The sequence below is a fragment of the Stegodyphus dumicola genome, chromosome 4 (assembly GCF_044657685.1).
Source record: "Stegodyphus dumicola isolate Sdum_Otavi_A_Nest chromosome 4, ASM4465768v1".
Lineage (NCBI taxonomy): Eukaryota > Metazoa > Arthropoda > Arachnida > Araneae > Eresidae > Stegodyphus > Stegodyphus dumicola.
This window is the reverse complement of record NC_140771.1, coordinates 177,351,420-177,556,925: the sequence shown is the minus strand read 5'-3', so window position 1 is coordinate 177,556,925 and position 205,506 is coordinate 177,351,420. Positions and strand designations below refer to the sequence as shown.

The following is a 205,506-nucleotide window of genomic DNA, read 5'->3' as shown; positions in this document are numbered from 1 at the left end:
TTTTAGATTCGTTGAGTTTGAAACTATTTGCAAATATTTTGGGCTTATTTTTTTTAAATAGTTCAAGGAATTGTGTAATGAACTTTGCTTTTAAGACTAGTTACTACTTATATCTATATTGTTGGATACGTATACACACAGAAAATATGATTGCAGACTTTAAAATGCAAATTTTTTACAATTTTATTTATTTACATAGCATTCCATTCAAGAATTTTCCTTATTTTATTATTTCTACATCAATATCGTCAATTTTTTATTATATAACAAATAACTAATACATATCATTACAGGAATAAAATATTTTGCTGAAGGACTGAATATTTCACTTTGGCTATGAAAAGCAAAGAAATCAAATACAAAAATATATTTTAGTCTTTACGTTTAATGTGAGTAGTATAGAAAGCGAGCTTCAGTTATCATTGAGAAAGAATCTCTGCTGAAAAAGCCTGAAGCAAATCAATAAAAAATGATATATGGATTTGGCCTAAGGGGCTAATGCTCAGAAGATATAAACCGATAGAATAATTATAAACAGTTCACTTGTACAGGAAAGTGTAAGCCAATTCTTCGTCAAAATCCATAGCTAAAACCAGTCGTTTTAAACTGACAGCCCGTGAGCCACATCCGGCCTCTGAAATAATTTTACACACCTCGCGAATATATTTCAGGCATGTATGTATTGTAAATACGGAAACATAGCGATATGAATTGACCTTATATGCGCGACTGCTATTAAAGGAAAAAGATATAGAATGAATATATTGGACTATATGTTTTCAACCGTCTGTTTGTATGTCAAGATGAGATATAAGTAAGATAGAAATAGGATGAGAAAATTTCCTATATCGGTGCAAACAGTATGTTTAGTTCACCAGCCAACAGGTGACGCATGGGCTTTCTGGTACTTGTACTTCTGATATACATTTTCTCTGAGTCAGTTAGATGATTAACTAGCTGAATGCACCGCTGCCCAAAGAATACATTTCTACTCCTACAAGACTTCCTATCAAATAGGAAAGCAATATGCTTCTCTATAAAACTATATATATATCACTGAATATTGTCAGGAGAAAAGTTGCCAGCAAGGCGTATGCTTAAACACAGATTTATGAAACTTAACATCCACTTACATCTCATCTTTTATTTGGCCTCAGTACTATAAAGGAATTGTCTTCGTAGATGACGCAGTTTTCTTTGTAGCAAAAAAAACAAGAGAAAATTAAGAAAAAAATACAAATGAAAATCTCAGCCTATTTAAATTACAGCATAATAAGCTAAAATTAATAATAAACCAAAAAAGCTATAAAGCAATTGTTTTTCCAAAAATATCAGAAAACCTCTAAAAATATCGACATTGTAAAGAAAGTTAAGTTCCTTTGACTAATAATCAATAAACAGCTCAATTAGACAGAACGCCTTAAATTCAGAAGAACAACTTTAAATATGCCTATCAATATACAAAGAATTCAGGGCATCAATTGGTACCTTAATCCACATATTCAGAAAAGACTGCTCAACTCAGTAATAGAAAAAAATAGTGCTATATGGCGTAGAAATATTGCCATAAATTTTGAGCAAAAGAAAAGAAAAGCAACTACAAACAAATACATCCAATTCAATAATCTGTATACCAGCGGTAATACCTCACTTGTACATCAAAAGCACAGACTGAACATGCGAAAGCGTTTTCTTAACACTCAGAAAAAGTTATAATATATAAGAAGTAACCATAGAACACTCAAATTAAGAATTCTCATGTAAGCCTTATTGAAGACATCCAGCACTAGATATAAATTCTAGTCTTGCAATCGAAGACACAACGACCAAAGAATACGCATACATGTATTACAAATGGCTCCAAAACGGAAGCTAGAGTAGGATGTGCTTGTGTTATTCTAAAAGCTCTTCAAAATAAAGCAATTCTTAAAGATTGCTTAAAAAATTAAAATAGTATATTTAAAGCTGAACTATGTGAAATCAAAGTGGCTCCTATATACTACACTAAAGATAATCTAAAAATATCCCACATAGTAAGAAGATTGACTTTTCAGAAAAACCTCATGTTAACTTTTAAATTAAAACATAGCCCATCAGGCATTTATGCTGAGATATAGTGCTAGTGAGATCTGGTGTGTCTAAGACACAGGCCATATAGGAACTGGATTAGGATGCAGAACTTGTTTGAAACGATCTAATATACACATTTGATCACGAGGAAATCTGAAGAGAAGAAGTGGAAAAGATTTAATGGATACAGAAATTAAATAATGATTCTATTTTCTTCTTCTAGTGCCAGTTCTAGTCCTAGTTCCAGGTACTTGAATTATTACTATTGTTACTCATTGTAAACATTTTAATGCGCGATCTATGATTGTTGATTCTGATATTAAGATTATTTTTAGTCTTCAATGTTAACAAGACTGCAAGTTTTACATGTTATAGATCAAATACAAATATGCATATAATCAAAAACTTAATTCATAATTTAGTATAAGTATACAAAACTATCCTATGAAAATTCCAAAATTGTATTAAAATAAAACTATTAAATTTTAAAAAGAAAAGCAAAAGTTAAGAAAATCCCGTACTATTTTGGAAAATTTTAAAAATTTATTTAAAGTGAACTTATAAATCATATTAAAATTATAAAATGAATTTTAGATTGTTCATATTTTCATACTGCAGACCGACTTCTCAAGGGGTAATAAGGCCACGTAAAAGGGTGGATATATATATCTATATATGTGAAATATGAAATATCTATTTTTCAAATAATAAATAAATAATAGCCTTTTAACTCCCATCTTCATTCTAAACATAGCAGAGCAATAATTTTTCTAACTAAACGAAAATGATCCGTCATCTAATTTGTACTGCGCACTTATCGATGAAATCCGAACCCAAGATCTGGACATTAATCTGTCATGTAATCTGAAATGGAATTCGGTATAAAAAGGTAATTGTATCGCAACTCCCACGTCTTCTTCATTTCTGCTTCTAGATGTTTGTGTCGCCTTGCCAGTAGCCAAGCAGAGTTTACTTTTCCAATTTGCTTCAATTGTTTAAGAAATGTAAGCTGTACAAAATTGGGAGATGCATCGCGCATCCTCAGTGCTGATGTGCAATACCAAGGAATGAAATTATGTATGGGATTTACCGCCAAGTCATCTTTCTAACTACGCATTAAATTCTCTTCACGTTATAATACAGAGTACCAACGCCAATCTGTTGCAACTTTCTTTCATAAAAGTCATCTTATTACAGTAACATCGCGGTCTTATTACATATATACCGACCCCATTACGCGGACATTATTTTCATTATCGTTTGTCATAGCCATATGCTTCCAGCTACAGGAGTGATTTAAATGGCGAAAATATTCTTTTTTTTTTTTTTTTTTTTTTTTTTTTTGGAAATGTCGACTAATAAAATGTATTATTTTTGGTCATATGATCTTAAAAAAAGGATAATGCATTAACAATTGAACAATAATTAAAAGTAACAGTAATCAAAAGAAAAATTACAGAAACAGGAAAATGCTAATGATTAATAGTAAAATAAGATTAGCAAGTGAATGAAATAACATGTAAGAAGTGCAAAATATTTTAATATTCTGCATATAAATTTATTACAGAAAGACTGTATATGTCTTGTGACTAGATCCAACTGACAACAATGACATTTGCATTAAAGAAAACTATAAACGGTCTTTACTTGCAAGTGTTTATTTAAGAAGTTCTAATTTTTCATTGATAAACAGTAATGCTATTACACTGACTACCAATAAGTATTTGGACACTTGTGATAGAAAAGAAAAACTAACTTTATTCAAAATCAATAGTTGGTAGAGCCTCCACGAGAGGTAATTACAGCGTGGACCCTCCGGGGCATACTTTCCACAAGTCTTTGTATGATAGCTAGTGGTATTTTCTTCCACTCGGCTTGGAGAAGACATAGAAGTTCCTTAACCGATTTTGCACGGGTAGTGCACCCCTGAATTCGGCGATGCAACTCGTCTCAGAGGTTCTCCATAGGGTTCAGGTCTGGACTCTGGGCAGGCCAGTCCATTCGATAAACTTCATTGGCACCATACCAAGCCTTGGTTAACGTCGAACCATGACAACTGGCATTGTCGTCCTGAAAGTAACAGGGGTCCAACCTGTAAAACCGCCCCAACGTAGGAAGCACATTGTCATCCAAAACAGTGCAGTAGGCATCGGAGTTGAGCTTACCATGAATGAGGACCAAGGGTCCCAGCCCATCCAAGGAGAAACACCCCCAGACCATAATTCCACCTCCGCCGAACTTGACTGTTGGCACAATGCATTCTGGCAGGAGACGTTCTCCAGGTAGACACCAGACCCAGACCCTGCCATCCAAACGATAAAGGGTGAACTTTGATTCGTCACTCCAAAGAACCCCTTTCCACTGATTTACGGTCCGATTTCAGTGTGCTTCGCACCACATTAACCGAGCAGTGGGGTTGGACTTTGTGATCAAAGGCTTATGGGCAGCAGCACGACCATGAAACCCAAGCAGATGTGCTTCCTTACGGATGATATTCATTGAAACAATACTCCTGGATGCCTGTTGAAACTCCTCGCGGATGAGGGCCATCGGTTGGGTGCGGTTCTTCCGAATTTCTCTGGACAGCACTCGTCGGTCTCTATCTCGCAGTTTCGTTGGTCTGCTGACTCAGGGCATATTCCGACAATCACCGATCGCCTTACACTTCTTAATCACATAAGCCACTGTCGATTTTGGGTACTTCAGATCGCTAGATCTGCCTTAAGGATCGGCCACATTTGTGGTACCCGATAATTATACCTTTCTCGAAATCAAAGAGCTCCGAACTGCGAGGCATCTTGCATGCGACTAAAGCCGATGCTGTTTCCTACACGATATATACCGGCGGAGTCCATGACGTACCTTAGCACCGCATATATCGTCATTTGCATAGTAGTGCAAATACTTATTGGTAGTCAGTGTATTTGTGTCATTGTATCATTGAAGTTCACAGGTCTGTGATAGATTGTTGAAATTTGCTAATTTTGAGCATTACGTTCTTTATTGTAATCCTCTAAATTAAATATAAGTGACAAAAAGCCTTTTCTTTAATCTCTGTCTAGTTTAGCATTTCTCAAACTGCGGTGCTCGAATTCTGTTCAGGTGTTCTTTCTAGATATCCGAAAAAGACAAAAACTAAAATTAACTGCTTATGCCACGTTAATGTTTTCAGTTTGGGCCAAGAATAATTCACTTGGCGAACTTCTTAATATATGGCAACTTAGTTTTCTTTTCCTTTTTGCACTGTGCACGAGCAGAAAAAGGCACATCGTTCCCACTTTCAAATTCAAATTATTTTAACAAAGGTGCTTAAACCACATTTGATGTTATTATTGCTTTCAACAAATATGCCAAATTTCAAAACTAGCCAGTATGTAAATTCACGTATATCTTCGGAAATTTTGAATAAAAAACTCTTAATTGTTTGCAGTTATGGTTAGAAATACATCTACTTTAAGATGATGGTAAAACTTTTAATGATTCAAAATGTTTTTCGAAAAATTTATAAAAATTATTTAAAAATGCAGATTTTAAAAATAAATCATAAAAATGAGCGGATTTTATCTGGAATGAACCTAAAATTTGAAATGTGAAAGGAAGATTCAAATAAGGTAAATAAAGGAAAGATATTAATAAATATATACCAAATTCAATTAACAATGAGGAGCTAAAATTTTAAGAGCTAATTTCTTAAAATCAACTCGTGCAATGTTTGCCAAACGTGGCAGTTTGGCATAATTTGATTCGTCGAATCGAAATGTGGAAAAAAACGTGGCATGCCATTTCAGATAAAAGTTCGATTTTGTGTCAAAATACCTATATTAGAACAATGCTATATATAAATCTAATACATAGTCTAAGTCACACTTACTTTCGAAACATAAAAACGCAAGTTGAATTTCGTTAATCGGTCCTGTAGAACGGGAGATATAGAACTGTCTTTTTTTTTTTCGCAGCGTACATTTTCGCATGTTTACTATTATGCTAACCCCTGAAAGCGTTATGGATGTAAAATTTACACGCTAAGAATAGCTTTCCCATTTATTACACTTGAAAATTTCTGGCAGATCCTGATCTAACAGATTTCAGTTTGGATGCATTCGGGAGAAAGAGAGTCATCTTGGAATTATAATCGAGAAAATTGCACTTTTCATGACATTTTGGGGAAATTTGAATTTATAGTACCAACACTCACAGAATAACTTCATTATTAGCCAAAACAGCTATTATTTTCTAAATGTGATTTTGAGTCCTTTAACTTTTCATCTATTGCCATTCGGAAAAGCATAAAATATTGTTGTGTTCTACGTGTTCGTGAAATTAAAGTGATTGACGATACTTGACGAAGAATCAAAACACAATTTATTCGCCAGTATTTCACAGGAGAGTTCCAAGGACACTTTCACAATCGCCGAAAAACTTGATAAACACCCCGAAACAATCAGCAACACAGACTTCAGACTATAACGGTGAAGACAGTTTCATGGCAAAACACTAAATACAGCTTCCGACTCAGTCGATCGCTCTTGCAGCTCAACATACTCAAGATGCTCTTCACAATAAAACTCACAATACACTGCTACTCGGCTTATTGGCAGGGTTTATATAGCTTTTGACCTGCCTTCGAGAACACTCACTCTGGGGTAAACCGGTAAGAATTCGTTTTAGAATGTTCTCGCTCCGTCTATAAATCGCCAATTTTTTGGCCAAATGAGCGATTTCGCGCCAAATCATGCAATCCTGTCTTAGCTGAAAATCTCAAAATTTGCAAATTACACATGGCAATCGCCTATTACTTTTACAAGATTTTATGAAATTTATTACTAGTTATCTTACCTACGAATTTCCCAAGCTAGTCTTAGCAATAAAAGAGAGATTTAAAACACTATGACTGCAGTGCTTCTTGCCTGCATACATTAAACATAGAACAGTTATGCAAGAATCGGTAGGTTTATCTAGCTCATTAATTTGAGTACCAACTTTCATTCGGTTTTTAATTAATAAGGCAAAAATTATCCAAGTCTAACGGTCTCCAATTTTTAAAACCGAATACAAATTTCCTTTTGCTAACTGATCACTTAATAGCAATATAAAATTGAATTAATTTTAATTAATTGTAATTTAAAAGTATAATTTTCCTAGTAGTAATATATACTAAAAATTGCTTTTGAAAAGGACAAACGTAAGTTAGTCTGTAAAATACTCTAATTTATAAAACTGGTCGAGACCAGGAAAAAGTTTGAGAAACGCTGCTGACGTTTATCGTAAACATTTCTATGCTTTAAGTCAACGTATGACTGAACTGTGTTATTAAATTGCCATTATTCTGATCATAGAACAAACATTGTAGTATTTAATTTTAAATGCAGATGTAATTTTTTTTTTTTTAACTTTCAGAGTGTGGAACTGTTTAGTTCTTTCGCAGGTTTGGATGATGAGGAAGGATGAGGACTTTCTTTAACTCGAGCATAATAATTCTCTCTTTCAAGAGAAAAGAACACTTTCACGTGACCTTTCACATCGCAGCAAGTAATAACGCCCCTTTGGGACGAGCGTATGTGTTTTGGCAGAATGCCAGCCAAGGCTGCGTTTGAGACAGTCGAGCTATATCCCTCGTAATAAAGAGATGATAGACTAAAAAAGATGTAGGAATAGAACCCCTTTTTTACCTGTCCCCAACCATTTTATATACATAGGTAAGAAAGAATTTAGAGAAAATTGAATTTCGACAAATCACCATTTTTTAAAAGGAAATGACGTAGTCAGGCAAGAAGCGGAGCTAGTAGAGGAATGACGTAGTTTTTTGTGCCAAGAGCATTTATACAAAGTCTGAGGTATAAGTAGAGTATTTCTGTGATTGGTTAATTTGAGGTTGTTACATAACACAGAAAATTCACGAATTTGGGAGAACAGATGAATTTAGGCGGAGATCACCAAATCTGGAATCGTTGGTTTTGAGGTCGCAATTATTTTTAAAGCAGCTATCATAAGAATTGTAAGAATTGGAGGCTCCTTTCAGCCCACCTGGACACGAGTGTCCCCATAGCTCAAAACAAGGGGCCCCGTAGCTCCACAAACGAGAGCAGCCAGTAACCCAGCAAACCCCAAACAACAAACAAAAATACTAAATCAAAAGTAAGTAAGCACATCTAACACAAAATTACAGACCAACCAACAAACAAAAAAATCCTTAAACACAAATTCCCAACATAGAACACCACAGATATCTAAAACACCATATAAATACAAAATTCAATTTTAACAGAAGATTCCTACCAGCGCCCTATTTTCATTGATAAACTTCATTAGAGCAATAGAATATAATTTAAAAACTTTAAAATTAATGACACTTACATTAAAATCAGTAATGTTAAAAATCTGTCTAATAGAAGCTGTTAAACTACAATCAACCACGAAATTAGCATTACCATCAACCTGACAACTATTGCATAATTTGTTTTCCTGAAAATTAAATCGGTTGAAATAGAACAGAAACCTACCATATCCAGTTAAAACCTGATTAACATCAATATTGTTTATACATTTAATTTTATTCGTGATTTTAATTAGTTCCATAAATCCTTTGTTTTTAGGTGAAGAGAATCACTGTATTTTCCATTTGTTAACGTAAATTTTTTTCATTATTCGAATAGCAATTCTTTTCGAACCTGTTACTTCAATATCCATTGCACTGACATTTGAGACCGCCTGCTTGGCCAGGCTGTCGGTTTCTCATTACCAATAAAGCCTATATGGGCTTTAACCCAATGTAGCTTAATATTTAAATATGAACTCAAAGTTTCTAAATGACTCTTAATTTCGACAATTAATGGATTGGCGAGCCAATTAAATATATAATATTCAACAGGGCAATAATATAAAATTTTTGTTAAAATGATATAAAGGGATAAATATTTGATTATGTTGATATAAATTGATATAAATTTTTTAAATAGTTTCTTCGCATGCCCAATCATATCTAATAAACAATAATCCAATTTTTCGTATTACAGACCTTTCTATTTATTGGAACAATAAGATTTTGTTTACAAATAATCAACTGGAAGTACTCAATTCCGGAGGTGATGTGCTGACCACATCAGAATTTTATGTTAAAATATGCCTGAATAAATAGATTAAATGCGTTCTAGCGTTTGAAATTCGTTCCTTAGCAGCTTTCCTTTTCCTTGCTAACATCACTGCTCTTGTTCTGTAGTGAAAGTTCTTTAAAACTGTTTATGTTTCGTGGTAATCAATACTGTGACTCGGTGACTCAGACAACAGCCCTTCCTATCATGGGTACTGCTTTATCTCCTTTGCTTGTCAGCATTTGTTTGGAAATATTTGCATATTTCTACCGCTTACACAAATAAACTGATGTTTACGACTTTTCGTTACCTCTTCGGCGATAGTGCCGGCATGTTTTCACTCACTGATCTACGTGTTTTCGTTTAGGGACAGCTACTGGAAATAAAAGTTTAAACACATTACTTAACTGCCGTGAATGAAAGAAGAGAGTTTCTTTCGAGTCGCAAATTACAGTATGAATCCGCACCATGCTTTTGAACATAATGGACTAGAAGAATAGAAAGAATCTGGAAGCGACCAATTATCCTGACTGAGCGGACACGAAAATCTATCTTTTACTTACCATCCCTTCTAGAGATAAGAGTTCCCATTCCGCTAATCATAGGATCCTAAATTTATCTTTCCTATTTTATTAATTTATTATCAATTAAGAAACTAAGCGATTTAAATCAATGCGTTGCTACAAGGTAAAACATTATAATTTTAATTTATTTTCCTTCAAACCTACTTGGTCTACTTCAAACCTACCTGCGGATAAGCGCAAGATCTTGTTGATTAATAACATAAAGTAAATGCACTTCTCAAAAATTTAAATCTTTGTTTAGTTGTTTTATTAGCACATCTGATTGAATATGTTTAATTTACACTTATGTTACTGCTTCTTATCAAAATTAACTAAATTTTTGAAGTTCAGCGATGGGAAAATAATGGTAGAGCTTACTGTAAATCATTTTTTAAGAATTTGTAATAAATTTTAAAGAATAAATTAAATAATTTTGAAGAAGTTAAAAAAATTGTAGAGATTAAAAGAAGCAGGTGGCATTAAAATTATAACGAAGATACAAAAATGTCTAATAACCGTGAGAAAGTTGTGAGTAATCTTAAAGAATGCAAATGAGAAATTTAGCTAAAACATAGTAAATTGTATGTAACATAAAAGGGTAAAAAGGTAGAAAAGGAAATAAGTTGTCAAATGTTGCAGAACAGGAAATTCATTCAAGAGGGTTTTCTTGAGACTTGGAAGCTGAAATAGGTCCATTTTTGCTAATAAAAGAAATAGTTAATGAATAAGTACAAAGTAAAAAGCAATTCACAAACCTCATCCGACTGGGTTCTGACAGCAGTAACAACTGGTGATAATGATTCAAAATATATTGATATAAATTAAATTAATACGTTTAAAATCCATTCCATATTGAATACGGAACAAAAAAATAAGCAAAACTAAAAAAAAAAAAATAAATAAAATAAAAAAACAGAAACATAGTGGCAAATTGCGTGAATAAACAAAAACAAAAATGTTAATAAAAATGTTAAAACAAAAAAGAAACAAAGAAAAAAGTAATTTATACATATATATATGAAAGATATTAAGAAAATACGATAACTGTTTTAAAAATAATTGGCGACCTCAAATTAACGATTGAATAAGTGTCTGCCAAAGTAATTCCATATGTGTGAAAATAAAGACTGGTGATTTATCGAAATTAAGTTTTGTTGCCTTCATCTGTATGCCTTAATCACCATCCATGACTATTATCAAAAGCTGTTAAGAATTCCAGGCTTCCACTGTGCATTCAAAATCATGACATAAGAAAATTCGGACAGGATCGTAATGGGATGGAAATTTTTCCCCAACGTATGGGTACAGGTTGTTTCTCCAGTGATTACGAAAGAAAAAATTATAAAAGTGATTTAATTTAATGCCGTGTGTTCAAGGTCATCCGCATGTGCTACGTAATAGTGTATTGTGATGCTTCTTTGGCGAAATGAAGCAACTCCAATGGTGGAACACAGCAATAACTTTTATTTAACACTAAAAAAAAAAAAAAAATGGCGACATACAAACAAGAAGAGAAAACATATTCTATCATTTAAAAATAAATTACATTCTTCGTGCGAGAGTCGCACGAGGCACTCGAGTCTGGTTTCAAATATTGCCATTCACAAATACCTTAATGTTCATCTATTTAAATTATTTAAACTATAAGATTTTAATACTATTTAAAGCTGTTACAGTATGTATCTTACTCTTTCGCCCTTCTCGTCGGCTACGCGATGCTTAATTTTGCTTATATTATCAACGGATTAGTTTTTTTCTTCCCTGAGGAAGCTGTCTTCGCTAAAATGTGATGTCGATCTCAACAGCGTTGTTTTACAGTGAACAAAGTGGCGTGTGCCGTCAAATCTTTAAATATGGTGTTAATGGTGTCTCATGTGATCAGTGAAATTTGAAAAAATTCTAATGCTGTGTGCGCACGTCAAGTGTTTCAATTGTTTAAAGTAAATTCTTCAGGAAAAAATGTGCATAATTTTGTAAATTTTTCAGAAATTTCAGTGCGTAATTTATGTGATTCAGTGTTCAAGATTGATGTTTCAAATTTGACTTTTCCGTGAATTAAGTGCAAAGTGACTATCGGAGCTTCAAAAAAATAAATAAAAATAAATATATTGGTGCCGATTCATCGGGAAAAAAGCAAAAATTAATAATGGAAACTAGATATCAATCAAAAGCAAATGAACAAAACATTGAAACTGCCACAATCAGTATGGATAAATTTCAGTGTGACATTTTCGATGGCTCCAATAATGATATCCCTATAGATAAATTTTTCTTATTGTTTGAGAAAAAGTGCCAGACTAAAAATATTCCCCGACAATAATAAGTCTTTAATTTTTTTCAGAGTGCCTACGTGGCGAAGCTTTGGCATTCTTTCTCCGTGAATGTGTTGAGTTAGAATGGAAAGAAGTAAAGGATAAACGTATGTTACCCATGTGAAAATCTTTAATTTTACTGATTATGTAAAGATTAGTTATTGTAAATTTAAAGACATTGAAAAAAATTTTAGAGAAAATTGAATTTCGACAAATCACCATTTTTTAAAAGAAATTACGTAGTCAGACAAGAAGCGAAGCGATGGGGATGTATTAGCAGTGGCGAAGCTAGCAGAGGAATGACGTAGTTTTTTGTGCCAAGAGCATTTATACAAAGTCTGAGGTATAAGTAGAGCTAATCTGTGATTGGTTAATTTGAGATTGTTACATAACATAGAAGATTCACGAATTTGGGAGAACAGATGAATTTAGGGGGAGATCACCAAATCTGGAATCGTTGGTTTTGAGGTCGCAATTATTTTTAAAGCAGCTATCGTACTTTCTTATATCTTACATATATATATAACATATATATCCTGATGATTGGGTTTTTTTTTCGTCCGAGGTATGCTATCGCTTAAATTTTCTATACTTTAAAGCGGTAATATTTTTGAAAGCAAACCTTTTATCAAGCGGAATATATTCTGATAAATTAGGAGTACTTCCTGGAATTTTAAAACTTGCCTTCGCTCCAGAGTTACGTTGTGCTATATTATATCTACATCGTGCTGTTTAACTTCACATATAAACGCGTCTGCCAATTTATTTTTAACGACAACCGTTATTTTACTTAAAGCTATTTTCAAGAATGTCCTTAAAATTAACGGTCGATGTTAAATTTAAAGACTACATTTAACAACCGCGGAGATAAGAATGCGGAAATAGTGAATTTAACGATTCATGTCTTCAGAATAACACTGCGTAATTCATCAAATCTCATTAAACGCTGTCATTAAAAGCAACAGAACTTGGATCTAAATGTCTAGCAGAGCATGTCTACATTAGACTACAAAGTTTAAAAACAGGTCCGCTGATAGGAATTTCATGCCCCTCAGCGGATCCTTAATTCTGGTGCTCCTTGCCTCATAAACTTCTTAAAGTTTTTCAGCCCCTAAATTCTGCTGCTCTCTCTTAAATTTTAAAAAGTTTGCCATTACTAAATTTTGATTCTCGGTAATTTTATAAATTCTAAAATTTTTGCAACCCCTAAATTTTGCCCCTCAATGCGACCGCACTGGTTGCACCGGCTCTGCGATGTAAACAGCACCCAATAGTTCATGATTCTAACTGCCAATCTGGTTACACACCTTTAAACTTCTGCTCAACCAAAGATCTTAGTGTCACGGCCGACTAGCAGCGCAGAAATAACTCCAAACAGACACGAGGAGCTTATGTTAATAAAGATATAACTTGCTATTAGGATTCAATACATGTCGCAGTTAAAAAGCAGCAGAGTTTATACTGAGATTTGCATAATCTTCTGAACTGAATAAATTATGATAATCTAAGGCAAAAAGAGGACAGATGAAATGAAAATTTTAAACTTAACTGTGTAATAATAACATGTTTGCCACAGAATCCTAATAAAACTCTATTAAAAGGCCTTTTTTAAGCCGCCAACAGAATAGCAAACAAGTCGTGCTCACCGCGTCATTTTCTCAAGGTCTCAGATTATCTAATTTATTCATATGAATAATTTAATCTGATTTTACCTGCTTTATTTAATTCAAAAATTCAGTTTATAAAGATTCTTTAAGCTTGAAGAATTATTCTATTGTTATTTTCCCTTTATCTATTTCTGAAACTTATTCATCTGATAGATTTATACGATCTACAAGGTAACGAATCTAAATTCCTTTTTTACTATGTACAGTCTAGTGAGAATTCTAAGTAATCCTTCTATAGAGCTGAATGGAAAGCTTATATTATGATTTACCGTTTTCAAGTCAAATACTCCCAACAGAACAGTTTAAAGATGGATTCAGTACAGTAATTTAACAAAATTTAAGAAAGATTTTTGATGATGCTTAATTTTTTAACCCTGCATGCTTAGAAAAAAAGTGTATTGAGTATTGTATTTCTTACTTTCTCTAGTTTAATTATTTATGTAAATGTATTTCAATTCAGATTCAAAACTCATCCGGCTTAATACCTAGTTTTTTAGTCAAAGAGGGCCATAGTAAGTTTTGATTGAATGAATCATTTGAGCTTATGATACAATTTCAGAGGATGTGTAAAAGTTTTCCTTGTAAAATTTTACATTTTTACATAACTATTTAATTATAGTAGAGCCATATAAAACTTTTACATAGCGAATACATGATTTTAAAAATGACGAAAATAATAAGAGTATATACGTAAATTATCGAATAGCTATTACCTTTAAACCTTCCCTAAACCTCCAGAACTACTCCTTTACTGTGTTAAAACGTAAATGCTTAATTTACGTATGAGAAACTAGTGAATATGACTTAAAAAAGTAGTATTACTTTTATTTCTTCATAGGTAGGGTATTGATCACGTTAACGTTAAATTCAATTCAGATTGGGCTGACCTTATTAATAGCTAACATAAAAGACACTTTTTTTGGGTGGATGGTCTTGCAAACTGAAGGTACTCATTCTCGTTGTATACTGATATCGTATACTAATAACCGTAAATTCTTTGTAACTTAAGGACTTTCAGGGTTCATTACGCTCACGCTTGTTGCTGACATCTGAGAATATCTTCCTTGTATATAGAAATCTTTATGCATAAAAAGAGCGTTGCAGTGTATGGAGTATCTAGGAGGGAAACCAGTTTAATATAACCTTGAATTCTGTATTACTGTTTCGCTTTTTGTATATGTTCTACTCAGTTTAGTTGAAGGTCATTTGCATCTTTGATTCGTTTTTTGGATATATTAAAGCGTTTGATTTATTGTCTTAGCCTTTATTTTGGTGTCTCTGAAGGAAGGTAATTCTAATAGATTTTTTTTATTATTATTTTCATTTCTTCAGTGCTTAATGATTTGCAGTATAGAGTAAGTATAAAAACTGTTGATTGATACAACGGAAGAAAATGAAGTCTAGCTTAATGACTTCATGTTTGAAGCAGTTAGCAGTGGTATATCATCTGATAGGGCGTTATACAGCTCAGCTCTGAGATTTGTTAAACCAGCAGATAATTTTAAAAGAAGTATGTTTCGAATTTTATATTTACAACTAAACTTATTAACATTTCCTATTCATTTCGAAATATTAGTATTAATTTAAAAATTATCTTATTTATGTATGAATGCCATTTGAATAATTAAAGAAAAAATAATTTTTGTACGCTGATTTATTATTATTAAAGTATTTTAATTGTTTTTTGTATCGTATTTTGTTTACCCAGATATTTAATTTAATGCCTTAAAGCAGCCGTGCATTCAAAGACTTTATAGTGCCTTTATAAAAAATACATAACTTTATATGTAATATCCTAAGCTATATAAATATTTTTTAAAGTTTTATATATAAAGATTGCATACGTAAAACTTTATATGCAATCCTGTATACTGATTACCTGATGCATTTATTTTATTGCAAATACTTAAACTTTCTATTGCATTTAATAAAAAGTTTTTTGTAATCTTAATGCATTGTATGTACTTAATCTTAATGTACTGATTTCTTTTAATACGCTGAAATTAGGTACGGCTCAAAGCATAGGAGACTTAGGACACTGATTTTCGGAAGGCTGCAACTAAATTGTTCCCACAAGCAACAGTTAAATAAAGGTATTTTGAAATATTTATATGTTTATTTTATACGAGGCGTTAATCGTACTAGATGCCTAGGACGGTGAAAATGCGGGAGGTGGACCTGCTTGAAATAAATGAGCATAGCCACAAAATTGTAAAATTATTTACTGCTCAAAGATTACTTTGCATGTTTGTTTTTACTGTCAAAAATAGTTTTATGTTATATTTAATAAAATTTTAAAAAATTTGGTTAAACTCTTATTCATCATCAATACATTTTAAATTTTCATCTTCTGGCAATAAAATGGCCAAAATACATTTTAATTATAAATTTATAATTACGAAATCATTGCAGCTAGCAATTAATTGTTAGAGTAAAAAGTTCGTGAGTTTAAAACATCCACTTATAAAAAACTTTTCGATGACGTTGATGAAATATAAAATAACAATATCACTCTGTGAAATATGACTTCAAAAAAGGAGGAGATTTTTTTTATTTGGTTGCGCCTTCGAACAGGACTGAAGAGGCACCAGGCAAAAAATAAATGGGCAGATTTCCAACAAATGAAAAGACAAAAAGTAAATACACACCAAGCCGTGTTACCTCGGTTTTCATCAGCTTTCTAATAGGAAGGTTCTCCGAAAAGGATGTTATGTAGGGTAATTTAATTTTTGAGGAAGTGCTTTATTACTGTCTGAGTTTATCGCATATTTGAAAATTCACTTTGAAAATGCTCCTTATCTCACTCATGGTACAGTTTTAATATTTTATTTCTAATGTTTATAGTTATCTTCTCGTGAAATCCTGTATAACTCAGAATCTAAATTTCTTATATTTTCAAGCTTTTCTCCTATTATAAGGTAAGAATTCTAGATTTCTATTTTTAATAATACTTTACAGTCATTTAATTACTGTACTTTATATTGCAAATAATTAGTCCTTGATTCGCTAAAACTTGCATTCTAAACTAAATCAAAATTTCTAACACACATTCTTAAGCTAATTGTTTTGGTAAAAAGTAATATTTTGGTTTTTCTTACTGTTTTATTACTTATCCATAGTAGAAAACGACATTATTGTATTGCAGTGGAAGTACTTTTCAATCTGTTTTTATAAAAGTAATAAGAAACTTGTGAAGATAAAATTAAAAATGAAATATACAATATAAATAGATTTAAGATGACCACATTTCCTTTCTATTTAAGGTTTCGAAATGTAAATGTTCATTATTTTTAATGATCATCATTAGGAGAAATCCTTTTAAAACATTTTCGTAAATAAAATCTTCACTTAGAAAAACATTATATATACTTTCAAGGTAACTGAGCTTTATTTTTAAGCGATTTCACCGTAAGTAATTGTGACACAAATAAAATTTACATTTTTTAGAAAACATACTGTAAATTATATCTTCATTACACTAACTGCGAACTAACTGACATTCCCGGGATATGTATTTAGTTATGTGTTTATTTAAAAGTATTTTAAACATTTCTTTAAGGACATTTTAACTTTAAAGATTTCACCTTGCATTGTACTTCTATAGTGATTTTCATTTACTTTTAATGCTTTCAAAATTACATCAGGAATACTTATTTACCATTAAATGAACCTACACTATTCCAGTTTTGATTCTACTTCATTTAAAAATTTAATTTTTTTTAAATTATCATAATACGTTAAGCATGAAAAATTTTAGCCTTAAATCAGTGTTACTGAAATTTGTTGCCTCAGTTCATGTAAAACTTTCATACTACTGGCACCATTTTAAAACACTTTTAATTACGTATTGTTGCTGACACATTTCAATTTTATAATATTCGTTCCTGAAGATTGGTCATTTTTTAGAGTTCGTAAGCTTTAATTTGTAGCATGTTTCATTAATTAAATAACAGAACGGGGACGAGGGGGGGGGGAACTCTAAATTTTTCCGTATCTTAAAATGTTCTAGAATATCTCTAATCTTTAACATAAGAGGGGGAAAACTTTTTAATTAATGTTACAAAACAGTAATTAATTTGATTTCATTTTGAAAAAAATATTTTAATGAATATTCGTGTGAAATAAGTAGTGATTGCTATGTGAGGAATGGTAATAATTCATTACTAATTATGAATGTTTAATTGTGTTGTGTGTTGTAACTTATCTCACTTCTCTGACAGTAACATCAGAACAAGTCCAGAAATTCATCATTAATAATCATTAATTCATCCTTAAAAATCATTAATTCGTCGTTGATAATCATTATCGAAATTACTCAGTACATCAAATACCTTAAAATCAAAATCAAATACTTTAAAAACTTAAAATCAAATACTTTAAAATCAAACTATAGTCAGGCTAATGTATCTTTAAATTTGCAAGATAAAATTTTTAAGTGTTACTATGCCTCCTAAAAAGAAAAGTGTTGAATAAAATTGGAAATCTGCTTCTAATGGGAAACAAACTTAAGAATGGTTTTCAAAAATGCATTCGTTAAGAAGTGCAATGAAATTTAGTAAATTAAGCCAATATTTAAAACTTTTCTGAACATTATTTGGCAAATTTATTTGAATAGCAGTCCAAATCTTTTGCAATCTTCCAGAGTTTTTTTAAAGCAGCTATAGAGTCCAAGCAACTATAGAGGGGCGAAGATTATTTCATGAGTTAACGCCTTAAATACAAATGCTAAATTTTCTCCATAAAGTTCAGAGAGATAGTGATTTGATATATTTTATCCAAATGCGCTGAAATTACAAAAGCCTTTTTTTAATTTCTTTTTCAATTAATAAAAGGCTTAGCTTTCTGATGTCTAAAATTAAAACAGCTAAGTGGTTTTCAGAAGTTTTCAACGGCTTAGGGCTGGAAATATTCAAATCACGTAAAAAGCGGGAAAAATCCTTTCAAAGAATTTTAGGATTCGAGAATTCGAATGTCCCATTTCTGTGACGTACTCATTTAACTTAAAATGAACGTACGGATTATAAGTAGGTAAAAGAATGAATTAATGATAGAACATGTATGTCGAACAACGGTTAGATTTTCCAAGCTCTTTACCCAAAGTAAAGCTCTGCCACTTATATTTCTTCAACAATTCCATACAATCTGGAAAAATATTTCAACAGATGGTAAATAAAATATTTCAAATTCCATGATAAAATGCTGAAAACTGGTTTTGTTTTGAATCCTCTTGACAAAACTGTATTGGAATAACGAATTGTCTCTGAAGCGTTATTAAAAATTAGAACTTACTATAGAGATTTTTTACTCTAAGGAGGTCCACCTCCATCTGAGCGGTAAAATTGCTGAATACTGGCAGAGATGTTTCTCTGATTTTTTCCATATATAGCGTGAATAGGAGCCAATTTCTCTTAAAATTTATTTATGAAGGCATCTCTTCTCATAGACAGATATCCCTCAAACAAACTGGATTATTAACTTGTAGAGTTATTATGTTACACCGATGTAGAGTTACTGTGTTACGTCGATCATGAAAAGTATTCAATATCCTCGCCGAGATTCGATCTCCGAACCTCCCGAATAGACATCGAGAGTGCTTCCAGTTACACCACGAAGGCAGGCGGAAAGGAAGGAGAAAATACCTTATGAACTGCGAGAAATCTGTCACTAAGATTCAGTATCAATTGCAGCTATGAAGCCACAGTGTGTGTAGCACAGTGGTAGCACAGTGCTTTTACTGTTCGTAGCTGTTAATTGAACGAACTATTGTGGTGGAAGTCAAAAAGAAACAAACTGAGAGATTAATAACTTAAAACTTGTCAGTACTTCTGTTTCTTCTAATAACCTTTAGAAACATCCTGGAGTCCTGAGTAGGAATAGGGAGTTTACTGAAAATTATGTTCGTGCGAGTGTAGAAGATAGAATACAAATGCGAAGGGTTAAAATTACCCTTTATTTCTCACAGCGTACAACCGATCCCGCGCTTCGGGATACAAAGACCACCACTTATGGTTTAAAACGTAGAAAATAAGAAATAGAACTAACTTAACCAAATAAGAACTAAACTTAGAGACTTTACAAAGACTAGTAACGCCAAGATTGGCCTTTTAAACTCTACGTATGTAGTGAGCAGAATGCGGGAAACTGCAATATGTCTTCAAGTATCAAAGAGCTGGTCTGAAAGGCACAGAGGAACTGACAAAAATGTGCGCTCGTGGGAAGGCAGTGTTACCAGTTTGGAAGCTCATTTGCATAAGCTAATCTCTTCGCGTTTATTCTGGCCGGAAATGGAAAGTAAGGAGAATAGCAAAATTTAAAAATAAAATAAACGTTAGTAAAACTTAAAATCCTTACATGCTTAAGTATTTACGTCATAAAAACAAATTGTTTACATTGACAGTATTTAGTAAAAGATTTGGTTTCCCCTAACTTTATGTGATAAATTTACGCGACCCCGCTACTGTTCAAATAACGACTTCATTCTGAGTATGGATGGTTAAGGATCAATCAGAAATCATAGTTACGGTCACGATCAGCATTAACTAGTTGATATAAATTTTCTTTATGTAAATGCCATATTCCATATTACACTTTTGTTTAAAGAGTAGAAGTAATGAAAAGCTAAACAGATGGAAATAATACTGCTTTATTCGCTCGAAAATGGCATATATAGGTAGAAATGAAATAAAAATTAATAAAATATTAATTAACTAGTTTTAAGAAATGAGATAAAAGTAATAAAATATTAATTAACTATTTTTAACTTTTTACTAATCTAACCATTTTGATTATCAATTCCAACTTAAACAGACTAAAATGTCAATCAGAACAAGACAAAATTACGAAATGAAAAACAGCAATATTTACTAAAAATACATAAAAAGTATTTTAATATGCGTAAGCTGGATGCATCATTTAAGCTGAAATTATATTTTTAATTATGAAATAGACATTTTTTGTTAAGAAGATTCAAAAGAATGAAATCTTGTAGGTATCTGGTCTCTTAGAACCTAATATTTCTTACTCAGGTATTATCTATTGAGTTACTGTCGTTGGAAATCAGCATAAGGTGATCTGAGCGTAGCTTTATTTATTGCAATGATTCATATAATGCTCAAATTATACGAATGTTCTCTATGGTGCTGTATGAGTTACATTCTTAGTGTCACGGTAATTAAACGATAGACTAGTTCATCAATAAGTCCTGACAAATGCTCAACCAGTAACTGACCGATACTTGAGAACTGGGTAAAGTTTTATTTATTGTAAATAAAATACTTTTCATACAAAAATATGCATAGGCTTTTATTAGAGGAATTTACTCAGAATTTACCTTTGTGACCGTAGTTTACTCGGAATTTGCTTCAATTAGAGTAACGTGCTTGAAGTTTACTTTTATTGTATTAACTTATCAGGTTCAATGTTTCTTCTAACCTTCTTCGGAAACATACAATGACCTGACTAGAACAGAGAGCTTACTAAAGCTATGTTCACTAATTGTAGTAAGTAGACAGGATACAGACGAAGGGTATACAAAACCCTTTATTTTTCTTTATATACAATGACTTCCGTACTTCGGAATACAATGACCCTCCACTCGGGGTCTAACGTAAAAGGTATAAAAATAAAACTAAACTCTAATTTAACTTTAGAATTACACACGTGTAAAATTGGCCTTATAATAACAGGAAGCGTATGTAGCACAGAGACTGTGAACACTACAATACGTTTAATTTATCAAGAGGATTAAAACCTCTGGCCTGGAAGGCAAATAGCAACTGCGTAACTTCTAAGGTAAGCGGCCTGCGTTGACTTACTGCTTCCTCTCCTCTCGCTTGGCAAAAAGGCCACACTTAAATACTTGGCGTTCGCCAGACAAACTTTGCATAAAATCCTTCACGCTTATAATTCTGGCCGGAAGTAGAAAATAAGAAGTGATAGTACAGATTTAAAATAAAATAAACGTTAGTAAAACTTAAGATCCTTACATACTTCCCGCCAGAGTTAATTAGTTTGAAACTGAGGTCTAAAACGACCTGGTTGAAAACTTTTAGCTCTAGAAACTAACGCGAGGCCAATCTTTTACAACATAACTTCTCTAGAAACTAGAAAATTTAAAAGAAAGAAATTTGTTACAATAGCAGCTCCCGGGATATACAACAATCTTTTTTTTTTTTTTTTCACCTGTACTGCATCTAAACAGGAGCTTTATTCAATTCTGGTTCCTTCCAGAGATCTGGAAGGAAAACTAGTTTAATGAAATGTTACAGAATGACATTGCAATTAACATATAGAATATACTTCTCTTAACATTCTTATTTCATTCATGACTATTTTAATTATCTCTCCCCGTGCTCTCTGACATGTGTTGTAAAAGAACACCAAACACGTATGTGTTTCTGTTTACGTGTGCCACACTTCCTCCTACAATCAAAACACTAACGTGTTAAAATTCAACATACGAGACCTCTTAACACACCCTACTTTCAACTCTAAACCCTGAGGTACTATTCTGAAAGTGGCTAACTCTAAAGTGTAGCGTCAGAGAGCCTAACTACATCATTCAACCTTTAACACATATTCACCATGATTTAATCTTTACAGTCACACGAATAACAAATTTTTAACATTACTTTCACTTTTACCATATCACGGTATTTCTTAACATTTAAAATAACAGTTCACATGTATATAAGAACATATCAACATGCCGTTAATTTTACACATTTGAAAACATACATTAGTAGTACATTGTTAACTTCTATTCTTTTCAAAGCAAGTGCCAATTCTTTCTACATTGAAATAATACTACATTTCAAAAAGTCTTTCAGACTAAAACTTCTCTCTTGCTAGAATGTTTTAAATAAAATTTATACAATAACTTTTTTTACAATATTTAAGTTCTTACACAACGCTATTATACATCAACTTTAGTTTTACGCGCGAGTAATTGAAAAACATAATAAGAAAATCGGTCACAACTCATTTCTCGCCCTTTCGGCGATAAAGGTAGACCTCGCATGAGGTAAAACTTCTTGAAATCTGCCACTTGCAGTAAGAATGAAAGATTAACTCAAGTTTGCAAAATAACATAAAATTTTACTTATCTTTGTAATATTCAGACATCCTTTTCTGGGCCCAGTCTTTAAAGGTATAGCAGATAGTGGCTTGGTTGATCCTCCTTCTTGTACGGGCTCGCCCTTCAGTGCTTTCCTCTGGAAGCTTCCGTTTTTCACCAGTACGGCCACCCTTGAACAACTTCCTTTTTTCCTCTGCTTGTGGTCTTGGCCGTTTAAAGGCAGCTGGTCTTGGTGGAACCGGGAAACTTCTGTCGTGATCCTGCTTGGACCTCGTTGTTGGCCGTTCAAATTTTTCTTGTACTTTTTCCTCCGCCGCTGATGGCCCTTCCGCAGTTCGGCGACTTTTGCTGCGGAGAGTTCTGTCGGATGAGTCGATCCTCCGTTTTAAAGTCGGGTTATAGTTGCCGTCCTTTCTCCCGGTCCTTTCCACATACGTCGTCCTTCTCCCTTCTTCATTCCGGGGGTGTTCGTGAACTCTGTTTTCTGGACGGTGGAACGGCTTCTTTTTCTTTTTACCTTCAATTTTTCCGCGGGGCAATTTTCTTTTCACTTGCTTCTGTCTCTCATTGGCTTGCCCTTGTACTTGTCGTTTTCCCACCTCTGGAACTTGTACCTGCGGTGTCTGCCGTACCGGATCCTGCAAAAGATCTGAAAAGATTTTCATTTTATTACGATCGAAGTAGGGTTTAATTTGATCAATATTTGCGGAACAGGTTTCACCATTTCTTGCCTTTAACACTACAACAGCGTGAGTTATTTTTTCTATAACATATGGTCCTTCAAAGCGTGGAAAAAATTTGGCAGTTTTATCTTCTGGTGCTGAAGAAAGTGAATGCTTAATTTTTAAAACTTCATCCCCTACTTTATAAGTTACTCCCCGTCGTTTCAGATCATAGTATAACTTCTGTTTTCTTTGTGCTACTTCCGTATTCTTTTTTGCTTCTTTTATTAGTTTTTCTATATCACCCATTTTAAATTCTGGGGCTCTTTGTTGCACATAAAATAGTTTATCTAACGGTGTTATAACCTTTCTGCCTAGAAATAACTCAGCAGGAGTTTTGCCCGTTGTATCATGTTTTGCGGTCCTAAGGGCGAAAGCAAATTCATTGACATAGTTATCCCAGCTTTTATGAAACTTTTTAACATAACTACGGATAATTTTCACTATATTTCTATTGACCCGTTCCGCTATATTTGATTGCGGCCGATACGGGACCATTTTTAAATGACATATGCCCAGTTTTTGGCACATGTCTTCAAATATATTACTTACAAATTGAGGACCATTATCCGATATAACTTCTAGGGGCGCCCCGTATTTTAAAATATATTTATTTAAAATAGAATCAGTAACTAATTTCGCGGAGGCTCGTTTTAAGGGAACAATTTCGGTCCATTCACTAAAATGATCAACCATAACAAGGAGATAGCGACTTTTGTTTAACTGACTTTTTGGGAAAGGGCCCAATAAATCGATGCCAATTATTTCATTGGGAAATTCGGATTTAATACTATTTAGAAACCCGGCCGGGCGGAAATTAATATAATTAACGGCTTGACATGTTGGGCAGGACTGGACATACGCACTTGTTAACTTTTGCAGTTCAGGAAAGTAGACTGCCTCGCGTACGCGTTGAGTAGTTTTTCGAATACCAGCATGAGAAGCTAAAGGGCTGTCATGGAGCTCTTGCAGGATATTTAATCTAAGACTAGCTGGGATAACAGGTCGAAATTCGTTGTTGGAATTCGTAGTTTTTGTGTAGAATAATAGACCATCTATTAGTTCGTAATGGGCCGCCCTATTTCTTATCGCCACAATATCTTGGTGGCTAAAATTTTCAGGATCCTTCAAATACTCATAAATACTTCCAAACTCAGGATCCTTACCCAGTTCTGTTATTACAGTTTCTCGGGAATTTATTGTACACGCTGTCAGCATTGCAACTTTTACGGTATTACCCTGTTCGTCTAATTTAATTCGTGATAGGGCATCTGCTACGATATTTTCCTTTCCGGGGGTATGCTTGATTACCAGATTATATTCTTGCAGCTTGAGTGCCCATCTTATTAACCTTGGGGATAAATTTTTCCCTGAGTACAATCTAGTTACCGCCGCATGATCAGAATATACTGTTATCGGCGCCTTTCCAAAATAGACTCGGAACTTTTGCACTGCTAACAGAACTGCAAGTGCCTCTCTCTCGGTCGCGGAATAGTTTTTTTGTGTTTGATTTAAAGTTCGGCTAAAAAATGCCACGGGCTGCTGATTTTGCGAAAGTACCGCTCCTACCGCATAATCCGAAGCATCCGCTGAAATTCCTAAATTTTCATCCTTTTCAGGAAATTTCAACACAGGGGCTTGCGTTAATGCTTGTTCTAATTTTTCGAAAGCACTATTGGCTTCAGACGTCCACGAGAATCTTGCCCTTTTCCTTTTTAATTTTAACAATGGCTCAGCGATAGCCGCAAAATCTTTTATAAAGGACCTATAATATGAACAAAGTCCTAGAAAAGAAGAGAGCTTCTTTGCCGTGTTTGGAGTCGGATACTTTTGTACAGCGATTATTTTTGATTCATCTGTCTCGATCCCTTTTTGCGATATTTTGTAACCTAAATATTTTAATTCAGGGGCTGCAAATTTGCACTTTTCGACATTAACTTTTAGACCGGCCTCATTTAATAAAGAAAACACCTGTCTTAAATCCTGTATATGTTGGTCGAGATTATCACTAGTAATAATGATATCATCTAAATAGATAAATGTGGACTTTCCAAGAACAGGTCTTAACACAATGTCCATGCATCGCTGAAATGTTGCTGGGGCGCCTGAAAGGCCAAACGGCATACGCAAAAATGCATAAGTGCCAGACTTGGTTATAAAAGCAGTCTTAGGCACGTCCTAAGGCCTGACCCCTATTTGAAAATAACCATTCGTTAAGTCTAAAGTCGTCATAAATTTGGTTGATTTTATGTTCCTTAAAATTTCTTCTATGATCGGTAACGGATATACCGGATATTTCGTTATGGAATTTAATTTACGGTAATCAATAGCGAATCTCCACCTTTTTGGATGCTCCAAAGGATAATCATTATTTTTCTTAGATAAAACCACCGGACTAGCATAACTACTTGAGATAGGCGTTATGATCTTTTTACGTAGCATATCGGTAATATGCCATTCTATAATTTTTTCCTTATTCTTATCATACCGGTATGGTTTTTGACGAACCGGCAATGCATCTCCGGTGTCAATACTATGGTTAGTAACCTGAGTAAATCCTGGAATATCACTAAATAAGGAAGCAAATTCACTTACCACTTGTCGGATTCTATCTTGCTCGTCATTAGGCAGGTGGTCAAGATTTAACCTTGGCGGTTCAACCTTTTCTACACGCACTGGTTTCATCGTCAGCTTAAGGGACGCTGCATTAAAATCCAGTGTAGCTTGTGCGTCTGAAAGAAAGTCTATTCCTAGGATTAAATTTGCTTGCAAATTCTTTACTATAAAAAACATCACCTTTACTTGTTCGTCCTTGATACGGATGTACAAAGGTACTTTACCTACGCACTTACATTGTTCTCCTTGCGCCGCTAATACTGTTGTATTATCCGCATTATATATGCGGTATTTGCGAAAATACTTTCTAAAAAAGACTTCTGCCACACAGGAACACTGCGCGCCGGTATCCAGGAGTGCGGTGGCCGGGATATTATTTACCAAGACTTCAATCTTCGGAAGAGTTAAATTTTTCACCATTACTGTATTTAACTTGTAGGAAGAGGGGTTTTCGTGGCCTTCAGATTTCCGCACCCTCTCGTCAGCAGAAATCCGTTTTAGTTTAAATTATTTTTCCTTTCGGTGCTTTCCTTCTTTCTCCACTGGCCTTGAGACTTTTTTCCTGGGTTGCTATTGAACTGTCGACGTTCGCCGGCTGTTTTTGAATGCTCGGGTTTCCTTGCCCACTGATTCGCTTTTTCTCCGTAGCCATGTGCTTGAGTTTGCTGTAGTCTTGGCGTACCAAATTGGTTTCGCTGTTGATATTGGCGTCTTCTTTCGACGTCCGCCGTTCTTCTACTTTCAAACTGCATTGCTAGCTCAAATAACTTTTCCAGTGTAGTCGGATTTCGTAATTCAATAAAGTCTTGCACTTGGGGTAGTAACCTCGGCAAAATCACTTGAATTATTTCAGGATCCGGACGGTTTCCATACAAGAGCTTGAAAACGTGAATTTTTCTTAAAATAAAGCTCGAGAGGTTTTCCATTCTTTGTTGATATATACTGAAAAGTTCTGTTTCTAATTTCGCACGATCCCTTACAACAGGGAAGGCTTTTAGTAGGGCAGTCTTGAAATTTTCGTAAGTATAGGTGGGACTTCCTGCTTGACCCAAGAGACTTCTGTTGATACATTTGAACCAGTTAAGCGCTTGGCCCCTCAAAGCGCTGGTAGCTAAGGTAACTTTTTGAAACTCGTGCACGGGGTAGAGCATGAAGTGGTCATCCAATTTTTCCAAAAAACTGGTTACCTGTGAGTTTCCATTAAACGTTGCTTCTGGTTTCATCGAAGCGCGCATGGTCTGGACGATGTACCCAAATCCTTCCAGAGCGGCAGCTGGCATTTCTGGATTCTGAGCCGTTTCTGCAGGCAGCACAGGTTCTTCTTGAAATTCGGCCATGGTTATTCTTCGTCGGGGGCCACTATCAGGTTCAATGTTTCTTCTAACCTTCTTCGGAAACATACAATGACCTGACTAGAACAGAGAGCTTACTAAAGCTATGTTCACTAATTGTAGTATGTAGACAGGATACAGACGAAGGGTATACAAAACCCTTTATTTTTCTTTATATACAATGACTTCCGTACTTCGGAATACAATGACCCTCCACTCGGGGTCTAACGTAAAAGGTATAAAAATAAAACTAAATTCTAATTTAACTTTAGAATTACACACGTGTAAAATTGGCCTTATAATAACAGGAAGCGTATGTAGCACAGAGACTGTGAACACTACAATACGTTTAATTTATCAAGAGGATTAAAACCTCTGGCCTGGAAGGCAAATAGCAACTGCGTAACTTCTAAGGTAAGCGGCCTGCTTCGAACTCACTGCTTCCTCTCTCCTGCTTGGCAAAAAGGCCACACTTAAATACTTGGCGTTCGCCAGACAACTTTGCATAAAATCCTTCACGCTTATAATTCTGGCCGGAAGTAGAAAATAAGAAGTGATAGTAAAGATTTAAAATAAAATAAACGTTAGTAAAACTTAAGATCCTTACAAACTTATTTCATAAGTTATTTGAAAATCAAACTTCTTCCAGGTAAATTACAATAGAGATGGTTTTATATTAATATCAAGTCACCACTTAAAAAATTAAAGATATATTTCACTGTAAAGATGTCAATAATTAAATGTTACTACATTAATAGCATTCGTAAACATTTGATGAGTAGTTCCTATCCGAAATGTAACTAAAGAGCTTTATTGAAAACAAAATAAAACTAATCAGTTTAAAATTTTACAAACACTGAACAGATTATGAGGTAGAATGAATAGACTTTAGGGAAAACAGATAAAATTAGAATGATAAAAGCCTAAAAACTTGCAGAATAATATTCCTGTTCTCAAATTAAACGTTTTTAGTCTTGTTTATTACAGAATGTTACAGGTTTGTTACAGGCCACATAGTCTCGGGCAGCACAATGTACTCCCGTTTCCGAAAAATAAAATTTTTGCGCTTTAGTTTCAACCACATGTGGTATGATGTCCATAGATATGGCACGAGAAGGATACATGATCTAAATCTTGATGGCTATTAACATATCTTATTGATGGCTTGTTGGATTTCCAGTTAAACATAAATAACATGGCAAAATAGTAAAATTGTAGTTTTTAATGTGTTTAATTTTGTTATTCTTGCTACATTGTTCGAATTTTGGAAAGATAATTTAAGAATTGATTAAAGTTATTTTCTTACAGGATTTCTTTTAAATTTAACTGAAGGAGCTCCAGAAGGGATGTCTTCTTTCGAAAGCGATGATAAAGCGTTTGGAGATCAGAAAGTAAAACGTAAGAATTTAAAAAAGTATGTATCCAAAGTGTTCAAAGAATCAAGTGTCACCGCTGTTTCAAGCATTTTAGGGACTGTCGACATTCGACGGAAGGTTTTTCGGATGATAGTACTCATTCTTTGCCTTACAGGTTTCCTGTATCAATGCGTCAAATTTCTTGAATATGCTTTTCAATATCCTACGGATCTGGAGATTTCCATCGATAAACCGACATCTTTAGAAGTTCCTGCTTATACCTTCTGCAATGATAATGGGTAAGTGTGCTAATTTTAATTTAATTTATTAGCGTAATTCCTAAGTATGTGTATGCTCATTGATATAAATTTATATATATATATATGCTAATATAAAGTACGTAATGCATATAACATTCTGCAGGCACATATTAAATTTACTAGAAACAGTAAGCGTGTGTGTATACTATGTTTTCTCTGATCTGTTTCTCAATTATGATTGAAAATATGAATAAGCTTAATCTATATTTTTACTTTTATTAAGTAAAAATTATTAGTCTTAATTATTACTGTTAATTAGGTGTTATTGTGCTCAACTATTTGTTTTATGTTATTTCTTCCCTGAAATTTCTATTTCTTTTGTCATCATCCCTAAAATGCAAATTAAGTTGAGTTTAAATAATGAGTCAATCAATGACTACTGAGTCATCCATCTATGTGCCGATGTATATTTTATGAGTATTTTTGCACTTGTTAGTTTTCAGGTATAGAATCTGCGATAGTTGGAACGAAAATTAATAAGCTTTGAAAGTTGCTTTCGGTACCAAATATATTCCAATGTCTATATTTCTCTCACTCTAGAAACAGTGGGGGCTAAGTTTTATTTATTTAAGTTTAACTATACTACTTAGATGTAGCTTTTAATAAATTTTTGTACTTAAGTTTTACCTTTTATGTATATTTATGGAATTTTTGGCTTTTAGTTAAATATAAAGAAACACTGGAAGGTTTAACAGCAGTAATATATTAGCTAATAATATTTAACCTTAGAGATTAAATAGAACATATTCAAGCAAATTAAGAAAAATTAAAGATAGAATTAATCTATTATTATGAACTTTTTGAAGTCAATTAATTACATAAGTAAATAATTGCAAATTAAATAGGAAAATAACAGAAAATTCCCAGGAGAATAAAAGTTCAAACAAACATCAAAGTCAAATTTAAATTTCTATATGTTTAATGTGCTCCATATTTAATAGACTGTAAACTGATATCCAAAAGTTGAGGTTCAGAAGCATAATGCAAATTTTAGTGTAAAAGCATCATTGATGGAAATTTGCCAATAGCATTGCTTGATATAGTATATGTCAGATACCAATTATTTGGTGACTGTGCAAATTTGTTGAATCACAAGCAATATTGCTTTAGATGGTAAGCAGATGAATACTTAAATGGGGTAAAGGCAAGTTTATACCAAATGCATAATGTTCTTATAAAATGATCAACTAGTTTAAGCCAAAAAAGTGGAATTTAAAAAAATAAGAGGAGAAGATTATGCCATTAAACTCTAAACTAGTTAAAATTAGCAAAAAGTGAACATAATATATTTTGTTTCTATTTCAGAATTGTGCGAAGCAAATATTGTGCTAAATACCCTGATCACTGCACTTTACCTGATGAATTAGTCTGCAAGAAGTATCCAAAGTACTGCACAGCAAACAGTACTGCTTTGGTAAAGAATTCCTTTTCAAATTTATTCTAACTTTAGGTTTAAAACTAGACGCATTTATTTGTAGAATCTGGAACTGGGAATCAACCTTGTCTGTTTTCCTTTAAAATATTCTTGAAATAAATTTTAAATGCGTAGTAGGTTAAATTATTTTCTCTTGCGAGTTTGGAAAAGAAAGGCTGCAAGTCGGTAGATAGCTGTGTAAAGATCCTAAGTTTTACCAACGTTTATTTTATTTTAAATCTTTACTATCACTTCTTATTTTCTACTTCCGGCCAGAATTAAAAGCTTTAACTTATTTATGCAAATTGTCTTGCTAATGCCAAGTACTTAAGTTGTGGCTTTTTGCCAAGCAAGAGAGAGGAAGGAGTTATTGGAAGTAGGCCGCTTGCCATTGTCGTTTTACGAGTTTTCACTCGGTTGCTATTTGCCTTCAAGGCCAGAGGTTTAGTCCTCTTGATAATTTCAAACGTATCGTAGTTTTAGCTGCTCGGCGTACTACATACGGACCTCTGTTAAAATAACGGCCAATCTTAATGCTAGGCACTTGTATACTAATTCAAAGTTAGTTTTAGTTAAAGTTTTAGTTAGTAGTTTTTATGTTCTTACGTTCAGACCACAAGTGGTTGGTCTCTGTATTCCGAAGTTCCGGAAATACCTGTAAAGATAGAAAAATAAAGGGTTTCGTAAACCCTTCCTGTTTGTATTGTCTACTTCACAATTTATTGAACATAGCTTGAGTAAGCTCCCTGTTCCGAGTAAGGACAATTCATGTTTCCAAAGCAAGTCAAGAGGAATGCAAGTCCTGATAGCTGTTCTAATAATCACACTCAAAATCAAATATTTCTAATCAGAGGTCACCCTGATAGAAAATGGTCTAAATAACAAATATATTATGTGACATTTGTTTCTTTAGGCTGGTCATAAAATTCAAACTGAAATTCAGAATAAAAGAATTTTGTTTATTTGGTAGTTTGAAAAAGATTCAAGAATGGCAACGTTTTGGTTCGAATTAAAAAAAAACAATCAATCATCAACAGATGTCCATAAGCTCAAAAGACCAACTTTTATAGTCAAATGTTAACTAAAACTAGTTACAATGGAAGAAACGATTAGAGCGTCTGGAATCTGATACTGAAAAATATCTTATATACAGTTTAAAAGCATCTGTGTTATCTATCAGTTAAACTTGTGGTAAAGGAAAGAAAAATATTATGCTTTATTTTTCAATTCTTCTTTGGATGTAAGAACGAGAAGTAGAAGAATACTAGTTTTTAAATAATTAGACATATTTCTGTAATTATGCTTGGCTTTCTTAAAAGTATCTGATGAAGGGGGGTTTTAGAAGATGTAAAAGAGGATAATTTCAAACTTGCCGCCTTCAGCATGCAGTGGTTAGCGGAAGATGAATGTTAGTCCGAAACAAAGGGAACTCTCGACTTCTGTGTAAAATTGTATAGTCATCCTTTCCTTCTTTTCGCCGGAGAAATATAGGTCGCCTTCTATGTAACAAGTATCCTTTGAATATTACGAAAATCATATCACTATTTATTAAATTAAATGAAACGTCATTTCGAATAGGAAGAAAATATCAGTATGTCTGAAAGTCACGATGCAAGAGAACCTCTCACTGAGAATGAAATCAACTTTGGAAAAGGTAAAATGGATGGAGATACATTTACAATTCTTAAAGAAATGAACAAAGATTTGAGTATAATTATTTAAAAAAGAGTCTCCAAAAATCTAACAGATGCGCTCTACGAAGGACTGAATTAAATTATGGATTGGGTAAATAAGACTACTTTAAGGTTTGTGGAATTAAAAATTGTTGAAGAAGGTAAACTAGAGCATTTGATTACGAAAATTGGCGAAATGAAAAATATGACTAAATATCGAGAAAAAAGTGCTTTATTCGTAAAGGAGAATGAAGAAATAAAGAGCGAGAGAAAAAGAAGGAAAACAGAAAAAAGAGGGAATAAGATCAAGAACAGCAAGATTATGTAAAAGTCCAATAGCAAAAAGTTGATGCATATGAAGTAGTGAAATCGGCCAAAACTCTAGTTCAGGAAAACGTAACTGGAAATCAATGTTTTTAACTCGTATTGTAGAAAAAATGGAGATCTCACTGTGGAGCGTGGGAACAAAGAAGTTGGGTTATTAAAAAGAAAGGATTTTGCAAGCAGAAAAAATTAACCATCTTGTGAGACCAAGAAGGAGACCTAAATTAGTAGTCCGTAATGTTAGTGAAATCCTCCATGATGAATTGAAAATTGATTACTCATTTAATGGGCAAACGAACGTGAGGTGTCACATCAAGTAATCCAAGTTTCACCAAAATGCCACCGCGAGATTATTGACAACCAACGCATCCCTATCGGTTGGAAACCATACTCGGTACAGTTTACACTGACGTGACAGAAGAATGTTCTTCTAACCAATCGCGAACAATTGTGGTCCGGTGGCTTGGCGCATTGTCATCCATAAAAATCCCATCGTTGTTTGAGTACGCGAAGTCCATGAATGGCTGTAAGTGATCTCCAAGTAGCTGAAGGTATCCATTTCCAGTCAATGATCGGTTCAGTTGCACCAAAGGACCGAGTCCATGCCATGTGAAAACAGCCCAGACCATTATGGAACCACCACCAGCTTGAACAGTGCCTTGTTGACAACTTGGGTCCATGGCTTCGTGGGGTCTGCGCCACACTCGAACCCTACCATCAGCTCTTACCAAGTGAAATCGTGACTCATCTGACCAAGCCACGGTTTTCCATTCCTTTAGGGACCAACTGATATGCTCACGAGCCCACGAGAGTCGCTGCAGGCGATGTCGTGCTGTCAGTAAAGACACTCGAGTCGGTCTTCTGCTGGCATAGCCCAAGGAAGATAAATTTCGCCTCACTGTCCTATCGGACACGTCCCTCGTACGTCACAGATTGATTTCTGCGGTTATTTGACGCAGTGTTGCTTGTCTGTGAACATTGACAACTCTACGCAGACGTCGCTGGTCTCGGTTGTTAAGTGCAGGTGGTCGGCCACTGCGCTGTCCAGCATGGTGGGATGTTATGCCTGAAATTAGATATTCTCGGCACACTCTTGACACTGTGGATCTCGGAATGTTGAATTTCCTAACGATATCCGAAATGAAATGACCCATGCGTCTAGCTCCAACTACCATTCCGCGTTCAAAGTCTGTTAATTCTCGTCGTGCGGCCATAATCACGTCAAAGCCTCTTCACATGAATAACTTGAGCACAAATGAAAGCCCTGCCAAAGCACTTCGCATTTATACATTTTCTACGCGATACTACTGCCATCTGTATGTTTGCATATTGCTATCCAATGACTTTTGTCACTTCAGTGTATATAAATTCGAAACACTGCGCAACTGCCTAGGATTTGATCATTCAAAGAAATTTTTTAAAAACGAAGTCGTACGTGGAGTGTGCTCACTACATCATGAGAGGGAGGCTTGTCGCACAGAGAAGACATTGCGGCGTAAATTGTAAAGAGACAAATCCGAAATTTGGCTTGAAATATAAAGATGTGAAGCCCTCTTTCGCTACTGCAACGTCCTATCCGATAAGATTCAGTTTATTAAAGACCTCTTAGATATTTGAGTATTTCTAAGTTTAAATGATGCTATTACGGCACTATGGCCGGGACTTTTTTTATACTTTTTATTGCTCACCGTTTCAGTTAGGCATTTTGTCTGTCAAACATTTTGTAGGCCGAGCTAATAGTGACTTTACTTGAAGAAAAGACTTGCTTATTTTACCATACATACAGGATTCTGTCAGATACTCGTATATAGGATTTTATTGATTAAGAGGTTTAATTTATGTGAGCACTAACGTAATTAATGTCAAAATTCATTTTTGAAGCTGCAATTCATCTAAAACTTTTATTATCTAATTATCTTAAAAACAAACCCTTGCAATAATAATGATATAGTACAATAAGGACAAAGAAGAGGAAGAAGATACAGATTTATATAATAAACTTTATCTCAAGGAACTATTAAGAACTGTTATAAATTATGACTGTTAGCCTACTATTATTATACCTATTATAACTACTATAATTATATATAATAGATATGATATCAATCAAAATGTCGATATACTATTTATACTGTTATATTATATTATATTATGTGTTATATTATACTATGTACTATTTTGAATATTAACTTTAAAAATAAACCGAAGTGTAGTGGGACTATACCTACGTTACTTATAGTAAACATAGGGTGTCCCACTACATTTCCACCTGAACCTGACTAAGAGGCCTGTACGATTATATTGATTTTAACTTTGAGAATTTTGCTGTTTTCTACGTATATATGGACCTTTACTGATTATTTTATGTATAAATCTTGATCATTGTCAAGCCTCAGCAGCTCAGCTCTCTGCGACAGGTAAAATACTTACACTTAACCTAGACATGATATTTATACAAGAACCGTACTAAGGGCATCCTTGTCTATACAAATTTGAGACTGAAGAGATCAAACATAAGGGAGTAGTCCATACACAAGGGAGGAGGACAGCCATAACAGTTGCACATTTGAACATTGATTTTATCGTCAATTGTGCCTCAGATGTTATTATATTTTATATTTTTCAGATATTTCTCAAAGCAAACTTCAAAATAAATTTAAATTGTGATGCTTCAAAGTTATACCTACGACAGAGGGTTCACACAAAATATGTTTATTTTAATAGTAAAAATAATGAATAAATATCTAATGATAATTAACTGTATCAAAGGGAGAAATTTACTACAAAAGAACTCTTATCCGCATTAACTGGCACCAAATTAAATCCGGACAAGTGGTATTTCTTTTTCTGTAGACCAAATATGTATTTAGTATAATGGGTTTTATTTATGGTTCATTTTTAACTTCGATAGCTTCGATTTTTTACTTCGAAGCTTATGTACTTGAATAAAATTTTATTCCCGTGAAAAAATGTAAAACATGATTTTGCAAAGTTACGTTTTTTATTTGCCTAAACACAACCCATTTCGATATTTATTTGCCAAAAATCACAATTAAAAATCTAACTTTTCATTTGCCTAATCAACGACATATTCGGTCTTTTTATTCGTCTGAGCATATAATCCAGTTCGATTCTTTTATTTACCTAATCATACAAAAACAAACATCACCCCACTTCAATTTTAATTTGCTGAAGCACGCAATTAATTTCGATCTACTGTTTACTGAAGCACACAACTCATTTCGATATTAAATAAGATCTCTTTATTTGCCTAAGCACACAATGCCTTTCTCTTCGAAAACAAAATATGATGTAGACAACATATGAATTCCTTGTACAGCCTATTAAATTATATACATTTTTTTGCTGCATTTTATTTAATTTTACTTTCTCGAATTTTATAAGGGATATATTTCTCATTCAATTAACTCAGTTCTCACTTCGCAGTAAGGCCAAAAATACATAAACACTCAAAACACCTTCATTAAAAATTGAAAATTTTAAAAAACATAAAATACCCAATACAATTAAAACATTTTAAAAATGTCTTTTACGATTAAAATTAGAGTTTCCGCTCAAAAACAACCAATTAAGCCAGTGAAGAGGGAGGCAGACGTTTTGGAGTACAAAACTTTACTTTCAACTTTCAAACAATTTTACTTTTGGTCCTACTTGGCGAAAATACACTGAAGGTGCAAAAACTTACTTAATTCACTATTTTGCCAAGTTGGAAATGCAAACAAATATGGAAACAAATATTAAATTTTGTTTAAGGCTTAATATCGCACTTAAAGAAATTTTAAATTTTTGATAATTCTACAACTATTGCATGCAGATTAACTAAAGCTACAAAACCCTTAACCGGAACATAAGAGCAATTCAATCACTTTTTAAGCAAAAAATGCACAATTTATCAAAATATAAGAATAAAAAAAGAGCTCACCGAGCTGAGCAACAGAGTGGGCATATATGCATATTTATATACTTTTGGTCCGCCAATTTGAACCAAAAAGGGAAGTGCACAACTTCCTTTTTTGTTATAACAGTCCTGGATACAAAATTTCAACGTTCTGAGCTTACTCGTTTTTCAGTTATACGAGATACATGCATACTACGTACGTATAGACGTCACGAAAAAATTCTCTTCTGAATCTATTATAAATCCATTTTATAACCCGTTTTGGGAAGAAGAGTTATTTATTGTGTCTTTAAGTATAGATGTTATGCAAAACATCCTTAAATTGCATTCGATAGTGATCAAAATGGATATTTCCGTTGAAATATGATACGCGAAAGTTTTCGCGATTACAATATTTTCTTTACTTCGTACAAGGAAGTAAAAATCATAAAAATAAAAAATAAAATAAAAAATAAATAAATTTTTATTTATGCGAGCTCTAAAATAAACAATAATTTTATTTTAATTTTTACTGTTAATAAAATTGTTCAAAAATATTATTTTATAACAGACCACGTAACTTAATTTCTGTACAACTGAAATTAATTCACGCAATATTTGTTTTGATCTGAAATAATAATATTAAAAATTTAATGCATTTGTGTAAAAGATAACAGTGGCTAATACTGTGAAAGATCAACATGCAATATTAATTTCTTTCTTGCTAATGCTTTTAAATTATGTTTTTGCCAAATGATTTGTCACAACATATTATGAAATACTAAGAAAACATAAGTCTTTTGCCAATTAATATGTAGCGATGTATTACTCATATGAGATGACATATTTTTAAACTGCATGTCATACAGAAATATCTAAATTGATTTTGCGTATAACTTCTTCAAGAATATACTATACCATTCTACTTTCTTTGAGAAGACTATATATGTAAAGACGAAAAAATTTGTTTTGTTAGTTAATATTTTCTTAGTACTTGAAATGAGCTATAACGTTTTCTTTGCTTTCAAATACGGCAGGCACAAAGCGAAATTAAGTGAAACGTTTCCAACTTCTCATTATTTTATTTATTTATTTATTTTCCCTATGTCCCCCGCCATTCGCTGATTCATGAGTGAAACCTAACAAGTCAATTATTTCTCCCTGTTGAATAACAGAGCAAACACTTAAGCTGATTTTCAAAGCAGTCGCCTATTCTGCATTTCTAAGTCAAGGCCAATCACACAAATTGCTAATTGAGCTAACAGGAGGAGACTGGATAATTGCAAAAGGTCACAATCTATATGAATCATGCCAAGAAGATAGCTATTTTCTAGACTGTATAATTCTGTAGCCATACACATTATTCTTTAGAGTTTTGAAAATTATTTTCTGAAAAAAATTTGTTTCAAAGATTATTTTTTGGCAAATTTTGATTACGAAACTGTAAATGCGTTTTACTGTCAAAATATAACAATTTAACCCTATTTGCTAATACTAATAAAAATAATAATGAATATCAAGAAATATTGCATTAAATGTTCTGAGACTTAATTGCATGAAAGCAATTTAATATGGAAAATAAGACCATTTAGCTATGTAACTTGAGTCAGGGAACAAAACCAAGGGTAAACAACACACGAGGTACAAAAGATAAATAACAGAACAGAAAGCAACTTTACAATGGAAAAAGTAAATCATAAATGGTATTAAAAAGGCAGTTATCATCGAGTTCAAAGATTAAAATGATTTAACAATGATTTAACATTGACAAATAATGTTTATTCATTCCAGATTGTCTGAAATTAAACTCTGTTTATTTAAAAACTCCACAAATGCTACGATATCATGTGTTAATATTGTTTGTTATTATACCATGCACTCTTCTTCTCTATATTATATACTCGTATTTTCCATAAGCAATTTTGTTGTATGCTGGTCGTTTCTGATAGAAATTTTTCCATTGCTACGCAATTAACAAATTAATTTTTCAGACAAGGCCCAATTAATCTTTAACCCGGCTAATGCGAGTTCAGTAAAACGAGAGTTGATTGTAGAAAGAACGTGATTAATCTTACAACTGTTCAAAAAGAAAAATTAGCTTGTTAAAAGAGTCATACTTTTATGGTGTTTTCATTATTTTCCAGATGCCAAAAAATGAATATTATGTGCCGGATACAGATATGACGCTGGAAGAAGTTGCAGAATTAGGCCATAATTTGAGTGACTTTCTTCCTTCAGCTTCTGCTGGTTTCAATAAGTATGTAAATATTTTTGTATATTTGTGTAAAAATTTTCAAACAAAGTTTGTTCAGCGTTTCGAGGTTTACAGTAACAAACGTAGTGACTGTAGGTTTTTAGGAGCAGGAAACATGAAAAATCAGCTGTGTAAAATCTGGTATTCTAACTGTGGATTCTTCAATATTAGATGGACGTGCTAATCATGTACACTACGACAGCGCATATAGGGCAATGTGATAACTCCTTACATCCTCCTCCACTGAACGGGTAGCTGAAGAGAGGCACTAGATCCAATCGAACAGTTTCCAGACTATACCGAATTCTCGTTCACCACATGCAATTCGGGTGCCACTGTCTAACTCGGGTTTAACCATTCAACAGGGTCCATATTGACTTCCTGGGGTCAATAAAATTTTAAACGGGGTTAATGATGCTCAAGCGGTCGATTCGGGATCGATAGCTAAATACGTACCGGCAACTGATCGGCGTAATCAAAATCCCATTGATTGCAAAAAAATGTTTAAAATAATCTCAGTGTTCAAATATGAAATGATTCGTTTCTTGATAAAAGCATTATTTCTTCTACAGCTTCTGCAGCCAACTATTTGTTTGTTTGCACTGTACTGCAGGAAACACACTGAACTGCCTGTGTCGACAGTGTAATAATAATTTATTGTCAAAAGCAACTTCGTTGATTTAAACTCCTTTACTCTCAACATCATTGCATGTTCATATGATATGAGCACTTGATGCCCTCTCTTCATTCGTCTTTATGACGAGATGACCGGTCTTCCTGGTCTTTCTGAAACAATAAGAGAGATGTATAGATATATAGATAGATAGAGAGACGTATTTATGTTTGCTATGCTTGTGTGCCATGCGTATAATAACTTGGAAGCAGTTGATGGCTTAGTAAGTGCATAAATAAGAAAGTTGCAGATGTAGGCGAATTCGATTATTTCCATTCCATTTGTGGTTGACACTTATTTTTCGTAAAGAAAGCATAAATAAAATGGTTGTTATTGTGCCCTTGATCTCAAAGAACTTTTTAAATCGGTACCGATAGCCTCATGAAACATATTTCTGAAAAGACCAGACATCGGCAAGTTGACAGTAGAAAGCTTGGGAAAGTGAACATTGACAGAAAAAAGCTTGGGAGAGAAGGGTAAACAAATTTCTGTTCTCAATATAAATCTCATTCTGTGTTTGGATGAAAGGATCTGCATTGCAGTGTTATGTAATATCGGATGACGCGAATTGATATATTATAAATAATTACTAATTTTAGGACAGAAAAGGGAAATACCTAAAGTACAATGGAGGATAAAAGGGGCTTTTTCCAATTAAAAGCAGAACTTCATTTTCATATATCGCATATTTAAGTAGTTATCATATATTTGCGCATATTTTCGTGTATTTAGGTTGTTTTATATAAATACATATTATAAAGGCGAATTTTAAAAATGATTTTTTTTCAGTTCGAGTTATATACAGGTTTTAAATTTTGGATGAATTTTTGCAACAATGTCCTAGCTCTCGGCATGTTCACGAATCAACACATATTCAGAAATATAAAATATTTTTTGGGCAACTCTGAATACGCATTCATAAATATATAATATGTTTATATGCAAGTTGTTGAGGCAAAATTCGACAATTTACTTCGTGGTAAAAGGTTCTGTTCTGAAGGTCACAGGACAGGACACGTAACAGAAGTTCGGTTAGGTCCTCGCATTCTTCCTGACTTCTGTGTTAATGTAAAATTGTTGATAAATAAGTAGATAAAACCCTTATTTTTCGCTTCCGATGATCGGAAATGATCATCGACTTAAAAAAAAATTGATTTTTGATATATTTTCTTGTCAGAATATATTTTGGATTGGATTGGATTATTTAATTATGGTACAGCATACGAGGGCTATGTGCCTAAGGAAAGGTATGCCTTCGTGGAGGACTTTCTAAGGGAAACTGTCTCGTATACACGTTACACATGAGGAAAACCACGAAAACACCCATGCAGCCAGCCCGTTCGCGGGATTCGAATTTCCAGAATATATTTTGAATCAAATTAATTGTATGTGAACAAAACCACTAAAGCTGTTTAACTGTTTTTAAAGAAGTTATGGAGAATAATTATTTGAATATGTAAAAAATGATGTAAACTTTTTGGTAGTTCTTAGCTATGAAATATAAGTAAAGGAAAAGGAATTTATATATATATATATAAAAAAAAAAAAAAAAAAAAAAAAAAAAAACTCAGATCTTTATACTTAAAACTTTTGTCTAAGTATGTCAAGAAGTTTTTTCTTAGGTAAAGTGATCTTTTTAAGTGATTGTTTGTTTGAGTATTCAAATAAATTTGAAGAATAATGCGATGTTTTCCTCTTTTATTGTAAAACTTGATATTTTAGGCACATTCCTCTCGAAAGCTTTCACGGACCTTTTTTGAGGGCAAAATCTATCTTTTATGGAAGTCGTGTGGGATGTTACAGTCTGAATTCTCTGGCTGACAGCCCAGATGAGCCGGAAAAAATGCGCATACAAGAGATGTGTGAGTATTTATACTATTGTTAAATGCAGTATCTTGTATCCTACGTTTTTATCTGGCGGGGGAGGAGTTTTACAGAAGAAATCGATAGTGCGCTTGAAAATATAATTTTTCGAAAACGTAAACGGGTCACAGTCTTGAAATAAGATACGAACGCTCTAATTTTTATTCGTACTAAGTGCAACATTTTCAGACACATAATGATATTTTCGTGGTTATATGCAAAAGCATTGTGGCAAATACATCGCAGGCGAAAACACCTTGCAGAAAACAACGAGGAGAAAGTCATCTTACAAAACACTCATGGGGTAAGGGAAATAACTTTGTACTCCAAAACCACAGTGGTAGAAAATAAAGTGATTCGGAAATTTCGAAGTTTTAAAACATCGTCATAAAAATATGGTAGATAAAAATAAAGCAACTACAAATCAACACATGATGAAAACATCACATACATGCGTTTTCTGAAAAGAATTTTAATAAATTTTCATTTAATGATTTATGAGCATAAGAAAAATAATAGTATTTTAAATCTACATTGCATATTTTTTTATTAGTTAACAAATTTTTACTAAAATGGGGAGAAATAAACTTAAGTATTTCGTTAAGAGATAAATACAAGATGATTCTAAATTGTTTTTATAAATTAAGAGGGTTGATAGTACTCATCCAGATGAGCAATAATTACCATAGAACTTAGGGACGCATTCCACTCTGAGATTCAGAAAAGAGGAATATTAGAATTCCAAACTGAACTTACAACAGTGTTGGGAGAGCGAACGAACGAGACGAAAAGTTACACAATCAGTTTAGTGAACAAAAAACGGATAAAACCGAAAACTTGACTTTCGCGTGTTAATTGGAGATCAGACTTTGATGGCAAACACTAAAATGCGCATCTTTGGTTCGCAAGGTCTCGCAAACGATTGCAAGAAGTTAACTATCTAAATTCTTGGGGGGAAATTATCTATTAGGGTATAAAACTGCTACTTTGATATCAAATATCCAAGGTAGCAGGTTTTTTTCCCTTCGCCATCTTGTATCCTGTCCTCCAGGCCTTACTGTGCTGGGCTCATTCTACTTGAAGCGCCCTTCTATGGGATACGAAGTTCAGACAGTGGGAACACAACATGAACTTTTCATGCTGATCTCGGCATACAGCGGAAGTTGGAGTTAGTTGATAATACCAAAATTTACACAATCTTTTAATTGGATAATTAACTTGTTGCAATCGTTTGCGAGGTTGACACCTTGCCAACCAAAGATGTGCATTTGAGAGTTTGCCATCAAAGTCTGAGCTCAAATTAACACTAGAACGCCAAGTTTTTGGTATTATCCGTTTTGTGCACTCTTTGTGAGTTTTTCACTGAACTGATTGTGCAGCTTTCGTTCTTGTTCATTCGCTCTCCCAACACTGTTGTAAGTTCAGGTTGAAATTCTAATATTCCTCTTTTCTGCCTCTGAGAAAGGAATGCGACCCTATGTTCTAAGGTAATTATTGCTCATCTGGATGAGTACTATCACTCCTCTTAATTTGTAAAAACAATTTAGAATCACCCTGTGTATCAGAAATTTCCATTAGCCTGAAAAAAGGGTCTACTTCAAATACATAAATAAAACATTTCATGACAAGAAATTAAGTTGCATAAAAAGTTTGACCCAATAAAAATCAGCCTCCAACAAACTACTATTGCTTAACTAATTACTAAAGTTATCAGCTAGATTTAGGTGCAGCAACTGCGTCTTCATTTTCATAAATGGAGCTCACTGAATTCACCAGTCACAGTCTGAGTAATGTTTGCGGACCTAAAGTTGAACTATAGTTTTGCATTTACTTTAGCCCTTTCCCCGTCCTCTCCTGTCCGCGAAAATTCCCCCCCCCCAGCTGCCGTCTGTTTTTCGTAGCGTGTAATGTTGTTTTCTCTGTACGTCATAACTTTCCATTCATGACTTTCGTAGTGGATGAATGTCAATGAATATTAAGTAAAATTATAAGGAAATAAAGCATAATGGAAAAATAATAATATGTCTGCTTATTTCTAACAGTAGGATAATTTAATAACTTTTGATCCAGGCGGACCATTTCTTCCATTTTGTTGTTGTAATCTTTTACAATTATTAGTTTTTTTACAGTTCTTTTCCGTGTTCTAACATCAATCATCGAGTTATTATGGACTGTACTCATCAAACGTATATCTTTCTTGGCTTTCCAATTCACAACCTCATTTTTTCTCTTTTTCTGCTGAGTAGACGTTGAAGTCATCTCTCACTGTCTTGTATCTTATGTAAAATGGCGCGAATATTCATAAAACCCGGGGCAAGTTGAATCAGAAATAGAATGCCTGATTAGTGCTGCCCTCTAGGAGGTATTATAACAAACAAAAATAAAAACTCAAACAAGTAAACATTTAGAAAGCGTTTTAAAATGTAGAAGAACGCTTGAGGCGGGTTACGGCTGCCCTGCGGAAGTTTCACTTGAACGCGCTAGACGCGTTACGGATGACGAAGAGGTTAGCAAATAAAATAGGACTATAGCATTGAAGATTGAATCTATAATTATGTCCACAATACTCCTTCTTAATCTCACATTCAAAAGGGAAAAAAACTAAGATAATTTTAAACCACATAAAAGTAAGTGTTCATACAGTTTATACTTAGATAAAATTTATTTAACAAGCCAGCGGTTTGTGAATTCGAATAACTCACTTTTGATATTACATACTTCAGTGTATCACGAAAAAATTTCAGTTTAGTTCCTGTATATTTAACCTATCGAATTCTGCTTATTAAATATGCGCTTAATGCCCGAATGATTATCCTCAATCACTGTGATATTTGCAGTACCAACAGTTTCACAAATTGCAGCTTTGAGCCAGAAAACATCTTGAAGACCTTTCTCGAAGGCACTCAGCTTGAATTCAAGATAAAGTTGACCAGTTTTGCTTTCTGCAACACCATAGTATAAGACAATCATTCCGCTTAGTTTCTATTTCAGAAGAATAGAGATTCTCGAAAATATGTACTACTTTCTAAAATTTTGAAGTTTACAAATTTTCTTCATTAAACTTGATGTTTCTGGGTACCTCAATATGCTTTACTATTGGATACGTTAAACGATACGCCATTTTCTAATAAACCACAAACAACAGTTTCTTTGAGCTAGTTTCGATGACAAGCATGTATAAGCACGTCACCATCGCAAACAAATGTGCAAATATTTTTCAAATCATTATCTTTATCATGTTTTAAGCAATAAAGGGTACAGTTCTCAATAGAGCTATTAGGAATTCTGTTACGAAGATAAACTCCGGTTAATATGGCAACTCAGCAACCTAAATTCTTTCTGCAATTTCAGTTAGCGATAAAACACTTTAGAACATGCATCAGTTATAACACCACATTTAGTAGCAGATTTAAATAAAAATGAGTATTCTTTAGCACTGTTTTTGAGTATTCTTTAGAGCTGTCACGTCTAATTTTACTTCAGGAATGTTTTCAGCTCGTCGACGGCATAGCTTTTCCATTTCAGAAACGAACTTCAGTAAAACGTGAAAAATAATTTATTATTGTCATGAAGTAATTCTCACCAGCTGGAGTAATTGGACAGCATACATCTGTGTCTGTCGCTGTCATTGATTTCTATCTCTTTGCTTCTTGCTTTTTTTATTCACTGGCTTAGTACTCTGTTAGGCTGGAGTACAAACTTCTTCTGTGCTTGGAAGTTCAGTACAAGACTCCAAAAGTAATAAAGTCTGCAATGCCACAGATCACTATCTTTTTTTCACTAATAACAAAATTTCATAGTCGAATACAAAACCAGAAACATATTGGTCGCGATAGTAATGATAACCAAAACGTATGCTGTTGCTTCTGTAACAGTAAAAACTTTTTATTGTTAAATATTACACTAAAACCTGCGACTTCAATATTTCGCACTGAAATTAATTTACCATTCACGTATGGCGGCTCAAAAAACACATTTTTGAGAGTTATTTGAGCAGCACTGGGTGTTTTTCCAGAAACGTGGTCCACAACTTCCACATGTAAAATAAATGAACGCGATGTACTTTGCACACATCCTGACTTAAAAGTGAACAAAGGAAACCATTCTTTAAGCTGACACATCTGAGTAGTTCCAGAGTAAATATTAAAAGTTCTGGATGTTATGTTGCCCGCAGTAAAAGAAATCAATGGTGAAGCTCACGTCTGTTCTAGTTTAGCGGCCGATTCCAATTACAGGACCGTTTCACGTTCCTGTGTTTCCCACATTAAAAGTATAGAATCTTCTTAATTTGTTTTGTAGTATGTCCTTGATTAAATTCGCACTACGTTGACTTTTTAACGCAACTTTTATACTTTCAAACGCTGAGTCATCAAAATATAAACTATTGTATCCATGTCACTTACTTCCGCACCAAGTGTTCATTCAATCCGCTACTAGTTTCTTTATTTAATCGAGATGCTGTCTCATAGGAATTAAACGAGTCTTCTTTATAGTTGTTTCCTGGTTGTGTTCGCTGCTTCAGATTTATTTATAAGGTATTTCTCCCGCCTTCTTAGCATGCTTTCGTGATGTAGTGGTCAGCACACTTGGTGCGTATTCCAGAGGTCTGTGGTTCGAGTCCCGGCGAGGGCATTGCTCATTTTTCATGTCTTCTGCTTCGAAATAACCTAATGTCTCTATAATGAAATTTTCCCGACATTTGTTTAGCCGACATTTTCCAGTGCAGTACACTGTAAAAAAAAATCTGTAAGGTTACTAAGAAAACTCATGGAAACTGGGATGCCATGGGTTATTTGAGTAACAGCAACAGGTGTTTTCTTTGCAACTTTACAAGAGTTTTGCCTGTAATGGTTACAGATCTTTTTCTTGTAATATCACAGCATATAGTTATGTAAGTAGAACATATTTTTCTCATGTAAAATCCCAAACGATATATCTGTAATGGTTACAGATTATTTGCGTGTAATATTACAGCAAATAATTATGTAAAAAGAACATGTTTTTCTCATGTAAAATCTCAACAGATATATCTGTAACCGTTACAGGTTATTTGCTTGTATTATTACAGCACGTTATTATGTGAGCAGAAGATACTTTTCTTACGTAAAATTCCAATGGTTGTATCTGTAAAGGTTTCAGATTATTTCCTTCTAATATCTCATTAAGTAATTATATGTGTGTAGAATATATTTTTCATAGATGAAATACTAAAGGATATGTCTATAAAAGTAATAGATTTTTGGTCTAAAATAATGCTTATTATAATAAAATGCATTGAAATACATATAAAGCAATGATATCTGTAGGTATATATATCATTTTGAGCTTAATTTGATAATTAAGTTCAAATTGATATGCTACTCCTTACATTAAATTACATGTATATCCTTTACATAAAATAATGGAAAGTCATCTGGAATTTATATTTGGCCTGTAAAATAGCTGGAAAAAAAAAAAAAAAAAGTATGCTTTATTTGCATGTTTTAGTGTCAATTATTAAGATATGTTCTAGAACTTTCTTTTTAGTAATTTTAGCTAAAATAGACACATGTTCCTTTAGATTTAACTTATATGAGTAAACGTGTTGCATGTTGATATGATCATATTATTACAATAAAAGACATTTTGTGAAATATTTCTATGAAGAACTCAGAACAGCTGTTCTTCATATTTCAAAAATATTATATTCTCTCCTTCTAAAAAATGACATTTTCAGTAAATTAAAGAATTCAACATAGCAATGAACTTTATTTTGTTACTACAAGGAATTCAAAATTTTGTTCATAAGCTTGAATTACAACGTCCAACTAACCTTTTTATTCTTATCTGCACTCAGTGTTTGACAACAGTGTGCTATTGTTTGAAGTAATAGATGGCAACTGCATAACGTTTTTACCCTACCTTCAAATAATTTCCTTTGAATTAACAGATAGAAGTCTTTCATTAAAAACCTAATATCATGCTTTTTGAATAAGCATAAAACTTCACCAACTGACCTTTATTTTTAAAGCCTTGCTTCCATTAAAATTCTTGATGCTTAATACAATTATGCCTTTAACAAATTTGTTTCAAAAATTAATACTTCATTTTAGCTTAAAATTTAATGTATTTTAATTTTACCTATAATTTTTTACAAACGTGATATGTAATAAAACTTTAAGCTTAATAATTACCATTTAGAAAATGATACTAAAATGTATTCTTAGTTATTATAAATTTCGAGATTTGCATACAAAATTGTGAAATATACATGTGACAACAGAAAACAAACTTTATGCTCTCTCTATATATATATATTACAGCATGTTAATTAAGAAGTTTATTGAATTTATAATTTTATTGTGAAACATTATGAAGCAAATAATATGCTAATTAAAATACAGAAGTAAAAATAATTTATTACTTAATTCATAAACTTTACATAAAACCTTAAAAAAAGAATTAATTAAAAAATAACACAATATAACATTTCATAAAAATTCGTTTCGACTGCTTGGAAAAAATGAATGGTTTTTCCCCTTCTTTGTAAACCATGTCTCCTAAATAAAGAAAAAACATTTCTTTTAAAATCATAATCATGCTCTTAAAAAGCTTATAAAAATTATTTTAATAGATGTTTTAAACATGTGCTTATATAACACTTTTAATCATATTTCTTTATAATAACTTAAGTAATCAGGAATAGCTTAAATACTTTAAAAAATTGCATTACAGTGAACCATCTCATTACCACAAGCTACTTCAGTGAATCACTTTTTAAATTTAACCAGCATTCCTCATAAAATAACTAATTAGTAAACATAACTTCTCTAAGATGCCCAATATCATTAAAGATCAAAATCTTCAGGAATCACGCATAGCTAGCTTAGAGAAGGTTCATTGTACAAAAACAGCCAATATGCAAATCTTTCATAAATGAAGCCACCATAGTTATTAAATATAATATACAGTATACTTATATTCAGAATTCAGAACTTGAATAAATTTCTCGAACTGTTTTAGCATTCGAAAAATATTATATTTATTACTTTAAATTTCTAAAACAATATTACATATTGGTCCAAATGAATCACTGGGACTCGGACAACATTTTCCCCAAGCTTTCTTTTAGCAACAGGATTCTGAAATTGTTTTAATGATTTACGTAATGTTTGTCTTCCTTAAGGCGCTCACAAAACAAGTTACCCTAAATTTTTTCGTCTGCATAGTGGTCATTTTCATCTTACTAACTGATTTGCTAGTGGATTTTGGGTGCATGGCCTATTATTTATGAAACAATAATAGTGAACAGCTTCAAGAAATTGGGGATATCTAATGCTCTTGATGCTATATTCCCACTTATTTTTACTAATTTTATCTTCCGAAAATTGAGAGGGAAAAATTAAACGAATAATTTAATTTCCAAAGGACACAGTCACAGTAGGAATATAACAAATGAAAAGTAATCATGTATAAACTACTACTATCACAATATTATTTCTTTAAAAGAAACCTCTATTTCAATAAGAATACACATAATTGCAACATCTAATAAGTTATCTCATTTCTTTATAATTTGAATTTCTCTCATTCTCATTGTTGTTCTTGCAATTCCTTAAGCCTCAGATCATACATAAATAATTAGAGAAGATGAATATGCAGCTGATATGGCAAAATTGCACAGTGAATGGCAGTTGGTATTTCCTTTCACTATCATAGATCATTTTTTGTATTAGGCTGACATAATATTCAACAGTTAGAAGAGAAAGATTCAACGGGGCCTTTAGTGTACAAAAGTTTGCCTTTGTTAGTATGACGAAAACAATCAGTATGTCGATAAATCCATTTTAAAATCTTGGGATATTCATTTTCTAAATGCATTAAAAGGGGGAAAATTATGCAAATATTTTTTTTAATTTTCAAAATCTGGTTCTAAAGCTGGGTGGGATGGAATATGCAACGCAATACGGTAATTCTGAAGATCATTGCTCGTGGTAGTACAAACTGAGTGGTGATTACATGCTGTAGAAGATGGCACAAATTGCAGTTCCAGATGCATTAAATGCTTTGAGGTCTAGGGAATAGCATTGGGCAATAATAAGAATGAAATTCAAGGTATAGGGAAGTAGGAATGAAGATTATTATCAGATACTGAAATGTTAATGTTACTAAACATTCTTATTAGAATGTAGGTTTCTTTTATATAATAATACTATGATAGTTACCAGTAGTTCATTCATGAATTTTTGATTGGTTATGGTCTTACTGTAATTACATCCTTCAAAATTAAATTATTGCTTAATTTTCCCCTTGATTTTCATACTATAATATTAGTAAAAAGGAGGAAAAAAGTCTGCAAGTAAACATAACTCCTCTCTATATATCATTATGTCAATAAATCCATTTTAAAATCTTGGGATATTCATTTCCTAAATGCATTCAAAGGGGGATAATTATGCAAATATTTTTTTTTAATTTTCGTGGGCAACTAAGCAAAACAAATGTGACTTTTTCTTCTTTAAAAAATTTGTGTTAATAAATAGTATGAGAATTAAGTTCATTTTAAAGATTTATGACACATAAAATATACATGATCAAAATAAATTAGAAAATTAAGTTCAAATAAATTTTAAGCTAAATTACTTGTTTAAGTTGCAATACTTCAGTTTGATCTATAATCCGGACCTCAAAGCTACAAACTTTCTGCGAATGCGTCGCGTTGAGGCATGCGCGTAAGACCTTTACGGCTGCGAATATGCTTGTGCGCATGCGCATAATACGTTTACACATGTGCGTTTAATGTATAACGGACGGTATAAGCTAAGCTAAAATTATCTAATTCAGTTAATGTTACAGATTGCGTTGTTCCTTAATCTTCGAACTGGATCCGGCTTATTATTTTTTGAAGACTGTTAGAGCAATTTTATAAAAGTAAGCTTGAACTTTCAATTATGTCAAACAGAATTTCCGATATATATTTACTAATACGTAAAGGATCTATAAAGCGAAAGTATGTTTCGAAGTCCATTAAACAAAAAGTGGAATTGCTGCAAAAATATGGATAAAGGCATAATCCTTTGTTTATCTAACCATTCAGAAATCTGCTGTTTATCAATTTCACGCTACTCTGCGGCGGGGAGGGGAAACGCCGCGGCGCGCAATGTATTGGATGTTCATCTGTCAGCAATCCTTATCTTCAGGGCAGATGTTTTTATTTTATTTGGCTTATAATTCCTTACTAAATGTAGTATTTCATCTTGATGTACTCCGTCTTGTTTATGATTTAAATCAAATTCCTCGTCAATATAATTCGCTTCCGATAGTGAAGAAAGTGATACAGAGGTTATTGAAAACGAAAACATTTCGATTGACAAATTAGTCGGCATTCTCGACACAGCAATTATAGGACTTCAACAGCGGAACTTTGTAACTGAAGAAGAAATTATGGCTGTTTATAGAATTAAAGAGAAAGTATTATCACATAAAACGAAGCAACTTAAACAACTTACATTGAAAGAAATGTTTAATAAAGTAAAGAAATAAATATTAAGCTTTTTTTATTTATTTATTTATTTATTTTTATTTTGATACCCTTTAGATCATAATTGTTCTTTATTTCATAAATTACGGTTTCATATTTTTAATTTTATAATTTCTGCATGCCATCTTACCAGATTTAAACTGATGATCTGTAATCCGGAAAAATCGATAATCCGGAATCGCCGATGTCCCGACGAGTCCGGATTAACGACTTTTGACTCTACTAAGAAAACCAAACATCATATTACCATTCTGCACAGTATAAAAATTCTTCTGCAAAACTGCAAAAATTACCAACACTTTGGCTTATTTGATAACTTTCAAATTCACTCCTTTGTTTGCAATTAGAATTTATATCTTTAATTTTCCACAGAAATTTGTTTTTGATTTTAAAAAATTTCACTGACACAACTTCATTCACTTCAGCATATATTAATAGATGCAGAAGGTTTTTGTACCTTACATAATTTTAAATCTTATGTAACCTAACGTAATTAATAACAAAATCAAAACGTAGATCAGAAACTGCATAAAATTTAATAAATAATTTCTACTAGTGTCACACGAAATGCTATGAAATTAATCAATAAAATGAGATAAAATATATAGAATTAATATTCCACATGTGTGAAGCTGGAAGTTTTACGTTAAATACTTCTTTTTAATTAAGTATTTTTAAAAATGACCCCTTAGAGCATGGGACCTTTCGTAATTAGAACTTGCAAATCCACTTCGCTAGTCTTTCATAACATTGCTTTTCTTTTATTAACAAGAAATATTGCATTCAGTTATTTAATTTAAGATTTCCAAAAATAATGCTACTGAAAGGCATGAATACTTACTTAAATTTGAAATTAATTTAGTTGACTTAAAATAATATTAAAAAAAATAAATCTTCATATATACGTCTAACAATCAGACCTTATTAATTTTCTTTTATTTGAACAATATCTGAATTCTGCATTAGTTTGGACTAGTAAATCATTAGACAATTAAATACCAAGCTATAAGAGAACTAATGTAGTATACAAATGCACTGAATTTTATTTCCTGCATTAAATTTCAAAGAAAGTAAAATTTTCTGCATATTTGCATCATTTGGATTGATAGAATATGGCAAAGCATGCAAAGGCTATCAGTCTAAAGGAAGTATATATTCATGAACGGCTTTGTAAGGAAAAGTAACTTGCATTTCCATTTATTCATGTGTGAGTATATATATATATTTACAATTGTTAATGCTAAAATCAATGCTTCATTAAAAATTTATTATTATTTTATTTTTAATACTAACATACAGATACAGAATTGTTTTAAATTCCAATACACAATCATAATTTATTTTTAAGAAAACTTATTTTATAATTTATATATTATATTACATGAATAAGAGAAACATTTGTCAAGAAATATATATTAAACTTGTATTAGCAGATTCATGCTATCCTAGTAACAAGACTATCATACTTAAAAACTGTATTAAAATTGGGCAAAACAAAATCAACATAAATTCTACATTAAATGTTTAAAAACTTATAAGTATGCAATGGTAGTTATATATATTTTAGTTTTCTTTTATAACTAGTTTAACGAATTTTTAGAAAAATATTTTAGGTCATTTCCATCTTTTCCCTGTTGATATTGGTATATTAAAATATATGGAATAATTAAGTTGCATCTAGTTAGTAAACCAAAACATTACGAAAAGTATGATGCGACATACTTTTAATCAATATAATTATTTCATTTTAGAATTATAACATATTCGTAAGAAATTAATACCATTGAAAAAATAATATTATTACACTAAAGAATAAACGAGATTCTCGACCGCATTGTTCAAGTTTTTGTAATTTTACTTCATAACACACTCGTATATAAACATATTAGACTGAATTATAAGCCAAGTGTAATTAATTAGGTAATCCTAGAAAAAGAATAAACTAAACCTAGTAAGCAAAAAATATATACATTACATTCAGAATTCTAAATGTTTACATAAACTTTTCTCGCAAGGCCTGCCGGGAAAAAGATGTCAAACGTTCTTTGGTCAGACGATTGCAAACGAACGCTAGCATGATTAATTTTGTTTTCAACAACCACATTACCGTTTCAATTAAATACCACAACAGTGATTAAATTTTGGAATAATTAGTTATAAATAATACGGGCAATTTAAGGCGTAATTTATCGGATGCACAATGACAAAATACTACTATTAGATCTGCATTTGGAATAAATATTCTGCACTCTTTCAACTCATTAGACATTACGAACACTGATATTAATTAATCGCAAAGCTTAAACGTTTAAATACTTACTCACTACATATAACAGTGCAAAGTGCATGAGAATAATCTGCATAAAATGAACAAAAAATATTTCAAACGTAATTGTAAACATTTTCTTACTTACCTGCGCTATACAACCAACATGCATTCAGCCATGTTTTTTTCTGCAACTAGCTTTCAAACACTTTTCTTCTGATTGGCTGATTTCCAGTCAGTCACGTGATTCTTCCGCGCGGCTACTGAAACATTATCTGTAATGTTACAGACAAATTAGCTGTACCAGCCACAGTTTGCTTTCAACCTGTTACCATTACAGGAAATTCTTGTGTAACTTTTTGATTTCTGTAACTTTACAAAACTTTTGCCTGTAAAGAGCGAACTTTTTTTTTACAGTGTAACGCTAGAACTTAATGCAGGCATTAAAAGCGATACTCCTTCTTTACGCCTTTTACTATAACTTCCGAGCAAAACAACTGTTTATGTTTCCGGATAAACAGCTTGCTCCTTGAAATCATGCTCTGCTGCTAAGGTATAATTAAATCCGATGTTTCGGTTAGGTCGAAAAAAGAGGAAACAGCTAACATAGAGGTGAGCTACGATGCTTTACATTCTAATTTAAAATAACTGAAGTACAGCTGGAGAGTTAAATACTGGATATCCAATTACATCCTTAACACATTCGAAATCTGTACGTTAATAGAAGTTAATGCTACGTATAGCAATTAATAAAAATTTAAAATCATGTGTCTTCCGCTTTCTAAAACTTTTTATACTATATGCTTTTATTCAGATTTATCAGTACGTCCATATAAAAGAGGTTAATAAAATAAAGACTTTTAATAGCAGCCAACGGAAATTAAAAAAAAAAAAAAAAAAAAAATTCTACATGTAGTATTATTCTTTACTGATTCTGAATGGTTCTTACTTTCTCACTAATAATTTATTAGCCAACGCAAAAATATGAAATATAGAAGTAAAATATTTACTTAAGTCTTCTTGCGCTCACAAGTTATTACACAAAAAATTCGCTTAAAATTTTTATAGTTACCCAACGCATGTCTGCGATGTTATCATCATCCGATTGCTTATACGCGGATTTTTTCAAGGTAATTTGTTTAAGACAGCGATGTCATTGCAAAGCGTTATTTTCTATCAAAAATTTTATACCACCATTCTTTAAAACAGCTTTGTTTTTTTTCTTGCTTTTTTTTTCCGTTACAGTATTTTGCACGCTGATATTTTTTCCTTGCGCTTTTTTCTCCATGATGTTTTCTGTGGACACCATTCTTCATTACTGTTGAGTCTAGAGCTTCGTACCCAGGTTTATTATTATTATTATTGTTTTTTCAAATAACGCATCATAAAAGTAATTTGTTATTAGTTCCTAATTAATATTATCTTATCACCCTAACTTACTGCTTTTTAATTCCTAAACAAAAATTTCAACGATTCTTTAAAAGTACTAGAAAAGGTTATCGTATACATTCAAATATTTCAAAGAAATTCCACTTAGAGTAGTTTTACAAACTTCTATTAAACTACAGATTAGTTAAAAAAATTCTTCTCTGTACCTGCAGAATAGGAGAATTTCTTAAAAAAGCGCTATCTATCGTTTTTCCATCCCTAATTATTTTAGAGAAGATACCCTTGTTTATAATCAATCGTTTCACGGATCTTATATATATATATATGCATGTATACGGACCTCAAGAAATGTTAATTGTAGATTACATGATGATAGAATAAAATTTGATTCTTAAACGTCTAATTCAATTTTTATCTGTCCTTATATCTAATATTATCAAACTGAGGAGATACTTTAACGAAACGTTCATTACATCACCATAGAATTAGGGTTTCACATTGGGCATTTTCGCTTATAAATGTAATGTTTTTTTATTACTGTCAGAATTGATGTCTTAAATAAAGCCTAAGAATCTGAAATAATAATTCTAAGAAAAAGTATTCGAGATTAAAATAAAATCAAATGAACTGGCGTCGACTGAGACATCAGATTTTGTAAGAATTAACTACTTTAAAATGGAAATCAGACTGTATGTTGTTTACAGTTTAGTGTAGCCCAGTGTAGCTGCAAGTCATTTGACTTGCTATCAAAAGAATAGCCATTAAAAGAACTTTCGAAAGAGTAGCTATCAAAAGAAACAATACTTTAAATGCATGTCTACTTAATTTTAAAATCTTAAAAAGCAAGCAAGCAAGGAACGTGAGCAAATATAGTAGCATGTGACGGCTGCAGATGAAAGAGAAGGTGGAAAATAATGTACGGATTGCAGTTGATGTAAAAAGAAAATATAAGTTCAAAGATTTAAGCCTGCATTATTTAAACCTCCGCAAATTATTTCATCATGTCAATGTCTTTTAGATGCAATATTTCCAACGGAGTATGGGCTGTTTTGAAGATGTTCATCAAATTAAAAATCCGTAACAGAAAGATACTCAAAAATGGCAGAAGTCTGGTAACTTCGTATAATTATTTTTCGTAGATTTTTCTATAACGTTAACAGCAATGAATAAAAACGGTGGAAAAGAAAAGAAATTCTGCACTCTTTATTGAGCAAAAATCGATCAGGGAAGAAAAGCCAAAAACAAAGAGAAAGTAGGTGGAAGAAAACAAAAGTATGTGAAAAGCATCTGTTCGGGTAAAATTTAGGCTGCTAAAATCTGAATGTAGCAAACCAGCATATAAACCGACTGAAGAGTAAATCCCAGGAGCTTCAAAGAAATCACTAACCAGGAGTTTAAATATCTTTGTCGACTTATTTTTAAAGGTACCATCCATCTTTTTTTTAGTATTTCCAATTTCACCTCAATGAAACTATATTTTACAATGAGTTATCTTATTTTCATTCCATCTTTCTCCCAGTTAATAATCTTTAACACTTCCATTCATGCGAAGGGTTTTAGTAAGAAGCATCAGATAAGATTAAAATTTACAGTCATAAAATCCTTTAGACGACGATCTGAACTTGTCAATAGTAAAAGTTACCCAGAATGGAGAGGGACTTTTTATCCATATTTAAAGTGGAGAGAGCTTCGATGTTAAAGTACTTTGATTTAAAAGCATAGCTAAAGGAAAGCTAAAAAAGTATTCTGCCATTTTAGATTTCACCAGTTACTCAGGTGAGAAGTAAATTTTGCTGTTTCCCGTCTTCCATGAAGGCCTTTTTTAAGTTAAAAATTAGGAAGGCAACATTCATTGAAGGTACTTAAAACTAATTAAAACTTGAATTTCGATTTGTGCATGAATTTATCCTTTATATTTATTTAGCTTTTATATACTTCAGTACTTCAAGTGAATTTAAAACGGCACTAAACGTCATAATAAATTCAAAACCGCTCCCAAATAAGGGGGTGTCTGGTAGCTGAGGGAAAAGGAGAAATTACTTAAATGGCAGATATATTTTGTAATATAGTAGAAAAAATAAGCAAATCACAAAATATATCTGACATTTAAATAATTTTTATCACTTTCCTGAGGAAGACGGTATCAGGAATAGTAGTACATGGGTCTTTTTGAGAATTTGTTAATTTAACTTGCTTGATCAATTACTTAAGTTTTTATTACTTACCAAGAAACTTACTATTAAAACACTGAAGGTAATCTTTCACAAATTCATCATAAGATGGACATGCAAAGCATTATTTAAAAGGAAATTCAGTGTATTTTGTCAAATATTTCATTTACTTTAATATCACAGTTCTAGTGGTGTTCAAAGAAGGTCTCGCTTAAGAAAAGATAGGTCTAATGACTGTGAGATAAACCTTTGTCTTCCTGGTGCATCTACCATTAAGAGTTTTCTAAGCACAGTATGGAGAATTGTTAAAATGTAATAAGACTAAAAAGTCTTCTTGATGTGATATTTCATTCTAGTGTAATTCAGTTTCAAACCTAATTAATCAGTGCTGCTGATTTTGCCCGAATATGGACAGAAATTTTCAGGTTTCCTTTACATGTGGCTTCTGACGAAAAACTTGCATTTTCTCCATTCATAAATGTTTATTACTGAATACATCTTTTATCAATCTGCGTCATTTTATTTTTCACTCTCTCCAAGTCAATATAGGTATTTACGGACTTTCACTATTAATGTAAAATCTAATCTGCAGAAAATATAACTAAAAATGTAAAATATAATTTGCATAAAATATAACTAATAAGTTTTATTATCTTTGAAGCAGTAAAATGTTGTATGTGGAGTACATACAAAATTAGTTTAAATATGTATTTCTGAAAAACGCCAAATTTTATTGTAGCCATAACAAAAATGGGGTAAAGTGTATATTTTTTATAGAACGTTTACAAAAGAAATGTAGAGTAGTTTCAAAAGGTAATAATTAATTTGTTTCTCACTTGAAACAAGCAAAACTCAAACCGCCATTAGCGGCATTTGGACAAGGTTCTCATACTTACTGAGGGGCAGACTGGCCAATTTCCAAAGGGGTGTTGCAATAAGAGATGGCTTTTGTGTGCTTTATTTTCAGCTGCTCGGGTTCGTGATTGCAGTGCAAAGATAATTTCATACACGGTTTAAAAAAACAGAGCAGCATGCCTCTCAATCGTCAATGCAAGTTATTCAGTGTCTCACAATAAATTGTCCGTTTTTCTTTAGTGAATCAACTATCGCTGACGACTCATTTTTGAAGCATGTATTAAAACTATTTGTTACCTCAACTGAATACCAACTATGGAGCAACCGCTGCATTAATACACTCTATTAATGCAGCGGTTTTCGAACGTTTTCCCCACAGCATACTTGTCGCATGAAAATCATTTTGCGGTACAGCTATCCTTAAACGGTTTGATATGGAAGAAAACTGTGGAAACAGTTCAGTTTTACCTTTTATTTGTCTTTAAGGCTATGAATGAAACAATTTGGATCAATGTTTCATTATTTCTTTTATGTTTGTGGGAAGTATAGTTAATTTTAACCTGAAATCACTTAACTCAGAGAATTTGCTCCTGTACCTGTCTTTTGTATAAACGTATGTTGATAATGCAGACTCGCACAGATAAGTTGAGTTGAAAGGCTTATCGCTTATTGAATTGAAAGTCTTCTCACTGCAGCCTTGTGCACAACATTTTTTCCTGAATATATCTACATCCAGACTTCCTTCAAGGTATTTTTTTCTCACTCTGTTGTCTTCGCTGATCTCAAGCAGATTTGAAAATTTACATGGACAGTTCTTAGTGCGTTTAGACAGTGGCGAGGAAAGACAACTTAACTTTTAATAATTTTTATGCCTTCTTTAATAATAATTTTAGAACTTTTAGTTAACGTCTCTTGATTATTGCCGTGGGTGTCGTTTGAGAACGGCGGTGTTAAGTAATGGGTTCCTCGATTTTTATGAGAATTTGCAAATGTTTCTGAACTGTATTTTTCACAGCGCTGGATTAGACTTTGGTTGCTGTAGATGAAGCCGACGACCCTCTTTCTTGACCAGCCTGTTCACTAGATCTCACATCATGCGATTTCTCTTACTTTGAATCAGTGAAAGACTGTTGTTCATGTCCAGCCAGAAATTTCATCGTCAGTAAATGGATTTCAGATCATTACAATAGAAATGATACTTCAAGTTTGGGATGAATTTGATTACATATGGCATGCATATCCAGTGACTGTTGTGCACATACTCAAGAACTGCAATCAATATATGAGAAATTTGAGCGTTTGCCACTGGTTATGACTCAAGTTACGCTCAAGTAAGATAAGAAATATTTTTTATTAACTTTTGCTGCATCCTTTTGTATATCACTGTATACAAAATTAAATCAGTCTCCAAATAATAAATACGACATCTTTTATTTTTTTAGATTAATGATTATGCATTATTCTTTTGTTTCTTTTAATATATGAATTTGTGCACAGTTACTTCATAATCTGTAATAATGCACATCGTGTCCACAAAAGTCCTTACTCAGCCTACATTTTTTCAGCCGTTCGTCGCAGGCATAAACTTTTAGTTACAGAAATATTTTAAATGACGCAAAATTTCATGATTTATTATTTTTAAATTTAAGGACATCAATTTTATAAATATTACGAAATATAACTTTTTATAATTCCTCCTTTCCTATATTTATATGTAGGGAACTTTTGCATTAGTTACAAAGAAATAAACGCAAAACGTACGGAGTCGTTGATAAATCAGTTAAGATAATTCTAGTTATTTTTTCTCCTTAAAAGTTGGGTACATGTCAATATTGAAACCTGCCAGTGTTGTCTAGAACAGCGGTCGTTAACTCTTAGAACTTCACGAACCACTACATATATAATTTTATATTTGGCGGACAAGTAATATGAATTAAAAAAAACCTTAAATAAGACCTTAAAACAACATATTAATACGCAAAAACCATATTCAAATTTCCAATGCATGTAATTCTAATTTTCATTAGTTACTATAATTTTCGAAACATTTGGTGTTCAGCAGCATACCTTTATGGAAATTCAGACTACATCCCTGATTATGATTAATAAAGCACTATTAACATCTCACTGATACACATATTTCGTTCACATTGGAAAATTATTTGAAAAGTACAAAAATCTGACCTTCTCGTACAGAAAGCTTCACATTTCCATATCACTGAAAAGGAACTTCAAGAAAAGGAAGAACAAACCGGCAAATGCAAAGCAGTATCAATAAACTGAAAGTGTTATGCCGCCAGTTTTTAATTATTGTAAACATAATAATAATCTCTTACTCAGCAATGGCGCCATCGATCAACAGTCAGACAAAACAAAAACGGAAACTTCCAGTGATGCAATTATAAACAAGAATGCAGATGGTTCTCATAAAAATCCATCAAGTTGCCTATTGACACGGAGAAAAACTGTGCTATTAACGACTACAATAGAATGTTTGTAATTCCAGTTCGCGCTATTATAACAGCAGCATATCCATGGATGCCAACTCTCACTTTCAAATTTCGCTAGATACACCTGCAAAAGTAGCTAAAAAGTTTCTAAATTCAGAATGAATTTCTCTAAAAGTAGTAGCTAAAATTTACAAAAAGTATAATCCATATTCCATAATAGGTTTTGTTACTCGTCATTTTTTAAGCTGAATCTTCATAAAAATATAAACAATGTCTTAATTTTTCTGCGGACTATTAAAAAAAGTTTTCACTGACCAGCACTGGTCCGTGGACCATCGGTTGGCGACCGCTGGTCTAGAACACGAATTTAATTAAATTCTGTGAAAAATATCTCCTCTTTGAAAAAAATTACGAGTTAAAAAATAACACTACAAGTTGGATACATGTAAATACTGAAGCCTGCCAGTGTTTCCTAGAATATGAATTCAAACAGATTCTGCGAATAAGATCTCCTTTAAAAAAATATATATTAGCCAATATCTTTTACAATAATTTCCATATGAATTCTCGTCACGTAATCTCTTAACATCAGAAATCTTTTTTAAACAGTATTTTATTTTTAGCTACGTATAAATGCAAACATTGCTCTCTTCAATTTGTACACAGCCCCCCGGATATGATTCCAGAATTTTATATCAAATATCTGGGTCATTGTTCACAGTACGGCAGTCAAATGTTTTGTGTTTTTTTATTACAAATAAAATATTTTCTAAATATGAGTGTAGGAACTAAAGGAACGTGTGAAAAGTTAGATTTCGTAACTTTTACAAAATTGATATCTTTAAGGGTGCTCCTTAAACCCCTTAAGATCTTCGAATATGTGACTGTTGCAAGAATTGGGATATTTTATTTATTTTAAAAGCCATTACTTCCAACTTTTACAGCTGACTACATAATATAGCTGCTTTGGAAACTAGTAACCAGACAGTTTGTGTTGCCACAAATATTTTTTCTAATTTAATCCTCTTTGTGACAAAATATTTCGCCATTTTTCCACCTTGCGCGCATGATATTTTAAAAATGGCTAATGGTACATACTTGAAATTTGATGGAATTCCTTATATGGGCACTATTTTCTAACTGAACCAAAGATCTGATGAATATTTTAATATTGAAAAATTTTATGGGCGAAAACACTACAGATTTTTTTAATAAAATACATTTTATAAACTCAACTCCAAATAAAATAAAACATTAACATGAAATTCTTAGAATTTTAGGTTCACAGCAGTTTCCAAATGTTATAAAAGCTATATATTAAATATGAAATTAAATTATGCAACAGAATGTTTTAAACTGTGCGCGCAAGGTGGAAACTTAACGAACAATTTGGTCACAAAACGGATTAAATTATAAAAATATTTGTGGCAACACAAACTTTCTGATTACTATTTCAGAAAGCAGCTATGTTATGTAGTCAGCTGTAAAAATTTGGAAGTAATTGCTTTTAAAATAAATAAGTTATCGCAATTCTTGCAACACTCACCTATTCCAACATTTTTGGGTTTTAAGGTGTATGAGTCCCCTTAAATTTGAAACTGCTAAAACATAGATCTTTGTCGCATTTGAAACATTTTTGTAAGTGAAAGTATATATATATACGAACAAACCGTTGAGAAAATAAAGTCTGGGTAAGGATTTTTGTGGACACGGTGTATAATCGAAAATTCGCTAGAGATTATAAAAGGCAGCTGAAAGCTTAAGTTAATGTCTTTGAATTTCAGTTCCCGAACCAGCAAATACGCTCATGTTCAATGTACAGCCAGATGAAATTTTGATTCCAGGCAATCGGGCAGGAATTCTGTTTTCAATTCATTCTCCGTACGAAGCTGTGAATCCCTTTGAAAGAGGTATATTCATGAAAGCTGGAAGAACATACAAGATATATGTAAGCTTGGTAAGTCTTTCTTGCCTTGGTTAGTTCTTTTATGTTTTATTAAAAAGTCACTTAACTGCACGTTATTTGTCACGTGAGTATCGGATTAGGTGACGATTTATTACATGATTTGTTTGATGCAACAGAAAATATTTGTTTGAAATTGCTGTAATATTGTTAACTTGCAAAAAATATGAAATTTATTCATTTTGTTTTCAAAATTCAGCTTTCATTGAGCTGATCCAAGACTTCAAAAATCATATAATTTTCAAAGAAGGTGCAAAGTTATCAAAAATATTTTTTCGCCGTAGACTGGATAAATTTCTAAATATGCGTACATCAGCTTACGCACTGCGTATTACTGAAATATAAGATAACATCTATTTTAAACATGAAGTTGCATTACTTTGATGCAATATATTTTTTTTATCTTTGTAATCTATATATATAAAAGCGAAATACCACTGATTCATCACGAGATCTTCGAAACTATATACCCGATTGACTTGAAATTTTGCATAGTTACTCATTCCACAATGTAGACGCGCACTAAGAACGGATTTTACGTAAATCCTGTCCAAAATGGTTATAGAATAGAAGTTTCTCATACATTTGGTTTTCAAATCCAAGTTGAGAATTTTCTTTTATAGTTGCCAAAACTAGATATGAAATACAATGTTGCCAATGAATGCATTTTCCTTTAAAGTTATTAAATTGATAAATAACTTGCATCTATCCAATGAATACAAACAATATTTAAATGATAAGTTTAATAATAACATTTATATTTACCTGGTATCATAAGTTTCATGAAAATAGATGTGATAAAAAATAAAAATGTTTCGTTATTTATAAAAATTGCTATACATAAAAAATGAAGGACAAATAATTATAATTGATTAAAAAATTTGATAGCAAAGATAATAAAATTTATTTTCATGAAACTTATCTTAACAGTTAAATATATATAAAACTTAGTTTTATGATGGCAATTTTTCGTGGTGTAGGCCTACTGGTGATCCCGTCTCGTTAAATAACGGGGACGCAGCCCTATACACAGCCCTATACGCAGCCCTATACAGTACCTCATGAGTGAAGGGGATATCTATGTATGACAGATTCACTGAATGGCACTATATTTAAGTTATGTTAATAATGCGAATACAATTATTGTATAAACTTTATTTGTAAATCAGCCACAATATATAACAATGTAAAAATTTTAGAATTATTAATAGATACTTTACAAGGGTGGACGTGGGCAGAACCGATTAACTGTAATGGTTTTTACTACTACTACTACTACTATATTTCCCGACTTTAAATTAAAGAAATTTATATTAATTATCAATTCGAAATTAGACATTTCGTCCATATAAGAAGTCTAGGTTCACATTCAAATAGATAGTGAGCCCAGCAAAGCGGGCGTCTGTCAGCTAATTCATAATAAAACTAATTTAAACTAATTGTTAATAGATTTCTAAAAACAGTGGTTAAAGAATACTTCAAGAGAAATCATTTTTTTTTTCGTTTGTGTGTGTGTGTGTGTGTGTGTGTGTGCACGTGTGTGTGAAGACATGAAACTGAGAATCATATACTTTTAGTTACAAGTTCTTAAATCTTAAATTTTAATCCAACGATACTTAATTAAAAAAATATATTTGAATGAATGAAATACAAATATAAAATGATCGCTGCTCCACCATTAACATACTTTAGCCAGAGATCAGTCCGAAGATGAATGGAAATTTGATATTGCAGAAAATAAACATATTGAAAAAATAATACACTTTCTTAAGTATTGAAATATGGAGAACAGAATGGCCTAGAATTTAATAGTAGCTAAACATAAAAATAAGGCTAGAAAATCTAAACGACTAAAGTTACGTTCGAAAGTGGATGCTGTAGCTCGTTAATTAGTTTCCTCAGCTGTTTTTGAAACTCAGCTGACCTAGAAACCGAAACATTAGTCGGACGCTAAATGAATCTGGTAATAGGGGAGAGTAAAAAAAGAAAAATATGTGAAACTAAGTTTCTTCTGCACGAGAGTGACAGTAGAATTTAAAAAGAAAATCCTTAATTTTTGCATTTATAATCAATTCAGAGGCCAAGGAAAGTGTGTTTTCTAAATAACTGCTCCCAAACTCAAATTGAATGCCAGCCGAAAACACAACCTAAAAGCAGCTAGGAATTTTTTCCAATCAAAAGTGATTTTTTTTAATCAACACACATTTTTATTTAAACGTAAAATTTTATTTGCTGAATATTTATCAAAACATACATAAACATTAATAACAATGACACAAAGAAAAAACGTTCAGAAAATATATATTTCCTGTTTAGAAAGTAAAGGTTTGATATCTGCAAGACATTTCTGTTGGTTATGCTTTGTAATTCAAACGTACTGATAGCTAATTATTAAATTTTCAGATTGGCATTTAAAATAATTTTATTGTATTGAATTAACTGCTAAATAATTTACTTGAACTAAAAATGAATAAATTACGAAAGGTTTTTCTAGAGGTAAAAACTTGAAGACAATAACAACCTATAACCTTTATTTTATTTATTAAATTTTTTTTGACGTACACAAAAACAAAAATACGTATACTTGTAGGTAAATTATTGTACATTTTCTTATTTCTGACTACCAGCTACAAATTCTCAGGGAGTTTCTATTTTGATAAAGTTTATAAACTTGGAGAAAAATTAGTAGAAACTATCTTCATCAGGAATTATAGATGGTCATCCATCAGTCAGGTTCTTGTCATCCGTGGACCGCTTAAAATTGTTTCGGACGTCGCATACGCGGACGGTCCACCATGTCCAGACCAGTGAATTTAACTGTACAGAGATAGAAACGCTTGTGTTATAGTGCATTGAGACAAATGCACCAACTGTTTTCGTCTTTTTTTTATCCTTTTAAACACAAAAACGATATTAAAAAAGGGAGACAAAACAAATTCACCCATTCTGCTGAAAAAATTCAACAACGCATCCAGTATCGTAGTGGAAACGATATCTTCTATTGGAATCGCTTCTAGATATTTGGAGGATAAACAAAGCGTGGTTAGTATATAGTATTTCTTTCCCCTAGGTGTGGTGGGTAAGGGTTCGCATGTATCTATGTTTATTTTCGAAAATACCTCTGATATTACGGGGACTAATTTGAGAGGTGCTTTTTTTTCCTGTCACTAGGTTTCCCCACTCATTGACAAGGATCACAAGTTCGAATATACGCTTCCATTTATCGGTAACATTTCAGGAAAAAAAATATCCCCCGAGATGATCTTTCGAGTTTGTTACTCCCAGATGTCCCAAGATTTGCTCATGCCGTAAACTTAATACTTTTGTTCGACAAGTTTCGGGAACGACCAATAATTTCCTCACATTTCCTGAACACTCTTCTTGATATTTATGTAGCAGTCCGTCTTGTATTTTGAAAACATTTTCCGAAGAGCTACTCTGAGCATCTAACGCCGCTAAGTCAAAGAGTAACTTGCAAAGTGAAAGTCCTCACTTTCACTTTGCAAGTTAGACAACCGAGTCTGTCTATTGGAAGAAGAGGTAGCTCATTCACCTCTACGTCAGGCAGGAGCAATTTTGTGCCCCCCAGTTCTTTTGTATTTCGAGAATTATTTGTAATTTTTTCTTTGTAAACTTTCGACTTCAACTCCACTAAACTCCATAAAAAGAATTCACAAAACGTTAGGTCGTAGGACTTTGCAAGCCATTACTGGTCTCACGCCGCCCTAACGCACACAAGGAATTTTCAGGGAAGCTGCCGTCTGTTGTGTGTAGCAGGTAATTTCAACTTGCTGAAGCCAGATTTTGCGCATGCATTTCATCCAGAGCAAAAAAGCAAGCCACGAAAAAGTTGATCATGTCAAGCTAATGATAACAGCTTATCGTAAAAGTATTTCTGAAAAAAAAAATCTTCAAAAAAGAAAGTAGGTGGAGAACGCTATCACACCTCGCGCCCAGAAGCCACGTTGAACAATAATTCCTATAAGACTGCATTTGGCGTTCTTAGATCTAGAATTTTCTCAACTAGAAATTGAGCAATATTGTTTGCTGACAAACTGAAACAGATAAAATTAAATTACTGAAGATTGTTCTTTTTGAAATATTATGGCCTTTTTCTTTCCTTGGCAAAATCCACTCGGCGAATCTTCTTTGTTTCTGATGATCTGTTAAGGACTTTATTGCAAGCTTCTTCATTTGATGTTTCGTTTCCTACTTCTTTATCCTGAATGTTAAATGAGTTCTATTTAAGTTTAAATAACAAGTGGAATAAAAATAGAAACACTTTCTAGTATATCTTGTTTCAATTTCAGTTTATCTTTCTTTAAATTATCCTGCCTTTCAGCAAATTTTATTAAAACGAAAGCATGACATACTCTTTCTCTAAAACAAAAACTTTATCATTTGATTATTAAATAATTTCCAAAAGGCATTGAAAAATAATAAATCCTTTTGCTTGAGTTGGGAAAAAATCAAGCTATCTAAAATCATACGTCAATAAAGGTTTCAAATTAATGACCGATTTAGTTAAAATTATGCCCTATAAAAGTTTTGGATTTATTCTTTAAAATAAATGCACTCAAAACCTTTATCGTCTAATTAATGATTGAAATACAAGACTGTAAAACCTGTATTCGGTATTTTTTTAACGTTGTACCGGAATACCAGTACTAATGCCAGGAATTTTTCAAAAGTTACAAAAACACAGTTGTTTCTTTGCCTTATTTATTAGTTTTATGCAAGAAATTCTTACACTCTAAAAATATAAATATTTTGTTATGTACAAATATGAAATAAAGGAACAAATGTTATATAATAATCAAATATTATTAATAAGAGTCGTAAAATAATAGTTTAGCACATTAGAAACTAAAAATATAATATAAAAATTTACATTAATACAACACAATAAAGAAAAAAATCTAATATTATAACCAAGAAGAGTAAATATCACATAAAAATGTTGTTGTATAGTCTATTACATAATATCTATTAACAGAAAAAGAAACAATTAATTTATTAACTTTAAATTATTAAATGTGATCGTAAAAACATACCTATTGAACTGACATTAAAATTGTTACGTATTTTTGTGCAGAAATTACCTGCGCGGATGCAAAACTGCCCTTTAGCATCCGCGCTGGGTTCGTGGTACTGTTAATAATAAGCGTTATACTTCTCTCAATATTTGTCTTCTAACAATTTGGTCTCCCGTTTGATGGTTTTGGATAAATCTGTTTTTACTTCTTTCTACGAAGTAAATTGTATTGTAATTGCGAAAATTTTCAATTATCTTATTTCAACGAAAGTGTCCATTCCATCGAATGCAATTTAACAATGTGACATCTGTACGTAAGAGAATAAAGGACTCTTTTTTTCAAAATGGGTTGAAAAAAGCATTTAAAATGGATTCAGAAGAAATTTTTCGTGATGACAGTACGTATGTATTTTGCATAACTCAAAAACGAGAAGCCTCAGAAAGTTAAAATTTTGTGCATAGGATTGCTATAACATGTAGTTGGACACCTCTCCTTTTGGTTGCAATCGGCAGCAGCAAATATATATATACACCCAAACTCTGTTACTCGGCTCAGTGAGCTCAATATTTTTTATTCTTATATGTTCGTAAATTGTGCATTTTTTGCTTTAAAAATGAATGAATTACGTTGTTCATATCTTCCGGTTAAGATTTTTATGCCTTTAATTAATTTGCATGCAATAGTTGTAGAATTTCCAGCCATCCGAAAAAATAGTTGTACAAGGCTCAGTCCACTCTTTAATGCGCTGCATCAGCGTTACCTTACTTCTATCATGCACAGCCACTAAAAATAATCTCCCAGACCCTCTTGCAACCATGTCTCTCATTGCAACATAGGCCATTTCAAGACAACGAACTAACGAGCAATTAAACCACTCCATCAAAAGAGGTTTCAACGTCAAAAGGGTTGCCATATAACACGCAATCGCGCCAAAAACCAGCGCAGAACACATATCGCCACATTTAGGGATCTTAGGGCGCATATAAGAGTAGAACCCCTTTTGGGGAGCGGGGGGCTGGGGAACAACAACTAAGCAGATTCGTGATTTTCGTGTAGTACTCAAAAAAAGCTGTAGAATGATCCTGTACTTAAATTTTTTTCGTTTTCATTTTTTGATAATTTCATGCTTGAATGTCCAAAGCTAATATTTTTGTATAAGCATCATTCTTAACTGCAGTAGTTTGAAATTTATGTCTTTTCTTATCATCATGAATTTGCATCAAAATGATCAATTTATATTAATTTTTATATGTTTCCTAGAAAAAGGAAATTTTGCTGCCGCTGCCATATAAAACGAATTGTCTTAATTACACTGCGGAATGGCTTAAAAATGATAGATCTGGTCCACGAACGAAAAAGGTGAGATTTAATACTTCTTTTATTTTGAAAATTACCTAAATTTACAGACTATATTGACAATTAATTGTTTTCTGTATTGCTGTAAACAAAGATGCTGTGTTCTAATTTGTATTAAAAACAATCTACAACTTGCTTATAATTCTTTCAATTGTTTACTCCTATCTTAATAACCTGCATCAAAATATAAAACTTGCTAATTTGTTTAATCATAATAACCTTATTGTTCCATGAAATAGTTAATTACTTATATATTTAATCTGCTAATAAAGGTCTTAGTAGTTTTGATTGTTTCATAAGTAGCAGCATTTTAATGTCAAGCATTCACACAATTTGAACAGAAAAAGAAACCCGGAAATGTAAATTTTAAAATTATTCCAAACAGCAATCTTATATTGAATTTTAAATAAATTTACAGCAGGTTAGTTTTTTCTTTCCGTTACTAGTAGTATTTTTGAGAAAGTAGAATTACTAGTAGAATTTTTGATTTCTTTCCAAATCGACAGAGTTTCATTTAAAATTTACTACAAAATAAGGTAGCCGTTTTACCTAATTTTAACTTTACGCACATATGTATTTGGTTATTTCTTATGCATTCTGCCAAAAAATATCAACAGTAAATGGACATTACCTGCACATTTTTTTACTCTTTCTCGAAATACAACAGGCCTTAAATGAATAGTGTAAACAGTTTTACTGTAACATAAGAATTGAAGTAATCTTTTGTAAAAATACGCAGCGAGATCTGGCAACTTTTACTTATGTGTCTCGCATATGTTTATTTTTACTTTGAAGGCTTTATTTATCACAGAATTGATTACTAAAATTATTGGCACTCTATAAAAATTTAAATAGCAAAATAAGTATTCTTTATTAACTGTCGAAGCGTACTTTTTAATTTTCTAAGTTCTCTGATATACGGAATTGTCTTTGTTCATTAATTTGCCAAGACTTGAAAAAAAAAAAAAAAGGTATTCTTGCATTTCTTACACTCATTCCTACACACGCACTTATGTGCATTTTTTTAAAACAAGCAATCCTAATAATTATTATAATTTTACGAAGATTTTTTTAAGCAATTGTTGATGCGATAAGTAAGCCCTTTGGTTCTTCTAAGATTTAAACAGTTATGCTATGAATACATTAGGACATTTTCATATTAAGAATATCACAAAATTTAGTAATAATACTTCTTCATTGCATTATTCAAATATAAGCCGGCGATAAGTATTTCTTAGAAAAGAAATTGCGAAGGATTTTTTCCCATATTTCCGAAGATACGTGTATGATTAAAATTAATTTTTTAAAAGAAAGTAATGGTAATAGGGTTAAGTTCTCAGCCCTTTTATTGATTTAAGGCACTACAAATGGTCAAATTATTCAAACCACTGAATAGTGATGTTCGACCTCGGCTCGATACTACCAGTAACCGAGTGGTTAAATTCCTGAACACTTCGCTAGTTCGACCTGGAATCGAATTTCGGCAAAAGGATTGGTAGTTTGGAATTTTCTAAATTTCGCCATGTGTAAATGTGAATATAAGTGAGTTCCTTTAAAAAAAGAACCCCTCGAAAGGTACCTGTTCATTTTAACGAGAAACCTCTTATCTACTTCATGGTATCCAAATAATTAGATAATTGATTGATTTGAAATTAAAATTACTTTTGATAATGTTTAACAATATACTGATTAATCTTTCTGAAACAAGGTGATACATCTTAGCATAGTCAGGTAGCTTCGTAACAAGCAATAAAGAACCCATTACTTATATCCAAATTATATATTTGTATGATCGCGGCTGATGAATAACGCATATCCAAAGTTTTTAATTCAGGAAATAATTACTGTGATTAAAGATTGAAATTATTTTCAAGCTTTAAATAAATTATTTCATATATAAATTCATTACTTTCTTTATATTTCGTATATTAAGTTATTAAAATTAGTTGCGTTAATTACCCTTGCACTGAATGCGTACATTTTACGCGACTGTTCAAGTATTCTGTGAGAGACGAGACTTTTGATCATTTATATGATGCTTAATAATTATTATTATAATTGATAATAATGAAGCATATATGGGAAGTGCATAAAGGAAATAGATTATCCGTAAACCAAGCTTGTATTTAAATGAATTATATCGATTTTATACTCCGAACGATATCAACATACTGCTCTAAGTATATTACGTTAGTTTCATTCATAATACAAAATTTTTTCCGTTAAAATGGGGTTATTGTCGTGTTGTGACTTATCTCACTTGTCTGACATTAACATCAGAACAAACCTACGAAATTCATCGTACCAAGGAGTGCAAGATTGATACTGTCGTTGGCAAGAGCCTTGAGCACCATACAAATAACAGTACGACTTTACCCAGTTCCGCCCCCAACTTTGATGCAAAGAATCCCTCGGGGTACGGGTCCGAGGATCTTCCACCTGTCTTCCCCCTACCAGCAGCCTCTCGAGAGAACTTCCAGCTCGTCGTATATTTAGAGTACCCCCATTCTGCACAAACACTATACATCTACAAACATCCATGCATTCCTCGAGATTCGAACCCAGATCGTTTTGGTACGGCAATCAGCGTCGCTAACGACTATCCCGGTTGGGCGACGCATTAAAATGATTTCCATGTGTGGTCTGTATTCAGCAATATGTTGCACGATAATGATATTCCTGTGCATGCCGAATGCTTGAAACGTTTACACTAAAGGCATGCACGTCTAATTCATTTAACTGCTTGGGATTAATGTGCCTGTTTGGGTAATAATTCCTTTTGAAATTAATACTGTTTATTTTGAAGAAAAATCTAAACATTTTGAAAAAAATAGAATTTTTATCTTTACAGTTAGAAGTTAAGCTTTGGCTTACTCTATTAATTTAAAATTCACTTTAAAGCTTTTCTAACAGAATTTAAAAAAAGTAAAATAAAAAAATAGTAATAAATAAATAAAATAAAATAAAATAAAAAGAAATGACCAGAAATTTTTACAGATTTTAAACAGATTCTTTATACTAACCGAGCTTCTAAAAAATTCTGTACCTTAATACCATTCTTAAATCCTATTGTTCGTTTAAAATGTGCCAGCATTGCAAGCATTTAATTTACCCATTTAAAGTAATGACTGCTTTGTATTCTTCTGTTAATATCTTGGAATATTTTCAAAGATAAATTCAGCATTCTTTATGTTTTTATGCTATTACGCTTGCAAATTTGGCTAGTATACTATCCGAAAAAGGAATGAAACTTTTATGCTGAAATTTTCTTTAAAAAGAAATTTAGTTTCTCATAACTGGTTAATTGTCCGTGATACATAACCCTATATTCCTCAGAATGGTTGATTTTGTCAAAGACTTTGTCAGAAATGACTTGGTATTTATATTGCTCAAGGCGAAAGCCAATCCATTTTTTCGAAATTCAGAATTACGAATGTTTAGTGGTCTTATCTTCTCGGATATTTAATGTAATGCTGTCAGGAGTATTAATGACTTAAGGCCAAATTACAAGTCTACCCTATAGAAATCGTATGGTTACTGGTATTCTGAGAACTTCCCTAAAAACAGCTTTATTAAAAGCTCTAAACAAAACTTTTTATTATTTAGCATTTTACAGCATGGACAAATATTAATAAATTATTATTGTATTTTTTATATTTAATAAAAATTCAGGTTTGTATTTAATGTATGTCAACTACCTTTGGAACCGTTCTACAGTCAAAGTTATTGTTCCTAAAATGTTATTTTTTACAAAGCGCAGACCTTCTTAAGAAAGAGGTGTTTTCATGTAGCACTTTTTAACGACAGTTGATTTGCATTTCACTACTCAGAGAAAAATAACCGAATCCTTATGTATCCAGATATTTATTATTCGAGAAATAATGCCAGACCCATGCTCCGTTTCATAAATTACACTAGGAACTTCATAACAAACTCCTACTGTTAATTATGATGCCCTTTCATGTAAATTTTTAATAAGTCTTAGCTCATGAACTGTTTGTTTCTGTTATTAATTTTTGTTTGTTTTTTCTAATAGTGAGAATATTATAAATTTATTATACCTATAGAATTGTACAATTTAATTTAATTAAAATACAGCGGTTTCTCGGTGTACGTCCGCTTTTCGAATATATCCAAATTAGTGCACAACTTTTTTTTTTTTTTTTGTCAAAAACGGAATTTTTGTTTGATTTACGACATTTGTTCGTAATACATCTCATGTTCGACGTGTCACCATTGCGCGCACTACCCTTATTTACTTCTTTGAAGGAAATGCTCGCGATAATAAATGTACGGCAACCTCAGATGTCCGATTTGACGCAAGACGAAATGACGAAAAGAGAATAACAAAAAATCTCAAATAAGCTGTAGCAGCATTGTCTGGAAATACAAAATTATGTCATATTTCTGAAATGTCCTGAGAAGAAGGCAGAAGCAAAGTTCTGTATATAGAATCTAATAAAGATCAGACCTGGTGATCTGCAACTATGTAGGGACCTGACAGAAGAAAAGAAGCAGGAAAGGATAAATAAATTTGGAAAATTTTCATTTGTGTTCAGCATATTTTTCACCTATTGTATTTATATTTTAGTATTAAACAGTGTTATAATAACAGGATTTCTGTTAATGAACAGATATGTTATTTTCTCATTATTTCTGATTGAAAAAGAGCGTTCTGTGTAAGTCCAAAGATCTGTAACATATTAATGACGTATACCAAGGTACCGCTGTACCTGACATAAATAGCTTTAGCTTCATTAAAAAATTCTCTCTAATCTTTACACTACGTTTAGATGTGCATAGACAAATGTCTCCTGGAAGCTTCTTTAAGAGTTTTCAACTGTTCTGTAGTTATGATCCTCTACCCGAATAAAGAAAGAGTGTGTCTTGACCGTAAGTAAATGCAAGATAGCTATTTTACATTAAATATTCTCACATTTCTAAACATTTAAAGGAAATTGACTGATAAAGTTTAAATTACATTAGAACTGTACGGAATTTCTTATCAAGGTTAATTATGAATGTTAAGAAATAATTCGGTACTATTCTGTTTTGAGGACCGTAAAAAAATTGCAGCGAAAATGTATGCGCAAAAGCGCTAAATCTAGCAAACGCGCTCATTTAACAGCGCGCCAAATCTAGCGTACGCGCTGATTTCAGATTGCGTAAGTTTATATAGTTCTATATTTCTTAAGACGCCATTGAAATACTAGTTTAATTTTTAAATCCTTTTTTGATATCCTATGGATTTCACAATTTGGGAATTGCCCATGACGAAAAGTCTGCAATAGAATTTTGAGTAAAGTGCAGAATCACCTACCTGACGCGTTTTTAAGAATTGCTCATACTCGGTATCCATGTACACATCGATCTATTTTCACTTAAAAAAAATCCCAAAATTGCAGAAAAATGGCACTGCGCACACTCTTGACTTTATCTATGTACACGTCGACCTATTTTCACTTAAAAAGTAAAAGAAAATTGACAAAAATGCAATTGTTTTTACCCTTGTAAAAAGCGGCAAACAAATAAGTGGGCGATTCTGCACTTTACCGAGAATTGTTTCAAAGAAAGGCATCATTCATTATAGAAAATTATGTTTGAACAACCAACGAGATGAAATTATGCTTTAGCGATAACTCGGTAGAAAAGTAGCGATGCAGGCATCCATTCAGTTATGTTTGGCAATTTTTATATAAATTATAATAATGATCTGACATAGTTATTTACTCTTATGCTTTCATTCAGTCATCTTTTGCCTTTTTTATATAAATTATAATAATAAAAGAGTATTATATGAAATTAACCTTTCATCTAAATTAAAACATAAATCTTAGATAGTTATTTACTATTATACTTCCTTTCTTGCGTTAGGGTTGCCGCAATTATTTTTGGCAGCACTGGTATCAACAATAGTTTGGCGATTTTTTACGGCCCTCAAAACCGAATAGTACCAATAATTCTTTAATTTTTTATTTGTTTGTACATAAATAAACTCATTGCTGTTAACTCATGCTTTATAAAAATGATTCAAGTATCTTGAATCATTTTATCCAGAATCAGACGGCTGAACTTTGATTTATTACTAAATGTGTATTAATAACAACTCACGATTAAAATAATTTATAAGACTGTATTCTTAACTTCTTCACTAAGGGCGAGATATGGTTGCAGATTTGCAAGTTAAAGGAGTAAAATGAACAACTTAAAGGAATAAAAGGACTTTAGTTTATTTTTTTATTTAAACCGCCAAGCACTTGAGAGTTATTTGTCTAAGTCATGGATCCCCAACCCGTGGCTCGCGCGACCTCTTGATGTGGCTAGCATTGCATGTTTGGTCCCCTTTCAATCTTGTCAAGTGCTAAGTACCAAGTCAGTGTCAAGTACCAAGTTAGTATTAAGTGCCAAGTCACTGTCAAAGAGCCAAGTCTAGTCAATTGCCTAGAGAAGAAAGGAAAAGTCGAATTCCAGTTACGGCACACACTCAAATGCGCAACCGAACAAAAGCTGTCTGAAGATAAATCTTCTTAGGGAAGCTTTGAACTCTCATACTATTTTACTCTAGATGTTGCATGGCAACATTGCTTTCAGTATTCCACGCGTCATCATTGACGTCACAGTGGGTTACTACGGATTGAAGGCTCTGGTGTCATGCACACATTTTATACGGTCCCTGGGCTGGTAGCCGCATCCTGTGTAGAACCCGTAAGGATAAGCATGAAGACCCTAAAATAACATGGCAATTTACTATGTGAGAGAAGAAATCTCGTGAAGTGCATGGTAAATGAGCCTCTCGCATATACATATCAGTCCGGTTACTCAGCGTACAATGTCCGAAGGTGTGATAGTGCAATTATAGCTACAGAATCAGGGAAAATAGCAGTCTTTGCAGAGCCGATAGTATGGCATTCTACTAGCAGGGCGTCTGGAGCTCAAATGGTCGATGCATGGGTGAGAGAAAGCTGAGGGGGTGGAACTACTGGTTAGCAGGATCCAATGAGGTGGCTGGAAAGCAAGTGCATTAACTTGCAACTCAGGCATTGGTGAGGAGGCGGGACTAAGTACTAAATTTGTATTAGAAGTTAGATTAACAAATTAATTCAGGAATTAAATACAAAAATATAGTAGAATATAGTAAAAGGATCATGGAGAGGAATAATATGGCAGGCCTAAACAACTATTGAGGTAACTTTGGTGGGAAAAAAGGGGACATTCGTAAGAAACCAGTGAAAACTGGGGTGCGTGCTAAGAATTGCGACTTGGACTAAGTAAAATTTTTTGCTGTTAGATGGCGACACATGTGAGTGTTGAGGTTGAGATAGAAATACAGTACAATAATTTAATCCTAGATGGCGACAATTTACGTGTCAAAAGAAATTAAGTTAAATGCATGAAATTAAGCTAATTTTTTTGAAATGCTAAAGAGATTAAGCGGCGAAAATAGTATCAGCAAATTAAATTTCATTCATTTAAGTGAAGAAGGACTGCTCCGCGTCTTTTTCTCTTAGCACTGCTTGCATAGTCGTAATTCAATCTGGGAATAGAACTACTGACGTCCATAAATTAAGGATAATTCGGAGTCACGCGGAAATCGAACTCTAAAATAAATATATCACCTGTAAAATCACTACACACATCTTCAAGAATCATATGCAAATTTCAGGAAGTAACCAAATGACACCGATGGTGTGATTTTTTACGTGGTAGAATTATCGGCTGTCTGGAATGTGGGCGTACCCAACTGGAAGTATCAGACGAACCTAGAATTGCCCAGAGTGTCATCTCCAGGCTTTGGCAACAATTCCAAGATGATGGTAATGTGAGTAGATGTTACAGCACAGGTCGCCCCAGAGTTTGTAACTCTGGGGCGAATGAGGAGCGGTATTTGGCAGTTACTTCCAAAAGAAACAGGCGGAGCACAGCCTCAGACCTGTCTCGTCAACTCTCTTCAGCCACTGGTACGACAATTTCAAGGCAGACCGTGTACAGAAACTTAGGGCAGATTGGTCTATGTGCTCGTAGACCTGTCAGATGCGCTGCACTTACTGCAACTCACTCTCGCCTGCGGTTAGCCTGGAGTAGAGAGCATGCATTGTGGACACCGCAACAGTGGGCTTGTGTGATGTTTTCCGACGAGTCCAGGTTTAGCTTGCAGTCTGATTCTCGCCGGACTTTCATATGGAGAGCTCCAGGTACCCGTTACCACCAAGAAAACATCATTGAACGACACCGTTCCGGTGGTGCAGGAGTGCTCGTTTGGGGTTGAATTATTCTGGGTTCCAGAACTGACCTGCATGTTCAAATTGGAACCATGGCAAGCCAAATCTATCGGGACGTCATTCTGGAACAACATGTACGTTTGTTTCGGGGCGCCATGGGCGCCCAATTTGTGTTTATGGATGACAACGTCCGTCCTCACCGTGCAAACATCGTAAGCGAATGCCTGGACTGGCCAGCATTCTCACTGGACTTGAATCCAGTAGAGCACGTGTGGGACATGCTTGGCCGACGAGTTGCAACCCGTCAACCTCCTCCTACATGTCTACTGGAACTTCGGAGAGCATTGCTCTTTGAGCGGTGTAATATCCCCCAAAATCAGATCGATAATTTGATACTCAGCATGCCTAGGCATTGTACGGACTGTATTGCATTGTCTGGGAGACATACAATGTATTAACATTCATGCCAACCATGTAATATTGGTTTTTTGTAAATAGGATTTTTTTGTAATTTGCTCCAAGGAGGAAAAATCGCTAATTTTTTTAATAATATCAAACATATAGCATCTTTTTTTGCTCTTTACCTTTTGTTTAATAAATAAGCTTTTCAAATAAGTCAAATTTGTTTTGCTTCTAACTCTTCCTTTGCCTGATTTTGCATTATCCTTAATTTATGGACATGAGTGTATTTTGGATTATGCTAATATTATTGAAGAATTTCTTCGCAATTTTTGCTATACATACACTGATTTCGTCAATATTCAATTTATTGTGGATAGCCTCGTTCCTGAAAAACTAGGGACTATTTTTCATTCTTCTGAGCGTGATGTTTTGACTTTGCTGAATTCTTAACATTTTACTTTTGCAAACAAAACCCAGACGGGACAGGCGTAGGTAATAATTGGACGCTATATGAAATGGTATACATGAATTTTATTTTCGATAGATAAAACGGAGTTTCGGGCAATTAAGGGGTTGAGTAAAGCTTTAGTACCCCGAAACTTATTTAGGATACATGTTATGTGTAGGGTTTAAGTGAGTTTTTGGTCTAAAATGACACCAAGTTATTTGAGTTGCTTGGCCTAGGGGATGTTGTCATCGTACCTCTTGAGGATGATATTCAGATCGATGTTTCTTTTGTACGTTTGTCGTACCAGTGGCTGAAGGGAGCTGACGAGACAGGTCTGAGGCTGTGCTCCGCCTGTTTCTTTTGGCAGTAACTGCCAAATACCGCTCCTCATTCGGCGTTGTAACTCTGGGGCAACCTGTGCTGTAACGTCTACTCACATTACCATCATCTTGGAATCGTTGCCAAAGCCTGGAGATGACACTCTGGGCAATTCCAAGTTCGTCTGATACTTCCAGTTTGGTACGCCCACATTCCAGACGGCCGATAATTCTACCACGTAAAACATCATCCAATTGCTTTCTTTGTGTCATAACTATTCGGTTATTGCACTGAAGTGCTTATAAAGTGCCTACGAACAATTTTACTTCTTTGCCTGTATTCCTTATATATCACTCACTTACACTCTCGTCATTGTGACGTACCATCGGTGTCATCTGGTTACTTCCTGAAATTTGCATATGATTCTTGAAGATGTGTGTAGTGATTTTACAGGTGATATATTTATTTTTTTTATTATTAAAGGAAACTCAACAAGTTCCCCATGTACCACATAGTATCACATGGGGCTTACAGAAGTAAGTATGAAACACAATACAAAATAAACAAGAGAAAATTGAAATAAAATCAAGGATGATTACGAAGTTTTACAAGGAATTGACAAAAAATGTTAAAAGCACTTCTCTCGGAAATAAATTGGTAAAACTCTGTAGGCCAGTTAATATTAAAATTTTTCAGTCCCAGTTTCAAGACTTTTCTTTCGCTCTCATATTTAGGACATAGAAGAAGCACATGTTCTACATTCTCCTCGCCGCCGAGGCCACAGTCACAGACAGACTCAGGACTCAACTTAAATCTGTTCAAATAACTTTTAAAATTCCCATGTCCAGTAAGAAACTGGGTTAATTTGTAATTTGTAAAGAAATAATGACACGACAATCTCATTTTAATAGAAGGGAAGTATCTCCTAGTTAAACTCCCTTTATTTGAATTAATGAATTCGTGATTCCACGACTTTACAATGCTTTCATACATGACCTTCTTATAGAAGGAATTAGGAATATTGACAAAAGTGTCAATTTCCCGCTTATTTATTTTAGATTATATTTATTTTAGAGTTCGATTTCCGCGTGACTCCGAATTATCCTTAATTTATGGACATGAGTGTAATTTAACAGGCTTTAAAATTGAAGTATCTGAAAAGACACTGAAAATTACGATTTTTGTGACATTACTAGTTAGCATAAAACTTATAAAAAATATTTTAAAGTTTATATATTATTATTTTATTTCTCTTCCCTTGAAAAACCTATTTCGGTAAAAATAAATTTATTAAAATACCTCAAAATACTCTTCCTAAAAATAATCTTCCTAGAAGCACGATCTGAAAAATTGTTTTGATGCCAATCCACCTTTTTTCATAAATATAAATTTTTATAACAATTTAACGATTTACCTAAAAGCGCAGATACTTACCCAAAGTCCCCGTTTTCCATAAAGATGCCGAAGATTTATATATTGCCTTAGGTAGAAGATTTATGTATTACCTCATTGATTTAATGAATCAGTAACTGAAATTGAAAATCGAACTTGTATAAGGATGCCGATAATCAGTTTCAAGGAAGTAACTGAACTTCAGGTTTTGTGCACGTTACCTCTTGCTGCGGCACCTTTATGAAGGCATCCCAATTTGATTACATCATCGCCTCATGGATAAAGTTACCTAAAAAATGATAGTTCAGCATTTTAATCGTTCCGTAACGAGGGATTATTCCCGTCACCGAGGGAATTTAAATATATTTCCTCAAAAATTCATTCTTCAAAAGAAAAAAAAAAAAAAAAAAAAGGGCGAGCTATTTTTTTACGTTTTCAAAAGTTTAATGAGGTCATTATATTTTAATTGAAAATGATTTCTGCAGGTTTTATGCTGTAAAATAAAATGAATTTTAAAATAAATCATTCATGGGATAGCAAAAAACGTGTAGAGCTATGACACGTCAGTGTTCAAATTTTTTCATGGAACGCACCTTAAAATATATTAATTTAACGATAAATAAAAAATACTGTACTGAGCAAAAAAAAGCTGAAAATTAACATCACCATGAGTAGCTGAAAGATTAAATCGCTGAATACTGGGAGTTCGATCCCAGGCTAATGGGTTGGCTGAAGGTTTGGTTTTCAGGGTTTTCCTCTCATATTAAGTGAATATGAGTCACTTTCCCTTAAAGTTCTCTGTAAAGGCATCTCTAGTACAAGGTAGATAGCTCTTGCGTGCTTTTCTATATATGTATAGATTAACCTGAAAACTAGCAACAAAAGAGAATAAAGTATGACATCCCCTTATCCGCATCCGCACAGATATTGCCGAAATATCGTGCAAGGCGCGACGTCTCCGGCTCAAGGACAAACAAGGCCAAGAAGGCATATGAAGTTAAGAAATGCCGGACTTAGTGAGGTGGAGGTCTAAGTTGGGTAAAAAGGGGGTGACTAGGCGCCACAATCCAAAAAGGTCAAAATCGGAGGAGGATACCAAACAAGACGGAGCAGCGAGGGACAACTAAGAGGCATGTCAGCCATGATAAGTTAAACACACAAAAATGCATACAAAAATGCATAAAAGACAAGTTACACAAAAACATACATATTAAAAGATATTAAACGGAATGATTACAAAAATATGCATATGAAATTAGAGATACAAATGGGATATACTAAAGTAAAAACATATATACATGAGTAAGTACAAAATTAGGTACGGAAGTTTGAGTCACAGGTGGAGGTGGGCCGCGAGGAGTCTAATCTCTGAGTCTATTTCGAGTATTTCATAATTAAAGACATTAAACTGACCAAGGTGTGAATAAGTCAGAGCCTTCTTGAAGGAGTTGTCATTCATTTTGAGAAGAAACTTGTCCACAGTTTCGATCTGCAGGTCATCATGGAGGGTATCATTAGAGACAACGTGATATGCGCGAGAAATCTGACGCAAGATCTTATTTTGAGTAATCTGAAACTTACATCTGCAACAGTAATCTGCAACTTCGTGCGAGCCGCAGCCCAGGCAGGCGACGCGTAGGCAAAAAGGGGCTGATAATGATAATATAAATATGCCGCTTCCTCTTGAGATCTAATTTACAGTCCGCAGCAAGCAGAGGCGTGAGGCTCTGGATAACTCTGATCACCTTTCCCCTTACATAGCTGATATGTTCCTTACATTTGAAATCTGTGGTGTACTTGACACCAAGATAAGTGGCCTTAGTGACACGCAGCACAACGGTGTCGAAAATCTTGAGCTGAGCTGTGAGCGGTGTCCATGCGTGCTTTTTCCTGATTATTTAAAGGTTCGATTTGTCCGCATTTATCGCAATTCGCCATTTCGAACAAAAGCGTTCGAGTTGAGGCATGAGTCTCTGAAGTTTCTCAATGGCATGATTCGGGCTGAAAGACATGGCTGCAATAGCAGTTTCATCTGCGTAACAACCAACATTGTAATTCCATATTCAGGTAGGCAGGTCAGCAACATAAAACAGATATAACACAGGGCCGATAATCGAACCCTGAAGGACGTCAGCGTTGATGCGCTTGTAATCAGAAGTGTCCTTTCCAAGCTGCACGAAAAACTTTCTTCCCTTGAGAGAAGAGTGTATAAGAAGTATGAGATGTCTGCTGAACTGGAACCCAATAAGTTTGAAGATAAGCCCCTCATGCCAGATGCGGTCGAATACCTTCGCCACATCCAGCATGAGTAAGGCGACTTTCTGTTTGTTATGCAAGGCGCCTCCAATGAACTCATTTAGACGCACGAGCTGCTTCGTAGTAGAAGTTGGAGTTTATTCAGAACGCTACAAGCGTTTAATGTCATAATTTTGATAGGAGCTCTAGTAGGTGTAATTAAGCCCATTATCAGTCTGGTCAGGTTTATTTGGCTCCTTGGTTGTTTAAGTTTAAAATTTTAACTTGTTGGGATAGTTGAAATCCCGAAGTTTTTATCACGGACCCAAGTTCCGCGAGATCCGCGAAGACTTTCTTCGCTTCGCTTAACATGTCAGGATAAACACCTGTTGATAAGGGCTATGCATAAGATTTTTTTCGACTACTCTAGTAGGGAAATTTTTAGTCTTGTCAACTTTGCGTTTGGGGAACTTCTCACACCCCTGTGGTGTTGTGCGTGACAATCTATCTTAACTAGATACTTACAACTATCAAAACAATCTACGTGTGTCCAATATTTGCTGGCCTGAAATCGATATATTGAGTACATTGCGTTGAAAGAGTAATAAAATACTTCACTTACCCATAAACATGGCAAAGGGACTTCAGAGAACAAATTGTTAGCTCCGAGGAACTGGTCCAACATAGGAGAGATCTAGGCTCCGTCAAGAAAAAAAGGAAGACTAATTTGACTGTCCATTTTCTTCCTATTTAAATGCGGTGTAAAACTATTTATTGAAAACTTAAAATTTCAGTTTAAAGTTTGGAAACTGATGAGAGAAATTACTTTTCTTAAAATAATTGAGAAAGCCGAGCTCATGAACTTTCAAATTTTACAGAACTTTTCCCTTCGGAAAAAGTCTCTCCGTTGGGGGAGATGTTGTAACAGCTTTAAATGATGTTATTAATCTATCGTGCATTTGAAATAGATGAATAATAATGTAGAGGTTGCTGGCAATATTGCGAGCGCAGGTTCGAGAGCAGCATGCGGTTCTCGCAGGAAGCATGTAATTATTTTATTTTAAATGTTAGAATACGTTTTCTCTTCTTGTTTGTATGTCGCCATTTGAGTGAAAAATTATTGCTATATTCCATCAATGGAGTTTGCTTCAAATTGCGAAAGAAGTATCATACTTCCCATGTATTTCGATTAGATCACCAGACACAGTCTGTAGGGCCAGGATGACGTCCAAATGAGTTCATCTTTAAACTGTTGAGCTAAATCTTTCCGACTTATGGTAACATTCGCTCCTGTATCGAGGACATATTGCAAGGAACTACACTGATATGTCCCATGATGAAGAGTCCATTATAATCGCCACTCAATATTATTATTATTATATGCCAGAGAACAGGGGCTTCGTTGCCTTGCAGTCTAGCAGACTGCTTTGCACAGATTAAAGGTTCTGCCTCCGGAAGCTATCTTCTACTAGCTTCTCCACAACCGGGATGAGTGGCAGGTCAGACGGCAATTACTGAGTCTTAAAACAAAGAGATACATGGGCAAACAAGGCCAGTGTGCAACAGAGGTTTCAATACATAGTCTGGATTTACAATATTTCTTCTAATACATACGTCATGCATTTATCACAGCTTATTTACAATCAGTCCTTTGCGACATACCTCAGCCATTAATATTCATTTCAAACATGCAATTTTACACAGTTCTATAAAAATTCCTGTGACCGAGGTTACAATTACTGTTTTCAGAAAAATAAATAATCTACATAAACATATATCTTATATACAATTATAGGACATTTCTGATTAAAACAATTATATACAATTTAATATTAGAATCGTAGGGATACAAGGAAAACATTGGTACACCAATCAATTTTAAGCCAAATCTTTTTTTAGTCCAAAGGGATTTGAATCCCGAAGGACTATTAGTTTCCTTTTGGCATTTTGCGTCGGACTCATAAATGTCGGTTCACTTTTCAAACTGTTGCCACAAAATATTAGAGTCTTGCATTATATTTGAAGAAATTAAATAATGAAAAATCTGCATAAATGTATGTATATTTCTCGTATTGTGATAAAACAACGGTACATAGAGTCATCGAATTTTGAATAACGTAATCCTCCAACGAATATGAGCATGTGGAAGACCAAATTTGAAATTTGAAATTTGTTTTATGATCGATTTCCTATTTTTTAAAACTTTGACGAATTTTTGATTAACAAACTCAAGGATTTCAAAGCGAGCAATGGCAACGTTGTGCAGAAAAAACATTTTTATCTCCAGCGCGTGAGTCTCTGTATCGGAAATTCTAAAGATATGCTCGTTTTAAAACTATTTTGCGATATTGCTGTTGCACTGGATCTTATGGTTTAAGTGCGAGGAACATGATATTTAATAAAGAAAGGTAACACACAAAATGTTAAAAAACGCCCCTTTGGACGTAATTTAAAATCTGAAACATTTCAGAATTTTTTTTTTCTTTCTTTTTTTCTTTTCTTTTCTTTTCTTTTTTTTTTTTTAAGAACTTCCTAAATAGCTATACAGGAAGTTGAGTTTTAATTCTAAAAACCTCTAAATGCATCTTACCGTAAGATAGCAGAATTATGTTAGATTTACAGCATACCATAAGCAAAGTTCCTATTAATCATTACTATTAACTTCTTTAACCTATCAATACTTGAATATTGTTGTTGCAATTTAAACCAAGAGTACCAATTAGTTACATGAGAACTATACACCACAGTATTTGTGATATTTTAGTACATATTTTTGCCATTCTACTAAACTTATATTCAACTCAGATACTTCACATACAAAACAAAAAACAAAAGCAAAAAAAGAAAAAACATTTATATATAGTATATATACATACACCTGCAAGAGAGTTCAAGAGAGAGTTAATAATGGAATATACAATCAATAGAATACAAAAATCAACCTGCAGATATTTAGATACAGTTAGTACTACTATACAATTGCTGTACATAGCAGTAATACTACCTTTTCTTTTAAAACACTAATATATACAAGACTAAACAACACAGTATTTATGGTACTATATTACATACAGTTACCATTCTATTAAATTTATATTCAACACATATTATTCATTTACAACCAAGATGCATGCAATAGACTTCAAGAAACAGTGAATACTTGAATGAATAGTAATTTTAATACCAACCCTAACTAGATTGTAATATTAACTTCATTATCCTGCAAATACTTAGTTACCATTATTACAATTTTTACAAATACTGTACGTAGCAGTATACTACTTCCTCTTTTAGAATACTGATACATATTAGACTATACTGCACAGTATTTATGATGCTATAGTACAAACAATTACCATTCCACTAAATTTTATATTCAGCACAGATAAATATAATAATAATAAAAAAACCTAACTTAGCAGTAACATCAACTTCATTAACCTATAACTACTTAGATACAGTTATTACAAGTATTCAAATGCTATACAGATCAGTAATACCACCTTCTCTATTACGATACAGATAATATACAAGACTATACAACTTTGCATTTATGCATTTATAATTCTATAGTGCATACAGTTACTTTGCTATTATGTTCGGCACAAATTCTTCAGGAACCAAAAAGATGCATACATGAGAATTCGATGAACAGTTATTAAAGGATTGAACGGTAAATATAATACTAACACATGATCTAGTCAGCATCACAAGCCTCATTTAACTGCAAGTGCGTATATTCAGTTATTACCAATATTCGGATGTTGTACATAGTAGTGGTACTGCCTACATTTTGAAATGCAAATACATACGAGACGATATAGCACGATATAAATGATACCATAGTTGTTGGAACTACAATTCTCTTAAATTTAATTCAATATAGTTGGTTGGTACCCACTTACATTCAGGATTGTAAAGCTTCCTTGTTAAGAGAATGTTGCTGTAGATTAGTGCATTTCAGAAATTGCAGTGAAGTTCTAATTCAGATCAAGTAAATCAAGTTCTAGTTCAGTTCAATTTCAAGTTCAAATCAAGTTCTAGTTCAGTTCAATTTCAAGTTCAAATCAAGTTCTAGTTCAGTTCAATTGCCACTCACTGCAGTAATCTGAAGCGCTTTTAAAGGGGTTTAAGCACTTAAGGGATGGTTTCTTGTCACTGCTATTCCGTCTCAAACATTGACTTGTCATTTTATATCGTCTTTCTTATTTTCCGTGACCAGGGGCGTTCTGCAGTTCCTTCGTACATGTTCTTCAGTACTACATTTCCAACACTTTAGGGTCGGTTTCTTGTCGCTAACATTCCGTCTCAAGGCATTGAGTTGTCTGGTTAAATCGTAAAGACGAGAAGACATTTGATCCACTAGCTTTTTTACTGTAGCAGCTCTGACAGGGTGGCAGTCTCTACGAGTTGCTTCTTGGGCTGCCTCAAATTTCAGGGTGTACACTAGAGCGAGTTTTAAGACTTTGACATATGCCATTCGTACAATTTTTTGCATTTCAGGATTTCAGATATCGTCGATGAATTACTGCAAGGACAGGATTTTTCTTGTTTCTGTCGGGTATTCCGAAAAGGCGAGATGAGAGAGCCTTTCAATATCCATGGCAAGCTACTGTGGTGTTTCCGCGGGCTTTTGTTGACGGAATTTTACACTGCTCGACATTGAAAATGCAACACCAAGAAGGAGTGGTCAGAAATTTATGCAAATTTTAGAGTAGACGCACGCCACTGAGTTATGCGAACGATGTGAAATGCCCAGCTCTCCGACGCACGTGAAGTAAGATATAAGGGAAGGAACGTGCAGATCGGGCAATATTCGTCGTTATTTCTGCCAGACGAATTATCAAAGAAGGTTGGTTTTCCTCACGGAGGATACGTGTCACCGAACAATGCCAGGCCGCCGTCAACGAAGGCACTTCCAGCAGATAGACGATTTTACGAGAGTGAGAATTTGCAAAACAAATATTAAATGTATTCTTTGTTGGGAAAAAAAATTGGTTTTAATGTGTCCAGAGCTAAAAACTAACAAATTAATTAATAATTCCCTTAAATCTGAAGAAAATTAAAATCAAACGATAACAGCTTGCCAAATCATGTTACTCTAGAAGTTCTACTTCAAATGTTACAGGTTAGATTGAAATAAGGAAATAAAAAAAAAAAAAAAAAAAAAAAAGAAAACAAGTACGGGTACTTATGGATAGTGGCTCCCAACATTCATGCATAGCGGGCAACTGTAGAAGAGATCGATATGGAACCAACTCATAACAGGTTTTTGATTCAGACACTTTCTGGAGGATTAACGACGAAGATGAAGCAGCATCGTCAGTATGAACTTGACATTGAATCTTTAAACAATTCCTTTTCCTGTAAGATAGAAGCTCTAGATCAGTCTATTATTTGTGGAAAAATTCCGCGACTAAAGAAAGGAGGATCTTTTTGGTTCGCTGATTATGAGGAAAATGTTAGATGAGAATCCTGTTAACACAAATCTAAAGAAACAAAATCTAAAGAAAAGACACATCAATTAGTTATGCAACAGTTCCAGCGAACGGTGAGAAGGGATAAAGGTCGGTATATCGTGAAGCTGCCTTGGTTAGAAGAACATGAGATTTTCAAGGAAAATAAATTGGTTGCAGAGTGCGGATGTGCATCAACTGCAGAGAAACTTATTGAGGAAGGCAGATATGCAGATTATGATGTTGTTTTACAGGAAGGGTTAGCGGAGAATATTATTGAAGAAGTACCACCTGAGGAAGAAAATAAAATCCCATACCATTATTTATCCCATCGAGGCGTTTTCAAGAAAAGCTCTACCACAAGCGTTCGACCTCTTTTCGATCCCTGTTGTAGATCGGGTCATTCTCCATCACTCAATGATGTTCTAGAGAAAAGACCAAACCTCTTAGAGAAAATCCTTCCACTACTACTGAGGTTTCGGGAACGAAATCGATTGCCATCATTTCGGACATAAGAAAAGACTTCTTACAGATTTCTGTTCCCGAGAATTTTGAGAAAAGGAAATTGAAAATTTATCGTCATAAAAGGGTAGTCTCTGAACTTACATGCAGTCCATTGCTCTTAGCGGCAGCCATTAATTTTCATATGGAGGAATGCCGTGAGGGTTTACCAGAAACTGTGCGTAAGTTTAAAAATGCCTTTTGTGTGGATGACTGTGTAATATCTGTATCTGATGAAAAGGAATTATTGCAATTTGTACACGAGGCTAAACAAATTCTAGATTCAGCATGTTTTATATTTTTAAAAGCGGACGTGGATAGGAACATGCTTCTTTAACTGGAGATAAGAGGGAAAAGGAATCTCCCGTTCTTGGAATATTGTGGGACAGAAATAAAGATGTCCTTTTTTGTAATGTAGAAAATCTTTCCTTTGAGAAAGAACCTGTAACAAGAAGAAATATTCTTTCAGCTGTCAACAGTATTTTCGATCCCATTGGAATGTTGTGCCCAGAAACTAAATGCATGAATATGCTAATACAAGGACTCTTGAATTAGGTTGGGATTAGGTATGTTCTGAAAGTGTTTGTGAAAGGTTTTCACTGTAGACGGAAGATCTTCATTTATTATCGAAAATTAAAATTCAAAGATATGTGATTCTGATGGTTCCCGAGATGGATTAAGTCTTCACACTTTTGTAGATGCTAGTAAATCTGATTACAGCGCAATTGTATTTCAGTATTGAAAACAGTGATGAAGTCAATGTTCATTTAATTCAAGCTAAGAGCAGAGTTGCTCCCATAACTAAAGTAACAATTCCCAGATTGTAATTATTAGTCTGTTGTGTAGGAGCGCGCATGTATATCTTACATTAGAAGAGAAATTAATTTGACAGAAGCCCCAACCACATGTTTGACAGATTTTTCTACCGCTTAGTTTTGGATTAAAAATGAAGATAACTGGAGTACTTTCGTTAAAAATAGAGATAAGGAAATATACTCCTGGCAGTCAATATCCGGCAAACCTCCCATCCAGAAGTTGTTCTCTAAAATTTCTCCTTACATCGAAAATGGTGGGACGGACGAGAGTGGTTAAAGTATTCCGAGGACAACTGGCCCAAATCTCAGATTCAAACCAATAGTGAAGAAGTTTACGAAGAGCGAAAGAAAGGAGAATCTGCTTTAGTTAACACTTCTGTGTGAGACTGTTTGGAACAGCGTTCTTTCTATTGACAATAAATTACTCATTTACAAAGCCATGCTACGTTCCATTATTACTTATGCCTGCCCTGTCTGGGGGTATGCAAATGATACATCTGTCGAAAAGTTGTAAGTTCTGCAAGATGTTGTATTAAGGCAAGCTGTGGATTGTCCGTGGTTTATTGGGAACTCGGCAATCCATAGAGAATTTAACATCCCTGAAATTCAAAATTACAATGCAACTCTTGCTGAAAGATTTTTTAACAAAATGTCACCATCCCCACAATTCTGATGTCAAACTATGATTATAATATAAGGGCGAACAGAAAAAGACCGCTTGCGGTATTGAGTCATCTCTCTTAATTAACTAAATGTCATTTGAACATTACATATATATATATATATTTCTATGCTTATCTCTTGTGTATGATATATAATTATGCCCTGTTTAATGTTATTGTGCTTTAACCCATATATATTTACTTTATTATGACCACTATGTATGAATTTATGTCACTTTGTCATTTTTGTGCAATTTTCCCACATTTCTTTGCTATGTATGATGGTTGTCAGTTACATTTAGTTATTTACTTATGTCACACATGGACTCTTAGACTCTCATGCATACACTGGCATTTCTTTTTATACTTTGCACTGTACCGCTATTTCTTTACTTGGACTTAACTCCGCTTGATTTGGCCGATCGGCTACAGCCGTAGCAAACTGGTTATCTGTCGACTTATCAATTTAATTCGTCATGAACTTTCCTACTGGTTATGCCTATCATTGCCTCAACGTCCTTATCACATGCAACTAATTTTTTCCATCTTCACTTACTTTAGAAGCATCATAAAATCGGAAATCAGCAGTGAAGAGAGAGTTTTCTATAGAAGAAATTTCGTGCCAGCTGTTTCTGATAAAGAAAACATTCCTGATAAATCTGAGAATGTTAAAAGGAACAGTGATTTTAAAGGAACTGATTTTGAACTAAAACTAGATGTGGCAGAAAAATTGCCAAACCTTCTCGTTATAAGTGATTTTTTTTAGTATATGTTCTGTATTATTATTTAGCTTAGATTGTGTGTATACTGAGTACTATGCAAATCTATTGAGTAGAAAACTTAAATTTTTATTTAATGTTTTGATTTTCATAGACCATTTTAAGAAAATCAAAAGGTGGGAGTATGTTGTGAGCTCCATGATTTATATTTGTTAACGATATTCAACAGTCGTTGTTTTCCTTTTATTTCAGTCGGAGTTTTGCTTTGGTGGTTTGGCAGAAAGATTAGAATAATGTTTTGATTTCCTTAAGGGGACGGTGGACTTTAAAATAACTAAAAATCAACCAAAATATTGATTTTTTTTTTTTTTTTACTCTCATAATACTCCATATACAAAACTACATCGTATGAGGAAGAAAAAAAAAAAAAAAAAAAAAAAAAAAAAAAAAACCAAGTTCAAATATTCTAAGTTTTAAAGAAGTTGCAAACATTTCAAATGTGTAAAAAACGTACACTTTGCCCTTTAAATTTTGGAGAAAATGTTAAAAAAAAAAAGGTAGTATTTCAGTAGTTATTTATTGATGTAATAATTTATATATTTGCTCAAAACAAGTGTTTATTTCTAAAAATAAGGTCTAGAAATGTTACTATTGACAACTATTAATGAATTTTACTTTGCTTGTGTAAATGCTATAATGCGTAGAACAGGAGGAAACAACTCGTTTTCCGTACTCGTTGCAAAAAAGCGGGATCAACATCCCTTGAAACAAAGCAAAAGGAGCAGTTTACCAGCTTGGAAAAAACAGGAATAGTAAAAAATATTGTAAAGCATTAAAAGACAATGTAAATGTAACAATGGAAGCTAAAACATATGACGCGAGTGAATTTTAAAAGTTTCATTGGATATAATGCATAAATTGTTTTTACCTCTAACTTCGAATCACATACCAATTTGCGATGTTTATTTCTCTCATATTTAATATTTGAGATTAAAAATAGTTAAATGATACGAAAATGTTATTTATTGTCTACATATTCATATTTAAAGTTAATTTGCTGTTTCTCACGACCATATATTAAAGGTAAGTTTGAACAAAAACTTTAAATTTGGTTTTCTCAAAACAAAATCTTTCTCAGTTCGTATGTCTTGAAAATGCTCCATGCGTCTCATTTTTAGTTAAAAATGAATTATATTTGGAAAAAACTATTTTGTTATATGTTATAGTAGGTCTAAGTATGCATTTTTGGATATGAGCTTATTCAGAAATTTAAACTTGAGATAATGTTTAACAAAAGGTGTCATTTTTCCAAAAATTGGGTTAAGTTCACAAAAATCCTTTTTAAAAATTTCTGATCTGATATTCAATAACGGATACACAAAAACTTTTGTCAAGTCTTTATGACTAACTTAAAAGAAAAATTAGGAAAAAATATTGAAAATTAGCGTGAAGGAGCATTTTAAATCTTTGATTAAAATAATTAAAAATTTGTTTAAAAATTTTTAATTAAAAATAAATTGAAATTTTGATCATATATTTTATAAACTGTTGTTATAATACGTATATGTATTCCATTTCAGTACTTTTCCGTTTCGCTGGCACAAATCCCGCCGAGCAGACTTTATTGGCGACAACACACAGAATGCACATAAAAAAAATGTTAACATATGTTTGTTCTAAGAAATTTTTATTTTGAAGGCATAACATTTTAATATCGTTTAAAATTTTGTAAAAAGACAATACATTTGTAAAAAAAAAACATTAATTAAGAATTTACTATGCTTTCATGGAATAGAAGTTTAAATGCAAGAACCATTTTAATTCGTACAAATAACTTACTCAGAAATCATGTAAAACCGCAGTGCTTTAATCCGCTAGTTCATTCTCTAGAATTGATGAATTTAACCCTTGACTTTGCCTTTTCCATATTTTCGCCTTCGGGTGAGCAGTGTGATTGCATCCTAATTGATTTAATTACCGCGAATAGACTTAGAGCATAAAATTGAACCATCTGGGTAAACATTCTATGTAATTATATGCCAGTATTGAAAGAAACAATCAATCTGATAAGAAATGGTTGCGACTTCTTTTGAAATGCGTAAAAGATTACCAGCGAGGATATTCAGTACCTCCTACATACGTAGGATATTCAGTACCTCCTACAGCGGTCGTACTATTTTTGGCGCCTTTATCGCTTGCGCCGGCAAAGTGGAAAAGTACCAAAATTTCTTGTTGAAAACACAAAAACTTGAAAAAAACTTGAAAAAGTCCACCGTCCCTTTAAGTGGGTAAGCAAATAAAGTTTGGCTTTCTTAAGCAAGAAAATGTAATTGTTTATTTAAAATATTTCTTTTCAAGTGACTGTTATAGAATGGAGTCAGATTTAATTGATTAATCTTCCATAATCGAGACGAGTTCCAAACTTGGCGAGAGTTTTTATTTTGGCACGATTTTGATTTGGTTGTGGTTTTCGGTTTTATGTTTTCCTGTGGCAAACCTAGTGCTTTATTTCAGTGATTGTAGATTTTTTAATTTAATTTTGAAAAATGTGTTTGTTTTTAAAAGTTTTACTGTTTAATACTTGCAGGAGGCTCAGCTGTTGTTGGTGGGATAATGCTGGATTTCAGATGCCGTGAAGTTTATAATTTATAAATGTTTTCATTTAATTTTATTTAATAACTCTTTTCCGTTTTCCGAGTGAGTTAATTATTTTTTTTTTTTAGTTTCGTTTCTTGCATGTGGCAATCGAAAGATTTGGAATGTTTAAATTTTGAACGAAAGTTGTTTAGTGTGCTGAATTCCACGACCATAGTAACTGTATATTTTAGTGAGTTTATTATTTTAGTGAGTTCGTACGAATAGCTTACTCAGAAATCATGTAAAACCGCAGTGCTTTAATTCGCTAGTTCATTCTTTAGAATTGATGAATTTAACCCTTGACTTTGCCTTTTCCATATTGCATCCATTGTTAGTGAATTTGAATATATTTACTTGGTTGACAATTTTGGAGGCCGAGGAAAATGTTATACAATTTATTATTTTATTATTCATTATACTATTTTATCATGAATTACATAGATAAGACTAAGTTTTATTATCAAAGCTGATTGTCTTTGTTTTACTCATCTAGTATTTTATCATCTCATTTTACTCTTCTGTTTACATAAAATAACGACATTTCACTATTGCAAAACTTAAAAGTTACTATTCTGTTCTGTACGTTTAAAAATCACATCTTAGTGTTCTCATTGTCGCCAAAAAAATTCACCAACTTTTGAAAGCCAAAATAGTTTGGCGCCACCTTACCCTGCTTATGGAAGTTTAGCCATTTAATTTAAAGGCGAGAACGACAAGACGAAAGAATATTCAGGTAGATTCAACGCAACATATGCTATCCCAGGCTGGGAGCGACACTTGAGGATTACGAGACGGGAATTAGACGAGCATTAACAGAAGGAACAGAAGTGAGAGTAAGATCGAAAAGTGAGAAAGCCGAACGCTAAGCAATGTATAATAGCAATATAATTGAGTAGATAATCGTTTGAAGACTCTGTGAGAACCAAGGCGCAGACTGCACATGGCTTGTCTGAGGCTCATCTGAAGGAGGAGAAGTGAAAAGTTACATTGTCAGCTGAGTATTTAGCCACGTGACTGAGCTTGCTATGCTGGTTGCCTACGGGAGAGAAGCTTAGCGATTTTTCCAAGCGCTAAGGATCGCAAAGGCGTAGGATGAAGACAAGCGACGAGGTTGCTTTTACAAACACTAAAATGGCTGAAGCTCTTGCAGACATCCTTACAACTCAATTCACTCCAAATAACGGCGCCTACCGTCCGGTTACGCAGGGGCCCATACATTTACGTATGGAACAGTTCTTAACATACCCTGTTTCGGATCGCATGATCAAAATCTACGCGGTAAAGTTAACAGTTTGGATTACGGTTCTTATAAATCGTATTCTCAAAACAGCTATTTTTCTAGCTGTTGGATTATTGCAGCAGTCATTCCTATTCCAAAACCGAGACAAAATTTAAATCTATCCGTCAGCTACAGGCCTATTAGCCTGCTCCCTTTACTCTAGAATATTTATGAGTTTGTATTATGCAATCACACACCTGTATGAATTTAATTCGCAATCAAATTTATTTATCCCGGAACAGTTCGGCTTTCCACGGTGCACTAGTTGCTACATGTAATCGAATTCATTCATGAAGGCTTTCGTAAAAGAGAGAAAGCTGAAATTGTCTATTTAGACATTGCCAAAGCCTTTGACCGGACCTGGCACAATGGGCTCATATACAACTTCATGCCGCTTGGTCTTTCTGATCAACTCATAAATTAATTGGCTGGAGGTTCTTTCCGCCGTGCGTCTTAACCACGAATACTTTACTTCCCGACTGTCGATCTGGCTTTACTTGCAAACTACCACAGCCATCAAATTGCACCACCACGGTAATTTCTGCACTGCAGAATCAGCTTTCAAACCTTGAGCTATGGCTTGGGCAATGGAAAATCAAAATAAATGCCAGAAAATCGTCTTCCTGTCGTTCAACCCAAGAAATATCCCCCTACCTTTAGATAATTTACTACTTTTCGATGTACTAATAGCCTTAGTTCTAAATTACCAGTATTTGATTCAAAATTAGCGTGGAATCCAGAAAACTATTTCAAACGCGAAGTTTGTCAAGTTCCGACTACAGCCATTCTTTACTAGAAATAAAGACCTATCCACTGAAAACAAGATTTTTCGCTGTAAAACAATGATAAGGTCTATTCTTACTTACATTCTTACTTACGAAAGTCCCATTTGGGGTTTAGCTGCACTGACTAACAGAAAATATATGCTAGTTTCCCCCCAAAAAATTTCGCAAATTCTTAAGCTGCTTTGTTTGTTACGAACGGGGATATTCATAATGGAACCCAAATGCTCCCCCTTTGTACAACGTCTTCCTGTTAACTTATTCCAAAAGATTCCTTTTGTCGAAAATCCTATTCAGCATGCATTGCTTGTTTATCGTCCGGGAATTGCATCATCAAAGAACAGACTCACAGCAATTATGGACAATGCTTATAATGAACTACATGTGCTATGGAAACGGGGTGGCTCGAAGTTATCGTTTTTCTCATTCGATGAATCCCCTCCAAAGAATGTCTACATATTCTTTGCCCCCTCTACCACCTTCGCTGGTTTGGCTCCATCGCTCAAGACCATTCTCTTTGTTTCGTGAACTTGACCTGCAAATAGTTGATTTAAAGTTAAGCATTTCATGGTTCCTTGTTAAAAGGTTATGCATTTTACTGATGTAATTTTAACTCTTTTATAAGAGATTTTTCTTAAATTTAAAATTAATACTGCTAATGCTGTAGTAAATTTTATGACTAAGTTTTCGCCTGAGAGGCAGTCTGACCACTGTCAATTTATCTAAACTCGCATAACTAGTTTCCCATCCTCCACGCCCCCCAGACCCGAATCGCTTGCGACGTCAATTCATTGACCACCTTTGCGGGTGATTCCTTTCACGTGTAGTTAATACCACAAAGACTATTGATCAAGGAAACTCAATTGTATTCAAAATTCAGTAATGTAAAACCTCTCAAAATTTGATTCTGATCTTTTTTTAATTTCAAAAGGTCCTGTATCTTTTCTTTAGTCCTATCTTTTCTTTTTACTGTGAAAAGGAAATTCTTATTTTGATTTTAACATTTCGACACTAAATCTTACCTCTTTGTGGAACCCTTCTTTTGATGATCATAATTTAATACTACGGCACGTTGCTACAGCGCAAGAAGCCATATTACATAAACGATACTTTACAATGTAGATGTTAAAAGGAAAACTGAATAGAACTATATATATGCAAATTATTTGAAATATTTAAATAATTACAAAACAAATATATGTGATTCAAATTAATTTAGGATGGGCGACCTACAGAAAATTGCCTTGCAGCTGAATGGAGCTACAGTTTAAAGGGTGCGAAATCAGGTCATTTGTAACACAGTGCCGTTAGATTACTTCCGCTTAACTCCCTCCTATGAGGCTCGCGTTGGCGAGGAGTCGCTCAAAGGAATGAACTATCCTTTTCTATTTAACTCTGTGAAGCAGATATAATAATTTTTTTATTACACCAGCATTATTTTATTTTTATGCAATTATTTTGTGTATTAATTTTTTTAATATAATTCACTATTATGATCGAATAATCAATAGATATATTTTTAAGTATAACTCAAAGAAATAACTAGGCAAGATTCAGGTACTTAATTTGGAATAAACTTGTAAGAGAAATCTCGGGATATGCATTAAACCCAAATCCCAAAATTAGTCTTAATATTAAAAATTAAATTTATGAAAATGGATTATTCTTAGAATTTAATATAACTATTAAGAACATATAGTGAATTAGAGTTTCAGAAAGTAGTGCTTCCTTTTACTCTGCATCTGGTGAAGGAGTTTAATATAATGTGTATTGCTTTGGTTCACTATAAGCGACGTATTACTTTTCAAATTGTTGCCACCAAATATTATCGCCCAGGATTATTTTTAATGAAATTAAATAATGAAGGATCTTTATGTATGAATGCATGATTCTCGCATTGCGAAAAGACGATGGCTTCTATAGCCGTCAAATTTTGAATAATGTACCTCTCCATCTAAACATGAGCTGCTGCATCCAGCAAGCAAAGCTGTTGCATTCGGAAAAAGTACGATGTTTATCTTTCAATTTTAATTAACAATACTGACTCCATGTAACCAATGTGTTGCCGCTGCCGAAAACAAAGTTCTTTTATGTTCCACTCGGCAACGTGTTGCCATTCATTAAGGCCTAGGATACTTTCAAATTTAATCTGGAAGGTTGCTAAATAATAAAATAAGCGATTCAAAAGCAATAAACACATTTCTTAAGAATATTTTTTCTATTTTTTAATGTGGTTGATTTAAATAAGTATGCATTAAAATAATAAGACGTTTAATTAGAAATATTCATTATTCTTAAGCTATAACACTAGTCGGACTGATTAAAATCATTATATACCTTTCCTTTTTTATGATAACTATTTTAGGAATTTTATGGCCGACAGTGGCTAGGTTTTAAAGAAATAATACAGCGAATATAAAAATATGTGTGTAAACTCTAATACTGTATCGGGGATTCTAATCATTGGTTGTTTTTAAATATTTTGTGATTTTATTGCGGAATTAAATTTCATGTTGCATAAGTGAGAGGAGAGTGATATTTACTAAACAAACTTAACAGATTAAAAAAAAAACTGTATCAATCAAAAAATTGTAAAATCTAACTTTCTATAACTCCAAAGGATTTCTTAGCTGTATTTTTATGATTTCAGTTAATCTGAACACATGAGAATTCAACAGCATTTAATTAACGCACTGTAGACAATTTAATATTGACGATTTCAGTGAAACGTTTTCCAGTTACAGTAGAAAATAAGTAAATGTTCAACTTATCGGATAATCGGTGCTACTTCACAGATTGTGTAGTGCATTTTCATTCTTAAAGATAACTGCCTGGAACTGAAAACCGAATTTAAACCCAAGAGTATATTTCAATTATACAAGTTAATATTATTGTTTATATTTGTACACATATATGTGTATACTGTTATGTTAGTGCATTTTTTAAAAATTTTCCCTTGCATTTCCAAACACTGCATTAGTATAGTTCTCTATTTTCAAAATTTAGATTTGCAAATATAATCTGAAGTGCTGACCCACGTCCGCTCAGGGTTTGTCTGTTAATAGATATACTCAGTGGAGATAATTGAAAATCATGTTGGTTCATAACTGTGACCAGGAGTTAGCTGGCGCACTACCACTTAGTACTACTACTTACAGAAGTTGTAACACAATGTTAATTAGTGCTAAATTTCATTTGTAGTAATATTAAAATATTGAGTAATACAGGAAAACTGACCCTTGGGAAATAAATAATAATTCATCTTTGTCTCTTTTTTTCTCTGAGATCTGCATTTACAACTTAAAAAAGGAAAAAGTGTTTTTATCAATATTAGGAAAATTATGTGACTATCAAGATATGATATTACAAGAAATCGTAGTGTTCAAAAACTTATTGTTGAAGTTGAAAAGGAAAAAATCTGATGTGAACCCCAAATGACTTCTTGTGTGACCTATTAAATTCTACATCTTTTTTTGTTGCATTTCATTTAAACTTATTTCCTCGAATTTCATTACAAATATATTTCTCATTCAATCAATTCAGTTCTCACTTCGCGGCAGGGCAGAAATACAAAAAAAAAAAAAAAATTCAAAATATCTTCATTAAAAATTGTAAAATACAGAAAAACATAAACCACCAAATACAGTTAAAGCAGTTTAAAAAAAAAAAAAAAAATTTTTTTTCAATTAAAATTAGAGTTTCTACAGAAAAGCGAACAATTCGGCAACAAAAAGGCAGTTTTCTGGGTGCAGAAAACTAAAATTTTACTTTTGGTCCCTCCCCGCATAGACACATTAGAAGCTGCAGAAACTGACTTCATTCAATATTCTACTGAGTTTCAAATGTAAACAAACGACGGTTCATTAACTAACCACTTTAGTTAATTCTACAATTATTGCATGCATATCAATTAAAGGCATAAAAACCTTAACCGGAACATAAAAGCCACATAATTCAACCACTTTTAAATTAAAAAATGCACGATTTACCAACATACAAAAAGTAAAAACTAAGGTAACAGAGTGGTAATATACATATTTATATATGATTAGTACAGTCAATTTCAAACAAAAAGAAAGAAGTACACCTACATGCTATAAAGCAGTCCCATTAACAAAATTTCAACCTTAAAGGCTGCTCAATCTAGAGTTATGCGAGATACATACATACGTACAGACGTCAAGAAAAATCTCTTCCGAATACATTTTAAATCCATTTCACAATCCTTTTTGGCAAAAACAATCTTTTGTTCTGTTAATGGTTTCGAGAGCAATGGAAATGGACATTTTCCTTGAAATATCACCCTCAAAATATTTATATCCGATAATTTGTTTGTATGAAATAACCAGCAATTAAAAAAATATTGAGAACCTCAATTAACCACATATAAAATGTTGAAAAAAATGAAAAGCTAAAAAGGAAAATATTTTAATTAATTTAAGAAATCTCCTTGTAGTTTTAAATTTCGTCTATGTTCAAATTTAAAAAAAAAATCTAAAATTAGGATTGTAGGGAAAATATTCAAAGTTTTCCAACTAAAGTATAATTATTCTCAATATTTTGGATTACTTTTCTTTCGGTACTGAATATGTGGATAGGTATCTACACAGGATGAATAAGAACTTTTTTCAATAAAGCGTTTATTTGCTCTCGTATGAAGGAAGTACTTCAATGTATTTGATTATTTCGCACTTGAGGAGGACTTTGAATTTAGACCGTTCGCAGCTCACCTGACAAGAGACTTAAAACTTCCTACGTAATAAGTGTATCTCATGAACTCTCACCTATCTGCTCACTTATTACCTTATTTCACACTATCTATCTATCTATATATATATATATATACTAGTATTTATTTAGTTACTTGTGTGATTTCATGTATCTTATGTTTTTCTTATTTTTGAATTCTTTCACTATAATTTCCCGAATTAGATTTCATATATAGAATTTTCAATTAAAATACTCACTGCACCTTTACAGCACATCACATGAGTTGTTGGATTCATCTTGCCTTTCTATTGTTCGTTTTCTATCTTGTTTGGCCCTTTGTGCCTTTGTGATGCATGGGCACGCTCCTCTTCTCACCTCTGACCTTTCTGCCACTTGCCCGGATGCCTACGTCATCAGCCTTTTGGCATGGACCTTATAAGAGATAGACTAACCCAGTGGGCGGGGCACGCGTCACCGACATGTCGGCAAGACAGAGTAGGGACGATCTGGTTTACTTTAACACTGAAACCTACGGCGTTTGTGTCACATAACTCTTTTTAATTCTTAAATGTGATACGTTACATAGTGATGAGATTATGAAAGCCACAGTTTTTTTCCAAATAGGATTTAATATATCTCATTAAAGCACTTTTTACTGCATTTCGCGCATTTTTTCACGCGTAATTCTTGTACAAACGTCTTTACTTTGGTAAAACGGTAAATACTCAAGGCACAAAATTTATGAACTTAATTTTGCGTAAAAATAAATTAAAATTAAATAAGATTATTAGTACGCGATGCTTTGAAATAAATAAGGTAAAATTAACAAGATCTAATAATTTTTTTAAATTTAATGAACATTTTCAGGCAGTGATTTTCCAACCTATAATAACATTACAAAACGATCATATTTATTTGATTATATGACCATTAAATTATTAACATAAAAGTGGATTAGTTATTTTAATAATTAATAAAATTCGGAGCATAAAATTTTCTGAGCGTAATGAAGGAAAAAAAAAGATAAAATAAAATCTAGAAGCACTCAGATTTTATATTACGCGCAAAAGGAACCTTTTTTTATTAAAGTTTTGTGTGTTACCTATATTTATTGAATATCATGTTCTTCGCCCGTAAACCACATATATTTGAAAACAGTATATCTTTAGAATTTCCGCACTGGAGATAATACTGTTATTTTCCGTACAGTGCTCGCTCTGAACTCGTTGAGTTTCTTAATCAAAAATTCCTTAAAGTTTTACAAAATATGAAAAAGATTAAAAAAAATTCGAAATTCGGCCGTCCAGAGGCCCATGTTCCGGTGGAGGGTTACATTATTCAAAATTTGATGGCTCTAGATTCCGTCGTTTTTGTCACAGTGCGAGAAACATACATGTATCCATGCAGATTCTTCATTATTTAATTTCTTTACATATAATACAGGGCGATAATATTTGGTAACAACAATTTGCAAGGAGAACCGACATTTATAGTAAAACAGCGTAAAATGCCGCTTCGAAACTAACAGCCTTTCTAGGCTACCGCCCCTTTGGGCTAATAAATTAAATAAACAGTAAATAAAAAAAATCTTACGCTGACACAAAAATAAATTAAAAAAAATAATCACTATAAAATGCAAGCAAAATTAATTATTACGGTTAAATACAATTTTAATATTAGAATTAAATGTATAAAAATTTTTAAGGAGTTAAAAGTGTTTATCATTATCATGTATTATGAAATATAATTGAAATAAAATTCCTTTGTAGAAATTGTGCTATAATACTCAACTATAATTTTAAAAAAGTAGCACAATTGAGAATTTTAAACAAACCTTTCAAAAATTCCTTTTTAAATATTTTAGTATTTTTTACTTATTTACACCAATAAAAAGCATAAAAATTGCAAGAGAAAATTGCTTGTTTGAAATTTTCTATTAGTTCAGATTAAAAATATTATTTTCTAAAAGAAGTAGTTATAAATTTCCTTACAGCTTAGGAAAAGCTAAAAAAATATCCAGTCCTGAAAGCATACAATAGCTTTATAATTGTTTAGAACGTTAATTATGCTTGATAAATATGCTAAATTTTTAAAAATTAATCTCAATTTCAAAATTAAAAAAATGTAGAAATTCTAATTTGTGAAATGAGACGCTACAGACAGCTTTTTCTTGACTATTATACACGCTGCAATAGGTAATCAATGTTAAATTTCTCTGCATGTCGAAAATGTTTCTGCATGTCGTCCCTACTCCTCCGGATGTGATCAAGGTGACAGCCGGCAACGCCTCAGACGATTGAGAAAACCCGTTTGGTTTAGTCTATTTCTTATAAGGTCCATGCCTTTTGGCAAAATTGTTAATGAGCCGGATAGCATATAAGCAAAATGTACACTGCTAGGACAACGGCTTGAATTTGGCCAATGACAGTCCATATGAGGGTCACCATTAACTCCGCCCACATGAGTGATGTCGCATTTCTGACATTTGTTTACATTCCGCTCATCGGAGTTACGCAGTGTGTTCTTTGAATGTACATTTGGTTTTTCGTAATGAAAGTGTTTATATGTATGCGTATATATCTGTATATAATGATTTAATGTTTGTTTTGGAATATTAAGGATTACTCTACTGTTCCAATAGAAAATTAGATCTAGTCAGATGGAAGTTATTGATGGCTGGAAGATGCATGTAAAGTGTGGTTTACAAATTATTCTGCATATTGATAATCAGAAACTTTTAAGTGATAATGACTTAAATCATCTGATATATAAAATGTACCTGCCTGAATTAAACCAAATAAAGTTAATGTTAAGTTAGTAAAACCAAATGCTAATTTGTGTCAGTAATTAATGTAGTAAATATTTTGAATCAAAATGCCACCAACTACCATTGCAATGAATTAACATAGTGTGTGTCAAGAAATCCTTAAAATACACTTTATATATATCTATCCGAATATTTACAGCATTAATTACTGTGATTTGATTTCTTTACTGGATTCAGTATGCTTTTTTAGACATAAACTTCATTTTATTATTAGAACGTAAAGAGTATAAAGATGAAAAAGTGGGTTCACTCTAATGAAGATATTGAAGTGTAATTTAGCTGTGAAACTACTGAAGTTAAATGAAGAACACGTTATTTAATAAGAACTGAATATATTTAATATATGCTACCAGCTCTGATATTTCAAGCCTACTGTATATGCTTATCTGTGAAGATTAAATCACTATTAACTGACGGGGTTCTGGTTCTGGTAAAGCATATACCGTATTTGGAATTTTCATTGCTCAGTATGCATTCTTAGAAAGGAAGTTCATTGTTTTGCTGAAATGCAAAGAAAATAATAATGAATAACTGTAAGTGCTTAGTGTAATAGACCTACTGAAATCTAAGCTGCAAATGCTAAATAATGCTGAACATAGCAAGAATTGAATTTAGTAAGATATGTTACCAGTTATGATATTTCAAGACTATCGAAAATGCTTAACAATGAGGTATAATGCTGAATCACACCTGTTCTAAGGTGTAATGCTGAATTGAATCCAATAAGTATGCTTTTATTTCCAGGAAAAATACCTTCAAGGGAATTGCTTGAATGTGTGTTTTTAGTTCTTTACATCTAGTTAAATACAGTAAAACTTACATAAGCCGAAACTGAATGGATTAAAAAAATTTAGCTTAAAGTAACATTTCAAATTTTACATTTTGACATAAGACTGATTACCTGCAGTTCCACTGATGATTGGACTCGATAAAATATGTCTTGTACCGACATTTTTTTTTTTTTTTGAGAAAAAGCATTTAATATTGATTTTCTTACATTAATATGTATTTTTGACTGTGAAGTTTGTGCATTTAAAAAATCTGATGAGATGCAGATTATTATATTTTCCTTTATTTCCAAATTCATTATAAGATATGTATGAGTCGGGAATCAACACATGGCAATTGAAATTGAATTCTTAGTAAGAAATTAATGATAATAAGATGCATTGCTGATGTATTATTGATGGCAGTACGTAAAATTAATCAAAACACTAGAAGATTAAACTGTAAAGTTAAAAAGTACTATGGGTTTCGGCTTCCCTGTTCCGAGTAACTGAATTTCACTACAGGTCGACTCTGCCTTCGGGCACGTCGTGGAGGTTCAACCTCCACTATTACCCTCCAGCAGAGCCGCGCACCACCTGGATACGTCACCAGGCAGCACCGGTCGTCAATTGCTCCTGCCAGTTGCTCGGGCGAGCCCGTCGCAGCGGGACATTACCCAGCGACCCCGGGGGAAAACCCCACGGGTTACTAGCACCACGCCGCGCTAGGACGTGCCAGACTCCGAGGCCGGCCAACAAGTGACCTTTCCCAGGGCCTTCAGAACCACCAAGTTCATAAATTTTATACCCCCGTGGCCGAGACTGCCTAGGTACAGATCCTAGCCAGTAGCTTCGCAGAGTTCTCTACGTCGACCCCCGGGGGGGGGAGTTAAAAGGTACTATTCTATTTTCGGGACCAGATTCAGAAATGTATGTATGTATTCATGTACATGTGTGTATATACACACGTGCATAGACCCATCAGTGGCAGAGTGTCAAAATCTTTGAACACTGAGTTCGAAGCCAGGCAAATTGTCTGGCTTAATAGGCGTTTTCGTGTTTTTCCTCATTTGTAATGTGTATACCAGCCAGTATCCTTTAGAAAGTTCTCCACAAAGGCATCACTTTCCACAGGCAGATAGCCCTAGTGTGCTTTGCCATACTAAACTAAAATGAAACCAAACTTTGAGCAATCTAAGTAACTGTATAGGTACATATTCAGGAATATTATATTAAACCTAGGCTAATCTTTGTATAATTTAATTAACTTCTAATTAAGTTCAATACTAAAGCACAAGAATTTTCTTTTATTAATTAAAGTGTGTGCATTTTTCTGATGGGCCCTTTATAAATATAGAAGAATTTTAGTTTAATAGCACCAATGGCCAGACAACCAGCACCCGAGTGGTAAAGTCGCTGAATTTCTGACTAGCAATTCAGTCCAGGTTTCAAAGCCTGCCAAATACGCTGGCTGCATGCTTTTCCTCAGGTGTAATGTGTATAAGAGCCAGTTTCCCATTGAAAGTCCTCCACGAAAGCATCCCTCCTTTTAAGCAGATAGCATAATTAAATAAACCAAACCAAACCCAGGACCAAAAATTTTTTTTAGTAGAAAGATATATGATAAAAAATTTAGTTTTCATTCATGTCAGTATAAAATAGGATACTTATGTATTATCTCACCGATCGTTTGTGGAAATTTGGGCTATGGTAACCAAGCGCCAATTATTTCTATGGAATTACTAAAGGGCACAGTCATCCATAATTGGCACTAAATCATGCTACTTGGCCAGTCAAAGGGATAATGCGCAAGAACCTAAACAGTATTAAAATTAATGCAGTGCATTTATGTGGATGGCAATGGCCTCATATTTAGCACACATTTCTAATTAGCATCTATGTTCTTCAAAGCCTTTTATCATTTGAGGAAAGAATCTTTTGTGAAACTTGTGACTATCATACATTTTTCTAGTGGATTTGAAATTGTGTAACTTCGTATTCCCTTACCGTTTGCCCCGATAGAGTATCGTCAGTTTGAAATGTTTATTTAACCGTCAGCGACGGCAGACTATCGTCGAGGTGAAATTTGGCATGAACCGTGACCCCCGAGAGAGATTCGACGCTTCTTATTTTTCCTACCCCTCAGTACCAGTCGAAAAGGAAAAGAAGTGATTGATGGCTTAATTGACCAGACTCACTCCACAGATTGTACAGGGATAAATAGAAGGGCTAGGTCATTTCTTTGTTCGACTCCTCGCCGACGCGAGCCTCATGGAGGGGATGAATTGGAAGTAATCTGACGTGTTTGTGTTGCACCTGCTCTGATTTCGCGCGTTTAAAACTGTACTTTCATTCACTTGCGAAACTATTTTCTGGAGGTCGCATATCCCAAATTAATTTTAATCATACATATTTGTTTTCTAATAATGCAAATATTTAATAATTTGTATATATATAGATATAGTTTTAGTCAGCTTTCCTTTTAAATTCTATATTTAAAGTATCCTTTATGTAATATGGCTTCTTGTGCTATAGCAACGTGCCGTAACGCTTATAGAAATACGAAAGGAAGAGATATTGTATTTCATGCTTTCCCAAAGGACAATTTGCTTTTGACGAAAGAATGGATACATGAATGTCGAAGACAGGATTCTATTAATGTGAAAAACGCAAGAATTTATGGCGAACATTTTCTGTGCAGTGATTATGAAGATGACATAAGAAATCGCTTGCTTGGATTGCCGCAAAAGAAACTGTTGAAATGCAATACTGTGCCGAAAGTAAATTTATCGTATGCAATAAACGAAACAACACCAAGAAATCGGAGACATTTGAAAAGAAAAGTAATGCAGAGTGGTTTTGAAAAACTGCATGAATTAATACCAAAGAAAATTTATTTTGAAGCTGAGAACGAAATTGAAGCTGACAATAATAAATCAAATGTCAATGATTTTGAAATAAAATTCACAAGTGACAATGTCCTAAGTGACAATATCCCTGAATGCCCTAAGTGTAAAGATAAACAAGAATGTATTGATAATTTGAAGAACAAAATAATATCCTTAGAAAATTGTAATAAAATATTGAAAAATAGAGAAAAGAAAAAATTTAGAATGTTTGCTCAGCAACAAAGAAGGTGGACGACATCTAGAAAGAAATTTGTATCGGAAATTTAGAAATTAAAGTCCCAAACAGCGAAATTTAGGAAAAAATAGCACGGATCGGAGAATTAGGAAAAACGGTCTAAAGCATATTTTTACAAAGACGCAGATTAACGCATTGCTAGAAAAGAAGGAAAAAATCAGGTGGACTAGTGAAGATATTTCACGTTGCATTGTCATAAGAGCTCTGTCATCTATAAGCAACGTTTTTGGTAAGAAAAAATAGGAATTCCTTTACCTAGCACTAACATATTAAGGAGATGGTGCGCTAAATTTTCATGTAGTTCAAGAATTCAGAGTGATGTTCTTCCTGTAATGAAGGAACGATGCGAATATTTAAACTCTGTAGAAAAAATATGCGTTCTCGGTTTCGACGAAATGCATATAGATTCTAAACTTAGCTATGACTCTAAACTGGACCAAATTCTCGGTCCTTTTCAAAAAGTGCAGTTTGGTTTAATCAGAGGTCTCATTTCGCAGTGGAAACAACCAATATTTTTTTATTTTAACACTCGAATGAAAAAGACATATTCAATCATCTGGGCCACCAGCGGCCGGGCGGAAAAGTCGCTGAACACTGGTAGTTCGGTCCGAGGTTCGAATCCCGCGAACGGGCTGGCTGCATGGGCGTTTTCGTGATTTTCCCCACGTGTATACGAGCCAGTTTCCCTTAGAAAGTCCTCCACGAGGGCATCCCTCCCCTTAGGCAGATAGCCCTCGAGGCTTTGCCATAATCACACACGCAAACACAATCATCTGGAGTAGAAGGGAAAGCAATAGTGTCTGATTTAGGATGATCTAGTACTTTGTGGAAAGAGTTACAGATTTCGATTAATAGTTCTCAGTTTCCAAATACAGTATTGCAAACGAAAAAAAATATGGGTTTTTGCAGATTTAGCGCACTGCTTCAAATTACTGAGAAACCGCTTTTTCTTATGGCTTCCACTTTTTCCTATGGAACCTTCTCCTATCTTGGGAATTAGAATTGAATTCCGCCAGACAATTTTCGACCGCCGAAAAAGAAGCATTAACATATGTTGCAGGTTATATTGCCTACCGTGTGCGAAACAAAGACCCATCATTGGGAACAATATCTAAAAATAGTGCTGATGAACCAATATTTTAATTCAGAATGGATTAAATTATTCATTCTTAATTAAAATATTGGACTTATTAATAGATTGGAGGTTTGACTACACCTTCCCATTCATAGATGAATACAGTTTACGAGTTCGAAAATATATTTTGTGCAGTTCATGGTACAGGTTATAAAGGGAAGCATGTAATTGGCTCTTTAATTAATAAACTGGAGAAACATTATCCTGAAGTTAACAGAGAAGCAATTCGTTTATTTTGCAGAGTGCGAACTTTTATTAGAATAAGTTTCTTAAATAGAAATGCATATGATTTTTCCCAAAGAAAAGCAGCCCTAAAGACACAAAGTGGATTGCTTCGAATGTGGCAGCCAATAAATAATATTTCAACAAATTGTAGTTGCATTGTGACTGTACAAGAAAGCATATATAATATGTTTTGATTTGAAGTATTTGTAGATGACATTTTAGAAGTTAATAGCGTAAAGCATATTTCAAATGAGAACTAATTTTGTTAAGTTATTGTAAAAGTTATTTTTATTGTATCCTGTGTTATTATTGATTCGATGTTGTGCTAGCTTAGCATTCTAGATAAAATATAATAATATAAAATTAAAGTAATTGACATAAGAAGACCTGCCTCCTTAACCCCCACTTTTGAAAAATTAAATATTTTTTTTTTTTAGGTACTGTGAGTAAAGTTGTTTTGTCTAAATTAAAATAACAATCTTACATGTATTTATTTAAATGTAATATTGATGTAAGCCTAAGTTACAAAATTATTAAAAAATATATATGTTATTATATTGAATCGGGAAATATACCAATGTAAAATTTACAATTAGGCTGAAACTCAGATTAGCAGAAATTTTGAAAACTATGCCAATTTAAGGTTGCTTTTTGATTAATTTTAAATAGCTGTTATTATAGTTATCTTAGAAGCAGTAGTATTCTTTTAGTTAAATCTCAGATAAAGAAATGATTAGAAATAAACAGGCATTTAAAAAAAACAATCCCTGCAAATTAAAAAAAAAGGAACTTTATGTTAAGAGTAGCGTATTTTATTTGTTATTTTAAAATTTGTTAAATTAAAATTTTTTAATGTTCAGTGTAAAACGCATACTACAGTAACATTGTCTCTTCTAAATGATAACTGTCTTTCACACACAGCTCATTTTAAACGCTGATTCTTCAAATTTAAAACACTAATTTCTATGTTGTCAATTGCATCTCTGCATTCAGTGTCATTATGGCTACGTCATCACTCCCCGCTGCCTGTTTCAGGGGAAAAAGCTCTATGAGCTAGCCCTTCTCTTTTAAGTCCTGCAGATTGTACCTGAAAAGCAAACGACGGGGGATCGCTTTTTCCGAGGGAATAATCCCCCTTAACACAGATTTCGAGAGATGCACAACAATTCACACACCTTCCCATTAACTGACAAACAAGTCTGAAGGTTTTAAATGCTATCCTTTCAAATCCGAACGTGGCCTTTTTTTTTTTTTTTTTTTTTTTTTTTTGAGTACATACACTGTATACTCTGAACTCTTTCTGAAGTAATAAGAATTTCGCATAGAAATAATTCCCTTACCCCTTCATGATTAACTTAGTATAAATAAAATATTTTCTGTTTTAATTTTGATTCCTTGAAGAATTTTTTTTTTAACTTTTTGAATGTAGAGAAATGAATTCACTTTGAAAACGTACCACTTTTTCATGTTATTTGGCTGTTTTTTAGTTGAAGTGATTGTATTCGCTTTTGTTTTATTTTATTACTGTGAGAAGTAAAGGAAGTTTATAAGCGCGAAAATTTTTGGGGTTCATATTTCATCGGAAATATCCATTTTGCCCGTTCCCAAATCCATTTTCACAATCCTTTTCCAACTGTGCGTACGGACAGAATAAAGAAGTCATTTTTTCTTAAATGGGCAGTTAAACAGTAAAATAGATTCAAAATAGATTTTTTTTCCTGACATCTGTATGGTACGTACATACGCATGTATGTATCTCGCATAGCTCAAAAACGATTAGTCCTATAACAATGAAATTTTGTATGTTGGGCAGCTATAACATCTAGTTGTGCACTTCTCTTTTTTATTGCAATCGGCAGTACCAAATATATATATATATATATATATATATATATATATACTGCCCCTTACCAGCTTAAATGTTTTTACACGGCTTTTATTTTATTTCCTCAATCTTTGGTGGTAGTCATGTATATCCAATTATGAAAGTATTATAAATGATGAAAATATGCATGTTTTGACAATGTCAAATTAAAAGAAAAAAAAATTATTTGGATAAATATTGAAATCTATCTTTCAATGTGTTCTTCAGGTTCCCATGCCTATTTAGGCTAGTTCTGTACTCGTTATGAAAAAAAAAAAAAAAAAAAAAAAAAAAAAAAAGTTACAAGAAGCTTGACATCTGCACGACAAAAATTTCCCGGGATATTCAGTGCTATTTTACGTCTCATTTTCAACTTGCATGAGGGATCGGTTAATTAGAATAATTCGAGAAAATAAGTTTAAATAAAACGCAGAAAAAAATATGTTAGATGTATACGGCAAAGCATTCGAGGGCTATCTGCATAAGAGGAGGGATGCCTTCGTAGAGGCCTTTGTAAGGGAAACTGGCTCGTATACATGTTACAAATCGGAAAACAACGAAAGCGCCCATGCAGCCAGCCTCTCCGCAGGGATTCGAACCCCAGACCAAACTACCAGTTTTCAGCGAGTTTACCGCTCAGTTGCTGGTGGGCTCACAAAAATAAACGAGATGTTTTCATTTTTTGATCAATAGTTTAACTTATTTTTGGAAAGAATAAATCTTAATTTATTCTTCTTTGGTTATTATTTCAGAGAAAAAAAAAAAAAATAGTTAGAAAACTTGTAGGGAGGGAACTAAAATGACTACTTCTTGTATCCATAATAATAAAAAAAATTTTTTTTAAACCTTCTGGAGCGTCTAAGTCTTCTTTATTAGGACTACAGCAAAGAGAGGTTAATATCTCTTGAGAAGAGAAATAAGAGGGCAGAGGATTAATATAAAAGTGATAAATAAGTACATAAGTACAATTAAATAATTAAAAATAGAGTAAATAAATATAAACAAAAAGATGTCTAACAGCAAATAAACTCATATTAAAATTAATAATCCCAGAATAAGAATAAAATCGAAAGATTAGAATCTTTTTGCTTGTGGAAAAGCAAAAAGTAAAAAGAAAATTTCTTGCATCTGCAAAAAACAGGCTCTGGTCGCTTTTCAAATCAGGCTGCACAAGCTATCGTTTTAGTTTGATTTCCACAAGACTTCTAATCACTTGATGTTATCCACAATCTGGGATTATCATTTTGCATGTTATTTTATTTGCTCTTTTTTTAATACATATTAGACTTTTTTTTAATCTAAATTTATTAGCCCAAAAGAGCTATTAGTCTCGTTTCGGAATTTTTGCTTTGAATCACTTTATTGCGTCGAATCACTTTAGATGACTGTTCATGCGATGCGTGCGTTGTTATACAACAATTTCAAATTAACTAGAAGTGGACTGTACTAAATATTTTATTCAACAACTTTAATCAAATGCGTGCCATCTTTCGAGCGATGACTTACTACTAACAACAACAGCAATAAAAAATAAAACTGAGTAAGCGTTTACAGGGTTGCTGTAATGAACATCTGCGCCATGCAACGCGCCAAGAAGAGAAAAAATGACGTAATCTTACAGTTAAATAGTCTTAATGACTTAACATACCCCCCGGCATTGAAGGGTTACTTCAATAATTTCGTGCGATAATACTCATAATAACCTACAAAATTGTACAATTACTACCTTATACAATAATGCAATACGAATAACATCTCTTAATTCAATATAATAATATTCAATTTTCAATACAAAATTTTGTGCACAATACAATGTACAATACAAGTTTTATAATAATAAGCTAACACTTAACTAACTTAGGAAGCTTCTTCTTGGGGTAAAATTGCAATTTTTGTAATTCCACGCTTAATGATGCCCTTTGCTGTCTGTATTTCTACTACTCTAACCTTACCGTCAACTCCAGGAAAAATTCTCGTAATGCGCCCTAACACCCATCTACAGACAGGAAGCTCATCCTCCTTAACTAGTACTAGCATACCTAGTTTAATATTCGTTTGCTCTACCTTCCATTTTGAACGCTGTTGTAGTGTGTTTAAATAGTCCCTATGCCAACGATTCCATATCAACTGGACAAATCTGGTAGTTCGTTTCCATCTTGAGAGTCTGTTTTCAGGTATATCAATTCATTCGGGTTCTACTATAGCATTCAAGGGTCTTCCAATGAGAAAATGACCTGGTGTTAATGCCTCTAAATCATTTACATCGGAAGATAAGGGAGTAATAGGGCGAGAATTTAAAACAGACTCTATCTCAGTTACTACAGTTAATAACTCCTCGAAAATCAACCTTGCATTACCTATAATCCGCTTTAAGTGATATTTCACGGATTTTATTCCAGATTCCCATAGTCCACCAAAATTAGGTGTCCGTGGGGGAATAAACTTCCATACTATTCCTTCTTCACCCAAATAATCTGCTAATTTTTTGTCAGGATTTCTAATTAAATTGTTAATTCTTTGCAATTCAGCATTTGCGCCAACGAAGTTTTTTGCATTGTCTGAGAAAATGATTGAGCATTTTCCGCGCCTAGCAATAAATCTCTTTAAGGTGGCAATAAATGCGTCAGTGGTGAGATCACTCACTAGTTCGAGATGCACTGCCTTTGTTATAAGGCAAATGAAAAGAGCTAAATATACCTTATGAAGAGTTCCTTTCCTCTGTCCCTTGTACCTAATAAAAAATGGACCGCAAAAAATCGGTGCCGACATGATTAAAGGGTGAGCTTGGATTTACGCGTTCTGCAGGTAATGACCCCATAATTTGTTCGATAGTGACTGGTTCATTTTTACTACAAATTATACATTCATGGGTAATCTTACTAGTTAAATTCCTACCTTGTAATGGCCAAAATTTCTGTCTCATAAAACACAATAATGCTTGCGAACCTACGTGTAAATATTTCTAATGATAATGCTCAGCAATCAGCTTAGTTAGTTTGCATTTAACAGGCAAAATTATTTGATGTTTTTGTGAAAACATTACATTGGCCCCTTGTAATCGGCCTCCTACTCTCATTACATTATTTGCATCCAAAAAAGGGTTCAAAGAAAGTAAATTACTTTTATTATTAATGGGTTTACCTTGTGCGAGGGAGTTGTAATCTGAATAAAAACTACATTTTTGAACCTCTCTTACTAAAAAGGATTCTGACTCATTTAACTCCTTTGAACTTACTCCTCCTGTTCTTCGCTGTGCTCCTTTCTGTTTTGCACACCTAGAGTTCCAAATGAACCTGAAAATATAACTAACAATACGTAATAATTTTAAATAATTGTTAGTGATATCTAGGACATTATCAATAAATTTTGAAGGCAAAGTGCATAAACAAGCAATGTCAGTTCTTTTTCTCAGTTCATTAGAAAATGTCTCTGTTTTTTCTAATTGTTCAAAGTCAATGTTCTTGTTAGATATGATACCTTCACTCAAGAATGGAGGACCTTTCCACCACAGATCAGCATCATGCAGTTTGTCAAAATTCAGTCCTCGGGAAATAAGGTCTGCTGGGTTCTCCTCTGAACGCACATAATTCCACTGGCATGTCTGTGTTAGGTCTTGGATCTGCAACACTCGATTAGCAACAAAAGTTTTTAGTACATGCGGAGGATTCTGAAGCCATGCTAACACTATGGTTGAGTCACACCACAGACATATTTTACTGATGTGCAATTTCAATAAAGGCACCACCTTTGCAACAAGCTGTGCTAGCAGTACAGCTGCGCAGAATTCCAGTCGAGGTACTGTCATCGGTTTTAGTGGAGCTACTCTGGACTTGCTGCAAAGCAAATGTGAAGATAAATTATTGTCACTTCTACAGCGTAAATAGATGGCTACTCCGTATGCGTGTTCTGATGCATCTGAGAATCCATGAATTTGTATCTCAGAAAAACTATCCTGTAAAACATATCTACTGACTTGCAAATTGTTGATAGATTGCATTGAATCAATAAAAAGTTGCCAATCCTTAATTATCCTTTCGGGTAGCGGAACGTTCCTATCAAGCTTCAATAACCAAAGTCTTTGGATGAAGATTTTTGCTTTTGTTATCCCTGGGCCAAGCAGTCCTAATGGATCATAAATGCGAGCAATATCAGACAACACTGTTCTCTTTTTGTAAGTAGTTGGTTTCTTGATCGTTGATTTGTACGAAAAACAATCTATCTTTGGATTCCATAATAATCCTAAAGTTTTGATGCTCTGATCGTCATCGAAATTACTGAAAGAATATTCCTCTTGTCCATCCGGAAACTGCAAAAGATCAGGATGATTAGCACACCATCTGTGCAGACGCATTCCTCCACGTGATAATAGGTTAATCAATTGCGACTGTAATTCTTTAGCCTCTATTAGAGTATGGGCTCCTGTGAGTACGTCATCGACATAAAAATCCCTTTGTACTATTGGCGCTGCTAACGAAAAATTATTTTTCTCGTCTTCTGCTAATTGATTAAGTGTGCGTGTTGCTAGATATGGTGCCTTGGAAGTACCGTAAGTTATAGTCTTCAGTCTATAGACCTTAACTGGTTCTTCTTCACTACTCTTCCATAAGATGCGTAATAAATCTCTTTGATGTTCTTTAATCAAAATCTGACGATACATTTTTACAATGTCTGCTGTGAAGGCAATTCTATGCGTTCGAAATCTGCAAATAATATCAAATAGTTCGTCTTGAACTAACCCTCCATTCAGCAGAATATCGTTTAACGAAATTCCAGTAGTCGTAGGAGCAGTGGCATCGAACACTACCCTAAGTTTAGTGCTAGGTTTCTCGGGCCTGAAAACCCCATGGTGAGGAAGATAATATGAGAAACTAGAGCTATCCCCTTCATCAATTTCTTCGGAATGGCCTAATTTATTATATTCCTTAATGAAATCTTCGTATAAGTGTTTCATTGCGGTATTGCGAGTGAAGCGTTTAAGTAGATAATTCAGTCTTTTGCTAGCGTTTTCTCTCGATTCCCCTAAAAGGCTAAGTCCTTCCTCCTTAACTGGCATTTCCACTACATATCTGCCATCACCTTGCCTCGCGTGTGTACGAAGAAAGTGCTGTTCACAAAATTTCTCTTCCTGACTTTTCACTTTTTTTGCTTCATTAATACCTTCAATTTCCCAAAACCTTCTCATGTTGTCAGATAAATTATCCCCATTTTCCACAAACCCACAATAATTATCAACACTGCCTTGCTGCGGCATGCGCACTGACCCGCTAACGATGTATCCAAAAACTGACTGATGGAGAATCAGGTCTTGCATATTTATTCTATTTGTTCCCAGTAAATCAAAAAATATTTCGTTAGATAATAAAACATGTATTTGACCAGGTTTATAAAACTCTGGATCAGCTAAACCAATGAGTTGCAACTGCTTAACATCAGGAATGTTTATATATCTACCAGGCGTTACCCGAGTTATTTTTCGAACAACAAAAAATTGTAAGGTACGAATAAAATCTCTAGTAGCGTTAACGATGGTTGCTATAGCTTTTTCCTTAACACCCATAACTGTACCATTGATACCTGAAATAGAAGCGTTTATTTTTCTTTTCTTCAAATTCAATAACTCAGCACCTTCTTTAGTAATGAAATTATTTTGAGAACCGGAATCCAGCAAGGCTCTCAGCGAGATAAATTTTCCATCATTACCCTTAACGAAAATAATTGCAGTTGAAAGTAGAACTTGTTTATTAAAAGAACTGGAAATATTCAGCGTAGTACCGTTAATGGACTTTGCTTGGTTGGTTTCATTAGTGTCACTAACCTTTTGGCTGCTTGCCATTGGAGTAAATGTATCAGCATTTGGAGAAAGATTACTGCTTAATTTATTAGTCTTGTTTGTGATTTGATTCGATGTGCCATTTGCTTTATCGAAATTTTCTTCATTTCGATCAAAATGTAAGAGCGAATTGTGAAATTTCTGACATTTTCTACATGTATTAGAACTTTTACAGTCATTGATCCTGTGGACCGAAGATAAACAATTGAAACATAGTTTTTTTGTCTTTACAAATTCAAATCGTTTCTTGACTGTTAGATTTAAGAATTGCGCACATTTCAACAATAAATGATCACCTTTACAATAAGGAAAATTTTTTGAATTTTCCGAAAGTGATGTAAGAGCTTTGGTATTAAATGAACGTTTCGATTTCCCATGCGGAGGTTTGTAATGTGATAGGGTGCGAGCGTGTTCCTTCAAAAAACATGTCAGTTGTTTAACCGTTCCTATCTCGTCTTTTTTAAGTGACCTTTCCCACCAACACCGAGTATTTCTATCCAACTTTTCAACTAATAAATAAACAATTAACGTGTCTGAAAATTCTTCCACCTTTTGCTCCAATGCTTCCAAGGATCGTAAACATTCATGCACCTTATCGATAAATTTTAAAAGCGACGAAGTAGAATCACTCGTTTGAGGTATAGAAATTAATTTCTTTATGATAGAATTGATCAAATCTTTTTTGTTGCAATAGCGATCAACCAACAGATTCCATGCTATGTCATAATTCGAATCTGAAATTGGAATGGACTGAATAATATTTAAAGCGTCTGCCTTACACGAACTTTTTAAATATTGCAATTTTTGCGCATTAGTTAATTTGCTATTTTTATGCACAGCTGCGGAAAATAAATCCTCAAATTCAATCCATTCTTCGATTTTCCCATTAAATATTGGAAGAGACAATTTAGGCAATTTTATATCCGAAACAATTATGTCTTTACTCGAACCGTTTTCATTTAAGCAGCTATTCTTTTGAGAACGGATCTCAGAAATTTTTCTTTTAATTTTCAAATGAATTTCATCGAGATTATCTACTACATTTTCCTTTTCCTTAATGAATTCGTCAGTGTCCTTTTCTTCACAATGTGCAAATAAAGAATCGAAAATGTTACTTAATTCCTTTTTAAATTCTAATATTTTTGATTCGTATAACTCCAATAAGGAAATATCTGCTTCATCCACTGTAGAAGTTACCTTATTTTCAAACTTTCTGATACTGCATTTTAAACTTTTTTTGTTAGCTTTAATTGCTTTCAATTCACTCATCATGAACAAATAAATAATTTATCACTTACCGTGATTGCAGATTTCTCGACAGCAACACCAGAAATGAACGATGACACAGTATTCAATCTTAATTGCGTAATCCACACGAAAACGAAAGCATTCCAAACACTCTATATGAAGTTATGCGTAATACAACCAAACGAAAGTATTCCAAATAATCTAAAAGGTTAATTTTAGCAACGATGTCTTTTACCTCCGGCTCGACGGACCATAAAGTGTTCATGCGATGCGTGCGTTGTTATACAACAATTTCAAATTAACTAGAAGTGGACTGTACTAAATATTTTATTCAACAACTTTAATCAAATGCGTGCCATCTTTCGAGCGATGACTTACTACTAACAACAACAGCAATAAAAAATAAAACTGAGTAAGCGTTTACAGGGTTGCTGTAATGAACATCTGCGCCATGCAAGGCGCCAAGAAGAGAAAAAATGACGTAATCTTACAGTTAAATAGTCTTAATGACTTAACAATGACCGTTTCACTTTTCAGATTGTTGCCGCAAAATATGCTATTTCTTTGCATCATTTTTAAAGAAATTAAATATTGAAGAATTTGCATGGATTGTGAAAAAACGATGTTACACAGAGCCATCAAATTTTGAATAAAGCAATCCTTCACGCGAACATGTGCACCTGAAATCGCGGATATTGAATTTCGAATTTGTTTTATTAGTTTTTCATATTTTGTAAAACTCTAATTCATTTTCAATTAATTGAAAACAAGCAATGGCTAAATAAAACATTTTTATCTCCAACTAGCCAGACTGTTGCCATTCAGAAAAAGATGTAAGATATATGCCTTTCAGTATCTGATATGCTATGATTTTGCTGCTGAATAGAATTTATGTAGCGAAAATTTATATTTGATGAATAAAGTTAACATACGAAAAGTTAGTATTAAAAAGACAAAAAAAAAAAAAAAAAAAGTGTAAGCTATCTTACTAAGAAAACTGAACACTAATATTTTGAAATGAGAAAAGACTGAATAGAATATAAAAATGTATAGCAGCTTTTAACATTGTATCGGAATTCTAAAAATAGGCTGCTTTTAAAAAAGCGATTTTGCTGTTGAACTGTATGTGCGATGAAAACGATGCTTATTAATAAAGCTAAGAGGACAAACAAAAAATGGATTGAGTGAGTGCAATAGCAGATTAAGGAATCAGCGAGAGTGTTAAAATACCTTAACAAACCCCTTTTGGAACGATCGTTAAAATCTGAAAAACCTTCGGATATTTTGTTACTCTATTTTGTATTTAATTGCGCTTATTTTGCACTTTTAGATTTATTTTCTATGAGTACTTCTTCCGACAGTAATTTGATCTAGATTTTATATTGTGCATGTACCTAAAAATGTAAATAAAAGCAACATGATTAATTAATAAATGTCTTCATTATTGGTTAATAATTTATTTATTAAATTTAAACTTTTTATATTAAGTTAATTCTTATTAATCAATTATTAATCAAATATGATTATGTGAATTTTATTTATTAAATATAAACTTTCGCTACATAGAATTCTATTCAGCAGCAAAATGACAAAATATTTGATAATGAAAGAGAAATATTTTATTTTTTTTTCCGAATGGCAACAGTCTCGCGAGTCGGAGATAAAAAATGTTTTATTTGGAATAGTGTTGCCACTGCTCGCTTTCCGATCTTTGAGACTGTTAACTAATAATTAATTAAAGTATTACAAAATATGAAAAAATAATAAAACAAATTCGAAATTAAAATTTGTGCTTTCAGGTGCACATGTTCGCATGAAAATTACATTATTCAAAATTTGACGGTTGTATCTACCATCATTTTTTCACAATACATGCAGATTCTTCATTATTTAATTTCTTTAAAAATAATGCAAGGCGATAACATACTTGGTGGGAACAATTTAAAAATGATTCAGACATTTAAAGTGACAGGACGAAAAATCCCGATATGAGATTAATAGCACTTTTGGGCTAATAATTAAATGTATGAAAATATATGAGAAGTAATTCGAGCGTGTTTTATTACAGTGCATTAAGAAAAATAGTAGCAAAACATTATTTATAACTATTTCAAACAAGCAAATATACTGATTTTTGCTTTAATTAACAAAGCTTTTATTTCACAATCAAAAATGGCATTTGCATTTGAATAACTTTCAATCGATTTTACTCTTCTTACTAATTATCAGATGCAAATCGAAAAGTCCTAAAATGCATAGCATTAGATGAGACGGATGCGAGTTTTTAACACGTTTTATCATCACATCATTACCCCGAATACACACACACACACACATATATATATATATATATATATATTATATAAGATATTATATTTATTTTTATGTAAGATTTTTAATTTAGGAATATTTCGTACGAATATAGTTTTATTATTTATAAAATGATGTATGATATATTACACTTTAAAATTATTCCTATATTTAAAATAATTATAAAAACAGATTTCCAGGGACGACATAGCTTGGTCTTAAATGGTAGTGTGGTCAAAGCTGATAATATCTCCTCTACGAGGTACCAGCTTTTGTGTTCGGTGGTCGCCTTTATGGGGTTGTCACTGACGTCCTTGAGTGTGACAAGTACGGGGTTCAGGTTCATTTCAATAGAATTTCTCAATAGACCTCACAGGTAATGGAAGGGGGAAGGAAATATTTCTCTCGTTAACTCAGCTAAATTTCAGGCACAAAATGTTTACCTTTGGAAGAGAAAAATGGTACAAAATATAGAAGTTTTGCTCGCCGGTGAAGTGGTTAAGTCAGGAATGAATATTCCATAATATGTGAAGAAAACATATATTTATTTTCTCATATGTCTAACATTTTTCAGTATTATACTTAAATATAAAACTTCATGCTATATTTAAAATTCATGTATATACGTAAAAAGCAAATTTAAAGTTAAAATAATTAAAAAAAGTGCAAACATACAGAAGATTTAATTTTCGAACTAATCTACAATATCATTTAAATTCAGATAGCATAAGTAAATCAACTGCAAAACCAAACCATGAAAATAAATTCACCAATTTAGCAAATTAAAATTAGTCTAAAAATTTTTTTAAAAATGCATAAGTGAATGACTGTTGAGCAGGCAGGAGACAGACTTATTAAGGAGAAGTTGCCTCCAAACCTAACTCCACAATCATTCAATTCGTCATTCATGCAGGCAAGGGTAAAAGTCAAAACCAAAAGTAAATACATAGTAAAGAATGTCTAAAGCCTGATCTTTACATTAAAAAAATAACATCGCAGGGAATTAAATTTGAGATTCGCATTACATGCATGGCATTCAAATTTATATAATTTTAATTTCAGCTTCAACATTATTCATTTCCTAGATCAAATCTTAATGGGGACCATTATGTTATGTCCTACACTTCGAAAATACTTCCTTCCCTGCAAAAAAATGTTCTACACTGCAAATGTTATGTCCTACACTTAGAAAATACTTCCTTCCCTGCAAAAAAAGGTGCCGACCAGCGGCGTGAACACTGGTAGTTCGGTCTGAGGTTCGAATCCAGCGAACAGGCTGGCTGCATGGACGTTTTCATGGTTTTCCTCATGTGTAATGTGTATACAAACAAGTTTCCCTTAGAAAGTCCTCCACAAAGGCATCCCTCTCCTTAGGCAGATAGCTCTCGAGGCGTCGCCATAATCACATAAACCAAACCCTGCGAAAAAGTTAGGAACAGATTATCATTTTCATATGGCAAATTTCTTCTTTGTGATCACCTCTGAAACTGACACTTCTCCTCAATATACAAAAAGTTCTGGTACTCAGCATCTTTTCTTTGAGATGACAAGCTCTACACAAAATTAAAACCATATAGAACTGCTGGTGGTCATTTTAGAGAGGGTTCGCTCTATTTATTAAAGGTAAGAAATTTATTCAACTATTTCTAAAAATGCAAATTAATCAACAAAATCTGGTATTAAGTACTTCGTTTCTCTAAGCATAATTAATAAAACTTTCGAGTTCGATTTAGTGTGTATGATGACAATTTTTATTTGATTTCCGAAAGCATGCAAGGGTCTCTGTGGGAGGGATGTCTTTGTGGAGGATTTTCTAAGGAAAAAAAAAAAAAAAAAAAAAAAAAACACTCATATCCATGTTTACACATGTGGAAAACAAGGTAAGTGTTCATGCAGCTAGCCTATCCACCTGGAAGCAAACCTCAGATTGAACTATCAGAGTTCCAGTCAGCCGCTTTTGGGCTGTGCTTGGAGGGCCATAAAGGAGAATAATTACATGCACTGAAAACTGAATTCTAAACTAAATGTATAAGGAAAGCAATGGAAATTCATTTATCAATACTAGTTCTTATTAAATTAAAATACTGCATAAAATAAATTTATAAAGCTATTGAGTGAAAATTTCCATTAACATATTTAAGACGTGTGTAAGGAGTAATAGATTAATTATTTCTAATATTATTAAGTAATTTTTTTAAAGGAATTAAAAAATAAAAACAAACAAAAGCTTCTTTAGAGAAATTATTCTACTATTAAAAATGCTGCTGGAATTCACATCCCACCTTATCCAAAATTAAATAAATGTATTTTTAAGGGATAAATCAAGTTGTGAATAAATATTAAATATGAATACATTCATCTTAATTATTTAAAAAAACTGAATGTGAAGATGTGAAAAATTAAGAGAAAAAAAGCTTTCTATATTATTTGCTAGAAATCTGACATCCTGAAAAATGAATACATCCATATACACACTCACTCATATTTTTATACATACACACACATATAATGATACATATAATTCACATACGAGTATATATTGAAAATATATGTATGTGTGTATCTTCCGTTTTAAAGCCGGGTTATAGTTGCCGTCATTTCTCCTGGTCCTCTTCACATACGTCGTCCTTCTCCCTTCTTCATTCTGGGGGTGTTCGTGAACTCTGTTTTCTGGACGGTGGAACGGCTTCTTTTTCTTTTTACCTTCAATTTTTCCGCGGGGCAATTTTCTTTTCACTATATTTTGTTCTTTGCGTAATTACTGCAAAAAAAATTAATTATCTCGAAGCATATTTTATTGTTTTCTAGGGTAAAAACCTAACACGAAAAGTGGCTGTTTACTTCTCCGGACAGGGGCGTAGCTAGAGGGGAGCATCTGTCCCCAGGCGCAGAATCCAAGGGTCGCCAAACTGATGTTTTGTAGTTTTGGGTCATTAACTTCAATTTCTAATTTTAAGATATAGAACAATATGAAAATTTTAAACAAGTAACAGACGAAATGACAGCGTCACATGCAAAGTAAAATGAACGTTTCTGTTATAAAAAGAATGCATCAACACTTTTTTTTTTCCTTTGTCTGTATTGTCTTATCTTATATACACTTATATATATATATATACACACACACGCATATAGAAAGAAATTTTGTAAAGTTTGTGACATAAATTTATATTTCTTCTGGAACAGTAAGAAATAATACTTTAAAGAACAATTTAAAAAATAGCATCACTAGAGCAAATTTACATTGCAGATTAAAAATGTTTTTCATTGAAAGAACGCACTTCGTAACGCCGAGCAGCAGAATGTAAACAAACGTCAGAAATGTGACATCACTCATGTGGGCGGAGTTAATGGTGACCCTTATCTGGATTGTCATTGGCCAAACTCAAGCCTTTGTCCTAGCAGTGTACATTTTGCTTATATGCAGCCGGATACATCGCGTGATATCCAGACGTTACCTGCACCGACCGACTACTCAGTGGTCAAACAGGTTTACATAACAGGTTTATTTCTACTGAAACTTCTTTGAATTTGTCATTCTTTCTGTCGTCTTCAGGCAGTGAGCACGGCTACAGTCACAAGCGCTGAGCGAATTTTTTCTGAGTTTCTATCCACGCTTAGAGCAATAGTTTTAAGTCAAACCTTTTAGAGCAGATTCGGCTCGAAACATTTGCTATGGAAGTGGTTAACTATTTAAAAACCCGTTTCGCGACTGCTTTCCAATCAAAGGGACGAAAGATTGGTTTATCAACAATCGTTATATCAGAGAATTATATTGAAAAAGGGATGCAATGTGCTATTTGTCTGGAGAACTTCCGTCTCGGGAAAGAAGTGAAATGTCTGCCATGTGAGCATTTATATCACAAGATATGTATATCGACTTGGCTAAAATATCACAATAGCTGTCCCTGCTGTAGGAAACCAGTGAAAGAAAAGAAACTGCAAACTCCATCTACTATTCACTTTCTGAATGATGAATACTGGTTAATAGCCGCTGGAGTAGAGTGGTAACCAATTTAAAGACTCTTGTACTAAATTAATTTGTACAATTTGTATTTGCTGAATAATTGGAAGACTCATACAATAAATTACTTTGTACAGTTTCTGTTGTGAAGTTCCTTTTGTAGATAAGAAATCCTGACACATGGTAAGACTTTTTACACATTTTTATATCTTTTTTTTTTCATTGTACTGAATGCTTTAAATAATGTTTATAATATAATTATAATATGATAGTTGATACAATAAATATGTAATATAATATTTATACTAAAAATATACATTTAGGTAGCAAAAAAGGTTAGCTAAAAACTATGAATTTTTAAACAAAAAAATGATTGATTTTACATTTTCACCAGTGTCCGAGTGATAAATTTCTCTGAATACTGTTATTTTGATTTGTTAATACTGTTATTTTGACTTGTGTTAGGACTTTAGTGAAGAAGCTAGCTATATGAACGTTTTTTGTAATTTTTTCCAAGAAGGCAAGCCTTTCCGTAGGCACATGGCGCTCATGTACCATGCCACATCCAAACATGTAAATAATATAAGTAACCAGTCTTTGATTTCGAAGCTTCAATTTCATTATAATTTTTGATTTTCTATACACAGTCTTATAAAATTAATGCCAGTTGCAAGAATTCGGAATTTTGATATTTACCCTTATTTTAAGTAGTGCATTCAGTTATTACTCATTGAGCAGGTAGTAACAGGTACTTTGATTTTACCACTGTGCATTCTTTCCTTAAACTGATAAATACTCAATCGAGGCATTTATGAACTGTAAACACCGTACATTTTAAGGCTTGGTAGTTACGAGATACGTGTGCTTGCACATGAACAGGAGGAAATTGGGAAAATATAGAATGGTTTTTGTGAAATCTATGCTCTGAACTGGACTTTTCACTGCCTAGGCATTACTAGGAATCGGGCATGCCTAATATAGTTAATCGAGTTTTATGGCTGTATAATGAACAATTACTCCACAATATTTTATTTTTTCATACAGCCATAAAATACAACGAAAAATGTTAAATTCTGTATTATCAGTTTCCTTAATATGGAACAATATTCTTATTTCCAGGATAGCGATTCAATCAAAGCAAATCAGGAAACAATTCTATCAGATATCTCTGTTGTGTGTTGCCATGAGCGAATAACCTATCCTATTCATTGCACTGTTTTACTCGAGCTTTTTGTCTTTGCCTTTCGGGCAGAATGATTGCTGGTTGAGTTGTCTTGTTCTTTTATAGAGCTGTTATTATTTTGCATGTGTGTATATTCTGCATGAACAATGCGTTCTGTAATTTTTCTAAAAGATTGAAGCCATTCTGTGTGATCTCCATTTTACGTGTCTGTGATGGAAAGCATGTAGGCATAAAAAAGCTAAAAAAGATTCGAAAATTTGGTGCATGCAAACTTTCAATATTGAAAGCAAACTGTTCCGATTGAAGCCGGCAAACTTATTCTATTTGTGTTGTTGTAATTCATAATCATTTTTCTAAATAAAGTCGGGAATCTAGTATCTATTAAACATCTGGTAAGTTTTATAGACATTGTATAGGTAAAAAAAATCGTGTTTTTTAGTGTAGTGAGAAACTGCCAGTATTTATTTCCTAAATATATGAGCCTGCTAAAATAAAGAGTTTCTCCTAGTTTGTGCATCCTGTGATTCGACTGTTAAAATGAACAACAGTACTGAATAAATCTTTGAAATCTCATCACCTTGTCTTGTAGTTAAATCGTATATCATCGTATGAATATTGAAATGGAATAAAATTTGTATGCGAATAAAGGTTTTGCTTATTATATTTAATCGAATTTTTACGAAAGAATTATATGTAGAATATAATTTATAACTCTAGAGTTGGAAAATAGAAATATGCATTCCATGACAGAAGAGAGGCACAACATTTGTAGTATATGCAACAGGTCATTTTCATCTCGGGCGATGTTAATATTACATTTGTGTATTTATACAGGGGAGAAATCACAATCACATACATGTACTGTATGTGGGAAATCATTTTCACATAAATCACGCTTGAGCAGACATTTGCGCATCCATACCGATGAGAAGCCTTATGAATGTGGTGTATGTTGCAAGTCATTTGCTGAGAAAGGTACCTTAAAAACACATTATGTCTATACACATGGGTGTGAGGCCTCATACATGTGATATATGTATGAAGTCTTTTACACACCGAGGAACCTTAAGCACATGTGTGCAGATTCATACAGGTAGCAAACCACATGAATGCGATGTATGTTACAAGTCATTTGCTCGGAAAGATAACTTAAAGGCACACATGCGAATCCACACAGGTGAGAAACCTTATGAATGTAATGTGTGTGGCAAGTCATTTGCTCGGAAAGATAATTTAAGAGGACATATGCATATTCATACAGGGGAGAAACCACATGTATGTTATGTCTGTAGGAAGTCATTTTCTCAGAAAAGTAATTTAAAAAAACATATGCTTACCCACACATGTGAGAAACCATATGTGTGTACTATATGTGACAAATCTTAAAGTAGCAGCTTAGTTATTAGATTTCTTTGATTAAATACGTGCATTAACACAGGACTAGAATCTGTTGCATATTGTATATCATCATCCATTTTCATCAAGAGCTCATAGTTAAAATTTTGAACTGGGTTATAGTAAAAAGAATATGATGAAGAACTAAGTGTTGAAATAAATAATCAGGTATCTTCTGATTATCTGCAAATCTGTGAAAATCTATTTACTGAACTTTCTGTACTAGTAAATATTATGTCACTCACTTATGTGCTTCTTTTTTCATTATCATTTTAGGATTTCTGTGCCAGTGGCGTAGCTAGGGTGGGGCAAGGGGGGACATTTGTCCCCGGGCGCAGCATCCAGGAGGCGCCAAATTGAAGCTACGGAATTTTTTAATGGAATGTTTTCCTATTTGGCACACATTAAAGGGGCGCAAATTCTTCAGTTGTCCCCTGGCGCTGGAATCGTAGCTACGCCACTGTTCTGTGCAATGCCAAAGTTGTGTAGAATAAAATTTATGCAAGTCTCAGATTTTTTTTTGAGTGAAAAGAAATGGTTGTTTGCATAGAGAGCACAACATTGAAAAGAAAATAAAAAAGCTAGGATGTGTCCATGTCTTGAATAGAAAAAGAAGAATATAAAAAATTGAGAGACACTAGATGCGTTTCTGAAATAGATATAAAAGTATTCAAATATGCTTCTTCAACATTACTAACAAGTTTGGAATTTTTCCGTGAGGGTGTAGTTGTTATTATTTGTGTTTGACAAACAGGCATAACATTAGTAAATGTACAGAATTACAGTATTTTCCAGTTGTTATTTTATTATTTATCACTTTAAAAACATAGCTCTAGTATAGAATAGGGTGCCCCTTTGAATAGTGGCAAATTTTGTTTAATTTGGGTGAAGTGCAGAATCGTCCCACTTGTTTGGCACTTTTGTCAAGAATAAGAAGAACTGGACTTTTGTCAATTTCCATTGACTTTTTAAGTAAAAATAGATGGATTTGTTCATGGACAAATTCTCTGATTTTTTAAATAGGTTGATACATGTATACCCACTTCTTAAAAGGGTGCCCAGGAGTGGGTGATTCTTCACTTTCCCTTTTAATTTTGGCGTTGAAACCTCATTTCTGGTTAACATGATAGTTTTAACTTTGTTTTAGCTTCCTGATTTCTTTTTTAAGTGAAAATAGATCAATGTGTACATGGACAAAGTTAAAACAGTGCCGCACTGATGTTTTTTTTAAGTAGATCGATGTGTACATGGACACAGAGTTTGTGAAATTCTTTGACTTCTTATTTTGATTTTGTATAGTGACCATCTTGAAATTATGCCTTTCTGGCACCATTCTTGGCATCAAAAAAGAATTGAAAAAAAAAAAAAAAAGGGGGGGGGGCACCCAGTTGTTAACTTTTATCTAGTATTTCTATAAATCATATTTATATATGATAAAATGACTTGTATATATTAATTTTTCAAATTTAATCCTTTATAATTATTTTGGACATACAATGTGTGTCGGGCAACGTAATAATTGAATATTATTATGAAAGTAATGCATATAGTAAAGATGCATGATTTGCTTCTAGCATTAAAAATCTGACAGCACAATTCTAATTGGAGGCATTTTAGTTTGTTTAGTAAGTTAACTATAGTAATTTTATAAATCAATAATGCATTTATTTACATATTCCATAATTCATATTCGCATTCTGTATTTATGTTTTATATTTTGAAAATCAAGAACAGAAACTTAAAGCATTATTACTTTCCTGACAGAATAATTAAAATTTGACAGACTAAAATGGGCATAGGAAAAGATTTACTAATAATCACTGTATTCCAAATAAATTATTTTTTAAAACTACAGTCAAAAGTTGTTAACTCGGACACCCATAATCCGGACCTCAAAGCTAAAAACTTTCTGCGCATGCGCCACATTGACACATGCGCAAACGCGTTTACGCCTGCGCGTAAGACCTTTACGACTGCGCATATGCGTGTGCACAAGCGCAGAATACGTTTTTGTGTGCGCGTTTAATGTATAACAGACGGTATAAGCTAAAATTATCTAATTATCTATTTCAGCTAATGTTGATCATTGCTTTGTTCCTTAATCTTCGAATTGGATGCGCTTATTATTTTTTGCAGACTGTAAGAACAATTTTATAAAAGTAAACTTGAACTTTGGATTATGTCAAATAGAATTTCCGATGCTGGAGCTCCCAAAGGATCTACAAAACGAAAGCATGTTTCGATGTCCGTCAAACAAAAAGTGGAATTGCTGCAAAAAATGAATAAAGACATGAAGAAGGTGACAGAGAGGTTAGTGAAAACGAAAAAATTTCGATTGACAAGTTAGTCGGCATTCTTGGCACAGCAATTACGGGACTTGAACAGTGGAACTTTGTAACTGAACAAGAAATTATGTTTGTTTATAAAATTAAAGAGAAAGTATTATTACATAAAACGAAGCGACTTAAACAACTTACATTGAAAGAAATGTTTAATAAAGTAAACAAATAAATATTAAGCTTTTTTTTTTGTAAATTTTGATACCCTTTAGATCATAATTGTTCTTTATTTCATAAATTACGGTTTCATATTTTTAATTTTAGAATTTCTGCATGCCATCTTACCAGATTTAAACTGATGATCTATAATCCGGAATCGCCGAAGTCCCGACGAGTCCGGATTAACGACTTTTGACTGTATTATTTTATTGTACACATTTGTTGCTACCAAGCTATAAATGAGAACTTTAACTGTGTTAATTTAGTGAAAACATGACATTTATTGCATCATGTTAAATTTAGCTTCTTAAACATGATATATAGTACAATTAAATTCATTTAGCAGGAAACATGATATTAATATCCAGCAATACTTCATTTCTTTGTTCAGATTATAATGGCCCTTAAAAAGTGCCCCCTCCATTTTTCCTCAAAAACCTATGCCATTTAAAGTATATTGCTAGAGACATATTACCCTTAAATCATGTAATCTTTAATTTCATATAAATTTACATGAATGGATCTTACTGTAATGTTTAGCTTTACGCTGAAATAGGTATTTGATTACTTGATTAGCTAGATTTTCCTTGTGAAATACTACCTTCATTAAAAAAAAAAATTTTTTTTGAGGCCACCTGTTCGATTCTTTAGATTGGTTATGTGCATCGGTTAGTAGGTTAAAAAAATTTATGGAATGATAACAGTCTGCTGCACATAATACCCATGACTGCCTAAAAATGAATATATCTGCCATTTATCAGTCATAATAGTTCTCTTTGCCCCATGCTTCTTAATAAGTGGCATCAGAATCTCTGCTACTCCTTTGTTTATTGTGAACATATTTTCGATGAAGGCAATAATCCTTCTGAGACGCAGCACTGCTGACAAGCATTTGTCTTAGACAACTTCCTTAATTGAACGAAAATAATTCCATGTATTCATAGCTCAAAAATTCAGAAAAGATAGCATGAAAATCAGCCAGAATAATACTGAATAAGTGAAGAATTACACTTGAAAAGGCTAACAATGATTGTGATGCTATAACATGCAAAATTACAGCACTGGAAGGAACCAAACTTAGCATAAGAGGAATGGTTGCTACCTTAAAACATGCAAACCTGTTGGGTTACTAGGTTTGAACTATTATCGCCATTGTTGGTGGAGATTACATTTACAGGGTTCTTTGCAGAAGTGCTTCTCATAATTCAGTAAATTTTGTATGATAAGTCATGTGTATGAATAATATTTGTATTTTAGAAGCTGTATGTGTATTGATACTACTTCTGGAATTTATTGTTCGGCTTCTGAAATTTTCATTGCACTTTGAAGATTATGTTTAAATGGCTTTGACAGAGACTATTTCTCCCAAAAATTTTTATTTCTTTGAGAATGAAAAACAGTCTTTTACCAGGAATTTTAAATATTTCAAAAAGTAATCAAATGGAAAAAACATATGCTAATTTAAAATTTTCAATTAAGCAAAACAATCCTATTTCAGTGCAGGATCTGAATAAAACTCTGCTGATTTTAAGTGATCAGACTCAGATTCCTCCTCTTCTTCAGGAAAAAAAAATCTGCTTTTGTAAAAGGTGGTTTTTCTGTAAAGAGGTTAAAAAATAATCTGAGTTTCCTTAGTTAAATTTTTGTTTGTTTCATAAAGTGTTCATATATTGTTTCATTAGCTTACAATCTTGAAGCTTTTCAACAAAGAAATTGCAAGTTGATCCTCAAATAATTGTTAAAACATGCTCAGGAATGCTATCCCTTTAGTACACTTCTAAAAATATCACTTATTTTTCGCATCATATATATAAATATCACTTATTTTATCATGGCAGTTTTATGATCATGTGCAATAGCTACACCTGTGAGAAAAAATTATGGATAATATCATACTTTAAAATCAAGCTATACTGCATTGTATACTTATACATATTAGGAAGTACTACAGTTCATTTCAGTCTTAAATTTATGATTTTAAACATTAAATTGTATGGTGAACTAAAATCGATTTTCTTTTTGGCCTAATTTTAAATTTTACTTTGGTGTCTGTCGGTTCCAGTTTGATCTACATGCATGTTTTAGTTTACAAATATCTTCCTCACCTGCTTAAGCCTAATTTGTAAAAATGATGAAGGCATGAGATTATAATTTGTTTTAAACTTACCCTGATTAATGCCTTTATAGCAAGTACTAATAATTTTTAGCTTAGAATCCTATACAAAATTTATTTTCATTTTGATAAATTTGGTAGACTTATTGAGAATAGTCTTCTAAAACAAAGAAATTACTGCTATTAAAAACTGCAGTGGTTGATTCTGAAAGTTTGTGTAAGAGATGAGAATAGAACTACTCTGTGCTGGAAGATTTATGTATATATTTTAGTTTAACTGAAGAAATCATATACCTCATATTTACTGTTGCATCCTTCTGTTGTAATTGTTCATTTATGCATAAGAAGACTATTGATACATCTTTGTGCAGAGAAACTGCATAAATGTAATGGCTGTCAAATCGGTTGTGTAAAAATCACATATAAAATGATGATGGGGGGGGAGAAGGTAAATAGAAGTAGGAAGATTTTCACATATAATATTATTTTAAAAGTATGTTTTCCTAAGTAGTCCATGCATAAATTGTATGTATTTAATTAGTAAACATGATACTTCTACAGTATCTGCCCAGTGCTCTTACTAGGTCACCAATCGTTGGCGACTGCATTTCACCAACCTGACATGTGAAAAGCAATAATCATCTCGGTACTATTCTGTTTTGAGGGCCGTAAAAATTCGCCAAACTCTAACGCAAGAAAGGAAGTATAATAGGAAATAACTATCTAAAGATTATTGTTTTAATTTATATGAAAGGTGAATTTCATATAATACTTTTTTATTATTATAATTTATATAAAAAAGGCTAAATGTAACTGAATGGAAGCATAAGAGTAAATAACTGTTTCAGTTCATTATTATAATTTATATAAGAAAAGGCTAAACATAATTGAATGGATACCTGCATTGCTATTTTGCTACTGAGTTATCGCTAAAGCATAATTTCATCTCATTGGTTGTCTCATTGTCACCAATCGTTGGCGACTACATTTCACCAACCTGACATGCGAAAAGCAATACCGTGTACACCACATCAACCTGTTTTAACTTAATCAAGAAAATCAGATAATTGCACTTATTCAGAGAAAACTATTATTACAGGCAGAAACTACATATATAACTCTCTAGTTTCAAAATGGCGCACATCATGTGCTGGCATAGTACATATACAACCATTAGTCGGGTGCCTACTTTGGTGACACATCACTTTGCCCAGTAATTCTTTTCACTGCTGAACATGTAGTGCAAAAAATACAATAAATGTTATTAATGTTACATGTTATGCTGTTAAATTAATTAAGCAAGACATAAAATGTAGAATTAATAAATGCTAATCATAATTTGTGTCTTTGGACCAGATTGGTTGCTATTCTCTCTATATATTTCATCCCCTTCTTTACATGTATATTAAATATTATATACATTAATAAATACTATATAAAATATATATATTATATGTGTGTGTAAATAATTTAAGCTGTGGAAATGAAGAAGCATTTTCTATGGAGAAAGAGAGGGCATCAGCTGTCTTGCAGTTAACCAAGTGGTGATGGATGATTATTCATTACAATTATGTTGCATTGTAGATGATTGCACTTCTGAAGAATCACAAAAGAATTTTTTCCACAGTATAAATTTATTTTCTGAAAAATGACTTCTTAGAAGCTGAACTGGGACAACATTATGAATATGCACTTTACCATAGCTGTACAACATATCACAGTTTGAAACAACAGATGAAAGTCAACAAGCAACTACTACATGTTAGTGAAGAAGAGACTAGAAGTGGAAAGAAAGTGATGACATTGTAGGAGCCATGCTATTTATAGGGGTGCAAAGTCTTTGTCTATAATCTAAGCAGGGATTGATCAAGAATTTTCAGCATTGCAGAACACACTGCAGATGTCAGATTGTAAGGTACATAATTAAATGTAAAGCAGAAATTTAAAGGGGTATTGTTGATTAAGTTAGTAATTTATTAGAGATATTTTTCTTATTTTATATTTTGCACAATCATATATACAGCGTGTCCCATCAAGACTGCCCAAACTCTGCACAGTCACATTCCTAGTTTGGAAAGCATAAGAAATGACCAAAGAACTCTACTTACACAACTCGTTGCTTTTGAGATGAATGCAAATAAAAAGTATGATGTTATATCTGGTGCAAGGGAAAAGAAACTTTATTGGAAATATGATCATCCATGTTTGCGTATGTTTTCATAAGACATTCAAAATGTCCATATTGAGGCATGTATGTGTGTTCTGTGGAATGGCTAACTGCACACGTTGGAAGAGCAGGATGTCCACCAAAGTATATTCAGCATAGAGATGAGCAATTAAGTAACTTGCTGTAGTAACTAGGTCTCGATAGACCAATTTTTTTCAGATGGCTGCATAGGAAATAATCCAAAGATGTCAGATCTGACGATCGTGGTGACCATGAAACCGGACCACAACCAGATCCAGCGGTCTGGGCATTCGACATGCAGCTAATCACGTGCAGAAACACTGAAATTGACCGAAGCTCCATCATGCTGCATATGCGATGCGACGGAATGGATATGATGCCATACTTTTCTTTCACATTAATCTAAAAAACTGAGCAGAATCCTTTTTTTTTTTCCCCTTGGTATTCTAAGCAAGGAATCTGACTTTGTAGAGTTTGGGCGGTCATGATGGAACACCTTGTACATGTAAAAAGTAACTTACAAAAATGTGTTGTAAACAAGTGCTCATAAAATTCAATCCTCCTAACCAACTGTGCTTACAAAATTGCTGACAAGGCATACTTGTGCCAACCACGTACACATTAGAGCTGCCAAAGAAACCTCCTCGATTTGGCAATAAATTTGAGGAGACCATACATTTTAATTCAATCGAAACACTTCTGTCTTTGTAGTTGCGCAACCACATAAATGTATTGCTGAGGAAAAATCATTTTTACAGTCTTCAAACTTAAGCATAGATTAATTAGAAAAAGTGTTCCACCTCAAAAAGAATAAACACCTCTTTTGAATTAATATAAAAGTAACTTGAGCATGGTTGGAATCTGTAACCCTGCAGATTAACCTTTTTACACTTGAAATGTAAACTAGAAAAATAATTTTGAGCAGAATTTATAATGGTAGATTTGTGAAGGTTACCTCACATCTACCTTTTTAGGGTAGTTCTAAGTTAACTACTTTTCACACTTTTATTTATTTATTTATGTATTTTTAGAATCTAGAAAGTCATTTAGAGGCTTCTCTTAAAATGGAGTCCCTCATGATTTCAATTTGCATGACCTCAAAATGTTGTTTTTGTTTATAACTACAGGCACGCAATAGCTCTCAAGACGAGTTGGAGAGAAAGAAAATCCTGATTATGCACACCCCACTGAAAAGTTGTGAAAAAGTATTAATGAAATAAAGAAGTATGGCACCAGAGCAGTTATATGGAAACACACGATGTTGTCAAAAATATTTATGCACAAACCTAAGTGTGTGCGTAACACATGTCTGTCTGTTTTGCTCAGTACACAAAACTAATCTGCAATTCTCTGATTTTGTTTAAACAAAAATAGATTGTAGTATATATGGGAAGAGCAACAGTGCAAAGAAGGGAAATTTCTCAAAAAAAGTAAATGTTTTACTACCTATGTTTCTTGTTTTTAAATTTCAGTGATTGATTGGTCTTGTATGAAATTCTTAGTGCACAGCCATTTTGAAAACTGGTGTTGCTTTTCATGTATTAGCGTGGTGAAATGTGAGTCACGAACAATCATAATTGGAGGAGGAAAGATAAATAGCAAATGAGATTTCAACAGCATACGTAAGTGTGAAAAGAAAGTATAGATTTTGATATGGGTATTAGATCAAAATATGACAAAGTTGTGGGCCCGCTTTATTTCTCTTAGGTAGTTCAAAATTTTGGTTTGAAAACTGATCATTTTTATTGGATAAAAGACTTTGGTTTCATTTTTGGTGTTATGTAAATTCATGCTTCTCAAGCATTATGTAAAAGTCATATGACATGCGTTTTATATTTGAAAGTGTATTGGTATTTTTAAGATAGAACATGATACAAGGCTATTGTAAATTAAAGCTAGAATTTTATTTTATGTATTTCTTTTATCTTATATGCATAGCTTTTAAATTTTATATGCATAAATTTATTAATGGCTTTCAATAATTGTATAATGTTAGAAATATTCAAAACATTTTGAAAACATGTTTTAGGGGCTATTAATGTAGAGAAAATTGAAGTATAGAAAGAGAATATAAGTATCCTTAGTTCAGTTAGTCAGTTTTAAATCAAATAACTTATGAGCACTGCTATTCCTAAGAATTCATATTGATATTATCTTATCAGTCATAATGGAAGAGTGATACATATGCATTATTAAATGAAATATTTACCAGAGGCAGTATTTTAATGGGTATGTATTTTTGATAAAATATTTAAGAGATGGATTATTCCCAATGGCAGTAATAAAAATGTGTGCTTTTTTTTTTTTTTTTTTTCCCTACTCTTGCAGATTTCTTAGTAAAGTAAATTACGAGGGCAATTCAGAAACTAACCTCTGTCTTGCTGTAAATAAAAAACTTGCATAGATTCAACAATTTTTTATTTACATCCGAAAGGTACAGCTGTCTTCTGTTTTTCTACATGGTCACCATGTGCATTCAAGTACTTGTCATATAGTTTTACCAACTTCCATCCCTTCTACCTAAAACTCAGCCAACTGCAAATTAAACCAACTTGTCACAGCGATTTAAAGTTCCTCATCATCAGCAACTTCTTTGTTGCAGGAAATGGATGGTAATCCAAAGGAGCCAAGTAAAGACTGTAGGGGGAATGTTGAACATGTCCCATTTGAATTGGCACAAAAGATCTTGTGTTCGCTGAGCACTGTAAAGGCGAGTTTTATCGTGCAGGAACACAACCCCAGGTGTCAGCAGGCCACGATGTTTCTTCTGGATGGCTCTTTTCAGCTTTCTCCAAATATTACAGTACATTTCAGAACTGATTGTCGTACCACATTTCGTGAATTCGACAAGCAAGATTCCATTAGCACCCCAAAACATGGAGACCATACCCTTTTTCATTCACAAAGTTCAAAGGGCTTTCATCAGCCGGGTTGGAAAACTTGTGTGACCCCATGCCACAGTAACGTCTTCGTTCTGTGGGCCTTATGCTTCACGCACGCGCAATGCACATGTTTTCATGGATTGGCGACGAATGCAGACTTCAGACACGCATTGTAAAGTGCTGAGCTTATGCGGAAACCTACGTTGTTTTGTCTCAGCAATCATGTGCACTATCCAAGTCTTGTTGCCAGACTCTGTTCTGATTACAAACTCTTCTTCTTCTACATGGTACTAGAATAGAAAGTCTAAGGCAGCATCCATTCGATTGTTTTTGTGGATCCCCGGGAAAATGTTTGATACCCATTGAGCACAGAACTTTCCATAACTTACGTTTCCACTGACTACCTCATACAAAACAATTCAAGAACTGTGAAAGTTTTAAGATTGTGAATCGATGGATCTGATGAATTTGGTCCTCAGTTTATGTGATGAAATCATCAATCATTACAGCCTCCCATTCCTCGATTCATCAGGAATGTTTGTTCTTCCTTCAAAAAATCTCACCCACTGATGCACTGCAGCTTCACTCATAATTTTTGAGCCATATGTGACACTCAATTGATGATGAACGTCACAATTGCTGACATTTTATTTTTTCCAAAGAAATCATCTTACTTCACTTACCTTGTACTTGGCGGAATTTTCAATAGCAGCACACATTTTGTGATGTTATAATCAGCACTTGGGCGGCAGTATGACACTCACTAGGGTAGCTGGAAGCTTATTGAATCACATATTGCTTGTGTAACAATGGTTGCACCCCGCCCATTACTACTAGTGCCACGCCGCAATAGAGGTTAGTTTCCGAATTGCTTTCGTAAATCAATATTTTTTGCATTATTTCAAAGCAGAGATTGCCTTTCTAATGGTGACATTTTTTTAACCCAAGTTAAAGAAAAATATTGATTTTTATGAAAAGCTATACAGCAATGAATAATATCAGTCATGACTTAAAGGAATATATTATTAGTCAGTTATAAAAATAAAACACAAATAATGCACTTGAAAACCCAAATAATTTTTTAAATGTTTCAGCTCACTATTCTTATTTTTTATTCGTTTTTCATCGTATTCAGTTTGCTGCCTTTGCTATCTCTTTTCACTGCTCTAAAGCCACAACTAAGTGTTCTAGAAACACAACTAGTGTTCAGTTTATTTTATTTTCTTATCTGAGTCTTTCCCCCCCCCCCGGGGTAGACTTAGAGTACTCTGCGAAATACTGTCTAGGATCTGTACCTAGGCAGTCTCGGCCGCGGAGATATAAAATTTATGAACCTGGCGGTTCCCGATAGTCCATGAGGTGGGTCCTATACTCACTTTCATAGGCCGGGAGGTGTATGTCCTCATCCACCAGGGTAGCCAAATAGCAAACTGGACAATTGAGAGTCTGGTCACTGCTGTCCTTGGTATTCCGTGTTAAGCCTAAGGAGAGGGGCATCCCGCGTAGTTTGGCAATAGCTCTTGTGTTGAGATTACTTGTCCTGAGGCAACACCACCTAACAGAAGAAAGCCGGGACACTGGATTGTGACGTCACAAGTAGTCGTCTGAGTTGAAACTCCGAGAAGGCAAAGAATCGGAATAGATTACGCACCAGTGCCGCACTTAACATTGCTTTCACTATTTGATATAGATATTTGGATTGGATTTTATTCAAAGATTCAACACTTTTGTCGTTTATAAACAGTACGATTAATATTTCTTGGATTTTAATATATTAAGAAAATAAATAAATAAGATTTTTATAAATTCTTTGACCAAAAATAAATGCTAAACATTCATACCTTGTAGGTTATATTCAAAAATAACATAAATAATATTGCCCATGGTTAACTACAGACGTTTACCGTTAAAACTATTTTAAATTATAAAAATTACTTCCCATGGAAACATAGGAAAATATATTGTAAAATAACTTTTTCCTATAAATCTAATAACAAGCATATTGTGCATGAAGACAGTTGTCATTGGAATATGGTTTAATTTCTTTCAAAATATCTACTTCCCTGCTTATGAAAGAATAATTAAATTTTAAAAAAAGGATTGCAGGCACTCTGTAAAAGATAAGTATTTTCTTAAGATCGTCCTATCTATTTCATGATTTAAATAGTATGAAGTAACACTTCCAAAATTTAAAAAAAAAAAAAAAAAAAAAATGCCTCTTTTTATAATGTTCTGTAGTTTTAAATATAATTTTTATAATAAACAATGGCGGCTCGTGGCTAAAATTAGTGGGGGTGCTGTTCCAAAAAAAATTTAACCTTTGTTTTAAAATTGTGTAAAAGGAAACAAACATGTATAAAAAGAAAATTTATTTTAAAACTTCATGAAATCTTACAAGAAAAAAATTAAACATTTCTTAATTACTTTAGCCAAAATTGTTATAGTTCAATATTTGTGTATTCATTTAAAAATAAAATCCATTCTTTTAGTTTTAATTTGCCCGAAAAGATCAATAATTTTCACCTTGATGTCTGGATGACAACTGAAGAAATTTTTCTTTATTGAAAGCAATGCAAGCGCATTTAGTCTTTCCGAATTCCTAGTGCTTCTTAGAAAAGTTTTCTTTCTTTTCAATGTTGAAAAGCAGCGTTCTGCCTTTGATGTAGTCGTGGGAACTCTCAAGAGGATTTTTATCAGTTTCGTAATTTCACTAAAAACATCATCTTGATTATTTTCGAAGATAAATTTCAGTAGCTCAATTAATTTGCAGTATTTATGGATATCAGACCTACAATAGAATACTTTTAGTTCAGTTTCAAGCTTTTTTTTTTTTTTTGCCAATCATTGGATATGCTTCAGTGGTCGGTACTATTTCTTCTGTAGAATGTTCATTCCTAAAACTAAGCATTTCTTGTTAAATAATTTAGCAGCTGCTAAGCGTTTAGTGGAAGAATGTATGTGCATTATATCAATACATATTATAAAATCACATATTTCCTTAGCTTCTGCCACCAGTGTCTTTGAAAAATTATCACAGTACTTTGAGTTTCTTAATTCTAAAACAGCAGTTTTGAAATTTGTTACATATTCCTTAACTTTAAGCACACTAATTTCTCTGTATTGCATTTAGTTATATATGATTTTAATGAGGCATCTGATAAAAAATCTCTAACCAAAACTTGAAATTATCATTTAGATATTCCTGTTGCTTTTGCAATAGTTTGATCTGCATTTGATGTTGACTGAATTTTTGTAAGGCAATTTTTTAAAAGTTGCAAATTTTCATGAACTCTGTTTATGGTCCCGTATGATGAAATAATGGGAGGAAACCTTGTGGAGGAATACCACATGCGCGGAGTAAAAAGAAATCACGTTTTCAACAACATGCCAGAATTTTGGCACTGCAGGAGCGACAGTGCTCTTTTCTCTACCTGGCTAGCATGCGCAGAATAGTCAAATGCCATGTCGCTGGAACTGTGAAGCGCGCAGTTCCAAACAAAGACTTTCGTACCATTTTCACAAACTGGGGGATAGCTACTAACATTAAGCTTAAGGATTATGTATTGTAAAAGTATAAAGAAAGAATTAAAGACTAAAGGGCACACTATATTAAATATTATTAATAATAATAAGTGGGAATAGGGGGTGCTGCAATTCCACAGTGCTTATTACGAGTCGCCACTGATAATAAATACATTTTCGTAAGGAAAAATATCTTACTAGTTGCCTCTTTTCATAATTTTATGTAGTTTTAAGTAGAATTTTTATGATAAATTCCTTTTTTGTAAGGAAAAATATCACTGTAGCACATAACATTATGAAATATATGATTGTTCTTATTTAGGCATAAGAAATATCTTAGTATTAATACGCGATGATTAATTTAATTATTTCAAAGTTTAACACGATAAAATTTTACGTAAATTTAAGAATTTTCTGCTAATTTCTAGGCTAACTAATGAATTACACATCCTCGAAAGTTAAACGTAGCAGTTAATAAGTCAAAATCAGCAATACTATCTTAAAAAGGAATTTCTGCTTTAATCTCATAATTTAATATTTTAAGTTGCCATTCTTAATGTTGCACTATATTTTCTAATATTCACGAAAAAAAAAAAATCCAGATTATCTGCACACAAGCTACTACTTACCACCTCATTTTTCTTCAAACCAGTAATTTGTCTTTAAAAGTAAATATTACAAAAATGTACCAAACTTTAAATATAATATGCTGTATATCTTGCAAGTTTCAAATAAATTAGTATATTAGAGGTTTTTTTAGCGAATAATTCAACAATGCATTTAAAATTATTACTTAAATCCACAAAACCTATAATATTAGTTGTATATATGTATACTTAATTGTATTATATTAGTTGTATATCAGAACTTGAAAATGAAGTTTCGCAAATGAAAAATAATAATTTTTTATTTATAGATTTAAGCAAACAGTCAGAATAGCAAAGTAACACTGAAGTTATAGCATACAAGTAACATCTTTTTAAACACACGCTACAAAGTTTTAAAGCAATAAATCTCTGGCCATTTCAAATGAATTTATAATCATAAGATACATTAAAATGATCAAGATAGCACATTTTACCACAATTTAAAACTATTAATAATTACTCAATTCACAATATAAAAGCAGCAGCTATTTAAATTATTGATGAACTATGATCTCTGAACTAAGATTACATGAATAATCTTATAATAAGCTAGCTGAATTAATGCAAAATATCAAAATATGTTTGCACATATAAAAAAATGAGTCGAGTTGACTCAATTTATTTTTAATATATGGAAAACACTGCAACTTAAACTGAAACACATGCATAATTACATAAACTAACACAAATCCATATACTAACTAGCTCTGAACTAATTTTCTCATTATGAAGTATATAAATGTGATCCACAGAAACAATTTTAACACATAAAACAAAAACGACAGCTAAATTTAGGACTGTCAGTAATACTCAATTGAATTATAGAAGTATTCATGAATAGCAGACAGTAAAGTTTACATGCAATAAGAAACTATGTTTAGGGAAAAATCAGCATTATCAGGAAAGAAATATTCTAAAGCTTCAACCTGTTACATTATGCTCTTGACAGAATCAAAAAGGAGCAACGAGTGAGCACTCACATGTTTAAAAATTTTGTGAGATTTGGTTCGACAGATAGACAGCATGTAACAATTATTGAAATAAAGTAAAACCCTGGTTCATAAATGTAATACGTTCCTATTCATAGATTGAAACAATTTTCCCCATACGACTCATTGTAAAATGGATTAATTCATTCCTCCACCATAAACGGTTAAATATTTAAATATTATAACAACACTTTGTGCACAATTAAATAGCCATACAATAAAATTAGTCGCCACTTAAAACACAACACAGATACATTTTTACACGACAATAAATTCTGAGCACAGAAATTGTTTTTTTCAATATTATCACTTTTCAAGTGATCTGAATATGAAGCAGTCAGTAAATGTCCATATTAACATAATGACTATTTCCCACTATAAACATTAGCAGTTATTACAAACATGTCATTTTGTAAGCATGTTGAAACACTCTTTATTATGATTAAACATTTTACCATATGTTAACACTGAATGATATTCATACAATAAAATTATTCTCCACTTAAAACACAAGCCAGATGCTTTTTTACACAATAAATTCAGAGTACAGAAATTCATTTGATAACATTATCAATTTTCAAATATCTGAATGTGAAACACTCAGTAAATGTCCATATCAACATAATGACTAATTCCCACTATAACAGTAGCAGTTATTATAAACATGTCATTTTATAAATTTGTTGAAACACTTCATTTTTTATCATCATTAAACATTTTACCATATGTTAACACTGAATGATATTCATGAAATAAATTTAGTCGCCACTTAAAACACAACCCAGTTACTTTTTTTATACGACAATAAATTCAGAGCAGAGAAATTAATTTTTCAATATTATCACTCTTCAAGTGATCTGAATGTGAAAAATGTCAGTAAATGTCCATATCAACAGAACAATAATGACTAATTCTCACTATAATAGTAGCAGTTATTACAAGCATGTCATATTGTCGGCATGCTGAAGCACATAACTTAAAAAAAGTAAATCTGGAGTATATCGATATTTTTCTTTGTGTACATTTAGTTTATGTACTTGCTCTGAAAAGAAGTTTAGTTCAGATTCTTTTTCAGACAATACTCTTTTCAATTTTAAAAGCATATCATCCACAATTTGTATAAGTTCTGAATATGTCCTCTGTTTTGAAATTTATGAGACAGACTTTCAAATTCCTTTAGTACTTCTAAAACATATTTACGAGTATAAATTACTAATTCTTAAAGGGAAAACACAAACAATCCTCATTTATTACTACCGACTTCAGAATTTCTGCAGCTGGGTCATTTGAAATATTATTCAACATAGTTGAATTTTCAGTATGCAGAGTCGTATACAATGTTTATAAATTTGAGGTTATAGGTAACTGATTGCTCATTATCATACCTTTCCCCCTTTTGTTTATAATTTTTCTTCTATTGCTTTCTCTCCTAAAGGAGCTTTCATCTTTTCAGATGACATTCTCTATACAGATTTTAATGACATGTAAGATACGCCATCAGGAAATTGAGAGATAACACATCATTTTTTGAAAAATGGCCGAGTATTTTATTCCATTTTCGAAACATGTAAACCCGAAGAATTGGATAATTTTATTAAGGATAAAGAAAATACAGATGATATTGTTGATGAGTTGTTATTGATGATTAAACGTAAATTAGTCGTAGTTAAAAATAAGATGAATTCTGAACATTCTGTTTCTACTGTGCCGAGTAATAATAATTTAAATGTGTTTTCGGATGTTAAGTTACCGACGCTATCGGTACCGACATTCAATGGTAAAATAGAGAATTGGATAATGTTTAAAGATATGTTTAAAGCTAGTGTAATAGAAAACAAATCTATTTCGAGTAATGCAATGAAATTGCCATATTTAAAAGCTAGTTGTAAGGACGAAGCTCTGAGAGTAATACAGTCCATTTCTATTTCGGATACAAATTTCGATATACTAGCTTGGAAACTTTTAGAAGATAGGTATTCGACTAAACGTGAGCTTCTAAATGCTATAATAAAAAAGCTTTTGAATTAGCCGAGTATTAGCGAGACATCTAGTTCTATTCTAAATTTAATTGATGTAACGAACGAGTGTATTCAAACTTTAAATATTTTAAACTACAAAGTAGAAAACTTATCGGAAGTAATGATAGTATATTTAATAGTGGATAAGTTTGATAAATCTACTCGATAGTGGTGGGAAAAGGAATTAAAAAACTCAGAAGAATTCGGTACGATTGAACAATTACTTTAGTTTTTACAAAGACAAGCGATTCAAAATAGTAAAATAAAGGAGGTAAAAAAGAGTAATAATTCTCTACATAAAAAAAAAAAAAAAAAAAAAAAAAAAAAAAAATTACGAGTGTGATATTTATTTCTAATACGAAAAACATAATTTTGAAGTGCATAAAGTGCCATGGTGAAGAATTCCATTCATTATATAAGTGTCCGGAATTTATAAATCTTTCTGTCAAGGACAGGTGTGAATTCGTGAAAAGAAATAAGCTTTGTTTTAATTGTTTGAAAAACCATTCCGTTCGAACGTGTTCGTCTAATTATCGATGTCAAAAATTCGGAAGCACTTCCGGAGAGAACCCGGTGAATGTAAACATTGCCAAATTTGGCGATAATAGTTAAAATCTGGTAACCCAGCGGATTCAACCTATTCGCTTGTTGCAACCATTCATCTTGCGTCCATTTTGTTTCGTTATCACAGTGGTTCTTCGCATTTGCAGATTTCTATTATTCTTCTTTTATTTATTACTTTTTTTTCTTAATTTTTTAACAACGAATAGATAGAAATATTTTCGTAGATCCCGGTTCTCGATTCGGGATGAAAGGAAGAAAATAAAGCGGGAGGTGTGAATGCTAATTTGTAACACGGCTGTTCACGTTGTGTTCTTTTAATTATTAACAGCTGTACGCACGCAGAACCATGAGGTTTCGAAACGCTCAAATAATTCGTTTTCGTACTCCGCAAAAATGTGCATTTTAAATAATTAAGTAATGCTTTTATTTTTATTATTGTTTATTGTCAACTAAAATTATGATAATAAATCAATTTTTATGGCGTAAAATTGTAACAATATATTGTTAATGCTTTTCTTACAATAACCTTTCAGAGGATGGCAGGTGTGACATAAATAGATTATTAAATTTTAATAATAAATACTATTTATTACTGATTATCTGTGACAGAATAGTTTGATGTATTCCCATGGTCATCAAAATTAGCAAACCACTGCTGGTGTAAGGAATATAGTTCAAATGACTCTTGAAAAGTAATGAAATGTGTAATGTTCAAGTTTTATTAACAATGCTACTGAAGAAAATTTGATTACTGTTGAAGGTTATTAGTATTGTGACATAAATTATGAAAAGGATGGGTATTTGTTTCAATGTAAATTGCTTTAACCTGCATGCAAGTAACTTAAAAAAAATATATATATATATAAAAAAAATTCTGAAAACTGTTAATCAGAGTTCATACACATTTCTGCACACAGAAATTAAGGACCATTAATGAAAAAAAAATTCAGGACTTATGAGTAAACGCGAACTGAATAAATTCAATTAAAAATATTAGCGATGCCTGCATTTCACATTTGTAATACCATCCTAAAAATAAAATAGATCCATAAGTAGTATGTATTATTACTAAACATGAATTAACATAATTATTAATAAGTTTGAAAATGAAATAAACTTTAAGTAACTGATCAAGTAGCATTAAATATTTTACACTTATAATAGTTGGGCATATTTGAAAGAAGTGACATTTACATTTTACTAACTTTATGTAACTTTTTTTTTATGTCTCATAATGTCACATACTTGGTCAGGCTAGCGGTTTAGTAAGTAGCAGGTTGAATTTATGTCAAATGGCATAGGTTAAAATGAGAAGTATCATAATCAGCATAATTCATAACAAAAGTTAATAATTTAATAATTAATTTCTGTTTAAATTTAATACCAATTTATTTCCGTATATCACGTTTAACCTGTTAGTTTTACATCTACATGCTTATTATCTGTGGATTTTTACTACCATATGCTTAATATATTGTTTAGTCTGCTAACTAGAATTTACATGCACTAAAAATCACGTTTACAAAGTATCACGTTTACGGCTCGCCTCAGCGTCGATGAAACGCGAGCTTGGCGAGTAAAAATGGAACGGCGCCAACGGGTTCGCTCCCGAAGCGCAAACGGGTTCTCTGCGGATGAAAACCCAAAAATTCTCACGAAAGCATTCAACGCTGTTACATTTCGAAAATAAAAAAGAAAATAAATCCGAAAGTTCTCATATTTCAAAGCCGAAAGTAGGGGGGGGGGGGGAGAAAACGACAATCAGTTTCAATCCGAATGCAGAAAAATTTGTTTATGACTGTTCTTCTACCAATAAAGAAAGTATTTTCGTCGGTACAGCTGTCAACGGAATGCGTCAGACCAAAAATGTTTTACTTTACTGCGAATATTTTAATCAGAGATTGTTATGGTGAATTAAAATCAGTTCGCGCTTTGTGTGATGTAGGTCATGGACCTTATAAGAAATAGACTAACCCAGTGGGCGGGGCACGCGTCACCGACATGTCGGCAAGAAAGAGTTGGGACGATCTGGTTTACTCTAACACTGAAACCTATGGCGTTTGTATCACATAACTCTTTTTAGTTTTTAAATGTGATACGTTGTATAGTGATGAGATTATGAAAGTTACAGTTTTTTTCAAATAGGATTTAATGTATATCATTAAAGCACTTTTTACTGCATTTCGCGCATTTTTTCACGCGTAATTCTCGTACAAACATCTTTACTTTGGTAAAACGGTAAAAACCCTAAGCACAAAATTTATGAATTTAATTTTGCGTAAAAATAAAATTAAATAAGATTGAAAGTACGTGATGCTTTGAAATAAATAAGGTAAAATTAAACAAGATGCGATTTTTTTTTTTTTTTAATTTAATAAACATTTTCAGGCAGTGATTTTCCAAACTATAATAACATTACAAAACGACTATTTATTTGATTATATCATCGTTAAATTATTAACATTAAAGTGAATTATTTATTCTAGTAATTTATAAAATTCGGAGCATAAAATTTTCTGAGTGTAATGAAAAAAAAAAAAAATAAAAAAAAAAAAAATAAATAAAATATAAAGTCTAGAAGCACTCGGATTTTATATTACGCCCGAAAGGAACCATTTTTTAATGTTTTGTGTGTTACCTATATTTATTATGTTCTTCGCCCGTAAACCACATACATTGAAAACGTATCTTTAGAATTTCCGCACTGGAGCTAAAAATGTTATTTTCCGTACAGTGTTACCATTGCTCGTTTGAACTCGTTGAGTTTGTTAATCAAAATTTCTTTAACGTTTTACAAAATATGAAATAGATTAAAACAAATTCCAAATTCGACCTTCCAGATGCCTCGGTTCGGGTGGAGATTTACATTATTCAAAATTTGATGGCTCTAGGTACGTTTTTGTCACAGTGCAAGAAACATACAAGTATTCATGCAGATTCTTCATTATTTAATTTCTTTAAATATAATACAGGGTAATACTATTTGGTAACAACAATTTGCAAGGAGACACGGACATTTATAGTGAGACCGCGCAAAATGCCGCTTCGAGCGAATAAATTAAATTAACAGTAAATAAAAAAAAATCTTATGCAGAACTAAAAATAAATTTAAAAAATAATCACTACAAAATACAAGCAAAGTTAATTATTACGGTTAAATACAATTTTAATATTGGAATTAAATTATAAAAATTAGGGAGTCAAAAGTGTTTATCACTAAGATGTATTATGAAATATAATTGAAATAAAATTCCTTTATAGGAATTGTGCTATAATACTCATCTATAATTTTAAAAAAGCAGCACACTTTAGAATTTTAAACAAAACTTTCAAAAATTCGTTTTTAAATATTTTAGTATTTTTTACTTATTTACACCAATAAAAAGCATAAAAATTGTTTGTTTGAAATGTTCTATTAGTTCAGATTTAAAATATTATTTTCTAACAGTAGTAGTTACAAATTTCCTTACAGCTTAGAAAAAGCTAAAAAAATATCCAGCCCTGAAAGCATGCAACAGCTTTATAATTATTTTGAATGCTAATTATGCTCGATAAATATGCTAAATTTTTAAAAATCAATCTCACTTTCAAAAATAAAAATATGGAGAAATTCTAATTTGTGAAATGAGGCGCTACAACCAGCTTTTACTTGACAATTATACACGCTGCAATAGGCAAACACTGTTAAATTTTTGCAAGTCGTCCCTACTCCTCCGGATGTGATGAAGGTGACAGCCGGGAACGCGTCAGACGAGCGAGAAAACCCATTTGGGTTGGTCTATTTCTTATAAGGTCCATGATGTAGGTTCGATGACGTCATTCTTAACGATTGGATGTGCTAATTCGTTAGGGATTAAAAGAGAAAAAATATCTGTTGCGGTTTCTGGATTAAATAACACGAGAATAAATATTAATTCTAAATGCTTCTATTTCAAACGGTATTGACTTTGAAATGAGTTTATTTTTGTGCGTGCCTAAAATCTCGGACTCCATACCAATAAATAATATAGATGTTCCGACTGAACATTTTCCTCAAAACATTAGGTTTGCTGATCCAAACTTTTATAAAAGAGGAAAAATTGATGCATTATTAGGCGCAGAGGCGTTTTATCAGATCTTAAAATTCGGTCAAGTTGAAGTACCCAATTCAGAGCTAAGATTTCAAAATTCTGTTTTTGGCTTTATAGCCACTGGTAGCATTTTAGGTTCAGAGACTGAAAATACGCGAGCAGTTCACTCTGGATTAATTAATAATTATAGTGATATAGAAAATGAAATTAAAAAATTTTGGCAACTTGAGTCTATAGGAATTAAAGATGATCCCAGTGAAAATGAGACAGATCAATCTTTAGAAGCATTTGAAAAAACTGTTCGTTTTAAGGGGACTCATACACCTTAAACCCCTCATGATCTTCGAATATGTGACTGTTGCAAGAATTGGGATATTTTGTTTATTTTGTAAGCAATTACTTCCAACATTTTACAGCTGACTACATAATATAGCTGCTTTGGAAATTGATAACCAGAAATTTTGTGTTGCCACAAATACTTTTGTAATTTAATCCTCTTTGTGACAAAATATTTCGCCGTGTTTCCACCTTGCGCGCATGATATTTTAAAAATGGCTAATGGTACATATTTGAAATTTGATGGAATTCTTTATATGGGCACTATTTTCTAACTGAACCAACAATCTGATGAATATTTTAATACCGAAAAATTTTATGGACGAAAACATTACAAATTTTTTTAATAAATTACGTTTTATAAACTCAACTCAAAATAAAATAAAAATTTAACATGAAATTTTTAGAATTTTAGGTTCACAGTAGTTTCTAAATGTTATAAAAGCTATATATTAAATATGAAATTAAATTATGAAACAGAATGTTTTAAACTGTGCACGCAAGTTAGAAATATGACGAAAAATGTTGTAACAAAGCGGATTAAATTATAAAAATATTTGTGGCAACACAAACTTTCTGATTACTATTTCAGAAAGCAGCTATGTTATGTAGCCAGCTGTAAAAAGTTGGTAGTAATTGCTTTTAAAATAAATAAGTTATCCCAATTCTTGCAACAGTCACCTATTCCAACATGTTATGGGTTTTAAGGTGTATGAGTACCCTTAAAGATAACCGGTATGAGGTTCAGTTACCATGGAAAAGAGATTGGGGAGAGCTCAATAATAACTTCATTGTTACTAAAAACAGACTTAATTTACTTATGCGTAGACTTAAAAAGATCCAAATCTTCATTTGCAGTATATTGAAACTTTAAAAGACTATGAAAATAGGAATATTATAGAGAAAGTTAGATGTCCGAAGGAACCTGTTGATAAACCTGTGTTCTATTTGCCACATCAAACAGTTTTTAGAGAGGAAATTGCAACTACAAAAATGAGAATAGTATTTGATGCGAGTTCCAGTCATAACTTTAAGCATTTAAGTCTAAATGATTGCCCGTGGTCAGGGCTAAACCTGAATTCGAACATATTCGACATTCTTGTTAATTTCAGATTAAACAAAGTCGCCTTTACTTCAGACATAGAGAAAGCTTTCCTACAAATTTTATTAGCCGAAAAGGACAGAGATGCAGTTCGTTTTCTGTGGGAAGAAAATGGTAAAAGTTCAAGTTTACAGATTTAATCGTGTTCTTTTTGGTGTTACGAGCAGTCCATTCCTTTTGACTGCTACCTTGAAAACTCACCTGAGAAAGCACTCTGAAGATTTCCCGACTACAACAGAATGCTTACACCGCTGTTTGTATGTGGATGATTTTATTTCTGATGCTGATAATGTGTCGGATGCTTTTGAGATCTCCACTCAAGCTACATCAATTTTGAGCCAAGCTAGCATGGTGCTACGAAAATGGACTACGAATGACAATACATTGATACAGTTTTGGACACGTGAAGGTTTCGATACACAGCCACAAGTCAACACTATTAAAGTTTTGGTTCTGTCATGGAATCCTGCTGAAGATTGTCTAATATTGGGAAAGCAGAGCCTAGTGGACAGTCTGTCTAAAAACGAAAGTACCAAACGATTCCTGCTACGTACAATTGGACGGATTTTTGATCCGCTTGGGTTGCTTTCACCGTTTACTATTCGCGCAAAGTTCATTCTACAAGTCTTGTAGATGAAGAAAATTTCTTGGGATGAAGAAATACCTGTAGATCTACAAAAAAATGGCTTCAGTGGTGCTCCGAGGTTCCTGAACTTTCAGAGTTACGAGTTCCTAGAAACGTGCTCAATTTAAATATACAAGAGCCAACCGATATCTTAGAACTAAACTGCTTCTGCGATGCTAGCCAAAAAGCTTAAGGTGCTGCTATTTATGCAAGAGTTGTGAAGGATAATAGCATTCGAAGAGAATTTATTGGTTAACAAGAGTCGAGTGACACCACTAAGGAAAATTACTCTTCCGAGACACAGAATTACTCGGTGCTTTGCTTACGCCCGACTAGCGAGTCAAGTCAAGAAAACAGTGGATTTAAAAAAGCCCTCCTTAGTGTTTTGGGTCTTAAATGGCAGAATGTAATTTTGGGTCTTAAATGGCAGAAATGTTTGTCGTAAAGTTGTTTTTCAATGTATAACTTGTTTTAAAAACAAACCTGTTTTTGAGACTCAGATAATGGGTGATCTGCCCAAAGAACGAGAAGGTGTTAACCTTCTTACCCATTTAGTAATGTTGAAACTGATTTTTGTGGACCATTCCACATTAAATTAAAAAATCAACGTAAGGGAAAACTGAGCAAAGTGTATGTGTACATATTTGTATGCTTAAGCACCAAAGCCATCCATTTAGATTTTGTCTCTGATCTTACTTCAGATACCTTTATAGCTTGTTTGAAACGATTTTGTAGTCGCAGGGGTAAATGTACAAAATTATTCAGTGACAATGTAAAGAATTATGTGGGTCAAGCATTGAGCTCAGAAAATTGCATAAATTGGTTAAACACCCAGATGAAACACTGACTAAATACCTGCTAAGTGAAAACATTGAGTGGAGGTTTATGCCTCCTAAATCACCAAACTTCGGCGGCCTTTGGGAAGCCGGGATGAAATCTTTTAAGTTTCATTTGAAACGAATTATTGGCAATGCTCATCTGTTTCTTGAAGAATTTCTCACTGTAATTCTAGAAATTGAAAGCGTATTAAATTCTAGACCCCTTACTCCCCTGTCATCCGAGTTTGATAATTTTGAAACCTTGTCCCCCGGACATTTTCTCATAGGAAGGTCTTTAACTTCAATAGCTGAACCTCAACTTATTGAGATACCAGAAAATAGGCTCTCAAAGTGGAAAAAATAACGAAATATAGTCAACAAATTTGGAAGTTATGGAAGAGAGACTATTTAAATAACCTTCAACAACGTAGTAAATGGATGTTTGCTAAAGATAATGTTAAGGTGGGTTCACTTGTGTTAGTCAAAGATGAGCATATGCCCAGTACAAAATGGTTAACAGGTAGAATTGCAGAAATAATTTTTGGAAAAGATAAAAAAGTTCGAGTGATTAACATAGTATTATCAGGTGGTAAAATGTTAAAAAGAAATGTGAGGGACATTTGTGTTCTTCCGGGGAATTGTAATTAGATTTATGTATTGTGTATTGTAATGTGTTTCTTTCTAGTGTTTATATTGCATTTATGATTTAATGTGCGTTTTAAAATTGAACCATTGTATTGTTATTGCTTACAATTGTTTGTTATTATATTGTGCTTTAAAACAGTGTATACTAATTGTAATATTTTGAAACTCGTAAGGTTTCAAGGTCGGGAGTATGTTCAGTAGTGATTAAGAGTTGCCGACAGGAGGCGCTGCTAGCGCGTTATACTCTCGACCCACGTAATTTCAATTGAGTATTCTTTTCTTTTGTGTACTTGCTGTAACAGATCTTACAGCTTTGTGATTGAGAATTTAAAATGTTTTGGAGCCAGATCGCTTCTCTACAACAACAAAATGATTAATAAATACATAATAAAGTTAATAGCTTTGTGATGATAATCTTTGTTATTAAATACAAAGTCAACCAGCTCCTGAGTACAGTTCAATTTCTATTTCTAATTAATTGTCGAATGGTATTGTTCTTGTATCTCTTGTCTTCTCTCACAGTTTTTCTGTTATTCAATAATGCATTATGGAGTTCATCACTGAATTACCTTTAAAAAAGCGTCTAACTCATTCCTCGATTGTATTGTATTGGTAGGGTACTGGGTGTTGTTTAGAGCTTTGGCATATCCTGCCCAGTTAGTAATAAGGGCTCTTTTGTATGGTGTACTGTATGAATTGGTAGTAATTTCCATCATTACATGGTCCGAGGACATCTCCGTCAGACTTTCAACATAACTAGGAGACTTAATGTTTTACAGAATAAAAAAAGTCCATAATAGATGGTCTGCCTATCCCACAATGTGTTGGTTTCACTGGGAATGATAGGTTAACATTGGTCGCTTGGGCAACCTTATTAATTATGCGTCCGTACTCATTAATATCCCAACAATTCCACGCGCGGTTGTGTGGGTTAAAATATCCACCTATGATAACTCGATTGTTAATGTTTAATAATGTTTGTAAATCTGTTTTCACAGAATTTACGGGTGTGTGTATAGGAAAATAGGTGGAGATAATAATGATTCGTCCTGAAGTGTTTGGCGTGAGTGCAATAGCTAAGGCTTCAATAGCTAAAAGCTGTGGTAATGGTATGACATAATGAGAAATGGAGCGCTTAATTAAAATTAGCAATCCACCTCGTGCATTGCCTCTGGGTGCATACCTTCCATCAGTTGGTCTGTCCGAGCGGTATGTAACATAATTGAAAGCTCTGAAATAGTTTTGGGGGCCAAGCATATGTTCCTGTAGGAGTACAATATCAGGGGAAAATTCGTATAAGAACTCCTTGAGCTCGTAAGCTTTTTGGAACAGTCCATTTGCATTCCAAGTAATAATAGTAAGAGGCATATTCTGATTAACCTGATATATTATTATGAATTTCGTTTACAATTTCATAGTACATAAAAGCCAGTAGCTTCGCAGAATTCTCTACGTCGACCCGCGGGGGGGGGGGTGTGTGCAGACTCCGGATAAAAGATGAATTACAAAAATGTGTTCTGTGTGATGAATCAACAGCCATCTGCAATGTAACTTAAGTAAGCATTTTTATAAGGATGGCCTCTTTAATGATTGTCCAGGAAAGACACATATACTGTCAGTTTTGCTACTGAAAGGCATATATCAAGACACAGTGGACATATATCTAAGACTATAACTGAAATTTTAGCTTCAAGATCTTGCGTCCATAATAATTGACACAGCGGATCTGCCATGATTGGGTCTGCTGTTGGTTTCATCACATTATGTAAGAATTATGCTGACTCTCAAAACTTGTTTTAACTGGCACTGTATCATCAACAACAAGCGGTCATGTATGACTGTTTTACTTTATGAACGCGTGTTGAAAATGGCTCGAAAAACTGTAAATTATATTTGTATTTGACTATTAGAACAGGTTGTTCAAAGTATGGACTGATGAATTTTATGACGAGTATGGAACTTTAATCTTACATTCTGAAATTAGATGGCTTAGTAAGGAAAATGTCCTACAACAATTTTTAGAACTTCTAGAGATAAACAACTTTTTGAAACCAGAAGATAAGCTTTGAAAAACATAGTTATCAAAGCTGGTTATCTAGTTTACCCTTTACTACAGACAAAACAGCCAAAACGAATTTAAACTTCAGTGAAAAGAAAAGACTATTATTGAGTTACTAAGAAATATAAGCGCATTTAAAACAAAATTAAATTGAATGTAATATTTAAATTATAAAGTATTTTAACTTTTGTCGCTTTAAAACTCTGGGGAAGAAAATTGAAGCAATTAAATATTTTGAAAATCTATTCAAACTAAAAAATAATTCCTGATTTCATATCGAGCTTAATTAGAATTTCTGATTTTCATAAAATTTAGGCCATTCACTCATTAATTTCAAATCCCATTGTTGATACTAATATTTTTGAAATATTGGAACATATTGCAAAAATTTTATATTCAAATTCCACTGATCTAGAAATGAAAATAATTAATTTTCAGTCTGATCTGTAATTCAAAACAAGAATGTCACAAACAGATTATCGAATGCTCGTAGATGAGAAAAAATATCCACTTTTAAAAGAAAATTTTCAAATTAAATTCCTATTTTGAACCATCTTATTATTGCAAAAGCCAATTATCATTTCAACCACGAACTTGTTAAAATCAAAGCTCAGATCTAGTGTCAAACGAACATCCAATTGACTGCATAAATTTAGCCACAGCGTCATATGTATCAGAGTAGAATTAAACTAGTAGAAGACGCGCAATGTCAGGTTTCACATTAAAATATGCTTCTCCTGTATTTAATTTGTATCTTATTGAATTTTTAATAAATAGTAAAACTAAGCGTATATAACTAAGCGTTTTCCTTAACAAATCATACCACACATTTCTATAGTTTGTGATTATATACCTTTACAACTGAAGTATTAAAAATCCGATATATAACTGAGGCTCGCCGAAATTTTTAAAGTTTAAACTTTCTTAGACCCAATTAAAGGTTGGGCACCACAAGGCTAAGGGGGGCCAGATAGTACTGAATAATTTGTAGCATAACGCTTAAATGAATATTTCTGGGAGGTAATGAGGTTGATTTTTAAAATAGTTATAATTCACAAATGAAATCTTATCAAAAATAAATAAATAAATAAATAAATAAATAAATAAAAAATAAAAAAAATAAAAATTTTCGATTAGCAAATATTTTAATTCAGCATGGACAAATTAAACACTCAGTTTTAAACTGTATGTTTTTCCTTTTAACGTAATATTACGAATTTTGTATATATGTAAATAATTTTAGTGAAATTATATATAAATTGTAATACCTCTTGCACGATGTAACATGAAAGGCTCAGAAAGCGAAGCATTGCGAGGAAAATAGGAGTACAGGGTTAAATCCGTTTATCATTGATTTATTTAGCAACAGTTTTGGAGACTAATTTTTGTCACCAAAAGTCGCCAATCCTTCCAAAAGTCACAAAGCTTGGCGACCATTTGGTGACATTTTGGTTTGATTCCCGTGTAACTGTAATTGGTTCGGTCCCTGTGTAACTGTAACAGTACCCGGTCTTATGTAATTGTAACCGTGGCTGCCTTCCAGAAATTTACTGGAAATTTCTCGGTGGACGGGGAAAGACTTCATAAGAACAGAAAGCAGTTTTCAGTTGAGTTCAGAGCATTAAAAATCGCCGTGAGAGCTTCAGTTTTAAATGCGCTTTGCACTACCTTGTGTTCAGCGTTTATAATAGTTAGAAGTGGTAACTACTGATTGTAGTCTGTCATAGGAAGAAGAGCTGCACAAGTACATTTGTGTGAAAAAGTCCCGAACTGTAAAGAATTTTATTTCTTTTCTAAATAAATTTCATCATGCTGTCATGAGTTCTGTGTGCAATCAGCCCATTGCGAACCCGTACGCACATAACAATAGTTTTGGCACTGTTTAATTTTGTATTTATTCATTATTATTGTTCACATTAATCGTTTTATTATCTAAATTAATATTATTTGCCAGTTAGTTGAATATTTTAGATATATTGCAAAGGAAAAGAGCTGGTTAGTTCGTTGCTAAGCTATCAGCCATAGACATCAATAGCGAAATCGGTGATATACACCATCTTGCGAATTTATGCTAAATTTTTATCTTCATAAATTAGGCAAAACAAAATCACGGCTTTCTTCCAACCTATAATGTTTATGTTTTTCCCTTCTCATTTTCTTTGATTTATATTATTTTGTCTCAGATGAATGGATGGAAAAAATTTACGAAGAAAAAGAGGATCATAAGCTTGAAGAATGTACTTCGAAATGCAAGGAAGATTGTGAGTATGTATTTTTTATTTTCCTTTCTTTCTCACTACTTACGTTTAAATAATAATAAGTGCACTGTAATTCCAATTACGTTACATCCTGAATGTCAGTCATTTACTATCTGTAAAGTCAGTGTTTCTATAATGCAGACTTCAGCTTTACTTCAAATTGCAGCTTATATGAAGATTGATAATTTATTTCATGCACTGAGTTTTTTAAGTTACAGATTCAGAAACTAACCTATGTTGCTATCTTCAAATTAGTTTCCTCCTGATTACCGTTCGTCTTCAGGGGCTCTTTGTTAGAACGGGTGTGGCAATCCTGAGATATCTTAGCCCATTTAAAGTATCACCTTATTGATGAAACGGGTTTCGTGATTCCGGAATCCCATTTACCTTTCGTCCTTTGGACCACCAGCAGCAGAGCTGTAACGTCACTGAACACTGGTAATTCGATCCGATGTTCGAATCCCGCGAAGGGACTGTCTGTATGGTCGTTTTCGTGGTTTTCCCCATGCGTAACATGTATACGGGCCAGTTCCACTTAGAAAGTCCTCCACGAAGGGATGCTTCCCCTTAGGTAGATAGCCATCAAAGCTTTGCTATAATCGTTATAAACCAAACCAACCTTTCCTCCTTTCCTTTTCTTCTTGTAATTTGTTTTTTGCTTTCTTTGTCCCTTGTGGTTCCTTTTAGAAAGTTGGAACTCAAATTGAGATGTTGCTATATACCTTTTGGCTCCGGCCAAAGAATTTTTTCTTTGGCTTCTCATGGAGAAAAAACTGCTTGCGCGTTTGCCCTACTCAAAGACATGCAAGATTGGAAAGGATGATAATGGTAATTGAGAGACAAGGTACTGTCCTGGACACACTGCTTTGTCCTTTATTTCACGCCCACCAGCGGCCGAGCGGTAAAGACGCTGAACACTGGTAGTTCGGTCCGAGTTCGAATCCCACGAACATGCTGGTTGCATGGGCGTTTTCGTGGTTTTCCCCATGTGTAACGTGTATACGAGCCAGTTTCCTTAGAAAGTCTTCCACGAAGGCATCCCTCCCCTTAGGGAGATAGCCCTAGTGAGCTTTGCCGTAATTAAATACACCACACCACACCAACACAATGTGGGAGATCGTCGTCAGATCCGAATCAATTTTCTTTGTAAATATGGGTAATCTTAATAAACATTACACATAAAAATGTCAATGAATATATCCAAAACATTATAGCTGTGTAAATGATAATGCTGATGATAGTAAATCATTGACTTAATTTAGAATTGTAATGTTTTGCTTAATGTTTCCTAACGTTCTAGAATTGTTCCCTTATTAAGGTGGTTACCAGGAAAACGGTAAACTTTACATGGTAAAATTAAAAAATAAAGACCTGAGAAAAAAAGAAAACAATTTTGGGCCAAAATGTCTGATATCTGGATTGTCGTCAGATATAAAACATTCTCGCTGTGTAGGCGCGAATTTACAAAAGCCCAATTTCTTTTATTAATTTCTATTAACATTATCCGATTGATTGTAGTACATGCCTGTAAAACATTTTGCAAACTAGTGTTAAACGTTCATGGTGTAAATGATCACTGTCATAAAGTACTGACAATGTGTTTTTCACACCAAAGGGGCCTGATAAAACTTACTTGGTCAAGCTTTCTGTGATGGCATTTGCTTTGACTTGGCATCATAGCCATAAACATACGATTCGTCCTGTATTATATCGAAGGCATCCCTCCCCTTAGGCAGATAGCCCTCGAGGCTTTGCCCTAATCACACACTCACACACACGTACTGTATTATGATGATGGACAATAATATGTGATCTCTGGAATGAGGCTTACTCAAGCTGTGTTAAATCTTTCAATGGTTTATGTTTTTATTCTCTGTGACAATTGTACCTAGTTACGTACATCCCTGGGGTAGCTATACAAAATTTTAAAACTTTCGACGCGACCTACCGCCTGTAGGAAGTCAGCGAATGCTGTTTGGACGTTTGAGAAAAGGTTTATAGTGGGTAAAAATGGTATTGGCAGTTGCCTATAATTGATCAATCTAGCTAACAGAGGAAATGCTTGACAGTTTTAGCTGGACATAATGAGCACAGGAGCCAATAAAGACACAAATCTAATGAAACTTTGTGTAAAATATGCCTTTTACACAAAATATACAACAAAAACGTAAATTTGCGTGTCAAAAATGTATTGACAAGATCATAGAGCAAAATTTGGGAACAAAATATAATACTTTGTATTCATACCTTTTGCATTTATAATAGCTTGCAATCTGTTTCTCATAGAGAAAAGTCCTAGTTGTCAAAAAAGTCTTGTTGTGAAAAATTAAAGTCCAAACAATGGTTGCTTTTGTAAGTCTATGCTATTTGAATAATACGTGCTACAAAATTTTGACAGCCACTATTTACGATGTTTTCATCAGCTGCCTGAGGCCCACCAGCGGCCGAGCGGTAAAGTCGCTGAACACTGGTAGTTCGGTCCGAGGTTCGAATCCCGCGAACGGGCTGGCTGCATGGGTGTTTTCGTGGTTTTCCCCGTATCTAACGTGTATACGAGCCAGTTTCCCTTAGAAAGTCCTCCACGAAGGCATCCCTTCCATTAGGCAGATAGCCCAAGTGTGCTTTGCCATAATTAAATACATCAACACCATCAGCTGCCTGACGAAATGTAAATATTTTGTTTTCTACTTTCTCTAGGCAAGAGAAATCAACCTTTATTTCTCCTTAATGTACTTTGAGTTCAGACCTAAAATTTTATTTGAATTTAGTTTCGCGCAGCGAGGAGTTCAATGCCCATAACGGATATGACTAAATTGATTGCGTAACATTTTCTGAAAATTGTGAAAATTATATTTCATTGATTTTAATAATTATTGTTCTGCCGAAAAAACGCCTTTGAAAGGACGGTTCTAGTATTCAACGACCACAATACATTTTATATTGTAAAATATTCTCAAACTTAAAATTTGCTATAACATTTCAATAGTCAGCATAATGGTGAATCCTCACGACATGATCTTAACATCTTGAAGTTTAAGAAGGCCCAATTATTAGCGGTACTGTTACAAAATTTCAAGCTGCGGCAGTGCAAAAGCCCTCGATAGAAGTTTCTTAAATACACTTTGTGCACATGAGACTTCAAAACTTTTTGGGTTCTGAAGCGTAAAATAAAAGGTTAGCAGATCGATTCACGCATGATTCAGTTCGCGCATTAAAGATTTCTCATTGCTGATATTTTAGTGCAAGTAGTAGAAAATGAGTCTCGTTCCTTTAAAACTGAGTACTAAGCCGGCTGAATCAAATGATGTTGAAATAAGTAGGTGCCGCTTAATCTGATCACGTCTATTCCATAACTATGTTGATAACATTAAGAGATGAAAAAATTATCCTTCAAAATATCAACAGAATTTAACTAATTAAATATAAATACGACTAGAAACATATAAATACTTATACAGCATTTTTAATTAGGGAAAACAATCATTAATAGTTGGATGTCTGTTGGTCATAAAGGTTAGCAAGTAGATTTTATCCCTCAGATCATTACGCCTTTTGCTAGACTCCGCGATGAAAATTCTGAAACATAATAAAGTAATGAGAGTTTTCCAAACAGAATATTCATAAAAGTGTGCCGATCAAAACAAGCGGAGAACTATTTTGGCACAAAAAAAAAAAAAAAAAAAAAAAAAAAAAGAAGGAGTCATGAAGAATTTTCGCTCTAATCGGTCATGCTCCCAGTCGGTTTAGTCCAGCAGTCAGTCTTGGCTCCTTTGTACATTGTTGCCTTAAATCAAAATCAAGCAGTTTGGCAACCTTGGCGATATGTCTGTGTCATTTGATAATTTCGATACTCTATTTCGAACATATTTGGCTATTTTATCGTTTATTTGGCGACTTCAGATTAAAATATTTTATAATATTAAAGATTCAGATCCCAAAGCACACTAGGACTATCTGCCTAAGGGGAGGGATGCCTTCGTGGAGGACTTTCTAAGGGGAACTGGCTCGTATACACGTTACACATGGGGAAAACCACGAAAACGCCCATGCAACCAGCCCGTTCGCGGGATTCGAACCTTGGACCGAACTACCAGTGTTCAGCGACTTTACCGCTCGGCCGCTGGTGGGCCCTCAGATTAAAGCATTTTATAATATTAAAGATCAGATTAAAGTATTTTATAATATTTAATTATATATTAAAGTATTCTAAACTATTTTGATAACATAACCGACTTGTTGATCACGATAAGCGATCGATTTTACACGTTTTCAAATGGGTGGGACCTCAGCAATTCTATAACAATATCCAAATAGCATCGTTAACTACGATCACAGTAAGCGGGCGCCTACTGTAATTGTAGTCAGTTGTTGGTATTTATATGATGCATTAAGGAGAAAGGATTGTAGGAATAATTTTTATTTTGTGTGCTGCACAAGTTCATTATGTAAGAAGTTGATATCTTCGATCATATTAAAAACTCTTTTTATTTGAAAGCATTAGATAACCATGAATGTGGCAGGCTTAATTTGCAGCGATAATGAGCCCAGAACATTGGGAAAATGTTCCAAAGGATATGTTCCACTGGATATTTCATATATCATATGATACACTCATTTCCATTCATAATGTAAAAATACAGCGGGCTTCAGTAACGCATTGTATGCTTCAACGACATGCACTTGTATACTTTGTACCACAATGTTTTTAGAACTGCGATGTTTTCGCATTGTCTTCTTTTCTCCCACCATAATCTCCCTTTGCAGGACGATGATCTCCTTTTGCGTTGTTTCCTCCGCGAAATTTTCGTCCGCGACGACTTCATCTGTAACTACAAGAATAAAGGCCGTTACTAACGAATTAGTTTCTGAAATTTTATCCTTCGCTGCTATTACAGCTACCAAACTTCTTTCAAATAATATTAGTAGCTGAGTGTAAGAAACATAGAACTGACTAACGCAAATTTTTAGAAAGTAATTTAGTAATTTTAATAATATTTTTATTTAGATCAGAGTAAGAGAATGCGTTTCCTGTTTTTGAATTGAAATATTTTGTACCAAACAGATGGATTTATGATGAATCAATTGTTATATTTTCCTCATTATTATTTAATTTGTGCAATCGAAAATTTCAACGTCTACGTTTTAAATTGCTTTCATGTACAATGCATGCTCTTAAAATGCTCTAGTGAATGCCTAATTTCTTACATAAATTTATATTAAGAAATAATTAAAATTGCATTTTTAATTTTCTGTTTCTTTTCAGGAAATTTAAATATACTTATCATTTTCAAGAAAGATACGAAAGAGTAAGTATATTTTATTCATGCTGAATAGCGGTTCATTGTTTCTTTTTTTAAATAAATTTTAGTTCGAAAAGTGATTCCTTTTTACCGAATAACTATTATATTATTCTTAAATATGCACTTATTGATGAACCTATAAGTTTGAAATTCTTTTTAAAATACGTATTGTATGAGTTCCTCATTAGTCATAAAGGAACTCAATTTGCTAATGAATTACAATTTAGAATGCACACAAACGAGTTCAGGTAGCGTTAGTTAACTCTATTCTAAGAGACATAAACCTACTCGCCAGGGGAAATTTTCTTAGATAAATGCAATCCAGTTGAACTCATCCGTAAAAGTTCAAAGATTTTCACTTTACAGACGAGTGTAAATTAGAGAAAATAGTTGATTTCGTTAAATATAGATAACGTCACAAGTACAACGTAATCTTTTGTATAATACGAGAGCATTTTGCTGACAAACTGTTTAACTGGCATTCTGTTAACAATATCGTTAACAAAATTTTGTTGTATTATAAGGTATTTCTCCAGCCTTCTTAGCATGCCTTCGTAGTGTAGGGGTCAGCACGCTCGACGCGTATTCGAGAGGTCCGTGCTTCGAGTCCCGGTGAGGACATTGCTCATTTTTCAAATCTCCTGCTTCGAAATGATCTAATGTCTCTACAATATATATAATGGCATTACACATTTCATATTTCAAAGTGAATTTTGTTACCGAAATGGGACCAAAAACGAAAACGTTCAATGAACTTCATTTTAGTAATGAATTAGATTTAGACGAAGAAAGCCTTTTCAGCGACTTAAGTTTTCAGTTCGAAAGAAATCTGGATACTAAGTCTGGTTCAGAAGATGCATTTAAAAGCATAAAACGGTTACATAAAATTAATGAAGCTTTGCTGACAACGAGATGATTCGTTTTACATGCCCTACTGGAAAATGAAGATTAAAACATATCTGCTGCTTTAGTTGGAAGAAGAAAGATGCTGTTTACTGAGTCGATTACTTGAGCCCTTCACAGATTCCCAGAAAGGCCTTTCTATCTTACTGAAAATCGATGGGTCATCGGCCCACTCTATAGCCCATCACGCCTATCATTCTGATAATATCGTCTGAATTATTGCTAACTATGAACACGCGGTGGAGCTACACACGATGGGCCGATACAAGAAGGACCAAGCCCACCATCTGTGTAGAAAATAGAAGAACCATACTGAAGGCACTTATGCATCTAATGGCTACCCAGTTTACTATGTGCACAGCTGTTTAAGCTAAAATGGAAGGTAAAAGCCATTACGATACACGTCCAAGAAACGGATCTATGATCCCAACTCCTTTACATACTATGCGTTTAAAACCGGAACCCTGGCGGATCTAATTCCTTGGTATTTTTTACTATCAAATTAGTCAGATAGCGCTCACACGATCAGAAAATCGTGTGAGCGCTATCTGACTAAGGGGACCGTTGCCTTCATGGAGGACTTTCTAAGAGGAGCTGACTCATATCCATGTTACGCATAGAGAAAACCACAGTAAGGGACATGAAGCCAGCCCATTCGTCTAGAATCGAACTACTACTGTTTAGCGACTTTGCGCGAAAAGCGAAATTTTAGCGAAAGTTAATTTTCTGTTGTGTTGAGAACACCTGAACTGAAGACGGTAATTGCATCTTTCCATGTTTATTTAGATAAAAAATAGATAAAAGGCATTTCTGCTATTCCTATAAAAACTTTTTAAATGCTTTCAGGAATGTCATTCCTACTGCCAATGATTTTAAGAAAGCATTATATGAATTATAACAAAGTTGCAATCCAGTTGTTAAAAAATAAAAAACAGGTAGCAATATTTTCAGAAAAAAAAAAAAAAAAAAAAAAAAAAAAAAAAAAAAAAGAACATTTTTGATGCGCGAAATAAATGATATTAAGTTAAGATTATTGGTATGTAAAAACATTTTTGACAATGTATTCTAGCATTTCTCTAACTCCATTAGCCGATTATTATTGAATTAGTGTACAATGGGCATATAATTAAGCGCTTTATTATTTTTTTCCAAAATTTTATTAAATAAAGCATGAATGAAAAAATTTCCTAATGCTTAAACATAGTATTTAATTCAGCGTTTCAAATAGAATTTAATACCAGTAAAAAACATCAGTGTATGCCATACACAATTTTCTCACCAAAATATGAAACTAAAAATTCGCTGAATGTTAGAAGTTCTACCTGCATTATAATCTGGCGGCTAGATGCATGGAGGTTTTGCGTTTCCCTCACGTGTAATGTGCTATTAGTCATTTTCACCAAAGCATCCCTCCCTTTAGAAAAATAGTGTGGTTTGCCATAATATAAATTATCCAATCAAATGCTTACAAAATTGCAAAATATTTATACACGTTTGGAAATTTTTAACCGAACCAAAATACTTATGTTTGATAAATTTCTTTTTACAGGATAAGCCAAATGAAACCATGGAAGAGTCGTAAGTTTAAATTATGCTTTCTCAGAAGTCACTTTTTATTCACTATTACATGAAAATACTATTGTATTCAGAGTAACATTATTACTAAGTACTTTATTGTTTGCATTATAGTTTGAAAAAGCAAATTAAAACTTGTATTTTTAATTCAGTTAAATGCCTGTAAATATTAGTTATGTTTGCTCATTTCGTAAGTTATTTGATTATGGAAGAGTCGTAAGTTTAAATTATGCTTTTTCAGAAATCACTTTTTATTCACTATTGCATGAAAATACTATTCTATTCAGAGTAACATTATTACTAAGTACTTCGTTGTTATATATAAGTCAACGCTAATGATATTGAAATTACTTAATTACAAACTCTTATCATTTACAAAGGCTGCTTTCATAAAAAGTTCTAAAAATTATATGGTAATTTTTGCGTATTTACAAAAATTGTATCCCTGACTCTTGCGACCGTTCTGCTACTTTAAGAGCTGTTCTGGATTATTCTAGAAATATCAGATTTTTTTCTTTTTTATTTCAATGTAAACTCTGATCTCGAGACACTGACATTTGCCCTGAAACAACAGAACACGCGTAGAGATCAACTAAACGAAGAAATAAACGGCAGTGTGGAAGAGCTCATTACTTAACAGAATTCGTATGGAGACACAGACAAGCTGCAGAGAAAAACAACCTATTCCATATTGAAAGCAATAGCCGAACAATACCTGTCATAACAGTGACTAAAGAAACGTTCTGGACCCTACATTGCATGGAGGTAGGAAAGGGAGGAGGGGCCATTCCGCGCTAGAAGTGAAGCAACGCTTTGAAGCTTGGGTCACCAGACGGGGTGTTCTTTGTTTACATTCAGAAGCTCGCTTGACAAGATTCTGATAGTACTTCGACACACGACAGTTCCATAGAAATCGGAAAAGGGACACTCTCACATGAAAGAAACATTCATAGTGTAATGGATAATAGCAATTCGTATAGTTTACTGACATTTACGCAAAAATCACATCTTGTTTATTTTTCGATAACTAACAACAGCGATTTTGATTATGAATTTGTTTTATAAAATTCTAAGCTGTTGCACTACAAAAATATAGATTTTAAGAAAATTGCTAAAAGAGATCTGCCAAAATTTATTTTCTAGAAGATTTGAAAAGTTTGAAACTTGATGGCTAATTGTAAATATAAAATTATGTATGTTAAAATATTTGTAATTAGGCTCATAGGTCAGATTAAGTTTTTATTAAATACAGTAACGCATGCAAGGGCTATCTGCCTAAAGAGAGAGATGCCATCGTGGAGGAATTTTGAAGAAAAGCTGACCTTTGAGTGGGTATTAAAAATAATACTTATAATTTTCATTCAAATTATATTCATATATATTTTTTATGTAAAACTTTCGGGTGTATGCTAAATTAGTGTAAATTACTTTACACGAAAAATATAGTGAATGCACAGAAATTAAAGATTTGCACATGCCGGAAATGATAAATAGGAAATATGTATGGGTATTTATGCATGTGCTTGCAAAAAGCATGTATCTGCCTTTGACAAAATACTTAAATATTCATTAAATTATTTATAAATGTATTTGAAATGAAGAATTTATTCACTTATAAACAAATGTGAAAGTACTGTGAAGAAATCTAATGATTAAATGTATCTAATTTATAATGATTATAAATGTTATCTAAATATATAATAACCTTAATATTGAATTGTAAACATAAATTGAAATCCTGTTCACAAATACGTTATAAAACTATTTAAGCAAGAATTGTTCGTATTGGAAAGCAATCTGTTAAAAGGTATTGTAACGCAAATGATATGAGATGCGCACTTAAGAACGTAATAAAGAGTTTTGGAATATGTATTGTTGAAATGAAGGGTAAAAAAAAAAAAATCTGATAAGTATAATTAAAAGAATTATTCCCTTTACATTTTATAACTCAGTTACAAGTTTTAAATAATACTTTAAAAAAAAAAAAAAAAAACTTATTTTATTCCCTTTTAGAAATGTTCAGAGAAAGTCAAATACTATTTAATACCTATTTAATTTTCGCTAATTCCTAATAATTCTCTAATTTAAAATGAACCGAATAGAGCATTAATTATAAATTGACTTACATTTTTCGATTTAAAAGAAGCCAAAAAATCATGTCATATTTAAGAAAGTATTTTAAGAAGAAGCTCTATAAATAGAAAAGAAATAATGCATAATTTTAATATTAATAATACAATAAACTTTGATCTTAATTTTTGTACCTTAACCGAATAAAATCGAATTACCTTAATTTTTTCTTCTAATGTATTTAACGGAAACTTGTGAAAATATTTCATTCAAATTAAACCATTCTGAGAAAACTGTCCTGTGAAAAGTATAGCATTTAATTCCGTTCAGAATGAAATGTTGTTTAAAAATATGTTGTTTTCACATACATAGGACTCTGAAGTGTTGTAGAAAAAGAAAATATATACATTTATATGTATATTTGCGACGTAATTACAAAATATTTAGACCCGAACGCGTCAAATCTCATAGAACTCAATGGTAAATGACCCAATGTTTTGGTCACCACGTAGGGATCGCCGGTGCTTCAGAGCAAGGTACGGAGAAACTTGTTTAGGGCGACTCCATCTTACTTCCTACCTCCATGCTACAGTGCATATGCAGTTTTCACATTCAACTATGGATGCTTTGGGCAGTCAACTACAGACTTGATACCTCCTGTCATATACCTCCTGTCTGGTTGCCATCGTTTTGGTTTGGAGGAGGGTTCACCTATTTTTAATCATATGGTCCCGCTGGGACAAGGCGGATTAGGTCTCCCTCGAATAATTCACGAATAATTTATCTCCTGTCATATGGTTTTTATTTATGTGGATTCATGTGAAGATTCCGAAATGAGCCCAAAACTGATCTGGGTTGATAATATCCAACGCTGTTGCTTGTAAGCCACCTTATTATCACCAATTTATATATGTTGTTCTTAACTGCAGTGTTCTTATATTTCAAAGTAAGTATTGCTAACTTTAAGTGCGTCATGTTGTTTAGTTCTTTGTTTATTGAAATATCTAATCTTATAGACATGTTTTTTATGTTTAGAAAAAGCATACAATCATAATGTCCTACTGAAGAATGTTTAGAAATCTTCCCTTTGCTCGGAATATATACTTGCAAGGAAAGCATAAATATTGGTTATATGAATAATATTGGTTTCTATTCAGTTTTAAAGAACAAATAAAATAACCTGTATTTAAAAAGGCTATAAAGATTGAAAGTGAATTCTTTTGTATTTTCAGTGGCCTCATCTCCGTACAAATCTATCTAGATGTCTCGGAAGTCATTCGCTATCAGCACAGACCGCAATACAGGGTAAAAAAACTTCTGTATTTTTTATTGTGTTTTGTATGAATATTATGCACTTTTTTAAGTAAAGTGTGGATCAGTTTGTTCTCAAGATAAGAACAAGAAGACCAATTTTTTGACTTAAATGTAAACCTTTCTCTTTCAAGGATCTTTGAAATTGCACCTGGAAAAATTGTGCAATATATCTCATATAATTTTTCAATTGTCGTTTGCCAGCAAATATCCTGATAATGATGAAATATTTTGAGGTGTAACCTAACAACAATTACAATTACTTGCAGAACGTGTCAAAAAAGACGGTCATAGTTTAAAGAGATGATAAAATACTAACTAGCTAGCTATGTTCGTAGTATAGTGCTTAATGTATTGTGTAACATGAGCACGGAAATGCACTAATTACATAGAATATGGGAAATGGAAAGTGGTTTCAGTCAGATTTACAAAAAATAATGTTTTATATTTATAAGAGTGGTCCAGAAAAATGACCCCTAAATTCAAATCATTTGAAAAAGTTTTTATCAAATATTTTCCTTAGAACTATTAAAAGGATTTATACATTCACGTAAATCGCGAAAAGAAATATTAAATCCATTATCTTCTTCTATAGCAGACGATACTCAGTTCTTACTATTTATTTGATGCTTTTGTAAGCAAATTATCCAATTCTAACATTCTTCAAAGGAGCTTTCCGAGGTTGGCTAGCTTCCAAATTCGAATAATTTCCTAACGTGGAACTCTGAGAAAAAGAAAAGTTGCGATTGCTTTTAATCTGCATTTTATTCTCGAGAAATTCTTCTTCTTGTGTTTCTAAGTCGCTATCGGGTTCAAAATCCGAAAAGGCCGATTCTCACATTAGATTAAATTTAGTTCATTCCTTATTAATTAAAGCATTCAAGATTGTTGTATTATAGCATTCATTGGTGGAACTTGAATATTTTAAATTTAAAACATTAAGAATTAAAATTAGATTTGGAAGCGCGAATATGCTTAACAAAAATTCTTCAGTTTCCAGATTATTAAAAGAATAACCTCCACTAGTGATCCTCACCCATGCAGCCCTTTCGCTATCACGGGAAAATCGGCCCGATTTGTCGTCAACACATATTTTTCTTCACATGCCTATGTTATATTTTGCAATATTATATTAAATTTATTTAGTTTAATAATTTTGTTTCCCTAATGTATACCTCTGACTGTCTTAAATTTTAAAAGAAAAAAAAAAAAAAAAAAAAAAAAAAAAAAAAAAAAGCTTTTCCAACTAAACCCATTTTTTAGAATTACTAAAATATTACCTAGAACTAATGAATGAAAACCCTTTTAATAATACATAAAATGTTTTGTATTCAATTTTATACACATATATCGTTACGCACAATATAAAACTTACCTTTATTAATATATCTATCCATATATTTATTAATTTTAAGAGAGTAATGTTCTAACAAGATTCAAAAGTAATTCCATTTTCAATTAATATTTCATAAAAATGTAAATTTTCTGCATGCATGAGTGGTTTCTCTGACTAATTAAAATTTCCAAGAAGTTTTGACGAATCATGTAAACATTGTATCTACATAATTTTGGAAACGATAATATAACAGAGTATCTCTGACGTTTAGCCCATAATTATAAAATGTGATAATTTTGCTCTATTTGATACTGACATAATTTTCTAAGTAGCTCTCTGTAGTTATCATAACAAACTTTTCTTACGTTGGTTGCTTATAATATATATATTATGTATTTAATTTCTACTTGACGTCGAAATGATCCACGGAGAATAAGGTGCCAACGGATTGTCCTGTTGGCGAAAGGGCGTCGGGGAAAAGTTCTAGCCCCTCATTGCATTAGTAGCTTTTTTCTGTGTGTGTGTTTAGATTTACATGCAATTATTTTTATTTGCACTTAGCATCTTTCAGCTGATAATTCAAGTAAATATTACCTTCTGACATTTTTCATAACTTTTTTTATGAGCAGTATGAGCTCAATTATGAGGAAATTAAAGTACTGTAAATTAGACCTCAATATAAATGTATTCTTCTTTTTCAGACTGTCGAGCTGTTCAGTTATATTGGTGGCTATATCGGTATCTGGATGGGAATATCATTAGTTGAACTGATGGATTTTCTTGAAGCTTTGTGCCGTATATTTACCTACGCATTTCGAAAGAGGAACACTGAATAGATGTTTAGATAACATAAATCACGTGTGAAAAAGAAGAAATTGTTTCCTTCGTCAACTTCTAATTACATAAGAAGAATTTCCGACTTTTTTTAAAATTTATTTTTGAAGATATCAGAAACAAAGAATGCAAAATTTGAGTTCCTATTTCTCAAATCAGCATTTTAGGATGAAAATAAAGCATAATTCCATTTTACATTTTTTGCTGCGTCATAGGATCACAGTCTACTATCCTTTTAACTAAACTGAGTAACCTTTCTAGAATGTGCAAAGAGTTTTCATTCCTCTTAGAACACTAGCAATGCAAATATAAATGTATAAAAATAAAATTAAAACTCGGTTCTTGAAGATTTATTAATACCAGTAGTAATTTAATATTTAAGAATCAAAATATTCAACCTAAGAACCTAACTCCTATTATTAGCGCGTCTACTTACGCAATTAACTTATAAGATTGTCTCATCAATCAGAATAGTCAGTCCGCAAATTCTCACAAAGTTATAAGATAACCGAACGTCGGGCCAAATTTACCAACATAACCAAATTTACCAACTGTCTTCTTAAATCTAAATTATCGCCTCATGTTTTAAACTTAGTTCATTTTAAACTTTCTGTTTGACTAAATGAAATAAAAAAATGCAGAAAATATTCAACATATAAGTTAAAACAAAACTTATAATATCAGCTCACATTTAAAGTTTATGTCATTATGCAAATTGTAAGTATAATCAACTCCGGTTAAATGGCGGCGGAGTAGCCGGGCTTTGTCTTTAAAAAGTTAAGATTGTTTATTGAGTAACGATGGAAAAAAATTTGTTACAAATATCAGGAAAAAGCAAAAGTTCTATAGGAAATATAAAAAGAAGAAAATGCGTTGGTTACCAGCATAACTTTCTACAAGTCAAACTGCTTAGAAATAGAGGTAAAATGTTAACAGCCTTTTTCTCTCAATTATGATGTAGGTTATTCCTCTTTCCTATGTTTTTTTTTAAATGCTCTCAAATTAACTGTGATTTTGGGGGTAGCCGTGGACGTCGTCCTCGTTTAATTAAGAGTCTACTGTACACACAGTTACCTTGGCATATATTCAGTTTGTCAATTATTATTCAGACCATTCATTATCTAAATCATATATTTTTTTACCATACTCACTATAAGTATGTTGAAACATAATGTCATGATGAATTTTCACTAATGATTATTCATATTTTGGTACAAAATTTCATTTTTTTAAAACAAAACCTTTTAAACAGCATGAATGGTATTGTATATTTATTTTCCACGGCAAGGATATAAGTTTTTTATTTGCATAAACATGGAAGTTAATACATGTAAGAAAAAGGCAATATTTTCGTCTCATTTTTATCTTGTAACATAACACAAATGAAAACTCTTCTCCATTTCTGCTCACATGCTTTGTAAGCTTTCTCCGTGAATGATAACCAATGAAGCTGCAATCATGGATTTAAGAAATAAGAGATGAAGTTAGCATCGTGCTACAAATCTGAAGACGAAAACGGATCAGTTCTCACCCCCACGGTCCCTTTCTTTTATCGGCCCTCTTACCGTCTCTTATTACAATGGGATGTTATGGGCGTTGATGATAACCTCGACAATGTTCTAGAATTTTTTTAATGTAAACTGAAAGAGTAGTTTCTTATTCATCTACTGGTTATTCAGAAAGATCTGATGCATAAAAAGTTAAGGATTTAAGCTTTCATAGGTATGTCGTTTTTTACATAAATACTTTGCCAGAAGCGTTCCAGAACTTTTTTTTTTTTTTTAATTTCTGAATTTGCAGCACAAAAAAGGAATAAATGTTGTTTTTTGTTACCTGGTATGTATTCTTACTTGACATTACCTTGGCCATGTTTCCACGCAAACTTACTGGGTGGTAGGGTTGTGCTTAGCAACACACTGTTCGGATTGTTGTCTCATTCGTTAAGGTTACACAATGGATGCTGATTGTGAGCAAAGAGTAAACCCCCTAGTGAAATATGGAGCATCTTTAAGGAAGCATATACAGGCGAGGCGCTGTCGTGTTTTCGAGTGGCACAAAATGTTTTGTGAAGGCAGTGATTCAGTGCAAGAAGGTCCCAGAGCTTGTCACCCGTCTATTGCAAACGCACATGCTATTGCAAACGTGGAGCATGCAAGGCAGTTACTCTAAGAAGACTAATATCAGAAGACTTGAATTTGAATCGTAATGTGTGTCATAAGATCTTACGCGAAGATTTAGGCAAACGGAAATTCAATGCAAGAATCGTCCCTCATTCACTATGAACAGAAAAAGATGAAGAGCCAGACTGTGTCAAAATTATTGTAATTTTTGTTTCCGTGAGTGAAAAGATGACTGAAAGGAAACTTATCAAAATTATTGCAGGCGTCCAACGAGCTGTGAAAAATGAGCTTGCAAGCATCGCAGTTGAAGATTTTCCTGCTGGCTTCCAAGACCTCCAGAAACGTTGTATATAGATAGCCAAGGGGGTCTACTTTGATAGCAGCTAGATCATTACTTGGAAAATGCAATTTTCTATTTTTTACGACCTTTTGTCCTGGAACTTTTCTGACATAGGATTTATAAAGTAATCTTTATTTTCCTCTCCATTCTCATTGTGTCAGCTTTCTTCTGTGATAAAACTGCCTAACCTCAATTGTTTTCGTATTGTAGTCTACACTTTAAATAGGAATCAAGATAACGTTGGCTGTGAAGAATGTGATATTATTTGAACGTTGTTTCTTAATTTCTAATAGATAATATATGTATAATGATATCTCAGAGGACTGTTGAATTACGCATATTTGTTAATTACTTTAAAATGAAAATGAGTAATTTTATTTACGTAATTCTAAATTACTTAAAATGAGTTTTTATTAAATTAATTTAATATTTTTATACGCAAATAAAATCAACTGATTTTGATGATATGTGGTAATCGCTAGTTAAGGATCATAATGAAATATGTTTTGAACCTAATCTCGTTTAATGATTTTATTAATTTTTTAATCTAAAATGAATTTTGAAATTTTTATTTTTCAACTATTTATTTGAATATTTTCAAAATTATATGTAAAAGTACTTTTAATTCCATTTTTACATTCCTTTCTCTAAAATTATTAAACTGCATGTAAAAAATAAAGTTTCTCTGTGGAGGTCAACATCATTGAAATTAACGTACTTATAAAGCCGTGAATTCTCGTAAGGAATTCCACATATTGCTGCTGTTTAAAATTATTATATTACAGAGTAAAAACAAAAATATAACTTTTCAGCATAGTGAATTACAATTATTAATATTAATTTGGGACATTTAAATGAGATTTTTGGATATTAGAGTTATAAGGGCATCAGACGGAATATTTGAGGGTTTCTAAATAAAGGAACTGGAAATAAGCTTATTAATATTTTTAGTCCGACATTAGATCTTGCTTAGTGTGTGTGCCTTCGAAGTTCTGTCTTGGTATACGCAATCTGGTAAGCTCTGTGTAAATTAGATTTATGATGTTGAATTTATGTCTTTCGTAAAAGGAAGCTTTGTCTTGAAACCGGGTTTTTAGTGAAACATATTTCTATCCTTTTGAGCAGTATTAATTTTCAGTACTTGTTTAAATTTATCTATGGGAGTACTGAAAACAGATACTTACAAAAGGAAGTAAATTATTACTTAGCGTTTCAAAATCGTTATTTACGACAGTTTTCTACAAATTTGCCAAACGATAAAATTATGCTGTCTTTCAGAATGAATTTTTTTTTGCGGAAAACGCTGATCGATAATTACATAATCGAAAGCCTTTATCCGTAAAAGGTTAAAATGTCTTTTGTAAAATCATTTAGTTTATTTTGCAGACTAGTCTAATTAGCTTTAAAACGAATATAATGGATTGTTCTAAGCAAGCATTTCATTGCATTTGTGCCAGGATTACATACATCTTGATAATGTATGATATATCATGATAATATATCTTTTGGCGATAAACAAAAGCATACGTGCAGCAAAGTGACTTCTAAATGGGTATTTTAAACATTTAAGACTAATTTAAAGATTTTTCTGATTAAACTCAAAAGGTAAAGTTAAAAAAAAAAAAAAAAAAAAAAAAGTAGTTCTTCTCATCGTAACAGAGCACAGTCAGTAGTTACCATTTCAGACTAAACACAACGCGCATCTAAAAGGCTAAGCTCTCACGGATATCTCCAATACTCCGCAGCTCTGAACTGAAAACTGAGAACTGATGCTCTCGTGGGGCTTATATGGCTTTTTTCCTGCCGCCAAGAAATCTTTATTTCTCGAAATTACTGGAAGGAATACATACTTAAAGTTGCATATAACGGCCGGATCCTTTCACAATTACAGTTATTCAGTTACGGTATCAGTTACAATATACAGGGACCGGACGAAAATCTTGTCAAAATGGTGTCAAAGTAAAAGATTTTTGTCGATTTCTTGACAAATTTGATGTCAAAAATTATCCTCCAAAACCATCGCCAGCTTGGTGATATCACACCAATTTAGCGAGATAGCCATTTACCTCGGTGTTAAAGAAATTTGTCCCTAAATACTTATTTTTCTGCCATAGTTTCGCTTTTCTCAACATTTCATGTTGCATTATGCAAACTATACCAATATAATTTCACGAGTTATTTAGATCTATACATATTTCGTAACACTGCATCCCTCCCCAAGGACTGCACGTCCCAAGCAATATTGATTACTGATTTAGTATTTAGTATAAGTCGATGATCTAAATAAGGACGGTGGTCTAAATAAAATTATTTACATTATTTGTTGTTGTTGCTGTTGATTATGCTCACTTGTCTGACGTAGTCAGCCAAGCCCACGAAATTCCTTGCGGCAAAGAGCGCTAGAATACCCTTGCCATTGGCAACCGCCTTGAGCACCATTCAGGTGATAGTGCGATTTAGCTCAGTTTCGCCCCCAATTTTGATGGACAGCATCCCGGAGGGGACGGGTCCGAGGGTCTCCCATCCCTCTCCCCTTCCACCAAATCACACGAGAAAACATTCAGCTCACCGCATATTTAGAGTGCCGCCATGCCTCACCAGTGCTATACATTTACAAACATCTATGCCTTCTCCGACATTCGAACCCGGAACCTTCGGCACAGCAGTCAAGCAGTCAGCGACGCTAACCACTATACCGGTTGGGCGGAAACTACGTACTGTTGCCATGGTAAGGGGGCAACCTGTCGTAATGAACGACGATTTTAGACTTACAATTGGATGACTTATGGATCCGAACTATGACGTCGTTCAGCCTGTTTAGGACTGTGTAAGAACTGTCTCAAGGTGACTGTAGTTTAGAAGAAAGTCCTTTCCATCGAATCGGATTCCATAACTACACCTTGCCACTTTCGTTGAAGCCCCCCCCCCCCAGCAGCCGACGGTAAAGTCGCTGAACACCGGTTGTTCGGTTCGAGGTTCAAATACTGCGAACGGGCTATTTGGATGGTCGTTTCCGTGGTTCCCCTCATGGGTATGAGAGTCAGCCAGTTTCTCTTAGAATGTTCTCCACGAAGGCATCCATCCCCTTAGTCAGATAGCCCTCGAGTGCTTTGCTATAATTAAATAAACCAACTTTCGTGGGATCAATATATTTTGTGTTGTATCGGGGTTTTCAACTTCTCCGTCACCAAGTTAACTCGCTCTTTGTGGCCAAGTAGTATAGAGGTTTTCAAAGTCGGAGCATTGGATATGTTCTATTTTATGTGTATTTAAGGTTATTAGAACATGTTCGTTACTTGAAATCATCCAGTGACAATGTAGATCTTTAAAATCATAATTATTAATGAGGTCACGTATGAGATGAAGTTTTTGTGCAAAGAGATAATCTATTTCCTTTAGATAACTTTTTGTACTTTTGGCAATGAACCTAAATTTGACCGGAGTCTTATGAAATTTTGGTAGTGCATATAGATTTGCAAATCTGTTATTATATTTGCGAGGACGGATTCTAAGTTTTTTATGAAGTGGATTAAATTTATTGAGAATAATTTTAGTGCTGGTAGTAATCTTTTGATAGGTGCAAGCGCTATTCAATTCTTTATTCAGAAGGTCGAAATAAAACTTTTTTCAAATAACACTAAAATTGTTGCTAGCTTTGTCAATCTTTGTGATGATAAAGTTACCTTGCTGTTTCTGAATAAGAATCTCAAGATGCCTTTTATTGTGTAAATAATTGAAATTGGGTAACTTGAAAAGCATAAGCTGAAATTCTGTAATTAGTGCAGCTTTCCACTCTAGAAAAGTAGTAGTAGGTAAATTGGTACTATTACTAGCTAAAATAATAAATTTATCAAGATCATTATTGAATTGTTTAAGGCAAAAGTGCTGATTAATACTGAAAGTTGGGCGAAACTTGGTGCCAAGTTGCATAATTTCTCGTAAATGCTCATCTTCAATGATATTGAGATCTCTTGTAACAATATGCTGGTGATACGGATCTACATATTTATTGTAAACAGGAAGTTTGCAATGACATATGCTATCTTCTATTATATTGTGGTGGTTGATAATTAGTTGACCTGAGGCCTTTTCAACTTTAAAACAGGGCTTGATTTGAAGTTGTTGGTCAGGTAGCAAGTGTTGACATTTTTTAAAAATGCTTGGAATTCTTAACTGAGCGTAAGAAGGATGCTTGAATTGTATTGTACAAAACATTTTTTTTTTTTTTTTTTTTTTTTTTGTGAAAAAAATTACTATTCTTTAATTTAAAATTGCAAAAGTCTATTATCAGATCTTTGACTATTTGGAAACATTGAGACTGTTGATCAAGTATTTTAATAAGATTTCATAAAGTAACATTCTTAAAAGTATGAAGAAGTTTAATGGCAATTTTTGCGAACGCTTTATTTCAAAGGAAGAAATTTAGATTTTTAATAATTAATTTCAGATCTTGTGTTGAAAAAAAAATTGTGTTGTTAGAATTACCTCCTCTTGATCCTCTGGATGTAATAGTGCTAAAAATTCTAAATTGTCCATATATAGAAACTTCTGAATGTTTATTGGTGATATTTAGATTGGCATTAAATCCGTAAGGATAAAGTAACCTTTTTTGCAGTATGTAAATGCAAGTCGCATATTGCGAGTCGTAAAGTACACAAATAAAATGTAAAATTGTAAAGTAGTTAAGCTACTTAATTGTAACTTAACACAGAAATCTTAGTACCACGTGTGTAATAGAACGGGAAGTTATTCAGCTGCGCGGAGAAGGATTTATTGGAAGTCTATCGAAAGAAAGCTGCCTACTAACTATTTTTTTAGATGAAAATCCCAGAAAATCATGAGAAACCTGTTTCTACATAGTACATTTTTCCTTTTAAACAATTTTATCTCATTGTCTTTTGAGCCTGGAAATAACTGATGAAAGAATGTTTATAGTCATAATTTATCGAAATGAAATAAAAAAATGTCTATTTCGCTTACAACACTTACCTTCCTAGCTTAGAATAATTGTCATGATAATTTTCATTGATTTAAAAATACCAGACTTTTGATACTAGTTTAAAATACGCACATGGAGTCAGTTTTAAATGAGATCTTTTAAATATCGGTTAAGGAAAATTATTCTTATGTTACAGCGTTTCTGAAATAATGAATGTGTAAAGATTTAATAAATTTTTCTCATGTGCTCCGGCAAATACAGCGAGTAAGCTAACGTCATGCCAGTTTAACCTTTTACTGGTAAGCTATATGTTCGATTCTTGGGAGCACTGACAATTTCTGAAGAAGAATCAGAGAATTTGTTTGGATTTTGGGAATTCCTTGAAAATTAAGAAGTAAAAAAAAAAATTGATGCATTTTTTAAGGCATTTGAAACAGAATCATGTCTGCACATTTTAATCTAATGCAAATTTGAAAATTAAGCCTTATATACATATTTCGGTTAATCTTTAATTTTATTTTTTCATAATCATATTCGGCAAAAAGTTAGCAAAGCTCTGACTGGACATAAACATGTATAAAAGAAAACATTTTAGGAAACAATGCTTATGAAAAGCTTCTAAGAAGGCTTAATCCTTTCTGAGAAGCTTCTAGGTAATATTCCTATTTGGACTGATATGCATCTTAACAAGTTTTCGGACACAAAAGTCTTCTAAAGCTACTAAAATTTTTCTTAAATACAATCATTCGAGATTTTTAAGAACCTCTTCACATTCATAAAATCATAAAATATCATCAACTGTGGGCCCTTTATGAAAGACGCACAGTTGACGACAGTATTAGATCAATTTTCACGATTACTATCATTCGTTATATTGTATTCTTTTTTCTGTAGGGTAAAAATGCATTTACAGTGATTATTAAATACCTTATTAGTATAAAGAAGATGATTTTGTCATCAGAATTAATAATTCTTACTATAAGCTAATAACATAGGCTAACTTGTTTTATTGACGCTAAAATCTGATATGTGTAAAATCGTTTTCAGAAATAGGAGTTCTTGGAATTAAACCTGGAGTTTCTATTGAAGTTGTCTGCTTTTAGTGAAGAAATGCTGTCTTGATCTTTCATATCTCTTTTTTTTCCAACCTTTGCCACACACTTGCCTCGAGAAACTTAGGAATTTTCTCACAATAAGGCTGAATACGAGTTTCTCACCTATTACCACTAACGATCTTCATCAGCAATAATTTGAAAATGCTCCTGTAACAAGAAATTAAAACAAATATAAACAGCCTTTTCCGTTTCGTATTCAAATTTGCTTTCGTTTGAACTTTTGATGTACATGACACCCATGGTACAGCTTGTTTTCTGTGTATCCAAGGGTTCTTTATAGCGTTATGTTCATATTTATAGAACATAGATAGTTCATAATTTAGAGATTATTTTTAAATGATCATAGTTTATAAAAGCCATTTTTTGTTTTAAATATAAACATGTAAATGTAGTTCAGCGTGACAGAACGCTTAAGGGTCCTCTAGGGCTTCAGGCCCTTATGCTGCCCGCATTCCTTTTATGCCCCTGAAAGTGTTTTAATTTGTGGTATATTACGCGGTTACAGGTTTATCCTAAAGGTATGAAATAAAAAGACGAAACTCTAATGATAGTCCAACTTGGCGGAAAAAAAAAATGAGATTATATTTTTTTAAATGCGACGTAAAAATTCAGTGTAATATTTTTTAACTTGCCGCCCGAATGGTAGGTGACTATGATACCCAAAGCCTGTATTCGACACCCGGAGAAAAAGCATGGTTTTAAGTGTCCGTCCTTTCATAGGAGGTAAGGATGGCCGCCTATTAGGTGCCTCCACAATAAAATGGCCACCACTTCTGGGCCTTAGGAGTGGTTAATGTCGAAAAAAGACAAAATAGTGCCTGCCGGTCGAGGGGGGGAAATATATATTTTTTAAACTTTTATAGGATCTTTAGATTAATTTATTTGATACAGGCTTCCTAAAGACTAAATTATTTGTATTGTTGCAACAAGAACGAAACCATTTCAACAGAAAAATTCAGATTGGTCAATATTTAACTGAAATTGATTTCCAAGACTGATATAATAAGCCTCCAGTAGATGGCGCCACTTAATAACTATATGAGATTTATTTTAAAGAAAATACCGATTTCCAATTCAACTAAAATTTTTCTTTTCTTTTTTTTTCGGGGGGGGGGGTTAATGTAGCGGGAGTCGAGAGTAATCATTATCCTCTTGAATAAAATACGAAATCCTTGTCCTAAGCAATTACATAATGTTTTTTGTAATAGTGGGGGATCTTAGAATTCAGTGCCATAACTAGGCAGTGAAAGTTCTGGCACAGAGCCTATTTGGAAAGGGGTCAAAATGCTATTCAGAAGAGATTTGATTTCTTAAATTAAGAATTTTCCCGCCGATTTGGCGATTAGATTTTGTCTTACTTAGACCCTATAGATGAATCTACTCACCAACATGAACATTCAAATGAAAACTTATGTTAGGCTACAGTTAGGTTAGGCTACAGTGTGAATGCAGCAATAGTCATTATACTTATATTTTCCTGGGTATATCATTTGTGTGAAAACAGGCAAATAATAGTATTATGAAGATTATTTGACTGCAATTTCGAAGATTTCATTTACAGACACTTGTCAAACGCACTAGGATAACCCTGTCAGTTTCGTTATATTGGGTTTTTGTTATATCGTTTTCATTATATTTGTATAGTGAAGTGATTTGCAATGTTAAGTTTTCGTGTACTTGAAGACTATTTCATTTAATGCACCATTCGAGTTTTATAGTAAAATTTTAATAATTAATTTCATATTCAACGAATTTTTAGGTTTTTATTATTTTATGTGAAAAATTTGGCATTTGGTTGGGGGGGGGAACATAGGAATATGGCATATGAAGGTATCCACTCAAATGATATTTCGCCATGTACTAGTATTCACTGTATAAATAATAGTTAAGTATACACTTTGCGATACCTTCTCACACTTTTATACTTGCATAGGCAACGTGTTAAAAATAATATTTTTGTTTAGTTCTAATGTAAAAATGTCTAAGTGACTGTCGTATATACAAAGGAGAAATATAAGGAAATAAAAGTTAGAAGAATGTATGTCAGCGTTGCAATAATTTGTTAAATGGCCAAGAACAGGAATACCAGAGAAGGGAGGAAGAGGTGAAATCTCTTACTGCTATTCGCAAGCTAATGACACAACGCTATATCTACTTCTAATGAGCGACAGTTCTCAGGAAATGAAATATAATGACCCATTGCAAGAAGAAATATCTACTGCTTCACAATATATTTGAAGTTTTCTCATAATAATTCAAAAGAGGACGAACCTGCACAAAGTAGTTGTCTGATAAATCGATAATAACGTACAAAATATGTGCTCTACAATTCTAGGGAAAAAAAAAAAAAAAAAAAAAAAAATAAAAACAAAATCTGAAAGCTTATTAAAGTTTTGCAAAATATAAAATAGAGAACAAAATAAATTCTAGATTCCAAATTTGGGCTACTAGATGCCCATATTCGAAGGAGGACTACATTATTCAAAATTTGATGTCTTTAGGTACCGCTATTTTTTCACAATGCGAAAACATACATACATTCATGCAGATTCTTCATTATTTAATAGGGCTCTAATATTTGGTGGCAGCAATTTGCAAAGTGAAACGCCGTTTTATAGTGGATGACACAAAATGCTAAAACCAAATTAATAGTAATAGGGCAAATTGTCCCTTTGGGTTAAAAATACATTTTCCTTGTCACAGAACGTCCAGAACAAAGTGACAACATTAACATGTAGAAAGCAAAGGGTTCAGAGCAAAATTTACAAAAGAATTTTTTTATGTTATTTATATTAAGAAGAAATCGTATTAGAGTGTCATTGGTTTCGGTAGCATACTCCAATTCTACTCTAAAATAAAGGCTCTAAAAGAACTACGCGAATTATCGTTATATCTATGTAAAGTAATAAACTGGCTAAATAGCCAGTCTGTTACTTTGGCATTTGTTCTACGCAGCATCATTTTAAAATTACACTTAATTACACTGTTATTTCTCGAAAGGTTCACAGTGATGAATTTCTAAAGACTTAAAAAATAGTCCATTTTATGCATGAAAACATAAAAGTATAATTAAATGTCTAGAATATCTTCTTTAAGAAGAAAATATAAAATATTTTCAGTGCTGGATCAAAATGTTTATATGAGAATATAAACATTTGATGATTTTGATTATATAAGAATAAAATATATGAGTGAAAAATTATTGTGTAGCAAGAGATCAGGATTGTCATTCCTTTCGAGTCTGCACAAATCATCTTTTCTGAAGGCATGTGGTAAAAATGTTGCTTCAACTAAAATTTTCTGCTTATTAGTGTGTTGATGTCTTTCGAAAAAAAGTCGCAAGTTCTGCATGCTGTGTTGTCTTATGAGTTCATAACGCTCGTCCCAGCTTTAAAGCAATTTTTCATTAAAAAAGGTGACGAATTTCACTTTGAGGAATGAGCCAAACAGCAGATTTTAATATTTGAAATATTTATATCCATTGCTATTCGCTTTTCTATTTTGTCTTTGCAGTTCTGCTTCTCATGATACCAATAGGAGCAGGAACTCAGTATAATGGCGCATTTGGGATTTTATATTTTATCCTGTTAAAGCCCGTTTTCGCTTGAGATTACAACCTACAAACCTTTTATTTCTTAAACTCCTTTCCGGGCTACTGTGAACCACGGATAGCTGGAAGTAGGAAAACTGAACAACTTGATATCTTGGGTATCCACTGGTTCGTTTTTTTTTTTTTTTTTTTTTTATTGTAATGAAGCCCAGGCTCAGTTTGTGAAGTTTGCAGTTATTCAAGTGAAAATATGTCTTTGGTTGTATGAAAAGTTCATTCTGGACTTTCAGAATAAGAAATCTGTGAGCCATTGTAAACTAAAGGTCAGAGACACAATTCAGAAAAAAAGTTGAAGAAATTTTTACATCTGAACAATGACTTCTGTTGAAAGCTGAAGTTAAAATTAGAAGGCATATCATTTCCAACGCGTTTCATTCCGCAATTCTCTGTCTGTGTAGCCTTTGGGCTAACTTAAAATTCGCTTAATTAAGTCAATTTTGTGATCTTTGATTTATAAAAGGAAGAAGGCACTCACTGCTCGTAGTCACAGAACAGTAAGCCATAAATGCTTACTGTTCTGTGACTAGGAGCAGTGAGTGCCTTCTGTTAGCTTCTATTTATGTTAAATAAAAGGGTCTTTTACTCCCTTTTTCAATCTCTGTTGTAATTTACAAGACCTAGCGATAAGCCGCCTTAGTCTTTAGAATTTTCGATCTCATTTACGCTACCAAAGAACGCGGAATCTTTTAATTGTAACCTTATTAAATGCCGTATCTGCTAAAAATGTGTTAATTATTTTAAATGCACTCTGTATAAAATATTTGTACACATTGCATTTATAAAAATATTGCATACAAATTTTAGCTAAAGTTTGACAAGTTTTTGGTGTAATATTTATTTGTTTTTTGAAAGGAAAAAAAATAAAAATATTACTATCTTCATGAATCTTGTTAGCCTAGGAAATCAATAACTTTTACTAGGAAGTGTGTTTATACACTTCATATTATTCTTTTAAATAAAAGAATGCCTCATTTCTGTTTTGTGGATTTTTATGCGGCTAGTATGTATTCTATCTACTTGTTTCTCTTTTAATGACGAAATCTAATTCAGTGTTGTAATTTACAAAATTTCTTAAGTATTTTTTTGCATTTATTAGATGAATATAGCTTGTAAAAGAAGGCATAAAGCAGTTTTTCGTTAAAGAATAATTTAAAAATTAAGTATAATATCTAGGGTATTATGTGATGCTTCCTGATAACTATCCATAAAAATTAATTTTTGAAGTCAGGTTTCTTATTATTTTAAAAGACAAAGCGGATAACAGTTATGAATTCGTATTGATAATCTAAGTTATACTTTGTTCTGTTCGTTAAATACTTTTAACTGATGCTTATAAAGTGTCATGTCGTAATACTGATGCATATTTCAACTTCCTTTCCTCGCGAAATAGTAAGTCTCCGAAAACTCAGAACTTTTATATGATGTATATTACTTTGTAGATTTGTAGAGACAAATAAAAAATAATAGACACAGATAAAAAATAAACGTATGTTATTAAAATATGTACAATTTTTATTTATCTTGTTAAAATGTATACATTTTGGCTAATATGTATGATATGCATGAAATAGCTCCTAGACTATTCATTCAGATTCAGTAAATGGACATCACGAGTCTGTAAGAAAAGATGCAGCATATTAAATATGTATTTTATGAAATTAAAATTGTGAGTGATACAATTCAAATAAGAATATAAATTTATTAAAATGTTTATCACAAAAATAAATCAAAAGCTTTTTTTTTACTATAATATATAAAATTTAATATCAGTTATAAACCTTGATATGGCTTAAAATATCAGAAGTGTAACAAACAATGCTTGTAATTATTATTCTTTTAAATCATTAAAATTTCATAATGCCGAATAATAATAGAAAATGTTTTCTCAATTTTGTTTCGGCGTAAATAGCATATAACTGTTGTGCTAGATTATTATGTGAAATTTATTTCAAATTGTAAATTTCTCTCAAATTAGGCACTTTATAGAAATAAATAATTGTAGAACAATAAATATAAATAAGCATATCCACTTTATTAGCCATTTTATTAATTTTTTAAAAAGTACGTTAATTGTTAATTATAATTTTTTAATAGTGTATAATTTATTACTATTAAAATAACCACATTTTAATGAATTATTTCTCAGATTTCATACCTAAAAATACTGAAAGTCGTTTTTTCAAATTGTTGCAACCAAAGCAAAGAAAAGCGATTATTTTAAATCTAATTAAATATTATTAAATGATTATCTTTTTGCTGAAAACCATGATTAGATACTAACACACAACCATTTGAAAATCAACAATTTCAACAATGCATTGTCGTTTGTAATACTTATCCGCTGCTTTGTGGAATTGAATGGGCTGACAGTTCAAAGCGCATAGAGATGATAATTTTATAGCAAAGAGCGTGATACCTACGTGAATCACAAATTTTACAAATTTCACAAATGACATTTAAAGTTTTAAACTCCTCAATCTTAGGAGCTTCCAGAGTTTAAATTTCAAAGACCCATTTCAGTGGTAATGCAGCGAAGTTTGTGATCGTCAATATATTTTGCATGCATGTGAATCATTTTCTACTCAGATCCAAACTTTAAAATTCGAAGTTTTTATCAGCTTCAGTATTTTTTTTTTCTGTAGGATACCGAAAAGATAATTAAACGTATGAATGAAACGTCTGTTTTTGTCTATCCAATTTATCCTTTCATAATTTTAAAAATGGAATTGGATTTTTGGGAATTTAAGAGATTTTTTGCATCTAAATACATAAACGAATAATTTATAGATGATTTTAAAAAGCAGGTTACTTTGAAATAAACAAAAATGTCAGTTATTTTCAGTGCAGATAAAATAAGAAATAGATGAAATTATCAAAGCATCATTATCTTCTTATAATCATCCTTCTATCCAAGGATCAGTTTATAAGTCTTAACAATTTTTAATTAATCTTATAATATCACATTAAATGCATCTCTTGGTAATCCAAAGCGAACGAACGAATATAAAGAATAAAAATTCAACTAGGATTAATATCAAGATTAATCAATATTCAAACGAATCAACCAATTCAAACAAAAATTTTTTATAGATTTGATAAAAAATTTATAATACTCACTTAGCCATGATGCCTTCCTCCCATCATTCTTGAGGCGCCACCCATGTGTCCGGCATAACCTACAGATCCACCATGTCCCATACCTGAAACGGAAGAAATGATATTTATAAAAATTCAAGAAATCAGAAAATTTCATTTAGATCTAAATCTCTTTATATTTCAGAATTTTTAACCAGGACTAAAATCAAATTCAGTTTCTTATACTGCTTTTAGAACTATCTCCCTTTCCAATTAGTTAACTTCAGATAAATACTCATAGCACATTAGAAGAAATCAATATTTAAACGGAAAACCATTAAGAGGTCAACTAGCATTAAGAACTATAAGAGTTCAGAAGGTACATACCGATTCCTCCTATTTGTCCAGCTCCCATGTGACCTGCAGGCATAGCAAGGCTGCGGCCCATGCGATGATGTCCTCCCATTTGGCTCATTCCTCCCATATGTCCAGCCATATGTCCAGAACCCATCTGGGTCATTCCTGCCATATGTCCAGGTCCCATTTGACTCATGCCTCCCATATGTCCAGTGCTCATTCGTCCAGATCCCATATGTCCAACTGGCATTACAGGGCTACGTCCCATACGATGATGTCCGCTCATTTGACTCATTCCTCCTATTTGTCCAACTCCCATATGTCCACTGCCAGTTCGTCCAGCTCCCATTTGTCCGCTGCTCATTCGTCCAGCTCCCATATGTCCAGTGCCCATTCGTCCCATCCCCATATGCCCAGATGGCATGACAGGACTACGTCCCATTCGATGATGTCCTCCCATTTGATTCATACCGCCCATGTGGCCTCCGCTTGCCATTCTAGAGGAACCAGAATTTGCCCTGCCTCCCATGTGGCCCCCACTTGTCATTCTCGTGGCACCAGATTTTGCCGTGCCATGGTACTGAGCAGAAACTATTGCAACGAGTGAGAAGAGGAAAACAGCTGTGCACTTCATAGTTAATGATGCAGGTAAGCCAGTGACCTGGATAAAGATCATAATATCTAAGTTGGAAATATTCATGAAAATTTATACATACTAAAATATCAAGAAGTTACTATTCTCAACTGTATTAACTGTGCATTCTCAACTGTATTAACTGTGCATTCTCAACTGTATATATTGTGTTTCTCAGCTGTATTTTAGACCGTCAAAAACTACGAAACTGTGGGAATTTGCTTCTGGTTCTATATCCAGCTGCTGAACGAAGTGACTACATGACTATTTTTGTAGTTCTTGGCACATATAAAGCAAATGTTAAACATTTTCGCTAAAATTTCTCTTGATGAAGTCATTCCTTTCTTAAGCATGCAATCCAAATATACTTTTCTCTGATTTAAAAACCCAAAAGTTAACAGACGTGCATTTTAGAAAAATCAGCAAATTTTGGGTTCTGAGGTTGCATTTCATTTATAATCGTTTCCCCGAATCCTTCTAATTTAGTTAACTCACCGACCAAGGCAAGTTGAAAATAACATCAAAAATTAAGAAATTTTGAAGCTAAATATCACGATCAATTTTTCTTATAATTTTATACTTTCATATTGAGTATAAAAGTTTCCCAAATATTAGTATAGGACCCGGAAACCGGATTAAAAGTTAGATTTCGTTATTTGTTGAATATAATATTTTTTTTTTTTTAGTTTGACACTGCCAAAACATGAATATTTTTATGGTTTAAAACACTTCAGTAAATGGAAGTATATGAACACGACCAACGATTGCGAAAATACAAGCCGGGTAAGAGAATGGCTATATATACGTTTGATACTACCGATTGCAATAATAAAATGAGGTATACAATTATAGCAGTCCCATACAGAAAATTTCAAAAGTCTACGGCAAATCGTTTTTGATTTATGTGATATACGTACGTATAGATGACACGAAAAAATGTCTTTTGGATACATTTTAAATCATTTTACAACCCATTTTGGGAAAAAAAGTCTTTCATGCTGTGCGTATGTACAGAAACCACGCAAAAAAGCCGTCCAAATGGGGATTCAGGAGCTATCAAAGTAGATATTTCCGTTGAAATATGATACTCGCAAATTTTAGCGGTTATTAACTTTTGTGCGAAATAAGCACAAAGAAGTAAAAATCAATTCTTAGAATAAATTTTCCTAGTGGTTAATTCATTTTTTTTTTCTCAGTTCAAATAAGGAAAAAGATGCTTTCAGGAATGAGAACTTTTCTATAGTTCTGATGACATGATAATTCTAATGACACTATGTCAAATCATGTACCAGAAAAGAAAGAAAAAAGTACTTATTTTAAACTTATTTAGATACTGTGTGAGATTAAAGTTATACTTATTTAGATACTGTGTGAGATTATAGTTAGATTAAAGTTATACTGTGTGAGGATTATATTCATTTTATAAACAGTTAAATTTTAAGTTAAAGTTCCTTTCCTGTCGATGCTTAACTTCAACTTACTACTTCCGGCCAGAACGTAGTTTTAGAATCACGTCTGAATACATAATAAATTTTTCTAAAGATTACTTCTTAATCTTTTTTTTTCTCAGTTCAAATACGGAAAAAGATGCTTTCAGGAAGGAGAAATTTTCTGTAGTTCTGATAAAATGATAATTCTAATGACACTATGTCAAATCATGTACCAGAAAGGAAAGAAAAAAGTACTTATTTTTAACGTATTTAGAATTAAAGTTATACTGTGTAAGAACTATGTTAATTTTATTAATAGTTAAATTTTAAGTTCCTTTTCTGTCGATTCTTAACTTCAACTTACTACTTCCGGCCAGAATGAGTTTTTAGAATCACATCTGAATACATAATGTAGAAAAGCGATATTTAACCGCGAAGTTCTTCGGTCTTTAGAGAGAGAGAGATAACAAGTATTCTGTCTTTTTAGGGTACTGTCTTCCTAAGCTATTATTACGCTCGGCCGTACTTTAGGCCCTTGATAGCTCTGCAGTCTATTAACGTTAAGAGGCCAACTCTGTTAGAATTTTTGATAGCTTCGGCTATACCTCTTTAGTTTAGGTTATTTTAGTATTATTCTTAGTCTCTTAAGTTCAGAATCCAAGTGCCGACATTATTGTACATTCCAAGACGGAGTTTGTAAAACTTTAGTTGGAATAATAAAGGGCTAGTTTACCCTTCTATCTTTTTGTTTCCTGTCACACGAACTCAAGCGATTATTCGCTTATCAGTTCTTAAGATTCTTCACGTTCAACTGTAACTTAGCATTTAAAAAGTGAGGAACTCTACAGCTGTTTAGATAAGAATTTATTTTACTCATTGTTGTGTCTCCTGAACGGAAAACTCTTTCTATTGAAATATCAATGTTGAACTATTATCCTAAAGAGTATAATATTCAAATGATATTTTTCTTTTACTTTTAATGTAACTGATTATTTTTATTTTTAATGTAACTGAGTGAAGCTGCTATATATAATTTTCAGTTAAAAGTTTCAGTATTACAGGAAAGAGAATGCGTTTATATTTACCATCAATAATTTTGGAGCAAAATTAACTAGTTTGCTCTCTTAAAGAATCACCGATCTCCTTAACAAATGTTGCACTATGTAAAATTATTTCTACGCAGATTCTCAGAGTACTGTCATTTAGCAAATATAATTTAATTTACCTTTCAAATTAAATCAATCTGTATTTCCTTTATAAATTGAGAGATTTAAAGTTAGTAAATATTATTTTTTAATTGTTCAAATTTTTACTTTACTTTTTAATAATTAATCTGTTTGATATAGCTTAACTTCAATTCGCAATACATTCAAATGATGATTATTACATTTTAATGATAATTATTTAAATGATAATTATTACATTACGGCGTTTATTGTAATTCATAAAATATTTTCATAAAGTATCTTAATTAATGTGCCTGGTACATGTTTAGTTTTGTTTTAAATTCAGAGATGATTTTATGTAGACAAAAAAATGAGTTTATTTCATAACTTATGTTTCCATTTTCAATGAATTTTCACCATTAAAATAAAATCAACTTATAATCCAAACCTGCTATTCAATATGAATGAACATTTAAAGGTTATTAACAGGTTACTAGCTTAAAAAAATTCATATACATACTTACCTTAGATTAACTCAGATATTCACACAATGATCTTCAGCTGATCTAGTATGAAGTACCCAGCTACAAACTTCTATTTTATACTATCGATATAACCTTGCAGCAAAGGATATAGGCTATTAATTACGTACACATGCGGAAAACATGGGTGCCTTGTTTACCTTGTTAGTAAAATGCAATTTGTTATGAGATGACATCAAAATGGTAACTGGTTACTTCAAAATCAAGATAAGTTGTAAGAGAAAAGGCGTTGCCCTCGTAATTTTGCTTTCAAAAGTGAAAGTCCTTGATAAAGAAATCGTTATTTGCATTGATAATCAACAAAGGTATTGAATAAGTTTGTTGATCTGTTATCTTAACCTGCTTTATTTCGAGAATTAGTGACTGGACTGTTCAGAAATGTCGACTGCATATTCGATTTGTTTAATTTTATTTTTGTTGTTATTCGAAAGATGTATTGACGTTATTTGAAAGCGATAATTAATATATTGAATTTTATTAGTGCATGTGAAATAATCCTTTGAATTTTTATGCTTTAATAGCAGGATTATAGATTTTTCAGATATTTTCTCAGGGAATTCCAGGCAAGCTACAAAGCTCAAATAATTTTTTATATGTCAAAACAACATTTCAGTAATGTCAGTAATGAGCATAGTTTTAGTACGATATATTTAATTAATATAGAATAGCAATAAATACATAAAATTAGAATTTGAAGCGTAACATCAATAAAGATTTTTACTGTGCTTTTCAGTGTTAGTTTTCTCACTTACATGAACTCAGTGCATACAAACGCAAAATGAAAGCAAATACTAAATAAATTTCGGCTTCTAAGCCTTATTTATTTACATTTAAACAAAAAAACTACAATGCATTTTTAGAAGAAACGAGTTCATATTTTACTGTACAAATGCAAAATTAATTAGCATTTATTGAAGGAAAATAAATTAGAGGCCCCCAAAATAAAAGTGGTTTGTTTAGTTTCCAGGAGTCAAATATCCAAACAATAATAATAATTACAGGTCACTCTTTTCTAAATATTTACATGGAGAACAAGTAAATTTGTACCTCACAATAAGTCATCATGTAAATACATAAATAAACAAATTTTTCTTATCAGGGATTTTGTAATCGAAATTTTGGATTTATTATAGGTATTATCAAACAAGCTACATGTACGTTTTATTTTTGCTTCAGAAATTCCTTCTGAATTAAAACTATTTGGAGCTTCAAATGCGATAAATACCACATCATCCAGGTACTAAATACGCATGTTTCAAACTATTCATGCATCGCTTCGTTCAAAAACGTCTCTAGTGCCTCAAAGAATATGAGAGACATCTAATTTTCTGAAGCGATTTTCGAGATTTCGATGCTCTGAATGAGAAAATAAGACAAAGGTGTGGATGGAGCAAAAACGAATAATGAAGGATTCAGTTCAGCGGAAAGTGGAAGATATTTCCAGTATACTTTGTATATGGCTTCATTTAAATCCTTCCTCCTTCCATCCTTTGAAGACTTCCTTTTTCTTCTTTTATGATAATTTTGATTTAATTATAGTTTTATTTAGCTAATTTCCGATTATCCATGTATTATGGCTATCCACACGTTAATTACCTTGCATAATCGTTAATCCCGCTGTATAAACAGCCAAACAAATGAAAAATATGTTAACATAGAACTTTCCTGAAAAAGATAAATCAGGCATTACAATGCATTAAGTTCGTTTTTCAAAATATTTCCAGTTCTCAGCTGATTTACTTATTTTTTCTGTTGACAATGATGTATGATTAGCGTAAGTATTTGTAACATGTAATACATGTAAATAAATTGCATTATTGACACTTAACATTTGTCAAAATCTCTTCATTATCTCACGGTTATCTATGAATACTAATATACTAATGTGCATATGAATGCAAGAAAAATAGAAATGAACAATGCATTAAATGTAAAATAATAATAATAAAAAAGGCATCAAGTTACATGTTTAGAATATGATAATAAATTAATAAACTCGATTATAATTAACAACATCTTATAACTAATGGAAAAATTATCCAACATACACTAATATCATAACATTAAAAATGGATTTTTATGGGCACTCTAGTACTGTTTGGAAAACTATACATGCGCTAAAATATCTATTTAGAATGTAGAAATATCTGTTTAGAATATATAAATATCTGCTAACACTGAAAACATATGAAAGAAATTGCAACACCAAGAAATATTTATTAGAAAGACTTGAAATTTAGCACATAGATTAGTTATCATTCGAAATGCCAATAATTAAAATTTCAGCTCCCTGGGTAATAAAGGTACGCACTAAATCAAGTTACTCACAGAGTAAAGTACGCAAGCTAGTGCAATGTTGGCAAAATTAATTTTATTGTTCTGAATAAGCATAATGTAATGTAAAGTGAGACATTAGGAATAACTGACGAATTCAAAAAGAGAAAAATCATAAGGTTGAAAGAAGGCGAATTTTCTATAATGAATCTCAGCACATTTTGAACGGGACGCTAATATAGTATTGAGAATGAATGGACGAAAGAAAGTTTGATTTTAAATAAAAAAAAAAATAATGTTTGGAACTTCTAGGCATGGAAAATGAAAACAAAAATCCTTGTTACACGTTTAGAGATTGATAATAGCTTTTCTGAGAGAAATGGGGTCGTATGCACACTACACAGGGAAACCCCACTTCATACAGGTAACTCTTTCGCCGGGATTCGATCCCGACTCTATCTACCAGCTTTCAGTCATCTTATCACTCAGTCATTCGTTGCCATGATATTACTCGAAAATCAGTTTCTATAATACACATTATTCTGTTATGCATTTATCATTTTATACGTATAAAGGACATCAGCCTATAGAGATTCGAATTTTCGAAGCAGAAATATGCAAAACCAGCCGGGAATTTGAACTCAGAACCTCCCTACTGCTGGGTGGATGTGTTGCCAATTACACATGAAGACATGCGGTAAGAAGAAGAAGATTCCTTACAAACAGATACTGATGGCTACTACGTCTCAGGCTAATTTATTACGCAAAGAACTTCAAAAACTTACTTTCTCTGAGAATTTTGAATGGAAAATGGCTATACAGTGGCTCACATTTGTTTTCGGACACTTTCGGTATTTTAAAAATGTATTTGCGTAGATATTGTACTAAATATTGAAACAGACTTATAATATTTTAATATTTTTATATTTTTCTATTTTAAGACTTGCTTGTATAAATAAATAAATAAATAAATAAATATCATCAAAATATTAATTGTAATAAAATAAATTTGTTTGCAAAGTGTTAATGAGTAACTCGCATAATTCGGACACTCCAAGCTTTCGCTGAAATGTTTTGGTAGACAATATTTCTTATTATAGTTTTCTGTTTTAAATGGAAATACATCGCAAGAATTATCGTCTGCATTTGGGAATTACTTTTTGTTCAGCAAATATGGCAAGACGCTGCAAATTAAAGACTAAGTCTGTTATAAATTTAATGATTCATCTTTCTAAAGATGAAACAGCATTCGAATTGTCCAAAACGGCCTTGATGTAAAGCGTTTAACTATTTTTCGTGTAATAAAACGATGGAAATTTTGTGGAACTGTTGAAAATGCACTGAAGTCTGGACCACATTCCAAGCTAAACCAAAGAATCGCAGATTTATTTTACGAAAAATCAAACACGACCCAAATGTTAGTACTGCAAAATTTTCAGCAAACTCCATAGAGCGGTTTGCAATAAAAGTTAACTTTGAAGTTTATAGAAGAGTCACTTGAGTCATACAAATACAATGAGATATCAACAAGAAGGAAATTCTTCCTCAACAAGAAAACAAGGAAAATACAGCTGGCGTTCGCAGAATCTATAGTAAACAAAATTGTATCACATCGGAACAACAAAATCTTAAGTGGAATTGAATTCGAGAAACCTATTGCTTAATATTTACGCATGGAGGGTAGAGGCATACTAGACTGGGGACCTTTCGCTACTTTTGAAATAAGATATTTATTTTTAATTGGAAATAGCATAGATTACTATAAATATCTAACTATTCTTATTTAAAAACTGAAAGCATCTGCAAGAAAACGCGAAATGCAAAGTACAAATTCTATCAAGTTAACTATCAAAAACGTACTGCCTTAAATGCTCCCTTGTGATTATTATACAACTGTTCTGAAGTTATCTAAACTTCAAGCAATTAAATATTCCCAGGACTTAAATCCTATGGAACATGAATGGAGGGAGTTAGAGAAAAAAATAAGCAAACATGATACGTCTTTAAAAACCCTACTAATAACAATTCTTACGTAGTAATCGAGCAAGTGGAACATTCTTGCACAAAAACATTACTTGAAGCCACGCCAAAGCCCATGAAATGTGCAATTTTAGTTAAAAGATATCCTATGAGGTATTGAATGCCTTGTTATTTTCATTCTTCTATTAAATGTAAACTATTTATTTAAATTGTTCGAATACTTATGAGAATTTTTTTTCAGAACTTTTTTAATGAAGTGTAATTTTTATCAAAAACGTTTTGAATGCTTTTTTTTCAAAACATGCAGGTTTTAAAATAGATAATTAATAGTATATGTGAGGAAAAAATTCATTTGTTAATATTTAGTAATCGATATTTGCAAACAAAGCAGAAAAACACGAATGTCCGAAAACAAATATGAGTCACTGAATTTATTTTTATGGGTAGGAAAATAAATCACCATTTCTGGTTCTAATAATGGAGAGACGAAGACATTTTTAATGCATCTATCTACTTATGGGGTTAAAGCATAACAGGGTAGACAAGTTTTGACCAACTCTTAATTGCAGTGGTTCGTAATTCATAGTTTTCACTTAAAAAAATTGTAAGCTTTATAGTTAGTTATTTCAGATTTCTAAATGGAAGTAAAGTCTATATAATAAAATAAAAAAATTAAATTAACATATATAATGAAATGATAAAGTTCGGAAATAGTTCAATAAAACGAAATTGTTTTTATGTAGTATATGCTTTCACTTCATAACATTGTTGACATATTACTTCTGTATATGAAACTTTTCTTTACGATATTCATTAAAAATCATAAATCGTTTATTAGTTGCATGGTTATTTGTATGGCTGTTTCATATTACATTAAAGTTTCGCATTTTGTCAAATATATTCAATATTTCTAAAGTTCAAAATTTATTTTTATTGAATAATAATTGCTCCTATGTAAACACACTGTTTTCATTCATTTTGTATAATAAGCAATCGTCGAAGGACAATGTAACGGCTACTTCGATAACAACTTTGACAGCTCTTTTAAAATACCAGTTTAAACAACTCAATAGTGAACGGCTATCATACTGCAAAAATAAATATTCAAATTTGCGAATGAAAATTCAAAATCGAATAAATGATGGAAAGTCTTTACTAGCTAGATATTTGTCCTTATTTTGCCAGGTGTTCAGCAAAGTGCTGCGACTATCTATTCATCAATAATCAAAATATGATATTTTTATCAAATGGAAAGCATTCCTTCAAATGGAAGGTTTAGATGAAGGTTTTTTAGTTTCTTACGTTTTCCTTTTCATGAATTGTTTTTGTTATTTTAATAATCTGACTGATAAGCAATACTTTAAGAAAATGCAGAATATGCAGAATAAAACTTTATTTAGAAAATATTTAATGTATTTGTGGATTGAAGCAACTTTTATTTTATAAAAACAAGTGAGCTTTTAAAAAAGAGGTCGGAATAGTTAACATCGATGTACAAAATTATTTTCACATGCACAAAAACACTGATTTCTTAAAAACTGTCAAATATAATTGATAGATTTACTTCATGTGTTATAATACCATAATGACACATTAATACAAACTAAAACGTGAAACTGAATGCATACAACACAAAACTGCGTTACGAACGAATGTAAAATTTAAACATGTACTAAGGAAATTTTAGAAAATTAAAAATATAGAAATCCAAATGAAGAAAGTAAAAGACAGTTTAGTCATTAAACACTTTGCACTCCTTACTGCGAAACGTTTAATGAGATCATCAGGCATTGTTCCAAGCAATAAAAAAAGATAGTTATATCATATACCTATTTATTAAGCAGTAGTAGAAATCCTTTCAATCAACATTTCTTTCATTTTCCTCTTTTAATTACAGTATTATTTATGTTTGTACAAATTAAACACACTTTATAAAGCTGAACTATATGTAACTAGTTTCTTCTACTGAAAGATAAATTTGCAGAACGCGATTTGCTGAACGCGCAATCTGTTATTGACATAACCCCCCGCGTTCGGCAAGGGTTTACTCTATTCATTTAATCCTAAGGAAGCTTGCAGTATAAGATTTGTATTAAACTATTATTAAATGCCTTACTAAATTAAGGTAATTACGATAATTACTAAATTACTTTACTAAATTAAGGTGGTGTGGGGTATTTAATTATGGCAAAGCACACTAGTGCTATCGGCCTAAGGGGAGGGATGCCTTCGTGGAGGACTTTCTAAGGTAAACTGGCTCGTATACACGTTACACATGGAGAAAACCACGAAAACACCCATGCAGCCAGCCCGTTCGCGGGATTCGAACCTCGGACCGAACTACCAGTGTTCAGCGACTTAACAGCTCGGCCGCTGTTGGGCTCACTAAATTGAGGTACTAAAAACCTTACTAAAGTATTATAAGCTCATACCTTTCTCTCTTCTCATATCTTACCTTATTTAAGGCATCCTTATTTTAGTAACAGTATTTAAAATTAAATTTTTATTTTGGAGATAAATTTATAGAATTAAGATAATGTAAAGCTTCAGTTAGAATTGAAAAGGGAATAAGAGCATACTTATGATTATAAACATCCATTGATCAATACAAATTTAAAGTACCAATTATGATTTCTTTCGAGAACATGATTTTTAAAAGTAGTTTTAGAGATGCAGAAAACAATAATTATTACTTTTAATAACGGCAAATCTGATTAGATTTGCATAAGGAGACAATTATTTTAGTGTTAAATAATTTTTAGGGAATAATGATCTTTCCTCATCAAGCAGAAATAAAGAAATGTGCCACTGCGTCTTTTTTTCTGTGTATAATAATAAAGAGGAAATTTTACTAAATAACTGTATTTTCTCAGCACATGTTGAATTAGAAAATGGTTATAAATTTCTATAGTTTTTTTTTATTTAACTGAATATTATTTTAAGGACTTTCAAAATGTGTAAGTATCATCAGACACAGAACTTCCAAAACTAAACTACAAAAATACCAAATGCAATATAAGCGATTTATTCATAAATATTTTTTTTTTATAAATATAGTTATCCAGAGGGCATGAAGCTTCTGAGAAAACTTGCAGGGACTCGACTTCCTCTCCCTGATGTACCAGAATTCTGTGCAGCTGATGTTGCCTTGATTTTATTGGCAGGCCCAGTTACAGATTTAAACGGGCTTGGTCCAACATCTGCAAGGGAACCACGTTCTGCTGAATCCGATGCGACTCTTTTGCCATTCAAATTGCCAGACGCTTGACCACTATATCCTCCAATATTTCCGGATGCCTGGTGGCTCATTCCTCCCTGATTGTCAGAAGAGTCACTTCCAGATGCAATTGCAGTCATTGCAAAAATAACAATTACTGCTACTTTCATTTTTAGCAAACGTTGGATTCCTAAAAATATGTTGTTGCTTTATAAAATTGTAATAATAATAAGAATTAATAAACATTTATTACTAAATCTTAGAAGTTTTGAAAGTATTTTTTATGTACTTAAAAGAATAGATATGGAATCGATGGAATAAAGGTATATTGAGGATTTTTATAAGGTAATAAATTTTATACTCTTAAATATTTTTTATTTCCCATTATTTTGCAATATAGAAAGGGTTATTGTTCTCATCAAATGTAATAAATTTACAGTGTCGTTCTTAAAAAAATCATATACACGAAAAATTTCGACGTAAATCTTCTTTGAATCTTAACAGCAATTTAAAGGCATTTGATTATCATTTTAAGAATTTATCGTTTAAATAAATTCAAACGAAAGTACATTTTCTTCAAACGCTGCTATTAGAAGGCTTACTATAAGTTCGAATTAAAGTTTAATTTAATCTGAAGTTCAACCAGTACGTAAAAAACAAGGAAAAAAAGAAGCAGGCATGAAACCCATTACATTTAATACTTTGTTAGAGAAACTACAAAGTAGTGCTTGTATTGTAAGGAAAAATTCGAACACTGTGATTAAGATTTAATATTCAGCATTAGTTTAAGGCAGAAGTGAATAACGTATTGAAGGAGAGCAAGAGAAAATATTTCTTCACATGACGTAGGTTATCAAGCTTAGCTTCTGAATGCTTTCTTTTTGAAGATCGAACTCGAGGAAGTTTATTATAAATAGTTACCTGCCGTTTGAGGTTTCAATAAATGACACTGTCTGATATTTACGTCACACAAACAAAAATACCATAAAACAGTTCATGGAGTCATCTCCCCCTTATATTGTTCTGAAAATATTAATGATTTCGTAATATAATACAATAAATGACGCAAGTCTTTATTTACTGATTTCTTGATTGCCTGCCATTTCCTCGTACTGATTCGGCTAAGCAGAATTAGCCTTAGAATTAAAGTCTAATTTAATGTTAGTATTGAAATCTGCAGGGTTAGTCCTAGTACTAAAATGCAGTATCTAGGCAGATAGCCCTTGTGTAATCTCTCATATTCAAATAGCATTGAAACTTGAAATCCAGTAAAAGTTTGTTATATCTATACTGTGTTTTGATACTATGAATAATTCTGGTTTGTTTATTTTACCCAAGAGAAGGAAAAAAAAATATTTCGAAAGGCTTATTACTATAAGGAAAGAAAAAGATCTTTCAAATTTTGTATGAGGGACTGCTATAACATATCCTCCCTTTTTGGTTGCAATCGGTCGCGCCAATATATACATATATTTAACAAATATTTTCTATTCGTATAAAGCTAATGTTCAATTAAATTTTAATTAAGAAATTTTAATTGCAAAAAAAAAAAATAAAAATAAAAAAGTTATTGCTGCTAACTAATTTGCAATATCATTTAAATTCAAATAGCATATGGAAATTAAGTGCACGTATCTAAAACCATGAAAAAACATATTATTCCAAAAAATTAAATTTACTATTAAAAAAAAATTGCATAAGTGAATAATTGTTGAGCAGGCAGGAGACAGACTTATCAAGGGGAAGTTGCCTCCAAACCTAACTCTTCAATTACTCAAGTCGTGTTTCGTCATCCATATAGGCAAAGGTAAAAGTAAAATTCAAAACCAAAAGTAAAACGACCTTCATTGTTGTGAATTACTAGAACAAAAATTTGAACAGTGGAATTTTGAGGAAAAAGTAAGTAAAAGACTAGAGTTAAAATTAATTAAATGTCAATTAAGTGTAGAAAACCAGATGTTTAAGAAAAGAAAGATATATATACCCACTCTGTTATTCGGCTCAGTGAGCTCAATTTCTTTATTATTATATGTTTATTTAAATTGTGCATTTTTTGCTTTAAAAATGATTGAATTATGTTGTTCTTATCTTCTGATTAAGGTTTTTATGCCTTTAGTTAAACTACATGTTATAGTTGTGTAATTATCAACAATTCAGAAGTTGTTTGAGTGCGGCTAAGCCTAATTTTTTTCTCATAGCGGCCATATTTGTTTACATTTGAAACTTAGCAGAATAGTGGATTTGTTGCCAATCTAGAGAGGCTAATCTTCGGAGCAACAAAGCAACGTCTTCTTTTAATATTGCGAATTAAATTATGCTTAATCCTTTCTGGAATTATCATTTAAGATATTAAATTATCCCATATATTGACTCAGTGTAGAGTTCACAACAAATTAAATCAGTTTCTACGCCTTCAGTGTCTTTTTGCCGAGTGAAACCAAAAGTAAAAATTAAATTTTCAATTTTGTGCACCCAAAAATCTGTCTTCTTGCCCATTGGCCGAATTGCTTGTATTTGCGTAGAAACTGTAATTTTAATGGTAAATTTTTTTCTTAAATAATTTAAACTGTATTTGGTGTTTTATGTTTTTCTATATCTTTCAATTTTTAATGAAGATATTTTGTGTTTTTATTATTTTTGCCTTGCAGCGAAGTGAGAACTGAATTAATTGAATGAGAAATACATCTCTAATGAAATTCGAGGAAATAAATGTTTCATATTAGCAGAAAATACTGTTGCCAGTCTGTTTCGGACAGAGGAGAATGTTTTCGAGTAGCGCATGGGCATTAGGTAAGCAGCGCTGAATCGTCTGTGAAAAACTGTTTATTTTTTATTTGTTTAATTTTTTTAGTACATCGTTTTAGATTTATTATAGTATTTGAATAAACATGTGGCAAAGATTAGATAATTCTTCAGATGATGTAATTTTTTTCCATTATGAGTTGTAAAATGAATGAGATATAACGCTGTTAAGTAAATCAACCCCCAAGGTATTGCTATGGTAAATAAATATAGTTAATTTTAAAAAGCGCATTTATTCTATAGCGGCTTATGCGCTATCGACGAAGTAGATTTAATTCAGTTCAATAAGTTTAATTGAAATGCAGGAAAAATGCGTCTAATTTAACATTCCGTACAAGCAAGTCATGTGGTGTACACATCAAATATTTTTAAAACATAAATAGCAAACTGAAAATTTTTTAATCAACAAAATGAGAAATATTTTAACTGAATTTCAAATTTCGCTCACTAAATATTAATCAAAACATACATAAACAACAACAATAATAATAAAAAAATAGAAAAAATTCAAAATTATACGCATTTTCTTTCTGAAATCTATATATTTTAAGTAATCTATCTCTGTAAAATTTTGTATCCGCAAGGCATTTTTATTGGTTACAGTTTGTAATTAAAACATGCTGACCATTAAATATTAAAAATTCAGACTAAAATTTACTTCAAGTAACTCTGATATATTTAATTAATCATTAATATTTTTTAAACTTACTTTAATTTAAATGAAAACTTACTTTAATTAACAACTTACTTTAATTTAAATAAAAACTAAAAAAATTAAGAAAAGGCAACACTTAGGGCAACACTTGAGAATAAGTAATGACAGCCCAGTCTTTTTCCCTTATTTTAATTTTTTTTCCTGACATATAAACTAAAATTCATATGTTTGCATGCAAATAATTATAAATTTCATATATAAATATAAAATTTGTTTGAATAATGCTCATGTTCTAGCTAAAATTATCTTCTTCACAATTTGTAAACACTCATTGGTCAATCGGGTCAATCAATTTATAATCCAGCAGAACTTTAATCTTTTACAAAACCACACTTCGTACTTATAACTATGGAACAACAATAATTTCTTCGCTCTGCTATGAGATTTCATTTATACCAATCATGTGTATTACCCAATAGAAAAATTTCAGACCTTGTATGTTCACCTTAGTGAACATATTAAGATCAAGCCTCTGAAGGAAATATTGTTCGGCTGCTTTTTGGCCCAAAAGATGGTTTCATTTAATGACGGCAAAGCACTCGACGGCTATGTGCCTAAGAGAAGGGATATCTTCGTGGGGAAACTGGCTCGTATACATGTTACACATGGGGAAAAACACGGAAACACTCTTGCAGCCAGACCTTTCTCGAACCTCGAATCAAATTATCAGTGTTCAGCGATTTTATCGCTCTGCCGTTGGTAGACCTTCACTTCAAAAGAAACGGTTTTTAGCTGCGGTCCGCTTCCTCTCTACTGAATTGTCATAATTAAGAGTACCATTCACTTTTTATTATTGATGATTTGGAAAATAAATTCTAACAAAAATTTTAAATGGCAATATGCCATATTTTATTGTCTCAATTATTTATAATTTATGTTCTCAAACCAAACAGATATGTATAAAACTGCATTTCAAGAAATATTGACCGGAATGTTATGAATACCTTCCTCTTGCTTTGCAGATATTTGCGGTACTTAGTAGATACTTTTACAGAAATTATTAAAACTATAAAGCAAAGAATATCGGAATCATTTCTATAAGTTATTACTGATATACTATAATTTTAGGCGTTTCTATTTCGTTTCAACATTCAGCAATAAATTATCGTAACTGAGGTGCTAAAATTTACTACTATAGAAATCGTGCTAATAACAATATATTCTTCAGTTATTTTAACTTAACACTTTTTGTTTGTTTGCTCCTTTTTTCGTCATTTATATTAGGAAACAAATTCATTTTCGTTGGCTGTCTATTTGTCGCATAGCAAAAGTGAGGAATAGGTAAAGAAATACTGGTGCTTATTTAAGTCACTATAATTTTTCTTTTTCTTGGGCTTGCCCGAATTTTAAAAATACTTTAAATAATATACAGCCGACACTTTAAGTAATATATAGCTTCTATTTTTACAAAAAGAAAGCATATATGTTGCTAATCTTTCCAAAGTATTTGGGATATTTTCCCTTTTGCAGCTCTTTTGATCATAAACGGAAGTTTCTAAATTTATATGTTTCAGTAGGTGTAAATCATAAATTTATATAAGCCATAAATACGTATTTAGTTCAAAATTATAATTAGTCAACTAGTTCAATAGCAAATGAGGGGAGGTTTTGTTGATTCTTCTCCCTTATATTGCATAATTAGTTTTCCTTAAAAAGCTCTCCTCGAAAGCTCCTTTAAGCATACAAGAATCGTGTTCAGATTTCGCGTCAAATAGAAACCTCCGTCTGTTAGGTTAGGTTATTTAATTACGGCAAAGCCTCAAGGGCTATCTGCCTAAGGGGAGGGATGCCTTCACGGAGGACTTTCTAAGGAAAACTGGCTCGTATACATGTTACACATGAGGAAAACCACGAAAACACCCATGCAGCCAGCCCATTCGCGGGAATCGAACCTCGAACCGAACTACCAGTGTTCAGCGACTTTACCTCTCGGCCGTTGGTGGGCTGAAACCTCCATCTGTGAAAATGTATTTGTTACAAACAATACAATCTAGTCTTTTTTCTTTAAAGTTTGCTTTTAATTATTTAGCTCCTTATTAATTCAGATATTAGAAATTTCAGAAAGATATGACTATGCACTTTTCAAACAAGAAATGTTCATGGACTATTGATGAATACCGAACTCCAAATCAATAGATCCAAAATTCTTTCGATCTGTGAATTTTTCGTCGAAGAAAAATTTAATTCAGTTATTTGAGGTGAATTTTGTTTTTAATATTTCTTTATTTTTTATTTTGTGGAAAATCTATCTCCTTCTTTGCACATATCTCATCCAACTACATAATAACATCATATTTTTACTACTAAGTTAAATTTGCTACTAAGCAAAATTATACTTAAATCATGCACTTACCTGATTTTCACAAACTTGTTCGAATGGTTAAAGGGATTCTAGTGCTTAAAATATTCTCCATCACTTAAATATATACAGTTCAACTGAATATAACCTAATGAGAAATACTGACCTTAATTATCTTACATTTTGGGAAAACATGCATTCATATCAGCTTGCCTAACGTTGTTGGCACAGAACAATTTTCTGCTGTATTGATGGAAGTATAATATTGAGATGTAAAACATAGAAAAGAAAGACAAAGATTTGCCCTCAAATGTATCCTGCACAATAAAAGCTTTTGTAGTTTTTGTTGCAAAGGGAACAGCTGGCTTAGAAATTGGGGATGAAAATGATGACAAATGATACTTGCAAAATTAGTATTTTGTGTTAAATTTATTAATTGCTGTAAAAAGAGGTCAGCGTAGTTTAGTTAGTATAGAATGTATATTCATCGTATTTCGTTGCAGAAAAATGACTTTTATTACATGCATAACCATTATATCGTAGTCGTTACAATTGCATACAGAGAAAAAGCGTCAGTTTTGTTTTTGTAAGTAGAACAGATATAATGCTTTACCTAAAGTTTTAATGAGCAATATATTACCTGAAAGTTTATGACTACAAAATGGCACATATTTCAAGGTTCATAATAGCTAATTTTTAGGGAGAAACTTAGATACATATTGCAATGCTGAACGTAAAATGTAGTTAATTATACTGATATAAAACTCTCTAAGCATATGATTTTAAAAAATAAAAAACTGCTGAAAATAATTAGATGGTAAGAAAAATAACTGAATTTTGAATAGTTCAGGGGATTTTTTATTATATAACTGTAGCCTCAGTTATTAGACTTAATACAATTATACGCCAGTGTTCACCAGCGATTTAGAAAAAGGGTTATTTAGAATTCTCATAAAATCTGAATTTTTTTTCAGCAAAATGAAATCCTATTTCTAAGACCTTTTCAAGAAATTTTTGTAATGATCAATTTTCGAGCTGAAATTAAGGATCCTACCTGAAAAGTAATTAAAATTATTTAACAGAATATTTTGCCATTTTAATCAGAATTAAAAGTTTATGAACATGAACAAAACTTTCTTAAAACCATTATTCAAGTAAGGCACGTTTGAACATCTTCTTCTTAATTTAAATGGGAATGTAATTGCTCAAATAATGCAAAAAAATGATCGATTTGAAATAATTTTATTGTTTGAAGTCTTTAAAACTATCAAGAAATACATATTGCAATAATAAAACTAGGTAAACTGTTAATTAGTAAAAATGGGTAAAGATGACTAAAATAAAGAACTGATAAACGATTTTAAACTTTTTACTCCGTACCACAGCTTGACAATTGATGGCGTTTCGTTACTGATATAATTTGTAGCCTTGGAGACAAATTACTAGAAATTATAGACTTTACGGACTGTAGATATCATCGATCAAACTAGTTCCTTTTTTTACTAATTTGCAACTAAGAAATAAAGCTGTTCACAAATAAATGGATTCAAACAAAGTGGTTTTTCGTAATAAAAATTCGCAGCTGAGCTTATTACATTTTTGATAAGTAAAGTTAATGAAGTCTGTATTTTCAAATCTTTATATAAGATTTGTATCCTATTGCAAATTAATTAGCTCTTCATAGATTTTCTTAAGCAATATTAACGTTCGTTTTTAAGGGAAATGAAAATACTATAAACTCTGATTTCAAATGACAAAATTTTGAAATAATTGTAACGCTATAGTTACAACAAATACATAATTAAAATGTCTTCTTGGGCCACATAAAATTGCTTCGGGGGCTTCCATTTTTGAGACAACTGGCCTAGTGTCATTCCAATAAAAAACAGTCGAATGATTAAATTAAAGTACTTCTGTTAATGTAATTCCATACTTCATTCTCTACAGTTTTGAAATATCTATTGTGAAATCAATTTTTGTAGCTTTTAGGAAAGGAAAAGGCAGTATTAAATTAATAGTAATATTATTATGTTTGTTGAAGTTTTTAATTTATAATTGTCGAAATGTCGCTATGTTCGTAATATTTTAAATGTTTTTGCTTGAAACAAAGATGCTCAGTGACTCTATTGTGTCATAATATTTCTTGTGTATGTCATACAGTTTTGCAGATTATAAGAAGATTGAATTCAGTTAAGATAATTGAAAACTACACAGTAGTTTTAAGTACTAGTTTATAAATTTTGACATTTCGGTGAAGAACAATATTACATATATGAATACATGATACAAAATTAATGATTAAAAACGTTGTTGTGCTTGAAATTAGTCTCATATGACTATGGCCCACCAGCGCCCGAGCGGTAAAATCGCTGAACACTGGTAGTTCGGTCCGAGGTTCGAATCCCGCGAACGGGCTGGCTGCATGGGCGTTTTCATGGTTTTCCCCATGTGTAACGTGTATACGAGCCAGTTTCGCTTAGAAAGTCTTCCACGAAGGCATCCCTCCCCTTAGGCAGATAGCTCTAGTGTGCTTTTCCATAATTAAATACACCAACATATGACTATGATTTCAAGACTTTCAAATGCACGTCAGTTTCAGAAGACTTTCAAATGCACGTCATGAACCTGTGAGAAAAGAGATCATATACATTAGAGAAGTGCTTCACGAAACCGTAATTATTGAAAGTTAAATTAATGTCAGACGTAAAGATAAAAGAAAGTTTTAGTTTTGAAGATATCTGTGCGCAGTTAACGTAACAGTGCACAGCCCATAAATATGCATAAAACATTCAAGACCAAATTTTAATTTAGAAAATATTAGTTTAATCGTATTTTTCGATGTAGAGATTGTAAGGTATATTTTAATTTTATAGCAGTTATTTTAATCTCAATGCACTTTCCTATCGATTCTTGTTTCAACTTACAACTCCCTACCAGAATGAGGTTTTAGAATCGCGTTGAGGGAAAATGAGTTAAGGGGACTCATACACCTTAAACATCTCATGATCTTCGAATATGTGACTGTTGCAGGAATTGGGATATTTTATTTATTTTAAAAGCAATTACTTCCAACTTTTTACAGCTGACTACAAAATATAGCTGCTTTGGAAAGGAGTAGCCAGAAAGTTTGTGTTGCCACAAATATTTTTGTAATTTAATCCTCTTTGTGGTAAAATATTTCGCCATGTTTCCGCCTTGCGCGCATGATATTTTAAAAATGGCTAATGGTACATACTTGAAATTTGATGGAATTCTTTATATGGGCACTATTTTCTAACTGAACCAACAATCTGATGAATATTTTAATATTGGAAAATTTTATGGACGATAACATTACAAATTTTTTTAATAAAATGCATTTTATAAACTCAACTCAAAATAAAATAAAAATTTAACATGAAATTTTTAGAATTTTAGGTTCACAGTAGTTTCCAAATGTTATAAAAGCTATATATTGAATATGGAATTAAATTATGAAACAGAATGTTTTAAAATGTGCGCGCAAGTTGGAAACATGACGAAAAATGTTGTCACAAAGCGGATTAAATTATAAAAATATTTGTGGCAACACAAACTTTCTGATTACTATTTCAGAAAGCAGCTATATTATGTTGTCAGCTGTAAAACGTTGGTAGTAATTGCTTTTAAAATAAATAAGTTATCCCAATTCTTGCAACAGTCACCTATTCGAACATCTTATGGGTTTTAAGGTGTATGAGTCCCCTTAAGAGTAGTATATAAAGAAGGTTTAACTTACTTCCCGTGAGAGTAGAGCTAGACATCCTGAGCAGCGCGCGTTTACCTTCGGGCTAAATCTCTCTTGACGCTGTTATGCTCGGCCGTATATTACGTGCCTTTTGATAGTCACCGGCTAGTTTAAATTAAAGGCTAAATACTTTAGATAATTGTGTTATCTTCAAAATATGTACGCAATTTGTGAACTCTCATTTCTAACCGGATGAACTCGATATACTTTAAAGTTTAGTTAAAAAATGAGTAAGTATACTTTGTCCCCCAAAAAAGTAATGGAATTCTTCTTAAAAATAATTGCACTGCACTTTTCTTGTAGTATACTGAAATAATTACGTTTCATAAGTTTATGTGCCAGGAAAGTCTAATGTACATACATACATATATATTCTCAAAGAAATAATCAATAAATGCTAAAAAATATACGCAGAAAGACATTTAAGCAATGACTAAGCGATATTAAGCAACGGCTTTTATAAATTATTCGTAGTTACACTGCAGATGCCATAGTCAAGACAAAGCTTGTGGAATATATGAACTTAGTGGAGCTATCATGCTTTTGTACACCTCGAATTTCTGTTACAGAATCAAATATTCATCCTTTACAGCTTCTTAAAAGCTAATAATGTATTTGTTGTTAAACAGCAGGAATTTTTTTTTTCTTAAACTGGTTGCGAGACAATGTCTTTAAATGTAAACAAACTAGACCTTGGACGTCGAAACAGCTCTGGTTCGAAACGGACTTGATATTAAAAGACAGCATTATTAGCATATTTCATTGAACTGTAGATGACAAAAACCTTAAAGGGAAATCAGAAGTCTATTTTTAAATCTTATTTCTTTACTTAGATTTAATTAACTACCCTGAATATTGATGAAGCTATACTGCTCGAAGGTATTTCACTACTTAAGTAATCAAGTTAACATAGTAATAACCGTAATTCATGTCAATGAAAGTCAGTTATCGTGTTTTCTTTTTTGTTTGAGAATGTTCCTTCGGAATGATGTAAACAAGCGCTAATTGTTGCTGAAAAATTCATTGGCTTCCCTATCAGACAACATAACAGAATTAAATCTCAGATTACAGGATGCCATCCGCTAATTACCTGTTTCCTATTTGCAGTCATTTCGTAAAGAGGTACACTGCTCAAAAAAAAAAAAAAAAAAAAAAAAAAAAAATGGGACAGTCCTATATCTCCCGATCTACTGGACCGATTGACAAAATTCAAATTGCGTTCTTCATGTCTCGAAAGCGCGACTTAGGATATATATTAGATTTATATATAGCACTATTCTAACATAGGTATTTTGACACAAAATTGGACTTTTTCTGAAATAACATACCAATTTTTTTCCATATTTCGATTCTACGACTCAAATTACGCCTAAATATGAAATTTTGTAAAATTTGGAGCGAAATTTACGGAGAAATTCACAAATTTATGTTGGCACTTTTTTGTCAATTTGCGCCAAGAATACTTCACTTGGCGAACTTCTTAATATATGGCAACCTAGTTTCCTTAGGAAAAAAAGTCACCATCGTTCCTTTTTTCCAAATAATATTCTTTATATTATATTTTTAATTATAACTTATTATTTTAAGTAATTTTTCCTTTTTCGAATTTCATTTTAATTGTTTAAGTTGCACGTTTTCTTTTTTTTTTTTTTTTTTTTTCGAATAACTGTTTTAAAAATTTCTATTTACCTATTCGAACTGAGTAAATAAAGGTGCAGCGTTTATTATTTTTTTTTTTTTAAATAGTTTTCTTTATATATATTTTTCGTC

General features: G+C 32.5%; 2 protein-coding genes and 1 long non-coding RNA gene across 14 annotated transcripts; 1 reads left to right on the top strand and 2 right to left on the bottom strand.

The window, feature by feature from the left end:
• Positions 1-14,969: 14,969 nt before the first annotated feature.
• LOC118204448 (acid-sensing ion channel 3-like) lies at positions 14,970-194,413 on the top strand. 12 transcript variants are annotated; one of them, XM_085815824.1, is made up of 14 exons: positions 14,970-14,988; positions 15,708-15,793; positions 28,754-29,099; positions 30,426-30,534; positions 38,574-38,686; positions 41,079-41,218; positions 61,655-61,827; positions 68,130-68,228; positions 73,019-73,118; positions 153,952-154,033; positions 159,290-159,332; positions 161,779-161,807; positions 165,107-165,179; positions 167,223-167,696. In XM_085815824.1, the coding sequence occupies exons 3-14, from the start codon at positions 28,792-28,794 to the stop codon at positions 167,355-167,357; spliced, it is 1,404 nt and encodes a 467-aa protein (XP_085671950.1). In that variant the 5' UTR covers positions 14,970-14,988; positions 15,708-15,793; positions 28,754-28,791; the 3' UTR covers positions 167,358-167,696. The 12 variants fall into 12 exon arrangements, with proteins under 12 accessions (XP_085671950.1, XP_085671941.1, XP_085671940.1 ...); XM_085815815.1 differs by lacking the exon at positions 14,970-14,988 and adding an exon at positions 15,156-15,210; XM_085815814.1 differs by lacking the exons at positions 14,970-14,988; positions 15,708-15,793 and adding exons at positions 16,362-16,417; positions 16,545-16,618.
• On the bottom strand, positions 47,598-53,261 carry LOC146997756 (uncharacterized). The gene is made up of 2 exons (XR_015040834.1): positions 53,154-53,261; positions 47,598-47,758 (listed from the first exon to the last, which is right to left on the bottom strand). It is a non-coding gene; the product is annotated as an uncharacterized LOC146997756 (long non-coding RNA).
• On the bottom strand, positions 180,971-186,885 carry LOC118204449 (uncharacterized). The gene is made up of 4 exons (XM_085815812.1): positions 186,666-186,885; positions 182,942-183,572; positions 182,597-182,679; positions 180,971-181,094 (listed from the first exon to the last, which is right to left on the bottom strand). The coding sequence occupies exons 2-3, from the start codon at positions 183,543-183,545 to the stop codon at positions 182,597-182,599; spliced, it is 687 nt and encodes a 228-aa protein (XP_085671938.1). The 5' UTR covers positions 183,546-183,572; positions 186,666-186,885; the 3' UTR covers positions 180,971-181,094.
• Positions 194,414-205,506: the final 11,093 nt, after the last annotated feature.

What these genes read in the sequence shown, in the direction of transcription:
- LOC118204448 (XM_085815824.1), top strand. Translation starts at nt 28,792, where the DNA reads ATGTCTTCTTTCGAAAGCGATGATAAAGCGTTTGGAGATCAGAAAGTA. An exon ending in AATGCGCATACAAGAGATGT is followed by an intron (nt 41,219 to 61,654) that starts GTGAGTATTTAT and finishes TTTGAATTTCAG; the next exon opens with TTCCCGAACCAGCAAATACG. An exon ending in TTCAAGAAAGATACGAAAGA is followed by an intron (nt 159,333 to 161,778) that starts GTAAGTATATTT and finishes TTCTTTTTACAG; the next exon opens with GATAAGCCAAATGAAACCAT.
- LOC118204449 (XM_085815812.1), bottom strand. Translation starts at nt 183,545, where the DNA reads ATGAAGTGCACAGCTGTTTTCCTCTTCTCACTCGTTGCAATAGTTTCT. An exon ending in TGGACAAATAGGAGGAATCG is followed by an intron (nt 182,680 to 182,941) that starts GTATGTACCTTC and finishes CTTCCGTTTCAG; the next exon opens with GTATGGGACATGGTGGATCT.